A 243,793-nucleotide genomic window follows, 5' to 3' on the forward strand; every position below is an offset into this window, starting at 1 on the left:
GTCTGTCTCTAAGACCTGGGGATTCTTACTGGATTGTTTTTTATTTTTATTTTATTTTTTTTAAATTTATTTTTATTAGAGAGACAGAGATCACAAGTAGGCAGAGAGGCAGGCAGAGAGAGAGGAGGGGAAGCAGGCTCCCTGTCGAGCAGAGAACCCGATGTGGGGCTCGATCCCAGGACCCTGAGATCATGACCTGAGCCAAAGGCAGAGGCTTTAACCCACTGAGCCACCCAGGCGCCCCTGGATTGTTTTTTAAATTAAACCAGTGTTTGAAGGAATAACTGTGAATAAATGACCGTGAAGAAGTGAATGCCTACAACACTTAAAGTGAAGTTAGTTATGTTATTCGTGCCTCATTCTATCACGTATCACTACCCAGATCCAAAAAAGCTTTAGATTCATAAACTGACTGAACCTGAAATAACTGGAAGAAACTCTTGTAAAGTCATAAATAAGGCCTGGTAGAAGCCAGAGGGAAAATTTAGATTCTTTAAAGTAAGTGGAGAGATTTTGTCCAGTAATGGAACAAATTGAAATAATCCAGGCTGAAAGAACACTGGGTAGTAAATACATATTGAATCAATCTCAACACCTTCAGCTTACTGTCCCAAAACATCATTTTCATGCAGATTTAAATGACTTGGGCATTAGGGCTTAATGCAAAATTAGGCTCAGTGGCTGCGACTTTGAACCCAAAGAAGGTCATCTGGAGGCAATGCAAGAGTGTGTCTGGCCTCGGTTCCCCGTGCCTGTTTGATCACTCACTCTATCGGTGAAAAAGGTGGAGGGCACCCCTCCTCATATATGTGTCTACATATTGTTTTCCGATACACTAGATTAAGATACACAGGATGGGGGCGCCTGGGTGGCTCAGTGTGTTAAAGCCTCTGCCTTCGGCTCAGGTCATGATCCCGGAGTCCTGGGATGGAGCCCCACATCGGGCTCTCTCCTCAGTGGGGAGCCTGCTTTCCACCCCCCTCTCTCTGCCTGCCTCTCTGCCTACTTGTGATCTCTGTCTGTCAGATAAATGAATAAAATCTTAAAAAAAAAAAAAAAGATACACAGGATAGTACACACACAAAAAATAGGAAACTTAAAAGGATGAACTAAATATTGCACATTAAACAGAAGTTCTATTGTTCCTTCTTACTCTCCAATGGGTAGTCTTGCACAACCCAGCTACACCCCACCTAAAACTATCCCGGTCTAGGGGCGCCTGGGTGGCTCTGTCCATTGAGCATGGGACTTTTTTGTTTTTTGTTTTAATTTTATTTATTTACTTGACAGAGAGAGAGGATAAGCATGGGACTCTTGATCTCGGCTCAGGTCTTGATCTCACCGTCATGAATTTGAGCCCTGTGTAGGGCTCCCTGCCAGACAAGGAGCCTACTTAAAAAAAATAAAATTAAAAAGAATACTGGTCTGTAGGGTAGATTATCACACACTGAGCAAGCAGTCATGGAGAATAAACAATCTATAGAAAGAAAACAAAAGTATTATTAGAGTTGACATTTATTAAGGACTTACCTTGTGCTAGGTGCTGTTCTAGGCTGTTTGTATTAACTCATTTAATCTTTACAACAGTCCTACCGGCAGGTGTGTTCTTAATCTCCAGTCTACAAGAGACAAGATTGAGGCCCTGAAAGATTAAATGATTTACCTGAGGTCACACAGCTGGTAAGGGTTGGAGCTAAATGGCCTTTTAAAAATAAACATTTAATTTTGGGATAATGTTTGTTTTATGGAAAAGTTGCAAAGACAGCCTGGAGAACTCCCCTCCACCAGTCACCCAGCCTCCTGGCCGCTAATGTCTCCTCTCACCATGGTCCACCCGCACAGCCGAGAAAGCAACATCAACACATTGCTATTAATGAAACCCCATTATGTGAGGTTCACCAGTGTTCTCACCAATGTCCTCTTTCTGTTCCAGGATCAAATCTAGAGTTTCCCATTGCATCTAGTTGTCCTGTCTCTCCAGTCTCCTCCAGTCTTTGACAGTTTCTCAGTCTTTCCTCATGCTTTTATGACATTAACATCTACAAGAATCACCAGGCAGGCATTTTGTAGAATGTACCTCTATCTGGGTTTGGTTGATGTGTTTCTTGCCATTGGCCTGGAGTTACGAGTTTTTGGAAAGAAGACCATAAAGATGAGATGTCCTCATCACATCATGTCACGGGCGCAGGATATCGACATGACATCCCTACTGATGCTACACCTCATCACGTGACTAAAAGGGTGTTTTTTCAGGTTTCTCCACTGTATAAAGTTACCATTTTTCCCGCTATACTCTGTTGTTGGCAGCAAGTCAATAAGCCTGACCCACCCTGGGGAGGGGCAGGAGATTATGCTCCACATTCTAGAATGAGGAGTAGCTACATCTACATATATTATTTAGAATTCTTCTGTAAGGAAAATTTGTCTCTTCTCCCACATTATTTATTTAGTCAATCATTTAGTTACATCAATATGGACTCACATATATCTACGTTATGGTTGGGGTTATACCGCAACACTCTGCTAATTATTCTGTTGTTTAAACTGTTCCAACGTTAGCCACTGGGTACTCTGCCAGGTTGGCAGCTGTGTCTCTTTGACATACCCTCCATCCATGCGGTTGGATTTTTTGTTTGTTTTGCCTTAGCTCTTTCTTATTCTCTGGCACTATAAGCCACTTCAAACTCATCTTGTATATTTCTTGCACTAATCCTAGAATTAGCCATTTCTCCAGGGACCCCTGGTTTATTTCATTGGAAAAAGATATTAGAAACCAAGATTTGGGTGCCTGGTGTGCTCCCTGCTACCAGCCTGCTTCTGGGTCCTCTTAGTGATCAGAGCAAAGACATACACATATGTACTCTAACTCATGCACACACACATCTCAACAATTGTTTCTGTGTCTGTCTACCTGTCCGTCTATCTATCTACCTACCAAACATGAGTTCATCTTAATGGCTTTCCACTCCAATCCAGTACCCCAGAGGTTGTTCTAGCTTCTCTCTCTTGCTTATCTGTAACTTCCTTCTCTAACAGTGAGAAACCAGGCTCCCAGCATCTGCCATCAGCTACTTACTTGTTCAGTCCTGGTCTACAGATAAAGCAGTTGGAGAACTGCTGCCCTATACCCCTGTGAGAAACAACTTGAGCAAGAGGAGTACAGTGTTTTTGTGCACTTCTCTTGCCCTTAGCCTGATAACTTTTCCCAGAGTTACTTAAGTCGTCTCCTTTGGTCCCTGCCCACTTCAGCGCTATTATATCATCATTCTGCATCAGTTAGGGTTCTGCCGAAGAAATAAAGTCACAGTAAAGATACGGAGGTGGATACACACACAGTGTTCCTTTGCTTGTAGGTGACTCTCCTACCCCTGAGTCCGTGCATCATCATCCCCTATGTGTGTCATGCGTCTAAATTTTTCCCCTTTATAAAGACACAGTCATACTGGATTAGGGCCCACCCTAGACACCTCATCTTAACTTGATCATCTGCAAAGATCCTGTTTCTAAGACAGGTCACATAACAGCATCTGCGGTGAAGACTCCAACATCTTTTGGGGAGCACGATTCAACCCATAACTCCAGGCACATCTGAAATCCACAGGGCAGACCATTAGGAAGGGTAAGCCGGGAACTCTCAGGCAGGGCCCGAGCTGCTATCCACAGGCAGAATTTCTCCTACTCAGGGAAGCCTTAGCTCTGCTCTAAGATCCTACCTCTGATTGAACTAGGCTCATCCAGATTACTTCAGATAATCTTCCTCATTTAAAGTAAACGGATTATGGGGCACCTGGGTGGGTCAGTCGGTTAAGCGTCCCACTCTTGATGTCAGCTCAGGTCATGATCTCAGGGTTCTGAAATAGAGCCCCAGCGTGGAGCCTGCTTAAGATTGCCTCTCCCCCTCTCCCTCTGCTCCTCCACACCTCTAAAAAATAAATAAATAAAATAAACTGATTATGGATTTGAATCCCATCTATAGAATACCTTCACAACCATATCTGGCTTAGTGTTTGATGGAATAAGTAGGGATGATGGCCCAACCAACTTGACAATGGCACACTGTGATGCATTTAGATGCATTTGCCATAGTCTGTATTCCACGGGGTGCCCTTTGAGGTCAGAGAATATCCAAACCAGAGAATATCCAAACCCAGGAACCGCTATAACTATGAATCCAGGAGGAGTTACATTTTATACCTCTTACTTTATACATGCTGGAACAGAAAGGGACTATATTTATTTGTAAGAAAGGGCTACAAGATCATTTCCTTAAAATAGCAGCAAAGACAAGGAGGAGAGTCTTGCAGCAGCAGAAGGAGCTCCAAATGCACAGTTGCTTGCCTGCAGCTCCACTGTGCAGATCCCACAGAGGCTGACATCAAGAAACAGGTAAAAATTTCAGCAAAGAACCAGCAACTGTGTGCTGGAAATCTGTCCCGTCTACTCCAAGTTGCCCACACAACCTACCCCTATACCCACCCTTCCCCCGCCCCAACACACAGAGGGGACCTAATGCTTTACCCTCCATAGGGTCCACAGTTACCGTTCAAAGACCACTGGGAGCCAGAGTGACTCACATCAACCCCAGAAGCCCTTGGGCATCTTTGGGAAATCCTCTCCTGAGGATTTTCTAGCCAGAATCTCAGACCCCTCCATGGGGCGGAATTAAACTTTCCCCTCCCCTGCTGAAGGAGGTAGCCTGGAGTCAAGGATGTTACAATGTGAGGCTAATTACTGTAGCCTTTTAATATTCTCTTCTCTGAGGCCCTCCCGGGAAGGATAAAATAAAACCCTGCATAATAATAGGTGAAATGAACGGTGGACTGGGAACCTTCCCTGGCTGTGCGACCTTGGACAAAGTAGTTGACCCAGACCGGCAATCTCATTAACACAAAGGGAAAGAGAGTGAGGGAAAAGGCGCCTTTCTTCTCCTGGGCAGGGTGAGGAGGATCAGGCTGGAGCTGCGGACTGTCACAAAGGACTTTTCTGGAAAAGAGACCCAGGGAGGCTGTGCTGCCTTGTGGGCAACACAGTGCCCAGTCCTCCAGCCTGGGGTCCTTCTTATATTGCCCCACAATTTTTGTTCAGCTGACGGGCTCGGTTTTATTTGCCCAACGGCTTTTGTTTTGTTTCGTTCTCATCATGAACTACATTACATACACAGGAGTGTAGAAAAAGCTTCTGTACGGTTTGGAAACCAACAGTAACATGAACACCTGCATATTCGCCCTTCAGGAAGAGAAATAAAACCTTACCAAACCTTCAGATCCCCAAGTGCCTCCTTCAGGGCAACCCCGGAGCTAACCTTCTGAGCCTGATTTTTGTGCCAAGGGCCTCCCTTGCCTTCTCTCATCACCCATGATTATAAGCTCTAAAAATAGATTAATTTTGTTTTTGACATTTATATCAATACAGTCATACTCTTATGAGTTTCAACTGTGATTTGCTCATGCTTGGTTTTATGTTTCTCGGTCTCCTTCACGCTGCTGAGGGCGGCTGTGTGGGGGGTTCACTCATTACCCCCAATGTGTTACCTGTATCGCTTTGTACTCTGAATCACAGACACCACCATCCATCCATTCCACTGCGGGTGGACACCTGGGTTGTTTCCAATTTGGAACCAATAAGAACACCGCAGCTGTGAGGGGTCTTGTTCCCTGCGTCCTGTTTCTTCCGGTAGGAGTACAGCTGCTGGGGCAAAGAGCACGTGGATGATGAGCCTTACTGGGTCTTACTCCGTCTTGCCACACTGTTTTCCAAAGTATCTGTGCCAGGGGCGCCTGGGTGGCTCAGTGGGTTAAGCCTCTCTCTTTGGTTCCGGTCATGATCCCAGGGTCCTGGGATCGAGCCCCGCACCGGGCTCTCTGCTCAGCAGGGAGCCTGCTTCCCCCTCCCTCTCTGCCTGCTTGTGATCTCTGTCTGTCAAATAAATAAATAAAATCTTAAAAAAAAAAGTGCCTATGCCAGTTTAGACCCCCACTAGCAGCTCATATGATTCCCTCACCTCAACCCCCAGCCAGAAATCAGCAACCCTATATTTGCTAATTTGGTGGTACAAAATGGTTTTGCATTGTAGTTTTGCATTGTATCAACTGGTGCAATTCACCAGTTGATAACGAGCTTGGGCATCTCTTCATACAATTATGAGTTATATGTGAACTCTTTGTCTGTAAAGTGCCCATTGGTGTCTTGCCCACTGCCCTACTGAGCCATTTGTTTCCTCCTCCTTTTTCCTTTTCTTCCTCTCCTTCTCCTCCTCCTACTTCTTCTTCTTAAGGTTTATCTATTTTAGAGAGACCGAGAGTGAGAGTGGCAAGGAGGGCTGGAGGGAGAGGGAGAGAGTAAATCTCCAGCAGACTCCCCACTGAGCGGAGCCTGATGTGGGTCTCCAACCCATGACCCTGAGATCATGACGTGAGCTGCAATCAAGTCAGACACTGAACCAACTGAGCCACCCTGGCGTTCCTGCTTTGTTCTTATTGCTTCGGAGAGTTCTTCTATATTCTGAAAGTCCCTTGTAGTTATACATTGTAAATCTCTCTCTCAATTTGTATCCTCTGTTTACTCTCTTGAAGTTATCTTCTGAATAAAAAAAAAATGTTTCCAGCTGAACAGAGCTGAATTTGCAACGATTTATCAGAAGTGTGGATCCATAGTAGGGAGAGTCCTACCACCTTCTGCCGCTCCTTCAGCCTTGTTTGGACGACACTTGGCCTTTTGACCTTCTACACAAATTTAAGAATCTGCTTGTTTTGTCCTACGAGACAAAACCAAACTCCTACTGGAATTACACTATTCTGTAGATCACAAAGGGAGGAATTTACATTGTTATAATATTGTTTTCCTGTTCAAAATGTAAACATGGGGTAGGCCATGGTTTTAGGGCTGAAGATTTTCAGGAAAGTTTTAGAGTTTTATCTATACAGACTTACGTCTCTCTTATAAAGGTCCTTCCAACCACTTTCTACTTGTTGTTGTTAATGTAAACAGTACCTTCTAAAATTATATTTTTCTAACTAATTGCCGCTGGTATATAGAAAGGCAACTGATTTTTTTATCAATTTTATGTGCAGTTGTCTTGCTAAACTATTAACTCTAGTAATATATAGATTATTTTGGAATTTCTACAACTGAAAACAGTTTTGTTTCTTCCTCTCCAATTCTTACGGTTTTCATTTCTTTTTCTTGTTTTATTGTCCTAGCTATGACCTCCAATACATTGTTGAATAGGAATATTGGAAGTGAGCATTTCTATCTTATCCCTTGAATTTAACCTCTTGACTATTAAAAATGACATTTGCTGTAGGTTTTTTTTTTTTAAGATTTTATTTATTTATTTCACAGATAGAGATCACAAGTAGGCAGAGAGACAGGCAGAGAGAAAGGAGGAAGCAGGCTCCCCACCAAGCAGAGAGCCCGACATGGGGCTCGATCCCAGGACCCTGGGATCTGCTGTAGGTTTTTAAGAGGTCCTTTTTCAGATTAACAAATATCTCTTCTATTCCTAGTTTGCTTTAATTGTATTCCAAAAGTCTTAAAACAATATTTTCATCATATTCATTTCTATGTATTTTTTTTTTCATTTCTATGTATTTTTAAATTTCCATTATGGTACTTCCTTTGATCTATGAGTTGTTAAAGCATGTTTTTCATTTTCAAACGTAAGGTTCTTTTCTCATTATAATTTTTGTTATTGATTTCTAACTTAATTACATTTGAAATTTATTCATAGAAAATTCCATTTATGCTTAAAAAGAAGCAATAATTTCCAACTGCAGAGTACAATGTTCTCTATATGCCCCTTTTATCAAGCTTATTAATGTGATCTTTAAATCTTCTATGTCCTTACTGATATTTATCTGCTAAATCTATGAATTACTGACAGAGACGTGTAAAATTTGCTAGCACAATGGATTGGTCTAGCTTCCCTTGTCATCCTGTCATTTATTTGCTTTATGTGTTTGGAGCATAATTATGCCAATAATGATAGATGATAGATAGATAGGGATAGATAGTCTTATGAGTTTGAAGTTGTTTTATGTGTTTGGGAAAGGATTTTAACTGCCATGTGGTGACCTCCTTATCATTCATAAAGCTGTTTGCCTTAATGTCTTTTTTTTTTCTGATACTAATGTATTTTTCCAGCTTTCTTTTGATTAGTATTTGCCTATTATATTTTTCTCCCTCCTTTAACTTCCAATATTTCTACATCTTTATGTTTAAAATGTGTCTCATGTAAGTAGCATATGCTAGATTATTTTTTATCCAGCTATACATTTTTGTCTTTTTTCCCAAGTTTTCATTTAAATTCCAGTTAGTTAACAGATAGGATTATATTATTTTCAGGAGTAGAATTTAGTGATTCATTACTTACATAGAACACCGAGTGCTCATCACAAGTGCCCTCCTTAATGCCCACCTCCCATTTAGCCCATTCTCCACCAACATCCCCTCCAGTAACCCTCAGTTTGTTCTCTACAATTAAGTGTCTATTCCCTGGTTGACATCTCTCTCTCTTTTTTTCCCCCTTCCCCTATGTTCATTGGTTTTGTTTCTTAAATTCCACATATGAGTGAAATCATATGGTATTTGTCTTTCTCTGACTGACTTATTTCGCTTAACATAACACATTCTAGCTCCATCCATGTCACTGCAACTGGCAAGATCTCATTTCTTTTTGATGGCTCAGTAATATTCCATCACACACACACCCCACCCACATCTTCTTATATTCCATTGTGTGTGTGTGTGTGTGTGTGTGTGTACACACACACACACACACACACACACCACATCTTCTTTATCCATTCATCAGTTGTTGGATAATGGACTGTTTCAATAACTTGGCCATTGTTGACTCAATTTTTATCTAACTGGGGAATTTAGTCCTGTTGTATATATCATAATTACTAATATATTTGAATTTATTTCTACTATCTTGCTACATGTTTTACATTTGTTTCACTTTTTCTGTTTTCCCACACTCCATTTCTTGTGAACTAAGAGAAGTTTTTTGTTTGTTTGTTTGTTTGTTTGTTGAACTAAGTGAAGTTTTTTATTCATTCATTTATATTTCATTGTTGTTTCCCCTATTGACTTCTATTTGTTTGGAAGTTATATTCACCACATCTTTTCTTTTTGTGGTTACCCTAAAAAATTTAAGATGCATTTTTCATAATTCTAAAATTAATGTTTTTAACCTCCTCCTCAAAAATTAGTGGTCTTAAGGGGTGCCTGGGTGGCTCAGTTGGTTAAGTGACTGCCTTCGGCTCAGGTCATGATCCTGGAGTCCTGGGATCAAGTCCTATATCAGACTCCCTGCTTAGCAGGGAGTCTGTTTCTGCTGACATCTCTCCTCTCATGCTCTCTCTCTCATTCTCTCTCAAATAAATAAAATCTTTTAAAAAATTAATGATCTTTATTTTTTTTTTAAGATTTTATTTATTTATTTGACAGACGGAGAGCACAAGTAGGCAGAGAGGCAGGCAGAGAGAGAGGGGGAAGAAGGTTCCCTGCTGAACAGAGAGCCCGATGTGGGGCTCGATCCCAGGACCCTGAGATCACGACCTGAGCAGAAGGCAGAGGCTTTAACCCACTGAGCCATCCAGGCACCCCTTTAATTTTTTTTAAAATTCTAATTATTCCCACACTTAATCCAGTGTTTATGTTGTTTGACAGTTTACTTCTAATATGTTTTTACCCTGGATATGTGATATTATTACCATCTTATAGAGTTAAGGTTTGTTCATATTTATTCACATACTTAGAATATATTTGTGCACTATTCCTTCTCATATCTCCCATTGTCCCTCTTGGACCATTTTCTCCCACCTGAAGTATATTGTGTAGAATTTCATTTAGCGGAGACCTTCTGATGCTGTTTTAATTCTCTTATTTTAAACGTTTTTAATTTGCCCTCCATTCTGAAACAATTATTTGGCTGGATATAGAATTTTTGTGAACAATTATTTTCTGTCAGCACATTATGCCCTCTGGCTTCCATTACAGGAGAGAGAAGTCAGCAATAACGCTAATTGCCGTGCTGTTTGTTGAAGAGCCATCTTTCCTCTCTGGCTGCTTTCAACATCACCTTTTCCCCTTTATCCTGTAGTTAATGTGTCTAGGAGTGTGCTTCCTTTTACTCATCCTCCTTTGGATCTGTTGAAGATTAGTGTCTTCCAAGACTTCTTAAAAATTCTTAGTCATTATCTGTTAGAATGAAATTCTCTCCCCACCTCTAACTTGAATTTCTCATTTGGTCTCTCCCTCTTTTTCTAATTTTTGCCCTTTTTTTGTATTTCTTAACTTCTCAAATATGTATCCATGATACTGTCATTGCATCTGTCTTTGTTATTTCTAACTGTATCTAATTTTCTGGTTATGCCATCATTCGAGGATTTCATTTCAACCAGTATATGTTTCATATTTAGATAGGAGTTGTAATGCTCTGGTTTCTCTTCAGATCATATAAATCTTTCGCCTTTTACAGATAGGAGTTGTATTTGGTTGGTTCTTTTTCAAACCCACTTGCTCCCTGCCCACATTTTCAAGACTCATTTACCTCCCAGAGTTCTTGGTTTCAGTTTGTTTGAGAACTGAGAGGAGTATCTTGTTTCTGTGTTGGCTTACAGATGCATTTGTTAAGATTTAAAGGAATACTTTATGCAGTATTTCAGTTGTTTTGGATGGGAAAGTTGTCCTGGCTATCCAACTCACTCTACTGCAGGAACCAGAAATGATCAAGCTGCTTTATTTTTAGCCAAAGCTAATTTCCAGATCGCTCTGCACCTGTAAACCTGAAACAATTTGCATGAACGCTCCTTCCCTTTTGAGCTAAAAAGAATTTCCAAAGAGGATAAACAGTGCACTTCCGTTAGAGGGAAATCGTGCCAGTCTTCCTATTCCAGAGGCTCCCAGAATGACACTGCTCACTCAGATTTGAAACTGTTCTGTCAAATCTACTTCTACGAGCTAAGGCTCATCAGGCTAAGGCTTACTACTGTTTGCCCAGCATACACATACGTGTATTTTCACCCCCACCCTCCGAGCGTATTGTTCCATTTTACAGAGAAGCAAACTGAGGAGAGCAATGGTTATGAAATTTGCCCAGAGAACATGGTGGAAGTGGGAAGAAGCTGGGCTCCAGAGCATATGCTCTTAACCTCGCTTCTATGCGGTCTCTGTCAGAAGGTGAGCGTCAGTGCAAAACAAGCAACCCGAGAATTAGGAGCCGTACTGGATTGTTCAGGGGAACCTGCTCCTCCAGCATCATGGTTTTTCGTGGCACAGCCCATCAGAAGCACCTGGCGGGGGGGGAGGTTCAAAACATACTCGGTCCCTCCTAACTAGAGATCCCAATTCCATTGGTTGGGGTGGGGTCTTTTGTCAAGTCTCCCCTGTGGTTCTGGTGGACCCCCCCTTGATCAGAACAACTCCTCTGTGGGTTTTCCAAGGCTCCACTCTCCCTTTGTTCACATTTTAGAACACTTTACTAGGTTTTAACTTCCCAGGAAAATAGACATTGGGCAAGAAAGAGAGTTGTCATCTTACCAGTCATCATCTGGATGTCCTTGAGCCATGCACTCCCCCAAATCTGAGAGTCAGTTTCTTCCTGTGTAAAACGAGAGTCTATTTTAGTGCTAACATTGAAGATTCTCGGTCACTGAATAAGCCCAGTCTCTTTTGGCTTGGCGCTGGGTAGCAGCGGGTCAGGGCTCAGAGAAGGGAAGTTCTGGCTTCCGTTAGGCCTGGGGATTACTTATGGGCTTCATGTACCCCGCCCTCCATACATGTGCATATTTGGAAGACTGGGTCACCCCACGCCGCTGCCACCTAAGTGATCCTGATCTCCAGCACGGAGGACCCTTGCCGAAAGCCCATGCTCTCTCCTCGCTAGTTCAGTGCTTAAGAAAAGCAAGAACTGCGATTTAACTGGGGAAGAGTCACGAAGGGACAAAGTCCTAAAAAAGATAGGGAGGCCCAGACTGAGAATGCCACCCACCTCCACTCTCACACCCCCTTCTGTCAAGGCTGCTGAAGCCATCTGGTCAGAAAGAAGCTGCTTTTAAGGAATTTGGCTTTGTTGGGCCTGCATATACAATTCCAACACAGATGTTCCTTGGCAACCATGCGCCTGACTTCTCCGGACCCACATGGCAACAGCTCTCCCCCCCGGGCTGGTTCTGGCCCCGAGCTGCTTCCAGCTTAGTCCTTCCATTCGGTGCTCCTGGCCGGAGCCCTCCTAGCCCTGCTGGCTCTCGCCCCAAAGGTAACCAAACATTTCCCTCACAGGGTTGAGTTGCACGTCCTCCTCCTCAGTACTCCCTACTCTGTGCTTTACAGGGTTTCACGGCTCTGCTTTATCCATGCTCCCAGCCCCCAAAGCCGGGGAGGAGTCCCTCCACGTGTAGTTAGAAATGTAAAGGTGATATACTGAGGTTTCTGAGGACCCGACAGCCGTGGGTATTGATTCATAAATCAGCCTCGAGAGGGACTCCTCTAAGAGACGACCTGGCTTCCCCACCAGCCCCTGGCCCGTCTCTGGATCACAACGTAAGCCTGGGTCTGTCTCCTAGACCCCCCCTGGCCTCCTGTGGTTGCCTCTGTAACTCCCAGGTGAGGCCTCAGACAGGGCATCCCTTCCTAAGGAGGGGGGTTAGGCCCTCATTCTGCTCCCCTCACAGAGGTTCCTTAGAAAGGCCGCTGGGCAAGGGATGGACAGAGAGGACGGCCGTGGAAATGGAGGCGAGGAGGACCTGGCTCTATACCACATAAGGTAATGGGTTTAGTGCGCTACCTGGAGTACAGAAGGGCTCACCAGAGGTCCGCTATTATTTGAGACCTGGGCAGGTGGCAGACCTTCCCGACACCGTTGGAAACACTCTGCATATATTCTCTTCAACTCCTAATGCATTTCGTTCAGGCTGTTATTATTTTCACCATTTCATAGCTGAAGAAGCAGAAGTTCAGAGGGGTTAAATGATTTGTCCACTGTCCCACGGCCAGCAGCACTCATTTCAAATGCAACTGAGGTCCGCATTGGTGGTATAGTGGTGAGCGTAGCTGCCTTCCAATACAAATGACTCCGACTCCAAACTCTGGACTCTTTCCACTATTCTAGTCTGTCTTATCTCCCCTACAAGATCGCAAGGTTCTCAATGTATAACAACTGACAAGATATTTTTTTTAAAGATTCATAAGAGCTATGAGGGGGAAAGATCAATCACTCTCATCAGTGTGGGTATTGTAATAGAGCATAAAACTATGCTCTGACCTCCTGGAAGCCAGAAGAGAGAAATGAAACGGATGAAATTTGTCTTCCTGGGCCCTCCTTTCCTGACAGCTTTTGCTCCCACTCCTCCCCCAACCCCCTCACCCCCAGCATCTATCTCTATCCTTCTACTGGAAGGACTCTGGGATTCTGGTGCCTGATTCTCATGGAGGGCAACATCCCATGCCCTTCCCTGTCTCTCTTCCCTCAGTCTGCCAGCCTGCACTCAGTGATTACTTTTTCCTGTATTTGCTGCTTGCATAAAAATCAGACAGGAGTCCTGTGCACTAAAGGACTTATCTGGGCAGCAAGGGTAATTACAGACAGAGCAGAGTATGGTGAAGTTAGGAGTCTGAGGTTTAGAGAGAAAGAGCAGTAGGCATGTCTCCTATGGAGGAAGCATCTTCCCTGGGTGGCAGAGGTAAAAGGGAGAATTCAGAATGGGAGTATCTTTGGGGACCCCACATACGGTACCAGAGGGCCTCCTGCCTGCTCCACCATGGGTTTGGCATGCCAATCCTCCTAACAGATCAATACAAGGTCAGGCAAATTTCACTAAAGAATCCTGGAAGAACAGACTGCTTCCCTGGACGTTGTATGCATCTCCTACTCTTCTGGTGTGCAGGGCACAGGCAGCTAATGAAATCCTATAGATAAGGCAAGAGCCGGTCCACCTGTTCCTGATTTCTGGAGATGGAAGGTATTTTGAGCATCTGAGAATCCCCATGTGCACCAAGCATTTTCTGTAAACTGGATGACTATGTCTCCCACTACCATGAACTACTATTTCACAAAGATACCAGACACTGTGGAATTAATTGTCCTAGGTTCTTCTGATTTTTAAGGAAGGGGATAAGGGCTCCTTGGTAGCAATGTCATTGAATGATGAAGGAGGCAGACTCTCATGGTGTATCAGTCAAGGCTCTCCAGAGAAAAAGAGCCAGCAGAGGCAGGAGATAATGCTGCAGGCTTGGGGCTGTGTACCTTCTCCAGGAAACTTCAGCTTTTGCTTTTAAGGTCTTCCACTGATTGGGTGAGGCTCACCCATATTATTGAGAAGAATCCTCTTAATTTAAAGCCAGCTGATTGTAGATCTTAACCACATCTATGCAATGTCTTCACAGCAAAACTCTGATGTGTATTTGATCAAATAATGGATAGTATAGCCTAGCCAAGGTGACATAAAACTAACCAACACGCATCCAGGAACAGGAACCGTAATGGCCTTGTGAGGCCAGGAACAAAGAATGGTTCTGGATCCTCTAGTACCCAGACATTAATGTGATTCAGCCACTTCCTCGCAATCTCTTCTAATTCCAAATGGCCCGTTCTTTTTTTACATTCAGGTCAGATTTCCCAGAGAGAAAACATATTGATTCAGGTCGTTTGTTTCATCCTAGGCCATGTTAAGGTCAAACTGAGGATTGGTTTTCCTGGAGGCAGGTGATCTCCCCATGGCCCAACCACTGTTTGCCCCTGTGCAAAGGCCAGCAAGGGCTCTGTGTCAGGGCGTATCACTGTGGGCCAAGGAGTTTCAGCTAGGTAAGAATGTGGAACACCACAGGCCCCTGACTGCACAACGCCACCACGCCTTTCCACCTGCTGGATCTTAATCACACACACACTGCTGCACACAACTTACCTCTCCCTCACCTCTCCAGTGAGGAGACCACCAAAGATGCCTGTCTAATAGGCAGTGTGTGCAGTGGCCTTGGGGGGGGGGCAGCCTCTTACAAAACTGTTTCTGAGCATCAAGGCCACAATCCCTTGATGAGACTCACTCTTTTCATGTTCCCTCTGCAAACCTTCCTAGGGTTCATTCCTGACCCTTCTGCAAACAAAGGGCAAATGGTGAATGTAACCCCCACCAATGCATCTAGTACATACGAGGGAAGGAAAACAACAGTCTGAAGCTAGCAGTAACTAAAGCAATAACATCTATCTTTCTTTAAATAAAAAAAAGTGGAGGAGAATGTGGTACAATTATCCAATTTTCAGATACTTTAACAGGGAGAGGATAATAAACCTTAAAAATTGGAAGGTACCTCCCATGCCCTTAATTCTAGAGTTAGTCCCAAGGCTGTACCTAACATTCGTCGCTCCTTTCCTCCCTTCTTCCACATTGTCTTTGCTTTTCGCTTGATGGAATTGAGTTTAACTTTTGCTCTCAGGAAGTCTTTATGCTGCAAATAATAGAAAATCCGACTCACAGTGGCTTAAATAAATAGGGATTTGTTTTTCTCATATACCAAGATGTAGAAAGCAATTTCTGGAGTTGGTCTAGCAATAATGTCAGGAATCTAGGGGACACATCTCCATTCCACTCTCATCCTTTGCCTTCTGATCACAAGATGCCACCGTGGGCATCCTGGCCGTGTTCAAGGCAGGAGGACTAGAGAGAGATTGACACCGGCTGCATCCTGACTTCTTATCAGCAAAGCCAAAGCTTTTCTAGAAGCATCCAGCAAGCTGCTCTTTCAGTCTCCTTGGCCAGAACCCCATCACGCCACCACTCCTAGCCATGTTGGAGGCTGTGAAACCAAATATCCAGCAAAGAGGGATAGAAATGTCCTAACAGGCTTACACCAAATGTGGCTCTTGACTGGTCGTGGTGGACCGCCTTCCTCCAAACAAGATGAGTAAGAAAGAGGTGGGGAAATGGCTGTGTAGTTGGTGCACCTGCTCACACGACAGAGTCACAGCTCTCCACTAGCTTTCATAGTTCCCTCCACCCCATTTTATCGTAGCTACTTCTCTGGGTAATCAACACCAAGCCCCTTTGCCAGTGCCCTGGACCCCCCAGCCATTAGCAAACCGCCAGTGGCAGACCTGGTTCAATAAGATTTTTTTCATGATCCTCAAGGGAAGGATCTCTCCACCGGGAAGCGAAACTTCCAGACCAGCAGATTCCAGCTACAGTGGGAAAAAGGCATCATCAAGCATAAGCATGAGTGGGCCCCTACCTCCACCTGGAGACTCTTGGCTTTTTTCTTTTTTTTTTCTTCTGGCTGTGGGAGGAGATAGAAGCATATAAAAGAACCAACAATTATTCACGAATTCATAGTTGCTTTTTCTCATTATATCTTTTCTCAACCAGTCGTTACCAAACAAGTGATATGAGCGTCTGTGAAATGTTTTTGACCATCACAAGGGTTCCTTATGCCTGAAGGAAGACAGAGGCCCACTGGTCCAGTGGGAAGATGTCCAGGAGCTTTTGGGGGCTAAGACTGGCTCTGCAGCTACCTAACCAGCCGTGTGTCTTTGGGGAGACCATGTCCCCCGGCAGGACCCTGACAGCCCTCTGTAAGCTCCGCACGATGGACAAGATAATCACAAAGGTCCCTTTCAGCTAGCAACATTTTCTACTAATTTATTAGGTCTAAAATTAATTTATTAGGATTATTAATTTATTAGGATAGTCATTAGAATTATAAATTGGGATCTATTAATTTATCTTGCAATCCTGAAATCTTAATATCCTATTACTTTCAGGGTTGGACTCTCTTTCTGTTCCTAGTTTGCCTTCAGTTCAAAAGACAGACATCGTCTCATGTCCCCTAAAGGGAATGGGCTTTCTCTCCAGATTAACTATCCAGAATATACCGCAGTGGCATATAAGAAGACTCTCAGTGGTCATTGGTCATACTGAATTATTCACAACTTCTATTTTCAACAATAAGGAAGAAAAGAAAGGAAGGAAGGCATTCAGTTCAAAAGTCTTAAATCCCCCCCAAGAAAAATAAAGCAAATTGAAACTGTCTGGATATTATGGGAGCCTTTCACCTTCTAGGCTAATTGGCCATGGATCAAAAGTAACACGAGGTTCTAACAGAATTCATTAATGCCAAAGTTCGTTTAGTCACATTGGATGCAAAAATGGTGGTATACTGTGGTGAAATAAATCTTCATTTAAAAAATAAGTGTCAAGGCTGTTTGAGGATTTTCTTAAAAATCGTTTGAGTTTTTTACACCTTTCTCTCTTACCCATAAATGATTACATGGTATACTATAGGGAACCATGGGGCTAGGAATCAATGATCGAAAATTGTTGGTGGCACTAGTTGTATGGTCCTACCCAAGTCCTTTTATTTCCTTTAGCTTCAAAAGAGAAATAATAATAAGTAACACTAAAGGCTTCGATGAGAATATAATCACACCAGAAGAAATATGGTAATATATGACAAAGTTTTTATAAGCTATAAAATGATAAAATTAAAGATACCTTTGAGTTAATGTGGAAATGATTAAAAAAGAATGATTAAATGATTAAAAAAGAATGTAAAATATATAAGTTGTGATTAACAATTTTGCTTGAAGTTCAAAAGATCCTCCGCATCTGAGTTTTTTTATATTTATCAAAATCCAAAGCAGATGAACCCATATAGATACATACTCTCTCTCTCTCTCTCTGGTAGCATTTTAGAAATTTGTTTTCATTTACTCAGAAATAAAGAAAAACAAAATATCCTCAATACCCTAATTGTGGTTTTCGCTTTACAGGTATATACGTGTCAAACCTTATCAAAATGTACACTTGAAAATATGTATAGTTTTTTTATATATCAATTACATCTTAATAAAGCTGCAAAAATATTAATTTTAAAAGCATGGAAAGCTATATTCTGGTTGGCTCACTCTCCTGGCTTCTTTGTCCTGTGTTTTCCTTCATTCCGGGAAATGTTCTGGGAGAAAGCAGTCAGCACACATTCCTAGCATTGCGCTCTTTGCAGTCAGAACTTCAAGACTTCCTGCCACCTCTGGCAGTCATGACGCAGAAAAGACAGACCAGGACTTTGCAAGAATCTCTGTCCCTGACAGAAGCCCAGCTTGAAGCTCGCAGGTAGGGGTAGAACCAGCCATGGGCCACTTCCCAGAATTCCACACCCAACTGTCTGCCTTATCCTTCTCTGGGAATTCAGCACTGAAAGGCAGGCTCATCAGCTCATTCCGCAGGAAATAAATGGAAGAGGAGAGAGAAAGAGAGAGAGAGAGAGAGAGAGAGAGAGAGAAAGGAAGAATGGGCAGCCCTAAGGTTTCAGTCCAATGCAAAGCCGGCAAGGAGAATATGGCAGCCTTGAGACAACGGACCGCTACCTCCCAGCATCCTTCCTTCCGCTTCCCCTGATGTCTGCCTGCAGAATACATTCAGGCAAGGCCAGACATGAGCACACATTCTACCGGAAGCCACTTCACCCAACACAGAGATTTCTAAGCAGACAGACCATGTGAGGTTGAATACAGGAATAGAAGAGATAGGACAGGGCCCCTGGGTGGCTCAGTGGGTTAAGCCTCTGCCTTCGGCTCAGGTCATGATCTCAGGGTCCCGAGACTGAGCCCCTCATCAGGCTCTCTGCTCAGCGGGGAGCCTGCTTCCCCCCCACCCCCGCCTCTCCCTGCCTGCCTGCTTGTGATTTCTCTCTCTCTCTGTGAAGTAAATAAATAAAATCTTTTAAAAAAAAATGTCTTTAGAAGAGATAGGACCTTAGCAAGATGGCAGGAAGTCTTGACAAAGATGCTAAGACTAACTCTGCCCAAACTGAATCCTCTCCTGCCAGCAGCAGTTCATGACTAATTCCTTTGTTTTAAGGTTTTGACTTTTATACAAAGTAAATTCTTCTGGGACTGCACTGTGCAGATAATATTTTTATTCTCAGCTAGCTTTGATAAGGGTCAGAAATCCCAAGCAGAGGTCCTCAGGATCGCTCGCCCATTGAAACGACCTGATTAGATTTTTTGAACTACGGATGCCCCCTCTCACCTCCACAGACTCTGAGCACATTGGTTTGGGCTTGAGCATGGGGATTGTTTTTTAAGTCCTCCAAATGATTTTAGTGGGCAGCCAAGGTTGAGAAGCACCTCTCTTGGGCAGGGGACCTGCACAGCTGGCTGATAAGCAGGTCCCCTGGGAGCCTGGTGAGCATAGAGAAGGGCAGACCCTCCTCAGACCTTCTGCCTGAGAATCTCAGGGGGTTTGTCATAGATCCGTCCACCGGGCCTGGTGTTAAGACCTTCAGGCAAGTACCTGCATCCACTGCCATGCCCTCTCACTGCCCCGAGAGCACAAGGCCCAGAGCAGTGCCTCTCCAATGCGCGTCCTGATTACCTGAAGATCCTGTCAAAATACAGATGCTGAGGAAGGGGTCTGAGACCCTGGGTTTCTAACCAGCTAGCTCTCACCCGATGCTCAGGCTGCCAGTCTGTGGACCACATGAAGGAGCAAGGGCCTACAGTCGTGGTTTTCAACGCTGGCTACACCCCCAAAATACTGATGTCTGGGAAAGTCGGATTCGATTGACCTGGGGGACAGCCTGGGCCCTGGGATTGTTTTTAAAGTGCTCCAGGTGATTCTCAGATGCAACCAAGGCGGAGAACGGCAAATAAACCAAAACAAAACACTCTGTGAAAGGCATATCTGCTTGAGGATTTTGCGATGTTTTATGACAGGAAAAAATATGTTAAAATAAAAGTAGATGTAATTTCTCTGCAGAGAATGACCTTGAGGAAGAGCCTTGTATTTGCCGAAGAGTTGGTAGAAATACAGACTGAGGCTGGGGGTGCAAAGAGAACTTTTACTACAGAAAAAAGAGCACGGAGCTCTGAGGAAAAGTGATTCCTGGAGACTGACCGCACACGCTGAGAAGCGCAGGAGAGAGAGAAAAGCTGCTCTGAGAATGGAACTGGGTAAGACGGAGAAATGTCTACAGAGAAATTTAAGACCATCGTACTGTGCCGAGGGCCACGTAAGCTCCTTGCTCAGTGTCCAGAGACCTTCAGCAAGGACCTAGTCCAAATAATACTTGGACTCCCCTCTGTGGTGGATTTTGTTTGGTTTTGCCTGGGTCACTACACCCAGAGGGATTCTCATAACGACCCTATTATTGGGTTTAGAGAAGGTAAACAAAGTGCCCCAAGTCTCACAGGCAGAAGCAAAGCAGAAACCTGAGCTTGGCTGGAGGAATCAACCCCAAAGCCCAGGCTCTGATCCCCCCAGGAAGAGACTGAGGCCTCCGGCTCAACTTGCATGAGAAGAGACAAGGCCTCAAGGAAAAGAAAATAAGGGGTGGGATGGAGGAACAAGGCTTCTGCTAACGGCGGGAAAGCTGTCAGCTCAGCACCAGTCTGCCACTCAGACCATACATGAGTCCTGAGCCCCAGGGACAGAGAAGGGTGGAGGAGAGGAGTCATGAGGTGAAAAATGTAAGAGCCTTTTCTTCAGGCATCTCTCTGCAGACCCCAAGATGGCGATCCTCGAGAACGAAGTAACAGTGAAACACAAAGGTAAGCCAGGGGCTCTTCCTGCCTTTTGTGAACTCTTCAGGAACTCTGTGGAACACAGCACTCATTCGGTGAAACATGGATTGAGCACCTACTGCATGCCCAGTGTTGAGGCGTGGGTGACCAGCAGTTCTAGTGCTGGAACGAAGACACTCGCTCCTCCAAACATGTGCCGCTCACTGGCTTCTTCTGCCCCGTTTACCAAGGGCAGAGGTGCCTCTCTGTAGGTCATTCTGCCTACCCACGCATTGTGAACACCACTCATTTCACCAGTGAAAAATTGTTTCTAACTTTCCTTATGCTCTAAAGGTGTCTGGAAGTCAAAGACAAGAAGAAGTATCCATAAGACTAAAACAACCACCCAGCGCATTGGAAGAAGTTTCTTTCATAGCTCCTCCAGGAATGCGCACGGTGTAATGTAATCCACAAATCAACAAGAGTTCCAAGGGTTATTTCTTCAGTGGCTCTTCAATATAAGTTTACATATCACGCCAAAGAGCAATTCAGCAAAACAACTCCACAGAGGCCCACTTACTGAGGGCCTGCCCAGAGAGGCAGCCTCATTCAGGACTATGCTAATGGAATAATTCTTAAATTGGAGGGGTGGGTGAGGTGTTGAGATTCCCTTCACGAGCCTGAAGAAAAGGCCATGGAATGTCTCCCTGGGAGAAAACAGACATTTTGCACAAACACACAGAATACCGCTGATGATTCCAGTTCCTAGACCCCCTGAACCCCAGTAACAGACATGTCAGGGTCTGTGAGACCTGAATCCTGAACTGAGGATGCCTAGCTTGGAGGACAGGGGGGGACAACACATCCTTCAGGGCACCCTTCATAAATATTTTCTTTCCATGGGGCTCTAGAAAAAAACAAGTCAGCCCTGAGTTTGAGGTAATGTTCTCGACAAGAGGTTGAAGCAGCCGCCACTCTCCAGTGACGTCGTAAACACAGGGACTCATCATGCCTTCTCTGGTTCATCTAACTCCTGCAGCTAAAATCCCGGCCCCCCTCCTCAGTTTACTTCAGGTCAGCTGCTTTTGAAGAGGTATCCTCTTCAATAACCTACCCTAAGATATAAATGTCTAAGAGCCCCAACCCCGCCTAGGGATCTTTCCATTTCAAAAAGTGATTGTGTTTATCCCAGTAGCGATATTCCAGAACAAGTGACAAAGGAAAACAATGCCAGAGGGACAAAAGAAGGAAAATAAATAGTGAGCACCTATGACTCATCAGGCACTGCACATGTTCATTTGATTTTTCCAACGTTGTTGTCCACTCTTTACCAAGAAGGAAGCCAGTGCCCCAACGACAAAATAACTTAATGTCATTGAGCTGGATTCTCAACTTGTGTGTAGATTGCAATCACCTGGGGACCTTCAAAACACTGGGTCCCACCCCAGAGGTTGTAGCCTTGGCTTTGATATTCTTAAAAGACACTCTGAGGATTCTACTCTGTGGACAGTTTAGGAACCACCATCAGAGAGCAGATGGCGGAGATGTTAACTGCCCCAGTTCTTTCTTTCTTCAGGGCAGATATTCTGTGGGACAACTCCATGTGGTCAACCACGCTGTATAAATCTTGCACTAGTTTTATATCAGTCAGTATGTAGCTGCCGACTCAAGACCCTGTCCTCTGCCATCACTCCCTTCCCTTTCCCTGGCTCCTGGGTCCCCCCATGCCTGCATTTGGAAGGCTCTGCCAAAAAGGTAGTCAAGTAACTTGAAGATCACCCCTGACAGTTTCTGTGCTCACTTGCCTTTTTACAATACCTTAGTACTGTGAGCAAAGTCAGAAAGAAAATTCGGGGTAGTTTTCTGGGCATTAGTTCCACAAAGCTGACAACCCCTACCTCACACCTGTTCACCATACTAACACTAGCTAGAAACACTGACAGCAAACTGGGACCTTTGCTCAGTTCTTGCAAGAGACAGCTTCAGGACTTTGAAGTCAAAATATGTTTTGTTCTCCAATGTACCAAACCCATTGTCAGGAGGTCTCCTTGAGTTGTCCAGAAAATAAGAGATACTAAGAAAGAAAAAAGGCTCAGGAAATGATCTCAGACTTCCCAGCTGACTACGCTTTCCTGTAATACAAACAGCAGTTCAGGCAAGTCTGAGGTTTGAGCAAGAAATTCCTGTCCCCATTGGGGCAAAGAGCAGAGCTTTCCATCATTAACCAGAGTAAACCACATGAAATGGGGTAATCAGACAAATGCAAAACAACTGGAAGCCTCCAGCATCTATATATCTGGTCAGAGACAGTAAATACAGAAAATGAAAACAATACATTTCACTATTAATTCCATCTCTTTCATAATTAACTGCAGAAGAATATAAGTAATGATAAAGATCTCTATCTTACCTAAGGCACCTCATCTCTTCATGCATCCCCTGCATTAGTGCCTGTAGAAAGTGCGCCCTTCTTCACTCATTTAACAAACATCAGTAGAGTGGCTACTATTTGTCAGGACCTCTGCTAGGAGATAGGGTGGAATGTAAGCCTAGGAAAGACATGATGTTGGCTCTCAGGAAGCCACAATCCAGGAGAAAGACACACAAACACAAATTGTTATAATGCACGCTGAGAAAACCTGAAACCAGTGCTTGTTCATGGTGCAAGGTGCATGGGAGCTCAGAGCAAGGGGTAATTCGTTTGGCTGCCGGGTTAGGAAAGAACTCTTGGAGAAGCCCGGTCTGCCATGATACTATAGATGGATGGGTCCAGTTGATCCCTGCTGTTTATGCCAACCCTGTCTTTAGATTCTATCAAAGAAGAGAGAGCTACTCCCTAGACACAGTCCTGGATTGAGCATGAATAGGCTCAGAACAAAGGTTGGAGATTTCTTATGCATCATTGAGGCCCCCAAAGAGTACCTGTGAGTATCTGCTGGGTCCTGAAAAATGTCAGACTAAGGTATGACCTGGAGATTATATCGGGACTTTTAAGAATTGCCCTTCAGCCAGAAAATGGTAGATTCTTTTACCATGAATGATGCATCTCCCAGAAGCCTCTGATTCCCTGAAATTTTCCTTGGGGCTTCTCAGAGGCATAATGAGTGCTTTCAAATGGCACCATTTTTGATGATGTTTGCCTCGGCCAGCGTTGCAGTAAGGAAAACTGGGCTTAGCCCTTCATATTGAAGATTTCGCTGGGCTTCATTTTGTCACTTCCTCTCCCGCTGTTCCTTTCTATAGGCTGGCTTGGAGTGGTGATTTCAAATAAAATTTGAAAAGCAACCCCTGACATGCCTAAACAGAGGCTTCAGGGGGGAAACTTGATGACCATTTGGAAATATAAGTAGAGTCACTGAACACTCTTCCCTAAAGAAAAGCCTTCTTTCAAAGCCCACTGCCTGAGAGGTGAAGGCGTGTCAGGGCAAGAGACAAGAGAATTTGTCCAAAAGTAAAACTAAGAGAAAAAGATTTGAGCAAAATGAGCCAAAATGACCCCTCTCATTCCCATCCAACAATGCAGGTAGGGGCTTTTCCCATAACCTCAGCTGGTGCGTCCATCATTCTATTTACTGAGCATCTAACACCCCAGAAGCTGGAGGTGGGGAGTCAGAATTCGAAGAGGAAGGACTGACAGTCTCTCAAAGGATGATATACTTTATTTACAGACATGTACAGTGATTTTATTTTTTTAAAATCTTGAATAAATAGGGAACAAGGGCTGACTGTGGAAGTGGCCAGTCTCAGTCTCCAGACTGGAATCTATCAAGGTTTTTTTCATTTTCTTATGGCTTTTATTTTCTTGCAACGTTTATATAGTTAAGATCATCTTGAATATACAATTTGAGGGCTTTTTTTTTTTTTAAGTTTATGTGAGAAAACATGCCCCCTACCACGAAAACACCCTAGTCAATATCGTCTTTAAGTAGGCGCCCTGTATCCCATTGTGTGAGTGTACGATAGAGTACGATAGAGTGTACTGGGCGTTTGGGTTGCTTTGGCAATAATAAATAACACAGTGATTAGCATCTGTGCCCATACGTCTTTGTCTGCATTTCTGATTATTTCTCAAGAAGATTCCCAGAAAAGGAATTACTGAGTAAAGAGTATGAATATTTTAAGGCTTCTTCAAGCCCATTGCCAAATCTCTTTCCTGAACGTCGGGAGCCATGCTTTTCTCCCCACATCCTCACCAGCCTCGAGCGGTGCCATAGTCTTAACCTTGCACGATGCAGCAGGGGGCAAATCGTATTTTATTGTTGTGATTTCCATTTCTGTGATTACTGGCAAAGCTGGATGTTTTCCCATATACTTGTAAGCCGCTTTTATTTCCTTATCTGTGAACTGTCTGTTCACACTATCTACCTACTTCCCTATATTAATGTTTCAATGTTCTTCTTATCAAAGGAGAAACGCTTTAAAGACTGAGGCTATTAACTCCTTCTCTACCACTTTTGTGATAAATATGTAGTTTTAGTTGGCTTTTAATGCGTTATGGTTTTTTGTTTTGGTTTGGTTTTGGTTTGTTTTGTTTTTTTTTAGAGAGAGAGCGAAAGCTCGCCAATGGCAAAGGGGCAGAGGGAGAAGAGGAGAGAGAATCTTAAGCCAGCTCCATGCCCATTACACAGCCTGACATGGGGCTTGATCTCACAACCCTGAGATCGTGACCTGAGCCAAAATCAAGAGTTGCATGCTTAACTGACTCAGCCACCCAGGCACCTCTCGTGTGTGTGTGTGTGTGTGTGTGTGTGTGTGTGTGTGTGTGTTAACCTGCATTTACCCTACATGCCAGTCTGTTTCATTTCCTTCCCATTCTTCATCGATGCTCCTATGCCTAGTAACTCGGGGTGGTACATCCTAGAGTGGCCACTATGTGAGGGATAGCCCAGACTCCGGAGAGAGATGATAAGGCCAGGAAATAGGGGCTGGCAGAACAGGGCTCTGTTGGGGAGCAGGGAGGACATCTGGCTAAATGTGTGAGGAAACAAACAGGCAACATGAACCAAAGGGAAAAGGAGGGTGGGAACAGAAACTGAGCCAGCAATGACGCCTGTTCAGAGATGCACGCCAGGAAGTTCTACACTCTGGTGAAGGGCTGGCTCTCAACCTTTTAGCACCCGAGAGTGAAAAGGTGTGAAAGGGCTTTGGTAAGTAAGAGGAAGACCGTGGGAGAGGGTTGAAAGGTGGCTATGGAATGAACCAGAGAACAAGAGAGAAAAAGAGGCAGAGTGCCCACGCTAGAGGTTTACTAAAACCCAACCACCTTCAGACGAGGATGCTGTGGTATTACAGAATCAGCTCATGGCAAACAAAAACTGCGCCAGCTCTAAATGGCGACGTTTTAGGTTGGCCGCAGAGAAGTGCCAAGATTGATAACATCTGACATTTATACAGAGTCTGGAAACACATATTGCACAGCGAAGCATACACCTCTGCAAATGGTGTGAAGCTCTCCAGGCATCAAGGTGTCAAGACGACTAGGGTGAGAAGCCTGAAGATCACCATGGCCTACATGTGTGGGCACAAGATGGACTGAGAGCTGTTGGACCCAACCCAGTTGGCACCACAGGACGAAGCTGCTTCTCTCCACAGAGAAAAGCATTGCTTGGGGGCTCCTGGGTGGCTCAGTGGGTTAAAGCCTCTGCCTTCGGCTCAGGTCATGATACGAGGGTCCTGGGATCGAGCCCCGCATCGGGCTCTCTGCTCAGCAGGGAGCCTGCTTCCCTCTCTCTCTCTGCCTGCTGCTCTGCCTGCTTGTGATCTCTGCCTGTCAAGTAAATAAATAAAATTTTAAAAAACAAACAAACAAACAAAACATTGCTTGGATCTTCAGGTTCAAGTAATGGCATGGAAGGTAGTTTAGGCCATCCTTCTATCAAAGATAATGTAACAGAGAACAACAAAATCATCTATGTGACAAATCCAACGGAATCTACAGATAGTTGCAGGATATAAGATCAACATACAAAAATCCATTTTTTTGGTCTCTATAGACTAGCCACAGATAGGAATTGCAATGATCAGACAAGACAGATTTTAAGTGAAAAAGTGCCACAGGGTATAAAGAAGGACATTATATAATGATAAAAGGTCAATCTAATAGCGAGATAGACTAATTATAAGTACATATGTACCCAAATCTGATCATCTAAGTATATAAAACAAACACTGACAGAAGTGAAGGCAGAACTAGAAAACAGTAATGGTAGGATGCTCCTGTACTCCACTTTCCATAACAGAGAAATCAACCAGAGTTTCAGCAAAGAAGCAGTGGGCTTAAGGAACAACATAGACCAAATAGACCAAACAGAAATATACAGAACTTTCAACCCAACTGTAACAGAATATACATTCTTTTCAAGCACACATGGAACATTCTCCAGAAGAGGTCAAGAAGCAACTCTTAGCAAATTTCAGAAGGCTGAAGTCATACAAAGTATCTTTTTTGACCACGATAGAAATTGCAATTAAAAACCCATACCAGGGGAGCCTGGGTGGCTCAGTGGGTTAAGCCTCTGCCTTCGGCTCAGGTCATGATCTCGGGGTCCCAGGATTGAGCCCCGCATCGGGCTTTCTGCTCGGTGGGGAATCTGCTTCTCCCTCTCCCTCTGCCTGCTGCTCTGCCTGCTTGTGCTCTCTCTGTGTCAAATAAAAGAAAAAAAATACCACTTACAACAGCATCAAAAAATGAAAAAGAGATTAAGCTGAAAAAATGACCCATATACTGAAGCTATAAACTATTGCTGAGATAAACTGAAAACCTAAACAAAAGGAGAACTATGTCTGCTTCATAGATAGGAAAGTTCAATATTGTTAAGAAGCCAGTTGTCCTCAAATTGACCTACCAATTCAAATGTATCCCAGTAAAAATCCTAGATGGCAATTTTAAAGAAATTAACAAGCTGGTTCTAAAGGACCAAGAATAAAAGAAACAAATCTGAAACAGAACAAGTTAAATGGCTAATGCTATCTGGTTTCAAAAATTATTACAAAGCCACAGCAATCAAAACAATTTGGTATTTACATAAAGACAGATCGATCACTGAAACAGAGTAAGATTCACAGATACACCCACACATAGACGGACAACTAATTTTTGACAAAGTCTCAGAGGTAACGTGGTAGAGAAACAATAGTTTTCCAACAAGTCACAATGAGATACCATTTGGCACCTATTCAGATGGCTACTATCAAAAAAAAAAAAAGATGAAAAACAAAAAAGACCAAAAAACCAGAAAATAATAAGTGCTGGTGAGGATGTCGAGAAAACGAAACCTTTGTGCATTGTTCAGGCCAACGGAACATGGTGCAGTTGCCATGTGAAACAGCATGCCATTTCCTCAAAAAATTAAAAATAGAACTACCATATGATTCAGCAATTCCACTTGTGGGTCTCTACCCCAAAGAGCTGAAAGCAGGGTCTCAAGGAGTCATTTGTACACCTGTGTTCACAGCAGCATTATTCACAAGAGCCAAGAGGCAGAAGTACTCCATGTGTCCATCAACGGAAGAATGGATAAACAAAATGTGGTATATACATAGAATATTGTTTGGCCTTAAAAAGGAAGGAAATCTTGGGGCGCCTGGGTGGTTCAGTGCGTTAAAGCCTCTGCCTTCGGCTCAGGTCATGATCCCAGGGTCCTGGGATTGAGCCCCGCATCGGGCTCTCTGCTTGTTGAGGATCCTGCTTCCTCCTCTCTCTCTCTGCCTGCCTCTCTGCCTACTTGTGATCTCTGTCTGTCAAATAAATAAATAAATAATCTTAAAAAAAAAAAAAAAAGGAAATCTTGACACGTGCTACAACATGGGTGACTCTTGAAGACATTACGGTAAGTGAAATAGGCCAGTCACAAAGAGAAAATATTATAGAATTCCACTTATATGGGGTACCCAGGATAGTCAACAGTGGGTTGGGGAAGAGGGTGAGATTCCATTGTGGACGTGGGAGCTTGAGATGCCTGCAAGACTCAAGTGCAGAAGCTGGATTAGCAGTTGAAAATCGGGATCCAAAGCTAAGAAGAGTCTTTCAAGCTAGAGATAAACCGAAGTGTGGATTTTTAAAATAAGAGGCATGACTGGAAAACTGGGGCAGAGGGGTGGGGTGGGGAGACGTAATTGTTTTGAGAAGAATACTGAGCCCTGAGGGATTCCTGGAAGGCTCAAGTCAAGAAGAGACAAGGTTGGCACTACTGTCCCAGTTCACGAATGAGGAAGAGCAGGTTCTGACAGAGCGGGCAGCTTGCCCCAAATCACATCAGTCAGTAAGGGGCACGGCACGGATCTGGACCTATGATCCACCTACAGCCACTATCCTCTTCCCCTTAAGAAACAAAACAAAAGGGGTGCCTGGGTGGCTCAGTGGGTTAAGCCTCTGCCTTCAGCTCAGGTCATGGTCTCAGGGTCCTAAAATCAAGCCCCGCATCGGGCTCTCTGCTCAGCAGGGAGCCTGCTACCCCCTCTCTCTCTGCCTGCCTCTCTGCCTACTTGTGATCTCTGTCTGTCAAATAAATAAATAAAATCTTAAAAAAAAAAAAAAAAGGAAAAGAAACAAAACAAAGAAACCATCTAAGTAGGAAAGGGCACCTTGCCAATAGCTGCCTCATGGCACGAGTCCCCCTTGCCAATGAGACCCAGCTTCCTCACCTGCAAACTGGAAAATGGGACGTCTCTCCTGGGGCACAGGGCTGTGGCGAGGACCAGGTGAATCCCAGATACAGACAACAGTCAGTTGTGAAACATTGTTTCCTGGGACTCCCGTCTCTGCGCAAGGGAAGCCCCTCCGCACAGTGGGCCTGCAGTCATCTTCAAGGCAGAGGTCAGAGGCTTCCCACGAATCTGGACCAGTAGCCAAGTCAGTCAGCTCCACCTCAGACCCACTCCCTCGTGTTTACCTTTCTCTGGGAACCATCACACCCAGCCCATTCCCAGTCTGCCAGACCTGTTCTCTGCCAAGCCGGGGCCATTCCCTGCCTATAGGCCAGCCCCCCTCTCTGCAGGATGGCCCCGACCGAAAGCCCAGTGCAGGAGCGTGAATCCATATTCTGTTCTGACACTTTGGGACTGGAACCTGCCTTGTTTGGGGCAGGTCCCCACCTCAGAGCCAGGACTGGAATATGGGGAGAGGCAGGAGGTGGCAAGCTGATGGCGTTGCCCAGCTAGGACCTGTGGGAATCACCGGAGCCTGAGTGAGTCACTGGCCCCTGCCCGCTGCCCACCCTGTGGCCTCAGGCTCATGGCCTGCTTGGACACACTCTTGCCTTAGGATCACAAGCCTGCTGGCTGCTGTGTGCCGCTCACCAGGCTAGGCATCCTTCCACCAGCCTCAGTGGGGCCCCCACCCTTTGCCCAGCACCCCGTCCACCAGTGCCTGCCCCCACCATAGCCTTCTCTCCTGCACCTTCACCCCCAAATGCACATGTTTCCCAAGAGTTCACCCACGATAAATTTTCTTCTCTGGATTGACTGTCCTTTGACAATCTTACCTACTCCTAAGGTTTCAGCTAGCATCCCCAACGTGGAAGAGGCCCAAGGATATGATGGTCATTTTCAAATTTGATTGGCCAGGGGCCAAGGCTGGTCAAGGAAGGAGGAAGAAGAAAAAGGGTAAGAGTCAAGAGGGAAGCTGAGGGGCGCCTGGGTGGCTCAGTGGGTTAAGCCTCTGCCTTTGGCTCAGGTCATGATCTCAGGGTCCTGGGATCGAGACCTGCATCAGGCTCTCCGCTCTGCTCTCTGCTCTCTGCTCTGCTTCCTCCTCTCTCCCTCTGCCTGCTTCTCTGCCTACTTGTGATCTCTATCTGTCAAATAAATAAATAAAATCTTTAAAAAAAAAAAAAATGAGGGAAGCTGAGCCCCAGAAGGATGGCCCCTCATCGCAGCTGTGGAGGGAGAAACCCAGGCCCCCGTGGGCTCTGAATCCTCCAGGCCTGGCACAATTCCAGGCACAGAGGGGTGCAGAGTCTGTGATGGATGAATGAATGAGTGAACGAATGAACGAATGAACAAGTTGGTTCTTCCCTCTCCGGGTCCGAGAGTGTTTTCTGGAGCCATGGTCCCTCCTGATACACGAGGCCCAGAGAGGAAGTGAGTAGGCAGCCAAGTCTAGAGAGGAAATATGAGTCCTTGTGAGACCTGTCCAGGAACAGGAGACTAAGAGAGGACAGAAGTCGCACCCAGATCGTGAAGCAGCACTCCAGCTCCTGTAGTCTCCCTACAAAAGCTTGGGTGTCACAGGCTTAGTTAGCCACACCAGCCCCGACAGGCCCCGTGTGGAATAAGTCCGGATTGCTTTCATCTTGTTTAATCCTCCCAAACACCTTTGGAGATAAGTACTTTTATTTTCTCCACTTTACAGATGAGAATATAGAGGCAGGAGGTCAGGGAACCTGACCAGGGTCCCACAGTTTATCAAAGTAACCAAGCTGGATTTTTTGGTTTCTTTTTCCTGCAGTGGTGCTGTTTCATCTTTAAAATACCAGCAATTTGCCCGCATGCTCGGCTCTGCTACAATGTGTTATTTTCAGATCTAGCCATGAACTACAGAATGGTAGAAGTGGAAGGCCTTTGAGATGAATTAGTCCAGGCCAGAGTTGGGGAGACAGAGGGAGCGAGACTGAGCGTTCAGGCTGCAAATCCTCCCCTCCCTCTTCCTTCTGCTCCTAAAATAAAACCGAACAAAAGACTGGAAAGTTACTGGATCAGAGCATTCAGCATCTCCCTCCGAACTCCCTGTGATTTTATTATTCAAGATAGCAAGCAGGACCTACATCCTGGAACAAGACGCAGCTAAGATCTCCCTGCCAGTGGATGGGATTTTGAAAGTGTGAAAAGGCAGGAGCCTCCCTGTCCCTCCCTCCGGCGGAGGCTCTCCTCCTGGAGCCCGGTCTGGGTCTGGGATGCCAGGAGGCTGCAAAGGGCAAAGGCAGGGCCTGAGGCCTTCCCAGGGTCAGCGCCTGGGAAGAAAGCTCTGCCCTTCAGCAAGCCCCCACCTCCCCTCTGCATCCCTAACTGGCATCTTCTGGTGACTTCATTTTTCACTCTTGGCTAAAACGGGCCTCTGATGATTTATTCTATCCTGGGTGTTGACAAGCTCAAGAAGTTGTGTGGGGCCCACTGCCAGGCACTCGTGGTGACAAAGCATGACTCACCGCTCCCGGGTCAGCTGGTGGGGGCGGGAGGCAGGGGAAGCAGCTGATGGGGCTCGCCACCGCGCCGCTGGGCCTTCTGCCCTCTGGTGAGGCAGCTCCGCTCCTGGATGGAAAACAGGCACCCCGGAACCCTGTGACGGAGACAGGACAGGCAGCCCACAGGTCTGTCACGTCTCAAGGCTGCTTCTCTGTTTCGTCTCCCACCCCCAGTGCCAAATGCTAAACTGCTTTTCGGAGAGAGCTCTAAACGGGAAATAGAAGCCAGCCCTCCTTGAATCCCTTCGATCACAGAACATCAGCAGGGCGGGAGGGGGGGCCGTGCAGAAAGCCTTAGAGATCATCGAACTCAATTTTTTCGTTCTGTGAGAAAGAATTTGAAGCCCAGGGAGGTCCAGCCATTTGACCAAAGTCCCAAAGTGAGTTAGAGGTGGAGCTGGGATTAGACCCTGGGTGCTTGTTCGAGACTTGTGGTGTCTTGCCAACCAACATACGATGAGAATTTCACTAGCGCTCCTGAGGGAGAGGAGTCCGACTCTCCCCCAGGAAGGGGGCAAGAAGCACTAATGCCCAAGGCCTGGACTTCGGCTTTGCCCTTTGTTCTTCTTAGGCATGGCTCTGTGTTTTCCTAACTTATGGGGAACCCCAGCGTCCATGGGGGCTCCAGGCTGAGCACCCCCTCTCCCAGGAACAATACTTCATTCACAGGAACGTGCCAACGGTGGATGACCCGCAGACTCTTCCGTGACTCAGTAGAGACCAAGTTGTCCTTAGAAGAGCCTGTCGCATCAGGTGGCTAATGACCTTACTTCTCTTTCTCTCTCTCCTGATCTTCTGGGTCCACAGTGTGTTAGCTCAGGGGAGTCTTAAGTTCATGAAACCAGAATATGCAAAGAGCCCACAAAGTTCCTCTGGTCTGTACTTGCTCCACACAATCCAGGGATCTCCTCGACAATGCCCCAGAAGGACACTACCCTCAGCTTGAACACTTCCCAGGATGAACCACTGTTCCTCCCTCATTCCCTCCCTCATTGGGTCTGTTGCTGGACAGACCCAAGTGACAGAGATGGCTGGAGTCAGCCACACCGGGATGCCCCTTACGCTGAGACAGACGGAGCAAGTGACTACCCTTCTCCAGACTACGGCCTGTGTCTTCGCTCACGACTTGCAGGGACGAGCCCAGACAGACATAACTGTTCTTGATCCTACAAAGATTGAGTGTCTGTTTGGTGGGCTAGTCCAATAGGGCTCTCACTCAATTTTTTTTTTTTTCCCATCTGATTTCCATGAATTTAAAAGGAAGGAAGGAAGGAAAAAGAAAAGGGAAATTAAGGAAAGGAAAGTTCGCCCACCTCCCCTAGAGAACTTGAGTAAGAAAAAAGAGAAGTAAGAAAAAAGATAACTTTATTTGCTTCTTGGAGGAGGTTGGACCCACCCAAGGTGAGCCTCAAGGGCATTTGTGCTCCACCGATAATCTCTTTCTTCCTCTTCCCCTTGCCACTGAAGACAACCAGCACATCCATGAAAAGTAGTATTGTTGTGCTAAATTCCTTATTTGACATTTCATTCATTTGGAAACCACATGTGAGTTTCATCCAGTCAAAAAAAATCAATTACTGTATGCCAGGCAGCGTTCCAGGGGATATATGGTGAATGAAACAAAGCTCCTGACTCCTGGAAGCTTCGTATTCCAGAAGACGAGGCAGAAATACAGTAATAGTTAAATATCAAAACATGATAAACATTTTAACAGGAGCTGCCGGGCCCAGGAAGACAAAGCAACGAAGGGGGTGAGAGGCGATGCAGCTGTCATTTTGCGTGAAGAGGCTGAGGGCGGGCCTGGGAGGGAGTGCTGGAGCAGAGGCTGGAGAAGCGTAAGGGACCCCTCCTCCGGGCTCTCTGGAGGAAGTGTTCTAAGAGGAAAGAACTGTAAGAACCACAAGAACCCCCTGATCAGCGTGCACCTGGAATCAACCAGAATGCATTTCAACTAACGTTTCATAGATGGAAACAACTGTCCGGGCACGTTTTGTCCCTAGCTGAAAAATTCAACGTGACATTACCTGCATTTAGAAGCCACATAACCCGATATCCAGGAGGTGAGAACCATCAGTATATGAATGAGGTGAGCAAACACTCTTCCTCTCGGTGGAAAGCTCCCTCACGCACCATCTTCTTTAATAATCACCACAAGCCCACCAGGTGGGTCTTAGAGTTCACAGTGTTCCAGATGGGAAAACTGAGGCGGTGAGTGGTGACTCTGGTCCTGACGTAGGCCATCGGTCTGCAGAAGTGTCCCATTGCTAAAGGACGTTGTCCTGTTTCACTGAAACATGCAGCACTGAAAAAAGTCCAGGAACATCTGGGCTTGTAAATTTGGCACCGTAACTGATACTGGAGACCAGTATCTCTGGCACTGTGGTCCCCACCTCTCAGCTCTCGCGCCAGAGGACCTGCCAGGGGGTGCAGAGCTCCTGACTGTCCCAGCAAGCATCCTGTGGATGTGGGGATGTTAGGGTCACCCCTCCCCCAGGCTATGGCTTGGCAGCCAGGTTCAGGGCAGGCCCATCCAACCTGCCTGACACAGGCCACCTCCCACAGGCAACCTTTGAGCTCTGGGACTGCTGCCCGCCAGCCTGAGACCCTGTCATAAATGTACCACAGCCTGAGAATCTACCTAATTGTTCCTTCCCTCTTTCCTCTCACGCTGCCAGACCGGCATTACGAGCTGAAGGCTCTCCTTGCCATCTCCCGAGAACTCCCTTTCCTCCCTCACAGACATTTCTCCCAGCAAACCTACCGCATGTCCAAGCTCATCACTCAGCATCTGCACCCCACAGGATCCACACTGACATTTCTAATCTCAGGAGCTTTGTTTTACTTCTACCCAGAAGGACGACATCACGAGTTCATTCTATCTTTGTCTTTCTGGATTTGAAAAAGAAGAGAAAAGAGAGAAGTATTTTGTTGGCTACCAATGTCAGATTTTGGGTCTCATTAGTGGTCCATTTTAGCAAAAACATAAGGGAGATTCTGGAATTTTCCTGGTGTTACCTGAGCTGAGGCTATGGCCCGAGTTCTGCCCACAACCTTTTATCTTAGCAGCTTCCGATCTGCTTTCATAGGTCCTGTCGAAGGTGAGCCCCTCACTGTGTTGTGTCCAAGCTGTGAAATTCAGCTCAGAGCTAATCAGAGCCCGTAATGCATATTCCAGAATGTCGAAGTGGTTACAGGAGGTCGTTGGGCGTGCTCTGAACTGGTATGGTCCAAGAGAAACAGAATATGAGCCTCCTCTGTGATTTAAAATTTTCTAGTAGCCACATTTGAAAAGGAAAAAGAAACAAGATGAATTTTAATAATGTTTTGTTTAACCCAAAGTCATCTAAATTATTATCATCACATATAATCCTATTTAAACATTACTGATAAGATTATTTACATTTTTGTCACATTACGTATTTTTTTTTAAGTAGACTCCACACTTAGTGTGGAGCCCAACATGGGGCTTGAACTCACGACCCCAAGATCAAGACCTGAGCTGAGATCAAGAGTCGGAGACTTACCTGACTGAGTCGCCCAGGCACCCGGCACACTAAGTCTTTAGATGAGGCACATTGCAAGTGTTCACTAGACACATATGCCTGGCGGTTCCCATGCCAGATAGTGCAGAACCAGGTACTCTCGAGTCTGAGGAACGGTATTTGAATACAGAGCACTGACAGGCTGTTTTTCTTACTGCTCCTCTAAACCAGTTATGGCTCCCCACCCATTGAGCAACTTCAAAATCATCACCCAAGGGATTTGTATTCAGAACTTTTTTGGTGGGGGGGGGGGAGGCTAGGAAATAGAAAGTATTGTTTTGAAATAAAATATACAAAGTAAAAGGGACTGAGTTCTTAGGCATCTATAAGATACCAGCTCTCACAATTATTTTATAAGGATTTTTTTTTTTTTGATTTGACAGAGAGAGAGATCACAAGTAGGCAGAGAGGCAGGCAGAGAGAGGGGGGAAGCAGGCTCCCTGCTGAGCAGAGAGCCCGACGCGGGGCTCGATCCCAGGACCCTGAGATCACGACCTGAGCAGAACGCAGAGGCTTAACCCACTGAGCCACCCAGGTGCCCCTCTCACATTTTAGGTAAATCTTTGTAGCTGGAGAAGCCAGGCTACAAATATAAGAAAGAGGCTATTTCCTTCTCTCAAACATGTCTGAGTCTAGCCACCCTCACAGAAATGAGAATGGGAAATTCTCAAAGAAATGGGAATTCTTTGACCCCATCCCCAAAGTAGCCCTCTCCCGCCCACCTCCCAGCAACGTACACACCCAGGGGAGAACATCAATCATGTCCTTTACTACTGTAAGAAAATAATGATACCCCAATTTTTAAAAACCGGAATCATACATTAAAAGCTATGCCACATAAGGCAAGTATTCATTTAGGCATTCACTGATTTTTTTTTTTTTTGGCTTTTCAACTTAATATTTTTCTCTCCATTCTACAGTTTCAGAAAGCTAAGTAACTTGCCTAATGCCACATGACTAATCATTCTACACCCTTTAAAGTTGGCATTGGGAGACCGACATCCTGAACCAATTTACAGTGCTGACGGCATCATAAATTGGTTCACTCTTTTCTGAGATTAACTTGGCAATGTTTAGCAAGTTATAGATGGTCCGTGCCCTTTTATAATGATTTTGGAATCTGTTCTAAGGTAATAAATAAAATATGTATAGATGCACTCACACATCAGCTTGTGCAAAGTTATTTATGACAGAAAACCTGTGATAGTTGAAAAATTTTAAATACCCCAAATTCTTCATTCATTTAGCAAACACTTATCAGGTACCTTCCATGTGTCAGTCACAGGTCTAATACCAAGGATTCAGCAGTGGAGAAAAAACAAAAGGACAGCAATGATCCCTGTTTTTATGGAGAAGTTTCATAAACAAAGGCCCTAGGGGTACAAAATAAGAACGGCTAAGGGCCACATATATAATTTTAAGTAGTCTAGCAGCCACATTAGGAAGGTAAAAAGAAACAAGAGAAATTATTCTTAATCTATTTTATTTAATGGGGCGCCTGGGTGGCTCAGTGGGTTAAAGCCTCTGCCTTCAGCTCAGGTCATGATCCCAGGGTCCTGGGATGGAGCCCCGCATTGGGCTCTCTGCTCAGCGGGGAGCCTGCTTCCTCCTTTCTCTCTGCCTGCCTCTCTGCCTGCTTGTGATCTCTGTCTGTCAAATAAATACATAAACAAAATCTTAAAAAAAAATTAAAAAAATATATTTTATTTAACTTAATATATCCAAAATATTATTCTAACATGTCATCAACACAAGAAACTAAGATATTTTGTATTCTGGGGTGCCTGGGTAGCTCTGTGGGTTAAAGCCTCTGCCTTTGGCTCAGGTCTTGATCCTGGGGTGCTGGGATCGAGCCCCAAATCAGGTTCTCTGCTCAGCAGGGAGCCTGCTTCCCCTCTCTCTCTGCCTGCCTCTCTGCCTACTTGTGATCTCTGTCAAATAAATAAATAAAATCTTTTTTAAAAAAATTTTTGTGGGACGCCTGGGTGGCTCAGTTGGTTAAGCCACTGCCTTCAGCTCAGGTCGTGATCCCAGAGTCCTGGGATCGAGTCCCACATTGGGCTCCTTGCACAGCAGGGAGCCTGCTTCTCTCGCTGCCTCTCACTGCCTCTGCCTGCCTCTCTGCCTGCTTTTGTGTACTCTCTCTCTGACAAATAAATAAATAAAATCTTAAAAAAAAATTTTGTATTCTTTTTTCATACTGTTTTCAAAATCCAGTGTACATTTTACACCTAGAGCACATCTCAGTTGGAACACCAAAGTTTCTTCAGAAATATTAGATCTGTATCTAGGTGTCACAAAATGCACCATTAAAAAATTAGATTCATACAACCAAGGTGTTCCGAACATACTTAAAGATTTCCCAATAATTCAGTTGAATATCAAAAATAATTTTCTTTTAATCTTTGCATACACATTGACGAAAAGAGTTCATTTTTTAGAATTGATTTGACTTCCAGCAAAAGCATTATCAGTTTCAAAACAATTTCTGTCCAAGTTAGGTAAGCTCACTCATTTCTGGGTTAGCTCAGTCTTACTGACACAAATTCAAAAGGATATTACATAAAATGAAAAAGCAACTCTAAATTTATCAAAACCAACAAAGGGTCCTTCAAGTTTTTCTTGTTATATTTTCAGCCAATTTGTATAACCCTATACATTACAATTGAAATCTTCTGCAATTGATTAATATCAGAAAAACATAAAATTATCATCTTTGATTTGGATTATGAAAAGTTTCAATTTTAACATAAGTTCTTGTGCCTATCTTGCTAGGTCACGAGCTTTTTCTTTGCTTGGAACTTCAAATTTACCTCGTCCATATGCAGTGTAATATCAGCAAGAAAACATAAATCATGCCGCCATTTTGTCTTTGATTATTGACAACTTGGCAACTATTCCTTTCATTTCAAGAAAAAAAAATTGCACTTGCTAGCATAGTAATCTCTGTAAAATTTTTCCAGATTTCAAATAATGAATATTTGCAAACAGCATTAAATATATTAAATCCATTGTCTTCTATTTTTTTCCAACAGTTCTGAACACTGGGGATGATTCATAGACACTTCCACATGGACACTAAACAAGTTTAACAGTTTCGTCCACGACACCTTTCTGAGGGTCTCCTTTAGAAAACTGAGCTCCCAGGTCCTGAGTGACTGCCCCAGCATGTCCCTCCCACTCTGCTGTTGCCATCCGTGACAGAGCACCAAGGAGCATTGTTATTGTAGAAGACGTGACACGGACATAGTGGAGGACATGTGGTGGGTAGCAGAAATGAACCCTGGAGGCGAACTGAGTGGATTTAAATCCCAGGTCTGCCACTCTCCAGCCCTGTGACCTTGGGAAAGTTTCCTTGGGTGACGACAATGAGTCAGTGTAGGTTCATCAGTTGTAACAAATGTACCACTCTGGTGGGGAATGTTGGTAGTGGGAGAGGCTGTGCATGTCGGCGGGATAGGGAGTACATGAAAAATCTTTCTACCTTCTTAATCTTGCTGTGAACCTAAATCTGCTTTTAAAAAACTGTCTTTAAAAAAAAAAAATTCAAGTGGTCATTTTTGTGATGGACACTAGGTTATGGCCCCAGATGAGAACAGAAGCCTGAAGTGATGTCCACTCTCAATTTCTTGGCTGAAGTCATAAAGATGATGGCAGGAAGGACCCTTGTGCTGGACTGTTACCATTTGGAGGATGAGACTGGACAAGAGGAGGAGGACAAGAGTGCTGTTTTCTCCATCAGAGAAATGAGCTTTCAGTCCACCAGAGAGTCAGAGTGGAAGAACTTGAATTACACACTCAACAGATATTTCCTGCACTGGGCTTTGAGTGACCACCTAATGGATTTCCTAGCGGACCAAGGGGTGGATGACACTTTTTCGGATGAGCTCAGCATGGCCCTGGATCACCAAGACTACATACATAGCTTTTCTCAAAGACCTCAAAGATTTTGTCAGGAGCCAATAGAGTAGACAAGATACCAAATACCTAGACTTTATGGCAGGCTTTGGTCAGCGAACCAAACCTACTCTGAAGCCAGATACATGGGCTTTGAAACGGTTTTCATCTTCATACCAGAGAAAATAATTTAAATTTCATCCTCATGTCAGGGAAAATCATTTAAATTGATTTCTGTTGCCTTCGTATTTACTATTTCTTTGCTGCTTTCTCTACAAATCCATTCTTTTTTGATTTCTGTATAACATCGTGATGGACAATAACATTGATTTATTTCCCCCGCCACCCCTTCCTTCCCCCTCCAAAAAGAGTAAGGAATGAAGGGCTTCTTCCCTTCCTGGGAGCAGCTTGGAGGCCAGCTCTCAGCGGTCAGCAGCCCAGGAATTGCCTCAGCTGAAAGAGTCACTTCCCCAAGGTCATGTTGCTTTCCTGATGGATACAGGGTTAGAAACACCCAGCTCTCTTGTCCCAATTCGGGACTGTTCTGAAGGGTCATCCACCTGGAGAGCTGCCCCCGGGGCCACTGTTGCAGCTTCTCTTGATGTTCCAGCTGGGCTTCTCCCACTGCCGAATCCACTCCCTTCCCCAGGACATCCCCGGTCAACTTCCCATGTGCCCAGCTCTCTGAGTCTGCCTCCTGGGGAACCCAGAGATGAGCTGTCTACTTCGAAGGAAAGGAAGTCACACACAGTATTCATTCAGAGTTCCTGGCTTAGAGAATTCTTGACATAGAGTTCTTTTGATTTTGGCTAATTATTCCTATCTGACACCTCCCACAGAGGAAGAACCCACTCATCAATACCTCCATATTTATAGAGAGGGGCATATATTTATGAGAAGATAATTATACGTTCCCAGGCATGGTGTTGCTCAACATTACTATAAAAGAAAGTTGAAAGAAGTAGACAATTCACCAGAACTCTTTTTAGTTTTTGTCAGTCCTGAAGTGAAAAACTGGTTATCACTTTGTTCTTTTAATTGGCATTGCCCCAACCAGTTGGGAATGTTCGCAGGGGCTTATTAGCCAGGTAAACTCCTCTCCTGTAAATGATCCATTCATACACGTTTGCCCATTTTTCTTTTGGTTTTGCCTGTCTTTTTCGTAATAGCTGGTAATAAATGGATGGACATGTGTTGCTTTCTTAGCTTTCTTTAATGGTGACTTTCATCACTTTTAAAGATCACATTTTATGTGTTGGTTTGGGGAAGGTTATTTTCATTTTAGTTCTAAACATCCATATATGCAGAAGCCTATAAGGAAGAAAATAACTGTCTTAGTCCATTCATGCTTCTGTAACAAAAATACCATAGGACGGGTGGCTTATAAACCTCAGAAATGTGTTTTTCACAGTTCTGGAGGCTGGGAAGTCCAAGATCAAAGCACCCAGGTTCAATGTCTGATGAGGGCCTGCTTTTCCTGGTCCCAAGGTAACTATCTTCTTGCTCTGTCATCACACGGCCAAAGAGGCAAGGGATCTTTCTGGGGCCCTTTCATAAAGGCACTAATCCCATTCATAAGAGCTTCACCTCATGACCTAAGTACCCCCCCCAAAGGCCCCATATCCAAATACCATCACATTGGGGAACAGGTTCCAAAACATGAAATTGGGGGGAAGGGATCAGACTTTCAGCTCTAGCAGCAGTAATCAGTTAAAATTTCTCCACTTCGAGAAATTATTTGAAATTTTTCATTTTTTCTTGTAATTCTTCCATGCCCAGTTTTCCAAATTGAGATAATGTATTAAATTTCTTATGTAGTTTGGAATTCTTGTTTCTTCATTTAATATTTAAGCATTTCCCTAGATCATCAAAAGCCTTAATAAACATTTAAATGGCTGCCCAACGGTTTGTCAAATAGATATGCCATCCTTTGGTGTAATCTTTTCAGAAATGGTAGACGTGTGGATCATCTCCAATTTCTCACTACAAATAATACCGTGATGAGCCTAGGCAGAAATATCTGTTTGTATTTCACATTATCTCTTTAAATACATTCTCTAGATGAGAAATGAGTTAAAAGTAAAAGCATGTAAGGGCTCTTGTTATGCATCTCAGTTCATTTTTTGAGGAATCATTTGCAAACCAATGTTTTACACCTGAAGAGAAATCTGCGGTGAAAACTTCACATTCAACCTTAGCCCAAGCACCAGAGGGAGGCTCCGGCCTCCCATCACATTCCATCAGGCAAACATGTATTACACCTGCTGCTTACAGGTGACTCTTTTATGCCCTAGAGGGATGCCAATACGCTGAGCAGGATCCTGCCTACCATCAAAGAGCAAAGGGTATGGGAGAAAAACGAGCAGTAACTGATTAACCATAACACAAGTAAGGGTGAAACAAATCTTCAACAAAACGGTAAGTCAGTGTGTGCGGGGTATGTGGGGAAACAGTGTAGCCGGGATGGTAAGTTGTTATATTATGGTCTCAAAAACACCCCAGAGGGTACTGGGACCTTCACAGATTCAATACTGGAAGTACATGAAGGCCCAGTCCAGGATTTAGAAGGTGGATTCAGGATTTTACATAATGACGTAGCTAATGACTTTCACAGCTTTGCTTTTATGATCTGCTAGGGGTCAACACTACGGCTTTCTTGATAGTAGGGGTCCCCCCCATGAGGCCTCCATCTTTTTCCTATAAAGTTGCATCCTCCAGGAGCCCACTCTGCACCACGGGCTTAAAGACTGCAATGTGTCTTCAAGGCCAAGACCACTTGTATTCCTTCATGGTTCAGTCTATGTGCTGCTCAGCCCCAGGGGGCTCTGGTGGGTGGAGAGAAACCCGCTGAGCGTGCTTCCTCCCCTATTCTGAAGCTGACAGGACCCCACACACCACCCCCGAATCACCTAAAGGCAGTATGATGGATGGCCAGGGAGTCAAATTTCTAAATCTGACCTTTGCTTTCCCCACTTACCAGCCCTCCAACCTGGGCAACCTATTTAACCCCCTCACTTTTCTTTCCTCAACCATAAAACAGAGCTGAGAGGGGTCCTGAAAAGACAGAAAGATAATGGATATGAAAGCACTTTAAAAAAGGAAACTGACTTCGAAATACCAGCATTTATTATGTTGTGGAAAATCTAAACAAAAGATTTTCTAGTCCCTGCTCTCTGAACAAACTTTGACGCCCATGGGGGTGGGGAGCCAGGGGTGGTAGTGCATTGATTTATTCTTTGTTAATTTTTAAAAAGCATGCCTTAAAGCGATGTGACAGAAGAGCTCTTCTATGGGCTTTGCTGCAACATGAGAGAGGCAGACTCTGGCCAGCTGAGAACGCATTCTCGTGTGCGCCTAGATTTTTGAAAGTGAAGAGGGGACTCTTGTAGAAGGCTAAGTGAGAAAGTTTCCTTAGGCTTTAGAAGGGGAGTCCAGGCTCTACCCCACAACCATGCATAACCTGAGCCCTCGGGATTTGCCTTCTACTCCATCATGTACGAAGGGGGCTCTTGAGAAGCAGACTCTAACATGACCAGGGAGATGTAGCCAGGCTCCCAGACAAGTGAAGCTCAAAGGATATTCAGAGAATGTTTCAGCTCAAAGGGATTTTCAGAGAAGCACCTCCACTTTGTGAGCCTATGAGAAAACCTGCAGAATTGCTGTTGAACCCACTTTTGTTGGGTGGAAAACATATATGGCTTCTTTAAGAGCCTACCCACGAGGTGAAGGAAGCCATTACCCCGAGTGACGTAGTTGGACACATGGCGAGGCCAACTCAAAGGGGCTATACCTTCATTCAGAGATGCTCAGGGGCGAGACAGAAGTGACTGGACCACACTCCCCAATATATCTACCTACCCCCTCACCAGCCAGCCATCAAACAGCCACTGCAGAGCAGGACTGAGGCATCCCTCCCCACTCACACCCCACTTTCCATCCTCACTGGCACCCCAACATGGAGAGACCGTCCCTATGCCAGGCTCACAAGGAGAGTTGCTTCCCCTGCTGGTCACCCTTCTGCTTTCCCTGCCTGCCTTCAAGGACCCTGCCCTATCCCTGGCAACATCCCAAGGCACCTGCCTCTCCAGGCGAAGGCCAGCCCCTCACACCCGATGTATCCCACGGCCCCTCCCCAGCCACCGGGTGGGGGCACCCCCACCTTTGCTCTCCTTCAGTCTTCCATCTCATCACTGTTTCCTAAGGATCCTTTTTCTACCCTCTGCTCTAAGATCCCCACACCTGCCCGTGCTTGAAAGAGGGTCCAGAGAATTCCCAGGACACTCCAAATATAACTCAGTTCCTGCTCTGTGAATTCTCAGCCCCCGTTGGAAACGTGCAGAGCCTTGCCTTGGCTCCCCACCCTGGAGAAGTGGTATTTTTAGAGGCATTGCAGAGTGGGGAGGGTCAGCCCAAGTGAAAGAACAGGTCTGCTGAATGGAAACTTTGCTTAGATGGAAAATAATCATCTTAAGAGTAAGAGCTGTAATTTTCTGAGACCCTTCCCTGTTCATACGCGTGCTCAAAGCCATCATCTCCTCGACTCCTGAGCATCAAGCCGTGAGGAAGAGACCCAGGTGTCCTGGTTCTGCTTTACAGGCAGGAGTGTAAGCTTACCAAGAGCCAGTAAGTAAGTGGCTACAGCAGAACCCCAGACTGGGGGCTTGTTGTTACTTGAGGGCTCTCCAGCTCCTGGTAATGGAGAGCAAGCACCGGGGAGCAGGGAGGCCGGCTCTGTGCCCCCACCCCCGCCACGGTCTCTGGCTATGCAGCCAGCTGCCCTGCCTGGCCGCAGCCCTCCTCTGCCAGCCAGCAGCAGGAGCCTAGGCCCTGATCCCTGGGCTGGGCTGGCTCCTCTGTGGAAGCTGGGGGAGCTAGGGAGGGCCCCTTCCACTCCCTACCTCAGGCACAGCAAGCTTCCAACACCTTCCCCACCCCGACAAACGGCCTCCTGTGGGCACAAAGGAGATTTCCTCTCTACCCCACATGAGCCAGAATATAGGAATCCAGTTTTCAGTCATCTTGCTGTTTTCTCTGCTCTTTCTAGCTCCAAAGCTCTGTTCCTTCCCTTAAGAACTCGGTGCTCCTACCAGGAAGAAAACGGCGGGCACTCCTAAAGATTTACACAGGGTCTGCATCAAAGAAGAAGGTCCCCGAGATGTTAGGGACAGGCAAATACTACAGTGCTCTCACAAACACTGGCTCATCTAAGCCTCGACGAGCCCCGAGGAATAAATGGAAAAGCTAGTAGTAGTATGGGTATTAGTGTTAGTGATGTGGGAAACAAAGACAGAAGAAAAATTATTAAATTTCCTTACTACCTACAGCCCATTGACAAGTCTTTGAAACTGGCAGAGTGACATTCCTCTAGAGACTCAATTGTCTCAATGTTAATACTTTGCTAAGGGCAAAAGGCAATCTTAGCCGGACCTTCCAGGATCCTGCAAGTCTGCTTTAACATATAAAAATTCCTCTGGGGGCACCTGGCTGGCTCAGTGGGTTAAGATTCTGCCTTCGGCTCAGGTCATGATCCCAGGGTCCTGGGATCGGGCCCCCGCATCAGGCCCCGCATCGGGCTCTCTGCTCAGCAGGGAGCCTGCTTCCCCCTCTCTCTCTGCCTGCCTCTCTGCCTACTTGTGATCTCTCTCTCTCTCCGTCAAATAAATAAATAAAATCTTAAATAAATAAATAAATAAATAAATATTCCTTTGGAAACTTATCTCTAACCCCCAAGATACATGTGGGCAGTCCTCCCCCAAGCATATGGCCCACCGATATACACCTGAAGCATCTCAAGACTAAGGTGTTATTAGACAGTAATAAATGACCTTTTCTCAATAACAGCTTGCCCCCTCAAGGTCCTGGAAACCTCGCTTCCAAAATTCCTTAGAGACTTACACTATCCTTAACCCCCTCCCAACTTGAAAGTATATAATGGGCCACTCCTCATGACCCCGATGCAGCACTTTCTGCCCATGGGTCCTGTCCCTGTGTTTTAATAAAACCACCTTTTTGCACCAAAGCTGTCTCAAGAATTCTTTCTTGGCAATTGGCTTCAAACCCTCATGTCCTTCCTACATCGTTAGTATCTCTATTCGTATTCCTGCCGCTACTACTCTTTATATTAGCATCTATATTTATATTAGAATCTGTACTCACATTCACACTAGTACTTGCATCCATATTTATATTCTTACTATCATTCACATTCCTAGTGGTGCCCATACTGGTACCAGTATCAGTACCAGTACTTTACGAAAGGGAATGGTGGATGCACGAGCAGCTGGAAAGCCCAGTGGTGTCACAGGTTGCCTTCTGTTCTCCGTAAACACTAGAGATGGCCTCTGGCAGTAATGACAGGTATAAAGGCTCTAGAATTTTCTTTAACTCTGGACAGGAATGGGGTGATGGTGGTCCTCTTGGAGCTCTGAGAGAAATTACACAAGTCTTAAGCATGAGGGCGGAGCTACAGCAAGGCGGTGGGAGATTGTGCTGGGAGGAAGACAGGAGGGCAAATTCTGACATTATGAATGACTTCATGGGTAATGATAACGGACTTGTCCTATTATAAAGATGAGGCACCACTGAGAGGCAGAAGGCTCTCTCAAGTCACAGGATCCAGGCTTGGAACTCTTTCCCTCATCCAGCACATCACACACAACCCCTACACACACATATACACACACGCAGTGCCCTGCATACCCCACATAGTTACCCCTACACACACACCACACCATACACACACACACACACACACACTCACACACATCACATACCCCCACACACATACTCTCTCTCACATACACACACATACACTCACACACACTTATCACATATCCCCCACACACACACGCCCACATACTCACACATACACACACATACACTCACACACACATATCACATATCCCCCCACACACATGCCCACATACTCACACACACACACATATTACATGTACCCTCCATACACGCTTCACATACTCACCCACACAGATACACCACATACAACACACATAGGTATCACACACACTACACACACACACATGCCATAAACATCACAAATACATCTCACACACACACACATACACATACACCACACACACACACACACACACACCCCAGAGAGCTTCTGACAGTTACTCATGCCCATATGTGGCTTGGTTGCTTTGAGAACCCTCACAGGGTAGAGTCAAGCTTGTTACCTTAGCCAGAGTGTGTTTGAGGCTTGTTCCACAGATGTCAGCCCCAGGGTGACTGGGGATAGCTCTGTTAGTCACAGAGAGTCTACACCACCTCAGCACTTCTTTGTGCCCGGAAACCAACGTATCAACAGGCCTGCTCTTTCTGGTAGCATTCAGCCTCTCGTCACACCCTGAGATACACAGGCTTTTGTAGGGAACAGGCCTCAGTCACCTTCTATCTCAAATGTCCTTGAAGCAAAGGCCAATACCCCACGTCCAATCCTTCCTTCATCTCACATCCTGCTGTGGGAGGACACAGTATGAGATGGCACATCTCTGGGACTTTCCACCACAGGAGGCCAATACAAAGCCATGGGTTTCCTCTTATCATGCTATTTCATGACATAAAAGAAAGCACCCACCCGGAGAGCTAGAGTCTGAAAAATATGCACATTCTCTTACACTAGCATCCCTTTGATCTATAAGAACAGCAGAGGGAGGCACACTCAACTAGACCATAGGGGCTGCATCCTTTTCTGTTCATCTTCCTTCCTGCTTTGGGGACAGTGAGTCTCCCATGTGCCTGGAAAACAGGTAAATATCTGGGCTGGTGAATTGTACAACTTCCAGAAGCGTACTGACAGTCAAGGTCAGGCACCAGCGTTAAACCTTTAATATCCAAAATGCAAGCTTCTTCTACTTTTATTTCTCACCACTGGAAAGAATTCTAGACCATTCCAACTGAAAGATAATAGAGAGCTCATCTAACTTCATCATTGCACAGATGAGGAAATTTAGGGATCTATCTACCCAAGTGTGATCCTCTGACCAGCTGTGCCAGAATCACCTGGGGGCAGATCCCTTAGGTCCTTCCCCAGATTTGCCGAATCAAGATTTCCAGTGAAAAGGCCTAGGAAGCTGCATTTTAAGCAGACTCTTTAGGAAATCATATACCTGAGAATGTTCTAGATGTACAGCTGGTTAGTACAGCTCAGACCATCATGACAACAAATAATAGCGATGACAATATTGAGGGGTGACACATCAGGATAGCCTCAGAGACTCATCTCCTCCCCTATCTGGAGCTTAGCAAGAGCTCGCTCAGTAGGTCTGCATAACCCAAGAGAGAACTCTGTCCCCAGCCACAGAGCTCCCAAGGTTGTCTATTTCCTCAACCAGGAAGCCCACTGATCTGCAGGTGTCCCCTACTCGTCTGTCCCTATAGTGAGGCAAGGTCACTCTTCTGGAGCTCTTTCCATGGTATGAACAGTCTCTCCAGGTCCAGCCCAAACATGTCTCTCATTTTATTGATTCCATAAACATCTATTGAAGGAACTCTGTGCCACACACTGAGCTAGGTACCAGCAATGTGATGGTCAAAAATAATGAATCTGGCACCCAAATGTGGGGCTCCACAGAGAAGAGGCTGAGCATTGCTCCTCTATCCTGCAGATTAGAGATTAGGTGGGAAATGCCTTCAGATTTGGGTAGAAGACTTCCTTCCTTCCAGATAGGAGACAGTAAAGGAAAGAGCTTTTCCCCAGGGTGGCTCTGAAGGGGGACACCAGGTGACAGGCCCCCTAAATGTGCCTCTTGACCTTCTGTGTCTCGTCAGCCTCGCCTCGGAACTTCCAGTTTGGAAGCTCAACTGTGACCACTTTCCTGAACTTGGCAGTCACCGAGGAGCCAACTTGTTACAATCTCTTATCAGACGTCTTCCCAAGAGTTGAGGGTGGGTCCACCCTGACTGTGCGCTGGCATCAAGCCCTAAGCAACCTCACAGCAACACACACACACACACACACACACACACACACACACACACACCCGAATGAACCAGAGCCCGCTGCGGCTGTGCTGACCAAGAGCGCCTGCAGAGTCCTCCAGCCCTCCGGTCTTCCTCCTCCCCCCGCCCACGTGGGTTAGTTAGGTTTCTCCCCAGAGTGACTGCTCTGATGGTGTGCCTGATGAGTGGCCTCTGTCAGTGCCCTTCTCTTGGGTCTGGAGTCCTAACCTTAGGCTGCTGATTGGGGCCTGCTGCCAAGGTGACTCTGGCCCCAGCGGACTGCCTGGTTCCCACTGAGGCCCTGGTTAGTGGCCTCACCTACAATGCTGAGCCCACCACTTCCTCACTGTGTTACCTTAAGCGATCTTCATAACCTCTCTAAGCCTCAATTTCCGCATCAGTAACATGAGAAAAATAAGACCTCCCTCTCAGGTTGCCCTGTAGACTAAGGACGACCTTGAACACCAAGCACATCTCCATAGCAGGTGCCTAGTACAGGTGCTTCGCTGTCACTCTCTGTGTACCCTTGGACAGAAAACCTATGTGCCCCCCAAGGACCCAGTCACTCAGCCAAATACTTGTTGAGCCCCTACCCTGTGCCAGACATGGGAAACATACTATGGAAAGGACAAAATCTGTGTCCTCATGGAACTTCGATCCATAATAAAAGAGAGGAAGGGCCTGTATTTGTTTGCTAGGGCTGCTGGGACAAGGGCCCACCAACTGGGTTCCTAAACAACAGCAATTTATTACTGCACATTTCTGAAGGCTAGAAGTCCAAGATCAAGGTGTCAGCAGGGCTGGTTCCTCCTGAGGGCTGCTCCACGCCGCCTCCCCCCCAGCTTCTGGCTATCTGCTGGCAAGGGTTGATCCTCCTTGCCTTGGGTATGGCCTGATCTCTCCCTCTATCTTCACACAGTGCTATCTGTGTGTGTGTGTGTGTTCTGTCTGTCTCCGTGTCCAAATTTCTCCTTTTTATAAGGACGCCAGTCATTTTGGAATAGAGTCGACCCTAATGACCTAATTTTAACTTGATTACCTCTGTAAAGACACTTACTTCCAAGTAAGGTCATATTCTGAGGTACTGGGGGTTAGGACTTCAACGTGTCTTTCAGGGAGTGAGGGAGATGCACTCCCACCCATAACAGTGGCCCTTTCCATGTACTCACTCAGCCTCATTTGAGGGCTGAATTGAACTGATTGTGCCCAGGCCTCCTTCCAATCCAGTTTAATCTGGAATTGAGTGTATCCAGCATGTTCGGTGCTCTTAAGGGCTTTCTCCGAGACCCATCTCTGTCTCCTCTCTGATCTCAAGAAGGTGAAAGACTTGGACATGGACCTTCCTCTGACTCAGATGACAGACCAAAGGAGGGGATAGCGGGGGCTCAGGTCATAGCACCAGCTCCCTTCCCCGGGTCTCTGACTCGGGCCACCTGCCCAACAGGCACAGCATCTGACACCCGTACCCTTACCGGAGGCCTCGGTGGAAGATTAACATGCTGTATGTAGCACAGATCGTTCTGCTTTTGCATGGAGTCATTTCATATAAATGGAAGAAACATCTCTTTGTGAAATTGTCTATCTCCTGCAGCTTAAGTTGGAAGAATGTTTACTTATTTGGCCTCAGGGAATCATAAACATCTTGCAGCGTTTGTTAATAGTTACTCCGTAATACCGTTCATTTTTAGTATTTGAAATTACAAAGCGTACCCCCCCCCGCCGGGATCTACCTCCAGTTGTTAGCAGACGGATGGGCTCAGTTCTCCTTGTTTCAGGCCTCAGAGGGACGACGTTATTGGTTCTGGTTTGTCCCCTTTGAAAATTCACCTCTTGATGTGAAAAAACAGGGGCACCAGCCACCGGTAACAAGCCTCCTCGCAAAACTTCCATACATGCCCACATAGAAGACCAGTCACCAATTATAAAAGATTTAGTGGTTCCTAAATGCTGGTGAGTGAGCCTGAGTGAACTTGAGATTTGAAATACGGACCCCTGGAGCCCACCCCATACCTCCAGCCTATTAAAAATCAGAATTTTAGTAGTAAGAGGAGAGAATCTGCATTTTTAACGAACTCAGAGGAGATGGTGAAGAACAGCTGGGTTTGGAAAGACTTTGTTACAGAACAAGACAATACTCCCACACCCCTTCCTCTGCCTCTCGGGGGCCCCTCCCTCATAGCAAGCCCGCTGCTCTCTGTCCAGGCCACAGGGAAGCTCTGGTAAGCTACCCCAGGTTGGCCTGTCCCTGACATCACCACTGCACGGCCCCTTAACCTGCCTCCTGCTCCCAGCCCCCATCAGGTCAGTCACCTCTCCCTGGGACCCCACTGCCCCCCGTGTGCCCCTCTATGGTAGCACTGGCTAGGCTCCCTGTTACAGCTTTTCCCATGTCTGTCTCCCCAGCTTGGCCATGAACACAGGGAGAATGTGCCTTGCTTCCTGCCCCTCGCCCAGCTCCTGGCCCATCACACCCCTGCTACCTGCCTGAAGGATGAACTGAACCCCGTCAGGGCCCTGCGTGACCTCAGCCCTGTCTCTGTCTTCCTGTGTGGGCAGGGACTCTCGCTGCGCACCTGAATTCTCAGTATGGGCCCAGAGCAATTACTAAGAACGCCCTCTCACTGCTGTGTGTGGCTCCTTCTTGCCCCCGCCATCTGTTTGTATCTCCCCAAGCATCGAGCACCGTGCGTGGCATCTCGAAGGTCCCCGATGCAACCTGCGGATGGCTGACTGGTAGCAACACGGGTGGTACTGAGGAGAGGACTCAGTTATACAAAAGACCTGGATGCCCGCAGAGCCTTCGCTGCATAATCCCGAGCTCACTCATTAATGACTACGGTCCTTGGCCTCCTTATTGGTAACTCCTCTGGTGAGGCAGGTAAGTTAGACAGGGTGAGGAACGGTCTCAGAGCCCCCTGAGGCCACAGGTGCAGATGTACCGCAAGTCAGCGCATAGCCTAGCCACCGAGACGTGGTCCCATGGGGCGGTGTAAGCACCCCCAGACCCTACAGAAGGGAGAGGCAGGAGGGGAAGAGGCAGGACGCCTCACTTCAACCAGCAATCTGGCCATAAAGGATGAGATCAAAAGCCAGTCACCCTCAGGGAGTCTCGGCCATGCCGAGGAGTTACCATCACCAAATCCGTGACCCGTTGGCCCTCTGTCCAGCACAATGTTACCTGAGGTACCCTCATCATCCTCCACCCCTCTACCCAGGTCAACAAACTGCCAGATCCGAAGAAGCGAACGGTGCAGCCCTGCCTCCAGGCCTCGGGACCCCAGGTGCGCTGAGGTCTTTCTCCGATTTCTACACGGTAGGAAGGAGTCACCTGCTTCCAGGAGAAGAGGCTGTGGCTGAGAGCTCGGCAGAAACCGCTGCCTGACAGACACTAGGAGCAGATGCTCCGAGATGAGCCAGTCCTGCCCAAACTGCACACAGACGGTGACACTCCTCTCTCAGGACGCAGGGCCGTCTGAGGGAAGCTCCCCGACAGGTCCCTACCAGGACCTTGTTGGGGTCCCTGGGAGGACAGACCTGCCCGTCCTCCCCAGGATCAAACAGGTGAGCACATGGGGGCTTCACCAAGCATCCAGACCCCACAGTCCTTCTGGACGAGCACGATGCTAAGTGCTGCTGCTGCAGCCATCCTCCCTTCCGATCTGTCTACCCTTCCTGTGGACCTCAGGAGGAGAGCAGACACCAGGACTGGCAGAGGAGGGGGCCGCCTGTTTGCTGTGATTTCATCCAATGGTCCAGCAAACCCCAAGTGTCATGGGCCGTGCCTGCCTCCATGCCTAGAACGCCCGCTGACCCCGGTCCCAACATGAGGATTTAGGAATTTCACAATCAGTAGAGAGCCCTTGTTATGATGTCAATATTCTATCTCTGGACGAGAAGGCACTGGGGGTGGGTTGGCGAGGCGGGGGGGAGGTCTCTACTTAACATTTTCACCTCATTTAAATTATCTGCTCTTTTCCAGAGTCCGTTTTCATTTTCAAAGGAAAAGAAAGCAAGAAAACTCTTCCTCACCTTTCAAGACACGGGTCAAGTGTGTCCTTGACAGAGGTTAGTTTTCTCCCAGAAAGAAAACAGCATCTTAACTTCTCATGGCTTGTTGACATTGTGCAAGCACGGTTCCGTGTGCTGTCCTCACGACAGTCTTGCAAGTTAAGCAGGGATTAACAAGCCCCATTTCTCCGCTTGACAACTAAAAAGACAAAACAAAACAAAAACGCTTATAGTCTTTATCATGTTTAAAAGAATCTGATATTTTTTATTTTTATTTTTAGCTGGAAAGTATAAGAGAAGTTTAAGTTTATAAATAGTTGTGGCATGTTTTAGAGAACTTCATTTACTATAATTATACGTTTATTGGATATGAGAGTAATTTAAATGCTTAAGAGAGTTTTGCTTATTAATATTGTAAATATACCCTGCCAGACATTCGAAGTGTCTAAAAAGTAAACATATTAAATATATACATGTGGTTGAAGATGTCCAAGGGAATGTAATTAATTAAGTTTGTAAATGGGACTAATTTTAATCTTTACCCATGAGTTACTTGAAAATCAATGAACAACTCAAAGTTATTTGTTCTTGATTTTTAAGAAGAATCATTAGATGTATCAATAAAATAATTTAAGAGTTGACTTTAAATGCATAAAGAAAACGAGCCTTTCATTTCTGAACTTGGCTGTCTAACTGGGCATCTCACACATGTCCCCAGTTCAGTGGTTCAGCTCCCCACAGGTGTCCCCATCTCTATCAATGCCAACTCTATTCTTCTGGTTGTGCCAGCAACCAAGTCTTCCTTGACTCTTCTCTTTCACTTACTTCAATCCAAGGGAAAACCCTAATGTCTTTACCTTCAAAAGACAGAATACAACCCTGTCTTAGGACCTCTGTGCTACACCATGGCTCAAGCCATCGTCCTCTCTGTCCCTGGTTACTACGATCACCTCTCACCAGCCACCTCACCCCCTCTAATCTATTCTCAACTCAGCAGCCAGGGAGATCCTGTCAAAACAAAGTCAAGTCATGTTGCTCCACCACTCAAAACCAGAGAGTGAAAGCCAGGGTCTTCCCGGTGGTCCACAGGGCCGGCACAAATGGGTTCCCTTTCACCTATGACCACACCTCACCAGAGGCTTCTCTTACTCACCCAGCTCCAGCCTCGTCTGCTCTGGGCCTTGGCTCTAGCTGTTTCTATGCCCTGAAGACTCTTCCCTAGATGTCACCAGGTGTTCCTCTGGGCTAGGCAGAATAACTGCACCACCCCCCCCCCGACATCCATGTCCTAATTCTCAAAACCTATGAATATGTTGGATACATGGCAAATGGGGAAAGAAGACAACAGATGGAGTTTGTGCTAGGGATTGAACTGCATTACCCCAAAATTCGTATATTGGAGCCCTGACCCCCAGTGCCTCAGAATGTGACTGTATTTGGAGATGGTATCTTTAAAGAGGTAAAATGAGGTAACTCATAGATAGGTTGTAACCCCACATGACTGGTAAAGAGAAGACCGTGTAAAGACATAGGAAGAAGACAGTCATCTCCAAAAGAAGGAAAGAAGCATTAGAGGAAATCACCCCTCTAACACCTCGATTTCAAAGTTCTAGACTTCAGAACTGGGAGAAAACAAAATTCTGCCATTTCAGTCACACTCGTTCTGTGGTTCCTTGTTACGGCAGCCTTCGCCAGCTAATAGAGGTTGCTAATCAACTCACCCTGAGGTAAGATTATCCTGGAGTATCCAGGCTTTATGGTCCCAGGGTCCTTCCAAGCCAAGTCTCAGGGATGAATGAGAGTATTCCTGCCCTCAAGCTGCTCCATCTAATGGGAGAGATATAAAGAAACAACGGTCAGATGTGAGAAGAGCTTTCCCAGAGATTCACAGGCACAGAACCATGTGGTAAGAACAAAACTTCCAGTCTGGGCCGCTCAGGTTCAAATCCGCTTCTACCTCTCCCTAGCCACGTAACCTCGCACACACTGATGTGTGCCATGTCCTCCACTAAGCTGGAGCTAAGGAAGTGCAGACTCTACAAAGCTCTTGTGAGGAAAGAATGAGACAATGCCGTGGAAGGCGCTCGAATAGCGCTCAGCCCATGGAAAGCTCACTAGCTCTTCAGTTCTCTCAGTTATGGGGCAGTGGAAGCACAAAGAAGGAAGTGAACGAAAGGGACGGACTCCACCCAAAGGAGTCTGGGATGGCTTCTCAGAGGAGGGCTGTGAGGTGAATCCTCTTCCAGGAAGGAAAGAGGGGATGGGCATTCCACATAGAGAGAGTGAATAGCCAGGTCCCCTGAGGGTGAGAGGAAACCGGTGAATGTTTCCAAGCAAGAGGAGGACTTGAAGAGATACGTGCTTCAGGAGAGAATGGATTGGACCGTGAGAGTCTGAAGGCTGGGAGGGGAGTTATGATGCTGTCAGTCGCTCAGGGTGGAAATGACAGGGGCCTGGAAGGAGGCAGAAGGAAGGCAAGGAATTGCTTCAGAGGTAGAATGGCTGACATTCAAGGGGAAGGGAAGGGGAGGGCCAGGACAGAAAGGAAATGTTCATCTTTAGAACCTTCAGGTCTCCTTTCAGCCCTTCTTCCCCAAGGCTAACCAGCCCCTCAGCTGGTAAAATGTGACATTAAACGTCCCCTAAGAGAAGGGACTTCCAGAGCAAACGGGCAGATTCACAAGGTCTCTGGAAGTGAGTCCTGGAGCCGAGAGAGAAAATGAAACCTGCCCAAACACAGGGAGAAGGTGACGGGAGGTTCCGGAAGCAAAGACGGCACCTCAAGGTGCCCCGACGTAAGATCTAGGGTCTGTCTTTGGACACTTGCTTAGGCTAGTGAGCATTTGTCAGACATGAATGAAACTCAGTCCTGGCCCAGAGAAAGGAAGTAACTAGTAAGTTGTAAGAAAAAAAGACCGATAACCCCTAGCCCTATCCCTTGACGCTTGCTCTTAGCTCCTCAACACGCAGGACAGAGGAACACAAATAATCAGGGCACCTGGAGTCAGGCTTTACCCACCAGTGCTTCTTCCCAGCCTAAGCCATCCTGCAGACTCTAAAACTGGAAGAGAACTTGCCCATCACTCAGTCGCATTATGCATGACAGGGCGTTGTTCTTGTTTGTTTTGTAAATCCAGGTAACAACAAAACCCCAAACATTAAACATGAAACCTTCAGATCTATATTCCCCTGTTGTTGTCCCTGCCGCTGCTGTTTGTCATTGCCCAGTACACAAATCCCAAACATCTGAACATTGCTCCTCCAAGTATAACTGCAGAATTCAAATAAGGTCTTCATCTAGAATTTTCTTTTGTTCCGGTTTTGTTTTTCCATTTAGAATTTTCAGACTTGAGATGCCAAGTCTGAGAGTTCTGAGACCAGGAGAAATAAAGATACAGTGTTTTCTGCAAAGACTGTGACTGCCCAGCCACTGTAAAGACTCGGGATGTGACTGGCAGCGGCTGGTCTGGGACTCTCTGGTCGCACTCAGGAGAGGGGGGGACCCTGGCCGCCCCCACGGAATCAACTGTTCCATTTCCTGCTACAAACCTCAGCAACTGTTCTTTTCTCAAATTTACCATGCTCCAGCCCTATCTTCTGGGTCCTCTACTTCCTATGAATGTTTTAAAAACAAACTGAAACAAATAATAAAAAACCAAAACTCTAGAAATGTATACAGCCCAAAGAGGGGATGGGACATCTAATCTCCTAGTCCAAAGCAGAGCCCCACTGAACCATCAGTCCAGCTCGCTGTTGTTTCTCCCTACTATTTGGTGATGCTTTTGAACAAGCGTGGTCCTCGAACTTAAAGACAAGCCCGCACTCCCCCAGAGCTGACTTCAGCCGCCTCGATGCTCAGTGACCTCTGCCCCATGAACACCCATGTTCCAAGGAGCCAATTTCCCAGCCCACTAGAGCAGATTCTCATTGCTCTCTTGCCTTCACTTTCTGCTTTCTGTGCCCAAGAAATCACACTTCTTTCCAATCTTTCGAAGGGCTTCATCATTCCCTTTCTCCAAAGACGTTTTCCCCAAAAAGAACCATCAGGCCAACTCTTAAACAAGGATTATAACAATAGTGTCAAGGGGTTTGTCTTAGCTTGGGCTGCCATAACAAAATACCATAGACGGGGTGGCATAAATAACACACATTCATTGGGAACCTGGGTGGCTCAGTGGGTTGAAGCCTCTGCCTTCGGCTCAGGTCATGATCCCAGGGTCCTGGGATTGAGTCCCGCATCGGGCTCTCTGCTCAGCAGGAAGCCTGCTTCCTCCTCTCTCTCTGCCTGCCTTTCTGCCTACTTGTGATCTCTGTCTGTCAAATGAACAAATAAAATCTTTAAAAAAAAACACACACACACACACATTCATTGCTCAGAGTTCTGGAAGCCGGACAGTGCAGAACCAAAGTGCTGGTAGAGTCACTTCTAGGTGAGGCCCCGCCTCCTGACCTGCAGAGAGCCACCTTCTTGCTGTGTGTTCTCATAGAGGGAGGGAGCTCGGGTCTCTCTTCCACTTCTTATAAAGGCACTAACGCTATCATAGGGGCCCCGCCTCCATGACTTCATCTAAACACAATTACCTCCCAGCGGTCCCACCTCCAAGTACCACCACAAGCAGGGGTAGGGCCTTGACCTATAGATTTTGGTAGAGACACAAACATTCAATCCACAACAGGATCTGAAATCAAGAAAGTCTGGTTGCCTCCTTCCCCTTAGGGAGGGAGCTCCTTCAAAGCTAAAAGGAGGTTTGTTTTCCTCCAAAGCTACATGACTGATTTGCAGGGACCTCCTTCTGTGGAACAAATGCATGGGAAACATACGTATAACACAAGTTATATTTTCAGCTGGATGAGCTGCTACACATCTTGGTAAGCTGTATAGTGATAAGGCTCATGGGTCTCAGTTTTCCCATCACCTACACAGATGACTCTCTCCATTCATGGTAGAGTGTATGTAGTGCAGAATCCTGTGAAGAGGGAAATACATATGACCTCTACTAATGTTTTCCTAGTACAGTGAATCCCAGCATTGGAAAAAGATTTTGGGGGGCACCTGGGTGGCTCAGTCTGTTAAGCGTCTGCCTTCTGTTCAGGTCATGATCCCGGGGTCCTGGGATCGAGTCCCACACTGGGCTCCCTGCTTAGTGGGGAGCTGCTTCTCCCTCTCCCCTCCCCATGCTCATGCTGACTGTTTTTCTTTTTCTCTCTCTCTCTCAAATAAATACATTTTTAAAATCTTAAAAAGGGGGGGGGATTGATATCACTCTCTCCAACCCCCACTCCATGTTTTAATTCCCTCTGATGTCTGTGCCGGTGGTTACCCAGCTGATGGTAGAGACCTCCAGTGCCAGAGAGCTCACTGCTCTCCAGATACCTTCTTGCTTGCTTGCTTCTGAAAATACGTACAGATTTTTGGCAGGTTGTAAGTATAGTGTAGCAGACAAAGCCTGGGCTTTGGTGTTAAACAGACCTCAAAATCCCAGCTTTGCCATTTTCTTTCTGGTTTTAGAGAAATGTTTGAACATTTTTGAGCTTTAATGCTGTCATCCGCTAAGAAGAGGGAAGGACAATAATGCCTACTTCCTGGCTTCTTCCATGAATGTATTAGATAACAAAGGGCCCAGAAGAGAGTAGGTGTCCCTTAGTGTTAATTCCTCTCCCATTTCCTCATGACCTTCCCTTTTATCCTTCCATTCATTTCCTACAATACAGATATCTTGACTGATGATTTAGATTAATATGGAAATACTATAGCCAACATACCATTGATAAAAGCATCACAAAAAGCCATAAAGGAGCCATTACGTTGAAAAGGTAGACCCTTGCCTAGCAAGTAGACTCATAAATTCATGATGATAATTAATGTCCTCATTTGATTATGAATTATTCAAGGGCATGGATCTGTGTAATACCCCTCATAGAATCTGGTGCAGGTCCTTGTGTGTCGTAGACTCTCAGTAAATGTTTCTAAGTTGAACCTTGTTGTATTTTTTATAAATTTTATTTCAGAAGTTTATATAGATCAATGCAAAATACAAGTAATATTTGGATGTCTGTTATTTAGGGGAATATCTGCTCCTGGGGACTACTGCCTTAATAACTAGGCATTAATTACTAATCAAACTTCTGTAAAATTTAGCTCTTTTCATTATATGCGTAACAGAATTACATTTCTTTTTTTTTATTTTAGCAAACTGAAATATTTAAAAAGTTTATTCCCAATTACTCCTATATTCCTAGCACCTAGTACAATGCCTGACAATATTTCATGGGTAGACAGGCAGATGGACAAACCTTGGGTTCCTGAGTTTCTACTTTGAGTATATTTGCTGAAAAACATAAGAAAAGTAGAATTTAGGATTATACTTAAAGGTCTAGTATATGCATTATTTACTTAACTTAAATATTTACATTGTAATTTAAGTTTTAACTCTGTTTCTGTCTAGTTCATCGAGTTATTATATAAAGTAGGGTCTGAACATAAGTTACTCCAAAATCATAGAGATAAGTCACTCTCAGGGAATGAATTTGGTATAAATCAACAAATAATGAGCTTAACCACTGCAGAAATTACTCTTCCCAAGAAATCATTTGTAAACGTGTTGCTGTTACCAGCTTAAGAATAACCTAAATACAGTTAAGGTGCTTAAAACGTGACTTTAGAGGAGCACCGGGGTGGCTCAGTCATTAAGTGTCTGCCTTTGGCTCAGGTCATGATCTCCGAGTCCTGGGATCAAACCCTGCATCTAGCTCCCTGCTCAGCGGGAAGCCTGCTTCTCTCTCTCCCACTCCTCCTGCTTGTGCTCCCTCTCTCACTGTGTCTCTGTCAAATAAAGAAATAAAATCTTTTTTTAAAATGTGACTTTAGAGACTTAATTAGAGAGACAGAAAATGTTAGATGAAGAGATGTGGTCAGCAATCCATTTCTTATGTAGCTCCCAACACTGTGTTATCTTCTTTTATCCATGCATACAGCCTCCCCCGTGAAACTGTAAGCTCCAAGAGCAAGCTCTTTCTTCTTCACTATAAAAACTCCCCAGTTCCTGTCATAGAACCTGGCACAGAATGCATACTGGGATTTCTAGAAAAACCTACATGTTCCTTTCTAGACTCTAAACCACTTGGAAAAAGCCTACTCAGTAATCAAGACACCAGCTTTCTTATTAATAAGAAAGCTGGAAAGCCAAAATAGTTCTTACTGCAATGAGATCCTGGAGTAGGGAGAGTTTGGTCTCCAGGACAGACGCTTATCGCACAGAAGAGGCAGTAAGGCTGGGAGTATGAAACATATGCTGTTGGCTGCAGGGACTCAAGGCCTCTTACTATCAAAATCATGGAGAGTCTGGGATTTTATCCTACTTGCAAGCTAACGAACGGGCCTATAACTGTTTCAAGGATGCCAGCAAGAAGCTATGAGACTCCTGGGCCTGAGACAAAGGACTTTATTACAGGAAATGTAATAACCAGAGTGTCAGCATGATATTCATATAAGCGTCCCATGCCCTCCCCCAGATTCCAAGGGGACAATGCAGGTGGCCCCGAGATGGACCTGAGCATGCAGAATTGTGTTACAGGAGAGGAACTTGGAGCTTGGGTGATTCGCCACGTTTATAGCAAGTGAAGGCAAACCTGTTCTTTGTGTTTTTCGTCAGGGAGAGTGACCTCCTCTCTCAAGGTTGCTCACTGCACATGTAGCCGTGAGCAAGGGCCCCGATGAAGAGCAGCCACACTCTCGAATTTACGGCACACACAGGCAGACCATGCAGAGATGGTCAGGGCACAGAGATGACTGCCTCTCCCGCCGCCAAACGAGGACCCCCTTCCCATAGGAGAAGAGAGGAGGGTGAGGAGAAGGGAGGAGTGTTATTCCAATACTTCTCTCTCCTGAGAAATAGAGATGCAGCCCCCTTATGGGAGCACTTCCTAGCTTTTGTTTACTAAACTTACTGGGTTTAACAAGGTCAACAGACTTTGTGGCTGCCCCTCTTTGGGGAAGAAAACAGCCATTTTCTTACCGCTCCCACATTTACTAGGATATGTCCAAATCTACTACTATAGTTTCGTATTAATCTTTTGGGACAAATTATGGGTGGTTCAGATTTTGCCATTATGATGGTTAGCGTTATGTCAACTGGGCTAGGCTATATGACCCAGTTATTTAATCAAACACTATGTAGGTGTTGTTGCGAAGGTATTTACAAACGTGGTTAACATCCTCAGTCATTTGAGTTTAAGTGAAGGCAATTGTCCCCCCGACCCCTGTAATAATGTGGGTGGGCCTCATCTAATCAGTTGAAAGACCTTGAGAACAAAACTGAAATTTCCCTGAGGAAGAAGTTTTCTCTCAAGTCTCCAACATTACCTTTGCCCAGAGTTGCCAGCCTGCTGGTCTGCCTTACAAGTTTCGGACCTGGAGCCCCCACAATTATGTGAGCAAATTCCTTGAAATATATCCTATTTGGTGTGTTTCCCTGGAGAACCCTGACTGATATCCTCACATCTCAGATATAGGTCAGAAAAGGATAGTAATTAAGTAAACCTATAGCTTTCCCGCATCCTTGCTCACCACACTGTCATGCCATTGCTTTTTCGGGGCCTCAGTTCTCTTGATACTGGGCAGATCTTAGACCTCAAGAGTCCATAATAAATTAACATCTTTGGCATACTGTCCATATTTTCTAAACCAAAATATCAGAGCCCATGGCCTGACAGATACAAGTGTACTTATAGGGAAAATTGGAGAGACTATCTGAAACCTGGTCTGTTCCCAAAAATCTGGGACATACCATTGATGTATTTACGTATCATACAGGTTTGCCTCACCAGTCCCCCTGTTCAGATAAATGCTAAATACACCCCCCACAGAGCCCAACTTCTGGCACTGCAAGACTGAGGATCTCCAATTATTCAACAAATATCCACTGAGTACATAACACACCAGACACCGTCTTGGCATTTCAGATAAAAGACAGAAGATGCAAATGCTCACTAGTAGCTCACTGCTGGGACAGATGGACAAGTAAGGAGGCTATTTAAAACAAGAGCCCTGACAAAACCTAATCCTGGGTACTCCCTCTGCCCGAGGCTGCACCACCCCACCCCAGAGGCCCCCATAAGAGAGCCCCCTTCTGTGCCATTTCATCCCTTTTTAAAGTCAACAAAAGCCGTCTGCCATGTCCAAGCTAAACTCATCTCTCTGCAGCCCAGGGTTATCTCAGCGGCCCAAGTTCATGGTTCTTGATCACTGGAGGAGAACTCACAGGAACAAGGGCCACCCTGGTGATAGCCTTCCACCATCAGCCGAGCTCAGGCAGTCCTCATGGTCACCACTGGCTGCCCCGGGCCTCTGGGTCCAGAGCCCCCTTCCTCACATGCGGCTCTCATAAAGACCAGACTAAGAAATACTAACTCCTACGTCCACCCCCCACCCCACCCCACTTTAGACCAGCCTCCCCCACAGGCTCATAGCTCTGGAACATAGGAAACTGCTTTCCAGAGCGTGAGGCCAGCACTCAGTCCAGACTCACAGAGCCTCAGGTTGAAGGGAAGGAGGAAAGAAGGGACAAAGGACTGAGATATTACAGACGAGAAAATCTAGTGGTAAAGTGAAAAAAGGGCTAGCCTGCTGGGGGAGGAGTCCTAGATTTGAACTCTTCACTTTTCGCACGCCTCTGGGCAAGTGACTAAACCTTTCTGACTTGTCCTCATCTGTGACGGTGGGATCCTAAGAGCAACTCATAGCGATAGAGTGAGCTGTCTATAGAGCGCTGAGCACACTGTCCGGCAGACAATTAGCATTCCATGTATGTTCATGCTACCTTGATAGTGATTCTAGCATTGCTTCTGACCCGTAGTTTCCCACCTATCAAATGAAGGGTTAAACCACATGACCCCCACTTCTCTTCAACTCTAATAGTCATGTGACTTAGTAGGACAGAAATCAGCTCTTCTGACATCAGTTCCACACATGACAATGGATAAGGAGAGCAGAGGTGCTGGAGGCCAACTTTGAATTCTGCTCCAAGCACCCGGGCTAGCTCCAGCACCCACCTTCAGGACCAGGCTGGCCCTAGACCTGGCGGAAAGCCTGCCCTCACCAGGCCCCCCCTCCCCCGTGTGACTTGTGTCTTGCTCCTTGTTACAAAGCTGAGTGAATATTAACTCTCACTGTTCAGCACACCCTGCGTTGCTATTGGTTGTCACATTGTGTCTCCGACTGGCTCTCATGCATCATAGATATTCAGTCACGCACGGTTGCTAAAACCAGCATACAGTCACATCTTCACTCCCTGCAGGCCTTAGAATGTTTTCAGGACTAGAGATTTCTTAGAGAATTGAACAAAATTTTCATTGAACGACTGGCAGTTTGCTTTCATTGGACACCTGACACTGAACAACCAAGGAAAAGAACCTCAAAAGCTCTGTCTGCGAAGAATGTAAATTACTAATGATCAATTTCAATGACTCCCAGTGCATGAATCATTCCAGTAATAAAACTGTTTGGGCAAAGACGGAAGGGTTGTGTCTCTTAATCTTACACTCCCAGGATTCTGTTATTAAATGTGTCCAGGGCAACAATGGGTTATGGATTCATTTGAGGAATCACCTAATTCTTCAAAACTCTCAGAACTCAAGTGGAATTTACAAGTGGAATTGGAAGATTTGTTGCTCTCTAGAGCTAGTCAGTAGAGCTGAGACATAGGGGCAATTTTTCTCTCATTAAGAAATCTTCCAGTACTGGAAAAGTGATAACTCGTTAAGAATTGCACTTGTCTGGGACCAACGGTAGAGCACAATGGTTTTTCTTCATATTCCACATAATTCTCCTTCTCCAGTGAAAGAAATCTTCCACTTTTTCTAAAAGAGGTTGCTTCAATTTCTCTTTCCTCCTCCTCCCCAAAAAGAAAATCACAAGTTTAGCAAAAAATTAAATCACCATTGCACAAGTTAGTAGTCAGTGGTCCCCACACTGGTTCCTGACCGTCAGTGCTGACTCCACAGTAGATGGAGAGGTCCTTGGCAGCAGAAACCCCAGCGGTAGCTTTCCCTGACTTCTCCCACAGGCCTAGAATGGTGGCTCTCAATCAGATCAATTTTGTGCCCCAGAGGACTTTTGGTAGTGTCTGGACACTTTTTGATTATCACAACTGGGCTGTGGCCAGTGCTACTGGCCTCAAATGGGTAGAGACCAGGATGTCACCAACCATCCAATGCACAGGGCACTGGCACGCAACAAAGAATTATCCTGCCTGAATTAGTCAGTGTTCTCAAGAGAAACAGAATCAACAAATATATAATTTATATTTCTTTATACTATAATTTTTATGCATTTATACTTTATTTTATTATTTTATTTTATTTTTTATTATTTTATTTATTTTATTTTATTTATTTACAAATAAGTTTATTATTTATTTATATTATTTTATTTTATTATACAATACTTATATTTATATATCTATAAATCTATATTCATATATATATCTATATATATGAAGAGACTTATTGTATAGAATTGGCTTATAAAGGATTGGCTCATGGTCTTACGGAGGGTGGCGAGTCTGAAATCTGCAGAGCTGACGTCCCAGTTCAAGTCTAAAAGAGCCAGCAGGCTGCTATGCAACTTGGAAAATCTAATTGATGTCCCAGTTCAAAGACCATAATGCAGGATAGTTCTCTCTTACTCAGGGACGGGTATGATTTTTCTGCTATTCAGTCCTTCAACTGATTGGATGAGGCTCACCCATTTAAGGGAGAGTAATCAGCTTTACTCAAAGTTCACCAGTTTAAATGTTCATCTCATCCCAAAAACCCTCACAGAAATACCCAGAATAATGTCTGACCAAATATCTGGACATTCCATGGCCCAGTCAGGTTGACACATAAAATGAACCATCACAATACCCAAAATGTCAGTATTGTTATAGTTGAGAAATCCTGATCAGAATCATTCTAGCCACATAATAAATGTTCTCAAATGTTAATTGATGGAATACAACTGGCTCATGTTCACTTGAGACAAAGGAGAGGTCAAAGTGAGGTGAGATGGTCGGGGGGTCATGGAAGAGATAGGCTAGGTAGAAACGTGGAAGTGTGGTTGGAACTTGGGTGAGCAGGTAGAACAGAAGACATTCCAGAATGGGAGAAGTTGCATAAGCATGGCTCATACAAGAGGTCTCAGAGGACAAGACGCCATTGGTTAAAACTCTAAACACTTGAGACCATGAGGCTCTTAGCAGAACAGAACCTAATATCAAATCTGAATGAATGATGTGCTTTTGTTTGTTAAACAACTGAAATTAAGTGTTTTGAAGAAGGAGAGAGGGAAAAATTCATCTTTAGCACCATTTACATAAACGGCACCACAAACTTCTCTTGGCACATTTTACAGATGAAGGAACTGAGACACAGAGCCATCAGCCATGAGTTTGGGAGTTTTTGCTTTATAATATGGTATATTTGCTTCCTTCTATCTTTTGACACAAGGTGGGTGTTACAAGGGCGGGTCTTATTAACGCCCAGTATCGGTGGTGTTTCTAGCACAGCCTCTGGAGCCAGACCTTGTGGGCTGAGACTGGCTCCACCACTTAGTAGCTCATGACCTTGGGCATGTGTGAATATCAGATTAGTTCATAAATGTAAAGCAGGCAGGCTCAAACGCATAGAAAATGCTCAGTCGGGTTGGTGTTTGGATTATCATCGTTCTTTTCAATGACAGTTCCTTACTCCAGCCTGTGGGATTCCAGTGGATTCCCACTCCAACAAACAGTATCAGAGCATCTGGTGGTAGCAAAACCGAGGGGCATGAGCACGCCCCTTTCAGGACTTTCCCAACCTTTTCCCACAGGATACTCTCATAGAGACCTCGCAACTAAGTGATTCCTGTGGCACTGTTTGCACTGAAAACATTTTCTCCTGGGGCCTCCTTATTAAACCTGTAGTTTGGACAAGCAAACAATAAAACCAGCCTATGCAGCCTGCTGCTTTGAGTAGCCAGCTGAAGAATGATGCCCCCAGGAGGGGGTGGGGAGGGGAGGGAATGGGAAGGGAAGAAAAAAGGAGATTGCACTAGGACAAGCTGGGGTTTCTGAGAACATAGCATCAGACTGCAGTGGGGGGGGGGGGGACCCTTACCTGGGCCCAGTAATCAGCACCTCTGCTTGGAATTTCCACTTCAAAAAAACAAAAAAAATTGTGGGAGGAGGGGGAATTTCCCATCAACATTACCTCCCTAGTTTTTAATGGCTCATCAAATGGGGAAGGACTCAGAGCAGAGCCAGCAAGCTGGTGAGGAGGCTGGTGGCTGTTCCAATGAAAAGGACTGTGGGAGGAGATACTAAGGGGGGCCATGGTGGCTGCCTTTGAGTAGGTGAAGGGCCAACAGTGTGGCTGGGAATGAAACAGGTTATGTGTAGGAGTCAGGTTCCAGAACAACATACTGAGTGCCTTTCTACTACTTAGATTAGTCTAAAAATGCAGCTCACTGTTAAGAGGAAGTGAGCTCCCCGTCATTAGAGTTATACAAGCAGAGGCAGAGTGCTCATTTTTGTGGGGATGCAGGAATGATTTCATACCTGAAAGTGACTTCCAATGATATAGTTCTCAAATGTAAAACTTGCATTGCCTATTTGGATGTGAAATCTAGACTACATGTTTCCTTTACCTTCCTCGAGCTTAACCCTGTACTGGTGATTGAAAAGTGTCTATCCTCCCAAGGCCAGCTCTTGTTAATTGTCTGTGCCTGCCTAGAACACTGCTAAGCAGGTTTCCAAGGCTGTGTAACGTGATACATTGTTAATATCTGCTAAAGACAAAGAAAAGGAGCAAAAAAAAGCTCATATTTTACCAATGTCGTATATGCAGCGGCTATACTATATAATACGGATAATATTTTTAAAATATTTAAAAATCTAACTTCCTCTCTCAGTAAGCAAAAGTTTTCTCTTTCCACCATCATGGTGGGTGGAGCATAAGGTTTATTGCCTCAGGGACGGGGAGGCAGGATGGATCCACCTAGAACAAAGTATCCACGGGTAGGTAGCAAAGAAGATAGGACAGGACAGAGAGCCATTTCCAAAAGACAGAAGGGAAAGTAGAGCTCTACCCAGGAGGAAGCGGAGTTCTGGAAAAGATGAACCTGGGAAGAAGCAGCTGCCTGAGACCCCACCCTGCCAACTCTGAGCCCTAGCTCAGGTCAGGGTTTGCGAGCAGATAGAAACTCTGAGGGGGAAAAGGAAATGCTGAACCCAGAGCAACACCTACTGCGTTTCCATTTGGAATTCCAGGAAAGACCACCCACGCTGCACCAGTGCCACCCTGGGGTGGCCACAGAAGGGACAAATGACAATGTGGGATGTTCAGGGAGAGGACTTGGTGCCGCTGAATGGCTCTGCTTACGTGTGTGTGCCGCAAGTTCCCACCGGCCCCTGGCAAAGGGCAGAGAAGGATGTGGAGTTGAGAGCAAGGGACCCAACTTGGGTGGCCATTATGAGAGGCCAAGTGACCCGACAGAGGGGTTGGCTGATGCTCAGGGCATCTATATGGCCAGTGAGGTCTGACACGAGGTTGAGTCAATAAAGGGGGATGACCAAGCCCTGAAGGTGCCAAGACAGCAGCCCCGGAGTTACACCACTGTGACGTGTCAGTAGTGGACATGCACAAGGGCAGACACCAGGCTAGAAAGACTCCAGGTGGAGGTCAGAGGAAGAGATAGAGAAACACAACACTAAGACCAGGAACCTCTCTCTCCAGGACATGAGGATGGAGAAACTTCCCTTGCTCAAAGGCACTGGGGAATGGGAAAGGCAGGGGACACCCTCTGAGAACTCTGACAATGGCCCTGAACTTTAAATTGACTAATGGCTCCGACGGCCCTTTAAACCCAGCAAAGACTGAGTCGTGGTGTAAGGCATGGCTGGGATGGAGCCACTTTCTCCAAATCGGAATGGGACCATCTCAGCATCTGCGCCATCTCCCCGACAAGTACACACCATCCACGCATATGCAGGCAACCACAAGAACCCGATGGGAGCAGCTAGCGCAAAAGGTCTGGAACAAGAGGAAAGAAATGTAAAGGATGAGGTGTGCAGAAGCCATGACAGCGTGGTAGGAAGGGAAGAGAAGGAGAAATCCATCTGAAGGATGACAATGACTAGCACTATTGAATGTTGCTCGTGGAACAGGCACTCTGCATCCCCATTGCTCCTAGCGTGACCTGGAGACCTGCAGGGCAGGCATCACCTAGAACTTCTTAGAAACCCAGAAGAGGGGGCGCCTGGGTTGGTTGAGCGGCTGCCTTCCCCTTGGGTCATGATCCCAGGGTCCTGGAATCAAGCCCTGTGTTGGGCTCTCTGCTTGGCAGGGAGCCTGCTTCTCCCTCTCCCTGCTGCTCCCCCTGCTTGTCTTATCACTCTCTTTTAAATAAATAAATAAATAAATAAAGTAAAATAAAATTAAAAAAAGAAGAAATCCAGAATAGCAGTCTATACCCTAGACCTAGAGCATCATTATTTTGTCTTTTCCTTTTTTCCAGTTTCATTGAGATATAATTGATACAATAGTGTGGAAGTTTAAGGTCTACAGTGTGATGATTTCATATACGTCTGTGTTATTTATCACATACGTGTCCATATGTATGTCTACGGGTGCATCACAGTAAGTTAGTAAGCATGCTTCGCTTCCCGTAATTACCATTTTGCTGTTGTTGTTATGATGAGAACATTTAAGATTTGCCCTCCTAGCAACTTTCAAGTATACAATACAGTATTATTCACCACAGTCACCAAGTTGTACATTATGTCCCCAAACTTATCCCTCTTATAAACTGGAAATTTTTACCGCTTACCTAGTATCTCCCCATCTCCCCTGTCCCCCAACCCCTGGCAACCAGCATCTCCTTTCTGCTTCTGTGAGCTCAGCTTTTTTAGATTGCACATTTAAGTAAGATCCTGCAATATTTGTCTTTCTCTGCATCTACTGATCTTCATATGACCTCAGGAGATGTGTGGGCGCATTGCAGTTTGAGACGTAGTACGTTACATGATTTAACATAATCAATTCAACACAACAATTCCAGGAATTAAAGACTCTTCTCCCCATTTCACAAATGAGCAAACTGAGACCCAGCCAAGTTCACATATCCAGTAAGTGGTAGACCCAAGATACCAACACAAGCAGTCTGACTCTGGAGCCCACCCTCTTCACTACACCAAAAGCTTAGACTCCTCCCCTGGTTGGTTTCTGGTCAAATGTGTGTTTACAGTTGCACTGATGCATGCCTAGAATGTTTAGAATGATCTGTGGACATACAGCAGTGACAAGATTTCCTTTTCCAGTATGTTTTCCAAAGGAAAACAGTAGATATTCATGATTCAATCCATGTCCAGGTTTCTGCGTGACCAAGGGCCCCCAGTATTTTAAGCTTTTGGGCAATTCATAGCTATCATGTCTAAATCGTTCTGCTTGTTCTAAATTTGCCCTGTATGTGTACCTTTCAAGAATAGTTATTTTAGCTGATAAACCCCCACTTTCAAATGCAAATGTGTTTTGGAATATAACCGTTCAATCACTTCTCCCTCAAAATCATACTACAGCTGAATTACTCCAAAGGAATCCGTAGCGAAGCATGGAACATTTTCAAGCATAATCCTGCGGTGCTTTTCATCTAAAAAGGTGACTAACAGCTTGCATAAGCTTATAACCAGACTTAAAGCTTCAAATCCCTGTGGAGTTTTGCAAAGGGCATCGAGACAGCAAGCCAAACCTGGGAAACACAAAAATGTCTTTGCATGCTGACTTATCTACCAGTCAGTCACGAAACCAGTCCGAATCAAAACTGCCGTTACTCATTTCAGCTCCACAACCTCTATTTTCCTGACAGTGAGTCGAAGAGGCACTCCCTCCTCTGTTCAGAGAAATAAGAAACAGCTCCCACCTAACAAATGTTAATTAGGTCATGCAATGTGGTGAAAAGCAACCAGAGGTGAGAGGAAGCCCCTGCTACCTGACATCCTGTGGGTAATTACAAACAGATGTTTGAAGACTTGAATGAAATCTAGTCTGGAACTCCCCAGCTCTTTGACCTTAGGGAGTTCGTTCTGCTCTCCAGGTTCATTTTCCCTGGCCTCAATGATTTCCTAAGAGTCCTTCTCGCTCCGCAGTCTCAAATTTTAAGTCAGACCTTAATTATGTGCTAAGTATACTGTATTTCATTTGAAGGATGGCATACTGACAAAGACAGTTAAGAAGATGACAAGGCAGCCTGGAAAGTACTCATTACATAACATGGAGTACAAAATGTTGTTTATACTTTCTAAAACTATGGAAGATTCTGTGCGCATTTGGACAGAAGCTGGAAGGAAAGAGGGACAAAGAAAAACAGAGTGAGATCATGGGAGGGTGAAGTTTTCTTGTGGTTTGATTTCCATTAATTTGCTGCTTTAAAAAAGAATCATACTTTTAAGGAAGCACATCTTGACGTTCTATGGAAGAACTGTCTGCCTGGTGCTTTGCTGTCACGTTTTCTTAGCTTCCAAGTTGATGGTGGCCAGGCTGAGCCCTCTGCTAGTCATTGACTGTGTCAGGAGGGCTCGATATTGTTTCCAAAGTGGTCACATGCCTGTGCCCAGGAGCTAGGCCCCCATCCTCCCAGCCCAAACCTACAGTCACAAACTCAGCGCTTGTGTTTCCCTCCACTACTGGCTGGGAGGGAATAGGAATGGAACGTAAAAGCACAATCTGATCACCTCGAGTGGGAAGGGCGCTCCGAGTTTGCTCTGTCCTTCCGCTGAGGTCGTCCACTTGCAGTATCTGCCTGGTTCACGAAGAAGCCTTTCATAGCCCGCCCTTAATCCACAACAGAGGGCCCCAGCAGTCATGCTGGACGAGATGCCTCTGCTCCCTCCCATGGCAACATCCGACTGGACCAGCCAGCCCCTGATCCAAGATGGCCAAGCAGAGCCTCTCTGCCAGAAATTTGACGCTGGAGCTAAGAAAGAGTCCGTCTGCTGAGATGGTTAAATCTAAAACATGTATGCATGGATGCTATGGGATAGACTTTTCTGATCATGCACGGAGACTGTAAGAGTAGAGAAAGCCCGTATTGGGTGTATTGGGTGGGATGACTGTGCTCCCTGCTGCAGCCCCTCCCTATGGCATGCTGCAGGCTGCCCTGGGTTCTGTGAAACAGCCTGATACTTTTTTTTTTTTTTAAGATTTTATTTATTTATTTGACAGAGAGAGAGAGAGAGAGAGACGGCGAGAGAGGGAACAGAAGCCGAGGGAGAGGGGAAGGGAGGAGCAGGCTCCCCGCTGATCAGGGAGCCTGATGCGGGGCAGGATCCCAAGACCCTGGGATCATGACCCGAGCCAAAGGCAGACACTCAACAGTGGAGCCACCCAGGTGCCCCGAAATAGCCTGATTCTTAAGTAAAGTCCCCTTTCCACCGAGGCTAAGGTAAGCTGGTGTCTGTTACTTGCAATAAAAAAATGTCCTAATACAATGGACATGGGTGGCTCAGTGGCTCAAGCATCTGAGTCTTGGTTTCAGCTCAGGTCATGATCTCAGAGTCCTGGGATGGAGCCCCAAGTCAGGTTTTGTGCTCAGTGGAGAGTCTGCTTGAAGATTCTCTCCCTCTGCCCCTGCCCCACTCAGACACAGGCTTGCAGGTGCTCATGTGTCCTCTCTCTCCTTCTCTCTCTCTCTCTCTCTCAAATAAATAAATCTTTTCTTATTTAAGATTTTATTTATTTATGACAGAGAGATCACAAGTAGGCAGAGAGGCAGGTGCAGAGAAAGAGGGGGAAGCAGGTTCCCTGTTGAGCAGAGAGCCTGATACGGGGCTTGATCCCAGGACCCTGAGATCATGACCTGAGCCGAAAGCAGAGGCTTAACCCACTGAGCCACCCAGGTGCCCCAATAAATCTTTTTTTTTTTTTCTTTAATTTGCCAATACAGTTTATCTATGGGAGCTTCCCAGCATGCCATACAAGTGCTTATGTGACCTGGCCCTGCCTGGAGTCCCACCTGGTCACACACTAGCATCCCCACCACACCGGGCCTCAGCTGCTAGTGCCACACACTGGGTCTTACCGGACTCTGCCGCTACTCTGCCTGAAATGTTCACCAGCCTGCTGAGTGCCCTCCCCAGCCCAAAGGCATAGGCAGGTAAAAAGCCCAGCTACAGGGGTCTGCTTCTTCCTCCCTCTACTTCAGCCTCGCATATGATTAAAGCACTCAGACAGAGTGCCGCCTAGGATGCCGCCTAGGATGCCGGGAACTGCTCCTTCTACTCCCTGCCAGCCAGAACAGACTCTGAGCCTTCCGAGAGCAGGCCCTCCCAGGGAAGCTAAGGGAGACACTGCTGCTGCCTGAGATGTGGCTCTTCTCCCTTGATTTTGCTGCATTCTTTATTTATAAGGATCCGGGCATCCAGGTTAAAGGCTGGCTGTACCCAGCATCCCAGCACTTAATGAGGAATCAACAGCATGTGAATAAAGTCAGTCTGGGGAGCTTTTCGAGCTACAGGCACCCGTGAAAGAACAGAGCTTCTCCAAACATGCCTGGGGAGAGGGACACCTCGCCTGCCAGATTTTCCAGAAAGCAGCAAATGTGCACAGCTTTTTTCCTACCTTTTGAAAGGAATGCTCAATAATGACTTAACATTATGTCGTGCATAACGCAGAAGATCCCAGAAGTCATCGAACCCAGGTGGTGTCAGCATCCCTGGTTAACAGACAAGGAAACTGGGTGAGCAACTTGCTGAGGTTGTCACAGTGACACAGTGGGCCTCCAGGTACAAAGCTAGTGGCCGGGCTCCAGTGGCTGTCTTCTAAGCCAGTGGTCCTCAGGATGTGTCCCGGGAACTAGCAGCGGCAGCCTCACTTAGGAGGAACCGGTTAGAGACGCAAGATCTCGGGCCCCCATCCAGACTGACTAAATCACATACTTTGGTGTCAGCAATCTGGGTGTTAACAAGCCCTCCAGCGTATTCTGATGCATGTGCTAGACCCTCACGACTCAATGGGGGTCTCAGTCCAGCTGCATCAGCATCCCTTGAAAGCTGATTGGAAATGCAGGCTCTCAGGCCCTGCCCCAGTGAGTCACAATCTGCATTTTAACATCTTGCAGTGATTTGTTGGCCCATTAGAGTTTAAGAATTAAAAAGCACTGCTCTTCCCTATGAGAAGCAAACAGTTGGCCCTTAATATAGGATCAGAGCTCTCAATTTCAGGGCACATGCTGCTTGATCTCCGAGTAAACAAAGCAGGGCTCCATTTTCTTACCAGCGATTGCCTTAAAAAATAGACACGTGAGCATAATTCTAACCAATGAGACAGGAGAAATGAACATAATGTTTCCTTGGTATGAAAGAGAAACACCTCACAGTCATTAGGATGGGTACTATCAAGAAGGAAGGAAGGGAAGAGGAAGGAAGGGAAACAAATACTGGCAAGGATGTAGAGAAATTAGAACACGTGGCACTGTTGGTGGGAATGCAGCATGGCACCATGGAAAACAGTCTGGCAGCTCATCAGAAAATGGAAAGTAGAATTACCATATGATCCAGCCATTCCCCTTCTGCATGCAGAGACAAAAGAATTGAAAGCAAGGCCTCAAAGAGATATTTGCACACCCATGCTCATAGCAGCATTATTCACAATGGCTAAAAGGCAGAAGCAGCCCAAGTATCCAATGGATGAATAGATAAACGAAATGTGGCGTATGTGCAGAATGGGATCTTATTAAGCCTTGAAAAGGAAGGAGAGTCTAACACACGCTAAAACGTGGGTGAACATTTAGGACATTACAGTTAAGTGAAAGAAGCCCAGTCACCAAAAAATAAATACCAGATGATTCCATTTGTATAAGGTACCTACAGGAGCCCAATTCTTAGGGACAGAAAGTGGAAGGATGGGTGCCGGACACTGGGGTGAAGGCAGAATGCAGAGTTACTAGTTAACAGACACAGTTTCAGTTTTGCAAAACGAAAAGAGTTCGGGAGACCTGTTGCACAACAATGGGAACAGACATCACCTACCAAACCGTATGCTTAAAAATGGTCGAGATGACAAACTCTATGTGACGTGATGTATGTTCTACCAAAATTAAAAATACTTTTTTAAAAAACAAGGCACAAAGAAGAAAACATCTCCTTTTCTGCCTCTGGATATTATCTTGTCTTCCCGCAGTGGTTAGAAGAGCTGCCAAAATTTTGGGACCCTCTGGAGAGAGAAAAAAAGAGATGAGAAAAATAAAATCTTTGGTGATGCCTTTAAGTCACTGCATTAACAAGGCCCCGGATCAGCCTTATCTCCAGGATTCCTATAATGTAAAATATTTTTAATTACCAAAGCGACTTTGAGTGTTGTGTCACTTACGGCCAAAAGCATCTTTACAGATACAGGGTTCTAAGTGCCCAACAAGAGGCAAGCCGCCAATACGGCTCAGGAAGATGAAAAGGCCTGGCTTTGAAGCTTTCCACTCTGCTGCCACCGCAGTGAACTTGCTGGTGGTGATTATACAGAGACAGTACCCATGTCCTGCTTGCTCATAATTTTTTCCTTTTTTACTTCCCTGATTTTGCTGTGCAATATATGCTTTTATAAGTAATCACTAAATTACGCTAACTGCTTGGATGGCTCTCGTATCATGAAATACAAGGCAGCCATTAAAATGATGCCGAAGGGGGTGACTTATTAATATGAAAAGCATCTTACCTGTGCATGAAGTGGGGGTAAATGCAAGTTACAGAGTGGTAGGATTCCATTTCTTCTGTATGAGTTAGAGAGAAGCAGGCAGGCGGATGACTGATGGATGAATGGATATAAATACACAAATACATGTGAAGAGAGAACAAGAAAGCAAACAAAATATTTACACTGGTTATATCTTGGAGTTGGGGATTTTAGCTATGTCTTATTTTATTCCTTAAAAAAAAGATCTTATTTATTTGTTTGGGGGAGAGAGAGAGCACAAGCAGGGGAGAAGGGTAGAGGGAGAAGCAGGCTTCCTCCTGAGCAGGGAGCCCGAGGCAGGACTCCATCCCAGGACCCTGGGATCATGACCTGAGCCGAAGGCAGAGGCTTAACCCACTGAGCCACCAAGGTGCCCCTATTTTATTCGTCTTCATCTATATTTTTCTAAATTTTCTTCGACGAACCTAATTTCTGATAATGAAAATAAAGTTCTTTTTAAAACCTTATGTAATAATTCAATTGCCCCTCGCTAAAAGCCCCCAGTTTCCTGTGCTTTGAATAGTTTGTATCGTTAGGACTTCCTCATTATTTGTCCCAGTGTCTGTCCATTACACACCCTCTACTCGCATCTATTCTGTACCCTCTGATATATTGAATCTTTAGAAATCCAAAGAGGGGCGCCTGAGTGGCTCAGTGGGTTGAGCCTCTGCCTTCGGCTCAAGTCATGGTCCCAGGGTCCTGGGATCGAGCCCCACATCGGGCTCTCTGCTCAGCGGGGAGCCTGCTTCCCCCTCTTTCTCTGTCTGCCTCTCTGCCTATTTGTGATCTCTGTCTATCAAATAAAAAAATAAAATCTTTAAAAAAAAAAAAAAGAAATCCAAAGAACTTCACAGTTACCACTGAGTGTAAAGTAGGAGTAAATATTTTCTGAGTGAAACTTTAAAAAAGCTTTCTCATGGGAGAGGTCCAAGAGCTTTGGTGGGAGGAAGCCTATGCCATTCGGCCGTACACAGCCTTTGTTGGCCTGCCTCTTGGCACCAGCATGTTTTCTAAATAGGCAAACACGCTGGAGACCAGAGTTGCACATAAATGAAGTGGCAGTGTTTCTAATAACTAAGAGCTACTCGATTAAGAAATAGCGTGACTTTGAATCTCTAGACATGTCTCCCCTAAAGGAGGCTGCAGATGGCAGGAACAGGGCCAACTGGGGTCCCTTCTACCCCTACCAAAGTGACATTATTTAGGTTCACCACCTGGTTATTAGATTTGCCAGATGGCAAGCCTGAGTAACTGCTCAGAAAGAGAGTCACCAGCCAATCCACGAGCCTCACACAGCCCGTACCGTTAACTTAACATGTGATGCACATACTAGTACATAATATGGGTAATGAGGCATCACAGAGCCATCATAAAAGCAGACATCTGGGCTCATGCAGGACAGCTCTGTGCACAGGGGCCCTGGGAAGAAACCGACAGAGTTTCATGCAGCAGGGACAGGGAAGAGGTGGGGGTCGGGGAGGCAGGAAGTGGGGTGCGTGCCCATGTGCCTGCTGTCCAGAGGATTCAAATATTTTGCTTCCATCATTAAGACATTGCTGACTCTTGCCTGGTTCTGAGAGTTGCCCGGTTCTCAGCTTTTCTGTGTTGTTATTTTCCACTTTGATGAAAAAGTATGATATTTTTACACCAATGCAGGGAAAAACGGAACTGTGACTAGAGGTGGATTTGAATGCTTTGACAGTTCTAGTCCAACTCTGACAGCGAAAATGGCTTTCCTTTAGGGAAAGGTGTGTGTGTGTGTGTCTGGGGGCGGTGGGGAGAGGAGCTGGGGGGAGGGTTCGCACCCACTGGCTCTCCTCTGGAACAGGCTTGTGGAGGAGAAGCTCCAGCTGGTCCCACTGGTTGGAACCAGAGGGGAAGGCCCAGAAAGGAAAGCTGGTGAAGCCGGCCAGGCCCCAACTGGGCCCTGGCAGCCATGTGGAGGCCACGGCATTCCTTGTCATGGTTCCTGTCCCTCGGGGTTCCTCTGGTGCCCCCAAAGTGCCAACCCAGTCCCTGCCCACATCATCCAACCATCCCCGGCTGTGGGCGTCCATGCACTTACCAGCAGGTGCTTCCTCCCTGCTCAGCACTGGCAGACACTGGCTAACAGGCTCCCGGAATCTCTCTGTATGGTTTCTTCCAACAACACATGAATCTCCAATGACCTCAAAAGGAAAAGTGTAATTAAAAATTAAATTAGAAAACCTTGAATATGTCTGACATGGAGCAGATCAGCAGAAACAAGTGACGAGCTCCAGGACTGCTGGGAGAGGAAGACAGAGCCGGAGACGAGCCCTGGACAGACCATCAGGTGGAAAAGGGCATACACGTGTGACAAGGGCAGACATGGGACGGGGAAGGGATGTCAGGGCAGAGGCCATGACCTCCCGGGGGAAGAGAAGAAGGAGGGGAGAGAGCAGCGGTGCTGGGCAGGGGAGCTGTGTCCCGGGGCAGGGACCCCTTTCCTGGCAGGGCTCCGGCAGACCCTGGGTGGCCATCCGGAAGGCCCCTTCTAGGTTTCTTCCTGGCTCTCGGAATGTATGAGATGCTGACCTATTTTCAAAACCAGTTTTCCTCACTGGCTCATTTTGGGTTCCCACCGAATTGTGGCTGTAAATAAGGCCATCTGTGGCTCTCATCTGGCTCTTCAGAAGCCGAGGACGTTCCACCACTGAAACTTCTGAGCATCGGGTGGGGTGGGGAATGCTCTTGTGACCCACTCTCAGGAGCTGTCACCATGTCTGCTGCCATCTAAACGACATCCTCCTCCGGGGCGTGCCCGTATCTCCCGTGGCAGCGACAGCCCAGGCAAGCCCTCACCAGGTTTTCTGTCGAACATGCAGGGGTAAACCTAAATGCCCAGGGAATTCAACATCCATCACATTTTACAGTACTATCCACACCATGGGCACGTTCATCTCAGATCCTCAAAAATGCACAATAACCCCATGAGGTCAGAAGTGCCGGCCTCTCACAGAAAGAGTCAAAGTCAGAGACAGAGCAGGTCTCATACCCCCAGCTTCTGACTCTGGGGCCCTTCTTTACACCCAACCCTGACGGCTCCCAGCCTAGGGTTTTGCCTTCTCTGTGTCAAGATGTACTTCTCTGCCTCTTCTGATCTCGGCTTCACTCTCTCACCGCGTTGACCCCCACGCGCCCTCATCCCGTTTCATCGACATCACACTGTCGGCATCTTGATGCTTCCAGGTGATGCTCAGCTGCTCTGGGGCTCGCTATGTTGCCGGACTACAGTGCCTCCCGTCTCGCCGGCCTGACGCTCGTTAGCCCCAAGCACCTGCTCTTCTCCTCTGTCTCACTCCAGTCTAACTCCTTTTGGGGAGCAACCTGAAACAAGTCTTTCTTAAATGCCAACCTGTCAGCTCTCGGTGGTGTTTCTGGCCGTTTCACAGCCAGCATGGTACGGGGCACGGCCAGACCAAAACTCAGCATTGCTTAGCCTCAGGGAATCAGCAGCAAGCAGCAGTCGAGCCCAGCTGGGAGGGGCCAGCTGGGAAGTCGAGGAGACCCAGGAGTGGGTACAGGAAGTTAGAACCACGGATGAGGAGTCGGAAATGCGAACGATGCTATGGTGGCAAAACTGAGGAAGCAAATAGCGTCCTGGTTTGTTTGAAATAGGGACGCTTTCAAAGGGCCAGGTGTGGCTGTCTCCTTTTGTTCCACAATGTCTTAGGCACCACCTGTCACCTGCCGGATGAAGGATTCGGCAGCCTGGGAGTTCACAGGGGGCCCGCCTGCCTTGGACACAACCCTGTTGATTGGAGCCAAAGCACCTCACACAAGAGTGATAGGTCCAAGCCCGCAGATATTCACACCCTAAATCACAGAGAAAGTCAGGACGGGAGAAGACTGACAGTGTCCCCGATCAAAACAGACACCTCATCACAGCATATTTAGTGGAAAATACGTGGAAAACAAAAGTTGAGTTCTCTATCTGAGCTGCAGAGCCTAATACATCACTGCCAAGAAGAAAGCGTTTAATAAAATTCTTCTTTTAGTTATATCTGGAGTAGGAGCTCTACGGAGCAACTAGGCAGATGGCAAGCAGCCCAACCCCCAAGTTCATGGTGCAAGGAGAATAACCTTGATATGGACAAAAAGGCCCAGCACATTGACCCAACAGATACTTACTGAGCACACCTACTACATGCCAGGCATCAAACTAGGCTCTGTCATTGTACCACAGCTGCCCTTTGAAGTTTCCAAAGCAAGTAAAAATATACGGTCAAGTCTGATCCCCATAAAACCAAGTGATAAAGGTGTTGTTATCCTCACTTTGCTGATGACTAAACTGAGGCTCACCAAGTTTAGATGAATGGCCCAAGGTCATATGACTAGTACTTAATATATCGCTTAGATACATGGCCATGTAAACTTCTATGCATGGGAAAAGAATCTCAGGGAATACTTGTCCTTCAAGCCCCTGGATGCCTATGGACCCTTTCCTACCTGTGCCAAAACCCTGGTCCTCAACCTCTACACTCACTATCCCTCAAATGACTCCACCTGTAAGGCTTCTTCTATAGGAAGGGTAATGTATCAGCTTCAAGTAACAGAAAAACCAACTAAGAGTGCCATTAACAATAAAAGCAATTTTACGGGGCACCTAGGGGGCTCAGTGGGCTAAGCCTCTGCCCTCGGCTCAGGTCATGGTCTCAGGGTCCTGGGATTGAGCCCCACATCGGGCTCTCTGCTCAGCAGGGAGCTTGCTTCCCGCCCCCCCACCCCACGCCTACTTGTGATCTCTGCTAAATAAATAAATAAAATCTCTTTAAAAAAAAAAAATTTTTACATAACAGGAGATGCAAAAGTAGGCAATTCCAGATTTGGACCTTAGCTCACAACTGTCATAAAAGAAAAAAATAATCCATTGAAAGAACCAAGATCTTTCCTTTGTTCCACTCTACCATGTTTAGGCTCGTCACCTTGCATCTATACAATGGCTGCTTTGACTCTGTAATTTCATGTTCTCGTAGGATTTTATCCAAAGGCAGATCCAGGTCACGTAACTACCCAGCAGCAAGAATCTGGTGTTTGTGTCTTTCATAGGGAGGGAGAGGTACACGAGGGGGAAGTTGGGAACGGCTACTGGATAGCTAATCAACATTCTCCACTGCTCGTAGCTTTCTGATTCCTAATTAGGGTCAGAGCTAAAAACTAATTTTTCCTGAGCAGAAATATGGATTTCTTGATACTACCTGTAAGTTGCTTTATTAGTTTTCTATCGCTGTGTTATAGCTTAATGCAGCTTAAGTCTTCGCAGCTTAACACAATATGCATTTATTTTCTCACAGTTCTATAGGTCAGAAGTCCCGGAAGTTGAGTAGGTTCTCTGCTTAAGTACTTGCAAAGCTGAAATCAAGATGTTAGCTAATCTGAGCTCTCATCTGGACCTCTAGGGAAGAATTCACTTCCAAGCTCATTCAGGTCACTAGTAGAATTCAGCTCCTTGCAGCTGTGGGACTGAGGTCCCATGACCTTGCTGGCCATCCACCAGGATCACTCTCAAGTCCAAAGACAATTCTCCATCCTCGAGCAATGCCCCTTCCATCTTTAATGCCAGCAACGGCGCACTGACTCCTTCTCATACTTCGATCTCTCTGACTTTCCCTTCTGCCACCAGCTGAAGAAAACGCTCTGCTTTTAAGAGCCTTAAGTATTAGAGCAAGCGCATCCAGATCATCTGCCTTTTGCCATAATCACAGGAGTTAACACCAGAGGGTGATGATCATGGGATCTTAAAACTCTTAAAATTCTTACAATTCCATCTACCTCAGTCACCATTTAAAAAGAAAAAAAAATCAGGATTTATTCTTCAAGGTCAAGATCGGGTCACCCTTCCCTAATTCACAATAAGGACAGGAGGACTGCCAATCAAAACAGAGACTCCACAAGCGAAATATTAAAGAAGAGAATGGCTGCTGGGTGGACAACCAAGAGTGTCTGATTCCATCCACCTTTCTTCTGTGAAACTGAGATATTAAGCCTAACTTAGTTACACAGCAGAGTCCCACCTTGTTGGCAGACATCTTTTTAAAATGAAAACATGGTGCCAGTGTCCCACTGATGGGGACATGGCTTCCTGTTTCAATGAACTCCCCCCCCACCACCACTCCCCTCCCCAGCCTACCATGTGTTCCCCACACAGACTCATGAAGAATGCTGACCAACAGGGAGTTTGATGGGGTTTTCATATAACATATTAGGTGCGGCTAAATTTCTCATGTTGATTTCTCACTGGTTTGCATCTATCTATTGGGCAAAAGGGAAGGACAAGGTTTATAGGAAGACGAGGCCCCTCTCAGAGCTCCCACAGAGCAGCCCGCACACTGCCCATAGTGTTTAGAATGGGTGGGCTTTTCCATGTTCTGTTTTTTTTCCATGTTCTTTTCCATGTCCTTCTAAAGAGAAATCCCACGCCCTCTCCTCTACGGAGATGCCTCATGACCAGTTCTTTGAATGCACTGTTTTGTTTCCCTGCCTTAAACTTGACTCAGACCTCCTGTGTTTTTTCACTTCGTTTTCCCTGCTTTATGACATCTATGTGGACTTCACCTTCGCCCCCCCCACCAAAAAGTCTAAAATCCCAAGTCAGATGTCTCCAAGGAGCTGACGTGTGTTTGCACAAACACGTGAAGATCCTTCAGAACTACAGATTATACACCAGGAACAGCTCGATGCCTTTGAGAATTCTCTACTTTCATGGATGTTGTGTTTACCTTTTATTTTAAGTGCTTCCAAGCCCATTCTCTTGAAGCACCTTGCCTTACCAGGAGCTCTGCTCGTTTGTCTTGTTGCCTCCTTCACTCAGAGGCCTCCATCAATCAGTTTCTGAAACAAGGCAGGTTCTGTGCAGAATCAAAAGCCACCACATCACAGCTGACGGCAAAAGAATGCAGCGAGCATTATTGCTTGTACACAGGCCTTCGTCTCTTTGAGAAGTACGTTTGAAATGAATGAGGCAGACGAGAGTGGTAGCTTCAAAAGCAGCTATCCTCCTCTGGGTTTTTCTTGTTGAAAAGTCCTGAGCAGCACTGTTACAAGAAAGTCAAGAGAATAAAAGGAAAATCGGAGGCAGGCTCCGGGTTTCCTCGATGAGAGACTCACACCTGGCCTCAGCCAGGCTGTGCCACTGGACATTTGCCTTTCCTTTGTAGATTTCGGTTTGCAAGGTTAAAGTGAAAGAGGCTGTTTACTTTCACCCAGGGATTAGGGATAAAAAAAATACATAAATTTCCTTCACTAAGAGCCTAGCCAAGAAGTACGACAGGCTCCTCTTTTGCCTGGTGCCTCTTAAGGCCGTCACCGTTGGTAGTAGAGCTGCAGGCACCACTGTTGCCATGGTTATGACTTCTGGACCAGGGGATTGGCTGATCCTTAGCCCGGCTCTTCCATCCAGCTGTCATCTCCCTCGCAACGAGAGGCCTCCTTATTCCCTGATCCATCCTGTATTTGGCTGGCACAGTTTTCCATGGCACTTCATGACCCCTCCATAGAGCCTCGATGACCATAATGTTGATTTGGACCTAAAGTCTTGGGCTAGTGGAAAAGTTAAAACAATATTCAGGGCTCATATAGATGACGATCCTAATAATTGGCTTGAGGATCATCGCCTTCCTCTCTTGATTGCAGAGGCTTTGCCATGACTGCTTGAAAGTTCAGAGCAAATATCTGGCCCACAGCCAGGAAGCGAAAAGAACGGTACAACGTGTATTTGACGTGAAACCTCATTCATGAGTTCACCTTATTTTTCCCATCCTTATCTGCCATGCCTGAATTTTTCTTTTTAATAAGTCTTGCATTATTTGCATCTTTAAAAAGTGCCTTAAATTCTTTTGAAGCAAGGCTAAATATATATATATAAAAAGTGTAAGTCTATTCCTCAGAAATCCAATGAAAGAAAAAAAAAGTGCAAAGGTTTTTCTGGCCAGGAAGGAAAGACTGCAGAGTGCAAAGCACCTAGAACATATTCTGTCTAAAAACCAAATGGGATCGTTTAAATGCATATTTTCTGTTGAAGAAAAAAACATACCCATGGTGCTCGCTTTGGCAGCGCATATGCTAAAACTGGGATGGTACAGAGAACATTAGCATGGTCCCTGCTCAAGGATGGCGTGCAAATTCACAAAGCATTCCATATTTTTAGACATTGGTCAAAGGGTAACAAACTCCCAGCTATAAGATAAATAAGATCTGGGGACCTAACACACAGGACGGTGACTATAGCTAACAATATTGCTTTATTTACTTGAAAGTTGTTAACAGAGTAGATCTTAAATGTTATCTACACACGCGCACACACACACACACACACACACACACACACACACACACCCCATAATTACGTGAAGGGTTGGAGATATTAACTAACTGTATTGTGGTCATCCTTTTGCAATATATATGTGTATCTAATCATCACGTTGTTTAAACTTGTATGTGTTGTGTGTCAATAATATCTCAGTAAAGCAAAGGAGGGAAAAATTACAACTACAGAGAAAACCACATACACATACACAACTGAGTAAAAAAAAAAAAAATTGGAATTTCCTGTACAGAGAAGGCATAACGACATGACACTCCTAATCTCAGGACGCTCCCTAAACAATTAAGGTGCTGTTACGTCAAGTCATTCACTGGAGATTTTGGTCAGTCCCTTTAGAAGGCTGGGGCGGGCCATGTGGCCAGGCGACAGCAGCAGGGAGGTGCTTAGGGGGTTCTGGGAATCCCGGTGCTTTGCCCACAGTAAAAACTTCACAAGTATCTGCCGAATAGATGGAAAAGATAAGTAAAACAAAATGAAGCAAAAAACCCACAACAGCAAAAGCAGACAAACAACAAAAAACATTATGCCTACGTGCTAAGTTCACAGATAACCTTCAAATGAACTTGGGCAGAGATGATTTAACAGCACCCAGAAAAGCAGATGCAGCACACGGCCCTAGTCCTTGGAATCTTCTCGACAACACCTTAAGGTAGATGTTTTTTATCTCTACTGCTTTTCAATGAGGTTAAGGAAGGTTAACTAATCGGTGCAAGACCCCATAACCAGTAGGTAGGATTTAAGCCCAGAGCCGTCTGATTCCAAAAACAGACTATTCCCTCCATCTACCCCATTATTCCCCAAGCTCTTCTTCTGTCCAGAACACACGTCTGAGGCCCCATCCCAGAGGCACTGAATCGGTCTCTGGGGAGGGACTTAGAAGCACATGTTTAACAAGAGACAAGATGATTCTATCATCACAGAAGTTTTAAGAAAACAGCCCTGTTGCCTCAGGTGGGAAACGCCTCCATCTCCCCCTCTCAACGATCAAATAGAATCCATCAGAGATTTGAAGCTCACACAACAAAAATCAATTGCATCGTTCTGGAGTTTATCGGATTCTAATATTATAGGATATTTATTCCCCACTTGGGTGCTATAGCATTGTCAAAGGTCATCTGGATCCTGAAGGGCATAGACAATTCTGGAAAGTTAAAAACGGACGCTAGTGGACTCCTCAGATTTTTTAGTTTTCCTCTGTCCCTCTTTGGTCCTTCAGAGCAGAAGTTAAGAATGCAGCTTCAGCTCCCAGTAGCTTGAACGGACACAGAGTTTCCCCGCTGTGCACGGGCTGGAGGGCCGCTGGAAGGAGAGCCCCAGGCTGAGAATCAATCCTTCTGTCCCGTTGCCCACCAGATGGCTGTCATTGGACGAGCAAATTCCATGATCCGGGAAGTAGAAAATCCATCACTGCTTGGTTTGCTTTTCTGAGTGTCAGTGTTTCCTCACCCGACGACAAGAGGAGAGGCCGAAGAAGTCTGTAGCTTCAACCCCCACCATGGAAGCAAGCGACATATTTATACCACCTAAATCCTTAATGAATTAGATGGGAAGCAAAACAGTGATTCCTGACAGGGCTGAATTTGAGTCAGGCTGTGAAACTCCACAGCACAGCCAGAAGTAGAGACGGACGAGTTGAACTGAAACCTGACCACTGCCTCTCAGCAAATTTACTGTAAGTTATTCCCGTTATCTCAGAGAGAAATTTGAGACGGGGTTAGGGAAAAATCCGGAGCTCATTTCCCCCATGTTGAGCACAGATCGTTGTTTTAAGAATTTGTTTTATATGCTATTGCCAGAAAACTTGCTTTGAATGAAATTTCCAGGCCTGCTATCTATACTAGCAAAAAATGACAGTTTTATTTTACAAACAATAGTTTAATATAATATTAATAGTTTAATATGCTTTACTATGCTTCTATTCCAGAATGTTCTCCTTTAATCTTCATGACAACTAGATAAAGTTTATACTCTTAATTAACATGATTGTACAGATAAGGAAACTAGTCGCTTCCTCCTCATAGAGTCCCTAAGTAATTTGCAACAAGTCCATAGCTCTTAGCTGAAAGCCCACCTCATATCATTGTAGCAACTGCTTTCCAAGGGAGCCCATATATAAAGGCTGTTTGTTTCTCCAAAAACAAATTCCTATATAGGGTTAAAATAAGACCCCACAACATGTTTGTTGCTTAAAGATCAATATCTGTAATAAAATGATGCAGAAATGCTAAAAAAATTTTTTTAAAGTTTTATTGAGGAAATTCATACAACAAGAAGGAAACCGCTGGTAAAGGTCGAATCATATAAAAAAGATTCTGAAACCGAAAAAGTGTAGGGATGGTGAAAGAGGCTCCTGATTATAATGAAAAATACAAAAACAACAGTAAAGACATGGATTACCCAAGTTACAAATGAAAAAACAAAAGGAATAATTAAAAAACAAACTACTGTAGTGGGAGTTGTGAATTCATGATCAGCCTAAGACAAAAATTAGACAATATTTAAAAATTGGATAAATTTCTTTTTTTTTTTTAAGATTTTATTTATTTATTTGACAGAGAGAGACACGGAGAGAGAGAGAACACAAGCAGGGGGAGTGGGAGAGAAGCAGGCTTCCCGCTGAGCAGAGAGCCTGATGCGGGGCTCGATCCCAGGACCCTGGGATCATGACCTGAGCCAAAGGCAGTCGCTTAATGACTGAGCCACTCAGGTACCCCAGAAAGATAAATTTCAACAGACAAAATTTTAGAAGTCATGTGACAAAGTAGATATAAATTTGAAAAATAAAATATAAGTTATGAGTACTATACACTTGGAATGGTAGAACCAGTGGACATACATTGAACTCAGAAACAACACGGATGATTCATTTTTCTCAAGGTATAGGGCATCGGTACATATATGCTCTTAAATAAGAGTCCAAAAATGAATCTAGAGGAAAGTAATAGATGTATTTTCTCACCACACTGCAAGAAAGCTAAATGCTAATGACATAAGTAAAAATATAAGGAAAGGAACCTTGGGCAAAATAATGATTGAACCTTCAGCCTTGGAAGCAGACAGTCTAGGGTTTAGACTGTAACTCCATTCCTTACTGCTGTGTGACCTAGGCACTTTTGTGAATCTCTCTGAACCTTGGATTCTTCATCTAAAAATGTGACTCTAATTTGCAAAGATGTTATGAATTTTATCTATAAAGTACATACAATAAGGGTGCCTGGGTGGTTCCTTCAGTTAAGCAGCCAACTCTTGGTCTCAGTCCAGGTCTCAATCTTAGGGTCATGAGTTTATGCCCTCTGTTGGGCTCCAGGCTGGAAATAAAGCATGCTTGAAACAAAACAAAACAAAACAAAACAATATTATAGTATTAAGACTTAAAGGAAGGCTAAAACCCATACATCATACAATTATGATCCCATATTTTCAACGTACACATATTTTATTTAACTAGGAAAAGCTCAGAATTTTTGTTGATTGAAATCCAAAGTCCAGGGGCACCTTGGTACCTCAGTCAGTTGAACATCTGCCTTCAGCTCAGGTCATGATCTCAGGGTCCTGGGATCGAGACCTGCATTAGGCTTCCTGCTCAGTGGAGAGTCTGCTTCTCCCTCTCCCTCTGCCTTCCTCTCTCTCTCTGCCAAATAAATTTTTAAAATCTTAAGAAAAGAAAAAGAAAGCCAAAGTCTAGAAATACTAACAGTGCTCATAAGTATGCCCTGGGAACTCTGATGATTTTTGTTATTTTGCTTTATTTTTTTACTCTAAATATATAGTTAAAGCACAATAAAACAATAATATGAAAATAAATATACCTTTCTTTAGAACATAGTATAAGAAGAAAATAAATATTAATATATTGAGTGTCCTATAGGTGGGGATTGCTGTGAACATACAGTCATTTCAGTTGTTGCCACAGTCATCATTATTATTATAAATTCTAAAATGCTTTCTTTCTCTCTCTGTGTATATACACACATACACAAACACATATATACAATGTATTTATATTATATAATAAAAAAACACCAATTTAAATTATTTTTAAATTTAAATATAAATTAATTCTAAATTTGGATTATATAAATGTATTTATCTAGATATAAACAGACAGGTATAAATATATATTCTATAATAAATATATATATTCTGTAATATATACCATAGTATTATATATAGCACTAAAGTACTTTAGTGCAACATATAGTATACTATAGTATATAGTATACAGCATAAAATACATAGTATTAAAGTATATAGTATACTGTATATAGTATACAGTATAGTATATAGTATACATATATATTACTGTGTATAGTATACTACACAATATATTATATAGTATATATATACTATAGTATATAGTATGCCGTGCAGTATAGTATAGTAGTATACAGTATATACTAGTATATAGATATAAATATATATTCTATAATATATATTATAGCATTATATATAGTGCTAAAGTACTTTAGTACTACACTATATAACATATAGTATATTATATAACACTATATAACATATAGTATACTATGCAGTAGTATATGTATACTATATGTATATATATACTATATATGTATATGTAGTATATATATGTACTTACAGTATATATGGAGTATATACATATGTATATTATACCATATATGTATGTTGTATACTATAATATAGTAGTATGTTGTAGACTATAATATAGTATATATACTATATGTATATACTATACATACTATACATATGTATGGTTAGCATATTTATAAGTATATTATGTACTATAAACATATAGTATATAGCATATACATAGTGTATGTATACATATACTATACATATTGTATACAGCATATATACTGTAAAGTATATGTATACATAAAACTATATGCATACTATATATGTACTATATGTATACAGCATATTATATGTACACTATACATGTATATAGCACATATATAGTATATATTTAATATACATCATGTGTATATATGTATATATAGTGTATTGTGTATATATATACACACACACACATATAGTATACAGCATTTATATACCATGTATAATACTAGAGGTCATATAGTAGTACATATTACTATATTATATATATATACTTATATATACTATATTATATACTATTATATATTATATACTATATAACATTATATGCTGTACATAGCATTACATATATAAAAACACAATATTGGGATAAATAACACTTTGAATATGGGCTATGGACTTAGATAATCATATTGTATCAATATGAAACTTCCCAATTTTCTTAAATGTTAAATTCCCTAATTTTTTTTTTAATTTTTTTATTTTAATAAACATATAATGTATTTTTATCCCCAGGGGTACAGGTCTGTGAATCGTCTGGTTTACACATTTCACAGCACTCATCATAGCACATACCCTCCCCAATGTCCATTTCCCCACCACCCTCTCCCATCCCCCTTCCCCCCCGCAACCCTCAGTCTGTTTCTTGAGATTGAGTCTTTTATGGTTTGTCTCCCTCCCAATCCCATCTTTTCATTTTTTCTTTTCCTACCTCCCCCCAAACCCCCCCACCTTGCATCTCCACTTCCTCATATCAAAGAGATCATATGATAGTTGTCTTTCTCCGATTGACTTATTTCGCTAAGCATGATACCCTCTAGTTCCATCCACGTCGTCGCAAATGGCAAGATTTCATGTCTTTTGATGGCTGCATAGTATTCCATTGTGTATATATACCACATCTTCTTTATCCATTCATCTGTTGATGGACATCTAGGCGCTTTCCACAGTTTGGCTATTGTGGACATTGCTGCTATAAACATTCGGGTGCACGTGCCCCTTCGGAGCACCACGTTTGTATCTTTAGGATATATACCCAGGAGTGCAATTGCTGGGTCGTAGGGTAGCTCTATTTTCAGTTTTTTGAGGAACCTCCACACTGTTTTCCAGAGTGGTTGCACCAGCTTGCATTCCCACCAACAGTGTAGGAGGGTTCCCCTCTCTCCGCATCCTCGCCAGCATCTGTCATTTCTTGACTTGTTAATTTTAGCCATTCTGACTGGTGTGAGGTGGTATCTCATTGTGGTTTTGATTTGTATTTCCCTGATGCCGAGTGATGTGGAGCATTTTTTCATGTGTCTGTTGGCCATCTGGATGTCTTCCTTGCAGAAATGTCTGTTCATGTCCTCTGCCCATTTCTTGACTGGATTATTTGTTCTTTGGGTATTGAGTTTGATAAGCTCTTTATAGATTTTGGATACGAGCCCTTTATCTGATATGTCGTTTGCAAATATCTTCTCCCATTCTGTCAGTTGTCTTTTGGTTTTGTTAACTGTTTCCTTTGCTGTGCAAAAGCTTTTGATCTTGATGAAATCCCAATAGTTCATTTTTGCCCTTGCTTCTGTCGCCTTTGGCGATGTTCCTAGGAAGAAGTTGCTGCGGTGGAGGTCAAAGAGGTTGCTGCCTGCATTCTCCTCAAGGATTTTGATAGATTCCTTTCGCACATTGAGGTCCTTCATCCACTTTGAGTCTATTTTCGTGTGTGGTGTAAGGAAATAGTCCAATTTCATTTTTCTGCATGTGGCTGTCCAATTTTCCCAGCACCATTTGTTGAAGAGGCTGTCTTTTTTCCATTGGATATTCTTTCCTGCTTTGTCGAAGATTAGTTGACCATAGAGTTGAGGGTCTATTTCTGGGCTCTCTATTCTGTTCCATTGGTCTATATGTCTGTTTTTGTGCCAGTACCATACTGTCTTGATGATGACAGCTTTGTAATAGAGCTTGAAGTCTGGAATTGTGATACCACCGACTTTGGCTTTCTTTTTCAATATTCCTTTGGCTATTCGAGGTCTTTTCTGGTTCCATATAAATTTTAGGATTATTTGTTCTATTTCTTTAAAAAAAATGGATGGGATTTTGATAGGGATTGCATTAAATGTGTAGATTGCTTTAGGTAAAATAGACATTTTCACAATATTTGTTCTTCCAATCCATGAGCATGGAATATTTTTCCATTTCTTTGTGTCTTCCTCAATTTCTTTCATGAGTACTTTATAGTTTTCTGAGTATAGATTCTTTGCCTCTTTGGTTAGATTTATTCCTAGGTATCTTATGGTTTTGGGTACGATTGTAAATGGGACTGACTCCTCAATTTCTCTTTCTTCTGTCTTGTTGTTAGTGTAAAGAAATGCGACTGATTTCTGTGCATTGACTTTATATCCTGACACTTTACTGAATTCCTGTATAAGTTCTAGCAGTTTTGGAGTGGAGCCTTTTGGGTTTTCCACATATAGTATCATATCATCTGCAAAGAGTGATAGTTTGACTTCTTCTTTGCCGATTTGGATGCCTTTAATTTCTTTTTGTTGTCTGATTGCTGAGGCTAGGACTTCTAGTACTATATTGAACAGCAGTGGTGATAACGGACATCCCTGCCGTGTTCCTGACCTTAGCGGAAAAGCTTTCAGTTTTTCTCCATTGAGAATGATATTTGCGGTGGGTTTTTCATAGATGGCTTTGATAATGTTGAGGTATGTGCCTTCTATCCCTACACTTTGAAGAGTTTTAATCAGGAAGGGATGCTGCACTTTGTCAAACGCTTTTTCAGCATCTATTGAGAGTATCATATGGTTCTTACTCTTTCTTTTATTAATGTATTGTATCACATTGATGGATTTGCGGATGTTGAACCAACCTTGCAGCCCTGGAATAAATCCCACTTGGTCGTGGTGAATAATCCTTTTAATGTACTGTTGGATCCTATTGGCCAGTATTTTGGTGAGAATTTTCGCATCTGTGTTCATCAAGGATATTGGTCTGTAATTCTCTTTTTTGGTGGGATCCTTGTCTGGTTTTGGGATCAAGGTGATGCTGGCCTCATAGAATGAGTTTGGAAGTTTTCCTTCCATTTCTATTTTTTGGAACAGTTTCAGGAGAATAGGAATTAATTCTTCTTTAAATGTTTGGTAGAATTCCCCTGGGAAGCCGTCTGGTCCTGGACTTTTGTTTGTTTGGAGATTTTTGATGACTGTTTCAATCTCCTTACTGGTTATGGGTCTGTTCAGGTTATCTATTTCTTCCTGGTTCAGTTGTGGTAGTTTATACATCTCTAGAAATGTATCCATTTCTTCCAGGTTGTCAAATTTGTTGCCATAGAGTTGCTCGTAGTATGTTCTTATAATTGTTTGTATTTCTTTGGTGTTGGTTGTGATCTCTCCTCTTTCATTCATGATTTTATTTATTTGCGTCCTTTCTCTTTTCTTTTTGATAAGTCTGGCCAGGGGCTTATCAATCTTATTAATTCTTTCAAAGAACCAGCTCCTAGTTTTGTTGATTTGTTCTATTTTTTTTTTAGTTTCTATTTCATTGATTTCTGCTCTGATCTTTATAATTTCTCTTCTCCTGCTGGGTTTAGGCTTTCTTTGTTGTTCTCTCTCCAGCTCCTTTAGGTGTAGGGTTAGGTTGTGTATTTGAGACCTTTCTTGTTTCTTGAGAAAGGCTTGCACTGCTATATATTTTCCTCTCAGGACTGCCTTTGTTGTGTCCCACAGATTTTGAACTGTTGTGTTTTCATTATCATTTGTTTCCATGAATTTTTTCAATTCTTCTTTAATTTCCTGGTTGACCCATTCATTTTTTAGAAGGATGCTGTTTAGTCTCCATGTATTTGCGTTCTTTCCAAATTTCCTCTTGTGATTGAGTTCGAGCTTCAGAGCATTGTGGTCTGAAAATATGCAGGGAATGATCTCGATCTTTTGGTACCGATTGAGACCTGATTTATGACCCAGGATGTGGTCTATTCTGGAGAATGTTCCATGTGCACTAGAGAAGAATGTATATTCTGTTGCTTTGGGATGGAATGTTCTGAATATATCTGTGATGTCCATCTGGTCCAGTGTGTCATTTAAGGCCTTTATTTCCTTGTTGATCTTTTGCTTAGATGATCTGTCCATTTCAGTGAGGGGAGTGTTAAAGTCCCCTGCTATTATTGTATTACTGTCGATGTATTTCTTTGATTTTGTTATTAATTGGTTTATATAGTTGGCTGCTCCCATGTTAGGGGCATAGATGTTTAAGATTGTTAGATCTTCTTGTTGGACAGACCCTTTGAGTATGATATAGTGTCCTTCCTCATCTCTTATTATAGTCTTTGGCTTAAAATCTAATTGATCTGATATAAGGATTGCCACCCCAGCTTTCTTCTGATGTCCATTAGCATGGTACATTGTTTTCCACCCCCTCACTTTAAATCTGGAGGTGTCTTCGGGTCTAAAATGAGTTTCTTGGAGGCAGCATATGGATGGGTTTTGTTTTTTATCCATTCTGATACCCTGTGTCTTTTGATTGGGGCATTTAGCCCATTAACATTCAGGGTAACTATTGAGAGATATGAATTTAGTGCCATTGTATTGCCTGTAAGATGATTGTTACTGTATATTGTTTCTGTTTCTTTCTGATCTACTACTTTTAGGGTCTCTCTTTGCTTAGAGGACCCCTTTCAATATTTCCTGTAGAGCTGGTTTGGTGTTTGCAAATTCTTTCAGCTTTTGTTTGTCCTGGAAGCTCTTTATCTCTCCTTCTATTTTCAATGATAGCCTAGCCGGATATAGTATTCTTGGCTGCATGTTTTTCTCATTTAGTGCTCTGAATATATCATGCCAGTTCTTTCTGGCCTGCCAGGTCTCTGTGGATAGGTCCGCTGCCAATCTAATGTTTTTACCCTTGTATGTTACAGACTTCTTTTCCCGGGCTGCTTTCAGGATTTTCTCTTTGTCGCTAAGACTTGTAAATTTTACTATCAGGTGACGAGGTGTGGACCTATTTTTATTGATTTTGAGGGGCGTTCTTAGCATCTCCTGGATTTTGATGTTTGTTCCCTTTGCCATATTAGGGAAATTCTCTCCAATAATTGTCTCCAATATACCTTCTGCTCCCCTCTCTCTTTCTTCTTCTTCTGGAATCCCAATTATTCTAATGTTGTGTCATCTTATGGTGTCACTTATCTCTCGAATCCTCTCCTCGTGTTCCAGTAGTTGTTTGTCTCTCTTTTGCTCAGCTTCTTTATTCTCTGTCATTTGGTCTTCTATGTCACTAATTCTTTCTTCTGCCTCATTTATCCTGGCAGTGAGAGCTTCCATTTTTGATTGCATCTCATGAATAGCTTTTTTGATTTCAACTTGGTTAGATTTTAGTTCTTTTATTTCTCCAGAAAGGGCTTTTATCTCTCCGGAGAGGGTTTCTCTAATATCTTCTATGCCTTTTTCGAGCCCGGCTAGAACCTTGAGAATTGTCATTCTGAACTCTAGATCTGTCATGCTACCTATGTCTGTATTGATTAGGTCTCCAGCCTTCGGTACGGCCTCTTGTTCTTTTTTTTGAGGTGAGTTTTTCCGCCTTGTCATTTTGTCCAGGTAGGATTTGCTTTCTCCTGCTGTGGAATTCCGCTGTTCTTGGTGACTGAAGTTGGTTTTGGATGGTTTCTTGTTGATCTTCTGGGGGTGGGGCCTGTTGTAGTGATTCTCAAGTGTCTTTGCCGCAGGCGGAATTGCACCGCCCTTGCCAGGGGCCGGGCTAAGTAATCCGCTCGGGTTCACTTTCGGGAGCTTTTGTTCCCTGAGCGCTTTCCGTAGAGTTCCGGAGGACGGGAATGAAGATGGCGGCCTCCCAATCTCTCGGCCCAGAGGAGCCGAGAGCTTGGGGTTCCGCTCCTCAGTGCGCTCTCAGAGCAAAGCGCCCAATAGCCCCGCCTCCCTGGCTTGCGGTCGCGCCTCAAGGAAAGCAGTCAATTGTTGGAGCTGGAGAAAAGCGCCGGGTCGCTTTTGTCTCCGTGGCCTCCGGCCGCGCTCCGAGCCCACCCAGCCTGAGACCGGCACAAGGTAACCCCGGGCTTAGAGCTCACTCCTCGGCTTTGTCACTGTAGCCGGCTTCCCCGCTCTAATACCTGCGAGCTCTGCGGCACTCAGACACCCCCAGTCCTTCAGCATAACCCCGCGGGTCCTGGGGTTATGCTGACCCCGCCTGGGTTTCCCCCCAGTTTAGCCTCTGGAGCGATGTCTCCCAGTGGAGCTGACTTTTAAAAGTCCCGATTTTGTGCTCCGTCGCTCCGCCGCTTGCCGGGTGCCGGCCCCTCCCCCCGGGGTCTATCTTCCCGTCGCTTTGGATTCACTTCTCCGCAGGTCCTACCTTTCAGAAAGTGATCGATTTTCTGTTTCTGGGATTGTTGCTCTTCTTCTCTTCGATTTCCCGTTGGATTTATAGGTGTTCACAATGGTTAGATAAGCTATCTAGCTGATCTCCTGCTACCCGATGTCGTCTCAGCCTGCTACTTCTCCGCCATCTTGACTCCTCCCCCAAATTCCCTAATTTTTAAAAGAGAAAATGTCTGTCATGGGAAATACACACAGAAACATTTAGGTTTGTGTGTATGTACATCTGCATCTTATTCTCAAATGATTTGGGGGAAAATTCATATAGAGAGAAAAGAAGAGTGATAAAACGATCAGGTTAAATATAAACAAATAAAATATAAACAAATGGTGAATCTGGGTAAAAGGTACACAGGCGTTCTTCATACTAGTCTTCTAACATTTCTGTAAGTTTAAAATAACATAAAAATAAAAATTTACAGCAACTAAAAAACAAATAAATGAGTAACAATTTCTAAGAACAGCAGCAAAAGCTCTCCTTAACAAGGCGAAGAAAGAAATTAAGAGCATGATAACAACGTTCAGAATATTGTACAATTGAAAATACCACCTGTCAAAAGTAAGGGGAGCATGAACAATCAGGGCACAGAAATAAAAACAGAGCTGCATTTTAGAAATATGAAATAAGTGGAGTAGACATCTAATTTAAAATCTTATAAAAAGAAGAGAGTCAACATCAGGGAAAATAGGAAGAAAATCATAAAGATGAAGAACAAGAATAAGCAAGTTAAAAAACAAGGAAGTCAGTGGAAATAAGAAGTAAATTTAACTGCTCATTCTCCGAAAAGATTATAAGATATATTAAGACCCATGGGAAGATAATAAATAAAACTGTATGGGTCAAGAAAATTAAAAACACACAATTGATATAAAGGATTTTAAACTGCAAATGATGGTAGTGCCCAATTTATGAGAATTCAAAATGTTCAACCAAATGGACAATACAAAATATAAAATCCACAAAACCAGATGGAGAAAACATGAAAATGATGAAGAAGGAGGAGCAACTTGAGAAACATATTAAAGAGGTCCCTCACCTAACCAAAGATATATAACTTAAACAAATTTAGTGAACAATATTTCTATATATTCAAGAAAACAGATCTTGCCATATGATGTAATCAGTTCTAAATCATGGAGCAACAAGACCCGACACCCACTTCATCCTAAGAGATAAGTATCATACTCGTCCACAAATCTGTGAAAACGACCACACATGCACATACACACACAAACACACTCTTTGGGTGGCAGATGCACAGAGGAGCAAATTCCAATAAAACTGGTTTGGAAAGATAACAACCAAGTTCAGTCATACAGTAGATTTTCCAAAAATAATTTTTGGCTAAGTGAATCAATAAATATACGAGTATATGAATGAGGAAAGTAATAGCAGTCAGTTTAGCAGAGCCCACTGAGGGCACGGAAGGCAGGAACGCCTTATATAGGCCACACATTCGCTAACTTCCAAATCACCTCATCCACATCAGGCCCGATGAGCACAGGCAGAAAAATCATTTTTCACTGAGCTTTGAGAATGCAGCTGTGACAAGACAGTGCGATAATCAATAAAGGGAAATTCTAGGAATGCCAAGAGATCACAACAAATCAAGGACAACTTTTATAAGAGAACTGGTTTTTTTTTCTTTTTTTTTTTTTTTTTGTGGGAGACTTAAAATACGAAGAAATGAAGATACTAAGGATTGAAGAGTTCGCAGAACACACCATCCCCCAATATGCCACGTTGGCATTAGGATCATTTTGAGCTAAAGGCGCTTGGAAAAACAGCAGAGTTGAGAAGGGCGTTCTAATCTTCCCTTTCTTCCTAAAACAGGAGATAAGAATTCCCAGGTGAAAGATGCCCTTCCCGTACCGGGGGAAAGAACTGTACTTCAATAGAGAGTAAGAGCTAAGAGAAATCTATACCAGCAGACCTTGTTAATACACTTACTATCTTCCTTTAGCTTCCTTGCATAATTCAATCACTCCTCACGTCGCCTCTCTGTGTTCAGCCCCATATAAAAGCGTGTAGGCTTCGCCATTTCTTTAGGTCTTCATCTCCTCACGAGGCTCCTGTATCCTGTAAAACTCACACATTTGTACGTTGTTTGTCCGTCAGTCTTATGTGGGTTTAATCATCGGGCCCAGCCAAAACACCCTCAGAGGGTAAAGGTAATTTTCCCTCTGCTACAGAATGTTCCTGAAGGAAAAGACTGCTGTATCTGTCTACATGAAAATTTAAAACTGTCCAACAAAACCCACCACAGGCAACCTGAAAAGACACAGTGCAGATTGCAAGGAGATATTGGCAATGCGTGTAACCACAAAGAAACCACATCGGTAGGAATAACACAAATGAACGAATCAAAAGAGGGGCAGAAGATCTGAACAAGCAAATGATCACACAAGAAACCTAGATGACCAATGACACGCGTAAAAGGATGCTCAAGGTTACTTCACTGGTAATCAGAAAGATGCAAAGTAAAACAACAAGGTACTATTTTACATCCATCAAACAGGTAAAAATGAAATAGTCTGACACTATCAGGTGCTACTGATGATGTGGAAAAATCAGAAAAACGTTCACATTTTGATGACGATGTGTTCAGTGTCGTAACCATTTTAGAGAATAAATGCTCAACGTGCGCCAACACCGAAGAGACCCACGTCTTGGAACCCAGACGTTTCACTTCTAGGAGTAAACTCTAGGAGCTCCCACTTGTGGACAATGCAAGTCCTGTGCAAAATTGCTTGTAACAGCAAAACACACACAAACAAAACAGTAAATCACACAAATATCCACCAACAGAACCACCTAATTGTGACGGACTCCTACGATGAGACCACTTAGAGCAGTTCTATCAACAGCAGACAACAATCTCAAAAATACAATGTTAAATGAAAAACCAAGTTGCAGGTAAATAAGTAGAGTGTAAAAATTTGTAGACATACAAAAGAATGCTATACGTTTTGTGGCTACATATATATGTTGCAAACATATATGCAGAGGAGAACCACAGGTACCAAACTCAGGGTGTGGTTGCCTCTGAGCAGGGGAAAATGAGATTAGGTTTGGAAAGGGGTACACAGGTATTCAATTAATAACAAAAATAAGAAGCATAGGGGCACCTGGGTGGCTCAGTGGGTTAAAGCTTCTGCCTTCGGCTCAGGTCATGGTCTCGGGGTCCTGGGATCCAGCCCCACATCAGGCTCTCTGCTCAGCAGGGAGCCTGCTCCCCTGCCCCTCTCTGAGTGCTTCTCTGCCTACTTGTGATCTGTCCGTCAAATAAATAAATAAAATCTTAAAAAAAAAAAAGCATGTATGACAAAATGTTAGGATTTGGTAGATCTGCGTAGCAGGGTGGTATTCATATGTATTCACTATACTGTGTTTGAAATCATTTTTTAAATGAGCACCCCAATTTTAAAAATACATAAAAAATACAAAAATATATAAACTAGTATGTAAAATGTATAAAAATCATTAATGGGTAATTCATAAAGAAAGAAAATACCTAATAAAGATGGGAATGGTGGGGCGCCTGGGTGGCTCAGTCATTAAGTGTCTGCCTTCGCAAGTCATGATCCCAGGGTCCTGGGATCAAGTCCCCCATCAGTCTCCCTGCTCTGTGGGGAATCTGCTTTTGCCTATGCCTCTGCTGCTCCCCCTGCTTGTGTGTGCTCTCTCTGTCTCTCTGTCAAATAAATAAACAAACAAACAAAGAAATAAATCTTTTAAAAAACATGGGAATGGTAGGAAAGCCAACTTTATCTCACTAGTTTAAAAAAATTAAAATATACATACACCATTTCTGCTTATCAATTGAACATGAAATTGCAAAAATATGAATGCCTAATGTTAACAAGGGGGAAAGGGCGGGTGGGAGGAGAGATCACATCCATTCACTGCTGAAAAAAACTTAAAATGATATAAATTTATTTAATTTGGCAGTATATGTGAAAGAGCAAAAAAATACATATGTATGTATGTATGTGTGTGTGTGTGTGTATATATATATATATGTGTGTGTGTGTGTGGTGTGTGTGTATTGTTTATAGCCTTTGCCTCAGAAATTCTCCTTTAAAGAATTTAAGAACAAAGGAAGTGACCAGAAATTATGCCAAGATTTATGCTTAGATATCTTTATAGCAGCATTATTAATCATAGTGATGCTTAGATACACTAAATTGATTTTAAAAAATAAGGAATTAAGGCAATTATTATACATCTATAGAATGTAATGCTCAATAACTATTTCAAATAATATTTTAAAAGAATATTTAATGTAACTGAAATATTTCATTACTATGTTGTTAAAACAAGTTATAAAAGCATTTGCACCATATGTTTATTTGCAGCTGTATTTTTAAAAACAAATAAATAGGCAGGAAAATAATTTGGAGGTATCCAAATCAAAACAACAACAGTGGTTGGTTGTCTCTGGATGGTGAAATTATGGGTCTTCTTCACCATATTTTTCTTTTTGTTCTTCATTTTTTTTTACTTTTCAATAATAAATATTTATTTATTTTATAATAGAAAAGTTATTCAAAATAAAATATTTACCAAAATAAGCTTTGGTTGGTGGAAGATTTAAAAATAAAATCTAAATACGGAGGAACTTGCAAAAAATTGAAAAAAAAAGTATCACCTCTCTGGGGGAATTTTAACTTTCTCAGCTTGGAAGCAATTTTAATGATTGCACTATAAAAATTAGCATTACTGAAGATTTTTTAAGAGGGAAAATATTTCTATTAAACATTACAAAGAATTAAGATCTATCACAAATAGCTAATTCAAATTTGTAAAATCAATGTCAATTTCTAAAAGATAAATAGGTAAAAGACAGGACCATTCCCATAAGGGAAATACAATTAGTAGACAAACTGGGAAAATGTTAATTCTCTCCAGAAATCAAAGAAATGTAAATGAAAGCCTTCTGAAGATGACAGTTTACATATTCGAAAAGAACCAAAAAAAAAAAAAGTTGCATGCTAATATCCAGTGCTGGTGAAGCTGCCCAGAAATTGACTCATACATTCATTTACAACCATACCACACCCATCCTTTAGGTAGAAATGCTACCACTAAGAATTTATTCTTAAGAAATACTTTGGCAGAAGCAGACGCTCCCTCCTCAGTTACCTGGCTTCTAGCTGTTGGCACTCCCAGAAACCAGCCCTCTGATGTCTTCTCTCTTCCATCCATGTGCACGGTCTGGAGGAGCTCATCTATACATACACCAAAACCTCTCTCTTCACAGTGAGAAAGGAAACCAGAGCAGACAAGAGGGACCAGCAAAGAGATACCTAAAGCAAGTTTCATCATAATATTAATCATTTAGTTTAATAACTGAATGTTCCAGGCTTTATCCACTAAGAAGTACCATTGTGGTCCCCAGGAATTCCCTAATTGCAGTAGCTCAGCTCACTGTAGGCCACCCAATCTCAGCTGCCCTTGATCCCCACCTCCAAAGTCTGAGGGAATTATTTTTGTGAGGCAGTCTATAAACCACTTAAAATGGGCAGCTCAACACTCCCTCCAGAGCCTTACCACACTAGAAGCCAGAACTTTTCCTCTGCTTGAGGCTGCCAGGGACCCTGTTGTCAACAAGGTAGACCCTGCACGCAGGTCAGGAAACAACTGCTTCAACCCCATATCTCACACAGTCTCTTGGTTCCGCAGAAACACTCATCCACTCGGTGTCCCAGATTGGGGTCTCTACCTCACATAGGTCCTTTCATGGCTTAAGGGTGTTTGGACATATACCATCCTTCATTCTCATGACCTGTGTGGTCACCAGTTCCATTATCTCCATCATTATTTATATGTCACGACTGACATAAGTCAGAGCTGAGCTCAAACCCAGATCTTTTGCTGTCGGTCCAGGTCTCTCTCCATGGCACCGAGTTTGGCCAAGACTGGGTCTTGCTACTCCCGTGAACAGCCTACCACTTCCTTTTTTGTTCATACATTGCCTGGGAAAAATGGGCAGGGACAGTTACTTTTCTACCAAGAGCTAAAACAAGCCGGTTTGCTCTGGAGATGATATGACAGCAAAAAGAAAGAGTCCCCAGAGGCTGGGAGCGCTGTGTAAATCTGACTGTGTTGTCCTCCCAGCTCCGAGATCCCAATTACACACCGGCTGACCTCTGAGATCTAATCTCAGCTGTTTCCTAAGGCATCAGGAGGACAATTTGCCAGCCCAGGAGTTCTTGGGACCATCAGATTAGGAGTGAAATTGTGGAGTGAAAAATGGCTCTCTCCAGGGTAGTGCTCCAGGCCCATAAATTTAAAGGAAGCCGAGGCACAGCCGTATTTTCCTCCTCCTATCCTTGAACTTTGCCTAGAGGTAGAGCTCCTTCCCTAGCCCGGCTCCCTCACGGCAAACACTTGCTCTACCCACTGCTGAGTGCGGGCTGCTAAGGACAAGTGTACCCGTGGGATTCCCCTAAATGATCTGTTTCTCAAGGCCTAAGAATTTGGGCTGATGGAACCCTGAGACATTCAAGAATTCCCATTTGGGATTGAAGAGATCACCCCTCCACTAGACCCAAAGGGAAAAAAACAAACTCCCCGGAGGCAGATTTGCACCAACTGGCCTGGGCAGGACTATGTGGATAATTCTCTCTGGTGTCCAGTACGAGCTTCCCCCAGGGGTACATGGATTGTCTGGCCTGTGGACATGGGCTCCTGAGGTCTGAGAAGTCTGACCGGGGACAGACCCACCACCGAGCTTCTAGACCTGACTCCAGAAAATCACCTCTCCAGGTGAGCTGTGAGATACTATCTGCTATAAGGAGGGCCCTTCCCACTTGAGAGCCTATTTTATCCACCACTAATTTGAGAAAAGGAACCATGTTTTCAAATTTAAATTCAGGGTAGCTGGTTCAAGACAGGTGATGGGAATTTCTCAAAACCCAAGAAAGCAAATATCAGACAGAGGGGGCTTTATTTTTCTAAATAGAAAGGAATACATCACAACTTACATAGTTAATTTCAAGAACAGGACAGAGACGCCATCTTTACTTTTTTTCAAAAACACTATAACTGTTCTCCTATTCTTTATTACAGACAGATAGATGGGCAAAAAGAGAAAGGGAGGGAATATGTAAGGGTAGGAGAAATAAAAAACAGTGAAGGGGGTCCTGGATAGGTCAGTTAGTTAAGCATCTGACTCTTGGTTTCAGCGCAGGTCATGATTTCAGGGTGGTGAGATCAAACCCCATGTCAGGCTCCACGTTCAGTGCAAAGTTTGCTTGGGTTTCTCTCTCCCCATTCCCCTTCCCCTCCCTCCACTCACATGCTCTATCTCTCTCTCTCTAAAGTAATAAATAAAATCTTTTTTTAAAAAGCACAGTAATTAAAACTAATAAAATTATTAATAAAAATAATTATTATATCAAATAATTATTAATAAAAATAATCATAGTAATCATAGTGGACATGTATTGTGCCAAGCATGCTTGAGGTTAATAATAGTAGGGAAACTGAGGCACAAAGATTTTAAATAATTTGCCCACTCAATGAGCCAAGAAGGGAGAGGGCAGCATGTAGATTCAGTTCCATTATCACAAAGCCTCTGTTCAAGAGACAAAGATACAGAGAGACAGCCTTTCCTCCCGAAGGAAACTTCTGCTATCTTTAAAATTCTGTAGCTAAGTACTTCCCTTTATCATTTCTTAACAATAGGAATTACAGGGGAGATTCTGTGCTTCAGTGGAAAACGATGCATTGTCCATGCACTGTGCGCTGCTGCCTTCCTGGGTCATCTGATTCTGGCATTCATTGCCCTTGAGGCATTTTACAACTCTGCACACCGCAGATAACTAGGAGCAAAGCAATATGCAAATCCTGCCCTGTCCTGTGTGCAAGTTCAATTGACTTTCCTGCCACACTGGGAGAAGCTAGCCTGTGCTTTCATTTGTACATTCTTTTCAACATGCTTTTATTCATATACATTTGCTGGGGCCGGGGAGGGGCGGGGGGGGGGCGGTGGCAGTGCTTCTCCCTTGAACTAGTTATGACAACACCCTCACCAGCTTCCTCATTAATGAGCTAAATAAAATACGTACCATATGTTCATTTTTAATATCTGGGTGAGAGACATGATCTTATCTTTAAAAAAAAAGATGTCTTGGGACACCTGGGTGGCTCAGTTGTTAAGCATCTGCCTTCGACTCAGGGCATGATCCCAAGGTCCTGCATGGGGCTCCCTGCTCAGTGGGAAGCCTGCTTCTCCCTCTCCCACTCCCCCTGCTTGTGTTCCCTCTCTCACTGTGTCTCTGTCAAATAAATAAATAAAATCTTAAAAAAACAAAAAATTATGTCTTGGGGCACCTGGGTGGCTCAGTCGGTTAAGCGTCTGCCTTCAGCTCAGGTCATGATCCCAGGCCTCAGCAGAATTATCCAAGCCTGTCAAAGCACCCCATGGCTTTCTGGAGGACCCTGGGTATAAGCTAACCCAAATGGTTTCAAGACCTTGTGGGTAACTGGTAACGCTGTGTAAACACGGTCATTCGCAGCGTAGCCTCGCCCCAACAATTCCCTGTCAAACACTCTGTTCTGTCCATGACGAAGCTCCGTGAGCAAGAACTCCAGTCCCCTCATGTTTGCTGGACTTTTCTTACTGCTGATTTGGGAAAACCCTCTGTATGTAAAGTATATAGTTCTATCTCACCATAATGTCTCCGTGGCTTCTCTCTTGAGCGAGTCTCATGGGCTGTTTCAGGGCTCTCTGCACGAAACAGCTGACAAAGGGCTTGAGAACATTTCTTTGGAACATAGTAATATAGTAAGTACAGGATCTGCGTCTTTGCCATTCAAGAACACACAGCACAGTCTCATTTTCCTTTCACCTGACTTACATGAGGACGGCACGCCTGGCAAAAGTGCTTTTTTGCTGTGCGGGCTTTGGAGTTAGACACCTATCATTCAAACCCCTTTCCACTGCTTACTAGAACATGGGTTTGGGCAAGTCAGTAACTTCCTGAATCCTCTGCTGTCTTCTCTGTACAAAGAGGAATAATCACCCCGTGTCCTAAGATTGTTTCTGAGGCTTCAATGAGTCCCACAGCAGGTCTGGCTTCTCTGGGAGCTGGCCCCTGCATTGTTAACCCCTGAGCCTAGCAATCAATGACTAATTGTGTCATCAAGACAGCACAGATGCTGGAAGAATGATGAGCATTGGTAGCACTCGAGGCAGCACCTTGGGAACTGCTCTTGATTTTTCGCAGCCCAGAACTTCACTTGCTAACCCAGACGCGTGTGTGATGTGGCACAAATACCCCTGCCACAGAGATGTCTGGGCATTTCCATCTGAGAGACTGCACCCCTGCCTGATGCCCAGGATGGGGTCAGCGCCTCTGGGTATCCCAGAGGCAGAAGCATGGGACCCAGAGAAAGAGAGCTCACCCTCCCAAACCATTTTTGCTCTGCTGCAAACAACCATCCAGTTCATGGCTTAGTTGGTCTCGCCAGGTAGCCCAGCATTATCACCCAACAGCCCAAGCAGCTGGAGGAAGCAAGCAGTCTCGGCTGTATCTCCCCTCTTTCTCACAGAGGAGAAGACCCTTGGCAAATGTGTTCCATGTCTATCCGGATGTTCTAAATCAGCTTAAATCTTGGCTTCTTTTTGCTTCCAAGCATGAGACAAACAGAGAAAAAAAAAAGATTTTACATTCTACTGCAACGACATCATAAGATGCATTATTGGTTCCAGAGTATCCAACCACAGTGGGGGGAAAAACCTGCTCTGGTTTGGGGTTTTGGTTTGTTCGTTTTTTTCATTGTTACAAACCAGAAGCTGAAATTCTGGCAGGGAGAGTAATTGGCCAGCAGAGCAGGAAACAAAAATAAGTTCAGAAAGAGCTCAACTCTTTGCTTGCTAGCTACTTGGGTCTTCCCTTTATACTGGGGACAAGAGAGTCACAGAGCTTACAGGGACCTAGAAATCCTCCCACCCGATCTGCATGAGTTAGACATTGACCTTGGACAAGGAATCTGGGAGCCTTCTTTTTCTCACCTGTACCATGGGGGAAATAATTCCTAGCTCATTTGTTTAAAAAATCAAATGAGCTCTGACTGTACCAAAAGCTGTTGAAGAGGCCTTTCACATGATAGCATTTGATCTCACCATTCCATTTTACAGATGGGAAAACCGAGCCAGAGGGAAGTAATAGAATCTGCCCAGGGCTAGTAAAACCAGCCAGAGGCAGAGCCGATGCAAAGTTTAATCTGCAAGTCTTATCAGCAAAGGCATGATGATCTCACTGAATAAATACCGGCTTGTACGGCTGGAAACACTTCATTCTTTCAAATCGTCTAAAACATTCCCTGCAAACTTGTTTTCACCTTTCATTTGTTTACTGATCTTTAAAAAAAAAAAAAAAAGATAAGGAAAGGTTAAACTCCAGGCGAACCCCTCTCCGAACGAGGACATATTTGGAGCCTTCTTGTTTTTGCCATACTCCCGCATGGTACAAGAATGTCCACACACTGATTGGTGACCCAATAAAAGCTTGGTCATTCTCCTGGTGGCAGCCTGGCACCCAGCAGCAGTAAGAGAAAGTATCATTTCCCAGTGGCATGATCCTGAAAGTGTCATAAATTTCATCTTTGGAAACGGAATGCGGTGAAGGCATAGGAAAGAAAGCCCCGTGAAGTCCTGAAGAAAATCAGACACATAGGGATCAAGGGCTAGTGGTTGTCAAGGAATCTGACCCCAAGCTCAGCCTCTCTCTGCCTTTTCCTGGGAAGATACAGTTTGTCCCAGTTCTTAATCTCTTAAATCTCAACTGCAGGGAAATAATGGTACCAATCCAAAAGGTATTGTTTCCACTACTCTTGTCTGAGAACTCCAACCCAGGGCTGCCACTCTTGCGTATCTCCAGTTTCGAAGATGAAACAAGTATGGCTGATTCTGAATATAAAACTCTGTTGCTTTCATAAGTGAAATTCACCATGAACCCCTGGCTTCTCCCCACCAGGGACTTGCTCTCTTTATCTCTGTAAAATATTTATTTCTTTTCTTCTGATTAACTTTCTTATCACCATTCCACTAAAGGAAAAGGTGACAGGCAGGTCATCAAATGCCAGTCTCTTGAAATTTCCATTTCTTCAAGAAGATTTTCAAATTAAAAGAGAGCAAGAATCGGGCAATTTGTAAGAATCTAATGATAAAACCATTATTATTTTAGACCAAGGATTACAGACAGTGCTGATAACTCTGCTGGAGTTTCTAGCCTCCATAGGGCTCAGGCCCTACCCCTTTTCAGTTCATGGGAAATGAAGAGTCCCCCAAAAACTGCTGGGCTTTCTTCGGCATGGAAATGACTACAGATACCACTAATGGAACTATTGATTCTTCCAATGTATTGATGGAATCAACCACATTTCTGTTAGGTCAGTAAGACCTGGGAGCCACTCTATCCCTCTACCACAGTCTTCACATCTCTTCAGTCAAGCACCTTTATCAGTTTAAAAAAAACTTTGGGGCTCTTGGGTGGCTCAGTAGGTGAAGTGTCTCAGGTCGTGATCTCAGGGTTGTAAGATCGAGCCCCATGTCAGGTTCCATGTTGAGCGTGGAGCCTGCTTGAGATTCTCTCTCTCCTTCTGCCTCTGTCCGTCACCCCTGCATGTGTACTCTCTCTCTCTTAAAAATAAACAAAACAAAGGTTTGAGGACTACCCCCTTCAAATATATGGGTATTTATGTGCTTGTAAATTACGTATCACCAATATATTCCATAGTGCTACATTCTAATTGTATAGTGTAAATGTATTATAAACATTATATATACATATATATGTATATATATGTATATACATATGTATGTATATGTATATACATGTATATACATATGTATATATGTATATGTATATACATATGTATATATACATATATACATATGTATGTATATGTATATACATGTATATATACATGTATATATACATATATATGTATATATAATGTTTATAATACATTTACACTATACAATTAGAATGTAGCACTATGGAATATATTGGTGATACGTAATTTACAAGCACATAAATACCCATATATGTATACATATACATATATATGTATATATGTATACATATATATGTGTGTGTATATGTGTGTGTGTGTGTGTATATATATATATACACACACATATATATATGTATATATATATACATACACACACACACACACACAAAATTTTCTCAGGTGATACCTTAGTCCATCTGGGCTGCTGTAATAGATTATCACAGACTGGGTAAACAACAGAAATTTACAAACAACAGAAGGCTGGACATCCAAGATCAAGGGATTGGCAGATGCAATGTCTGATGAGGTCCTCATAGAGGGCCATGTTCTCACTGTAACCTCACAGGGGCAAAGCAGCAAGGGATCTGTGTGGGGTCTCTTTTACAGGGATGCTCCGCCAACTCATGAGGGCTTGCCCTTGTGACCTAATCACCTCCTAAAGGCCACACCTCTAATACCATCCACCTTGGGAGTTCCGCTTTAACATACGAATTTTAGAGGGACACCAAAACATCTGAAAGGCATATTACTTCCAGTTGGAGGCACCTGTTCCAACTGTGAGGGGCAAAGAACGGCCTGGAGAACTTTAGAATGAAGGTTCTCCAGACCTCAGTCCCAGAAGCTTAAACTGGATTGTTCTTGGGATGGGCCTCAAACCCGTCCTCTCCCTGAGCTCTCAGGCTGACTCTGATCCCAGTGCTCAAACAGATTTTGGAGCCAATGGTCCAGACCCTTCTGCTTTCTTACCATTTTCATTTCATCACTGTGGTCCTGCTGTTACCTACCTCCTGGACACCCTCTCGATCCCCTAGGTAAATTAAAAACAATTCAGCAATAATAATAGCTGTTGTTTATTATTTCCTCCTGGCCAAGGTTGCTTCACCTCTTTCCATGACCCCCTCTAACCCGATCAGGAAGGCATCAGCAGTCCCTAGCCAGACAAAGGAAAACAGTTAAAGCTTTGGCCACTCGCGTCTTGCCCTAGGTCACCCAATTAGAAAGTGATAGGGCAGGGATTTGAACCTAGATCCATCTTGCTCCAAAGCCTGGACTTTCGACCACGGACTGTGTTACCTCCAAAATAAGTCACTACACGTACTGGACCTCTAGTGTGAACCAGGCCCTTGGCCGGCCACTTCACATGCACATCTCATGACATGCCTGCTTTTGCACAGGGATGGAGCTCTCTCCGAAAATGCCGATGTACAAGAAATGTCTCTATTTTCTGTAAGCCATCAGAATTACTGATTCCAAATTCATATTTTTCAGGCCCCCTGGATTTCTTCTTTCCACCCCCACCCCATTATGCCATAGTTCTGGATCAGACACAAACCCCAGGCCTGGGGGGTGGGGGTGGCACCATGTCCTCTGTCCCCCATCCACATAGCTGGCCACCAAGGGGCCTGTGCTCCCCATCTTACATGAGCTGTCAGCACAGGAGGCTCACTGCTGCTCCTACTTCATGCCAGGCACGGGGCCATCTCTTACCCATCTGCCAGCACCACACAGGCCTGTCATCTTCGGGTTCTTACCACCTTCCAGCAGGGTTTCTGGGAAGGCAGGACTGTCTCACCTGCCCTAGAGACCTAGAGAGAAATCTCTCCTCCCCCACCCACATACAAAGCCCGAGAGACTCTCTTTCTAGTGATGAGAAGGTAGGGGTAGGTGCTCCTGCTCCCTTCATATCCCTTTAGAACATGTTCAGCTTTCTGCTTGTCTTTGTTGGTTACAATGCATTTGTCCTAGGTCCTAAGTTTTGGGAAGACAGAAGATTTGCAGAATTATCTCTACTTTGCCCTTCTTAAAAGGGAGAAAGAACAAGGGAGAAAGATGTTCGGAGAAAAATGGTATTAAGCTGGCATTTCCAAACCTTATCTCTGGCTCACGTTATCCCATTTTAGAGGTGAGGAGATGGGGCTCATTAAGGTTAAGTTATATTTTGCTCAGCTGGTAGACCCAGCATCCTCAGGCTCTGGAAACCTTATTCTCTGTGAAGTCCTCCTCTCTTCCCTGCCAGGAGTCCCCTTGGCCAGCTTCATGGAAAGACAACAGAGCTGGTGCATTAAAACCACCCCAGAAGGGTGATGGGACAGGCAGGCAGAGCTTGGACAGATGGGAGCGGGCAGCACCCCTGAAAGGGGACAGATGTCTCTCCTCCTCTCCCGCCCCAGGAGAGCCTCACAAAACAAGCTGGCATGAGATTACACTGGAGAAATTCTTGATGAAGCAGAGACTTATGAGAGCTAGAACTCTGAAGACCTCGTCCCATGCAGAAAGCGGTAAGAGAATGTACTCTGCAGAAATTCGGCAGGGAGAGGTTTTGGTATTCCGGAGCTGCTTGGATTCACCGGTGTCTTGCTGAGTTAATCAGCAGAGCAGAACCCCCAAATTAGCTAACTGCCTACTCAACAATTCCAGTTACTGTCCAAGAGGCATCTCAAAGGCCCCAACGCCAAAGCTGATGGCATCATCTTCCCCCACCAAAACTGCTCCACTCACAGCCTTCCCCACCTCAGCTGACAGCCCATTGTCCACTTCTTTGAGCCAAAGTCCTTGAAGTCATCCTCAACGTCTCTCTTCGCCTTGCATCTCACATTCCAGTATTCAGGAAATCCTGTCGCACCCACCTTCCAAATATATCCAACATGTCCACCACTCCCCAGTTCCACTATTACCATGCTGAAGCCAGCCCTCACTTCTCACTGGATCGTTGCCATGACCTCCTCACATTCTCTCCACTTACACACTTACTCATTTATAATCTATTCCCATCCTCGAAAACCAGAATGACTTAAAAAAAAAAATACAAATCATGTTCCTCTTCTGTTCAGAATGCTTCCCCATGTCTCAGATCATAAAAGTCAAAGTCTTTATAAGGGTGTCTCCTTGAACATTGGCCTCCTTGTTGTTCCTGGAACATACCAGGCACTCTCTAACCTCAGGGCCTTTGCACTGGCTACTCTTTCCTAATATGTCCACAGAGGCTACTCACTGAAACAGTCATTTAAAGTTCAACTTCCCAACAAGGCTCTCCCTGACCATTCTATTTAAAATCACTACCTCAGGGCACCACGGTGGCTCTGTTGATTAAGCATCTGCCTTAGGTTCAGGTCATGATTCCAGAGTTCCAAGATTGATCCCTGTGTCCAGCTCCCTGCTCAGCAGGGAGTCTGCTTCTCACTCTGCCCCCTACCCCACTCTTGCTCTCTCTCTCTCTCTTAAATAATCTTTTAAAAATGTTTTAAAAATCACTACCCTCCCACCCCCTTAATTCTGCTATACTTTCCCTTATTTCCGTAGCTTCCATAGCTCTCACTGCATTCTACAATCTTTATAAATCTCTGATTTATTATGTCTATTGTCTATCATCTGAGTCCTCCTACTCCTAATGGTACATAAGTTTCACAAAGACAGGAATGTTCATCTGTTTTGTATGCTTGAATGTCCCTCATGCCTAAAACAGTGCCTGGTAGATGGTAGGTATAAAAAAAAATTGAACAAATAAAGTTTAAATAAAACTAGGGACCCAAGGTATATCCTAAAGTCATACATAGTAACATTTCCCCTGTCTGGTTTTGCTGAGTGGCCTGACTTCTCAGTCCTCTACACAGTGGGAGTATTAATTAACACAAAGGAGCAGAGTTTATTATAGGGTCATCTCCCAATGGGGCCCCCAACAAAGGCTACCGGTCCTCCATCTTTGCTCCTTCCTACACTGACGTTGGAGGTTTTCTGCCCCTTTCAGCTATAGAAACATCTCTCCACCACTCTTTAACTTTAGGCACCAGCAATTTTGCTGAACTGAACAGAAAAAGGACCCTCCAGCAGCTCTCTGCCTGCCAGAGCCCTTCTCTTTTTCTTTGTGCTTAGCTTGCAATTTGAAACACCCCTGCCATGAGCCAGCATCCCCATCGCAGTGATGACAGAGGGAAAGCTAGGCAATCAGGTGAGAGCCACTGACCCCTGACCTTTGACAGCATTCCCAAACATACTAACTTTAAACTGATTAATTTGGAACTATGACCTTGGTCCAAGAAGGTAAGAGTACATAACAAGATATTTGATTTTCAAAATGTATCAGGATTTTTTTAAAAAAGCTTTTGTACATCAACCTTTGTTGTATTTGATATAGTTAGGCCTGAATTGGGGGGGTAGTCAGAGAAGTGAACACTGGATACCCTGGTTAAAAGTTAATTATTAATGAGCAGGCCTCCCTCACACAGTATCAATAGGCAATCTGGTCTCTTTAACTTCAGAAATTAGCAAGAAGACCTCGGACCCCGGGTGAGACAGGAGAAATGGAAAGGCCCCCGTGTGTCTCTATTTTCTTGGTTTTGTGCGCCTTTATCCAATCAAGTGCCAATGGACAAAGCCTGGGACTAGGTAAGAGCCTGCCTTTTCTGCGGAGATGGGCATGGATTTTCTTTTTTAAATGTCTGTCGCGATGAATCTAAGTGGTTCTTGACGGTGTGGAACAGAGCTTGGTCCTATTGATGGTGTCATGGGTCACAGGATGCGCTGCCGTTTGTATGGGATTGAAATTTTAGGAGATCTTTCTGGGGACAAAAGTCTAGAAGCACTCGCCGCTTGCACTGAAGTCTCTGCCGTGTCTGATCAGATCTAGTCATGCTAAGACTTGGATGGAGAAGGGTCTGAAGGAGTTCTGGACCTTCCTGAGCGCTAACTTGGCATCTGATGTGTGGCTGGGCGGCACAGCTTCCAGTGAAACGCTCCGTCTCGCTGGGGTTGTCTGATTGTTGGCTCTCTCCGAGGAGAGAGGGATTTGTAGGGTCCTGTTTCCAGTCAGGTCTGAAGGAGAGAGAGCATTGCACATTTTCTAGACTTCATTTTTTTTCAGCCGAAACTTTACTCTGAGACTGAGGACTCCAACAACAGTTATACCTGTTTGATCTGTGAATTCGTAAACTAGATCGATGGCCAAAAACAGATCCAAACGCTTGATCTGACAGGTGGATTCCAGGTTCCTGGCTAAATAGTGCATTGGATCAGTAAATGACAGATATGAAGTACAACTGAGCAATTTGACCAAATAGACAGGTATTGGAGGCTTTTCTGTGTGCGGCTGTTACTGGTCAGGAGCTAGTAGCTCTAAGGCAGAAGCTTTAGGTTTTTTCTTCCCTCAAAGACCATGTTTTGGAAGGAGCTCCAAAAACCTGGAGAATGAGGAATTTGGTAACCAATATCGCTGCAAATTCCAGACTCTTGTTTCCCCTTTAAAAATAAAGGGTTGTTTATTATTTTATTATTATTTTGTATCCTAGGCCGGTTAATAACTGATGGGTAGTATCGACCATTTGCCACGTACTGAACATTGTCTGTGCTGAGCATGTGCTCACTATTGTGCATATATCATCTGCTGTATGAAGCCAGGTCCAAAAATGACAATAAGAAGTTAGAGCCAAACAGGCAAAATTGCTAATCATCTTTATTCCCTGGGTGGACGGGGATTTTGCTGAAGGGCCTGTCCTGACCTTCAGTCCAGAATGTTGTTTTTGTGTGCTTATTTTCTATCAGAGTGTAACATACATCAAGTGCCTGTGTCATAATTGCCCGATGAATTTTCATAGTAGGAACCTGTATCGGAGAAGCTTCCTTTGTGTACCCCTTGAACCTTAACGTCAATTACTTTGCCTTTGGGGGAACTTTCCATTAATGAAAGCATACAGCATGTGCTCTTTTGCTTCTGGCTTCTTTCACTCAACATTACACCAGGGAGCTTCACCCAGGGCACGTGTCTGTGGTGGTGACTCATTCATTCTGGTGGCAGAAGCATTCCATCATGTCACAATACCTCCCTCCTTTTATCTATGGTGCTGTCGATGGCCTGGAGTATTTTGTGGAGACACGGAGGTTGGGAGCCATGAGTGCCAAGGAGGAGGTTGAAGGGCAGGATGGCCTCCCCCAGGCTGCTGGCCATTGTCCAGACTTCCTTCAACAGATCTCATGTTGGTCAGCTACTGCTGTCCCAGGGCTTGGTTTGTCCAAAAACCGAGGGAAGCAGCCGCGATTGGCAGATGGGTTCTTCAGGTAAAAGGATCAGAGTCAGGAGGTCTCTTGTTCCCTTGAGAGCAGAATCTCTTGGCAGAATTCTTCCTGCAAGGAGTGACCCAGATCTGTGTGTATGATGCTGGTGGTCATCTCCCAAGGCTGGCTACAAGCAAGCGCCCGCAGTGGGGCCCTGTCAGACGGGTATCTAGGCTGGCAGTTCTCAACCAGGGGCAGAACTGCCCCCCCCCCAGTGGACTTTTGGCAATGCCAGAGACATGTTTAATTGTCACAGCTGGGGAGAGAGTGCTATGGCCTGTGGTGGGCAGAGGCCAGAGACGCTGCCAAACGTTCTACAATACACATGGCAGTCCCCACAATGAGTTATCCAAGGAAAAGTGTCCACAGTGGGTCTAGTGTTGGGAGACACTAGCCATGGGGCAGGAAGAACTCCCGCAAGGACCCTTCTTCTTTAACCGCCCCCAGCCTGCCTCTTTTGTTTTTATGAATGACATGACTCATGGACCCGCTAAGGTACCACACACCCAGTATCAGCCGGATATTATCCCCTCCTAGCCGTGGCAGAGAGTCATCCAGCATTTAGGTGACCTGCGGGGGTCCCATAGCTGTTCAGAGCAGAGCAGGGAGAACTTCAGAGAGCTCCATCTGTCTGACTGAGGCTCCGGGCCTCTCTTCCCACTGTGCTCACTGCCAGTGAGTAAACAGCCAGAGGCCGCTAGAAAACAATTCTGCTCAGTTCCCATCGGGAAAGACAGATTGGGGCAGTTGTTCCAATCTGCCAGCACCAATGGGAAAAGGATATGGGGAGCCTCCTGAAACCCCCAGGACACAGAGCTACCAACACCCTCATCCCCAGACCTCATTGCTTGAGACCCAGACCCACCCCCTCACGGTGTTGCCATGACAGCCAACACTAGAAGCTGCTGTTCTCAGCCCCCAGCAACCCCAGCCTCCAGGTGTCCATCACCACGGCCTGGGGTGGGGGGAGAGGAGACTGCCCACCCTCCCTCCTATCCCAGCCACAGCTTCCAAATCCTAGGAGCAGCTGACACTCACCCAGTCCCTCATTCAACCACTGTGCACCAGCATGCGCCATGTGTATAAGGCAGTGCACAAACACAGCAGCTCTCACACTTCCTGGTCTCAGGACACCATTACGTTCTGAAACATTCTTTAGGACCCCAAAGAGCTTTTTTTGTATGGAATACATCTATCAATATTTACCATATTAGAGACCAAAGCTGAGAAAGTTGTGTAAAAGTTAATGCCTTTAAAAATACCAGCAAAACCACTGCGTGCCTATACTTATAATACCATGAAAAATGCCTTGTATTTCCAAACATCAACAATGACAAGGGAGTCCAAAGAGTGACACTGTTTTACAAAGAAGTGCTGCAAATTTCCTTAATGTCTGACTTCATGGGAGAGGGCTAGATTCTTCCATTTCTGTATTCAGTGGATTGTTGTTTTGCTTTGTTGGGAGTACATGAAGAAAATCGGTCTCGCATAGAGGGCCTTGGCCCACCCACAGAACCACGGCTTTTGAGCGTAGACAGTGTACAACTATGCAGCCAGCTAGCCCCTGGCCCCAACTCCCACCCTGAGCAGTCAAATCAGGGGCGGACCAGGGGTGGGAAGGTGGGAGCTATCTCCCCAGAAGTAGTAAGGGGGCCATCTTCCAGAGGGAATGTAAATACAATAATCTACTAAAAGTTGGTCTTTTTTTCATTATTACAATTCTAAGTAATGTCAATGATAAAAATAAGCCTCCTACCTCCTCAAAATAATTTTTTGGTCCAAGTGGCAAACAACTGTTAACAGTTACTGCTGAGCTTCATTAATATCTATGTAATCTTCAAATGATCTCATTTTTATTACTTATCCTTTAATAAATATGATGTTCTCTGTCAATGTTAATTTTGAGAATTCCAAGTTATGTGGTTGGCCCCTGACACTCACCTGTTCGGTGATGAGCTCACTGCAGGTGTCATGGTTTCAAATCCTCCCAACTGGCTTTGACCATCTCATGTCTCCAACCCCTGTGATACTTACTGCATTCTCCTACATTTAAACATCAAATTCAGAATCAAAGATGATACCACAGTGATTGTGAAGACAAAGAAGCAAAACCTGAGAATTTCCATTCTGCTATCCAATGTGACCACTTAGAGTTTTTAAGTTTGCAGTGTAAAACAGTGAGACAAATATGACAGTGACCTGGGAGGTGTAATACAGTTGGCCCTTGACCAACATGAGGATTGGGGTGCCGACCCCCCCATACAGTCAAACATCCACATATAATTTTTGACTCCCCCAAAACTTAACTACTAACAGCTTACTATTGGCCAGAAATCATACCGATAACATAAACAATTAACACATATATGTATATGTATTGTATGCTGCATTTTTACAAGAAAGTAAGCTAGAGAAAAGAAAATGTTATTAAGAAAGTCATAAGGAAGAGAAAATTAACTTACAGTACTGTGCTGTATTTATGGGGGGGAGAAAAATCATCCACATATATTTGTACCCACAGAATTCAAATCTGTGTTGTTTCAAGAGTCAACTATATTTTGTTTGGTAAGTAAAAATTTTAGTTCTTACAGGAAATACTTTTAATGCATTTGAATATCTTCAAAGTAGCAGTGTGTTCTTCCTCTCAAATTGTTCATTGCTCTAAGACTAAAGAATAAATTAAGAAAATAGCAATTCCTAATTTTTGCCATATTACTGAAAATAACTTTGTCTTACAGAGCAGGGGCATATTTAAATGATCTGTTTTGGGTGTCATATACATGAAGCATATCACTGAGTCTAATATAGGACGTAAGATGTGTATATAAAATTTCCTCGACTAGGACGCGGAGTGCGATGGGTACCACTAAGAGTACAATGGGTTGAATGTTTGTGTTTCCTGCAGATTCATATTGAAATGCTAACCTCAACAGGACGGGAACATTAGGTGTGGCCTCTGGGCAATGGTTGGGTCATAAGGGTGGGGTCCTCTGAATGTGATTAGTGGCCTTATAAAAAGGACTCCGGAGAGCTTGCTCTTTTTCCAACCTGTGAGGAAACCAGGAAGCAGACTCTTACCGGAACCTGCCACGCTGGCAGCCGGGTCTCGGACTTCCTGCCTCCAGCAGGGCGAGAGATGAATTTCCGTGGGTTATGAGCTGCCCAGTCTGCGGCACTTTGTGTGGCTGTAGAACAAGGAGCAGGGGGAGAGGCAGAAGAGCTGACTTCCAAGTGTGGGGCACAGGGAGAGCTCTGGGGAGGTCGGCAGCATTTGAGAACAGCTTCATAGTGTGGAATTGGAACAAAAGAGACGGAGGCATTCCTGGTGCATCTGCAAAGGTACAGAACCTGTACAGTACATGTTTACCACGTTCCCCCAAACAGGCCGTCTGGGAAGAAGAAAAGCAAAGCAAATCGTAGGTGGGTAGATTGACAGCTGCCCTGGGTCACAAGTGCCCACAATTGGAAACAACTGGAATGCCTAACAATTAACCATCCAGCTAGCATGAAGTCCATCTGTAAACAAGTATTGTTTCAGATGCCTACTCAAGTACTAAAAGTTTCAGAAATTTCTGGGGGTAATCAAGACGGAATTCACAAATACAAGGCTTAGTGCTGGCCCTCAGGCACTCACAGTGTAACACTAGGGATGTTGACCTGCCCCAAGGGTGGGTGTCATCAGAGAGTCCAACTGTCTCCTTGGATGGCACCCAAGGCCGTGCGTCTGTGCACTTTGAGTGGGGGACAGAGGTCATGAGTTTGGCAGATTACCAAAGGGACCTGTGACCTCCAAAAAGTTAAATAACAACTGGTCTTGTAGCTTTTAAAAATAAGTATAAGGAAATTCTACACGCAATAAAGTGGGGGAAAAACAGGACTAAATAACCCACCTATTGAATCACAACTATGAAAAACTAAATACATGTATATGGCTAGGGATTACAAGTATATTTAAAGATATATACAAAGAGTTTTTAAGGTCATAGAGTATAGGTTTTTTGTAAGAGAAAAAAATTAAAAAAAAAAAAAACCTGGGGCAACTGGGTGGCTCAGAGGGTTGAGCCTCTGCCTTCAGCTCAGGTCATGGTCTCAGGGTCCTGGGATCGGGCCCCGCATCAGACTCTCTGCTCAGCAGGGATCCTGCTTCCCCTTCTCTGCTTGCCTGTCTAACTACTTGTGATCTCTCTCTGTGTGTTAAGTAAATAAAAATCTTAAAAAAAAAAAAATCTGATTAGCTGCAGTTAGATTGGTCTTGGATTTGTTGTCCCAAGAGGGCCACTGGGAAAGGACTATACCTAACACTGTGACTTCAGACCTCCACAATCATAGGCTCAGGCCCAGAATCATCCATCCCATTGGGCCTACGAATTCCTGATAGGCCTCTACAATTTCAGGGAAGGTCATTTGTGAGTAATGTTGCAGGTGACATCTGGAGATGGAGCTCGCTCATCAGGAATGCACGGGGAACCAGAGTCCAGCATACTAGTGACATGCTATCTTCTCTCTGCTAAAGGCCAGATACCATCCACTGCCAGACTTCCTGGCCCAACCCCTCAAGCCCTCCTGAGGGTAATGTACCCAGAGAGGACAAGCCTGGAGTAAGAGGACAGCAGCCCATCTTCCACCCTGCTTGCCTTGCACAGGGACCCAGGACTTGCACCCGTATTCTTTCATGCTGGGTCAGGTGAATAGTACATTTTTCAAAAAGAAATGGAGTGGCTGATTGAGGAAGGAACTAATTGGGGCTGGGAACTGACCGTAGGCTGTGAATCACCAAGTGAGTAATCCAGCCAAAAGCCAACTGGCCTGTACGGAGATGCCCACAGTCACGTCCTCCCTGCCCTGTCTCCCGCACCAGCTGCCACTGTGTCGAAAGGCATGCTGGGTCCTCATAGGCAAGTCATCAGGGAGGGGAAAGGAGGGTGGGGGCTGTCCACAGGAAGGGCTGGGCAGTCCCCACAGGAATGGACCACGCTGACATCAGTCTGGTGTCCCTGACATCCACAGATCCACACAGGGCAGAGGGCACAGCCATTCTCACAGCCAGGAGGGTGATTATATGCAGGCTCCCAGGAGGGTGTCCTTTTGACAGAGTGGCCCTCTCAGGGGGGGCTGAGGTCCCCCACTAGGGAAAGGGACTGGCCAGGGCCAAGCAGGACATCTGGATCCCTGCCAAGCAGGCTGGGGGTCATGGCTGGACTTCAGGCCCAGTGTGGAAACCAGGACAATGGGAGGGAGCACAGCCAGTCCTGCAGGGAGGGGAGCTCCCATGCAGGCACTAGCCTGGGGCAAGGAGACAAAACTCCAACCACCTCCTCCACGGTGCCGGCCATGCTTGTCAAGAGAAGGTGCAATTCATAGACGCAGCCACAAGGTAGCGCAGTGAGGACCCAACTGCTTCAGGGTTTCAAGAGGGGATTTCAGGCCTGGGAGAATCGGAGTTTCTGGATGACTCTGGAAAACTCAGGGCTGTTGGCTAACCTCTCTTTCCTCTCTGTTTATGACTCTATTTCCGGGAACACTCATAGTTTTGATTTTTTCCACAATGGTGCTTGGTGGGGAGGGGCGGGACGAAGTGAAGAGAAAATCAAATGCCTCAAAGGGGAGGCCTCCTTGTCTGTCTAAGAGCATTTTCACCTCCACAGACCAAGTTCACCTGAGCCTGGTGAAGTATCCAGGAAACAGCTATTCCGTAAAGTCCTGTGTGGTCATTCAGAATATTTCTGATGAAAATGTGGAAGTGGCAGCTCTGAATAGTAGTTACAGTATTTGTGTTAAGCAGGAAAAAAGCAGTCTACCTGTTTGTGCATGTCCTGTGATCACAACCCTGTGAAAATATGTGGAGGACAAAAAATACTAGAAGAAAATGTACAAGAATGCTTATACTTTAGTTGTGTTTACATCGAAATTTTTGTCTCTTCCAAAATTTTTATAATGTCATTTTGTGTGTGCATGTCTGTGTAAGCAATATAATTTAATGATCTGAATAATTTTAAACATAATTTTATATCAAAATGATAAAATGGCCTTGACCCAATCGGTGATTCTCAGACTTCAGTGTACATCAGAATCTTATTAAAATAAGGTCATCTTAAACCTTATTCATAACATAAATAATCATTAAACTTATTAAATTAAAATATCTTATTAAAATAAGATTTCTGGGGGCGCCTGGGTGGCTCAGTGGGTTAAGCCTCTGCCTTCGGCTCAGGTCACGATCTCTGCTTCCCCCTCTTTCTCTGCCTGCCTCTCTGCCTACTTGTGATCGCTCTCTGTCGAATAAATAAATAAAAATTTAAAAATAAATAAATAAAATAAAATAAGATTTCTGGACCCCCCCCCTGCAGAGTTTTCTCATTCAGTAGGGCCCAGGAATTTGCATTTCTAGAACGGTTCCAAGTACTGCTGCTGGTCAGGGACAACACATGGAGAACTATTAGAAAAACAAAATAGCTAGTCAATGGCAAAACAAGACTTGAACCCAGATGTCCTGCCTTCCAGGCTGTGGGCTCTTCCAACAGAAATAACACAGACCTTCGGGGCAAACCTGGCTTCTTTTTTTTATTTCCTGGTAGGGAAGGGGGCAGAATTAACATTCACTGATACTGCATTTTGACCTTCCTCAGGGATAACCGCAGCCCAAATAATACAAAAAACCCATGATATTCATGATAACCTATTCCTCCAAAATAAAATATGGGCATGCCAAAAAGAAAGTGATTCTTAAAATGAAGAAAAATCCCCAAGCTGAGACTTACTTGCAATTAGCGGGAAAACACTAGCTGCAACAGCTAATGAACCATACATGAACCCTCCTTGGCAGGCTTGAAAACAGGATCAAGAAAATTCTTTTCAGATGAGCCGGGCACTTCCAAAAGCTGGGCAGAACCATGGATTCTCAGTTGACTAGGACTGGCCTTTCTGATTGCGAAAAACTTTCCAATGACAAATGTTCCCTGCTTCCTCGTCCCAAGAGAATCCCAGTGAAAACAACATACTGCTTGATACTGAAATACAACAAGATCAACAGCAGCAAATTACAGCATTCATTAACCACCTACTGTGTACCAGACCCCATGGTCAGTACCAAAAAACCCCATCCTTGTAGATACAAAAATGAAAAAGTACATTTCATTCCATCAAGGAGCTTCCCAACTCACGCGGAGAGAGTGGGGGGAGGTCTCTGGCTCCCTACAGCTGCGCATGGTGCATGCGTGGGTGCCGGCGTGTGTACGTAGGTGCATGCGTGCCTGTGTAGACTAGCGATTAGGAGAACCACAATTTCAATTTCAATACAACGTGATAGGTGCACAAGGAACATCACACACAAAATACCATAAGGCCCTGAGGCAGAAGAGGTCAGCTGAGGAGATACAGGAAGTGATATTTGGGTTGAGTTTTGTAGGAAAAGATGGTGGAAGGATGTGGCAAGCAGAAGGAAAAGCGGAAACCAGTCTTGGAGAGCTGAAAAAGGATCATGAAATTGGGAATCCCTGAGACATTTGCTGTGGCCCAGCGTGGACCCCTAAAAAGAAATGGCTGGAGGTGAGAGGGCCTCCGAGGCCAGGCTATGGAGTTTGGCCCTCACCCTGGAGCGACAGGGCCAACCACTGAGGTTGGTGTTTAAAAAAAAAAGAAAAAAAAAAAAGGAGGAGGAATGAGGCTGCTGACTGCCTTTTTTGTGGGGTGGAAGGCTTTATCTCTCAGCCTTGCTGAAACCGCAGCCACTCCCTCGTGGAAGCAATGATATCAGCAGGAAAACACAGGGGTGGTGCTCAGAAGTCACCAGCTCCGCAACCTCACTGGCCTGCCCAGGAACACTCAGATCTTCCTCCCAGGCAGGCCCCAGCCTTAGGCAAGTGCCTTTGAAGTTTTTGTGTTAATTGCTATTCCTTGCACTAAATTGATAGCACTAAATTGGAGGAGGGGTTTAGCTGAGGAAGTGAGGCAGGCCCACATAATAGAAACTTGAGTAGGAATCTTCCATTTAAAAAGTACTGTATTCTAAGTCTGGAAAGAGAACCGTTTGGAAATTTCACATCGCACTAGCTTAGAGACCCAGAGCAACTTCAACTTGAAAAACTCCTTCCCACCCATATGATACCACTTGCTTCTTACAACATCCCTGTAAAGGTTTATTGGGCAGTTATCAGTGTGCCCAACTGACAGATGGAAAAGTTCACCAACCAAAGATCACCAGGGGCATGCTCATCCCACTCAAGATCAAGGCTTACTGACCTTACTGCAGCAAGAAAGAATCCACCCCAGAGAAACCCTGGGGCATCACAGTGTGAGATGTTTGGGGGGACTTCTCAGTAGATTGGGTTTTGCGGGCTGAGACGGAGAAGGGGTAAGTGGGGGCCGTTCTGGCTCGGAGTCTGTCAAGGGGAGGGTGAACAGCTCAATGACTGGGTCTTCATAATTTAATAATCAGTTAGTTACTGTTAAATCACGATCACATGACTTAGTCAATAAGGATGTAGCAGGCAGGAAGGAGAGGCAGGGCTCCTGCTGGCTTGGTACAGGGGCAGCATTCAGGGCTATTGGTCGGGAGAGGGGAATGGTTAGTCACCTTCTCGGTTCCTCGTCTGTCGCAAACATAGGCATAGAAGGTCCTGGTAGCACACTGTTTCTGGTCTGTGGCCATTGTCTGTGTTCAGTTGGGAACATCTTGGTGCAGCTGCCCACGGGGCTGGTTTTTGGTGCTGCTGTGTTTTGTTTCCATTTTCTCAGACCCCGAGCACCTCGGGGAGTGTCTTTGAGGGCTCTCAGTTCCTCCGTGCCAGCTGCACAGACGTGGGGGGGGGGGGTTGCCTTCACTTCTGGTACCTCTGAGTGGTATGCAGGGTCCCTTCTAGCATTGAGACCCCGGGTATCAAAGGGACTCATTGCAAGGTCACCACAGCGCCCAGAGACCATCACTGGCTGCCTCATCCGAAGTCAGCTGTTTAAATGTTCACGGGAGAGAAAAATATGAAAGCCAAGTTCTATCCACTTTAAACATGAGACATTGCCCCCTGCCTTAACCCTAGGGTGACTCAATTGCCTTGAGCTATTCAGAGATTCCCAAACACCAGGAGGACAAAGGCACAATTCTATAGGAACAATTCAAGCAGTAAATGACCATCAGACCATTTATTTCCCCATGTGGTTTCCTCCAGGGCCAGACATGCACGTGGGCTTGCCTGAAGGGCCAGGGGCGGGAGAAGCCTCCCAACGTCCCCAGGATTCTCACTGATGCATATTTTTGGTGATGCTTAGAGCCCACACAGATATCTTGGCCTTCAGAGTATCCTACTCAGTGTCAGGGTCAGGGGAGCCTGGGACATACTCTGAGCCTCTCTGGGCCTGACCACTTCTAACCAAAGGCTTACTCTCTCCGCACCCACTATGAGTGTGGGACACACCCAGCAGCAAACCTGTGTGTGGACAAAGTTCTGGTCCCTTGTATCTCACCTCCCTTCACAGTCCCAGGTTCCCCAAAGTCAAGTTCACAAACGAGGTACACATACAGACCCAGGAAGCCTGAAGAAAGGAGAGGCCCCATGATGCCAAGACTGAAAATTCTGGGCCAACTGAAGATAATCAAGCATACTTTTAAAAACCTAAAATGTTTTTATTCACTCAAGAATCCTCTAGGGACACGGTTGCTTTTACAAACAGAGCTGGACTCTCCAAGGCTTCTCTGAGGCTTACTGATGCCAAGAGAACACCTGAGAAATCTCCTCTCGTGAGACTCCCCCCAGAGCCAATAACGGGTGTCTTGTTGTGATTCCATGACTGGGTCCCCTTGGCATGTCCATGTCCATGCCCTGGCCACCACCTTCAGGCCACACAGAGGGAGGGGCTCCCACCCCTGAGATGCATGATAAGGATGGGTGATGTCGAATCAGAAAGAGCTGGAGGTGGGGTGCATGGGTGGCCCAGATAGTTAAGCTTCTGCCTTTGGCTTGGGTCATGATCTCCAGGTCCTGGGATCGAGCCCCATGTCAGGCTCCTGGTCTGACTTCCAGGGAGGGAGGGAGAAGTCTGCTTCTCCCTCTGCCTCTGCCTCTCCCCCTACTTGTGCTCTCTCTCTCTTTCAAGTGAGTAAATATAATCTTTTAAGAAAGAAAGAAAGAAAAAGAAAGAAAGAAAGAAAGAGAATAAAGAGCTAGAAGAAGACTCAAAGGGAGGGTGGCCATCAGCCTGTTGCCTCCCTACCACCGACCCCAGGGAGACACCCAAATGACTGACTCCAGCAGGGAGGTCTACACTGATGGATGGCTTCTGGGACACAGATTTACTCATGGCTTCAGCCACACACCAGCTCTGTGCCAGGCCTGTGCCGGGACTCCAGCAAAGCAAACTCAATACTCCTCCAGCCCGCAAGTGGCTGGGGCTGCCATAACGAAGAGCCTAAACAACAGAAATTTCGTTTCTTACCGTTCTGGAGGTTAGAAGTCTGAGATCAAGGTGTTCGTAGAGTTGGTTTCTTCTGAGGCTACCCTCCTTGGTTTGTAGTTGGCCATTGTCTCCTCTTAATCTTCACATGGACTCCCTCAGTGCCTGTCTGTCCTCACGTCCTTTTTTATAAATCATACAGGATTAGGGCCCAGGCCGTTGACCTCATTTAACCCTAATTACCTCTTTGAAGACTCTATCTCCAAAGACAGTCACATCGGCACATTTGGAGGGTTAGGACTTCAACATATGAATATGGGGAGGGGTGGGGAACACAACTGAGCCTAGAACATCCGGCAAATATGTTCAAGACTTTGCTCTGACTGGGGTCCCCGGGCCCGGTACTGGGGACACTGTAGATATATCGTTGTTCTGTTTGAGCTTCGGAAAAACCCCCCAGGGGCTTTGGGGTTAGAAAAAACGGTTTATAAATATACATGAGACTGCAAAGTGAGTAGTAAGTCGGCGTGCTCTTAATCAGGCCCAAACAGGGGAGCCTTTGCTGTGGAGGTGCAGGAAGTCATGGCCCAGCTGAGAGGCCCCGGAGCCAGCTGGCAGCTGGTGGGGGGAGGGGGCGCAGCCTCTTTCAACAGCATGATTAAGACTTTCTGGCAACACGAGCAATAACTGGCAGGAAACCAAGAAGGAGCCATTTATCTGGCTCATATTGCGGGTAAGTGATAAAACTTACCCTCTGGCGGGGTGCCTGAAAGACCAATCATCTTTGCTGGAGTGTGCTCAGTGTGAGCCCATACAATGGCTCTCTCTAGCTTTGAGAGGCCATTTTCCCACACAAGCTGTCTTCAGCCAGGCTGCTTCCTCGACTCGCCTGCGCCTCAGCCAAGGGGAAAGGGCCCAAGGTCGGCTGCCATTTTGTCCGGGGTGCCCGCCTCCCTCGTCTTCATCCCCTGCAGACCCAAAAGAAAAAGGGGATGGTCCCCCATCACCGGGACAAGGCAGGCCTGGGAAGGTAAACACTGAGGCCTCCTCCTCACGTCTGGGCACTTGGCCCCTGACACAGGCACCAAATAAACCATCCGCTTCTGAGAGAGACTGTGGGTGACAAAAGAGAACCGGATTTGGACTCTAAAAGCCTGGGTCTCAGTCCCCGCCAGATCACTTACCAGCGGGAGGCTTGGCCATGTCACTACGGTCTCCAGGCGTCTGCTCGAGAGCAAGGGCGAGGGTTACAGACCCCACAGTGCTGCTGGGAGGCCAGGCTGCGATCCCAGAGGGGAAGTGCTTCGCAACTGCGTACTGCAAGCTGTAAACAAACACTTTTGAGCATCTACCCTGGACTAAGTCATCCAACCATGGGTAATGCTAGCCTGATGCATGCACTATGCCCAGCGTCCTCCCTACTTTTTATTACAAAAGTATTCAAGTAAGCAAAAGTTGAAAGGACAGTACAATGAGTTACTGTATTCTGTCCAGATAGATTCGATAATTAACATTTTAGCATATTTGCTTTATCTTTCTCTATATGCATATTTATGTGTGTGTGCACTGCAGAACCACTCAATTCCCTCGCTCCCTCTCTCACATATGAATATATGTATCTCATTCCTCTCTCTCGTTCTCTCATATATATGAGCCCACTGTCCCATGTTATTTATGGACCTCTCATCCGTGGCCCTTGGCTCATGGCTCTTTGACTACCTGCCACCACGTCTCTCTTTCCACTAGACTATGAGCCCATCAAGGTCAGGAGTGAGTCTTCATCCCCACTGTATCCCCAGGACCCACACACGCCTGGCATGGAGGAGGCTTATGGCAAATGACCACTGAGTATATGCCTCCTCATCAAAGGCTGGGTACCACACGTTTGTTTTCAGTAAATGAGTTTTAAGTCATTTCATTTAGCAAGTTCCATAGCCCTGCTGGCGATCCTGGAGAACATCCCAGAGGTCCAGGAAACCCACCTCAGGTCCTGCTTCCTTCCCCATCTGAGAACACAGGGACTCTGAAATCCCTTGGGGCTCTTTGTTAGAGGCTGCCGTCTACCTCTGTCACAGAGCTATCGACTGGCAAGGGAAGGAATGATCCCCAGATCACAGCCCACTCTGGAGAGCACACACACAGGGCCGCGTGGAAGCTGGCTCTGCTCCCATTATGGATCTTACAGATGTGATTCCACATCCTTTGGATTTCCACGGAACCGAGAAACCACTTCCAGACTAACAAGAGTGGGAAGAGGGCATGCATGGGTGTGTGTGTGTGTGTGTGTGTGTGTGTGTTCCTGTTGCCCATGAATTTCCCGCAATGCTCACTCTCTTCATAGGAGTTCTTAGGCTTCCCCCAGCTTCAGAGGTTGCTCTCTAAAGCAAAGCTTCTCAAACTTAAATGTGCACCCGAATCATCTGGGGAGCTTACTAAAATGAATGTTCTGTTTTGGTACATCTGGGATGGACTCCAAGATCTTGCATTTCTAATAAGCGTCCAGGTCATGCCAGTGCAGCTGGTCCCCCAAGTCGCACTTTGAGAAGCCAAGTTTTAAAGAACACAAAATAGCTCCTCCTTTACTCAGTGATTTCGTATTTAGCACCTACCACGAGGTAGAAGGCAGCGTGCTAGCCCTGGAGGAACGGGAAAATGGGGAGAAATACGAAGATAAAGAAGACATAATTCTTTGCCTCAGATCAGCCAGATATGCCTAATTACTAGGTCTAACATTCTGTCTAAGTTGGCTTATTCTTACAACAACCTACCACCCTCTGAAGTGCATATTGTTATTCTTGTTTCACAGGTAAGGAGGCTGGGGCGCACACAGCTAATTGTTTTGTCCAAAGGAGGAAAAGGAGGCAAGGAGATTTGAACTGTGGTCTACTTGACCCCAAGGCCTGTGTCTTTCCCCCATGCACCTCTCTGACACCTGGTCTTGAACATCTCATCATCTTCAATGACCACAATGGGGTGGTGGCAGGGAAGGGGGAGGGAGCAGATTCTAGAACCTAGCAGCCTGCTCATGGGGTCTTCTACATATTTCAGGTAATATGTGGTCCCACTGTGGTAGATCAAACATTGCTCTCACTGGTAGACCTCAGCCACGATTATGGCCTGAACTTTGACATCAAATGGCCGTGTGACTTTGGATAAACCACTGCCCTCACCTGGACTCAGAGTTGGGTGCTCTGTACCTTCTCTACTCTCTGACAAAAAGTCTTCCAGGTTCCCTTTTTGTTATGTCCCCACTTGGGGTCCACAAGCCCTAACTTGTTAGCTCAGAACCAGGAGTTTCTGGAACTTTTCTGGAGTTTTTCCTCTTTTCCTTCCTAACTTCATGTGTGTCACTGAGCTCATACCCTGCCCCCATCTTACTGCAAAAACAGTAAGATGCACTCCCTTAGGGTGCCTGGGTGGCTCAGTCAGTTAGGTGTCTGCCTTCGACCTAGGTCATGATCCCAGGGTCCTGGGATCAAGATGCCCCATGCTGGGCTCCCTGCTCAGCAGGGAGTCTGCTTCTTCCTCTCTCGCTCTGTCCCTCCCCATCCTCATGCTCTCTCTCAAATAAATAAATAAAATCTTTGGGGGGGATGCATTCCCTCCCCCAAGGAGAAGACCCAAATGAGACCATAGGTATAGAGCAGAAGGGCCCCAGCTCATGCCCCAGGAAGGAGGCACAGAGCACCTAACTCAGCACAGGCAGGGGCAGGCAGCTGCCCCCGACACGGGGCTTCCCCAGAATAGTCCACTTTATCCCCCAACACCCCTATGAGGGGAGTGCTATTATGTGCACATTTTAAAAAGGAGGAAACAGAGGCTTATAGTAGTCAAGAGACCGGCCCAAAGTCACACAGTTAGTAGGGATTAAGTGAGTTAACGTGCACAAAAACACTTAGCAGAGCATCGGGCAAGTAGTAGATGAATGGTAACTCCAACACCTTATTTAAATGGCAGAGAGAGAGTGGGAACCAGTTACCCTCATTCTCAGATACAAAAAACAGATAAGTTATAGGGAAAAGGCTCCCCTTGAGGACAAAGACCAGGCTTGGGACTGGCCATGCATGAGGAGAAAACTGCTGAGGAGAGAAGCAAAAGAATCCTTGAGAAAGGGCATGGTAGGCTCCAAAGCACACACTGTGGAGGAAAAGGGGCTGTTCTGCAGAGGTGGCGACCATTAGTCACGCTGGGGGAGGCAGCCCCAGGGCCCTTTGTCCTTCCTAGATGGCTGCTTCCCCCCAAACCCCCCCCCCCAGCTCAGCCGCTCCATGTTTTGGCCGCCACGCTCCCCGTCTGGGTAACGGAGCGTTATGAAGCATGTTGGAGGCCATCAATTAGTGCTTAACTGCGTGTTCACTGGGTTGTGTTTCCAAGGCTGCTCCACTCAAAGACACAGCAGAGGTAAATCTTGCTCCTTCTCGTTCGACGGCTTGGAATTAAAATGCCGCCCGACATCTTCTCCCAAAGAAATGGAGATTGATGGGTCATTGTCAATATCAACACATGTTGGCCATTATTTGTATGTCTCCTCGCTCCTTGGGACTGATTGCTATTTACTCTGAAAGATAAATGTGGCTTTATAACCCACGAAGGTTGCTGGGGAGGATAGGCTTGAAAGTACATTTGTTTCTTCCCTCGGAGTTTTTCATTCCACCTCCTTCCTTCAGTGTAAGCCCCACCCTGCCCCCACCCCTTGGGTGGTCCTGATGTATTTGAGGCTCTGGAACAGAGACACGAGAAGAAACCAGTCTGTCCTACGCCAGTGTGACAACACACAGAGACCTAGCACCTTTGAAGCGAGATTGCCTGTCTTATGGGCTGACACCACAAATACGTGATCTGGGGCCAGGGTTGAGACCAATGAGGAGCTTGCTTGCGGAGCAGTAGGTGGGCCCTTCTTGAACACTTGTGGCCTTCTGTGTTGGCGGGTGGCCTGTAGAAACTGAGGCAGGGACTGACTCACTTAGGTAGTGGTTCTGACAGTGGTTCTCAAACTCAAGTCTGCATCCGAATTGCCAGGAGAGTTTGTTAAAGCAGATTTCTGGGCTTCTTTCCAGACCTCCTGATTCAGTAGGCCTAGGGTGGAGCCTGGGAATTTGCATTTCTAATGAGGTCCCAGGTGATGCTAATCCTGAGGCTGGTCCTGGTTCCCCTGCAGAACTGCCTTAGAACAAGAGTGAAAAGTATTTCAGGCCGTGAGTGGGAGAGAGGAGGCTGCTGGCAGTGTTTGGCACTCTGGGTAAAGAATAGCAACATCTAAAGGGAATTTTTATCGTTTTGCTGGGCAATGTGTGATTTAAATCCTTTTCTATGAAATCTTCAGTTAAAGGTCAATTTCCATTAATAAGCTGTAAATTTGAGTCTATTTTGGAAGTGCACTGAAGTGCTAATGAGTCTGGGATCACCCAGGCCACCCATGGGTGGTCTGCTCTACCTAGATTACTAAGAAGGTCATGGTCTGCCTACTGGAATGTTCTGATAACTTTATTGGGTGACATTTGTGAGGCGATCCCTGGTGTTAATAACACGGCCCTCGGTGCCGGTTCCCACAAAATGGTCCCTAAGAGAATTTCCCTGCAATAATTAGGATTTTCTGGTGAAAGTGGGCCCAGGGCAACGATGGTGCACAGTCTAAAGACTCTGAGAGTTCGGTGTTGAACACTAGAAGGTTGTTGGAGGCATGTGATAGCTTTTGCTGTGCATCAGGGGTCTTACCTTGTAAGTCATAAGGTTACGAGTGCCCCCAGGAAATGTGCTAAGAAGAGTCATTGTGTACTGAAGCTAGGCTGACCCAAGCCCTCTCCATCGAAGGCAAAGGACTGGGGCAGGTCATCACTTGGGATTCACTACTTGGAGGTGGGCATCCCCAGAGCAGCCAGAGACCTAACTCTCACAGGATTGCGAGGCTGGTACCAAAGCAGAGGGTGCTGTGGGGATGGAAGAAAACCAACATATTTCGAGACATGGAAAAGGCAGGGAAAAATATCCCATGTTTGTATTAGTTGGGACTTCGGGGCCCAAGGACAGAAATCCAACTCCAATTAACTTAAGGAGAAAGGAGATTTACTTATTCATAAAACAAGATGTCCAAATATAGGTTTCCGATGCAGCTGGATTCATACCTCTGATAAAGTCACCCTGTCTCAGTTCTCTCTCTTCCTCCTCCTCTTCCTCCCCTGCTCTCTCTTTCTCCCTCTATTTCCCTCCCTCTCTGATGGCACTTGGGCGTCCCATGTTTCTTTGGTCCTAAGAGCTTAAAATTCCAGAGAGATTATAATATCTTATCATATAACTCTGGGAAACATTCCAGAAAGAACTCTGCTTGGCCAGGTGTTCACCCTTAAAGAGATGACTACAGCCAAAAGGATGGGACTACCAATTGGCCACTCCTTGGGTAGAATCAGCTGTACCCAAACCTGACTGAGCCCAATCCACAGGGAAAGAGCCCTTTCTCCGAAGGGGAGATTACAGCCAGACCAGAGAGGACTGGTCCCCGCTTACACACCTTCACTATGCACATTGGTCCCCTCCCCAAAGGTCTGCTGTAGCAGCTAATTCACCCAGGCAGAGCTGGCCTCAAGGGCATGGGGTGACTCCTGGTTACCTTGCAGACTCCATTGTTTGTAAGGCAATGGACTTGCAGTTGGTTCTTTAACACAGAGAAGTGCCAATGAGAGTTTCAAGCATCATTCCCTCCAGGGAAAGTAGTGAAATAAATAAAATCAATGAATAGGGGTGCCTGGGTGGCTCAGTGGGTTAAAGCCTCTCTGCCTTTGGCTCTGGTCATGATCCCAAAGTCCTGGGATCAAGCCCCACATCGGGTTCTCTGCTCGGCAGGGAGCCTGCTTCCTCCTCTCTCTCTCTCTTTCTGCCTCTCTGCCTACTTGTGATCTCTGCCAAATAAATAAATAAATAAAATCTTAAAAAAAATCGATGAATAAATTTTTTTCTCAAGTTTGAGAACCACTGCTCCATATATATATTTGATTCAATTTAAGTTCAAAGGCACCAGCTACTAGAAAAACAGAGACTTACAATACAGGGTTATTGATCAGTCTGAACCTAGGAGGGGATAAGCCTGAAAACTGTTTTACAGCTCTCTCATCCCTGACGTTGGCCACATACTGTCAAGTCATACTTTCCCATCCCTTAATAGCATCTTGGGCAGATTTCTTAACTTCTGGTCAGTTCTATTGTTCCAATTTAGTCTAATTTGTTATGACTTAACTCTAAAGCCTCAGTCTCACATCCGTTTGACATGTTTGCTTTTCTGCTCATGAGCTAGAGGTGTGATCTGAAGTGGAGAGGAGACATTTCTACTCTTTGATTCCTCTTCCCACTGGGGCACTGTGGGATGTGATGGGAGAGCAGGGCTGGTTCTGGAATTACTCTCTGGGGGAGCTGTCCATGGAGTACAGGTGGGGGACACAGGTGTGGGGGACACTATTCTAATTGTTTGTGGTCTGTCTGGTCTCGGCTTACTCTCGGCCCATCCGCTGCAAGTGACCTTAGCTCCAGGATGGTCCCACGAGGATGTGCTTTTGGAGGGTCCTGTCAGTGCGAACCCATCCCATCTGTCATGGAGAAGGACAGCTGTGGCTCCCTTTGGCTTCTCCAGTGGTCCATGCCCTCCCATTCCGTACTCCTTTACAGAGCCTCAGAAGCCACGGGGGTCTTCTTCCTGCTGCCGTCTTAGGGCTGAAGGGAACTGACATGAGGGAGTCCCTTGCCCTGAGTCTCTTCCCCAACCTTGCCTGAGCCTCCTGTCTTCAGAGGACACAGCCTCCATGTTCCCACAGAGCCCCACAAACTCCTATAGACACAGGTCAGACTCTCCTCAAAACTCCATCCCTACCACCAACAAGGTCAAGGGTCTCACATCTCAGCAAGCACCCAGCCTGGAGCAATGAGATGAGTGTTGCCTCCTACAGGCACCCTCACCCGCAGCCTCTGCGGGAAGGGATTCCAAAAAAAAATGCCCCTGTAATGTGACCTCAAGATGAAGAGTCACAATGGGAGGGGCAGATGTGACTTACTTTCCCACTTTCTCCGACCTTCCTTCTCCTACCTACCCCCTCCATGTGGCCAGAGGAGGTCGGGAATGGTCACTGGGTCTGCTTCTTTGGGAGTCTGGCCCCAGCGGCTGACAAGCCTCTTTAGAGAATATGGGTTGTGGAACTCCCAGTGTTTCCAGCAGAGGCTCTCCTGCCGGTTCTGCTCACTGTCCACTTACACTCACTATTTGCAGCATGTTTTCACATATATTGTCTCGGTTGACCTCGCAGGTATCGCATGAGACATCTAACCCACGGGGAAATAGGCTCAAGTCCAAGGTCACATAGTGCAGTGGTGATGGTGGGACAGGAGCTCAGCGCTGCAGCCCCGGGGCCCCTGTGCTCTTCCTGCTGTTCCATGCAGATGGCTCAGCATCACTTGTCCTGTGACTCCAGCAAACTCAAAACAACTAGCCAGAAAAACAGCTTGCTTCCCAAGGCCACACAGCAGCTGGCAGTGGAAGGTTTGAGACAAGGGGTTACCTTAGAGAAAAGACCAGTTAGTTCAGACCGTGGGTCCTGACTGTTGTGTTCCGAGGCCAAGGCCACATGACTCCAGGGAACCTTGAGCTGGCTTCAGTCAGCCAGTTGCTCCTGCCTTCCTGGGGTGGGAGAGGGGGTGAGGAAGGCTTATAAGTTGGCATTTCCAAAGCAGAGAACTGGGCATAAGCTGAAAGTGTTGACTGGCCAGACCCTGTGCTCTATTCCCAAAGAATATCCACCCAGGTCACACAGGGTCAGGGCACCATCTGTGCCTTCTGGAAGGCTCCGTCTGGAATGACTCATTTCCCACATGGTGGGTAGAGGTTCATGGTTATACTCCCTTTAGTGGCCAGAGTACATGGCCACTAATTTTCTAATTAACAGATGGAGTTGGAGCCCCTGCTATACACAAAAGGCTCCTTTCTTCAAGTTTAAGTAAAGACTTATGATGAGCATGAGACAACCCTAGGCTCTCACTCGAGCAGAAGTTCCCCCAGGGCTGGGAGGCAGTGAGGCGCCTCCCAGATGGGCTGGGATCATATTTCCCCACCTCCCTTACCCTTGACAGAGGCAGTGGTTACATTTTCAAGAATCCTGTGAGCTAACTGTTAAGCACAGCCATTATTTTAAAATTAAACTATAAAAACTTACAATTAAATAAATGATGTTTAGAAACAACAGTGGTGGGGCGTCTGGGTAGTTCAGTCAGTTAGGCATCTAACTCTTAATTTCAGCTCAGGTCGTGATCTCGAGGTCTTGAGATGGAGCCCTGCGTCAGGCTCCACACTCAGTAGGGTGTCTTCTTGAGATACTCTCTTTCCCTCTACCTCTGTCCTTCCTCCCCTCTCAAATAAATACATCTTTAAAAAAAAAAACAATATTAAATACTTGCAGCTCCTCTGTTTCCATTTATTTTACTCCATTTTACTATTACCTCTGTTCTTAAGGTTATTGACATTTATTGACATCTTTGATGGAAATACTATATAAAGATGTGCTCAAGGGCATGTCTTTCCAATTGCTAGTTAGCAACACCACTAGTAGTAAATATTTTTCCCTTTGTAGGTCATATCATCAACGACACAACTTTGCCATTGTAACACAAAAGCAGCTACAGACAGTAGATAAATGAATGGACATGACCAGGTTCCAATAAAACTTTACTTACAAAACTAAGTGGTAGACCAGACGTGGCAGGCCATAAATTGCCAGCCCCCGGTTTGGACTTAAGAAAACCATGGAGAAAATGTTAATAATGAAGATTAAACATAAAAGTATATTGTGTCTCTAGTTATTCCAATTGTAAATAAGACCAAAATGGAGGCAATATTGTTCCAGAATTCAAAAGCAATTACCTGACACAGCAAAGAAGAGTTCACATCGCTGCTGAATGACTGAAGTTCCAGTACACATCTTCACTGTCTCATTTTTGTCTTCCTCATGAATGTAAATGAAAATACCAACCACGGGTTGGCTAATGATAAAAAAGTTCAACGGAAATCACTGAGAGCTTTCTGTGAGAATCAACTGGCTATGTGGAGTTTACAATAAAGTGTATGGGATATTTATCATTATTTATAAATTTAAAATACACATCCTTGATATCAATCACATATACAATAAACACACACACACACACACACACACATATATCTCCCCCAGGGAGCTGGTTGTTAAATATTCCCATCACACTATTGCCTGAGGGACATGAACATAGAGACCTAACTGTCCAGAGCAGCCCACATTGAAGACCAAAGGCACAGTCCAGAGCCCAGGGAAGGGGAGTGATATTAGGGATGAAGGGATGATCCAGGAGGGCCCTCGAAAGTGGCATGGAAGGCCTCGTGGAGGACCTAAGGCCCTAAAGAACCATAAGACTAAAAACGAATGGTGAGTGGCTGCACTCGGAGCCAGTAAATAGTCTGAGCGAGGAGTGGAGGTTCTAGAATGCCTTGATTTGAATGGGGCTACCAAAGAGGGGCGTCAGCCCTGGGAAGCAGTCGGAATGACGTGGGGGCTGGAGACATTTCATGATGTGGGAACATGCTATGAGATTGAGTCTAAAAAGCCAGTTACAAAATGGGTTCCTTCATGTTAAGAATTTAAAAAAAAATCATTTGAAGAAAATACACTTGGGGCCCCTGGGTGGCTCAGTGGGTTAAAGCCTCCCTTCAGCTCAGGTCACAGTCTCAGGGTCCTGAGATCAGGCCCTGCATCAGGCTCTCTGCTCAGCAGGGAGCCTGCTTCCTCCTCTCTCTCTGCCTGCCTTTCTGCCTACTTGTGATCTCTGTCTGTCAAATAAATAAATCTTTTTTAAAAAGGAAGAAGAAGAGAAAACACACTTAAATGTGAATAGCTCTGGGTGATCAGATTATAACTGATTGGTTTTTGTGCTTCGTATTTTTTGGTACCTTCCTCTTATTCCGAAGTGGTGTGTATTGCTTTGATAATCATGAAAAAAGAAGTTTTCTCATATGGGTGGCAAAAAGCAGGCAGCCCTAGAGCACAAGACCATGCCTAAAGCCACAGTCAGGGACATAGACCCCTGAGGGCAGGTGCAGATGAGGGGTGTAGTGGAGACCAGGAGGGTGCCCCCCCCAGGAGGATCACAGGAGCACATGGACGACCACCACTGATGCCCCCACAGTAGCCCTGTCCAACAGGGCCTCTGCCCCACCCTTAGCCTCCTGGAGATGTCTTCTGCCTCTCTTTTCTCCCCAAGTACTAGTTTGCAAAGGTGTCCCCTCCCTATTCACAAAGCAGAACAAATTGGGAACAAGAGATTCTCTGTCTTTTCAGGGCTTTCTCATTGCTGTTTTCCCAACTGAAGAAGTATGTATTTTTTTAAAGTATACCTGATTCACAGATTTGGAAAATTGGAAGGACTCCTAGAGAACATCTAGTCCAACTCATTTCTTTTGCTAATAAGGAAATAGAAACCAAGAAGGTCAAGTGGCATATCCAAGGGTCCAGAGCAAGGTGGAAATTAGTCTCCAGCAGGGATGACATCCAGGACCTGGCACCTTTTTTCTCATCACCCAAGCGCTATCAAATGAGCCCCAGGGGCTCATGGCCAGGAAGTGTGAGATGAGCAGCCCTGGGCTTCAGAGCGTGGAAGATCCTAATTCTTCTTTAAGCTTACCCATGGAAAGCAAGATTGCCCACAAAGCCTCCAGCTTATTAGATGCCACTTGCTTCTCCAAGGTAGGGTCACAGCAGCTGATCTCTCTCCCCCATTGTAGACCACACACCCAGAATATCTCCCTCAATGCATCAGCCTCCCCACCCATGGTGGATGAGATCCTCAAAGCTGTCTTCTCCCCAAAGTCTTTCAACGATGAAGGTCATGTCATTTTGGGTTCAGTCTCCTTCATGGTTAATATCTTTATTGGCCAAGCCAGCCAGGTAAACCCATTTGGTAATCAAAAGGGTGAAAAACACTGGCTTGGTCATTTTCTCCATATAAAATTGATCAAAGTGGATATAAGGTATGGATTTTCACCTTGTGCTTCTATACCTGGCAGCTTCTGCCGTCCACACAGTTCCTTTTCCTCTTCCTCCTGGACCAAAGCCTGTGTCTTCATCCTGCCATGGCTGCCAGCTCCTTAGGTATGTTGCGCACGTCCTTCTGTGCTGTGTACGCCATGTTGTTAGTCTTAAATGATATGCTCCTGGACTGCAGGGGACATATCGGTTTATGCGTTTTCTGATCAGGAGCATCTGTAGCTGGAGGATTAAGAAATACATTTTCATGAGCTGGATAATAACAAAAATTAAATGGCAAAAGTCCTTGCTGTCCCCAGTAGCTGGAGAGCTTTAAAAAAAAAAAAAAAAAGGTACTTATTTTAGTTTTTTACTCCTACAGAGACAGGGAAAATTCCAAAGAAAAATTTGTGCCCATCTATCTTGTGCCATGCTTCTTCAAAGGAGAGTAAAATTTTAAACAGGGTCATCGAGAAGAGCTTACTAAATGTGAAGCTTACAAACTGACCTTGGGAGTCGGGGCGTGAACTTCCCCCAGCAAGATTGGCTTCTGCTCTGGCTGGAATCGCTGAGTCTCCCCACCATGACCCTCTACCTCATGCAGTGAAAGCATAGCCCAGGCAGATTAAAGCCAACAACATGAACAATTTGGTTTGTTCTTCGTACCGGTGTGCATGCTCTTGTTGCCATTTCCAGCAGGAAGCTCATCCCCATCCCTGGTCTTTCTGCCAAGTTAAACCACCTAGGACAACACCTTCTGAAGACCAGTGTCTTTTGAGGCTTTCCCATCCCCCAGTCCTCTGTCTTGGGTACGTTCAGCTCTTAGACCAGCTTTCTGCCAGAGCCAGGTCCTACTACTCTTGGTTCCTTTCCCTGTGAGGAAAGCTCAGACACCAAAGAACTCCATTCTGATGCTCTTTCCAGTAGAATCTGGGTCATCCTTATGCTCTGGGAATTACACACCCAGCACCACCCATCTCTGTCTCTTGTCCTTGACTCCCATGTTCCAACAGAATGGGGACTATGGGGGTTACAGAACCTTCCGAGGAGTCCCCTTGCCAACTACTTCTCTGGTCTTTAGGAGATGGTTTAGATGTGCATTAGATCGACCCCAATAACACCACTGAGGTCCTTACATCCGTGGCTTTATTATTTTTCTTTTATTTTTTTAAGCTTTTTAAAAAGATTTTATATATTTGACAGAGAGAAAGAGCACTCATGTGCACACAAGCAGGGGTGGGGGAGCAGGCAGAGGCAGAGAGAGAAGCAGACTCCACTGAGCAGGGAGCCCAATGAGGGACTCGATTCCAGGATCCTGGGATCATTGCCTGAGCTGAAGGCAGATGCTTAGCTCACTAAGCCCCTCAGGTGCCCGTATGGCTTTATTATTTTTCTAATGAATATTTAAGAGGAAAATTTACTAGATCATAGAATGGTCAGAAGGCCATAAATCTCCCTTTGGCAACGGATGCAATACGTTCTAGGAGGAAGGGATGGAGGACTCACTTCAGATTTTTGAGATGACATCGGTATCTTTGAGCTCTGCTGGGACAACACCAGCTTTTAGTCATTGAAAACCAGCGGCCTAGTAGACATTAGGCAGGGCTGGCCTCTCTCAGCCCAAGAAAACCGCTTTGAATTCTAGTCAGAAATCTAGTGGCCAACGTAGACCTCTCCCAGCAAGCAGGGTGTGCGCAGGAAGTTTCTCCTTAGTGATCTTGCCCCTGAGGGGCAAACGGTCGCTGGAGAGGTTGGATTTTAGGCCTTCGTTTGAGTGGGACCGTCTTTTCACAGCCTTTGAAGAAATGGCTTCATTGTTTTTTTTGTTTGTGCTTTTTTTGTTTTTTTTTTTTTTCCTTCTGGGATCCCTTTTAGAAAGTTAACAATAAATACCTGTGTACATAAAGCAAAGCCAAAATGACATAACTAGTCCCAGGCTTGGTCCAGGTTTTCTGGAAAGCCGCAGTTTCCGGAGGAAGTTGCACCCACTCCTAAAAACAAAGAAAATAAATGAGATGACAGCCCACCATCAAACAGGTGTTTTGTATTCCCCCTAGGGAGATTTTCACATTTATGGGAAAACAAATAAACATCTCCCCGAACCGGGCTTGGCCCATAAGGAAGTAGAAAGCAGCCCTGGGCTCTGCGCCACTGTTCTGGCCGCCTTTGTCACAGCGGCAGGAAGGAACTGGGAGCGCACGCCCCCTTCCCAGGGGCGCCTGAATAGACCAGATACTGGCTCCCTTTACACTTCAGGGAGGGGCCAAGTTATCTTAGAGCCTCATGGCCCTGTGCACGCAGCACGGCTTCCTCCTTGGCACGAAGGCCCCGGGCGGCCCTGGGCAAGGCCCTTGGGTTCCCGTGATATCAGAGCAAGAGTGAGATGTGAGGACAGCTGGCTGCACTTGACAAGAAGAGCTCGTGGGGCAGGGGGTGGTGCGGAGCTATCGGGGTGACAGGGGCCTAGAACGAGGAAAGGGAAGAAAGGCTCAGAGAGCAGGCAGCATGTGCGAACAGTCTTGGCGGGTTCTTGGGGCCGGGACCACCCACCCAGCTGGAGAGAAGGGGCTTGAACGTTCCAGAGCCTTCTATTCGCAGTGACTTTCTTGGCATGCCTCCTCCCCTCCCTGGTTAAAATTCCCTTTAAATTCCAGATTTCAGCTCCATGTTAACATTCCCACCCCTCTACACCTGCCTCCCACTGTTCTCCCTGCTCCCGGAAGTTCTGGACTGGGTTCTGCTCCCTTGTCCCCTCTCCTACCCAACCAGCATCCACACCTCATCATCCGAGCCCAAAGCCAAGTGTCATCCCTCTGCCCCTGGAGTTAGGACCCCTTCCTCTTTGCTTCCATCATTTCCACCTGCTTCTGGCCTGTATCACACTGTAGTCGCATCTCTGGTCGGCTTGTTCATATTTCCACCTCCCCTATCAGACTGTGAGCCCTTGGGACTAAGGTCCAGCCTATGCATAGTGCGTGGCCTATAGTGGGTACGAGGGAAATGATGAGTGACTTAACATGACTGATGGGTTAACTGGTTTAATTCATTAATTGACATCCGGGTCCAGGACAGGGGTCCTCTGGCTCTGACCCCACCCTATCTCACTAAAAAGGGTGACATTTAGTATTTACCCTAAAGGCTTTCTGCATCCTCCCTGAAAAGTGGGCACCAGGGGTCCCCTTTTTGTCTACGATCCATCAGTTTAGACACACACGCTCTTACAGCTGAATGTGCGTGCACACACCCGTACACACACACATACCCTTCTTCCCTAATTGCCCCCCAGACAAAAGCCAGAGAAATGAATGCCCCCTCCCTGCCCTGTCCTAGACCTCCAAACAGATGAGTTCTAAGCACGAGAGGCGGAACCCTCCCCGGCAGGCCAGCACCTGGGAAGTAAGGCTCAGCGGGCAGGCTAACCACCAAGTTGGCTTTCTCTCCAAAGCGGCGGCTCTTGGCTTCCCTGTCCTATGTGGGAGGGGCCCGGCCCTGCCTCTGGGGTGGCTCCAGATCATTCTCCCCCACCCCCACCCTGCCCCAGGCAGCGCTGAAGGGAAGCTGCGCACTGAGCCCTGGCCTCTGCAGGCTCAGGCAGAGGGAGCAGGCCCGCGGAACCCCCTCGAGGCCACCCCAGCCCTGCTCCCCCTCGGGGCCCTTCCTGCCAAGACAGGTCAGTGGAGTTATTCTTGGTCCCCATTAGCACTTGCACAAGTTCTGGAATTAATCCTGTATTGCTAAGTGGCCCCAGAATGCTGCCGCCTCAGCCCTGCTTTTGAAGTCATTGTGCCAGAGTCCAGGGAGGGGGCCCCACTCCTTCCTCCCCGCAGGGACCCACCAGGGCCGCAGTGCTGTAGACAGTGGAAGCCGGGGGCCAGTCCCCCAGGGACGGACGACATGCTGCGGCAGGAGCCCCCCTGCCGGACTACCATGCTCGTGTCCCTGTGGACCGCTGGGATGAGGAGACTGACCTGCGTCATTTGTCCCAGGGTCCTGACGACAGCCACTGGCTCTGAGCAGAGCACTGCCAGGGCCCCGCAGTCTCTCCAGTCTCAGTGCACTCCATGACTCCGGAAAGGGGCTCAGCCCCTCAACACTTGTTGCTAGCACCTGTCCTGCCCCCTCAAAGGATAAAAACTGATCACCTAGGGGAGTGGACTCTGATGAATAACAAAGCACGTCACCATGACTCTCTGGGCCACAGAAAACTCTCTGCGCTGTCACTACACGCCAGCAGGTAGTTGGAGGGAGGGACAGAAGACCCGTACCCATCACAGCTGATAGGTGCCAAAGAGCTGTTTCCTCTGCAGCCTGAAGGTTGCTTTAACCATGAAGAGCAAAGGACGGGCTCAAAGGCTGCACCCATTCCTCCTGGGCCTGAGCAGGAGCCACCACCGGCTCATCTCACACAGACGCTGGGGGAACCGAGGGTACGAAAGAGGGCTTCCAAGTGTCTTGGGCTAGCACCTCCTCACAAGCAAAACAGACAGAGCTGGGTGCTGGGGGGCGGGGGACGGCTGTGGCAGCCCTGGAGACTCCAGCAACCCGGGAGACTCCTTGTCCTTGTACTACATCTGGCCGGGCCCTGTGCCAGGCTGTCCTGTGTGTCTGAGAGACAAGAGGAAAGTCATCCATTTCTCGCCCAGTGGAAGCATGGTAGGAACTCGCCCAGAAACATCACGCTCTCAGCCCCACCACAGCCCTCTCCATCTTCGCTCGCTACCATCACACACACACACACAGAGGCAACGTCCCAGGCCCAACCACCGTCCCAACACCCTTTACCTTTTCTCTCCAGGTTGCCTAGAGGCCATGTTGCCTCAGGGCCTGCAGTGGCTTATCCTGGTGTCCACAGGGGGTGAGGGTTGGGGCACTCAGATTCCCCACGCCCACCCCAGCCTCATTACACTACTTCACCTGAGGATGAGCTTTTTTTTTTTAAGATTTTATTTATTTACTTGAGGTGGAGGGAGAGAGCGAGAACAAGAGTGGGGGTTGGGGTGAGAAGCAGACTCCCTGCTGAGCAGGGAGTCGGACATGGGGCTCCATCCCAGGACCCCAGGATCGTGACCTGAGTCCAAGGCAGACGCTTAACTGACTGAGCCACCCAGGCGTCTCCTGAGGATGAGTTTAAACCAACAATAATAAACCCTTTCTGCCTTATTATTCATCTCTCCAACCGTCCTCCTCTTACTCCTTCACAACACTTGCTTCAAAGGGTGGACACCCCCTGCTTCACTCCTCCGGGCTTCCTTGCCTGAGGCTCCATCCATTTGCTGAGAACTGACTCGGGCCTCCCCTTCCCAAGGAGACTTCCGATCGACCCCCTTCTCTGACACTGTTACTCGTGGCTAACCCCTACTGAGCACTTACCAGGCGGACAGGTGCTAACCCCATCTGCAAGAACCATTGACTTTCATCTCGATGACCCCAGGGCCCGCATTCATCCGAGGAGGAAACTAGGCTTTGCGAAGAAGATGGTGAGGTGCAGGTGGGAGTGGGACTTGGAGCTCCAGCACCGACCGCCTTGGGGAGGCGCGAGCTCCGTGCATCAGTGTCCGCTTCTAACCACTCCGCTATGGAGAAAGGATAAGGAGACATCCCCTTAGAGCACATGCCGCTTTCCTGGTCGGCCCCGCTGTCACTTTAACACCTGTCTAGCACCTTGTCCTGTCCTCGCAGGCAGCTGTCTGTGCCCATGAGGGTGTCAGTACCTTTGAGGGGAGGCTGCCTTCCTACAACCTGGAGAGCCACTCCCAGGGCAAGTGCCATCAGTCTTCCAACCGGCTCAGCGATTGAAGTCTTCAAATGGGAGTGTCCGCCAAAATGCTTTTGCCGCTCTAGGAGTCTATGCCCTAGACCAAATCAAGCTTTTGGAATCCGCTCTGCTCTTTCCTTTCCCACTCTCCTGCTGTGGGGTGTCCATAAGGTGACAACCCAAACAACCCCAACTTCTTGCCCACGGCTCACCCTCAAGCTACGGCACCTGCTGCATTTCCCTGCTCAGAGCCCCTGCAAGCAACCCAGGGTCAGCCACTCTCCTCCTCTCATCAGGAGAGTGTCTCTCCTCCTCCTGGAAGCTGACCCGCATTCATCTCATCTCATCCACTCCCTTCTCTCCAAGCCCTCCCCTGCTCTCTCCTTCAGGGACCCGGCGCTGGGTACCTACCCTACCCACCAGCTTCTCCAGCTTCCCATCACTCTCTCCCTCAGGGACCCTCACCTGCTTTGCTCCTCTGGGAACAAACATCAAAGAAAGGCACTCATTCATCTCTGAACATTTGATTTCCCAGGACATCGCGCGTGACTCTCAAAATATGAGGTCAATACAAACACAAGCATTTAAATGGCCTGATATTAAACGCTTCTGACCCAAAGAGTAAAAAGCTTTTGCAGCGATTGTTCCATGGATACGAGAGTCACAATGACAGGTTTCAGAGATGAAAGTAATGGTTCAGAAAATGGAACTGTAGAGAAGGCACAGATGAAGGGCAAATAACCCCATTTGAAATCCAAAGCTTTCACTTGAGGGGGAGAAATTGCCAAAAGCACGGTTTTGTGTTAAAGAGATCATGACACAAGGAGCACACACTTGCTGCCTGCTTGAGTTTTCACCCCTGCCCGTATGTGTGTCACTTTCCACCTTGAAGTGGTGTGGCCTTTGTTGTGGCTGTTGCGCAGGCCAGTGACGCCCGTCATGTCAGTGCCACGGACGCTGCCCGAGTGAATGAACGGCCCCCGAGAGAGAGAGAGCCTAGCTCTCCCCAGCCACCTGGTGAACCGAACCAGATACCAGCCTGCTCTCCCACATCAGTAGACACCAGCAGAACTTCTCACAAAATGACAAACAACTAGTACAAGCAAAGCATTTTGTTTAGAGCAAGATTTAAAGACACACGAGCATTAAGCATCTGAAATGCTGTGTTTTAGCTGTTATTCACCTCAAACTAAGCCCGTCCTTGAGTCCTCTCACATTTCTGCAGAAGGCAACTTTTCTAAGAAGGCAAGTTTCTTGGGGTCAGTCCCTTCCAGGTTTCTTGTTTTTCTAGAACTTTCTGTGGCTTCATCAGGCATCAAAACAGGTAGGGTCTTTCTTCTACTTTACCTCTGAAGGCCAAATAAAAGAATATTACTACTGGTTTGCAGTGGGGTAAAGAAAAACCCATTATTGAAGGCCTATCACTTGACTTTGGGGCTCCTCCAGCGACCAGAGAAAGAAAAAGATTCTCTGTCGCATATACCTTACATTTGCTCATGTCACTCTTGTCCTTCCAATCAGAAGAGGTTGTTTACTGCCTCCCTACCCTCAGCTCTTTGCCCTTTGGAGCAGGATGTGTTTATTGATTGATTTTTACTTACAACTGGTACTTAGGATTTGCAACAGTTTTTAAACTTGGTTTCCGACACAGACTGTGCTCTTACATAGTCCTAATGAAGGCTTAAGATTTAAAAGATCACATTTAGAGAGAATTCCATGAAATTCCAAGGGAACAATGGAAAAGATTTTAAATGGGAAATTTAAGTGATCCATTAGGGGCACCTGGGTGGCTCAATGGGTTAAGACTCTGCCTTCTGCTCGGGTCATGGTCTCAGGGTCCTGGGATCGAGCCCTACATCGGGCTCTCTGCTCAGTGGAGAGCCTGCTTTCCCCTCTCTCTCTGCCTGCCTCTCTGCCTACTTGTGATCTCTGTCTGTCAGAGGGAGGGAGAGAGCAAAGAACTTAGACCAGGCATCCTCACTCCTGGGAAATCAGCTATCATGGGAAGGCTCAGACAAGTCCTGGGGGTCCAGGGACCCGGAGGTTAGTCTGAAAGGTCAATCATCACAAATAACACATCTGAAGAGTGCTTTCTGTCCTCCGTCATCATCTCTATTCTCTCCAGTGTGTGGTCAATCTAGGTATAGTGCCCAGGAAAGTAGAGAGAGAATCATAGGCCCTAGTGTCTATCACTTGTTTTTTTAAGATTTTATTTATTTTTTTGACAGCAAGAGGGAGATAGAGTGAGAGAGCACAAGCAGGGGGAGCAGCAGGCAGAGAGAGAAGCATGCTTCCCACTGAGCAGGAAGCCCAATGTGGAGCTCGATCCCAGGACCCTGGGTTCATGACCTGAGCAAAAGGCAGACGCTTAACCAACTGAGTCCCCCGGGCGCCTCCCCACCACTTCTAATGAACACCGGAACAGAGCAGGGAGATCTTCCGATGGATATCTAAAAATGCTCGGAGGTCCTATCAAGCCCCATCGCTGATGATGGAATTCCAGTTCTAAAATAAGAAGACTTTGTCCCAAAATCAACAGATGCTTGGGCTGTCATCATTTTGCTTGTTCTAAACTCATTTGTGATTTCACTGTAAAGTCCCGTCTGTGTGATTAATAGGCATCACTTATATAAGATTATTCGGAAAATCTTCCTAGTCATGAGCTATCTCTCCATCTCAGTGACTTGTCCTGTACAGTAATGCAGTGGGGCATTCTGAAGGAGCACTTGATGAACGTTCTACCTCTTCAACCTAGAGGGTTTTAGAAATCCCCCATGCTCTTCAAGATGTCCTTTATCAGATACCTCAGTTCCATGAAAGGTAGATTAATGGTTTCCATCTTGCATACAGTGCATTCCCTAATCGCTTATAGGACCTTGGACCAGCTACCTTGCCTAACAAGTCTCAGTTTTCTCACCTACAAAATTAAAGTAATCAACAGACTACCTTATTTCCATAGCTTCTTTAAGTTCTAAAGATCCAGTGTTAAATACTTTGATAGTGATCTTGACCAAACAAGCATGACAGACCACAAAGACAGAAATTCATCTGGGTTGATACCCATTAGGTCGCAGACGACCAATTTATAGGTTGTCGAGTTACTCATTGCCGAACGTGTCGTGACCTTCTCCACACTGAAGGTCATCTATTTTTCTGCCCATTCACGTGGCCCTATTTCATTATGATCTTCAGCTGAGTATTTTACCCCCTGGGATGCACAGACCTTCTTCTTTCTCTTTCTGAATAGTATGAAACTCTTATATATTATATATTATTGCGATTACTAAGTAAAGTCACTTTTTACACCTCTTCATTCAGAAAATTATCCCAATTTTTTATGATGCCTTTATTCTAATGAATAACAATTCCAACTTTCAAAGTGCTTTTCAGACACCCACTGACTTACCTGACCCCTCACAACAATCCCGTTTTTGTTTTTGTTTTTTTTTAATAAAAGTATTTGTTTCGCAACATTCCTACCCATGTGTGATAGTTATAACAACTTCTTTCCCTGGTAAACTTTGGCATGAAATTTCCTCAGTTTTTTGTGGATTTTTTAAAAAATATTTTATTTATTTATCTGACAGACAGATATCACAAGTAGGCAGAGAGGCAGGCAGAGAGAGAGGAAGGGAAGCAGGCTGCCTGCTGAGCAGAGAGCCCTATGCGGGGCCTGATCCCAGGACCCTGGGATCATGACCTGAGCTGAAGGCAGAGGCTTTAACCCACTGAGCCACCCAGGCGCCCCTTTTTGTGTTTTTTGTTTGTTTGTTTGTTTGTTTGTTTTCTGACAGTCAAAATGTTTTTCATTCATTGCACTCTTCCCCAAAGACTTGCTTACCTGGGGAAAGAAATCTGGTAGACCAATGAAACCTGAACCCAACTCACAGAGGGTCATTGGAACGGAGAGTTGGAGTGGCCTTCGGGGATCATCGGTCTCACCCATCCCTGAACACGGGCTCTCTCACTGCCAGGACCAAAAGGTGCTTGCCTCTGGGGCTCCCCTATGTTGGGGTGCAGAACCTTTGCTTACGGGCTCTTCTCTGTGAACACCCCGACTTGCTCCTGAGGTCACGATTTCTAATTTGCCCATATCGGGTCCCCCTTGGTAGCTTTTCCCGGTCCCCTGTTGCCAGCCTCTTTTTTTGTTGTTGCTTTTCAAAGCCACCCTTTTCCCAAGATGGCCGCTTTGACTTAATGAATCAGCTGCAGCACTTGTGATCCGCGGCCAGGTTTTCTGGGCTTCCACCAGGCTTTTAAAGAGCCCTCTGGTCTTCCTGCCGGTTGTTTGCTCTGCTCCTTTTTCCTCCTAATTAATGCCTTCGTCTTATCTGAGTGGCCTGTTCTCAAACATTGCAACTGAGTGATTGATGTGTTTTGTTGTGTTTTCTTTTGGAGCCCTCCCTATCTGCCCAGACTTGATTTAATTGGGGTTTGCTCACTGTGATTTAGACTGATTCACCCACTAGGTATCCCTTGCATCAAATCCTGCTTACCACTTAGAAAAAACCGCAGCTAAAGATTGTTTGGCAAGCCTCAGTGTTCACAGGGTTTCCCACCGAGGGTCAGGGTTGGCTCCACGGTTGAGAGAATGGATTCTGGGCTCAGTTGGAATTGCCTGTGACACGGGGCCCTTGACAAGGTAATGAAGCTTCCTGAACTCCAGTCTCTGAACCTGTAAAATAAGAATGATAGGACCTACTTCATAGAAATGTTGAGAAAGTAAGTTGAAATGGTGCACGGAGAAGGCTCAGCACCTGGTAAGGGCCCAACGAGAGTTATTCTTGATTATGCCACTCGACCCTGGGGAATAGGCAAAGCAGCTCATCTGATCCCCAGATTATGGATGAACACATTGGGCCATAAAGGTCACATGGCTTACCCCATGTCACGTAGCAGGCACATGAACCGTGGCAGTCATGGACCCCCAGGCTCACACTCTATCCTTTTCCCCAGCAATGCCTCTCAGAACCAAGACCTACATTCTCCACAATAGTGGTTCCCAAAGCGTGGTCCCCAGACTCCCAGCATCAGCATCACCTGGGAACTTGTCAGACATGTCTACTTTTGAGTCCCAGACCTAATGAATCAGAGGCCCAGCAATCTGGGTTTCAGCAGGCCCTCTTGGACTCTGATGCAATCTCAAGTTTGAGAACCACTGCTCTACAGAATAATGATTCATCTCTTGATCTAACTCCTGAGATGGAGGAAAGCCCACATATCCTGGTGTGATCCCTAACATGAGTTCACCCTTCCAGCCCTCTGACAGTATCCCCTTTGTGACTGATTCCTGCTGATACCATTGAACTGTGGAGTGGTTCTCACCCCTGGACTCACAATAGAATATCTTCTAGGGAGCTTTTTAAACACACAAAGGCCCACCCCAGTCATAAAGAGTTCAGTCATAAAGATAACTAGGAACTACCCTCTGGACACCCAATGGAACTCTGCTAGCAATCTGGAAATATGTTTACCTCATTAAGGTTTGTGTGCTTTACAATCCACTTTCAGTAAATTGTTTCTTCCCTTCCTGCACACCTTGGATCCTCTGCCCACTTATTTGCACAGCTGCTAGCATTTGCACAGAGTTATTTACTTATCCTCAGCTTTGCTGCCCTGTCCACACCCAGAGTTATTCTGCTTTATCTAAAGATAGTGACAAGATATGATAAGCACTCAACACTGACTCACTATAATTCTTATTTTTCTTCTAACTTAGAAGTTAGAATAAAGGCAGATAGTTTTACGAGCATGTTGGACTATTAAGGATCCTAAGGTCACTCCTTGGTCCTCCAGGGTCACAATCATCATACACAGGGTACTAGGGACCTAACAAAGAACACAGTGTCAACCTTTCTCACCCTCACAAGGGACAGGACGATCTGGCTTGGGCCTGAGGCCTGAGTGAGGCCTTCTGCTGCAGCCCTACTGATATTGAAGGTCAGCAGCCTCCAAAAAAGGGCCACCTCCCCCTGACCAACTGGCTTAGATAAGGACGCTGAGAATCTTGGGGTTGCCTTATGTAGCCCAGGAGGCCTGGCCACTGCATTCACAGCCAAGAGCAGAGGAAGACCTTGGCCTTTGCAGGACTCCATCTATAGAAGTGGATAGTAAAAATGTGGCCTGTGTATTCCCGTTAACAAATACAGCTCCTGGGGAAGAGACAAGAAAAGAGTAGAGACAAGGCGGGTGCTCCCACGCCAGCACTTCCCCCAAGGCTGTAGGGTTGATGGACACTGAACCCTGGAGAGACCAAGAAAAACGTTCCTGTACATGGGCACAGCCAGGTTTCATGGGGCCCAAAGCCCCATAGAACTTTGAATAAGAAGGGGAGGCTCACTTTAAGAAAAAGAATACAAAATTACAAATACAATAGGCATGAAATTTCAAAAGGGCCTTGCACACTAGGGCCTAAGTTCAAATTCCTTTTGTCCCAAAGTACCTTCCCCTCCACCTAGATTCTTTTAAAAACTGTTCTGGATTTTTCTTTTTTTTTTTAAGTCGATCACCCTCAGGTGTGTATATCTTTCACAATGCTAGATGACTTTCCCTCATCCTCATTATCTTCACGGAATATATTCTTTGAATTTCAGAAGACTCTGTAAATGGGAAATTTGTTCATAAAAGAGGGTGTTCACAAGTACAAACACAAAGACCAGCATTTAATTTATTGACTTCATTTTTTACAACGTAGTGAATTCACATGGTCCATTGTTCAAAAGGTATAAAAGGATATAAAGTGGTAAGTTCTGAGCAAGTTTTGTAAACTTCAAAATAAAATGCATTATAATGGCACCTGGGTGGCTCAGTCGGTTGAGTGTCTGACTATTGGTTTTGGCTCAGGTCATGGTCTCATGTGCCATGAAATCAAGCCCCACCTCAGGCTCCCCAGTCAGCAGGGAGTCTGCTTGAGGATTCTCTTCCTCTGCCCCTCCCCCCACTGTTACTCACATGCATGCACACTCTCTCTTTTCTCTCTCAAATAACTAAAAATAAATCTTTACAAAATTCATTATTATAAAATGCATTTTTTTCTGTCAAGAAAGTAATACTTGCGGGACGCCTGGGTGGCTCAGTCAGTTAAGCGTCTGCCATCAGCTGAGGTCATGATCTCCGAGTTCTAGAATTGAGTCCCATATTGGGCTCCTTGCTCAGTGGGGAGCCGGCTTCTCCCTCTCCTTGTGCTCTCTCGCTGACAAATAAATAAAATCTTTTTAAGAAAAGGAAAAAAAAATACTTGCTTAATACAAAGTTTTTAAAAACAAAAATGCAGAAAGAATCACATTTTAACCCATTATCCAAAGTCAAAATTAAAGATTTTTCCAAACACCTGCCAAATATGAGTAGCTAAAGGTGGAGACTTGTTCTTTTTTCTGTCTGCCTTTCGTCTTCCTAACAGCTCAGACTTTCCAATCTTTCCAGTAATGAGTAAGAAAGAGGCTTCCTTAGAGAAAGGTGGAAAGAATTGGAGCATAGTAACATTTTGTGGGGAAAATTATAAGCTATTGAAATGTATGGAGGCAAGAGGCCTTACACAGTGATCTGAGTCTATACCAAAGATGGTAAGTGGCTTTCAGCTCAAGGAGCAATTCTATTCCATCGGGGATGACTGCCATGATACCAGGCTCAGTGTGAAGAATGCTGTGATCCATTAGCCATGTCTGTCATGGTCATGGAGCAGTGGGGGGTGGGGAGGGGACAATCAGAGTGCCACACACATGTCATAGTGGTCTAGGCGTAAGTGGAGGTTTGGCTCAAAGAAACACCTAGAGTCAGAGCTTCAAAAAATGAGAATCAACTGAGTAAATTAACTAAAGCAAACAGAAATATATGGCGATCCGATCTTCATTGTCTAAAGAGCCCTACCGAGGGCAGGTGCCTGAAGGTCCTCCACCCATCCTCCCCCTCACCCACTGATAGCTGTCCTTGTGGGCAACACTCCCCCAGCCAGTGCAAGCACATGCCCTTTCCCTTCCCTAACGCCCCTTGGGCTCCTCTCCTGCTGGATCTTGCTGTCTCCCCATTGGAGTGCCCAGGGGGCAGGGGCTGGTCATGTACTTCCTCCCATTACCTTCCTCCAGGCCCCACACAGAACCCCTCACCCCCACAGGATCTGCGCTTCCCAAACTTGACAGATGTGACGAAGCCCTCTGGCTCCAGAAAGTGTCGGGTCACACTCCTCAGCCCCTCACACATTTACCGAATCCTCACTCTGACCTTTGTATTCAGAGATGAAGATGATTTAGACCCTTCCCTCAAGGTGCTTACAGTCAATGAGGGGAGTAAAGCACAAACACAAATCATTATAATTAAATAATAAATTATAGTACTATAAATGTTATCAATTCAAAATGCAATTTTAATTAAATTATGATATTTATTTAAATTAAAAACAAGAGGAACTAAGTGCCAGGTATGGATGCTAAGCATTTTGCTTATATACTGTACTTACTATAATCTTCACAATGGCCCTTTGAGGCTTACTAATATTATCCCCATTTCCAAATAAAGAAACTGAGGCTTAGAGAATTTAAGTCACTCACCAAAATAGTCAATGAAGAAGCCAAAATTCAAACCCGGGTCTGTTGTTAATAAGAGGTGAAGGGAGTCATTTCTATTTGGGTTTGACTAAGAAGGGTGAGTGGTTTGGGGCACATTGAAACCACCGTCAAGACCCCCACCCTCCAGCATAGTCAGAGGGGAGCTGGATAGCAGTCAAAATTGTCCACTGCCATCCCAGCTACGGAGACCCAACATTTCAACCCAGGCTTGCCCCACCCGGGGGCCCTGCTCCCAGCCCCCTGCCCCACCCCCTGAACACAGCTTATCAGCTCAGAGCCTACTGGGCTCTGAGCCCAGTGGCTCAGGCTACTGGGAGCAAGTGGTTCCCGCATTTGCTGCGCACAAGCTGCTGGGGTGGGTTTTATGAGACCAGAGAGAGGCGGGGAAAACTGATGAGAAATCAGAGATCTGCCAGAGTCGGGAGATGAGCCACAGGAAATGCTTTCGTCTAAAAATATGCCATTTCTGAAAGGAAAACAGTCATTAGAGGGTGTGAGAAGCCCCCGTGGCGAGGAAAGCAAAACAGTGAGACTCACTGGGAGGCCAGTGGAACAACAGAGAAGCCCATTACCCACCCACTTCCTGCGCGATTAGTGAGACTTCAGGAGGATGAAAGACGCGCAGACAAAATGACAACCCACAGACAGAGCTCCAGGGGGAATGTCTGGGGACAGCATCCCAAGATGCAGCCGGGAGGTAGGAGGAGAGGAAACCATTCCACTTAATACTGTTCTCGCATCAGCTGGTTCCGCTATAGATTTGGCTAAAATTTCCCGTATACTTCCTGTATACCAGGCACAGTGAGGGGCTTTGCAGGCATCATGCTCTGTAATCCTTCAGGCCACACACTAAGGAGGAGAAGCATGTGCCTTAGAGGTTAGGTGACCTGTCCAAGGTCAGATAGCTGGCAGGGGACTGAGATGGGTCTTTCTCCCGGGTTCCCTTACCCCAAGTTTCTCCCTCGTTTCCAGTCTGCCAGGCAGCCTCTGATAAGACCAAGGATCCTGACCATCCTCAGCCTACCCAAGTGGGGGCTAGTCACTCCCATTTCCCTGGTGGATTATGGCTGTTTCACATCCTTTATTTCGTCTTGCGTCATAGCAGATCTTGTTAAAAGGAAATTCGCCATCGTTTGTTCATGCCTCGTTGTCAGCTAAAACACGCGGCTGCCACACCAGCTCCTTCTACTCAGTTTCAGAGCCGGATGAGGTAGAAGTTAGAAAATGCCTGTTTTCTGCTTGCTTTAATTTGGGAAATTGCCTGACTGAGCAGTAACTGAGTTTCATTTTTAGGATAAAATACTTGATCTCCAGGGGAGTCAGGCCTCAAGCAACTGATTTTTACCAGGTCACTTCTCCTTGACCTCTGAGGACTGGCCTGATTCTTGGAGAAAAATTTAACCATATGCCAGTCTGCAGGGATCTACAAGTCCCTTCATGGTCTGGTCCACCTAATTCTCCAGCCCGATCTCATCTTCCTCGGCTCCCATCAGGGGGACCTCTAACCACCCCACACACACCTTCCCAGGCTCAAGCTTTCAGCTCCTGCCCCCAAAAGGCCCACCTCCTCCCCACAGTTCAGCATTCCCAAGCCTGACCCACACCAAAGCCTCCACCACCCACCTTGCCTCCAAGACAGAAGTAATGACTCAACTCTAAGAACAGTAATTATTATTATTATAGCTTGCATTTCTTTTCTTTTTTTTATCAGAGAGAGAGAGAGATCACACAAGCAAGGGGAGTAGCAGAGGGAGAGGGAGAAACAGGCTCCCCGCTGAGCAAGAAGCCTGATGCGGCACTCGATTCCAGGACCCTGGCATCATGACCTGAGCTGAAGGCAGATACTTAGCCAACTGAGCCACCCAGGTGCCCCAGAGCTTGCATTTCTTGAGCTGAGTGCCTGACACTTCACAAGCTCTCTTTCATTGACTCCTCTCAGAACCCTACCGTGTAGGTATTACTGTGATTTCTCCCCATCTCACAGATGAGAGGTCTAAGACTTAGGGAGGTCATTCAAATTGCCCAAGGTCATAGAGTTAGTAAGCATGGGAGCCAAGAATTGAACTCAAGAGTCTAGTTCTAAGCCTATAACACACCGTCTCCCCCAGGGGCGTTTGTGCCACAGACCACCTCCCACCTTGCTGTACTAGAAGTTCTGTGAATTTGCTTTGTAACCTTTACAGAGTTGTAATTCAGTGGACAAATATCACTCATAATATCTCCTACCTCCAGGAACACTGAGCTCTCAGGAATGAATGAATGAATGAATGAATGATGAGAAAATGTACATTAGACTAGAGAGGCAGGCCAATTTTTATAAGCATTAATGGACTGTAGTGTCCATAAAGATCCATTAAGTACCAACCATGTGGCCCACATTCTGATGGCCCCAGGGTTGAAGTCCATTGGACTCTCAAATGTTCGATGGACATTTTCCAACCTGCAAGACCCAGATCTCTACTGAGCACTGATTTTCAGTTTCCTGGCAGCTTCTCTGCTCATTATTGCTTGGCAAACAATGTAATTTATGCATGAGACACACGTATTAAGATGCAACGTAGTTATTCCAACTGTCAAAACTACTAAATTGAATTGAATGGCAATAGACTGATAGTTCAACCTCTGCAGGAAAAAAAAAATCCAATCTGAAAATAGTCAATTCAATAGTACTTTATAGACATTGCTAGAAACAACCGTATAAACAGCAGGAAAGGTGATGTCACAACTATCATTCAGTAACACATGGAGTTTTGGTGTTCTGCACCAAGATGCAGACCACTGAAATGCAAAGTTAATTTGTCCAAACAGAAATTCTAATAAATACCTTTGATTGTTCCTTTGTCTCTATCCTTTACCAAAGACAGGCAATTAGCGGCGTTTGCAATATTACAAGCAAATGAAATTGGGTCTCTTCCCAGCCTGCCTACAAAGGACTTCTATAGCAATAAAAATAATCAATTGGATTTTTCATTTTCTGCTGGGTCCGTGTGATTTCCTTAATAATGTCAATGCAGATTGTAATTTGCAGGGAAAAATAAATACCACTTGCATAAGGCGTGAAATTTCAGGCCACAGAAATGTCATCTTTTCTTACAGAATTGTTTCGTTACAAGGATATGCAGTTTGGATGGCTTGAATAGACCTCAGGTCTGGTGCCCAATTTGTCTTTCATAGACTGACCTATATTTTGTCTCTCAAACGTGTCTTGTGTATTTCTCCTTTTGTACTTTGGCTCTGCAGCAGTTAGCAAGGGAAAGCACCACAGCGAGGATCAGAACGCTGACATCAAACCCCCAGTTTGCTCACACACTAGCCCGCCGACTCAGGTCTAGTTACCTCCCAGCCCCAGAGCCTCAGTTTGCTTGTCTGTAAAATGAGGCATACAAATAGGAAAGTGCCAAGAATCTAAGTTCTCCAGACTACTAGGACATTGCCCGGCCTACGACAGGCATGCAGTATGTATTGCTTGAGCAAATGAATGACTGTGTGTCTCACACCATATCTGGCATGTGGTCAGCACAAACTAATTACGGCTTAGAAATTAAAAATCCATCCCTCACCTCTAACACCCACCTTCTTCCTCTTGGCCCAGAAAACTCTTACTTGATCTCCAAAGTTAGCATCAAAATCTGCTCCCTCTGAGAAGTCTTCCCAAGAGCACACCAGCTAGAAGTGGTCTAACTTGCAAGACATTTGTTGTCCATGAGCCTCATTTAGAATGTTGGCTCCTGGCCTTGTGACATTGCTTCTCTTCTCATAAGGGATTTGTTAGGTACCCAGTTAGATTACAAGTTTCTTGAGGGCAGGTCCAAAGTCTTTGATTCCTGATGATCCCTACAGCTCTTGGAAAAGAGCATGGCATATAATTGATTGGGCAAGGAATACACATATACCTCTTAGGTCATATAGGTAGAAACAGCTCATGAAAAGAAGGAGGTCCCTAAGCAGGTGTGTGGAGCCGCTGGAGCCACTCGAGCTCTGGGCACTGCTTCCCTCCTCACCTGGCCCATCCGCCCCACGCATGCTCCTGGGGACAACAGGAGACCACAAGACCCCTGGCATGTGCCCTCCAGCCCTCTGATGGAGACATCCAATGTTTCTGAGGCAACATTCATGGCAAACATCTATAGCAAGTCAAAAAACTTTGTGGTATGAAATTATCCCAAAGATCAATACCAGTCCCTCGCCCTGGGTTTGGGGAGTTTTGCAGGAGCTCAGGATTAGAAGTCAGGAAATCTATGTTTGAGACCTGCCTCTATCACTAACTGGGCCTCCTTGAGCAATTAAATCTCACCCAGAGCCTCACACAGATCACTGGATGATTTCTCAGACCTGGCCAGCCTTACAACCTCCCATCAGGGATGCGTTAGGGGAGCCCTTTCTCAGTGAGAGGGTAGAGGTGTGTTTCTGAGCAATAGTGTGATTTCCAGCCTAAACTACTATCTCCCTAGTGATGTGGATATAAAATAAAATGATGTGGGTATAGAACAAGTATTTCCTATATTCCTCAAAGTTAACCAACCAAATCACTAAATTCTTCAAGAAGGGAATCGATAATTTACATTATCTTTTTTTTTTTTTTATTTGACAGACAGAGATCACAAGTAGGCAGAGAGGCAGGCAGAGAGAGGAAGGAAAGCAGGCTCCCTGCTGAGCAGAAAGCCCGATGTGGGGCTCGATCCCAGGACCCTGGGATCCTGACCTGAGCTGAAGGCAATGGCTTAACCCACTGAGCCACCCAGGTGCCCCAATTTACATTATCTTTAATTCACTTTTATCATTCCTGAAATGAAATGCAAACCACAAGAACAATATAGAGTATCAGATACGATCCTCCCTCTGTCAAATGCCAGGTTACTAAAGATTAAGATGGGATCACTGGTTACAAAAGTTGGACAGGTCAGTAAAGTGGCCATGGAGGGGAGCTTTTCTAAGGCTCAGTCCCCTTCCAGGAGGCTCTGTTCTGACATTTGGCAAATAAGCAATTGACACCTTGTGCTATGATTTAGAATCACACCCATGATCCTGAAGAGAGAAGGGGACTTTGCCCCTGGCAAAAGCTTCCAGGAGCATGCACACATGCACCCCTAGAGGCATGAGTAGGGTCAGAAGGGAGTGTGTTGTCAGGATAGAAAGGGATCACCTGTGTCCCTTCACCCAGTCTCTCTCATTGCCACATCACTGTTCAGCATACAGACGTCATTCCCAAAAATAAACCACAGATAAAAAGTAGAAAGATGGTTCTCTATTTTTTAGGTAAATTTGGGGAGTTCAAGAGCCCAGCGGCCTCCAACGATACCATGTTCATTGAGTAAAAATACCTCTTAGGAAGTTGTCCTAAATCATTTTTTTTAATTAGTACTCTTTTTTTCCTACTAAGTATTGGTAATTTAATAGCTCTGTGAAAAGTCCTATTGAAGCAAGAAAACTGAGTGTTTTCTAATTTCTTCTCTGGGAGATTTAACTATTAATCAAATATCTTAATTGTCTCCGTACTTAAAAAGGGCATACTCAAAGTGACTTTCCCAGCCACCCCAGATCATTCCTCAAGTTTTTATTATCTGTTTTTAAAATGTATACCCAAAGTGGACTCTCTTCTTGAGGACCGAGCTGTTTGAGAAAATTTCTATGGAAATTTTGTGGGAAACCACCATCAGTGTTGAGTCTACCCGAGAGGGCAGGGCACTTAGAACCTGGGAGAATCATCCCCTGCGATCCTGTTTGTTGGCCTGTTGTTCTAATGGGTACAAGTAGAGTTAAGCAGGTAGGTCTGCCTTTGGTGTTTTGTTCTATCCTTGACATCTCAACCCTTCTTCATCACGTTATCCCTTTCCAGCTCTATCGGTCAATAATTCCCTGTGCTCAGGGCACTTTTCTGGGCACCAGCATGCAGAGAGAGGCCTAGGCCATATTCCCTGCCTTCAAAAGGACTTTATGCTTGGGGCACCTGGGTGGCTCAGTGGGTTAAATCCTCTGCCTTCAGCTCAGGTCATGATCCCGGGGTCCTGGGATCGAGCCCCGCATTGGGCTCTCTGCTCAGCGGGGAGCCTGCTTCCCCTCTCTCTCTCTGCCTGCCTCTCTGCCTACTTGTGATCTCTGTCTGTCAAATAAATAAATAATCTTTAAAAAAAAAAAAAAGGACTTTATGCTTAAGAGGAAGAGGGGATGAGCACGTCTGACTAAATGCAATGTTCTATATGCCACGCCTGGGGTGTGAGCAAAACGCTCGGGGGCAGTTCTTTCGTCTATGTAACAAATGCTGGTAGAGCCCTTACTATGGACTGGACATGCAGGCCATTACCAATATTAACTTATTTAATCCTCAAACAACTCACAAGATAGATACTATCATTATCCCTTTGTGCTGGTGGGGAAACTGAGGCACCATGTGGGTAAATAGCTTGCCCAGGTCACACAGCCAATGTCAGCTCCAAGTTCTGAGCCCAGGAACTCTGGCTCCCAAGTTCATGCTCCTACCATTGGGTACACTGCCTCTCAAAACCTCTTCTCCCCCGGATTCAAAGGTGCTTAAACAAAACCAGCCACAGATGCAACACACTAGCTGAGAATGCTACAGGACTCGGTGAGGAAGTGGCATTTACACTGAAACCTAAATGATGACTAGGAGTTAACGAGGCTAATGGACAGGAAGTGGGCTGCAAGTAAAGGTTCTGGGTGGAAAAAAAGTGAGATGTGTTCTAGGAACTGAGCAAAGCCACGTGGCAGGAGCGGGGAGATGGAGGAGGAAAGTCGCTCAAGGAGCAGCTGAAAAGTGGTCCTAGACCATAAGATTCAGCACCAAGGATAGTCTTGCAGTGGGGTTCCCCAAGAACAGTAGGTGTCTAGCAAAGTGTGTGAGTAGGGGGCTGAGAGTGTCAGCTCTGTGTTCTCCAACAATGACGCTGGCCTCTGGCACACGGAGTGGGCTGGAAGGAGCCAGAACGGAAAAGACCTGTGGGGAGGCAGCAGCTGAGAGAGAGCTGACAGTCCCTTGGAAGTGTGGGGACCAATAAAAGGGGATTCAAGAGAAGGTAGCTGTGACAGGAGATGGTGACTGATCATGAGGGTTAGGGGAGAGAAGTGTCTGTGACGGCTCTAAATATTCTGGACATCCATGGTGTCGGGGAGCACTGGAGGTGGGGCAGGGTGGCAGGGTGCGCCCCCCACACCGTTCACCACTCCCCCAGCTCACAGATTCCTTCAGGGCTCTGTGTCTTTGGGCCTCTGAGTATCTCTGCCCTCCTCCCTCTGAGCGGTTCTCCTCAGAAATTCGGCTTAGACGTCGTTCCTCTGTGCACACACGACGTGCTGGGCCCTGGACCAGGCACCCGGGCAGACATGCTCATATTTGGGCCTCACGACATCCCTGTGAAGGAGCTGTTGCCATCCCTGCTGACAGATGACTGAGATCAGGGAAGGTCCAGAGTCGGCTAGCCTCCCAGGAGGTAGGTGGGAAGGCCCACAGATGCCCAAGGCCTCCTTCCCAGTGACCTTGATTAAAAGGTGAGCTTGGCCTGGGCCCCTTCTCCTCAGAGGCATTGAGGTCATTCTCCATGCAGAATAGAGACCTGACTCAAGGAGCAGTCCGTACTGTGGGCCATTAGGGGGGCTGGGGACTGCCGGACCCAAAGCCGCTGTGCCCCATATAGCACGCTTCTCCTTATGTCTCCAGACTTTGTCCCGGGGAGGACCGCCTGAGCATCAGGCAGCCAGGGTGTCTCTGTGCTTCCTAGAAACAGGTTCCAGGGAACAGATAGCTCCCAGTTTCCTCTCCAACCGCTCTTTGACATAGACCCTCCACTCTAACCACGCCGCTCTTGCGTGCCACTGTCCCTTTGCTTGTGTCTTTCCCCCAGCCTGGCTCCCCCTCTCTCTCTTTAATGTGCCCAGAGAGGTGCTAAACATTAGCTTGGTCTCACCTGGAGCATCCCTTGCACATCTCCTTAGGCTGGGTGAGGGTGACCCGCCATCCCAGTTTGCCTACACTAAGGAATCTCCTGGTTCATGGGACTTGTGGCACTCAATCAGGCAGTCCCCTGTAAACCAAGACAGCTGGTCACCCTACTTAGATGCCTGGATTGCCTCCGCTTGCTGCAAGCCCAAGTGTCCAACTGTGTTGTACTCGTTGGTTCTCTCCTGTGTGCTCCCCTCCACGGTAGCTACGCCTCCTTGAGATCCTGGACCCTGGAGATCTGGGCATTGCATGCAGTCAGGGCTGGTGGGATGAGTGGATGAGAGGAGCACGGACCCAGGATGCCCATGGTAGAGGACGGCTCCCACCACCCAGCAGTCAGAGGGGGCAGCACGGCAGCCAGAGGGTACCTCACTAAAGAAGGACAGGAGCAAACTGTGTGGCCTGCAGAAGACCGAAGGCTGGCCCGTGAGAGCCAAAGAACTGGCTTTGATTGGTGTTTGTCTGTTTGTGTCATTTGCCAGCTGGAAGCTTGGGGCATAATGGAGAGGAATCCTTCCTAGATGCATTGAACTTGAAAGACAACGACAGGTGCTTGGCAAGCATACAACCAGACAGCGAGCTAGCACAGGAGAGAAAGAACAACAAGAATCATAAGCACAGGGAGGGTTCCCCTCACCAGGCCTCTTGGTGAGCACGAGCCCGCCACGGGTATGAGGTGGAAGGTGGGGTGAGCTTTCCTCTTTGTGTGAGCATCTTGTTGCCCGGAGTGTGATTCTAGTGTACAAAGACACTTCTATTTCATTCAACCTGGTCTTCATCGGATGATCTGCTGGGAAAAACACATACCCTGTTCTATCACACTTACTGTATTACACTCCGCAGAGATTATGTTTCTGACAAACTAAATGTTTGTGGGAAGCCTGCATTGAATGAATCTGTCGGCACCGTCTTTCCAACAGCATTTGCTCACTTTGTGCAATTCTAGCAGTATCTCAAATTTTTCATTATTATCCCATTTGTTATGGTGATCTGTGGTCAGGGATTATGACTTCCTGAAGGCTCAGATGATGGTTAGCCTTTTTTAGCCATAAAGTATTTTTTAATTAAAGTATGTACCTCTTAGACCTAATTCTATCGCGTGCTTAACACACCACAGTATAATATAAATGTAACTTTTATTTGCTCTGGGAAACAAAAAAATGCATTGGACTCACTTTATTGTGATACTGGCTTTCTTGTGGCGGTCTGGAAACAGCCCACACTATCTCCTGCGTGAGATACGCCCGTTTTGGCTGAACTCCATCCTGTTTGAGTGATTACGAGAGTTTCAAGGGCGGTTCTAACCACACATACATGCTGACTTTGGAACCCTCGTGAGTGAGAGTTGGGGCCTTCCAGTCAAATACCCTGGCGTCCGAGTCCCAGCTGGGCTTGCAGAAACTCAGTTTGCTCTCATGCCTATGGGGCTACAGGTGTTGACTCTACTTTCTAGGGTTGTTGTGAGGAGTAAAGGTGATGACTGCACAACACTTAACAGAGTGCCTAGGACATAGTAAGTACTCACTAAACACTCGTCATCGTTCCTTAGCGGTGGGAACAGCACTGCTTCTTTTTTTTTTTTGAAGATTTATTTATTTATTTTTATTTGAGAGAGAGAGAGAGAGAACATGAAAGGGGAGAAGGGCAGAGGGAGAAGCAGACTCCCCATGGAGGTAGGAGCCTGATGAGGAACTCGAACCCAGGACTCTCAGATCACAACCTGAACCAAAGGCAGTTGCTCAACCAACTGAGCCACCCAGGTGCCCCAACAGCATTGCTTTTGTTGGGCACTTGGAACCTCTAAAAATGAGAAAACTACATAGTATCATTCTGGGCATTTCCAGATAGTCCCTTAATAAATAGCTTCCAGAAGATTTGTCACTTAAAACTGACCGCATTTTTGTTTCTCAGTTATCCGTCACGTTATTTCCTATGTGATAGTTCTTGCTCCAGAAACAATGCAGCCCAAACAGGCTGACTGATCACTACACATTTCCAGAACACATACCATCATTCAGAAGCAGTTTTCTCGGCAATTAGCGGTTTTAACAAGATTTTCTTTCCCCTACACCCCCACACCCCAGTACCTCTCACACATTAAGTCAATCATAACAGTTATTTTAAGGAAATTCAGCTGATGTGTTTGTGGGGTTTGAGGTAAACTTGTATCCACCATGGACACGTCATAAAACCCTGCTGTCAGGGACACTGCGAGCGTGTGGCAGGAGGCTGGAGGTCAAGAAAACCAAACTCTGCCCCCAAGCAGCTGTGTGGCCCGGGCAGGCTGCTTTGCAGCTCCAGGCCTCAGCTGCCTCATCAGTAAAGTAAGGAATTGGGCTTACTCAATCCCCAAGTCCCCTTCCAGCTCAGGAATTGGGTGGTTCTCTAAGACCAGGGCCTACACACCAGTTGGCCACTGAATTTACACAGGGCCACCAAAGGCCCCAGTTTCCTTATCTATGCCACTCATCCAACCACTACTAAGACCCTGTTAGGTGCTGGGCACAGTCCTGGCTGCTTAGAGTAGTCACGGTCTCAGCAACCTGTAGGAATGCCTTGCTTTCAGAGGTAGGCATCTTGGAAAGAAAACAATCCCAAGTTCCATTTCCTTCCCATCTCTGCCTGGAAGCTTTGGGAGCTGCCTCTCTGACCTGTCCCATCCTCTGAAATATGTCAGAGGAGTAAAGCCCAGGCTTTAGCACAAAGGCACCAGGTCTGGGGAGAGGGCGAGGTTCCAGGACAGAAGATATCCTAGGATTTTTGACCTCTCATTATCCAGGCGTGTAATAAAATAATTCTAGAGATGAGCAAACTTCTTCCCCCTCATTCTTCCTTTTGGCAATACCCGGGACCCTGTCTAATATGGGCCATACCCTGGCATCTTCTGACAACCTAGGGATGAACTCCCTTACTATATCTTGCTGGCAGGAGAAACCAGGATTTGGGAGTCCAGACCTACAGCTTGGAAAAGGGGCTTAATCTTGACCTCCGGTTTCATCATCTACAAATGCAGCGTTGAGCGCTACTTCATAATGTTGAGTGTGCTTCCAAAGGAGCATTATAAACTATAAAAGCAACACCTGTGATCCCTCTTGGCCTTCCTCCACTTCATGATAATACAGAGCTGACCCGACAAAGAAGCCAAAGACATGGACATTGACATAGAATTTGAATGGCACCAGAAAGTTTTACCTGTCCAAAAATATCTGCCCCATGGCCTGAAATTCAACTCTTGGTGCTTCATTCAAGCACCCTCTTAAACAGGTGTGCTGCCTGGGACCTCCCTGCTTATATTAGAAAGAAAAATTAGATGCACCGGGACCTTGTCATTTTCCAGGCCCTTGGTAATACTTCACTCTTTTTTTTTTTTAAACCCCCAATGAATGCGAGATAGGGATTATTATTCAATACATTTTAAAAACTGGGAAACTGGGCCAGGAAAAGTTTAGGGAAACTTGCTGGAGGCCCAAATGAGTGGTGGGGTCGGGACTGACCTATGGGTGGGGTTAGGAAGGTAGCAGGCCTGGGGTGGGGGGGAACAAAGGACCACTGCCAGGGAGAGGGGTCTGGAGGAGATGGGCACAGGTGCCTGTGACACTGAGGCCACCTTACGGCTTCTAGCACAGTGACCTCACTGCTGGGCCAGCTCCACGAAGACAACTAGAGTTTCTCCCAGGAAAGAAACAGAGCATATTGAGGCTGCTGACTTTCTGAAACAGCATCCCTCGTTCCAGCTAATCCAGAACTATTACGTACAGGGCTCTCGAATGGCCCTTTGTCACGGAGTGGGCGGACAGGCACCACGAGTGTCTGGCCCCGCCGCTCCTCTTCGAGCCAGCGCCCGCTCATTGGGATCATTACCCGCTTGTCTTCTCACCTTGGGGCAGGGCCAAAGGCAAGACGCCCTCTTTCCAAATCGGGCCCATCACACTAGAAACACTTGTATTTTTAGAAGCTGTTTTTTCCCTGATAGCTTCACAACCTCTAATCTGCCACTCTCCCAATGAATATAAATTAAAACACCATAGTGAAGTACGGAGACAGAGTTTCTCCCATCATCATCTCTGGCTCTCGGAACCCACGTCCAGGAGTGGGTGGAGCCCTGATCTGTCTTTCCAAAGCAAGCAGGGAGCAGGAGCGAGCAAGGAGAGGTGTTCCCTGGTGGCTTCCGGCTCTGATGAATGACAGCCAACCAGTTATTAGGGAGGAGAGAAGTACTGGCAAAACCTTCAGGTCTCAGAGAGCCCGGAGGCAGGGAGCTTAGAGGAGTCTAATTACACTCAGGTGGAAACCTGCCTGCTGCTCACCTGCGAAGGAAAGAGGGCTCCCATTAAGTCAGCTGGATGGAGTGGAGTTCACAGATTTCTAGCCTGTAGCCTCAAAGTCATTCTCAGATTTATTCCCTAAAATCTGCACACGAAGAAACAAGAGCACCCCTTAAGATCAGGTCAAAGGAGCCCTGTCGGAAGGGTGGGAGACGCAGTCCTGAGCTCCTGAGAGCCACAGCTTCAGGAGGGCACAAATCCTGTCTACCCAACCCCGCCCCGAGAGCCCAGAAAAGGCCCAAAGCCCGCAGCTCGGAAGCTGGCATTTCAAGAAATGACAGGGCTCCCCACCCCCCCCCCAAACTCAAGGGAGAAATAACGGGGGCTCAGTGCAGCAAGGCAATGCCGGAGAGCGGTCAGGGGTGTGGGTCTGAGCCAGGCCCGGGGTCTCATCCTAACTCCACTGTTTCCTAGCTGCGTCACCTCGGGCAAGTCACTTTACGCCTCAGTTGCCCGGCCTGTAAAGTGGGAGGAGTTTCACTATCACTTCTATTGTGAGGTTTAAGAGACAACATGAATGTGAAGCGCCCAGCAGGCTACCTGAAACATAAGAGGTGCCGAGGTCAGTCTAATCTGTCCCTCTGGCCCCACCCCCTGCTCTGTCCCTCTGGCCCCACCCCCTGCACCAGAGAGCAAAGTCCTGATGGATTCCTAAGCCATGTCTCTGTGAAATACCAGTTACAGGGCTGTAGCCAGCCATCAGGCACCAACAACTCCATGGTCCGGCCCCGTTGTTCAGCGAGGGGTACCACTCTAGGGACAAGCTTCAGGTTCCGGCTCCAGTGGGCACCTGCGATTGCATGACCAGGGGCTCCAAGCATGGTTCCTCCCCCTCCTCCTAGTACTAACCACAGGCTGTCATGCAGGAGGGCTCTGGCCCCCCGGGGAGAGGTCAATGGTGCTGGGAGCACTGCCTGGCTCATGATCACAGGGGTACCCTTTCTGGGGTGCCAACAGACCTAGAGAGCGGGCAGCTCTCAGCCTGCACTGTCACACACGCCCCAGAGCTGGGGGCCCACTCGACTGAGCTGCATTTCTGACCCAGATAGATAGTGCAACACAGTCCCAGCAAGCCACAGAGAGCCCATTGTTCAGCCTTCCTGGCCCAGAAAGGGACCGTGCCTGCCAAGTACAAAGGTACCACCCAGATTCCATCCGCAGAAAGAGGTTCCCCAGCCCTCCACCCTGAAGCACAACCACTCTCATTGCATGGCCGGGGGTCCACTTGGCCCCCAGCTCCCGCTAGACCCTCAGCTATGTCTGCTCGGCTGGTTGTGAAGGGCCTGTAGGGGAGGTCAGACAAGGGGGAGGGACATAAACCATGTTCTCTGTCTGCGGCCATGGAAGCTTTACAGTGTACTGCTGTAATCGAGTAATAGTCCTGTAATTAACTCATCTTGCTGGGATTAATATTACTTTAATATAGAGGTAGCTAGACTAAAAACATATACTGAAGCTTGAATAACTAACCTTTATCCTTCGTATATAGCAGGTCTGTCCTAAGCATTATCTCATTCTAAACCTCCTGCAAGGGTGTGAGGTAGGAACTATCACTCTATTTGTCAGATGAGGACAATCCAGAGAGGCTAAGTTACTTGTCCCAAACCAAACAGTCCCTAGGAGCCCAAAGTCCCACTCGGGGAGTCCGGCCTCAGTCCTATGCCACTTGGCTCTATAATTGTGGGCATCATTTTGAGCTGCTCAAATTTAATTCCATTAAACTTATGTCACAAAATTGGGGCAATGTGGGGAACTAAGAAAAACAGAAGCAATGAAGACTCCAAAATGCTTGACCTGTATTTCAGTCTTGCCCAATTTGCATACATTAGACCCTAGGGTTCTCGGTTTTTTAAAAATATAGGGCCACATATAAATGGCTCTCTATAAAAATTATATATATATATATGAAGAATACTCCTTAAGTAGTGACTTCATCTCCAAAGGACATTTTCCTAGCAAAAGTCCTGTGAAGATGGTCATGGTTAACCCAAAAAGATGAACCAGCTGTGATGAGACTTTGTTCACTGGAACAACCCAGGGGAGAAGAGGTTTTGAGAGTGAGGAAAGGGGCTCTGGCCAAGGTCCTCCTACCTCTCTGTCAGAGGGTATATTAGTTATCAATTGCCACATAACAAATCACCTCCAAATCTTGCAGCTGAAAACAACAAACATTTACAATGCCACTGTTAATAAGAACCAGACATCATCTGGGAGCAGCTGGTGTGGGGCTGACTGAATGGGGTGATCTTTTATGAGGTTGTACCCGAGCTCAGGACCTCTCACGAGGTTGCAAGTCAGCAAGGGCTGCAGTCACCTCCAGACTCGACTGGGGCCGGAGAATCACTTACAAGCTCATTCTGGGAAGGGGGAGGAGGAAGGTTATTGGCAAGACTCAGTTCCTGGCTGGCTGTTGGGCAGAAGTTTCAGTTCCTTGCCATGGGGGCCTCACCATAGAACTGCCTAGAATGTGGCAGCTGGCTTCTGCCAAAAGCAGAGATGGGAGGGAAGGAGAGAGACTCTGATACAGAAGACCCCGTCTTTTACAGTCTAATCCCAGCAGCGACATCCTTCTGCTCTATGCTACTGGTCCCACAGATAAACCCTAGTACGGGGTGGGAGGCGTCCACACAAAGGGGTGAAGAATACCAGGCAGGGACCTTTGGGGCCTTCTAGGAGGCTGGCTAACCCAGGAGGGTACAGAGCATGGTGAGGTCCACAGAGGGAGGCATTCAGAGCTAACCTCACCTATCCTCAGTTTGCACTTAGATAAAATAGGGGTAATGGGGTTGTCAGGGTTCAATGATGTCCATGAAACCGTCGAGCAGAGTCTGCAAATACAAGGCAGTACTGTTGTGATAGTTCAGCTGTCGTGGCAGCGCATGGTTCTGGGGACTCCTCCTCTGTTGCGCTCTCAGGCCCAGCGGCATCTACGCCGATCTCAGATATTTCCATACCCAACAGCAGAGAATGAAGTGTTGCAAACTACAGCTTGGGTGGGACCTCTTTCACCCTCTGTTAGAACAGATTTACAATTAGCCTTTCACCTGAATGCCAACAGGGAGCCTACCTGAAGTTCTCACCGGTTCTTGCTTGGAAATAACCTGTGCTCTTCACTTAGAGGCCCACCGGCGACACCGGTGTTTCTATTTAATAGGCGATACGAAAGTAAGCATTCAGCCCAGCGCTCTCGGAGATATGACAGGTTCCCAACCACTCAGCTCTAGTGTCATCATCCCAACTTTCCCAACAGTCCTCTCCTCCTGTGCCCTGCCCCAGCCCCCGCCCTAGGGGCTTTCAAGACCTACCGTCTTTAACTCTAGGCATTTAGGGCACTGAGAACTTCCTCACTAAGAAATGCCTCCTTCTAGACCCCCAACTGTGCCAGTCGGACAACAAGAGGACTGGACAGGAGCCAGGAATCCGAGGCATGAATCCCGGCTCTGATCTTGTCTTTGGTGTGGCCTTGGGCAGGTCACTTCCCCACTCCGAGGGCCTTAGATCTGTATGAAAGCCTCCGTGATTCCACCAGTGATTCACTGAGCACTTCTGAGCCTTCTCCAATGCCCCCCTCACCTACCCTACAGCACCCCACCAAAAACAAAGTACACGCAACCTTCGGAGGTATTCCTCATAATTCTCTCCCTGTGGGAGAGTGTTCCTTCTGACCACTGGCAGGACTCACTTGTGTGCATCCTGCCCTGAGCGTGGAACCGTGATGACTTCGTGCCCATAAATCAGACTCACATTCATGGCTATCTCAGCTAACCCTTACTAAGCACGATGTGCTGGGTACTGTTCTATCTCTTTAAATCTTCACAGCAGTTGGGGCGCCTGGGTGGCTCAGTCCATTAAGGGTCTGCCTTCGGCTCAAGTCATGATCCCATTGGTCCTGGGATCGAGCCCCGCTTCGGGCTCCCTGCTCAGTGGAGAGCCTGCTTCTCCCTCTCCCTCAACCTGCCACTCTGCCTACCTGTGCTCTCTCTCTTTTTCTATCTCTCTGTCAAATAAATAAATAAAATCTTTTTTTAAAAATCTTCACAGTAGCACTGACATCATAACTATCACCATCTCTGTTGTAACAGATGAGGAAACTGAGGCTCAGGGTCGCCAGGGCCTATGTGAAGCAGAACCAGGATCAAACACAGGCAGGCTGGGCCCAGGGTGGGCTCTCTTGGGACTGACATCTTTTTCCACAAGGAATATAAACCTCTTGATCACAGGCCCTATTTCTTTTGTACACAGTGAGCATCTGTAAGTATTTGCTCATTAGCTTTAGTATTAGTAGAAGGATTAGGCTTCTGTCCTTGGCACTGAAGAATATGGTGAAGCATAAACTTTATCCCTACCTTTCCAGAGCAAGTGATATAATATGTTATAATAGATACCCAGACTTCCATAGACTCATAGGATTTGGAAGGAATATTTTCCCAACTCTTTCTTTTTTTAAATTTCATTTATTTTTTTGAGAGAGAGAGAAAGTGAGAGAGAGAAAGGATGAGAGCAGGGGGAGGACCAGAGGGAGAAGCAGAGTCCCCACAGAGCAGGGAGCCCGATCCTGGTACCCTGGGATCATGACCGGAGCTGAAGGCAGAACCGACTGAGCCCCCCAGGCATCCCCCTGCCAACTCTCATTTTGCAAGTAAGAAAAGGGAAGCCCAAAGAGAGTAAGCAGGTTTCTTCTGATCACATAGCTCACCAGAACCAGGAAAGGAGCTCTATCCTGTCGAGAGTCCAGTCTAGGGCAGTGGTTCTCAATGGTCCTCAACTGGAGTGATTTTCCCCCTCACTGCCCCCACCCCGGGACACATTACATTGTCTGGAGACATTTTTCGTTGTCACCACGGGGAAGAGGGTGCTACTGGCACCCAGTGAGTAGAGACCTGGGGCGCTCCTCAGCAACCTACAGTACACAACACAGCCCCCTAGCAGAGAGTCACCCGGCCCCCAATGCCAGTAGTGCTGAGATGGAGAAACCCATCCCAACCTATGGGACTCCCCAATTCCCTCTGAGGCACTCTGTTCCTGCTTGCTTACATGTAGTCACCTACCGTTGGATACCTTGTCTCATTCATCCTTGGTTCCAGTGCCCAGCAAAGTAGGCGGCGTGGAGTAAAAGCTCCGTGAATGAGAAGGAGGGAAGAAGGGAGAGGGGAAGAAAGGGTGGAAGAAAGAAGAGAGAGAATGACAGGAAAAGATATCAGGCTTTTCTGGTGCACAAAGAAAGCCCAACACTACACATCAAGACCTCTGTTCATAAAACAGAAGGCGATTGACTTCTTGCATGTTTTTCCAGAGAGAAGGCTAACTCTGAACACCTTGATCACGCCTCAGGGTCATTTAGGCCAATTCTAACAAAGTGAATTAAGGAGAGAACCCAGCTCTGCTACAGAAATTTCCCCCCTATTAAAGTAAGTCCTGATTGATGGGTGTGATGGAGCTGCTGAGGGACAAATGCACTACCCTTTTTAAAAATAACTAGTTCCTCAGAGGCGTCCGCTGGGAAAATTGCAGTAGTTACAGCTGCCACTGAGGAAGACGTAATAGACAGCTCTGGCTCCCAGGCCGCCGAGCTGCGGAGGAGGGCTGGCCAGTGGGCCGTAAATCCGAATATCCAAGCACAGTTCATGCCTCTGCCCCCGACGGAATGACAAATGGCGCCCCTGTCAGACCTGGCGGGTGATGCACTCCCCCCAGCCCCAACCACGGCGGGACCATCTGTCAGCCACTCATTCTCAGGAATGGATGAAGAAGGCGGAGAAGTCAGCCTGTGGCTAGTGGGCCAGGAGACCGGGTCTCCGCGCCCGGAGACCTTCTCGGGAAATGCAGCTCCAGCCCCTTGTGGCAAATAAGGCTCCACTGGCAACTAGAGGAGAACGTGGTTTCTCTGTGTTTTCAGGAGGGCAGGGTGAGCCCCTAGGAAATGCGATGGAGCCATCAGATAGAAACACGCTTGTGCGTTCCTCCCCGGCTCCCTCCATCATTCTCCCCAGTGCACTCGAGCAGGGAGCCCTGCCCCTCTCCGCTGGTGCGCCTCTCCCAGAAGCCAAACGACGCCTCCCGCAGAGTTCTTCCCAGACCCCACACCACGGTGACACTCTTCCGATTCCATGCCCCGCCTGCCTATATGCCTGCCCGTCAGGTGCCTGGCACGCCTCACCCCATCACCCCACGGGCTGTGTAGATCAGCCTGCCCTTGGCTGCCATCTGTGGGACCCGCAACACCGCCACCACCCCCTGGGCCTCCCCTGGGCGCACCTGCACGGAGCCCGTGGAGCTTAGGTGTGAAGACCCCTTACATGCCCAAGCCCCTCCCTAAGCCCTCTACTCTACCGGGTATTGGTGATTTTGTATTCCTTTTCCTAAACAGGACGCCCCAAGTTGTATCTACAGCTCAAGCCCTGCAGGATCTGGCTCTCCCCTGCCCGCACTGCCCTGCACACTTTGCACAAAATCTTACAAAGGATTGGAGGATAGAAAAAAATGGATCCTGACCACGATCACAATTAATTAGGAATCAGTGTTTAACAAGACAGTGAATATTTCCATTTCCCTTGGGCAGGCTCTATTCATGCTGCTTCTAGTGCTGGACCAGAAAAAAAAAAAACAAAAAAAAACAGCTGTGCCCTCTATCAGCCAGCCCAGTGGTTCCCAAACTCCAGAACCCTGTGGACTACTAAAACACCACCAGCTGGACCCACCCCCAGACTGTCTGGTTCAGTTAAGTCCAGGGCAGGCATTTCCAAAAATTCCCAGAAGTTGCTGCTGGCCGGAGGACCACACTCTGAGGACCGCTGAAGAGTCTAGGCAATCTCAACAAGGGTGACGCTTCTCAAAGGGGGGTGAAAAGTGGTTCTTAGGGAAGTGGGACACAGAAGTCCTATTCTTTTTATTACAAACCAGATATACAGCGCAGTGCAGGAACAGATCTGGTGATGTTAAAATTTCACGGATGGGCAATCAGGGAAAAGATGTCTAAAAAGACTCCTTAGGGAGGAATAATGGAAAGAGTTAAGAACACTGATCTGGTCCAACTTTCTGCTCGGTGCAGAGTCCCCGGCAGCCTGAGCCAGGACCCTTCCCTCCACCCTGCATCTGATACTGTGGACGGAGCACTGGACAGGGAGTCCAAACACCCAGGTTTAAACGCCGTCTCTGCCCAGCAGTCGCTGTGGGTTCCTTCCACCCAAACCCACGTTCGTTTCTATATGGAAATAGAGGAAGTCATGCTGACCAAAACTACCCTCAGAGGGAGAGCTATATGTGGTTGGGGGAGATACTTAAGGAAGCTGTTGCAAGGGGAGGGGCAAGCCCCTAGAGATCGTGGTGATGAGAGCTGCACGTTAACCGTCTCCCACTGAGGGTGGGCCTCATGGCCGCCTTGCTTTGCTGAGCAACGGGAGCTTGAGGATGCTCCTTTGAGGGCAGGAGACGATGACTCGGTACAGGCTGCCTGGGGGAAGGACAGAGGCCCATGGTGCTGGCGGCAGCCCAGGACAGAGAGAAACGCCACAAACACACACACCCAGTCCTGCTTTGGGCAGTCTGCTGAGTGGCAGCTGTATGAAGTCTTTCTTCCTCGCCCCTTCGAATTCCACACTGAGTTCCTTGTCACTGACTAATGCTCACGGAACCAGGGGGTTCTTTGGGGGTACAGTCAAGAGGGGTCGAGTCTTCATTAATGTGTGGGCTCAAACACAGATTCACACGCGGGGACTGTCACGCCCCAGTGTTACACTTCTTATCTCTGCTACGACTGACCCGGTCTTCCAGGCCCCGAGCTGGGGAGCCACCAAACCCTGGCATTCATCCAGGCAGGCCTCTCTCTGGCTCCAGGTCTCCGACTTCCTGAGACCTGCTCCCCTGAGTCTCCCCAGGGGGTTCTCCTTCTCGTCTAGGCCCCAGCTCTGGGCCAGTGTGGATCCCACCTCAAGATGCCTCCTGTAGCCCTTTTCCGCATCTCTGGAGCCACACACCTCCTCAGGGCCTTTCCTATCTCCCCCAGAGCACTGGAGCAGCTTCCCCCTTTACACCTACGTTCTTTCTGGAAAAGACTTGAGGCAGTTCGGCCATGAGCATATTCAAATGCCTCCATTCTGTCCCGGAGTAAATAACCACCTGAATGGCACTCTTACTATTTTTTATGCTTTAAGTTTTTTGTTTCTTTTTAAAATTCTATGCTCTAGTAATTCTTTGGCGATGACAGATCTTCTTCCAGAATGACAAGGAATTTAGAAACATTTTCAACTTATTTTTAACGTCTGCGTCAATGAACAAAGAAATCATAGTTGGCGGCAGGATGGGGAGGAAGGAGGAAGGGAGCTTAATTAGCTCAGCTTTTACTGGGACTTCCATCAGTGCACGCTGAACTGGAATGTGACATCTGATTGGGTCTAATCCCCAGAAGGAAAGGTACAATAAATTGCCACAAATATATTTACCGGTTTTTACAACGCCATTTTAAAAACTCCTCTGCAGAAGCCAATTTCCTCATGAGGAAATGACTGTGCCGAGATTTTTCAGAATAAGCAAACCCCAGTTTTCTTTCTTAGCGGAAGTCCGTTCATCAGGCTCTAACACGGTGATTCTGAGAACAGACATCAGGACAATCTTGGGGCCGCTGGCTCTCCCATCCTTCTGGAATTTTCCGCAGCCCGAACTTGGGTAGGGAAACCGGAGGACGACAAGATTAACATGGTAGCTTTTATATACCCTGGTGTTAGAGGGTGAGAGTAAAACCACAGCTCAGCCCCATGCCTGGGTAGGCTAGAATTTAATGAAATCTTGGAGCTGAGTGGGCCGAGAGGGAGGCATCGCTGCAGGTCTGGACCTAAGGCCTGGCTCCTTAACTGAAGGGTGAGGCCTATAAGTTGGAGCCTCGCATGGGTCATGGTGACAGTGACATGGTCAGTGACAGCTCCTGGAATGTGGCAAGAAGGAGCTCACTTACCACGATGTCATTCTCATTCTTTTTCTCTGCTGTTGCTCTGATGTCCCACCCCAATTCTGAAATCCCAGGGCCCTTTCCCTCCCCTGAAGTCCCTTAGAACTCTCCACACCTGTCCCACACATTGCTGTGCCCCACAGCGCTCTTTATGCACAGAACCCACCCCCCAACCTGGCCGTACACGCCTGGATAGCAGGCAGCGACTTACCCACCCGTATAACCTGAGCACTACCCAGCACGTAGCAGGGGCCAAGTATATATTCCATGAAAAGAGAGAAGCGTGTGCAGAACAAAAGAGAGAAGCTGCGGGGCAGCTCCTATACTTGTGTTTGTAAATGTTGTGCTCACCTCCGTGTAAATGTTTCCCTCCTTTGCAAAAGCATTATCATTTAGCTTGCCACCACTCTTGCTTTGGGGTGACAAATGTCAAAGCAGTCAGCTCCAGGTCACTCATGGGCGGTCATTAGGGTATAATGTTCCAAAAGCAGAAGGAAATTTTCTAAAACTGGACTTTCAGTGCTGAAGAGAAGAACAACACGAGTGAGGCATGTTTATCCAACCACTTAGATGTATTCAGTAGGCAAGTCTGGAGCTGTTCCTATGCACCGACAGCATATTGGATTTGGGGGTGCAGAAAGTTGAATAAGACCTAGTTACCACGACCCTGAGCAGCTCTCAGCCTGTAGATCTTTTTTAATCATTCAGCAAATATTCAATGAGCCCATGACGTAATGAAACACTTTACTTGGTCTTTCATTTTTTTAGAACAAACACCCCCACCATATGTGCCAGGCAGCACTGAAGATAGTTACAAACGTCAATAATTTATATAGCTACTTTATGAACATCAACTTTTATCTTTATAACAACTCTATGAGGTGAAGACAATTAATCAGCGATTATTACAGAGAGATAATCTCTTTTAATCCTCACAGTTGAATGAGGACAACATTGCTAATCCTGGAACAAAAATGAAGGAACCGAGGCTCAGAGAAATTAACTAATTTGCCCAGAGTCACACAGCCTATTAAGTGGTAGAACCAGGAATTTATTTCCCTTCTGGAATAAGAGAACTCGGTGTGTTCCTTAAACTCTGGTCAGAATCTGTCACGGGATTGGCCTGCTAGTGATTCAGAGGCTGGAGGAAGAGGGTCATTTGTGATATCACTTTAGGGGCAGCACAGGCCCTAGGGTAACTGAAACCCTGGGGACACCAACTCATCTTTGGCAGAACCCCAAGAGGGCTCTGTCTGCATGGGAAGGGCCCCAGCTGTGGTCCCAGTGCCCACCTTCCTTACCTGCCATCCAAACAAACACCACCCCTGAGTTTCTTGTCACCAGGAGGTCAGGCTTCCCGTCCACCTGCTCATTCCAGAGCAGGGTGAGGACAGGGCTCAGCCCCCCATTGCCCACCAAGAGCACAGTGCACTGACGCCTGCCCAGCACCTGCCAGGATCCAAGCACAGAACACGATTCTGAGAGCAGACAGCAGATGCAGAAGCCATGGAGAGATCGCATATCAGGCCCCACCTCTGACTCTCCGGGGGGGAGACCCACTCTGCGGGGACGCACAGCCCTCAGAACCCAGGGTAGACTTTATACACACACACATGCTCCCTAGTCCTGTTTCCTCGGGTGGGCATTTTCATAAGAAAACCAAAGAGTCCCGCTACCAAGCCCATGATCTCTTTGAAGATATGACAGTACATAATTTTCAAGGGGAAAAAAGGAAAAGATTTCTCAGAAAACCCCATTTACCGCAGAACTGTGTACCCCCCTTTGAAATCCTTGTCTGACAGAGTACGGCCCCCATGGCATCTTAGAGTAAAATGAGCTCCATCCAGGCTTCACAGGAACCCCAGGCTCCCCGGCTTAAGTGTCTCCTTTATAGTGAAGTTATTCCAGCCCCATCTAGGGCAATAAACTCTCACCGCAGAGGAAAATAAATACGCTGTTGTCAGAAACCGCAGGGCTAAAGCGATGACAGCTGCCTCTTATAACTTTTTCTTTTTTACACCTGTGACCAGCCTTGGACCTCAGAAAAGAGACGGTGTCAGAGTTTCAGGCAGGCAAGACTTCAAGCCAAAGCTACAAAGAAATTCCCCTTAACTCCAGTTCTATCTGGGGAGGGCAAGCCCCCACACCCCGTCCCAATGTCAAAGGGGGCTTTTGGGAGCAGCCAGGCGAGGCAGAGCAAAGCAGGGTCTGGCGACTCCGCTGCGATGTCCGTGAGCCTTGAGGCCCCGGCTTGGTCTCTCCTCCCTGCTCTCAACAACTCATTTTCTAATTTTTTGGTGGTTAAGAACAGATTTCGGTTGTCTTCCTCTTTTTCTCCTTCTCCTGGCAATTTCAAATGTATCAAAAGAACGGAAATATCTGCCATTGCCAGAAATAAGACTGAAATAACATGGCACCATTAAACACCAGTGTCCTCATCACCAGAAAGCAGCCCAGCGGGAGGAACAGCTCTCTTAAGTACTACCAGGTGCCCGTGAACCACATGGCCTCGTTAGCTCAACACCAGGAGAGAGTGCGGCCAGCTGCCCCCATTTGATAAGGCCTGTCATGCGGGGCACCCAGGGGGCTCAGTCAGTGAAGCGTCTGGCTCTTAATTTAGGTTCAGGTCGTGATCTCAGGGTACCTGGGATCCAACCCCACGTTGAGCTCTGCACTAGGCGGGGAATCTGCTTGAAGATTCTCTCCTCTCCCCCTCCCCGACCCCAGAAAATAAATAAATAGATAGATGATAGATAGATAATAAGGCCTGTCTTTCTTCTGGTGGCAAAGAAATGATCTCCCAGTTCTTGAGTGGTACCAGGGACATGAGCACCGAAAAACAGAGCTCACATGGTCAGACATTTTCACTCCCATGAGGCTTCGAAACCTGAGCCCCACAGAAGCCAGAGTAACCACTCAGGCGAAGAGAATGGGAATTGCTCAGGCGCCAGGCATCAGAGGGTCCCCCAACTTTCTGCAGCACCTGAAGCCTGACGTGCCATGCTGGAAGAGAAGATAGGTCCTCACATCAGAAAGGTCCGAACGGGCAGGGCAGCCACGAGAAGGCTATTGGGGTGCTAGGCCAGGGTGGGGCCGGTGGGGGTAGACACAGACCCACGTGCCGATCTGACCGGAGCCTCTGCTCCATGTGCTCCCCTCCCACCCTTCCCCTGACCAGCCAGGTGGCCTCAGGCGGTTCATCCAATCCCTGAGCCTCAGTGCCTTCATCTTTCAAGGTGGGATAATAAAAGCCTGGTCTACTTCATAGGGCTGGTGAGAGGACGACGTGATGTAATGTACCAAAAAAGGCATTTAGAGCAGGGCTCGGTGCACAGGGAGTGCTCAGTAGCTGTTATAGGGCCGGCAGCCTGGTGGGCAGGGATCTCTCTGAGGTGGGACCAGCATTCCATGAGTATAACAGTGGACTGTTTGCATGACCCAATCCACTGCTGTTAGAATGTTCCTCCCCTTATGGTACCGAACGTGTTTCCTTCATACTCCACCCAGCCTTTCTCTTCTTTGGCTAAATATCCCTTCAACTGGTCCTCAGGTGATGTGGCTGCCAGTCCCCTCACCCTTACGTCAATCTCCTCCGAACAAGTTCAAGTTGCTAACTGTCCAGCTCTCCAGCCAGTTCCCACCCAAACCAACAGTCCAAGGCCAAAACCATCACCCCCGTCACAGAGCATCCACTTCCATTCCCGGGACTTCAGATTGCATTCCTGGGGCTGCGGGCCGCCGGTCGGCTCTGCGGGAGCCAGCGCCATGCAGCCCCACGAGGGCCCTGTTCACAGTAGGGGGCTGCTCCTCCTTTGGTCAGCCCCCACCCCCAGCACCCTGGGCCTCTGAGAGAGGAATCCAACTGCTTGGAGTCTCCTTAGGCAGCCAGCCTGGAAGGAATTCCTTAGAGGGGATGGCAGTCACCTCAGCCGCACTCCGTCTCCCTCGACCCTGTCCTCAGGGAATGCACCCTGCTTTGGTCTCACACAAACCCCTGTGTGGGACTCCTTCCCCCACGGCCTGTGCCTTACACCTGGGCCTCCTTAGCCCAGGACAGGAAAGACCATCTAGCAAATGGCCACACTGCCCACGGCGTCGCTGGGGACAAGGGCGTTGTTTTGTTGCCTTCGTTGATCTTTAAAAGCACGGCAATGCCAGAACCCAGAAATAGAAGCCACAGCCGGCCTGCGTGGGGGTGGCACACTGGCTCAACTCTGCCACAACTGAAAGAGCACGTTTCCACAAAAGACACTCGACCAGCTGTTCCAGGATGGCCACTGGTAGGGGGAGGGGCCCTGAGAGCTCAGGAGCTGAGGGAAGGCCCAGCAAAGGGGACCCAGGCACCCTCCACTCACCCTTCATTCCCAGTCAACTGCCCAAATCCAGACCCCTAGCTTCTAAGAAACCCATGCGGGCGGCAATATTCTCTCTCCGGGTGCTACCAACTGCCAAGAGGCCCCCTCTGATGAAGCAGTAGTGTTCTTCCTGGAGACTCAGGCTCAAATTGTGCTAGACTCCAAGCCCTGCTGGCCTCCCCCACCCCCGACCCCTGCTGAAGGCAGACACCACTGGTGTGTTAGGCCCACCGGACAAACACCAACACGTTTACCTGTACTGATCCACTCAGAAGCAAAACTGGTTTTCATAATGGTGAAACTATTTGGAGTTCCTCCTTTCTCTTACCTTCTCAAGTGCCTTCTTCTTCTTCTTTTTTTTTTTTGTTTTGTTTTGTTTTAAGGGTTTTATTTGTTTATTTGACAGAGATCACAAGTAGGCAGAGAGGCAGGCAGAGAGAGGAGGAAGCAGGCTCCCCGCTGAGCAGAGAGCCCGATGCAGAGCCCGATGCGGGGCTCCATCCCAGGACCCTGGGATCATGACCTGAGCTGAAGGCAGAGGCTTTAACCCACTGAGCCACCCAGGTGCCCCTCAAGTGCCTTCTTAACCAAAAGCAAAAACTATGTTCTCTCTTTTGTCTCTGGAAAAAAGAAAATGAAACTAATGTAAGCCAAACTACCTTGACTTGACTTAACTCACTATTAAACACACAAATGGGATCACCCCTGTTCTTGGAGTGTGATCTGTCATCTGCCTGCAGGTCATGTGACATATCTGTGGTTGAATTATGACATATCTTCTTTGAATTATGCCTTCCCCATCCTCCCAGGAAAGTACAGGTAGTTGTTCCACTTTGATAACCAAAGAGGATCACCGAAGTGGCGCCTCCTAAAATAAGGAGAAAGTAGTGGTCCCTGGGATGAATTTCAGCTTCTGGAATTCTGGAATGCAGAAAGGGCAGTTACCAGTAACTTTAAAACCTAAACCTAGATTGCCACCCTCACGTCCATGAGACCCGTCATCCCCAGAGCAGTAGTGAGTCCTGCTGGTTCCTTTCGTGAAAAGTGACCTGAGCACACGTCTTGGGGGTTTTACTAGGGCTCAGTGGTCCCTGTGGGGGTGGGAAGAATCTTAACACTCACACTTTGATAAAACAGAAAATGCCTTTCCTAGCTCCCTGCTTTCCTGTGGGCGCCTTCCCACCCTCTTTATTAGTGTTGAACTAAGCAAATGTGTTAATATGGGAACATTTGCATGCATCGCCTTTGCTCTGAAATGAAGCTGTTTTCTTCCCCAAATGCAGTGCTGGCGGCTGAGGGAGCATCTTTAAGACTGAAGTTGTTTCTGTAAAGGTTCTCATCAGTCCTGGCTTCTTTGATGCCTTTTTCTCCCCATTCCTTCTTGCATCCTGTCCAGGGTGAAGAACCAACCAACGTGTCCTATGCTGGTGAAAGGACTGTGAGGTTTTAACCCCTCCCTCTTGCTACTTTTTCTCACCATTCTATGCATCTTCCTTTCTTCCTGCCTGCCTTCTCAGCCCTGCTCTCTCTGGGGCACAAGTGGCAGCCAGTCCTCCTCCCTTTACAACCCCCCAGAGCATTCGTGTCCCATCCTAAATCAAGGCAGACCACGTGCCATAACTCTTTTGGTAACTGCCAAAAGGAATAACGAACAAAACCAAGCCAAATGAAGTACAATATAGAGGATATGTGGGGAATGGGGGTGAGGGGGAGCACATGGTCAGAATCCTCTCTTTGCCATTTACTCAAGTCTGCAAGTTCTCAGTGTTGTCTGGAAATACATCAGTCTATAGCCAGTGGTTCAGAGAGGATAGAATCCATCGGACTCAACACCTTGCCTTCCAGCCAAATGATGAGCCGTACTTGTCATTCTAATTCCAACCCAAGTCTTCCTGAATGTCCCTAACTCCTGCTGGACATTCCACAAATCCCGGGTTTTCTGAGTCAGCGAAGGGTGATTAAGAAAGCCACGACTGCAGAATCAGGAAGACTCAGACTGGAATCCTAGAGGAGCCACCCCCTAGCTACAGGAAGGTGTTTCGTTCTGAGTGTCAGTTTCCCCAGCTGCAGAGGGAAGCAATGCCATCCAACCCAAGGGCCTGGGTGAGAATTACACGAGCACATGCTAGCCTAGCAGGTGTTCAGTAAATACATATATTCTCCTTCAAAATTCGGGGCGCCTGGGTGGCTCAGTGGGTTAAGCCTCTGCCTTCAGCTCGGGTCATGATCCCAGGGTTCTGGGATCGAGCCCCACATCAGGCTCTCTGCTCAGTGGGGAGCCTGCTTCCTCCTCTCTCTCTGCCTGCCTCTCTGCCTACTTGAGATCTGTCTGTCAAATAAATAAACAAAATCTTTAATTCTCCTTCAAAATTCACTTCTTGTCACCAGTGGCATAGCTCTAATTCTTTCATGCCTTTCTAAAGAATAACAGTGAGAATATGGCCCGCCAGCTCTTCAGCAAGCCTGGGCCCTCCATGGGCTCTGCTTTGCCACGTCATTCACAGGGATGCAGCCCTTGTCTCCTGGATCCAGCCCCAGCCTGTACGGCCTGGGGATCAGGAATCTCTCCCATCACTACCTGATAGCACGTCTGTGTTGGGAAACTGAAAAGCACTATATGCAAGTACTTCCTACTACAATCATGAGAATTCTGTCAATGGGAATCAACCATACCTTTGCCAGTCAAAATTTAGTCTTGCACTTGGTATGACCAATTACATGAATTCAGAACAGAGGCGTTTTTTAAAACAGCAGAAGCTATTTATATACTATTTTATTTCCGTAAGACTTCAGTCGATCCCACAGTTAACAAAAATGTACAAATACAGGGATTATATTAATTCCTCCATTCAGGTGACACATTTATTGAGTACTTTCTGTATACCGACACTGTGCTGGGTGCTGGGGACACAGTGACAGACACATGGAGGAGAACTCAGCTCCCCAGTAGAGGAAACAGATACTTTATTTCGTCAATTCTAAAGCACGCATTTCTTCCTATTTAAAATGTGTTTGAAATTAGAGGATACCTTACAAATGCTGAGGCTAAGCCATGGCGTGAGATTGATCAGAAATGCTCATATTATCATCAATTTTGATGATAAATGATAAAACTGATAAAACATCAGTTTTGTGTTTCGTTGGGACTTCATGGGTCAAGCTTTATTGCCAATTCAAATGTTTTTGAAAAGACTAACCTATGATTTGCATGCAAAAAGGCATGGAGATGGTGGCAAAGCATACATGTGACATTTATTCTTGGAGATATGACAGCTATCCCATAATTTTTTACAAAGTAACAAACAAGTGGTTTATGGGAAGATAATCACAGTATCTGGAACAGTGCTTTACTGATCCATGTGCAAAAGGATTGTCCATTAGACTCCAACCAAGGAAACTGCCAAACCCCCAAAATAGATGAAAGAACTCTCAAAGCAATGAGAGGCTACTGTGACCAATCCTTGCATGACACAGGGCTATCATTAAGGCCTCATGTCAGAGCTTAATTTGTAGCCTTCTTTGTTCCTTTTTTGTAGTATATAAAGCAGTGGTGTATCATACTAACCATGGCATGTTAGGCTCAATGAAATACTGTTATAAACAAGTAAGCAAAACGAAATTATTCCAGGTCTTGAAAAATGTTATGAAACAATCGGCAAAATTCTAATAGGGGATAACAGAACAACTTAATTTACACAGAGAGGTCAAGAAAGTCCTCCCTAAGGTGAAGGTGAAGCTGAGGAGAAGCCAGACCTGCAAAGAACCAACAGAGCATTTCATGCAAAGGGTATGGCTAGTGCAAAGGCCCTGAGGTGGGAAAATGTTCTGTGTTCTGGGAGGATTTTATCACTGGTTATAGGTGCTGGTATGCTTAGGAGCTTGTAACAACATCATGAGGCCACAATCAAGTCCTACACATAGCTAACCTGACATATCGCAAGCATTGTAATAAAAGTAATTTGGAAATTATAGAAATATTTATGAAATATTTTTAGAAAGATTTGTGATAAATTTAAAATTTATAGAAATATTTATACAAGTAAATTATAGAAAAATTTAGAAATATTATGGAAATTATAAAAATACTTCATCCTGATAAATATATAGGGTCTAATATAGTTTAATTATTCCAGTAAAAGCAATGCTCATTGGCATCACCACCCACAAAAAAATTCAATAATAAATAATTACGAAGGGAGGAGAATGAATACCCAATTCAGATAAGACAAATCTCACTTTTCTGCCCTCTTTACCTTCAGTGTGTTATTCTCTGACATTGTCCTATGCCTCATCTTGGCATTATTCACAACCATGTATTTTTCAGAAATGCTACAAATCCCTTCAAACCAATGGATAGTTTGGGTCAAGAGATTTCCAGGAGTTTAGAAGCATGTTAACCTCAAATTCACCAGTCTACCGTTAAGTAAACTAGTTAATTCCCCATTGCCAACATGCTGCCATATTAGTTTGCTTACATTCTAAAACACTTTGATTGCCCCTCCAGGACTTGCTTTCAATAGCTAAGCCTTTTATTTGTGATGCTATTCTTTTTACAGCATCTATGATGCACAAACTAAGCTCCAATGACAGGCAAAGAAAGGAAAGCTTGGGCAGGACAAATGACTTTCTCCAGACCACCCAACTGATCAGAGCAAAGACTACAGCCCAACTCGGGGCTCTTTCATTTTCTTAAGTAGGTCATGCAACCTCAAAAGTAAAGAAGCCAGGAGAAGTGTTAAATTGGGGTTGCCAGATAAAATATAAGACAGCCAATTAAATGGGAATTTCAGATAAATAGTGAATACATTTTGATACAAATGTGTTCCAAACATTGTACGAGACATACATATATGAAAAAAGTGTGCATTATTTTTCTGCAATTCATATATAGCTGGCTGTCCTGTACTTAATTTGCTAAGTCTTCCTAGTTAAATGGGTCTGGGCTGTTCTTTCCCACCATTCTCTACCTTTGTACCAGTCTGTGTTGTTACCAGATCTCTCCTTCTCTTACAGTCCATCGTATCTCATCGTAAGGTCTTTCCATACCTCTTCTCAGTCTACACACTAGTGTACCCTCCCCAAGTGTTAGCATGGAGTTGCATGTGGGCTGTTTATACCTCTGCAGAGTTTGTACTTGAAGCCGGGCCCTCCACTCTGTGTACTATTCTTATAGCACATTTTATGTAAGGGAACTCGGCCTCTGTGGCCGAGAATAGAAGTAGCAAAATGGCCCAAAGAACATCAGAAGAGAAATAAGGAGCTAGGAAGTTCCTGGCTAACTCACCAACTTCCGTGCTTATCCCCAAACAGATTGACACAGCTGTCCTCCAAGGCGTAGCACCTACCCCAGCCACAGGGTACCCTGCTGTGAAGGCTCACCATTAGGATTCCCCTGGAGCCAGACAGGCCTGATTTCAAATCCGTGTTTTCCCACCGACTGGCTGGGAGACATGAGCAAGTCACTGAGCCTGCGATCCTCCATCCTCTAAAGTGGGTTCTAAAGCCTCCTGTGAGAGGCCACTGGGAGATTGAAGGAAATCGCTTTGCAAAGTGCCTGGCTCTCAGCCTTCCTCACTGAACCTCCTGCAGCTTCCTAAGCAGGGTCCTTGCTGGCACCTTTGATTTACCAGTCAGCCGAGCGGCACAGAGATGTGCCCACAGAATGGGAGGACCGAGCCAAGCAGAGAGACAGCAGAGCAAGAGCCACCCTCTGAACCGTGGTTGTGGACCTTCCGTGGCCCCAGCCCAAGCTCATCCGTGGCAAAGACAACAGCTTTCGTAGGGAAGACTGTCTCTTTCCCAGCATCACTCCCATGGAGAGAGATGATGTCCCACAGTTTGCCATGAGTGTCCTCACTGTCCCGACCACAGAAAAACTTACACATGCTTCTTTACTCCACGGGCATGTAGACTAATAGAAAATGGAACCCTCCATGTGCCAGGCGCTATGCTCGAGAGTTTAGAGAATTCTTACTTCATATAAAGCACTGTTAGAAGGTCATAAGGCTTAACCTTGTCTATTTTAGTTCCTGTTTCATTCCTAGCATCTAGCTTAGCACGTAACTTCTTAATACATGTGTATTCTTTTCGTTCTATTATATATATGAGTAGATGAATGGGTGAATGAGAGGATATCACTAAAACCCCTGAGACATCATTGGCAAACAAGATATAGTAGCTTCTTCCATTGTATTTCTGTTTTCTAGTCTGCCCCAGCCTCAGCAGGACATCTGGACACACCCTCCAGAGTGCAAGGTGTATTCTGTCTACTTCGGGGCTGTCACTCAGCTCATAGATGAGGAAGCTGAGGCTCTGAGGAGGTTATATGAATCAGTAAAGGTCACAAGGCCACCATGGCTCCCTACTAGAAGACACCGAGTCTGCAGAAATCACTATGCTAAGACAAATGGACATCCTCCTTTATGCAATGTAGTGTAGTTTCCAATGACCGGGACTGGGCAGATCCAAACTCAGTGGCCCAGAGGCCCATAGATGGCTGTCCTGAAACTCAGTGAGAATGACACATGGCAAGGAAGGTCTCAGATGGAGACCCTATGCAGACAGTAGCACTTCCCTTCAGATACACCCAAGCATGCAGAATACTGACACAATATCTCATCGAAGCGCCTCAACTACCACACGGGGAAGGCATGATTATGACGCATGTTTTACAGATGGGGAGGGGTCTTGAATTGGTTAAGAGACTCCCACCAAGGTCACTCAGCTAATGCCCGCAGAATCCAAACTAGAACCCAAGACTCCTGATCCCCCCGCATCCTCCTGTCTTCCTTCTGCGCTACACAAAATGGTGCAAAATATGAATTCAATGATCATCCACATTCGTATGTCATTCTGGCCTGTTTCCGGCTGAGACTTCCCAGCCCTTGATCCACCTCAAAGATATCCTCAGTCTTCCTCCCCAATTCCTTCGTAGTCCCTGGGGAGGGAGCGTGGTGAAAGGAAAGTAACCGAATCCTCATTAAACGTGAGGCCCGACTCAAGGAAATGCAGGCAATAACTCATCTCCTGGCACCTACCTTGAGGCTCCCCATGGATGAGGGCAGAGGCTACAGGAACAGGAATGATAAAAATACCTACCATACCCCCAAAGGTTAGGTTCCCGTGGGGAAGGGATGGGTGTGGCTGATTGGTGACAGGTGAGACCCACTGTGGCCACAGCAGCATAATCTGCTTGTGGTTTGCATTAGTAAGAGCAGCAAGAGCCAGGGTGGGGCGAACAGACTGTGACAATATGTGTTTAGAGTCTTAAAAGTTCAGGTCACTTAGCCTAGTAATTCCTCTTCCAGGAATTCGTTCAAAATGTATTCATCCGGGATACAGAAGGAGGCCCATAAACAGACCTGCATCACAGTGTTGTTTACATTTGGAAAAAACAAAACAGAAAACAAGGTTATTACTTCAATCACAACAATGGAAGACTGGTCAAAGACTTCTGGTATAGCCACACAATGGAGATGTCTGTGGCCATTGAAGCCAATTTGTGATGTCGTGGGGAAATGTCCAAGACAAAAATATTAAGATCAGGACGGTACATGAGAAATACATATATGTTTATGTACACATACATGTATTCACACATGCAGACACGTCCCATTTTAAAAACTAGAAAGAAACCATACCACAGTGGTGATCTCTGATGATGGGATTACAGGTCATCTCAGTTACTTTTACTTATATTTCTGGTGTCTTTCTCTATTTTTTAAGTTTCCTACAGTGAATTTCTTTTTGAATTAAAGAATGTTTTGGGGGGCGCCTAGGTGGCTCAGTGGTTAAGCATCTGCCTTCAACTCGGGTCATGGTCCCAGTGTCCTGGGATCGAGCACCGTATCGGGCTCCCTGGTTGGCATTCTTTTTTATAGAAAAAAGAAAGTGTGCTTGTGTTCCCTCTCTCGCTGTGTCTCTCTCTGTCAAATAAATAATATCTTTAAAAAAATAAATCTTTGGGGTGCCTGGGTGGCTCAGTGGGTTAAAGCCTCTGCCTTTGGCTCAGGTCATGATCCCAGGGTCCTGGGATCGAGCCCCGCATTGGGCTCTCTGCCTGCTCCCGCCTCTCTCTCTCTGCCTGCCTCTCTGCCTACTTGTGATCTCTGCATGTCAAATAAATAAATAAAATCTTCAAAAATAAATAAATAAATAAATCTTTTAAAAAATAAATTTTTAAAAAAGAATGTTTGGGTTAGGCTTTTTTGATTACTTTCATTTTGCTTTTTAAAAGCTAAAAGGCCATCTCAGGGAGTAGCAGGGATAGATGTGAAAAATGAGGACAGGACCTTGGAGCCAGGAGAAAAGCCAGGAAGGAAGACAAATGAAGGATCAGGAGCCACACAGCCTGGAAAAGCCGCAAGGATCGAAGGCCATGGGGGTGACTTCTCTAGATCCAGCAGTCTGTTAAGAAGGCAGATGTAGTCTAGGACCTGTCTCGTCGTATCTTCGAGTGGCCTGGTCTTGTAGCTGGAGCTGTAGTAGAGGCACATGTCCCGAAGTAAGTTACCAAACACGGACTGAGGGTCGGCTGCGCAGCGTACCAGGCTCGGGCTAGGGGATGGAAGATGAAATCATGGTCCCCATCCTCAGAGAGCTTACAGTCAATGTGAGAATGAGACACAGCTGTAAACGAGAGCCCATCCCAATGAGGCTCAGTCCACAAGCAGTCTCCAGACCCCACTGCAAAATTCCATCTTGGACTTCCATCCAACTAAGCAAAGCAAAAAAACACCAACCAAAGTCCAAAAAAGGAAAAAAAAAAAAAGTCTATAGAAAAGGAAACACAGAGGAGCACAGAAAAGCGGAGGGGGGCTGGGGGGACTCCAAACTGATGACTGCTTCATCCCAAAGGACGTCTGACCTTTGCGAGGCATCCTGCCACTGAAGATGTCAATTTTTCACAGGCCGCAGCCCCCAGATCCCACTTGGCACGGCCTGGAATCAAGGAGTTCATTTAATGGAAGCACAGCCGATTCAGATTTCTCTAAAATCCCACATCCCGTTCTGCCAAGAAGCTGTTTTGAAAGATGACACTCCCTTGATGTGAATGTTCAGCCTGCCCCATTAACAGGGCTTCACTCAGAAAACATTTTTAGATCGACCCCGTTCCAGACACTTGCTCCCAAGGACAAACTAGGAGAAATTCTGCACCGGCTCAAACCTTTCTGAGCTCTTTGATGATCAGAAACGAGGGAAAATATTAGAATGAATGTGATTAATCCAAATATTCTCAACAACCTTCAAAGCAAACCGCACAGCTCCTGCAGAGTCAGCCCCTGTGGCCCTGATTCCTATTAGCCAAGCCAACCCCTTAAAAATAAACAGATCTCAGAACAATGGGGGGAAGTGTTAAAAAAAAAAAAATCAAAGGTGAGGAAAAAAAAAAAGGAAGAGGAAGCAGGTAAATGAATGAGGAGGAAAGAGGATTGGAAAACTGGCTGCGATGAGCAGTTTCATAAAAAGAAAAATGAGAGGGGCTCAAACCGCACAGCCCCCTCCAGGAAGGCCCCGTGGTTCACTTTTGTGCCACTCCGAGGCAGCCAGCATCTGTGCCCTGTCTCCTCACCTGAATGGCTGAGCGCTGTCCTCACCATATGCAACTGCGTCTCTCTTGGGCACGGTGGGAGTGGCGTCCCCCTTTCCAAACCTCAGAGTCATTCGCTCTCAGAGAAACAAACATCTCCCAGGCCTTCCCCAACCTCGCCCAGCCAGAAAGTCGTAATGCTGAATTAGTAGCTCTCAATCACTTTTGTGACAAGCCGGTGAGAGCTGGGATACGATGAGCGGAGCAATCAGATGTCATTACAGGAAAGAGGAATGAGAAGAGAAGAATAACAGAGTGGTACAGTTATCGTCATCATCATCACAGCCCCCATTTACATGATATGTATAATCGCCAGGATAACAACAGGAGCTAGAGCCCTTGTTTTTCTGCAGACAAACCTGAGACCACATTCCCACCCACTTTTAGTGGTGTGAGCCTGAGCAGGTTTTCTCGACCTTTCCAAACCTCAGTTTTCCATCTATTAAAGTGGAGAATGATCTCTGCTTTCTCTCCTTCCTAAGATTGTTGAGAAGTTTAAAGGAAATGATGTCGGGAAGGCATCTGCACAATATTAGAAGTAATATCAGTACCAGTGGGCTTGGCATTACGAGTAGAATTTCTATTATTTCAACTAGTATTGTGTACAATTTCACTTCTCATTTGCCTCATGGAGGAGAGAGAGTTTTAACCTCATTGGGCTGAGAGTAAAACAGAGGCCCAAAAAGTTTAAATGGCTTTCCAGTAAATATAAGAAGTTCATAGGGAAACAAGGCCTGTGCATTACTTTCCTTTTGCTTCTGTAACCAATCACTACCAATTTAGCGGCTTCAAATAATACAGGTTATTACCTTACAGTTCTAGAAGTCAGAAGTCCTAAAATCATGATATTGACAGGGCTGTCTATTTCCTTGTCTCCTTCAGTTTCTGGAGGCTACCTATGTTCCTTGGTTCATGGCCAATCACTACCAATTTAGCGGCTTCAAATAATACAGGTTATTACCTTACAGTTCTAGAAGTCAGAAGTCCTAAAATCATGATATTGACAGGGCTGTCTATTTCCTTGTCTCCTTCAGTTTCAGGAGGCTACCTATGTTCCTTGGTTCATGGCCCCTCATCTTCCAAGTCTGCAGCCTCTCTCTTACAAGGACCCAGTGTGATAATCCAGGATAATCTCCCCATCTCCAAATCCTTGACTTAATTACTTCTGCAAAATCTTTTTTGCCATATAAGATAAAATTCACAGGCTCTGGGATTTAGGGCATGGCCCTATTTGGGGAAGAGTCATCATCCAACCTACCACAAGCTGGAAGCCTGTTCTGTACAGTCTTATTATTTGAGTTGGGCTGGGGGTTTGCCTGGTTTTGCTTTCATTTTGCTTTAAACTCTCCTTTATTTATTCAGCAAACACTTTGTGCAGGGCACATTTATAATTTACGACTTGCTCCTCTCTAGATATAACGACATCAGAACCTAGCTTCATTAGTGTGAAATAAAAGAGGTCTCTCTATATACATGTCCTAAAACATCGCTGAAACCCAGACTTTAAAAGTGAAAAGGGGGGCACCTGGGTGGCTCAGTGGGTTAAAGCCCCTGCCTTCGGCTCAGGTCGTGATCCCAGGGTTCTGGGATCGAGCCCCACGTCGGGCTCTCTGCTCAGCGGGGAGCCTGCTTCCTCCCTTTCTCTCTGCCTGCCTCTCTGCCTACTTGTGATCTCTCTCTTGTTCTGTCAAATAAATAAATAAAATCTTAAAAAAAAAAAAAAAAGTGAAAAGGACCTCGGGAGGCCATTAGGCAATCCTCTTATTTTATAGAAAGCCACACCCGGACCCAGAGGGATGGCAGGACATCTCTAATGTCAAAGAATGAGTTTGTAAGAGGTTCCGAGGGCCGGGATTAGAACTGGAGGAAGAGAAGCAAACTGAGAGGTAGTTTGGAGACAAAATCGCTGGGATTTCAGAACCAGCTGGATGTGGGGTTCAAGAGACGTAAGAATCAAGGGTGCCTGGAATTCATTCATTCTCTGAGCTGGGGATACAGAGCAACAGGAACACGTTTTGTAGGGAAAATCATATACTCAATGTGTTCTGGAACTTGGGCCTCTTTTTGTTGGACTAGCTTAGCATCATCATGAAACTTTCAGTACTCTTTCTCTTCTCCATATGCTCTCAAAAGTGTGGGCACAGGGCTGTAATCTTCACCTGACCGCCGAAGTACCTTTTTTTTTTTTTTTTTACTATTTTATTTATTTGACAGAGAGAAATCACAACTAGGCAGAGAGGCAGGCAGAGAGAGAGGAGGAAGCAGGCTGCCTGCTGAGCAGAGAGCCTGATGCGGGGCTCGATCCCAGGACCCTGAGATCACGACCTGAGCCGAAGGCAGAGGCTTTAACCCACTGAGCCACCCAGGCACCCCACTTTTTTTAATTAATAAACTTTTTACTTTATTTTATTTTTTGAAAGAGAGCGGGTGCGTGGAGGGAAAGGGAGAGAGAATTTTAAGCAGACTCCACCCCCCAACCCAGAGCCAGATGTGGGGTTCCATCTCACAAACCCTGAGATCACAACCTGAGCCGAAATCAAGAGTCAGATGCCTAGCCGACTGAGCTACCGGGGCGCGCCAACAAACATTATGTTTTAGAGCACTTTGAGGGTACAGCAGAGTTGGGAAGGAGGAAGAGAGTTCTTGGATGCCCCCACCCCGGCCCTACATATGCATAATGTCTTCCACTAGCAACATCCCCCTGCAGACCTGTATATTTCTTACAATCAATGAACCTACACAACACAGCAGTGTCACCCAAAGCCCATCGTTTACATCAGGGTCCACTCTTGGCATTGAACGTTCTCTGGGTTTTGACACATGTATAACATAGGTATCCACCATGATAGTATCCTGCAGAGCAGTTCACTGCCCTAAAAATCCTGTGTTTCACGTCTTCATCTTTCCCTACCCCCACCAGCTCCCGGTGACCACGGCTCCTTTCACTGCCTCCCTAGTTTTTCCTCAGTGCCTTCACTTTCCTACTCATACTGACCTCGGCCTTGGGGATGAGACTCCGTCCCAGCATCTGCCAATTTACATTTGCCCCAAAGCAGGCACACCTCTCTTTGATTTTTAGAGATGTTGCTCCACTGTCTTCTGGCTTCCACAGGAGAGGTCTGTTAAATTCTTGATTTCCTTTGTATGCGATGTGACTTTTCACTCTGGCAGCTTTTAAGACTTGCTCTTTACCACTGGTTTTAAGCAATCTGATAATGCTGTGCCTTGGGGTCTTTTTTCTTTTTTTTTTTTAAGATTACTTATTTATTTCTTTGTCAGAGAGAGAGAGCAGAGGCAGGGAGAGCAGCAGGCAGTACAGGCAGAGCAGGCAGAGCAGGCAGAGGGAGAAGCAGGCTCCCTGCTGAGCAAGGAGCCTGATGAGAGACCCAGCACCCTGGGATCATGACCTTAGCCAAAGGCAGACGCTTAACCCACTGAGCCACCCAGGCGTCCCATCTCTTTATCATATTTCCTGCGCTTGGGTTCATCCAGTTTCTTGGAGCTATTTGATGGAAACATTTATCGTTTCCATTCAATTTATACATTTTCCTGCCATTATTCCTTCAAACATTTTCTTCTGTCCCCCTCTCTTTTGTCCCCTTTGGAATCTCTAATTACACAAATAGAAGGCGGCCAAAAATTACCCCACAGCTCCCCAACGAGCTGTTGTTTAGTTTCCAGTTTTTCTTCTCTGTTTCGTTTTGGATAGTTTCTATTGCTATGCCTTCAAGTCCACTAATCTTTTCTTCTGCAATGCCCGGCCAATGTATCGTTTGTCTCAGACATCATTTGTCAACCTGGAAGTTCAGATTTTTTTTTTATATGTCCCATATTTCTCCCCACCATGCTTACATCTCCTTCTACCTTCTTGAACATATGGAATAGTTAGAACAACTGTTTTAATGTTCTTGTCTACTGATTTTATCATCTCTGTCATATCCAGGTTGGTTTCAGTTCATTGATTTTTCTCTTCATTATAGGTTATATTTTCCTGCTTCTTTGCATGCCCGGTAATTTTCTATTACATACAAGACAGCATGAATCTTACCTTGTTGGTGCTGGATAGCCTTGCATTCTCTTAAATATTCTTTAGCGTTGTTCTGGGATGCAGTTAAATTATTCGAGAATCGTTTGATCCTTTTGAGGCTTGCTTTTAAGCTTTTATAAAATGGAACCAGAGCAACCTCTAGTCTAGGGCTAATTTGCCCTGCTCCTGAATTATCACTTTGTTTGTTTGTTTGTTTGTTTGGTCAGAGAGCGTGAGAGAGCAGCAGGCAGAGGGAGAAGATGCGGGACGCAACCCCAGGACCCTGGGATGATGACCTGAGCCAAAGGCAGACACTTAACTAACTGAGACACCCAGGCATTCCCTGAGTGGTAACTTTTTCAGACTTTTTCAGTATTCTAGCCAATGTCCTACGTTAACAAGATTTTTTTCACTCTGCTGGTGGGAACACAAACTCTTCCCAGCCCCATGAGTACCTGGGGATTGTTCCCCTACTCCTTTCTGGTCATCCTTTCCCCAACTTCACATGTCTGGGCTCATCTCCATCAGCTGAAAACTCGAGGCAACCCCTCTGCAGACCTCTGGGGCTTTCTCCTCCCCTGCACTCTTCTCTGTAAGCTCAGGCTGCCCAGAGTGAGACGCCCAGCTCTGTCTCCCCCACCCTGAGGAGGGACCTATCTGCTGGAAACGCATCCCAGGTGGCAAACCGGGACAATGGGAGAGTCCTGCTCTTTTGCTTCCCCTTTCTCAAGTTCACTGTCCTATGCTTATCATTACCAAATGTGTGGTAACTGTTGTTTCACATATTTTGTCCAGTTATTTAATGTGAGAAGATAAATCTGAATCGTCTTCTCCCGTCTTGGCTGGAAGCAAAAGTCCTTTGCTACAAACTTTTGAATACTAGAATTTGAGGTGGCTTGCTTAAAAAGATTCAGCCCATCACAACCTTCGTATTAAAGCAGGAGAGCGAGGTCCTTGTCTCACAGAGTTGAAGGATAAATCTCGCAGACAAAGGGGAGTGAGGAAAGTGATAGAGTTCTAGTAAATGAAGACACAGAAAAATCTCTCAGGAGTGAAAGGGATCCCGATGGGGTTGCCAATGTGGGCTTCCACTGGTAGTCTTCTAATTTAGAACTGACCGGGGAGCTTGTGGTCTTATCATTCTTGTGATGTCTTGGCTTGAGTAAGAACTGGTAATAACATCTCTAATGGCTTACTTCTTTTTAGGGTCTGGTTATTCTGTGTTGGTCACAGGTGACTGTCATGAAAAGAGACCTCCCCCCACACATGCCTAGGGCAAGGTGGTCTGGTTTGTACCCTTATCTCTGGTTTTCTGGCATCTCAGCATTTTTGGAATTTCTGTGAGCCTGATCCCATAGCCCCTACCTATCTCCCTACCTAGCCCTGCCTGTCCCTTACTCAGCATCAAGATTCCAAACAACCATTGCTTATATTATTAATAATTACAATATGATGCTACTCACGTTCCACACTATTCTTTACCACACTGAGTCTCCCTTCGACATTGTCTTTGAATAGAACTTTTTTTCTTTAATTTTTTTTTTAGATTTTATTTATTTATTTGATGGACAGAGATCACAAGTAGGCAGAGAGGCAGGCAGAGAGAGACAAGGGAAACAGGCTCTCTGCTGAACAGAGAGCCCGATGCGGGGCTCGATCCCAGGACTCTGGGATCATGACCTGAGCTGAAGGCAGAGGCTTTAACCCACTGAGTCACCCAGGTGCCCCTGAATAGAACTCTTCACTGCCTCACTTCGTTTTCTTATTGACTCACACAGTAAAATTCTCCAAGGTTCTAATAAAAGCTAACTTTTCTTGCACGAGCTTTGCACAGCATGGGACCTCTACCCCTTTCTCACAGGGTGTTGTACCCCTGTCTGCTCTCCATGCCATGACGCACTGAAGCCAAACAATACACCGTCAAACGTTGTCATAACACTCCACATCCTCACCTACGATGGCCCATAGCCCTCCGCCTCTCGTGTGACAACATCGAACCCAAGATCCAGCACTACAGATACCTTGTTTTTCTGAAATGAACCCCTTTGCGGGGGTCTCACAAGAATTCAAAAAGGAATTTCAGGACTGCACCTGCGCCGAGAACCACCGCCTCAGAGGATCGCAGGGACGTCTGAAGCCCTGCCCACAGCTCCAGGAAGCATCCTTGTAGAGGAGCTCCTTCCCCACACAAGGGTGGGAATGAGGCTATGGCCCTGGAAACTGAACACAGGGAAACAGAAATCCAGCTGGAAATGTTCTTGCACTGACATTAGACACAAAAACACCCGTAAGACGCTTGCTTTGCTGTCACAGTCAAATAAAATAATAACATGTAAGCATTTCAAGGCAATTTCATTGACATTCTCACTTGATCCTGACAAGTCTGTAAGTGGGAGAGGCGGGCGGCACGCTTCCCAGCAAAAGATGAGGGAAGTGAGCCTCGCAGAAGTTAAGTGATTTGAACAAGTTCAAATGGTTAGTTGGTTGGCAGAGGAGGGCCTTGAACTTCTAGGGGTTTTCTATCTCTGAGTCAAGAGCTCTTTCCATTATGCTCTATTTCTTCTCTTCCCGTATCAGAAAAGGGAACCACCTCCAGATTCAGTGTTGACCTTAGACCAAGGCTTCTCAACAGTAATTCCATTTACATTTTGAGCTGTATGATTTGGAAGGGGGCCGGGGGTGTTGCTGTCCTGAGCATTGTGGGATATTTCACGGTATCCCTGGCCTCCGCCTACTAGATGCCAGTAGCAACCTCTGCCCCAGTCTTGCCGAGCAAAAATATCTCTAATTGGCTACCATATTTTCAAACGGCCTCTCCGGGGGGCGGGGGTGGGACAAGATGGCCCCTCCATTGAAAACCACTGCCCTAAATGCCAGAGGAGGCTGCTAGCATGTGTGAGGAGGTGGCAGGGATGAAGATCATTCTGTAAAAAGAGAAACATGAAAGCAAAAGAGAAGCTTGTGCTTCTGCCAGTGAGCCTAGGACCGGGGAACTCAACAGTGAGGGACCGCAACTGCTCAGCTCAGAGAAGCTTCTCTTCTTGACCCTGTCCTGAACCTAACCTTTTCAGGTGAACCCTTCAGGCTCAGCCAACCCTGCATACCCCAAACCACTTTCCGAGGAGACATTTCCAGAGGGCAACACAGAGTTCGTTCACTTGACAAAAGGGAGTACGGCACAGCGGCTAAGATGCAGGCTCTGTACAGGCAACAACACGAAAGAACCTCATGGACTACTGAGGGAGAGGGGCTGCCCACAAAAAAGCCCATGCTGCATGAACCCACCTACCGGATATTCAAGAAGAGCCCATACTCATAATGTCTGCTGAGGGAAATCAGGAGAGCAATTACATCTTTGTGGTACTCCCTGGACACAGGTTTGGGGGAAACTTCAGGGAACAGAAGTGTTCCCTGACTTGCTCTGGGCGGTGACTATACTAGTCATAAACACACGTAGAAGCCCACAAAGCCGTATATTCAGGGTTTGTGCACCTTACCGTGCCTAAGTTATACTTCAGATAAATAAATAAGCTTCATCACCTTAAAAAAAAAAAAATGTCAACTCTGGAACCAAACTGCCTGTGTTTGAGGATGACTCTGGCTGCCTCATCGTCTTGTGAGAGGATTAGTGAATCGAGTGGGGCCCAGGAGGTGCACAATGAGTATTAACATCATCGTAATCAAAAGGACTACAGTTGGGCGTTTGGGTGGCTCAGTGGGTTAAGCCTCTGCCTTCAGCCCAGGTGATGATCCCAGGGTCCTGGGATCGAGTCCCCCATCTGGCTCCCCCAACTCTGTGGGGAGCCTGCTTCTCGACTCTCCTTCTCGACTCTCCTTCTCCTTCTGCCTGCCACTCCCCTTGCTCGTGCTCTCTCTTTCTCTCTGTCAAATAAGTAAATAAAATCTTAAAAAAAAAAAAAAAAAAAAGGACCACAGTTGCAACCAGCCAGGCAAAGCGAAGGATTTCAGAATTGAGAAGGAATTGAGATTTGAGAGAGGTGTTTCTGGATACCTCAGTTGTCCCCTTTGTCCCCACCCACCGCTGCTCCGAGTGCAGAATGTTGCATATGGTACATACATGATAACTCGACCTGGCCCCCTCCTCTGCAGGAACCCCCACACACACACCAGTGATCAAGACAGGCACGTCTGCCATTATTCCCTGTCTTCTTTAGTTCGTCCCGCATTCTCTCAGGAGGCTTGCTCAGGAGCTGCCCCTGTTTGCAGAGCTCTTCATCAATAGACTGCATATTTACAGAACACAGCAGTTTTGATTTAACAGTTCATTTCGCTGGAGACTGGGGTATTGTACTGTGTCTGCTTATGAGTTACTCTTGGCAGAAGCAGCCCTTGCTCTGAGCATACATTTCTTTACATTTCAAGGCCCAGCCTAAGAAGGACCGCAGTGAGATGGCTGAAACGAGAAGCAGATGGGATTGCTCCGAACCTTCCCCCCAACTGCTTCTCCGTGGAGTTAGCACGGTATCTTTGCTGCTACATGCGCCTTGCTGCCTCTTATTCTTCCCTTTGGAAGCTACACCAGGAGGAAACAAGCAAATGCAAAAGCGTGTAGAAAGAGCGTTCGGGGGTGTATTGGGAAACCTGAGGTCTAGATCCAGTATCCAGATGTGGAATTGATTTCCACGTGTTTTCTGCCCCACAGTTTTTGTTTTGTTTTAATCCGTTAAGTGACTGGTCTAGATCCATGGGTATTAAACCTAGTCATCCTCAGAAATCCTCCTACAAACAAAATCTCAAGCAGTAAATGCCTGGATGGCTCAGTTGGTTATGCAACTGCCTTCGGCTCAGGTCATGATCCCAGAGTCCCAGGATCTAGTCCCACATCAGGCTCCCAGCTCCACAGGGAGTCTGTTTCTCCCTCTGACCTTCTCCCCTCTCATGCTCTCTCTCACTCTCATTCTCTCTCTCTCTCTCTCAAATAAATAAATAAAATCTTTAAAAAATAAAAAAGATGAAATGGTGAAATCTGAAGGCAATGTTGTTTGGATAGAAACAGAGGTGGGCAGTCAGGAACCTTCCCTCTTGACTTCTGCATCCCCTCCCCACCCCAACCCCTACAACAGCCCCCAGATCCCATGGGCTTGGGATCCCAGGAGAACAATGTGAAAACAATTCAACTTATGTTACTATTATTTTTTTAAAGATCGTTTCCCAGGCAGCTAAAATACTGTTCTAAGGTGGCCCCATTTCTATTCATCCCACAAATTTTAATCAACAGACTCTCTGCACTTCAAGAACACCCATAAATAAAACCCTGCATGCCACAGATATGCACAGGAAAAGACTGTAAGGAAATACACCAAAAAAGTCAAGAGAATGGTCACCTCTGGCTAACAAGGATATGACAACAATGATCACAGCAGGTTTCGCACATTCCTCGCGTTCCTGTGTCACCACCTACAACATCTTGCCTGTCTCTAAGTGCCCAGGCTTGTGTCCCACACATAAAGACTTGCTTTCATTAGAGCTGCTGGGTCCAGCTCAGCCTTCAAGACACACACACATACGAGTGTGAACGCAGCTTTTGCCAGAGGGCTGGCAAGAGAACGCAGCTCCACCAGGATGCACACATGATGGGAAAACTCTCTGTCCTCCAACAGGATTTCCTCAAGTGTGCCCCATGGGATATCAGTCCCAGAAACGCAGGGCCACACAAAGGAATGTGGGGGGCAGGGGCCATCTGCTCCAAAGCAATTGTGTTCGAGAACCACTGCATATCGTTTCCTCCTGCTACAGATTAAATGCACAGTAAGGAGTGGCTTAATGTCTCTGTCTGGCCAACAGGAATCCTGATTAATGTTCCTTAATATAATTTCTCTAATTTATTTGACCACGAAATTATTTTTCCCCATCACCCCTATTAATGTCTCAACAAACAACTTCAGATCACAAAACCTGCACAAAAGCAGTTTTTAAGAACTGAATATAAGGCTTGAAAGAAATTGAGGAATTACAGAAGAAGGGAGGGAGGAGGAAGGAGATGGGCTCAGGGTCTGAAGGACATGGAGGTGAGGACAAACAAAGGACCACCCATGATTCCAAAGAATGTCTGGAACTTTCTTCGTATCTACTAGTACCTTTTTTCCTAGAGAGTAGACAGAGGATCAGTGTGTTAGTGGTCCACCAGCTTATAACACTGAAGGGGACTGTGGCTATTACAAGTGACACAATGCAGGGTCCCTGCCTCTACCCTTCCCTTCCTTCTCCATGTGGGCTCATGGTGACAAATCTCTCCCTCGGAAGAGCAAGAAAAAGAAATGACCCTGTTAATTCAATCCAGCCAATAACCCACCTCTGTGCCAGCCTCATGCTCAGGGCTGGGACCCCATGGGTGCCTAAGACACACCATTGAGCCTAGTTGCAAAGCCAGCAAAGAGACAAAGAATCCCTTTCTCAGGATCTGCGCAGGGACCCAGGGAGCACACAGAAGGGGCCCGTCGCCCAACCAGTTGTCAGAAGGTTCCTGAAGGGTGCGTTCTTGTTCCTTCAAGCTGAAGGCTGAGGTGTAGGAAGGGGAACAAGAACTGGTGGAGGGAACCGGAAGAGTGAAGTCACAGAGGCAAGAGAGGGCAGGCAGGCGGGGACCTCCCTAGTGGCTCTGGCTGGAGCAGAGTGTCAGAGTGGGAGGATGTGGACCGAGAAGGGCGGAGAGACCAGTGCAGCCCTCCAGTTGAGCTGGTTAGAAAGAAGCTCAAGCCTTGAAGATGACTAAGGCAAGGACGACTGTGACCGCACTCTCCTCTTTCTCTCCTGGCGGCGGGAAGGAGTGGTTGGGGGAAACAGCGAAGGACTTGGTCAGAAAGAGAGGTGTTGTGACACCAGGGACAGGTAGAGCTGAGGCCAGCTTCTCCATCCAGCCCCGCCCTCCTGCCCCCTTCTGTCCTTGTGCAGAATCCTGGCTGGGCTGGGTCCTGCACCGTGGCCTCCGCTGGAACCCCAGGGCTCCCACCCGGACTTCTCACGCCTCTCCTCCCCTGTCACAGGCCTACAGCAGCCTCCTCACCCTACCCCAGCCCCCCAGGGAGTGATTCCACCCTCCTTCCTCCAGAGCAGCCACCACTTCAGCCTCCCCTGCCCCCGGCTCCCACGGACCTGGGGTGCGCCACCTCCCTGCAGAAGCAGAGAACGAGGGATCCCACGTGCCAAACAAGGCCATGCTGGAAACAGAACACGGAGGCAGCCTCCTCTTAGAATGCATTATCTCCGGGGTAGATGCTGAATTCCACTAACACATTCCCTGGGGTGTTTTCAAATCCAGACACACTGGAGCCTTGTTCCAGCTCACTCTGGGCTAAGGCCTGGGCTCGCCTCCAGCCGGCAACTAGCTCGGGCTGCAGCCCCCACTATGGCCTGGCCAGCAGCACTTAACCAACCAGCCTTCCAGCCCCGGTGCTGACTCCCACCCCGGGCTCCGCAGTGCCCACTCGTGTTTGATATGCCCCTGCTCCCGAATGAATGCCACTTCCCTGTGCCAAGACCTCGGGCCCTGCCACATCCCGCCACACCTTCCCTGGCCTTATGATGCTCTGACCACGTGGAGAGTGCTCCTCGAGGCCACCACCACCTGGGACGGTGAGCAGGGGCGGCCGTCTTAAAGACTTGCCAGTTTCCTCTGGAGTTCAACTCCTTCCAAAGGGCCTGGCACATCTCAGCTGCCAGTATGAACTGTGAGTTCCCAGAGATGCCGATGGCACTCTCCAACATTCATCACTTTTGACACATCTAAAATATCCTCGCTCCCAGCGCTCCGTGAGCACCAGCCCAGATGGACTGGCTGCCGAGGAAGTGCCAGTCTCCGAGAGGCCCTGGGCAGAAGCTTCCCGAAGGAGAACCGTGTCCTCTCCTCTCCCTCCCTCCACCCCTTCTGAAGCTGATCTGGTGAGTGGGCGCCACTGGGCCCCGACTCAGCCCTGGCTGTCCGGCTTCCAAGCGCCAAGCCAGCTGCCTTCTGTAGAATTCCTCACACCTTGGCTCCCCGTGGCTCCCAGCACTTTGCCATCCACCAGACTCCATTCTCCCAGAGAGGAAACTGGCTACTTGGGAAGTTCCCCATGGGGTCACTTTCATTCTTTTAGCTCACGTGGGAAGGAGGCTGACCTCCCTTCCTATGTATTCAACAGCTAGAGTCAAGGGCCCCTGGGGCCAAGGTCAGCGAAGGTATGGTTAGAGGCCTGAGAGGCACATGCCTAGCCTGGTGGAGAGGTAGGCCAAGGAAGATAGATGAGGCTAGCGGAAACTTTGGGCCACTGTCAGGCAGTGAGAGGTCAGCTTCCAGAACCTTCTGGGGCCTGGGAGGGGTCCAGCGGTACAGGCACAACATCCAGATGAATGTACCTCATACAGGTACAAATAGAAAACAAGAAGTTGTGTTCCTTGTGTGATATCAAGATGATTTTTGAAGAAGTAAGACATTCATATGGCTCAGATGAAAAGAATATAAAATGGACAGATTTGCAAAGTCTTGAAATGCAAAGTCTTGACTCCCTCCTCGTGTCTTCATCCATTTCTTCTCCCTGTGTCCCACTATGGGTAACCACCTCTTTATTAATTGCTCCTGGACCTTTCCAATGTGTCTTTATGCAGCTAAAAGCAAATGTGAATTTATCTGTTTATCTCCCACTTTCTCACAAAAGGTATCATCACTCTAGATACATCACACTTCTTTACCTGACTTTTGTCACATTGCAATCCATTCTAGATATCTTCTCAGTCAGTACACTTATTTCTTCAGTACAGCTGCATGGTATCCCACTGAGGGCCGTGTCCCAGTTTGGTTATCTGGTCTCCAGATGGACATGTGGGATGTTTCTAGCATCTCACAATTACAGACAATACTATAGCAACCTTGTATTCCATTTGTGGGCTCATACAACCACAGGGTAAATTTCCAGGAACGGAATGCTGGGTAAAGAGCAAGTACCTTTTTAACTTTCACGGTTGTTACCAAATCCCCCTCTATCCTTAACTGTTTTGCATTTCTGCTAGCCTTGCCATTGAGGTGTGTGATCAAGTTCTTTAATGTTTACCAACCCAACAGCAAAGACCTGTGCCTCAGTAGGATTTTAATTTCCATTTTTCTTCTTCTTACTGAGACTGAGAATAAGTTATATTTCTTTTTTTATGAAATGCTCCTTTCTGGTCTCAGCCCATTTTTCTGGTCTTTTTCTTCTTGATTTCTAGGCACTCTTTATTTTTCAGGGAGATAAGCCCTTTGTGTTATGAGTTGCAATTATTTTCTCTTTTTGTTATTCATATTTTCACTTTGCTAGTGGTATTTTTATTTTATTTTATTTTATTTACTGAGTTGGCTGTGCTCAGGTTTTTGTTTGTTTAATGCAACGCAGTCTAATTTCATAATTTTTTACAGGTTCTGAACTTTGAGTCACAGACGATCCTTGCTCACAAGGTTATGTAAGGTCATTTGCCCAAATTTTCTCTTAGTCATTTTATGGTTTCCATCATTTCATTTAAAAATTTGATCCATTTGGGCGCCTGGGTGGCTCAGTGGGTTAAAGCCTCTGCCTTCGGCTCAGGTCATGATCCCAGGGTCCTGGGATCAAGCCCCGAATCAGGCTCTCTGCTCAGCGGGGAGCCTGCTTCCTTCTCTCTCTGTCTCTGCCTGCCTCTCTGCCTACTTGTGATCTCTGTCTGTCAAATAAGTAAATAAAATCTACACAAAAAAAAAATTTGTGATCCATTTGGGCACCTGGGTGGCTCAGTTGGTTAAGTGACTGCCTTTGGTTCAGGTCATGATCCTGAGTCCTAGAATCAAGTCCCGCATCAGGCTCCCAGCTCCATGGGGAGTCTGCTTCTCCCTCTGACCTTCTCCCCTCTCATGCTCTCTCTCACTCTCTCTCTCTCAAATGGATAAATAAAATCTTTTTAAAAAATTGATCCATTTGGAGTTTTTCTGGTCTATGGTGGGAGGTATGATTCCAACTTTTCTATCTTTCTATCTTTTGCCAGTTCTCCCCAAACTATTTATTTCAAAGTCCACTTTTACCCCACCGATTTGAGAGGCCCCTGCCATCAAATACTGAATTCCTCTATGTATTTAGGTGTTCTAGATCTCTGCTCTGCTTCTTTGGTCTATCTGTCCATGCACCAGTACATACAGTTGGCATTACTGAATTTTTATGGTAGGTTTTACTATCTAGTAAGGAAAGCCTTCCCTCATAGTTCTTTATTTTTTCTTTCACGGTTTCCTTGGCCATTATTGACAAGCTGCTCTCTGTTCCTCGGGCTCTTCCCTTGCCTTATTGTTGTGTTGTATTCTCTCTCCTGCAAGGAGGCCAGCCTATACCTACAGGCTTCCAGCCAGAGAAAAAATCAAGCGCAGCTAACTCCCCAAACAAAACAGGGACAGTCTCCTCCTGGGAGAGTCTCAGTAGGGCATGTCATTGCACCTATTTGAGGCAGGTGTGTTAGAGAAAAGCCAAGTGTGAGACCTCTATCTTCCTAGGGGCTTCCTAGGGGCCGTACCCTGCAGATTTCCAACACTGATCTTCAGGTCCATTCAACCTTTTGAAATGAAAGTGATCCCATATCACTTAGACATGAAGAGTTACCCTACCTGGTATTCTGTGTGTTCATGATGTGTTACCCACAGGGCGGGGAAGGACCCTTCAAAGAGAAAAATATAATAGCAAACACCAGTTACTACTTCTGTTCAGGACCTCAATAACCACCTCTATTCATTGAGAACTTGCCATATTCCAACATGTGGGAGGCTCTTTACACGCTTATCTCACTCCGAAAAGGGGCCTCCTTTTGGCACAAAAGCATGGCATCCTTGCCAGCACATGTGACGTGCTGCCTAAAAGATGTAAACAGAACTCACAGAAAGGTGCTAAACAGGCTGGCAAAAATCCTCGCAAATACATACCAACAAGTTTCTGGAAGGAACTCTGTTGGGTCAAGTCATGAGACAGAAGAGATCTGAGGTAAGCTTTGAAAGGAAAGAGAAGCTGTGTATTGAATGTCGATAGTAAACATTTCAGCGAGTCTCATCTGATTCTCACAACAGTCCTAGGACACAGATGTTCAAGGGGGCAATTTAAGAGAAGGAAAGGGAAGCTCCCACAGGTGAAGCGGACTTTTCAAGATGACACAAACTAGTAACTGATAGAGAATCAAACACAGGGCCAACTGCCTCCAAAGACTGTGCCCCTCCCTCTGCGCTACTCGGCCTCCACCCTTGTTTCCCGTGGTGCCCCAGCAATGGCTGGAGTGCATGTCAGTGGTCTGACAGGGTCTGACGTGCAGCAGTTACCGGTGCCCCCAGATGCAGACAGTGAAGGGAAGACCGGGGTGCTGAAGAGTATTTTACAGAAAGTGAAACAAGGGTAAAATGGTATCTTGCAGCCAAAATGGTCTTGCAGTCTCAGAACCTAGACATACGGAGGGAGAGGGAAAGAAATGGGATTCTGGGCCTGGTTTGATTTTTTTTTTAGCCCCTTGGGCCAGCCTCTGAACCACTCCTTATTTCTTCCTCGGGAAGTGAACCCACAGATGATGGGAACAGCTGTGATGCTGACCCCAGGGCCTGGGGAGTCTCAGAGGAGAGGCAGTCTCAGAAAATCTGAAGGGCCCGGGGTGCATGCCACAGCCATGACCTCAAGTTCTATAAGCATAGAGGTGACCACACTGGCCACACACAGACCCGTCCTCCTTCCACACTCCCTAGTCCTTCTCTCCCCCATGGAACATGCTTTTGATCAGAATCCCCAAGATGCGCTGGGGAACGGGTGACACAGCTGGGCAGAGACCTCCTCTATTCTTCTACCATCAAAATGCTGACCAAGCCGTATGACCATTGTCTACTTACATACTTCCACCAGAAGTCCACGAGTTTCCTGAAAACATAGCTGTCTTATTCACGATTGTATCTACACTGTTAAGCCAGCCCTGCCACATAGTAAGTGCTCACTCGATGTGCGGTAAAATGAAAGAATGGTAGTTCGTCAGTCTCTAAGATCATACCCAATGACTGGCTCTCTCAGCCCTGAGCCACAACACAGGGAAGCCCCAGGGAGGCTTAGGGGTGGGGTCCAGCTCATTTTGTCATCAGATAGGTGGCCCCCAAGTGCCTGCACGTTCTTCAGCTCACATTCCCCACCCGTGGTTTATTTTTGCCTTAAAGAGTAATCTTGGGGTTGCTTGGCCAAGTTAATGCTTAGTGCTCTCCTTGTGCTGCAACCATTTACCTTTGCAAAGCATCAGCTTCCAGCACAGGAGAGGGGAGCCTCTCTGGGGGAAACAGAGACAGGAACCCCAGGTTGTACTACTCCGACTCTCACTTCTCCTTTTGAAACCTGGCTTCACAAATACTTCTCTCTCTGCCGTCTTTTACTTGTTGCAACTCAGAGATGGGACAGTCTTAGGACTCACACATCCTAGACCCAGAGGGACCCTAGGATCTTCTCCCAATCCCTCAGTTTTCCAGATGTGGAAAGGGAGAAAAGCCAGGTCTAGAGCCTCGGTCCAAGTGACTAAAAGAGCCAAGGACGTCTCACTGTACCACCATGGAGACCTCAGAGCTGGCTGCTCCAAACTCCTCATTTTCCAGATGAGGAAACTGAGGCCCAGAAAGTTCGATGACTCGCTCAAGGTCAGCAAAGGACAAGTGAACAGGAAACTAGGACCTCGTAGACATCTGCCAACAAGTTACACCCAAGAGCCAAATATGAGGGACACAATTCTGAGCATCTAATGCCACGTTGTCTATAAAAGCAGATACCGTGGACCCAAACGAGAACATGTTCAGTTGTTTGCCTCATGTGAAATGCGTCCACTTTAGGCTCTGGACCCTCTTCAAAGTTGACACGTAAATGCAATTCAACACCACCATTCTCTCGACCACAGAGTGCAACTCGAAGGCTGATTTGAACAACCTTGTGGTCAGCAACAGTCCTGTGGAACTGAAGGCCTTGCAAAGGGGGCTGGTGGGTCTGAGCTGGTGCCGAACTTCCCGGAGCACCAGGGAGACACCCTCGGCAGGAGGCCTCTCTCAGCTACCTCCTGTATGACCTCAGTCATGACACTTACCACTCCAAGGCCTACGTTTCCTTTCAGAATAGCACCTACTCATAGGGGTGTCATGAGGCCTGGATGAAATAAGGTGTTCTGAGTTACTAGCAAAAAGTTAATGATAGCCACATAAGCAGCCTCTCTCACCCTGCCTCGCTGATTCTACCCACTCCCCAGTTCCCGCATCATCACCTTTAATGAGAACATTCCAGGTCTTATGGGGTTCTCTGGGTTGGTAATAATTGCAGCTGACACCCTGTGGGGGACTTACTTGTAAAATTGCTTCAACTCCCATGTCACCAAAATGATCTCACCATTTAAACAAGTGACCCCACGCCAGGTCGTTCATCCTAGTGGAAATAATTCTCTGAAAGGAAAAGCTGGCTACGTGGAGTTCATTGCAGCTCTGCTTACAAAGGTTAAAAAATTGGCAACATACTGCTTGTCCCAGATAGGGGAATGGATACATAAATCATAAAACATCCCCTCCATGGAATATTACTCAGCCTTTAAAAATGAGGAGTGTGAACACCATAGGAATATGGGGAGATGTTTATTACATAATGTGAAATGAAAGAAGCAGAAAGCAATCATATCTGTGTGGTTGCGTGGAAAATGTATTTGCTTCTGGATACAGACTAGAAGCATGGGAAAATAAAAAGTCAATCCACTAGGATGATGAGAATGTGAGTATATTTTTTTGAATTTTGTTTTCTGCTCTTACCCTGCTTTTGAGCAACAAATACCTTTTATAAAGAATAGGGAAGAAGGGGTGCCTGGGTGGCTCAGTGGGTTAAAGCCTCTGCCTTCGGCTCAGGTCATGATCTCAGGATCCTGGGATCGAGCCCCTCATCAGGCTCTCTGCTCAGCGGGGAGCCTGCTTCCTCCTCTCTCTCTCTCTGCCTGCCTCTCTGCCTACCTGTGATCTCTCTCTGTCAAATAAATAAATTAAATCTTTAAAAAAATTAAAAAATAAAGAAAGAAAGAAAGAATAGGGAAGAACACCTGATACTCCAACAACAACTGAGCTGAGAGCAACTTTCCTTGGTGGGACAATGCCTGGCCCAGAGTAGGCACTTGGGAAATGATAAAGAGAAGAGTGAATGAATAAACAAGAATAAACAGGTTACCTCCCCCCCACCTCAACTGCAGCACCGACGCCGTGCCACTGCGAAGCCAAAGTAGACCAGAAGGATTGGTGTTCTCTTTTTCCATTCAAACTCCTGGCCCGAGGTCTGTTCGGAAAAGCCATTGTGAGTCTGCCCTTTCCATGGAGCTGACAAGAAGAGGGACCTCAGCAGGTACAAAGTAAGATAAGGTATTAGAAGGCTTAGCAGAGGATGTGCACAGAGTAAACACAGAGTGGACCACCTGTATGGCCATTAGTAGTGCACAGAGGCAGAGCCCGACGAAGAGACCGACAGCCTGAGTCTCCACTGAAGAGATAGGGATCCCCGCCCACCGACACTCCCAGTGTGGTTGTCTCCATGAGGTGGAGGGCTCTGGGCTGGGATAAGACTCAAGTACTCCTAGAGCCCTTGACTGGGATACCATCCAACAATGCCCTAAGCCCTACAATTAGAGTTAGGGTCTTCTGCCCCACCCCTCTTTCTGTTCCCATCACTTGGCCATTGTGTAGGTCACATCAAAGACAGAGGGATAAGGGGAAATGAAGACCAAAGTCGGGAGCTAGGCAGTCATCATCCATCCAAATAAAACTTTGCAACAAGAACATGATTCTGTTTTCAATCTATTAAAATAGCACTTGGCAACCTGATTTTAAACCAAGACCCACCATTCCAAGGACTGTGGAAAGACCTGTGACTGTCCAGTTCCTGGGCAGCTTCCCCTAGCCTGACTTTGGTCAGACACCAACATCACAGCCCCTAGGCTGTGTAAGAATTCCAGTGCTACCTCTGTGGCAGAAGGAAAAGACATCTAATCCAGGTGCGCCTGTCTGGCTCAGCTGGAGGACCATGTGACTCTTCATCTCGGGGTTGTGGTTCAAGCCCCACGCTGGGCATAAAGATTACTTAAAAAAAAAAAAAAAGAACAACAACAGAAAAACCCAAAGACCTCTAGTCTGAAGATGAGACTGGCAAACAACAGCTATGACAGGTGTTTGTTGGGGTGGGGGGTCATGGGACTTGTAGTTTTCTTACTCTGGTCACCTCAGTTGTTTGGGACCACTTCCCATAGACAAGAGGATGCCACAGCAACTCTTTTCCCTGACTCAAGCCACACGCCCTCCTTGACATCCAGGGGCCTTACTTGGAGTGATCAGCCTTTGTGAGGAACAGGACGTGAGCCCTCTGAGCTTTACACCAGGGATAGGAACAGAGTCCCCCAAAACCTGGCAGGGATACGGGTTGGGACTCCTCTCCTGCAGCAGAGTAGGAAGACACTGGCTTAAATGTTAGGGGAGCTGAGTTTTTCTGATTCTGCCATTAACTAGATAGTGGTTTGGTGCATGTCAGTTGGCCTGTCTGGGTCCCAGTTTCACTTGTAAAATAAGGAAGACGGACTCGATTATTATTACCAATAAGAGGTCCCTGGTCATGGTTGGGGGGTGGGCAAAGGGCATCCCTGAGCTATATTCAATCAACTTGTAAAGGAAGATTGTATCACACAACACAACTAAAGGTCAAGTTTCTATGCTTTTCGCTGGAATTCTATCTGCTTGGTATGGTAGCACTGATTCTCTCCAGGGGCTTAGAAGAGTAGACTGCTGGTGTTATCCAGATCCTTACTTAATAAGAGCAGGAAAATGAATTACTCCTCACTAAATGCAGGTTGTTGATGATGCATAGAAAGAGAATGAAAAGCAGGCAGTCACCAGGCTGGATGCCAGGACCCTGCACGGTCTCTTAGGTCCTTTTCATCCCTAACCCCCTGGCCAGATGATTTGCTTTCCCAAGGACGGCCTCCCCAGGCACCGCTGCTCATGCCCAAAGGACCTTAAAAGGGCCTTCCAGGTATGCCAAGAGGGGAAGCAGACTCCCTGCTGAGCAGAGAGCCCGATGATGCGGGGCTCGATCCCAGGACCCTGGGATCATGACCTGAGCTGAAGGCAGAGGCTTTAACCCACTGAGCCACCCAGGCACCCCTGGGATGCAACCTTCTAAGTTGGGCCCCTTGCACTTAGTGTAATACATTTTAGATGCACGCCTGCTCCGTGTTTGCACGTATTGGAAATTTGTTCCCTTTTACTGTGGAGTGACATTCCATGGCCTATCTCCTGTATGTCTTTACTCATTTACCAGTTGATTGGTATTTGGGTTGTTAATAGTTTGTGGCTACTATGAATAAAGCTGCTGTGAACACTTGCATCATGGTGTGGACATATGTTTGAATTCCTCTTGGGTAAGCTCCGAGGCGTGGACTTGCTGAGCCTATGGAACATTAACCTCTGTAAGAAATTGCCAAATAATTCTGCAAAGTGGTTGCAGCGTTTTGCAATCCTGCCAGCCGTGCATGGAAAGTTCTAGCTCTTCCACACCCTCACCTGCATTGGGTGCTGGCAGTCTTTTTCGTTTTAGACATTTCAGAGGGGGGGAGGTGGTATCTTGTTGAGGTTTAAATTTGCATTTCCCTCCTGAATAATGATGTTGAGCATCTTTTCATGTACTTATGTTCTATTTGTATATCTTTTTATAAGATGTAGCTGTTTAAATCTCTTGCCTATTTTATAATTGGGTTGTCTTTTTATACTTGAGGTGTAAGTGTTCTTTATATATTCTGGATAAAAGTCCTTTGTCGGTTAGACGTATTTTGAATATTTTCTCCCAGTCTGGCTTGGCTTTTCATTTACTCAGTAGAATCTTTCAAAGATCAGATGCATTTAATTTTTCTAATTTCTCTTTCATGATTGGTGCTCTCGGTGTCCTAAAAAAATAAATCTTTGGGGCGCCTGGGTGGTTCAGTGGGTTAAAGCCTCTGTCTTCAGCTCAGGTCATGATCCCAGGGTCCTGAAATCGAGCCCCACATCGGGCTCTCTGCTCAGCAGGGAGCCTGCTTCCTCCTCTCTCTCTGCCTGCCTCTCTGCCTACTTGTGATCTCTGTCTGTCAAATAAATAAATAAAATCTTTAAAAGATAAAAAATAAAAAAACAAAAAATAAATCTTTGCTATCCTTGATGTCATTAAGATTTTCTCCTGTTTTCTTCTAGACCTTTTTACGGCTTTTGTTTCTAAATTTAGGGTGGTGATCCACTTCAGGATAATGTTCATCCCTCCATCAAATTTTTTATGGCAAACTGTCATGATAGCGAGCATTTACATAGCACACACTACATGCCTGGCACTATTATAGAATTTATCAATACTAACGCATCAAACCTTCATGATAATTCTCTAAGGTAATAAGTACTATTACTATCTCCATCTTACAGATGATATGATAGAAAATTCAGACACAGAGGTTAATTTGCCCAAGATCACATGAGTAGTTAATGCTAGAAATGAACCTAGAACCCCAGCCACATGGCTCCTGGTCTGGGTACCTGACCAGCACACTCCACAGCCTCCTGCTGTACTGACTGAAGTTTTAATAAATGCAAAACCAGACCTAGGTTCTGCTTGTGTGGAGCTTACCACCAAATAGGGGAGCTAGATATTTATGTCATGTCTATTCGAATAGAAAATTACAACTGTGAAATCACCTAGGAGAACAAATAATAGGGAGATGTGACCAAGTGAGGAAACTGGGAGAAATTTCCACTGAGGAAATGAAGATTGAATTTAGATTTGGAGAAAGAGTGATGGTAGTCAGGCGGATAAAACAAAACAGCAGAGCGTGTCAGGCCAGGGGACCGCAGGGGGAAGACCAGGCAGGGAGATACACCATACACTGGGTGTTGGATTAAAAACTCTCCACATAATCACCAACAGGGATGGCAATTTTTATCATCTTATCTCTCTCCACTTACTCACCCCATTGCCCCTGAACTAAAGTGGCCAACTCATCTTGGTGTGACAAGACAGTTGGTCACCCTGTCTTGAATCTGTTCCGTGCAGAATGTGTACATGACCTTAGAACCACTTTAGGGAAGTAAGCACCATTATCCCCAGAGGATTCCAGTACACATGGAAAACTTTTCTGAATGGCACACTCTTTCATAATCAGATTTTCTGAAAGACCAAAAAAAAAAAAAAAATCACTCTGATTCTTACCAGAGTTGCAGGGAAACACAGCCTAAGAAGAAAGTTTGGGGTGGAGGGTGCCTGGGTTGTTCAGTTGGTTAAGTGTCTGCCTCTTGATCTCAGCTCAGATCTTGATCTTAGGGTCATGAGTTCAGGCCCCACACTGGGACAAAGACAGAAAGAAAGAAAAAAAAGCTTGGAAGAAAAAAACCTCTCCAACAAGAGAACATAGCCTCTAGTTACTTCCCTGAATCTCCAAGGAGAAAATGATTGTAGTCTCAGGCTATAAGATGGCTGGCAAAATCAGGCCAAAGTAGACAAAGAAAACAGAATAAATACAACTTGTGAAAATAGCTGTCCTTCCAACTCTTACCTCATCATCTTATTTCACAACAAAACGGTGACAGGCAAAATTCAAGATTCATTCAAGATTCTAGATTCAAGATTCAAGATTCAAGAGAAGCATTCTTCACCACAGCCTTGGACAGAATCTGCTTATCACCAAAGATCAGCAAGAGCTAAGAGCTGAATTTCTAAAGGCCCAGCAATGACTACATTCTTATTTAAGTTTTTCCATCCTGCCATCATCCTAGAAATTCTGAAGTCAGCGCTGTGCATGTACAAATTGCAGGCCTGACCACAGAAGCCAGGGAAGAGCTGTGGCTACATTTATTTCATAGGTTCCTTCCATCCTGCACAGAGGACATGGCTGGGGAATGGGGGGCTGTTCAGAGTAATCATGACATTATGGTCTTCCAGAGGACTCCTCTCAGCAGTCCCAGGTCTGGGACTATTTTCAGGAGTGCCCGTTAGCGAAGTTCCAAAGTTAACAAATCACACACACACACACACACACACACACAGGTTAGCAATTTAAATAATGAATATGAAGATATTTCACAAACCACTCTGTGAGGGGGCGTATTAATACCTGTGGCTTCCATATTACACACTCCTGTCTTTAGCACTGGCCAAGGGAGGGGCTCAACAAACAAGGAAGCGAGCAGAAGCACCCAGCCCAGGTATTCCGGGCAGAAGACAGAAGGACTGACTCCCGCCGAGGCCTTCTACGGCAGAATCCTTGGTTCCCTCCCGAGCCAGCTCAGCTCCCTGCAGTCACCACCTAATGATGTCCTTACCCAAAAGAAAGTGAAATAATTTGTTCCTGTATGAAACATTAGGAGTCCTCAAACCTAGGGGCTGATTTAGGAATGGAGAAATCGCTTGCCGCAAGGAATCTCATATTAGAAATGCAGTGGCTGCACCCAACCTCTGCTTCCAACTGATTTGAAGGAAGCTTTGCTGCCCCAGGAACTTGCTGTCGTGCAGAGGGCAACCTCAAGCCTCCTTCAAACGTCAAGCCGCTCTCCAGGTTACAGGGGGGTGTCTCCCTCCAAGGAACCGACCTTTTACCTTTGAGAGTCTCCCTTTCAAAACCACAGCCTTATCCCCAGATTCTTATCACTGGTGGGTCCTTATCTCTTCTAAAGACTTGAGAAAATAACAATTGTAGAAGACACCCCTAGAGAAGGAGCTACTCCTCGGGAATACGATTGGAACACATCCCACCCCCCCAACCCCCTACCCCACGCCCGCACTGCTCATAACAGAATCATTGGGTTTTCTCACAACTTGCTCACAGAGTTGCTGTGAGGTTTCAATGAGTCAGTAAAAAGAAGACTGTTGGAAGGGTGCCTGGCACAGAGAAAATGCTCAATAAATATTCCCTTAAAAAGTGCAGAAAATCAATTTGGACATATATGCATACATAAAGAGATACGCACAAGATCACACCTACGGAGCTAATGTTTCTACTTTCGAAAATCTGTACTAAGAAAATACTCATAGATTTTCCAGATGAAGATTTACGTATAAAGATGGTCATCAGGGCGTTGTTTGTAATAGAAAAAAAAGAAACCCGAAACAACCCACACGTCCAACAATAATGGAGTAAGTACAAAAACGATGCCACTTTTCAAAAGCATGTTTTTGAAGAATTTGTAATGCTGTAAGAAAATTATTATGACAGGTAAAGAGGGATATGAAACCATTCACATAATATGATTTCAATTTTAGATACTCCAAATAAATATCTATGGAATGTCATAATAAGAGATTAGAAGGAAACACTCCGAATATTACTTGTGTTTCTGTCCCAGTCGTGAGATTCTTTATTCATTTCCAGCATTTTTCAAATTCTAAATACATATACAATGAGTATGTATTAATTCTGCAAGCAAAATATAAAACAGTTAAGAAGCTATTTCAATTTCACAATTAAAAAAAAAAAAAAAGTCGCATGAGGTTCTAGACCAGGCCAGTGGCATGGAACAGAAAAGATAATCATGAGATTGAGCCCTCAGTATGTGGTGACTCTTGAAGGTCACCAAGGGGACAGAGAGACTACCCCAGAACAACTGGAAACTTTTTTTTAAAAAAGATTTTATTTATTTATTTGACAGACAGAGATCACAAGTAGGCAGAGAGGCAGGCAGAGAGGGAGGGGGAAAGCAGACTCCCTGCGGAGCAGAGACCCTGATGCGGGGCTTGATCCCAGGGCTCCGGGATCATGACCTGAGCTGAAGGCAGAGGCTTAACCCACGGAGCCACCCAGGTGCCCCACAACTGGAAACTTTCTAGCTTGAGGAACAGCATGGACAAATAATGGTGTTTTGCATCACAATAGGAAATGTAGAGAGAAAGGAAGAAGAATGGGTTGGGAAAAAAGAAAATCCATTCCGTTTGGCCTCACTGGGTTTGCAGTACTGAAAGCATCCCCTGGTAGAGGGGCTCAGAGAGTTGGCTACATGTGGGGCTAAAGCCTGGGAAAGAAAGATTTTGGTATACATGCGGGTATGGGCAACAGCCATGTGTCCCTGATGCCATGGCTTGGCTGAGAATGCACCATTCTCTGTGTTCTGTGAAGGGCAACCAGACTCTGCTCCCATAGAGGCTCTGACAGCTCAATTCCTTCCTGCCACCCAAGATGGGCCCGGAAGTGACCCCTGCCTCCCTCGGTCAGTCACAGAGACCATTGCTAGACTGTAGTGAAGAGCCTCACAGACACTTACTGTGACTTACGTGCTGTTTGGCGCCGTGGCTGCCGCTTCCATGAGCACTCAGAGTCAACATAAAACTTGCTGCCACATATTTTGTAGGAATGGTGTTTAAGACCTGGCCTCGCCCAGTGGCCTCTTTTCCCAGTAACGCATAGGGAAACCGTCTCAGGCTTCAGGACCAGGAAAGTGTGAGCAACTGGACACCACGAACCCTACAACAGCTCCTGTTTCCCTCTCTGGCTTGGCCAATAAGGAGCTCAGAATAAAAGCTGTGGCCCATGTTCAGCAACATTAGAGGATCACATTGTGCGGACTCTGGGGCGCTCATCTGTTAGCATTTCGGTCTTTGTTTTACTGCCCTTATTTTCTCTTTGTCCCAATTTCTTCAACTAAGAATCTTTGTGAACTTCTTCAAGTCTAAGATTTTCTCCCATGTCACACCCACCCATTGATTCCATCTCTAGCTCCTGGAGTTGCACAAGAGAATTCTAGGCCCTCTTCCCCATAGCAGCCCCTTTGAGGCCCATGTCCTCCACTAAATCTGATTCTTTTTAGGTACCAGAGCCTCACTTTGTCTTAGACATGAGCTCCTCAAGAATCTTTCATCCTTCTAGACTCAGCGGATGCCCCATCTTCCCTTGGTGTCTTCCCTAAGCCCTATTCAGGCATCCCCTCCACAGCACCACCCACAGCAACCACACAGGATGACTGGTTCTCATAACCTGCCTCTCCCACTGGACCATGGTTGTGCTCTGCCCCTCCAAACAGTACCTAGCTGGGCCGGAGACATAATATAATAATATATGCTTCGTAAGTTTCTGTGGAGGAAATGAATGAATGAATGTATGTGCATAGATACATAACTTCCTCTCTCCTCTACATGCTAAAAGAAAGCTAAGCCCCCAGGGAGAACAGGGAGAGCCCATTCCTTTCAGCTCTCTGTGAGCCTTTCTACATGACAACTGCTTTTCCACAGCACTCTCCCTGACAGCCTTGAGGCCCTAGGCACCAGTGTGAGAGCTTACTCTCCCAGCTAAATCCAGAGTAAATACACATAAGACAGAATTGGTCCTGTGAGGGCAACTGGGATAAATTTTCGCAGAAAGAAAGGATTTCACAGATCAAAAATGCAAAATGCCACATGCTCCAACTAGTACTTATTTTAACAACAGAGCCTTACATAGGTGCTAATTACGTGTCGGGAATTGTTCTGAGCTCTTTACAAATATCTTATTTAATCTTTGTAACAACTTCATGAGACAGGTACTATTTCTATCCCCATTTCATTTTCATATATAGTCTTCTCAACACTGGCGTCAGCTATCCTACAACGAAGGAAGATGTAGCTAATTCCGTCACTAAATTAAAGAAAATTAGTTATATTTAGTTGACACCAGTGCATGAATGGTTGACAAATCAAATCTTTGCCTTTGATGTGAGACCTGAATGCCACAAAATACATCACTGACTAAGCATTTATTGACCACCCCCACCCCCCCGCCACCAGCACTGCCCTCCACGAGCTCACAGCCTGGAGAAAACAGCGCACCCCTAAACAAGTTAATTACCAGGCCCCATGACAAGCACATTAGAAGCGAGGACCCAGTACAGCACTGGCAGCAAAAGGAAGTAATGATCTCTGGCTAGATGAGAAGGCTTCCTCCAGGGTGTAATGTCTGAGTTCCATTTTAATGGATGGTCCAGGGCTCACCAGGAAGCCACAGAGACAGAAGAGGGGAAAAGAGAAGGCCAAGGTAGGGGAACCATTGGCCATGAGCAGGAGGGGAAGAGCTGGGGAATGAGGGGTTATCACTGGGGTGGTGGCTTTGGCTGCGACATCACGAAGCTCAAAGTCACTAAAGGATCTGATGGTCATTCCTGTTCTTGGAAGCTTCTTTGAGCTGCAGCATGAGGGAGTATGTCAAGACCAGACAGAGAGAGAGAGAGACATTTTAGGGGGCTGTTGCAATCAACCAAGCAAGAAACAATGTGCACCTGAGCAATATTCTAGGATATTCAGGAACCCGAAGCTTCAGACTGATGGGAAGGCTGGTGTAGGAGAGCAAGGTGACACCCCAGCTTCTACTTAGAAGACCAGGAGGCTGGTGCAGCCAGCAAGACAGGGAGCATAAGCTGGGAGCCCCATGGCAGGGATGAGGACAATCTTAGGCAGCCTCTAAGCTTGGGAAAGCCAAACTGGGCAGAAGACATTTTCTTAATAATCACAGAGCAGTTATTCAGATCCTCATTCACATCTCCTTTTAATAAAATATGATGCATTTCATTCTGTCATCATAGTGAAAAATCATTGCCCTTTGCTGGAAATTAATAACCTTTCAAATTAATAACCTTTGGGTAGGAAAATTGGTTTCATTAATACCTCCCCTTGCACTTTGTAGGTTCGTAATCTCTCTATCCTGCTGTCCCCTGAAGCCAAAAGCCCAAGACTTATTGTTTGAGAAGCCTGAGTGACTTTATGCTCAGAAGGAATGATCGGGATCCTTAGTAATTAGGCTCACTTGAGTTCACTGCCCAAAAATGCTGGTATGCCCCTCTGCCCCCAGAGAGCCCACCTCTGGGCTGGAAGGGAGGATGAGGGCATCCTCCCCAGCTCTTGGCCTGAGCCCCCTGTGCCTCTGTGCTGGGTTCTCGTAGGTCAGTCTTCATCATCTCCCAGGGGAGAAATGGCCACTCTGCTGCACGCGCCCTTTGAGGTTCCCCAAAGCTAAGGTTCGTGCCTGCCTCCAGCACCTCCCAGTAACCTCGCTAGCTGGAGCTCGGGCTATCCCAGAGCTACCGGAGGTGGAACAGATGCCAGGCTAAGCATTGTCTCCAATCTTACATTCCAGAGCCAGTTGGAAGAAGATCGAGAGTGGTTGAAACAAAGGAAGCACTGCAGGAGACAGAGACCAGATTCCTGCTTTTTAAAGAAGAAACAGATAAGGGCTGTCAGATTCGGCTGAATCGCCCGGACACATTAGAGCAGTGTGGCTTCAACTCCTCTCTGCCCCTGGTGATGATAATCCACGGGTGGTCGGTAGGAAATGCTGACATGCCTTTTTTCTCTCTGCATTTACATTTTCTGCTTTTCTCCCTCGCGTGTCCAATTTTAATAAAAAGATAGAGAGCCAGTGATAACAACTTCATGCATAATATTTGTAAAGCACATTCTAATTTTCCAAGTACTTCCCCACACAGGATCTCATTGATTATCTCAATCCCATGAATAAGCAGGATAGGGAAAGTATAATTATCTCCACTATTCAGATAATAAAATGTGGCTCAAGGAGGTCACACAGCACATGAGGGCCCAAAATTGACTGCAGTCCATGCAGGTAAATCTGCCCGTTTCACAAGAGGAGATAGGAAGCCAGAAGACATAGTCTTCCAATGAAATATTGTAACTATAAGGTTTAAATGCAGCTCCAAATAACAGAAACCCAATTGGCGGTAGTTCAAATGAAACAAATTTGTTTCCATTTCACACAATAGCCTAGAGATATGTAATCCAAAAACTGGATAAATGACTTTGGTCAATGAAGTCCTCGGGGACCCAGCTCATTTCCCACTACTCTGCCATTCTTAGAGTACTGCCTTTGTCCTTATAGTCCAAGATGGCAGCCAGAGCACAAGCTATCACATCTTTATTCCAGGTAGCACAATGAATAAAAGGTATACACAACAGAGTCAAAGAGCATGGTTTTTTTAAAGCAGTTATATTGATATATAATTAACATACCATTTAAATTCATCCATCCATTTAAAGTGTACAGTTCAATGGCTTTTGGTATAAAAGAGTAGTTTTTTTAGGTTAGCCACCCAGAAGCATCTGTAAAATGCTTCCAGTTACATCCATGAGCCATACCTAGATAGAAAGATGACTGAAATATGCAGCTTCTTAGAGAAAGTGTAGCCTTTTAAGGATGCTAAAAACCCTGGACAAAGGGGAGAAAGAATCTTGTGGGCAATGATTGAAATGAAACTAAGCAAGGACTTTTCTCCAAGAGGAAATTCTGCCTCCCTGGTTCCCAACCAACCCACGATTTGAAGCTTGGTTCACAACTTGAAACCTCCAGAGATTTGGTGATCTATTTCGTGACTTGGAAACCTTTCCCTGCCATCTACTTGAAAAATACTCTTGAAACCCTCATCTATCCTACCGTACAAAGCAAAATAAGCCCATCTACCCACCTGCCACTCTTTCAACATTGATTCAGTGAAAGCCTGCTATATGCAGGCTGTACAATACAGACCCCGCACCTGGTCTTATGTTGTAATGGGGAGCCACATGATGTCACAGGGGTAGAGCCACGAGATGGGGTGCTTGCCACTGCTAGGGGGGGAAACAGAGACACCTGTAGCCTGCTAGCAGCTTCCGCCTAGGACTTAAAGGGCTCCCACCCTAGGGAAGTGGGGATTCCACACACCCCAGGGTCAGCAGTGAAGGTGGTGGTGTCTTTCCTGCCCCTAAAGAAGGGACCTAACATAGACTGATGCCCTGCTACAGGTTAGGCCCTTTACATTAGACGTCAACCCGTTTAATCCCCACGCCTTCCTCCAAGGTGGGTTAGTATCTCTTAGAAGAAGAAAGTGCGCTCAGAAAGGTCAAGCAACTACCATAGTCACATGGCCAAAAGTGGACAAAAGATTCAAACCCAGAACCCTCATGCCCCAAGCTCACACTCTCGAAGACTCCCTTTGTCAGAAGGGTCCCATCGGGCCCCCGTTCCTAGCAGGCTTTAGCCTGCAATCCTCACTGCGGCTCTCTCCCGCTGGCCTAGGAGCTCAATCCATGTTTCTCTAAGACAAACAGAGTAGGACACAGAGCGCAGAATGCTAAGAAGATGAAACCTGTTTTAAAGGAAACTAAAGATCAGCCGTGGAAAGCTCTCCTGTGGGAACCCTGGGGGAGGACAGGGGTTAGAAGGAGGCCAGTCACGGTAGAGAAGATTATCCCATTTCTTCAACTGCTTTAGCCAAATGGACTTTCCTTACAAGAAAAAAGAAAGAAGGCGGGAAGGAGGGAGTGTATCGAGAGGACAGGTTTGGGGACCGGCAGAGTTAGAAGCCAGAGGCACCAAGTCTGGATGTCTGCACACAGCACACAGCGGAGTTAGCTCTCCCCACCCTCCCACCCCCCGCCATGCTCTCCCCTCAGACCCTGCCCCCTTCACCCTCCCTGCCTCCATTGACACCCCTTGCCTCTACTCACACCTTGTGCTCCCCTCACATTTCCGTCTCCTCACCCTCCCTGCCCCTCCTCCCCCTCCCTACCTTCCTCCATGCCCCCACCCCTTCACCTTTCCCTGCTTTGTCCTCACCTTCCCTGCCTCCTCTGACTCTCCCTGTCTCCCCCTTACCTCTCCCTGCCCCCCCCCTTCAACCCCAGCAACCCCCGGCTGCTGTGCTTTCTCTCCTCTTGGTCTTGGCTCAGCCTGTGCCTTCTGCCTGGAGTGTTCTTCTCCCTCTTCTGCTGAACAGTAGCCATTACACAGTAGGTGCTCCAGAAATATTTGTGAGCTGAATTCATGACTAAATCAGTATCTTGTTCACAAATGGACCATGAAGACAGGACCGTTAGCAGGGTCCTTTTCCAGAATGAACGCTTCATTCTTAAAATGCAGAAGGGCCTAGAACTACTCTCACTAGTGAGAGGAACAGCAGCAGCTGCCTCACTGGGTCACTAACTCTGAAGGTAACTGCACATCACTAACATTTACTGAGTGCTTGGTGCATGCCGGGCGCTGTTCTAAATGCTTCCTAGTGACTGACTGATTTCCTCTTCACGGCAGTCCTGGAGAAAGGCCACTACTGTTAGCCCCATTTTCCAGATGGGGAAAGTGGTGCACAGAAAGGTTAATGAAAGCTAACTAATTGGGAGAGTCGAGACTTGAACCTGAGACACTGGGTGCATGTTCATAAGTGGTCAGTGGTCAGTGGCCAGTGCCTCTGACCCCAAGTGACCTGCCATGTCATCAGCATTGCTCTCCAGCTTGGAGAGCAGTCTTGAGGCACACCAGACTCTTCTCCCCCCGGACATCCCTCGGGGCCCTCTCATGATCGTGTGCCTCTGCGCATGCTCTTCCTTCTGTCTGGGCCACCCCAGACTCCCTGCCCCACAGTCACCAGCCCGCCCTTATTTCCGTAAGTGAGCTCCTATTCATCCTTGCAGACACCAATGTCATCGTTCCATGAGCCCATCAGGCGTGCCCTGCAGGTTGGTTCTCGAACAAAGGGCATACACAGAAAGATGCTCCATACGCATGGATTGAGCTCCTGCTGTGTTTCAACTCATGGGGCCTTATTCCCTCAAAAGCGAGCAGATGCAGTGGGCAGGAGGAGAGCAAGGGAGCTGGGATTTGGAGCTGTGGCCTAGCTGGCCTCCTGGAGCGGGGAGGGGTTAGAGCTGAGCCTCAAAGGATAGGTCAGCTTTCAGCTCGTGATTACATAGACTTTTCCATTATTTTACGGCTCAGAAACTCTTAAAATAGGGGCATGTTAAGAGAATGGTTCTCAGTTGGAGGCCAGGGGTAGCCCCCAGGGGACATGTGGCAAAGCGCAGAGACATTTTTGGTTTTCACAACTTGTGGGGGAGAGTGCTGCTGACACCTGCTTCATGAAGGCCAGACATGCTGCTAGATAGCCTACGGTGCACAAACAGCCCCGTGACAGAAAGTATCTGGCCGAAAATGTCCATAGTGCCAAGGTCGAGAAACCCCACATTAAGCCCTTTCTTTTGGAAAGAAGGACCCAGCCTTCATTAGCCAAGAGTTGGGAAAGAAAAAAAGACAAACAGAGAGAAAGATGAGACTAGTACAGTGCCCCCCACCCTGGGTCCCCTTCTGGTTAAGCTGACGACTTTGTGCCCCACCCCCACAGGTGGACGGCTTCCTGGAAAACTGGATCTGGCAGATGGTCGCCGCCCTGAAGTCTCAGCTGGCCCAGCCTGTGAATGTGGGGCTGGCCGACTGGCTCACCCTGGCCTACCGCCACTACACCGTGGCTGTCCGCAACACCCGCCTCGTGGGCCAGGAGGTGGCAGCGCTCATCCAGTGGCTGGAGGCAAGGCCTGCCCTGCCCTCCCTTCCCCTCCCCTCACCGCAGCCCCCCCCCCCACCCCCCTGGGACTGAGAGAATTAAGCTGGTCTCGTAAGCATCCCAGACAGGAGAACCACTCCACGAAGCTTGGAGGAATGGGATGGCTCAGGTGGAGATGGGACATTGGGGCTCCCTCAGATGTCTTGCTAGAACCCCTATTCTGCAGAACTATCTTCCCTCCCCCTCCCCCATCCACCACCTCTTTTATGCTCACTCCCTTGGATGTGCTAGCGGATCTGAACACACCCATGTACCGTCAAACCCTAAGAAATGAACAGGAGCACCATGTAGGGCATTCATATCCTAGTATAGACAGGCAGGGTAGGAACGGGGACCAACATCACCAGGCGGGGCCCCAGGTAGCTGAGTCTGAAAGGTGGGTGCCAGCAAGGTGAGAAACCAGTCTGGCTCAGGAGGCTAAATTAAGCATCTCCTCTGCCACCCGGGGCCAAGAACAAGGGGGACCCCGAGAACGAGCTGGACATATACAAGGTTTCTGTCCAGCAGCTCTCCCACTAACCATCTTGCCTCTGTCTTTCAGGAATCTGCTCAGTTTTCTCGAAGCAATGTTCATCTAATTGGGTACAGTCTGGGTGCCCATGTCTCAGGATTCGCTGGCAGTTACATGGGCGGAAAGCACAAGATAGGGAGAATTACAGGTAACCGTGCCCATAACCAATGATGGCATGGGGGTGTGGGGCAGGACCCGCTTCCCTAACAGTCTCGGAATTACCATGCACCCAGCCTCCTTCACACTGCTGCAAGCATGACCGCTGTCCTAGACTGCTGTCCCTCCAGAATTCAGAGTAAATCACAGCCCCAACTCCTATTGCCTTTCCTCCAATGGATGCCTCTCATAGTCATGCCAAAGAGGACCTGGAAAGTAGACTTTCTATACACTTCTTACCAGGAAAGAGTTTATTTTCAACCTAGAGTTTAAAAAGCCCAATATGAGCAAGTTAAAGGATCACACCCAAAATTTGTGGTAACATCAGCCACGTGTGCGCCTCAGTTTCCACATTTGTGGAACACATAGGTCTTACTCTGGGACCCATTTGGTTTGAAGGAGGGGGCTCCACACTGACTTGGAAATGGCTCCAGATAACCAGTAAGAGCTGGGGATGTGCAAGAAGGCCTTTCCTCTCAGGCTTCCTTGACATCAACCTCATCCCCCATGCTACCTCACAGTTGTGTTTGGAAGATCACACCTGAGGGGTCTATTCCCCAGCCAAGTCCCCAAGGTGCACAGATAGCCACAGTGTAAAACTCAGAAAGCCCAGGGACACCTGAGTGGTGCAGTCGGTTAAGCATCCATCCCTTGGTTTGGGCTCAGGTTGTGATCTCAGGGTCATGAGATCGAGCCCCACATCAGGCTCCGTGCTCACTGCAGAGTCTGCTTAAGATTTTCTCTCCTTTTCCCTCTGCCCCCCGCCCCCGGGACTTGCACACATGCTCTCTCTCCCTCTCTAAAAATAAATAAATATATTTTTAAGTGAGAAAGAAAGGAAGGAAGGAATAGGGAGGAAGGGAGGGAACCAGCCAGCCAGCCAAAGCCCTTCTCAGTGTAGCGTTCCACAGTTCTGGGACTCTCCTCTCTAGGCTGTCTTCCTGTAGTCTCAAGCTTCCATGACACTAGGTCTTTCTCAACTTCATGAACACACCATGGCCTCCTGTGCTTCTGGGCCTTACATGTCCTTTTCCCTTTACCTGAAATATCTTTTTTTTTTTTTAAAGACTTTATCCATCTATTTGAGACAGAAAGAGAGCACGAGACAGGGGAGAGGGAGAGGCAGGCTCCTTGCTGAGTGGGGAGCCTGATGCAAAACTCAATCCCAGGACCCCGAGATCATTACCTGAGCCAAAGTTGGATACTCAACCAACTGAGCCACCCCAACGCCCCTTGCCTGGAATATCTCACCACAACTTATGCCCCCAGCCCCAGTCTACCTAACAAACTCCTACTCATCCTTCAAGATGAGTTAAACATCACTCTACAAGCTAAAACAATACTTCACAAGCTAAAACAATTCAAAGGAAATTTAAGATGAATAACGTTGTTGTGACTTTTCATTTTATAAAGAAGACTTATTTATTTACTTATTTTAGAGATAGAGAGAGGGGAGAGGGGCAGAGGGACAGAGGGACAGAGAGAATCTCAAGCAGATTCCCCGCTGAACATGGAGCCCACCTCGGGGCTCGATCCCACAACCCATGAAATCATGACCTGAGGCGAAACCAAGAGTTGGATGCTCAACCGCCTGAACCACCCAGGTGTCCCATGACCCCATTTTATCAAGTAAGAACATTTTGGGCAGTTAATATCTACGATTACCATTACTTCACCAAAGAAGAGGTTGGTTTTAATGTTAAAAAAAAAAAAGAAGATAAGAAATAATGGCAGACATTTATACGAAAGAAGTAAATTCATCATTATGAGAAATCACTTCCTCTTTTTTTTTTTTTTTTTTTACCTTGCCGGGAACTGGGGAGACTTGTTTCATGGGCCAGTATGTGCACCCCCCAGGAATGGTTATCCAATTATGGTTATATGGTTATCACTATGGTTATAATGGTTATCACTCTGTGATTTAACCCTCAGTAGGCTGGGGGTGAGCAGACCTTCACAGAAGGCCCATCCCCGAGGATCTTCCTAGAAGGCTGAGTCAGAATCCCAGAGGGGCGGCACCAGGCCCAGCACCCTCTCCGCTCTGTCCTGTGCCATGGGCCACGTCAGGCATTATTAGCCAGGCCCACTCATGACAGAAGCAGCGGGACAGCTAATTACTCCTGTCATCTCCTCCTCAGCCCCATGAAGAATGGAATATAAATCACACCAAGACATCTTTCGTTTGTAACTACAGATGAGAGCTGGAGACAGGCGCTCGCTGCCCCCTGTCAATTCCTTCACCCCCATCAGGGATGGAAGCCAGGGCTGATGTGGGACATCAAAGAGTCTTCCAGAGAGGGTGAAGGAAGAAAGACAGAGGAAAACCCTTGAGAGCAGAAATACTCCTTGTATTTGTAGACGCCAGCCAGCCAGGAGCTGCCTCTAGTCTCGCGCACACACATCTGTCACTCGACCAGAGCTCGGAGCAGTCCTATTCGCTCAGAACATTTTCACCAGGGAACAGTCATGTCCCAAGGCTGTTTTGGACATTCCAATGAGATGACATTGGTGTGGGAGAAGAGCCAGCTTGTTTAGGGAACTTAGGGACAACATACAGGCAAATAAATTCCTTTTCTGATGGGTAGGTTAGAACTACTTAGAATAAGCACAGTGGCTTTTTGTATGCAAACAGATGCTCTTGAAAGTAGCTTGAGAGGTACTTAAAATTGATTTGCTTAAATAAATGAAGCATTCCCTCATAACCTTATTTCTACCACTGGATAGTTCCTGCAGACCTCTTTCCCCATAGATAATGTGCAGCCCGTGTCTAATTTTCGGCACCATGAATTACTGTGGTTTTACTGTGGAAAGGTTATAGCAAGATTTTCTAGAGAAAGATTATCCCTGAGGATTTTTTTCTTCCTGCTAGCTCATGAATGTGTAATAACATCAGAAAGCTAAAAGGAGCTTTCTGCTTTCTTCCCCTTGCTCCCACCTAACCCTCACCCTTGCTTTTCCTGTTAGGACTGGATGCCGCGGGCCCTTTGTTTGAGGGATCTTCGCCCAGCGACCGTCTTTCACCAGATGATGCCAATTTCGTGGACGCCATTCACACCTTCACCCGGGAGCATATGGGCCTGAGTGTGGGCATCAAACAGCCCATAGCACACTATGACTTCTACCCCAATGGGGGCTACTTCCAGCCTGGCTGCCACTTCCTGGAGCTCTACAAACATATTACCAAGCACGGCTTAAATGGTGAGTACGATGGCCCAGGGGAGAGAGCCAGCCTGCACTGGCTCCCATCCCCCATACGTACACATGGCCCCCAAGACCCAGTGAACCTCCAACTCTGCAGGACTCTGGGAAGGGCTCGGGAATCCGGGGTGTATGCTCACCAAGCCCACTCAGAGGGAGAGCTTGTGAGAGAGTGGGTAAGGGCTGGGATCCCTCCGGCAGGCCCTCCTCTTAACTGGCAGTGGTCCTCGGAGCTCACACTCTGACAATGAGCTGGGGGCACCACCAGGAATCCCTACTTCTTAGCCCCTCCCAACAAAGCCTGTCCTGGCCCTTCTGAAAGTGGAGTCCTGAAGCCTGAGGTTATTTCTCCTTCTCCAGAAGCTTCCTCACCCAGGAGGCTTCCTCTGTTCTGGGCCACACAAGGATGCACTTAACAGATCCTTGATCTTTAGCTTCTTGATCCTTGGTTTGACCAGAGCGGGAGTAGCTCTTCCACTCCTGGGAGCTTTAATCAGCTGGTCCTACAGGACCTTACTGGAATTCTTCCAATTCAAAGTTCAGTTCTAAACATGTCTTTGTCGTTTCCTTTATCTCAGGGCAGGAACTGGATTTTGGCATTATCTGGGCTGTGATCCCACTTCTCTCCCACATCCTAGACTAAAATATTGACACGCACGTTGACCACACACACAAGATTAAAGGACAAGCCTGTCAGCAAAAAATCATACGTTCCATGGGTGTTCTAAATCTCTCATTATTATAAAATATCATACTGATGAAAACATGTCAACTCACGCTAAGCCAACTGGAGACCCTGCCCCCGACCCCTCCCCACCCCACGTACCTCCTTCTCACCTCCATCATCCAAAACCGGACTGAGAATACGCTCTCCTGTGATTACATCACCACCTTCACCTCTCCAGTATCAGAACGACCTTCAAACTCAACGTCATCTCATTTTGGCTGGACTCCCAGCCTTCCACCCACCCACGCCTGAGAGAACCTTCTGCAAACTTCCTCTCATCATTCCTCACATGCCCCTCACGTCATTGCCCCTCCAGTCATCCACCGGGGCCTGTTCCATCCTGGCTAACCAACCAGCCCTCCTCCCAGATCCACTCTCTCCCAGAGCTCCACACAGGCCTGGTATTGAGCAACTGGTTGCCTGACAAACACATCTCTGTTGGTGCCATTTGCTTTTTTGTGCTAACCTTCCAAGTGGTGGAACCGAGTACGTTTATTTTGCTCGCCCAGTTCTAGTGTGGTTTTTCTCATTTTTCTTCACCTTTAAGTTTAAAAAGCGATCCCAGGGGCACCTGGGTGGCTTAGCGGGTTAAGCCTCTGCCTTCAGCTCAGGTTGTGGTCATAGGGTCCTGGGATCGAGCCCCGCATCGGGCTCTCTGATCTGCAGGGAGCCTGCTTCCCCCTCTCTCTGCCTGCCTCTCTGCCTACTTGTGATTTCTCTCTCTGTCAAATAAATAAATAAATAAATACATAAATACATAAAATCTTTAAAAAAAAAGTAAAAGCAATCCCCTTCTGGGGTGGTACTCGCAAATCATCTGCCCAGAATGTAATCTGGTGACTGCTTTGCCAACCCAACCCCTCCTAGGTGAGCTGGAATGAGTTAGTGAACGCTTCTGAAGCTCAGCTTTCTCACCTACAACAGCCACCTGAGGGGGCCGTGGTGAGATTCAGGAAACGCGTGCATGAAAGCACTCAGCATAGGACCTGCCTTATAGTCGGTGCTCAACAAGCGCAGCCCTAGACCAAGAGCGAGCTGTCGGATCTCAGCATTTAGGCTTCAGACTCTGGGAGAAATAGCTTTTGGCAAAGTTACCTGTGCTGTACCTTCACATTAGGTAATTTACATACCTTGTGGTGGTTCTTCAACATCCTTAAGAATCACTTATTAAAGATTAGATTAAGATTTGGAGAGTTTAAAAAAAAAAAAAAAGGTCAAAAATTCATAGTAGATAAACTTCCTAACCCTGCTGCTTGGGGTTAGTCCCAGGTAGACCTGGTCACTAGAATTATCCTTCTAGAAACCAATCCCCTTGCTGGTTTTACAGACCAGTTACCCAATGGAGGCAATGGCATCTTTAGGACAGAGGGCAGACCTTGTAGGAGAGGACTGAGCTTTCACTAGACCATTAACTGAGCCCCAAGAGTACCTTGGCTCTCATTTACCTAGCGTGGTTAAACAAAGAGGCATCCCACACAAGCCTGTTCCAGCTAATTCAACACAAGACATCAGCACTTGCACACTTTTAGTCATTTAAGACATAAATATTTTCTTAAAGATTTTATTTATTTATTTGAGAGACAGAGATCACAAGTAGGCAGAGAGGCAGGCAGAGAGAGAGGGGGAAGCAGGCTCCCTGCTGAGCAGAGAGCCCGATGTGGGGCTCGATCCCAGGACCCTGAGATCATGTCCTGAGCTGAAGGCAGAGGCTTTAACCCACTGAGCCACCCAGGTGCCCCTAAGACATAAATATTTTTTAAATAAATCGCACTACCCTGTGTTCTTAAATAATTCAGTATTTTCTTAGGAACTTAGGCATCCAGTTAAAACACTCACGGTGCCTGGGGAGATGCCTCTACACCATGTGACTGAGAGGGGTCTACTCCTGGAGTTTCCACTCTCAGATTCCTTCCCACTGGGGTCAGGGGGTCAGCCTCAGCAATCCCACCCCTCCTTCCCAACGTGCCACTCATCTGCCCTGCACACAGGACGATCCTTGGAGTGGAGGGTTCTCTGGAAAACGGAGGGGTGATAACGTCCTTCTTGCCCTGTGTTCCAGCCATCACTCAGACCATAAAATGCTCCCACGAGCGGTCCGTGCATCTCTTCATCGACTCCCTGCTGCACCCCAGCCAGCAGAGCACAGCCTACCAGTGCGGCGACATGGGCAGCTTCAGCCAGGGCCTGTGCCTGAGCTGCCAGAAGGGTCGCTGCAACACGATGGGCTACCACATCCGCCAGGAGCGGCAGGGCAAGAAGCACAAGAGGCTCTTCCTCGTCACACGCGCCCAGTCCCCCTTCAAAGGTGAGTGCGGGTGGCCACCAGGGCAGCCGCTCGGCCCAAGCTTCCCTCTGCTGTCTCAGGGGTCCTGAAACCACAGATTCCAGACGGCATGTCGGCACAGCCTCTCTCTCTGTTCACTCCCCAAAGTTCACTCCCCAAAGCACCAGGTGGGAGAAAACTTGATACTTTCTGGAATGATCCTTGCGTGAGCCTCTCTTCATCCACTTTCACGGTCCCCTAGCATGTTAGATCCGGAAGGCCCTGAGCAGCAGTTCCCTCGATCACCCAAGTCTCATTGAGCAGGGACCTGGAGGCGTCTTCAAACCCCAGCTGGAACCCTCGGCTTTCCAGCTCTGCTCACAACCTGCATGAAACAAGGAGCCTTTGGGCTATGTTTGGGGTTCCTCGTTTCCTCTAAAGTCTGGATCCACTGATCTTACAGGGTATCACTGTCTTATTGAGACCCTCCAAAGATGAAGTTTGGCTTCCAACTTTCCTCATCAGATCCTTAACCTCGGGGCAGAAACTGAGCCCCGGACCCTCTCTGGGTTGAACCAGAGGTCGGAGCGGTGCGTCTTGGGGGGCTGAAGCCAGCGGAGAATCTCTCCCCCAAAGCCCGAGTCCTCCAGGAGCGAACAAGCTGACATCTGCTGCCGTTAACATTTCTGTCTAATCCTTTCCGCGGCCCGGAGTGATTTAGCGGCTCACTCCCTCACTGCGCATGCTCACGGCGCCGGCGCCGAGAGGCGCTGCGCTGTTTGATTCTTACCACCCAGAATATTTGTAGCTGCAGAAGGTGATCATGTCGTCACCCCCACTTTGCATTTGCACAGCGTTTTATACAAAACATCAGACTCGGCCATCACCTCTTTGCGGCCCCCACAACAGGCAAGCAAGGTTGGCAGGGGGTAATGATCTCATGTTCAAGAGGAGGGAAGGGCAGCTCAGGTCGAGTGACCCGCCCACGGCCACACAGTCTGGAAGGAGGCCAACAACCAGGTGCATCCGACTCCCGGTCTGTGTTCCTTTTATTATCACACTCACAAGTTCAAGTTCCCAGGCGACTTGTTTTTTAAGCACAGGATTCCTGTTTATTTGAACTTGCCCTCCCTGGCTAGATTTCCCTTCCCTGAAGCCCAGGAATGACAGAAATCTGCTGTGGGCAGCTGATCGCTTCTGAGAGCATCACAGTGAAGGTGGATCCTTCCTGTCTGAGGGGCCAGTGGGTCCCCTCTGCCGTCTGCCCCTTTGGGGGGAGGAGAAGGTACTATCCGAAATCAGCTGAGGGAATTTGGAAGGGCTCCCGCCTCAGGGAGCTCCCCCACGGCAGCCTGCCAATTAGACACTCATTTGGGTTAACCAGCTCCTCTTTCAAATGGCAAAGCTGCCTGGAGTGATTAAGCCCCTCCAATAAGCACATTTCACTGGCTCTGCTTTAAATCGTGGAATGTTAGCATTTCTAGACGCTGTTCTACCCTGCCATTTCACAGACGCAGACACCCAGGCCCAGCTGGGGAAAATCATTTGCCCAGGGACACAGAGTGAATTCTTGGCAGAGTCAGCATTTAGACCCAGACCTCCAAACTAGTTGAGTGATTGATTTCCTCCCCGCTTCAGGATCCTGCCCCTTGTCTATCGGTGGAGGTGAGGGAGGGAGGAGAGAAGAAGGGGGAGGTTTTGAGGTCAGCTGGGAAGAAAGGAGACTACTTTGCACCTTCCACGGCTTGGGGGTATTCTGAACTGAGGAGCTTGGTAGAGCTGGAGGACATCTGCTGGGGGCTTGGAGATGGGGAGAAAGGGCAGGCAAGCATGTCAGGAAGGAAGAGGGGGAAAAAAGACCAACAGGTACACTCAGTCTGAGTTCCTCCCTTTTGCCAAGGACCCAGATGCCCGACTACCACAAGCCACTGGTGTGAACTCACAGGGGTCTCTTTCCTATGAAGGAGGACCAGAGAACTGCATTTGGCCAGCGCTGTCCACCCCCGCAGCTACAAAAAACCAATGTGTCCATCCAGTCATTTATTTTTCAAACGTAAATTGAGCCAGAGTAGTCAGAGTCCCTACTTCATGGGGCTCACTGAAGACCAGCCCCCCTCCCAACATGTAAATGCTCAGCGCCATCCCAGGAAGACAGGCAGGGAGTCCCTTGGAGACAACGTTCAGGTATCTTTATTGTCAATGACTCATCTCGCTCCAGATACTTCTGATGAGTATGGCCCTATGAGTCAGGACTGCCTGAAACTGGGCAGAACCCATCTCAGCCCCTAACAGAGGTTCCCGGGCTGAGCTGTGGCCCACATTGACCCCTCCTGTTCTCTGGGCCTTCCAAATTCTCCCCCATTCTGCTTCAGTCCTTCCAGTGAGCAAAACCCCAATCTGTTCACCAGTGGGGAGTAGCATCCCAGGAGTCACGTCAAGCTGCCCTGGGTATGGCCAGAAATTATCCCTGGGTGAGACTCTGCCTATTTGGGAACAGCTGCTCGGGGGTTGCTGCAATCTGGATAATGCTGCATCACCCAGTATGGTGGCTGTGGCTAGTTACATTACTGGGAATTACATGCAATCAAACATTGGCTTCCCCAGTCAACTAGCCACCTTTCAAGTGCTCAGATATGTGGCTGCCATATTGGAGAGCACAAAAATGGATCTCTTCCATCATCACAGAAAGTTCTGTTGACGGTACTGGCACAAGGCCTTTAATCTAGGTCCGCATAACTACACCTTTCTCCACCCATCACTATCATGATCATCTCTGACTTGGGCCCTCCAAACCCACTTCACTGGTATTTGATGAATACTTGCAGATTCTTAAAAGAAGAGACTTGCCCAGCCCTAGTTTCAGAGAACCTATAATTCATATTTTTTGAGAACATCTAATTGTATGATATATTTTAGTGCTGGGTCTAGCTGGGCAAGATAAACATGGCCTCCCAATTGTAGCTCCACAAAGGGTGACTAACTTAGCCCTCATTCCTCTGGCTCCAAAGATATTTCAACGTAACCATCAAAGAGTCTGTGCCCACTGGGATGGTAGCACAAGGCAGTTGTTGCCCACTTCTATTTTCACTGTCCCAGGGAGAGCCTTCACCAGTCTGGGAGCCTGTTTTTTAAAAGAGAAGAGAGGGAACGTATCCATCCTGAGGGAGACCTGCTTAGTGAACCCCTTATCTAATGAATCTTCCAGCAGTGGGATGAGGCCACTCAGAGCGGAAGGAAGTGGCACTTATGGGGACCTATTCTGTCCAGGCTCCCCACTGAGTATGTTGTTACAAACTAGCTCCTTTATCGTATAATCCTCACAACAACCGAGACAGAGACAGAGGGACAGAGACTGAGATGGGTCTGGGTGGGGACTGATGCTGATGGATTTTCCAATAAATAAATTGAGACTTGGAGAGTTTGCAACTTCCCCAAGTCACACAGTCCGTGAGCAGCAAATATATTGTTTGACCCCAGGTTGCTCTGGTTCACGGCCCTTGTTCTTCCACTCCACATGGTTTCCCGACTGTAGCACCAACGCCAGGTCCTCCTTACTTCTTTCCCTCTCCCTCTCTCTCTCTCTGCACTCTGGGCCTCATCCCACTTACAGGAACTTGCTTGAATACTCTTACCTTTTGGTTGGTAAGCAACCAACCAAACTCTGAGTTAGGGAAATCTATTTGTCTTTGGCTTTTCTCCACTACTTCTTTAGGAAGGGTTTCCCTAATTTCCAGGGATAGGTCCAGAAAAATACTAGGTGTAGTAGAGACAGCACAGGCCTGAGATTGGGAATAGGGCATGTCCAGAATTTGGCTTTGCTGCCAACCTCATATTTGACCTTGACCTAGTGACAAAACCCATGCGGGTCTCAGTTTCTTTAGCCACGGGGTGATGGTGTGTGGATGAGTATGGGCACGAACCGCTAAAACCAGTCCCTGGGGGTGTAGCTCAGAACCGTGCCTGGTCAGTTCAGCACATAGGAAGGGAAAAGCTGTCCCTGGTTAACACCTTCTAGAAGCTGGGCACTTTAATATACACCGTCCCATCGCATCACATTCTCACGAACCCCCTGTTAGAGTCCTCTTGATGCCCATTTTACACATGAGGAAATGGAGCTTCAAAGAGGCTATGAGGGCTCACGACCATACGGTGGTAGGTGGTAGAGAGAGGACTCCAGGCCCTCAGCTGAGGGCTCCTGTTGTCCTCCCACATGAAGCACCTATGAGCACAAACAGCAGGCAGCATGATGCCAGTCAGCACAACACTCCTTATCACACACACACATACACACACACTCCCCCAATCTCACCCCCAGCAGAAAAGGCAACTGCCCACAGAAGCGGCAAGCATCCAATCCCCTGACATCAGGGTGTAGGGGAGGAAATTTTTTCCTCTACCCTTTCTTTTGGCTGGCCTATTAATTAAGTTGACATAAAACAGCTCAACAGGAGAAAATGTTAATTTCATGTGTATTAGAGCCTCCCAGAGCCGTGAGAGATTCAAAGAAGCCAGGCAGTTGAAGCCTACCTGCCATCCTGAGCTAAAGAGAGGGGGGTGGGGCTGTGGGGCTTCAGAGAGAAGGAAGTTAATTCACAGGAAGATGAGAAGAGCCAAGGTTTGGGAAACAAATATTCGTCACAACATGCAGAGGCAATGCGACACAGAACGGAATCAACACACAGGCCTGAAGCCCCCCACCCTCCCAGGCCCCCCCCCCACTTCCCACCCGCCACTTCCCATCCTCATCACCCAGACTCTGCAGCTCTCTGTGGCAGGAGCTGTCTCTCTGGACTAGGCCCCTATCTAAATTCTTAAAGGCAGATAAATGGGAGGCAAAAAACTCTTCCCAAGTCTTCCAGGCCCTGACTGTCTTCCACCGAAAATACCCCACATGCATTTGGGAAACACTGACTCTGAAGCACTTTATGGGGTGTCTCATGGTACTGTGAAACCCAACTGCAGCCACCAACATGAGCCCAGAGCTGCACAATACACCTGCTTCCAAAATCACCTGCGCCCGCCGTCCCTGCTCCAGCCTCCCTGGGTGCTGGCCCCCTGGTGGGGTAACCCCTCACGGTGCCATCCTCAGGCTCAGAGTCAGGTCCGAAGCCTCCCTCTCGAGTTAGAGGCATCTCATGTCTAGGAACCAGCCCTCGGTGTGGCGAGACAACACAAGAGATCTCATTCCTCCCATCTTCATGAAAGAAAATCGATACACTGAAAGAAAAAGGCCTCTTTGATGTTTGCAAAGAGAGTCATAATATCTCCCAGAGCCAATATCTAATGATCTGGAATCATTTTTTTTTTTTTCCATGAGACAAAAAGAAGAAGGAGGAGGAAGAGGAGAAGAAAAAGAAGGAGAAACAAAATATTCTCTTTTCATAAATTCCACTAAGCCAGTGTCTACTGTGGCTGGCTTATAAAAAGAATTAAGTGGCACCAGTGGGGTTTACACGAGATCAGAATCCGGGGCTTTTAGGGTACTGAACCTCAGGAAGACTCTATTTGAGGAGAATCTCCAGAGACCTCCCATCTCTGCTCTAGGTGGCATTTGCCTGATCTCATTCAGGGTTAATGGACTGTTTCATGCTCTTTATCTTTAAGACCTCAAATAATTTCTCCTGCCCGAACCGAGGAATGCACTGGGCTGTCCCCTCTGCAGTCACAGGATCAAAAGCATTTTTCCTAAATCATTTTTTAAAATCCTTACTAAATATGTCATGAGGGAAAGTGAGCAAAATGACTCCTGCTTTTTTCCTTAATCTTTGTAACAGCATCATTGTCTGGGGGGGAAGGGGAGGGGCCAGGGAGTGGGGGATGACAGGCAAATTGTCTCTTTTTCTTTCAAAGAAAAACACAAAAATCCAAAATAAGAACATCTAGTTAGTTCTCCGTATGAAAGCCTCTTTTATATTTACAAAAATAATGCCATTTCAAAATTTCTCCCCAAAAAAGTGACTTCCCTAGTGCAGGTCATTTGGGACCACCAGTGCCATCAACCTGGTGAGTTCTACAACTGGGCTCTCACAGACACAAGGGTGCCCTCATCCCCTCACCCCTGGGCCCCTCCACAGCCCACATATTCTTCAGGAGTGCTTGGGAGGCCAGTGGACTCAGACTCCTGGCCACTCCTTCACCTTTGGGGTTCCAACTTCCTGCACAGACCCCACCCTGGGAAGATCCTGCAGGAGGTCAGGTAATTCTCACTCAAAGGATGGAAGCTAAAGGGGTCCTGGCAAGCCGACCCTTGGATTTTACACCCTCCCCCAGAATTGTGCAACTGTGGCATCTCGGACATGGAAATCCATCTCCTACTCATGAGTGAAGAACAAAGGAAGACAAAAACCCATCTCTGGCGCAGGGACCTGAGCCATTTATCCCCACTCAGGGGCTAGGCCTTCAGGGGACAGGCAGGAAGAATCTGCAACAGCCATAGCCCAGGATGGATGTCAGCGGGTGAGACCCACGAGGCACTTTGTCTCAGTGGCTTCCTTCCAGGAAGGTTTTGACGGCTGCCTTTCCTCGGGGACTGAGGGTTTGCCATTTGCTTTTAAAGAGCAGATGCGGCTTACAGAACCAGGACCTCAGGAGACAGGGGGAAGGGGATTTTAGAATCAGACAGACATCTGGGTTCAAATTTGGCTCTGCCTGTAACACTCTGGGTGACCTTGGATCTGTGTCCAAATCTCTGCTTCCTTGTCTGACGTCCAGCAGAGTAACTGACATCCTAGGTCTCTGGAGAAAACAGGACTCTGCTGCCCAGGGCCAGCTCAAGAGCATGGGTGGGACTCCTTCCAGTGGGTGGGCGATACTAAGGAAACTAAGGAAACCGACAGGGCCTGCACCTTATCTAGTCTCGTTACAAGGACCAAAAATGATGGAGGCAGAACACTTCGTGTATAGACTGGTGTCTCCTAGGATCTCTGCAAGTGCCGACCCCCATTCATAGTTAGGTTCTTTAATGCAGCACATGTCCTGCCTTATCGTCACACAAAAGAACCGCTAAAGACCCCTTAGGTGCCCGCTGCATGCTGGGACTTGTGATGACAGGAGCATTCACATGACACCGAGACTGCCCTGGGGAGAGAAGACATGACCGTGGATGCCTAGCCCACGAGACAAGAAGAAAGAAGGGGACAAGAGTCACAGAAGTGACTTAGCTTCCCAGCTACAAGCTCCTCTAAGTGGAGCACAGTGGCTTTTGGACCTCTTGTTTTCTATTCTAATACTTTTAAAAGCTTTTTCTTTTTCCAGCAAGAGTCTAATTAGAATACAAGCATATTGTAGAAAACCCAGAACTTGCAGGAAAGCGTGAAGAAACATAAAAATGACCCCTCTCTCCTCTTCAGAGATAAGCACTGTTACATTTTATGAATCCCTTCCTGTGTATTCTGTTTTATAAAGTTGGTCTCATGTCAGAGATGCAATTTTGTATCCTGGTTGTTGTTTGGGGCTTTTTTTCCCCCCACTTCTTTCAGAAGGATTGAAATTGCTCAAAAAATATCTTTTAATGACTTCATAAGAGTAAATCACATGGTTGGGAATATGAACTCGGAATCAGCAGTCTCAAGTCTAATTGCAGCTTCCCCCGTTCTTAGCTGCACCACAATGGACAAGTTACTTAACTTTCCCCAAGCATCAGCTTCTGCATTTGTAAAATGATGCGAAGGGAAGATAAAGCGGGCATCTTATGAAGTTGTTGTAAAGAGAAAAGAGGTAATTACTTGATGCGACTGGCTCAGTGTTGGGGACACGATAAAAAGCTAAGTGGTAGTTCTCATGATTGTCCTGATTAGTCAGTCCATAGTCATTCTTCAACAGGTGAATATCTCAGGTGTTGCTGATTTATTTTTAGTTATACAGTTAAACAGTTCTGTTATGACACTCTTGAACTTAAATCTCTGTCCATATTTCAACCTTTTCTTTAGGGTATATAAAGCTATGGTCCCAGGCACAAACACTTAAAAGTTCAAGTTCTAGAGCCTGGTGTCCCGGACTTATATCCCAACTACACTACTTCCAAGCTGTGTGATACTGGGAAAGTCACCTAACTTCTCTGTGCTTCAGTTTCCTCCTCTCTAAAAGGAAGTGATGATTGTATCACCTGTTGTGAGGATTAAATGAGATAATGGGTGCAAAGTGCCTGGCACAGGTAAACAAAATAAATATTAGCCAGTGTTGGTATCATGCGTACTGCCAATCATCCTCTTTAACTCCTCTGTCCCCAACAGCTCTTAGCACTGGCCTGAGCACAGTAGACTTCCACTTCATACGTATGAAATTGGATTAAAATTGGTTGCTATAGGGGATCCTTGAGTGCTCTGCAAGATGCCTGCCTCCTTGTTAGGAGGCTATCGGAGGCCAATCCTCCCGCCCCCTCCTGTCCACATCTGACCCCCACCCCACACACCTATGGCCTTGTTTTCGGAAGGACCTTTCCTTTTGCCTCTGTTCAACTTACAACACTGTCTGCCTGCGACAGGGTTCTCTTCCTACACCCCAAAGCGTATACAGCCTCTCAGAGGCTTCTGGGATGTTGGGCCAGAGTCCCTGTCTCCATCACTGCCAGCCAGGGTGGAGGGACCCTTTCTGGAACCTGGGCCCACTGCACTTCTCTTGTTTCTCACCCTCAGCCTCACAGTCCTGAGCATCTCAAATTACTTTATTCCATTTATAACGATCTGAGCACCCGCTGGGCATAGGGCACTGTGCTCAGGGCCAGGTGAGGCCCAAGCTAACTTCTACCTAAAGCAGAAAACTCCTGGCCTATAAAAGTCCTCAGTTCGTGTTTGGCTCCTGCCATGAACATAAATATACAAAAAGAAACTCTGGGCTTCAGAGTCAACCCAAGAGATAACCCTACGCTCGTAAGCAAGGCCACCACAAAACCCAAATGAGAAGGTCAGTTTATGCCAAAGGGGAGGGTTGTGCAAACAACCTAGAATCCCAGAGAACCAGGCAGCCTGGGACACTGCAGCTGGGGTCCTGGCAGCACGCCACCACGGCAGCTGTTGCTGGGTCCGTGTGAGGCTCCCAACCTCCCATGGTCGTGCGGCATTTGGTAGGTAGGAGACTGACTCACAAAGCTGATGAATTTCCACGTGTTGGGGGTATGGGATAGATGAGCAAGTAAGTGGCTAGTGTCATGATCTGTGCTTTCTGGTGGGAATTCTCCTGCAACACAGCTTAAAACTCATGTCTTGGGGACTCAGAGGTGGCTTCCATCTTGCTAAATGGGAATACACATCATGTTCCTCCCAAGCCAACTGTTGGTTCGTTCATCCCACCAAGCTGGTTAGACACCTACATCGTGGAAGTCACTGTATCAGAATTAGTGGATGAATCATTACCTAGAACAGGAAAGGCAAATCCACAGCAAGCAGCCCATAAACCCCTCTTCTCTGCCCAAGGCAGACACCGATCTCCCCAAGAGCCTGGGTGTAGCCTCAGTACCCATCTCCACATAGGGCTCTGGGCAGTCCGATCAATCAGGTGGAACTGGCATGCCATATGAAGCCTGTTGGCCATCTCGGAGCTAAAACAGTATAGGCATGTAGAGACTATGGAGACAGCGAGAGACAGAAGTCCAAGCAGTCCATTCATTTTGGAATGAAGTTGGGTAACTGCAAGAACAGCCCAGTAGGCAGTTGGTGTAACAACACAAGGTTAGTCAAGGCCATTAGGAGCCTTAGCAATAGGCCCAGGCTAAGAGACAGACTCTGCTATGTGACCTTGAATGAGTCCCTTCTGTTCTCCGGGCCCCAGTTTTCTTATTCATAAAATGGGGATGACGACAACAATACCCACCTCCTAGGGTTCTTCTGATGAGTGGATGAGATGAGGTAGTACGAAGTGTTTAACCATACCTGTGTGACAGTAAACTATTCACTTTTATTAATTAAATATAGACTGTATTTAGGTAAAGAAGAGTAAAATATGTTACCGTCTCCTATGCAACCCAGTGGAAGGACATTCTGAACATTTGATAAGACAGAGACATTTTAGATCCAAGTGCTAGAACTAGAGTTGTCTTATTTCCATCAGAAAATGTCCTTGTGGAACCCCACGGAGCTAGTGCCCAGCAACTGCCCCAGAATACAGAGATGTGGTCACTAGAGCATATGCTTCTTAACTAGAGCTCTGCCCATCCCAAAATGGACCCCATCAAACAGAGGCAAACATTGAAAATGGCAATGCATCCTCTTGCCTGTGTCAGGTGCCTCAAAACGATAATATCCTTCAATTTATGAAAGGGGACTCTTGTCAAACACATGAACAGTCCAACAGGATTGCACCCAGAAACGGGTGAGAATGTTAGGTATACCATATTCCCACTCTGCCCGCTTCTGTTAGATAATACTCATTATTATATTATACACACACCATATGTCCTCTGTAAATGTTTAATAAATACAGAGAAGGAAAAAGAAAAAATTTCTAAAGTATTCATAATCCCTCCACCTGGGCGGGGAGGGGAGGGGAGTTGGTGTCTATCCATCCAGACTTCTCCCTCTGCATTCTTAAATTTTAAAAATATGATATTTTTAATTTTTAAAAATTCCTGTTTTTCCTATTTAAATTCTCTTTCCCTCTCCCTCTCCCCCTCCACTTTCTCTCTTTAGTGTATCATTACCAGTTCAAGATCCAGTTCATCAACCAACTTAAGAAACCCGTAGAACCAACTTTTACTATGACACTCCTCGGAACAAAAGAGGAAAACCAGAAAATCACCATCACTCTGTGAGTATGAGGTGCAACGCCATCTATGCTGATGGTGTGCTATTTTTTCTCACAGGGTCTAGGCGGACCCCATAATTTTCAAGGGCCAGGCCAGACACAGCCCACGTGACTGCCCCAAACACCTGTCCAATGGGATGACCCCCCACCGCCATCGCCTTGTCATCCCTCCTCAGCCTCAACCTGTCCCGAAGACTGCATTACAGTGAAATGACCTGTGTTAACAATGGGTTCATTGTGAGATGAGCTGAGCAGAGAGGGAAGCCAGAGGTGGCAAAGTCCATCATCTACTGTGCAGGCAGAAGAACCAGGCAGGAGGAGCAGGGAGGGTGGGAGCAGGTGTCCACAGGACAGCCCTGAGCTCCTTTCCAGTGAGTTCTGAAAGCCATAACCCAGAAACCAAATAGGTTTTAACTTGGCACAAATTTCCCATCTCAGTCAGCCTGCACTGCCAGCTCTGCCCATCTGTCCTCTGCCCTGTTACACACCTGCTCACAATGTGAACAGTGGCCTCATGCCTCCCTCAGAGGATGCCCAGCCTCAACGACCAGACATAAGGCTTTTTCTCCACATCTCGACCCTCACTGTGGCCTCTTCCTTGGAAGAAACACTAGCCTTCCGCCTGTCCTAGGGACAGTTCTCAGCTTCCAGAAGATCTCCTCCAGCCTTGGGTCTCTGGTCATCACACGGATTCTGTCGTTCAGCAAGTATTAGTCTGGGCTTGGCCCCAAAGGTAGAGGGGACCCTAGCCCTAGGGTGATCACAGCCTACCGGGGTGGAGGGATTCCTAAGCAATTCCTTACAACATTCTACAAGAAGAGCTATGACAAGCTGTGCGGAGGAACCCTGCATCCACCTGTCTCTCCCCAAATCCACAGTTACTTCTGCACTGTCCCAGTTCTCCCCTGGGGAATAGTTCCAAGGTGGGAAGGGCATCTCCTGCTCAGTCAGTGTTGGGACATGCTAATGTCATACAGACTAGTTAAAGCTGCTAATGATAACCAAGGATTTGCATTTAAATTTTGCTCCAAATTGGTGCATCCCTTTACCATGTGGTTTTCTATTACTGTTAAACTTCGTTGTTTCTACTTTTATGGGAAGGGAAAAAAGCATGAGCAGGGAGATAAGAGTGTGGGGTGGCTCTACTGTGTTAATCAAACCTCAAGGGAGCTGAACTACCCAGAGGTCATTGCCAAAGCCCCACTGTCTTCTCGGGAGCAGTTTTCCTAATTTGTTAAAGCAGAAGCTTGGAAGCATGAGCTCAAGAGAGTTACCAGATTCGTTATGGCAGAACTCTCAGAGCCTCTTAATTATGCTAACCTAAAAAATACACGGTTTCCCCAGTATTAATGGTCTGGTCCACCCACTACTGTTCCTACTAATAGTCTGTCCCATACCAGTTTGGAAAATGCAGCCAAAAAAACCTTCCCAAGTCACTCGGGTAAACCCAACACAGCCTGAATGTGCCCAACATGACTTTGCTCTTCCAAATAAACTAGGTCTGATTTCCTTTGTATCTTCAAGGGATGAAGAAATTACTAGTAATAAAACCTATTCCTTTCTCATCACGTTGGATTCGGATATCGGCGAGCTCATCATGATCAAGTTCAAGTGGGAAAATGGCGCAGTATGGACCAATGTCTGGAACACAGTCCAAACCATCATCCCATGGAGCCAAGGGCCTCTCTACTCGGGCCTCGTTGTCAAGACCATCAAAGTCAAAGCGGGAGAAACCCAGCAACGGTGAGTACTGACGCGCAGCCTCCCCTGACATCCGGCAGGCATCTCCTCGTCTCAGCACCTCCACAGTTAACACTTGCATTGATATCATAAAATAGCCACAATCACGTCCCATGATGGCACGTGGATGCTCAGAAGGGTGAGATGGCCATCCGGAGTTCACACAGCCACAGGGGGAAGGACTAGGATTTGCACCCGGGTCTTCTGACTCCCCGTCTAGCCTCTCTCCACTGCCTATGATCCAGAGCTACCTGCCTTGGAGTTCGAGAACGGCCTCACTGGCCCAGTCTTTTTCAGACTTCAGCTGAATCATCAGGAGTTGTCTGTGGGTGCTGCAGTCCAAGGACTGTACTTTGAGTGGCAAGGACCAAGACAGACATTTCCATTTTGTTGCTCACCCAGAGAAATGCTTTCAACAGATCACAATCTCGAAATCCCATTCTGTGAGGGCGCCTTTCAAATCTTTGAGTGCCAAAGAGCCCCTGGGGAGCTTATTAAATATGCGGGTTTCCCAAAGACACCTTCAGACCTTCTGATGCACTGTGGTTTGTGAAGGAACCCAGGACACACATTTGCTGATAAAAGCCCTAAGAATTTCTGATGTGGACCAAGGGAGTAGCCTTAAGAAGCTCTGCTCTGTGCGATTTAATGATTTAACAGTCTCCCTTGGCCCCAAAGTCCCCGGGGACAATAAGGGGTTGGGGACAGAGTAAGACACAAAAGAAAGAAAGGGTGGTCCAGCTGCCCCTTCAGTCCTGTCAGCAAAGGGATGCCCGACACATTTTGCCATGGCAGCTCTGCTTCTCTAGAGTCCTACACTTCTCCATGAGAGAAGAATTCTGCCCTTCCCCAGGCCCTCCCCCCTCCGCCTCCCTTAGTGTCCAGGAAACTTGTCTCTCCTCTCCCACCTTCCTTTGTTGGGAAGCCCATTTCTCTCTGGGGCTTGTCCCCAGTAGAGATGGAAAACAGCAGGCCTCTCACCTCTGAACTACGCTCCCCCACTCATCCTACGGGCCTCATGGCCAGGAGCGGCCCATGGCAGATTTATGCCCTCGACTCCCTTATACAACAGCGCTCTGAGTTTTTATCTCCCTGGGATACAAGATCCTGGCAATTACTAAGAGCACACTCTGCCGCTGGCCAACAGATTTCTCCACACGATCAATTTGAGAAAATTAAACTGCTTCTCTCCTCTTAGACACTTAGCTATTCTTGCATGACTTTCTGGCCCATTCGAAGAGCTCTGCTTCTGACAGCCAGCCCTCCCCGCACTCCCTCAGCTCGAGGGTCATTCCTCAGGCCTAGTGGCTGTTCCCGGTGACAGTTCTCTGTGAGTCGATCTGAAAGGCTGTATAAAACACACCAAAGCCTTCTCACGGGTGCTTACCCACACGGTTCGGAGGACGGAAAAGAGCAGAGGGAAGGGAATGATGCTTCCAGAATTCCCACCGCAGGGAGGCCACCGAAGCAGGTCGAGAGGGTTAGTCTCATGGAACCTTCCCAGTGACGCTCGGAAACAGGTATTATTGGCTGTGCAGATCAGGAAGCTGGGGCTCATGGACCTGACACAGCTTGGGAGCATTGCTGATAACTGTCTGAGCCCAGATCTGACTCGGGGTTTGTCTGATGCCTTGCCTCTTTGCTGCCCGGGCACTGTTCCCAACAGTTCCTTCCTCATTCATCTTGGCCCCAAGAATCTGACTTTTCTTGGCACAAAGCCCCAGAGTTGCAGACCTGGGTATTTGTATATCTTCGCATCAGACCCTTCCTCGGAGCTGTGGGGGTACAGGCTGAAAAAGGAGGAGGGGTGGTGGGACCTATAGCTTTTTAAGTTGCAAGCGCTCAGTGGCTCCTGTGTGCCTTCACAGCATGAGGTACCATTGGGGGATACAAAAAAAAAAAAAAAAAAAAATTCTTTCCAGGACCTAATAATTGGGAAAATAAGATGCATTAATTTTACTAATAACATGCTCCCTCCCAGTGCTTCTCAAACCTTCATGTACCCAGGAATCATCCGGGAATTGTGTTTAAATGGGATTAAGACGTAGGTGGGGTGGGGCCTGACATCCTACGTCTCTAACAGGCTCCCAAATGCGGCTGCTGCTGGCACATGGACCACGCTTCACATAAGTGAAGATCTAGCATTGCATGGTCTAGAAAGCCTAGAAAGAAGACAGCAGTTCAGGGGTGTTGCACCACAACAGGCTAGGGGGAGGCCAGGTGGCATGCCCAGAGAGAAGGCAGCGAGCAAAGCAATATGGCAGGCAGAATCCGATGACCTGTCTCTGCCAGCTTTAAGCTCAAATTCCACTTGCTGCTTACCACCTGTGGAGCCTCGGACACTAATGGCACCTCGCAGAGACACGATTCTGTAGCGACAAATGTAATTTATAATATGTATCTTATGAGACCAATAGCAAACTACCAATTTTGGAGTCCCACTACAAACCACAATCCCAGAGCCAGGATGCAAATATGCAACCTCATGGTCTTAATCTCTCTGCTAACTCCAGGGCACAAAAAATGGTTATAAGTAACTCACTCTGTGCCTCCACCGGAGGAATTCAATGAGAGGTGCTGTTCTCTTCCAGGAGCACAAGGTCAGGGATGAGAGGACCTATTGCGGTGGAAGAGACAGGACAGAAAACATCGGTTCGACAGCAGGACATCAAAAGTGATCCACTACACATGATAAGAAAAAGTTCAATGTCCCTAGTAATCATAGAAATACAAAACAGAAACCAATGAGATTATCGCTGGTCACCCACTAGCTTGGCAGGAATTAAAAAACAGACAAGATCCAGAGTTGGTAAAGGTGTGGAGAAGCAGGCATTCTCATACACTATTTGTGGGAGTGCAAATTATGGAGCTTCTGCAGGAGAATTTCATTCAACAACTAATATTTCGTGAGCACCTACCTTATACCAGGCACTGTTGTAGGTCCCAGGTATACAGCAGGGAACAGAATAGGCAAAGCCATCAGTCTCATGAGCTTACACTATCAAAATTTTAAATATACATAATACCCAGAATTTTAACTCTACGTGTCTATCCTGGAGAAATACTCAAAATGTCCACAAGAGATATACACACAGGTACAAAAATGATTGTTGCGGTACCGTCTATAAATAGCAAACCGTTAGGGGAAACCTCGATGTCCATCAGTAGGGAAATGGCCCTAATGAATTGAGATAAACCCACACAACGGAATGTGATGCAGGAGGTAAAAAAGAATGAGACAAATTCATAGGAAGTGAGACAAATAGGTCTCCAATTCCATTACTTGATGACAATGAAAAATGTCAGAAATAGACATACGTTATAACCCCACTTTTGTTAAAAATTCTGTCTACATATGAACAGTGATGTATGTGTAAATGCATAGAAATAGGTCTGGAGTGGGGCACCTGGATGGCTCAGTCAGTTCAGTGTCTGACTCTTGATTTCAGCTCAGGTCATGATCTCTGGTTGTGAGATCAAGCCCCGTGTGGAGCTCTTAAGATTGAGTCTGCTTGAGAGTCTCTCGCGCTTTTCACCCTCTGCCCCTCCCTACCTCAAATAAATAAATAAATCTTAAAAAAAAAAAAAGGAAAGAAAAGAAAAAAAACGGAGAGAAGGAGGGAGGGAGGCAGGGAGGAAGGAGACAGAGAGGAAGGGAGGAAGGGAGGGAGGGAGGAAAAAAGAAAGAAAGGAAAAAAAGAAATAGGTTTGGAGAGACATAAACCAAACCAGGAAAGTGGAGAGGAATGATATTGGTAAAGGGTGAGGGCAGAGAGGATCTTTAATATTTGACTTCATTTATTTCTTTACCATTTGAATTTTTCAAAATTGCGTTCACAAATTATTTGTTAATGCTTTTTTAAATTTTAACTTGACTGAGGTGTAAGTGACAAATAAGATTAAGATATTTAAAGTGTACAATTGTTGTGATTTGATATCCGTATCCACGTGAATGGATCCCACCACCCGGTTAGCTAACACATCCATCACCTCTCTGATATGTAATACAGTGTTGTCAACTGTAGTCTCCCTGTTTTACATTAGATCTTCAGACCTTATTCATCTTATAGCTGAAAGGTCATATCCTTTTACCAACGTCTCCCTATCTTCCCCTCCCCTGGCTCCTAGGACCACTTTTCTACTCTGTTCCTGTGAATTTTACTATGGTGGTGGGGGGGCAGATTCCACATGTAAGTGATACCCTGCAGTATTTGTCTTTCTCCATCTGGCTTATACACTATTTTAGTTTAAAAAGCCTGATTTTTTTTTTTAAGTCTGATTTCGTGACGACTTGACCCTAGATGTAATACCAGAAAGAAAAAGAAGAAGAAGCCATTAACTAGAATTCTGTGTGACTTTTGATAAATTTTCTCCTAGAAGATGCAAGTTAACAACACAAACCAGCATCTCAGGCCAAGCGAACGAACCATCAAAGCAGTCTAAGGCTTGGTCTCCAAGAGAGACCCAGAACACAGAGCGAGGTCCCCTTTAGCTGGACAGTGCCTGCACCAGTAAGAGGAAAGGGCTGGGCTTGCAGGGCTGAGCCCGGCAGAGGCTGGTGACAGTGGCCTTGTGCCCAGAGACCTTTAAGAGCAGCACTGACAAACTGGAACGTGTCCAAAGAAGGAAGGCTGGGGAGAGAGGCCTGCCTTGTGAGGAACAGTTGAAGGAACTGGGAATGTTTACCCTGGAGTCGGCAATGCTGTGAAAGGAACAATAGTTACCCTCAAATCTTTGATGAGCTGTGGTTGGGGAGGAAAAAAAGGGGGAACTGCCCCGAGGACTTTCTGTTCTTACTAGAGCTGAAATCACCCCAGTGCAGAGCTCCGGGAAGCAGCTTTTCCCTGATTGCTTTCACTGACTTGGGTTTTATTTTTCTCTGAAGTTATGAAAATATTTGTGCACATAAGAATCCAATTTCTTTAAAAATAGCATGCATTACATAAATTGAGTTTTTATTTACAAAGGATGAAACACTTCCGTAAGCTCTATCTTAAAGTTAATGCTGTGTTTGCTCTGTTTTCTGTTCAGAATGACATTTTGTTCAGAAAACACGGATGGCCTACAGCTCCAGCCAAGCCGGGAGAAAGCCTTTGTGAGATGTGACGTAAACTCTACAAAGTTGAAAAGAAAGATCAGATGAGCTTTAACGAAGACCCAGTGTGAAGAATAAATGATCTTACTCCTCATCTGGAATGGTTACTTTATTTGGAAACCCAAGTTATATAAACAATCTTGCATAAAGTTTAAACAAAGCTTAGGTTTAAAAGGGGAGTATGTTTCACTATGCTGAACTCAGCTTTTAGAAACTATATTATGCAACTGTATTCAAATATTTGTGTCACTAAAATTTTCCCCAGTGTATCTCTGATTAAATGGTAATGTATGCAAATATAAGTACAAATAAGAGCCGTTTTAGAGCCATTGTTCTAATTTACAATGTCTTTTACAGTTAAGTCAGATTCCCAGTTTATTCTGAGCCGTTTTTTGAACCATGCTGGAAAGGTACTTCTTTATGACAGAACTCATGCTTCAATAAAATGAAATTCCAATCACACACTGGTCGTTATGTCCCCACATACACGTGCTTTAAGGCAGTTCAGCTCGCTAAAAGAAGAAAAATTCTAATTAAGCTAATAGCTGCCATCATACAGATTATACAACTATTTTCAAACCAATAAAAGTAGAATCCTCCTAAAACTACTAATGGTGGACGCCTGGGTGGCTCAGTTGGTTGAGCAACTGCCTTTAGCTCAGGTCATAATTCCAGAGTCCTTGGATCAAGTCCCACATCAGGCTCCCAGCTCTGCAGAGAATCTGCTTCTCCCTCTGACCTTCTCCCCTCTCAGGCTGTCTCTCAAATTAAAAAAAAATAAATAAAGAGGTGCCTGGGTGGCTCAGTGGGTTGAAGCCTCTGCCTTTGGCTATGCGGGGCTCAATCCCAGGACCTGAGACCACGACCCAAGCCCTGCATCGGGGTGCGGGTGCTGGGCACAAGCACGGGTGTTCATTTATATAACTGTTTCTTAAACTGTACATACAAATGCTATACATTCAGTTGGGGTATGAATGTCACATTTTGCAATAGGAAAGAAAAAAAACACCATGAAGATAAAGGGCAGAGTTAAAACCAACATTTCTCTACTATACTGTGATATGTTTCCGTATTAATGTCGTTTCACACAAAATACAATTAGAAATTATTTCAGCTCAGGTCCCCTGGGTGGCTCAGTGAGTTAAGTATCTGCCTTTGGCTCAGCTCAGGCCATGACCTCAGGGTCCTGGGATCAAGCCCTGCATCAGGCTCCCTGCTTCCCCCTCTCCCTCTGCTGCTCCCCCTGCTCATACTGTGTGTGTGTGTGTGTGTGTGTGTGTGTGTGTGTGTGTGTGTGAAATAAATAAACAAACAAAATCTTAAAAAATAATTATTTCTCTAGGAGGAAAGCTTGAAGTGACACAGTGCGTCATAACATTTTGGACAGAGAACTCAATAAGGAACCACATGACAAATGGTTAACTGGAACATTTGAAACTCCTCTTGGCATAGGTTATTTTCACTCGGGAAGATGTGTTCATCGACATCCCATTTTCTGAAGTACATCTTGGGAGGGAAGTCAAATAGGGAAACTGAATAATGCAGCCACATCTGTTCATTGCACATGCAAAATGCTGGCTCGTGCACTGATTGTACGCACCTCTCTCCAAAGAATCTGTATTTATGAGCCCACTCAGGAAAGATAATACTGGCATCCTGCCTTTCAGGCAAAAGCCTGTTTGTGCTTTTACTTCTAAGAGAGCACAAGGAAAGAGACAGAGGAGCAGCGATTACACTGCAGCTGGGCTCTTTGAGGTGCCTGAAGTCAGGGAGAAGGAAACAATCTCTCCATTCATCCGAAATGAATGCGCTCTCCTCCACGGCAAAGCTGACTGACCTCAGTGTTCACCTTGATCACGCTGCTGCCAATATTGTGAAAGCTTTGACCGAAGTTGTGCGTGGGGGGCGGGTGGGGGGGCAGAGCAAGCAGCCAAGCTGCCCTGGGGCAATGCTGCTCGCCCCCTCACCCGCCCCAACAAACACCCACACACAGAGCCTGATTGGAGGAAAGTCAGATGGAGGGAGACAGAGAAAGGCAGGGGTGAGAAACGAGAAGGCAATCCCAAGAGTCACCATCTACCTTCCAACCTTCTAGGATACTACAGACTTCGACTCCAATCCCACAATGGGAGGAATGGCCCCCAGAGACCCCAGCCTTTTCCCATCTCTGCCTTTTCTTATACCTCCTCCCTCTTCCCCCTCCGCTCAATTCCCTCCTCCCTGCCGAACTGCATCTCATTTCTCTATCCGGGCCATTATTCTCACCAGTTATTTCCAGCTCGGACCAGCCCTCAGGGATCAGCAGCCCTCCACTGCCCCCTTGGTCGTCAATCATTCCCGCTCCCTCCTCTCTGTCTTCCTCCGTCTCCTTGTCCTCTTCTCTACTCTTTCAGGTCGGCTCTCCAGGGGGCTGGGCCTCCTCTGCTCCCTTACTTCTCTCTCCCTAGGCGACCCCAGCTGGCTTTCTCGTTGACTCTGCACATCAGCTTCAGTGTGGAACTCTCCCCTGTGATACAACTGTGCAGTTGCCCCATATCTCATAAGCCCAGAATGTTCCACACTAAACCCCCTTCCCGCCCTCCCAAACCCATGGGTCTCCATGCCCCCTGCTCTGTGGTTCCTGAATGTCCTCACCACCCCTCAACCGCTGATGCTGGACTCTGAGGGGTGGGGTCGTCCGTAATGTGTCCTCTCCCCTGGGCCCCACGATCAAAAAGTCACCAGATCCTTCAGCATGTCCTCATTTCTGCACCAAGGCTGCCATCAGTCCAGCCCTTGCCGCTGCTCTCCCCACTGGACGTTTATAACAACTTCCCTACTCTTCCTGTTGCCTCCACGCTTCTCATCACAGCAGCAGGGTGAGCTTTAAAAAATGGGGGACGCCTGGGTGGCTCAGTTGGTTAAGCGGCTGCCTTCGGCTCAGGTCATGATCCCAGCGTCCTGGGATCAAGTCCCACATTGGGCTCCTTGCTCAGCAGGGAGCCTGCTTCTCCCTCTGCCTCTGCCTGCCACTCTGCCTGCCTGTGCTCATTCGCTCTCTCTCCCTCTCTCTCTCTCTGACAAATAAATAAAATCTTTTAAAAAAAATAAATAAATAAAAAATAAAAAATGGGGGGAGCAGAGGTCAGATCCTATCAGTGTCCTGCAAACAAAAAAAGGAGAGATCAGTAACACTGATACAGTCTTCATATAAAATTGTGATATTTTATTCCCTTCAAAGGAAAAAGTCCCAAATTATTCCCCTGACCTCCAAGGCGTCCAGTCAAAGCCTGTTCTTCCCTCCAGTCAGTCTCTTCTGGCCCTGGATCCCCTATCACCGTCCTCCAGGTCTCAGCCCAGCCTACACACAGGAACTGCTTTGGAAACTTCAAAAGCCACCCCTGTATCTGCCCTAGAGATTTTTTATTTTCTTGGTATGAGCAAGGCCTAGGCATGGAGACTTAAAAGCTTTCCAGATGGGGCGCCTGGGTGGCTCAGTGGGTTAAAGCCTCTGCCTTTGGCTCAGGTCATGATCTCAGGGTCCTGGGATCGGGCCCATATTGGGCTCTCTGCTCAGCGGGGAGCCTGCTTCCCCCTCTCTCTCTGCCTGCCTCTCTGCCTACTTGTGATCTCTGTCTGTCAAATAAATAAATAAAATAAATAAATTTAAAAAAAAAAAAAAGCTTTCCAGATGATTCTAACATGTAGT

The 243,793-nt window shown here is 46.4% G+C and overlaps 1 protein-coding gene and 1 long non-coding RNA gene across 2 annotated transcripts; one reads left to right on the forward strand and one right to left on the reverse strand.

The window, feature by feature from the left end:
* Positions 1-26,978: 26,978 nt before the first annotated feature.
* LOC308345361 lies at positions 26,979-53,830 on the reverse strand. Its single transcript, XR_013967057.1, has 7 exons — positions 53,807-53,830; positions 52,107-52,284; positions 34,693-34,948; positions 34,439-34,566; positions 33,702-33,979; positions 31,642-31,772; positions 26,979-27,136 (listed from the first exon to the last, which is right to left on the reverse strand). It is a non-coding gene; the product is annotated as an uncharacterized lncRNA (long non-coding RNA).
* Positions 53,831-109,600: 55,770 nt separating this feature from the next.
* On the forward strand, positions 109,601-240,567 carry LIPC (lipase C, hepatic type). The gene is made up of 9 exons (XM_080807429.1): positions 109,601-109,758; positions 211,430-211,617; positions 215,460-215,642; positions 216,220-216,337; positions 219,310-219,543; positions 222,330-222,575; positions 233,156-233,273; positions 234,795-235,013; positions 240,042-240,567. Exons 1-9 carry the CDS (start codon positions 109,674-109,676, stop codon positions 240,151-240,153), a joined length of 1,503 nt encoding a protein of 500 aa, XP_080663555.1. The 5' UTR covers positions 109,601-109,673; the 3' UTR covers positions 240,154-240,567.
* The last annotated feature ends 3,226 nt before the right edge of the window (positions 240,568-243,793 follow it).

Source organism: Martes martes (assembly GCF_963455335.1).
Source record: "Martes martes genome assembly, chromosome: 7".
NCBI classification, from domain to species: Eukaryota; Metazoa; Chordata; class Mammalia; order Carnivora; family Mustelidae; genus Martes; species Martes martes.

What these genes read in the sequence shown, in the direction of transcription:
- LIPC (XM_080807429.1), top strand. Translation starts at nt 109,674, where the DNA reads ATGGAAAGGCCCCCGTGTGTCTCTATTTTCTTGGTTTTGTGCGCCTTT. An exon ending in CAAGATAGGGAGAATTACAG is followed by an intron (nt 216,338 to 219,309) that starts GTAACCGTGCCC and finishes TTTTCCTGTTAG; the next exon opens with GACTGGATGCCGCGGGCCCT. An exon ending in GCGGGAGAAACCCAGCAACG is followed by an intron (nt 235,014 to 240,041) that starts GTGAGTACTGAC and finishes TTTTCTGTTCAG; the next exon opens with AATGACATTTTGTTCAGAAA.